The 242729-nt window shown below is 44.9% G+C and overlaps 3 protein-coding genes and 1 non-coding gene across 4 annotated transcripts; 3 read left to right on the forward strand and 1 right to left on the reverse strand.

Moving 5' to 3' along the window:
* Positions 1–35795: 35795 nt before the first annotated feature.
* On the forward strand, positions 35796–167056 carry Ddah1 (dimethylarginine dimethylaminohydrolase 1). The gene is made up of 6 exons (XM_051165860.1): positions 35796–36229; positions 131600–131699; positions 137268–137341; positions 138193–138312; positions 164688–164831; positions 166877–167056. The coding sequence occupies exons 1-6, from the start codon at positions 35927–35929 to the stop codon at positions 166991–166993; spliced, it is 858 nt and encodes a 285-aa protein (XP_051021817.1). The 5' UTR covers positions 35796–35926; the 3' UTR covers positions 166994–167056.
* On the reverse strand, positions 64486–64611 carry LOC127206736 (small nucleolar RNA SNORA17). Its single transcript, XR_007832840.1, has one exon. It is a non-coding gene; the product is annotated as a small nucleolar RNA SNORA17 (small nucleolar RNA).
* A 26178-nt stretch (positions 167057–193234) lies between the features above and the next one.
* Positions 193235–203490, forward strand: Bcl10 (BCL10 immune signaling adaptor). The gene is made up of 3 exons (XM_051165862.1): positions 193235–193472; positions 200378–200666; positions 203118–203490. The coding sequence occupies exons 1-3, from the start codon at positions 193416–193418 to the stop codon at positions 203471–203473; spliced, it is 702 nt and encodes a 233-aa protein (XP_051021819.1). The 5' UTR covers positions 193235–193415; the 3' UTR covers positions 203474–203490.
* A 3510-nt stretch (positions 203491–207000) lies between these two features.
* Positions 207001–213334, forward strand: C23H1orf52 (chromosome 23 C1orf52 homolog). Its single transcript, XM_051165861.1, has 3 exons — positions 207001–207310; positions 207861–208059; positions 213246–213334. Exons 1-3 carry the CDS (start codon positions 207038–207040, stop codon positions 213332–213334), a joined length of 561 nt encoding a protein of 186 aa, XP_051021818.1. The 5' UTR covers positions 207001–207037.
* Positions 213335–242729: the final 29395 nt, after the last annotated feature.

Genomic DNA, 242729 nt, shown 5'->3' on the forward strand with positions numbered 1-242729 from the left:
GTGAAAGGCTCAATCCACAGATAGTTCTGAGTCTGCATAAACATACTGTTTGGTTCTTACAGCAGATCTTAGCAAGCCCATTCTCTTCGTTGAGTAAATAGAGAACATTCATCTTTTTACCTAAAAGAGTCATCTATGCCCTCTACAGAGCACATCCAACTGCCAGCATCAGTGGTCTTGCCTTTTGGGCCACTATTAGGCAAGACAGGGGTTATTTGATCACAAACTTTTCAATGGTCAATCGGATAAATAAGAGCACTACTTAAGGGAATTAAGGGGGCAGCAAACACAAAGGATATGCAGAATGCAATACAGTGTGATTTACATCCTCTCGTGTGTGTGTGTGTGTGTGTGTGTGTGTGTGTGTGTGTGTGTGTGTGTGTGACAGAGAGAGAGAGAGAGAGAGAGAGAGAGAGAGAGAGAGAGAGAGAGAGAGAGAGAGAGAGAGAGACTGAGACACAGACAGGCAGACAGACAGACAGACAGACACATCTTGGCTGTCAACTTGATTACATCTGGAACTAAAGCCCCAAAATGGAAGGCACACCTGTGAGAGATTTTGCTTAATTTGAAGTAGGGAGATCCACTTTTAACACCGATCTTTGAGTTAGGAAGACACACCTTTAATCTGGGCCACACCTTCTGTTGGAAGTCTGTGTAAGGGCATGAAAGAAGGAAGCTTTTCTCTTTGTCCACTTGCCCACCCTCACCTTGCTAGCAGGTCCACTACTTCCTGGCCTTAATGTATACTGAAGACCAGCTGCGACATCCAGCCTGTGGACTGAGCAGCTGCATTTCAGCTGGCCATTCATTGTTGGATTAGTTAGACTGCACCCTGTAAGTCATTCTAATGCATCCTGTATATATCTGTACCTATGCAGGTATAGATACAGATATACATATAGATATAGGTATAGATACAGGTGTGTGTTCATTCTATAAATTCTGTTCCTCTACAGAACCCTGAATAATACAGTGGGGCAGGATGAGGCACAAGAGTCTATTTCACTGCTCAGAATAGCATGCAACTTAGAATTTATGAATTGACAATTCTGTAATTTTTCATTTAATATTTTCAGGCCAGTGCTGGTGGTTTATAGGTGAAGCCACAGAAAGTAAACCCCAGTGTAAGGGTAGAATACTGAGCCAGTATATGAAAAATAATAACTATTGTTAAACCTATGAGGACTCTGGGTAGGTGTTAGTATTATTTCTACAGCTTCTTTGTGCTGTATTCTGTTTAGCTGTCTTCCTTTTTTTCTTGGCTGTGACTTACTCTGGATTCAAAGAAGAATAACTATACTATTGAGAATAAGATGACATGATAAAAAGAAACATTTGGGTGCTATTGTTAAGACGAGTGATAGCCTCCTCCGTGCCTGTGGAGGTTCTGGCTTCTTGGTCTGGCATGGTCAGGAGGAAGCACAGCCAATTCCTATCTCCAGGCAGCTGTGGCCCATGTTACTGTGACACAGGTCATGATGGCTGTTTCTTTGGTTCTTCAGTAGCACCACAATGATTCAGGATAGAAGAACCCAGAGGACTTGACTCCAGCCAAAAACTATTGTCAAAGGCCTGTTGGCCTCTGCCAATTTCTTATCCCCTCAATGATGTTTTGCTCTTTGAAGGCCTTTTTTTTTTTTTTTTTTAACCTATCATGTCCCTTAAATTATAAAAGAAAGTCTTTGAGACCAGTGACTGTCATCTAGTTTTTTTATATAGAGGCTCAAGAATTCGTATTCCATACTGAGCTAATGAGTGCGATCAAAAAGAACACATATTTATTTCCTATGATTACAGACACACCATCTGTGACTTAGGTTTCAATACCCTGAGTGAGTCTAGAAATCCTACAGTTGGCTCACCTCTAGTCTCCCCACTGCTTTAAAAATAACATTTAAAAGGCAGGACATGGTGGCGCATACCTTTAATCCCAGCACTCGGGAGGCAGAGGCAGATGGTTCGCTGTGAGTTGGAGGCCAGCCTGGTCTACAGAGCAAGTCCAGGACAGCCGAAGCTACACAGAGAGACCCTGTATCAAATAAATAAATAAATAATTACATTTAAAAACTTCTTGTGCTGGTGTTCTGAACTGGCGTGTCTGTTTGACCTTTCTTGTGATGTACTTCCCAGGCCATTGCCCTTCAGCAACACTGGTTGCTGTGCCTTAGAAATGGTTTGAGTTACACATATTTTTTTTAATTGAAAGTTGCATCCCCAGTGTCACAGGGTGAGAAGTGTGGAACTTCTCAGAGGCGGAGCTCACTGAGAGGTAATAGAAAGTGGACTAATATGCCCCGGGCCTGGACTGTCCTTTCACATCTTCACATGCCCTTCAGCCCAGTGTCACTCCCTGACAGAACTCTCATTTCACAGTCAGGTGTCTTCCTTCCACTGCTTTCTGTCCATTGATTTTACTCATTTCTACCCAACACAGTACTGGCTGGAAGTTGATTGGTCTCTCTTTTGGGTTTGCAATGAGAGCCGCTATCCTGGTCAGCCTATACTCTGAGCACTGGGGATAGAGTCTGGTACTAGAACCTGGTATTTTGTGGCCTTGGTCTATATTTGTCCAGCGGACAGGTAAGCTTTACAGATAATGAACATTCACATAATGAAGTTTCCACAATGAAATCCATTAGATTTCAGCTTCCTTAAAGCAGGGAATTCCTGTTAAACAAAATGGCCAATTTAAAGCCATTTGTTTGTTTGCTTCATACTCTCAGTTTCTTATTTATAAATCAATAGGATTTTATACTTATAAAGAAGTTCTTTGTGAGCCTGTATTAATTTAATGAATCTTTGTTCTACTAGAGACACCACTGGGGATTGATCAATCCTCTGATCAATACTTGTGGACAGTGAGAAATCTGGCCAAAGAACATGTGATGCAGGCAACCGGGGCAAGCAGGAAGGGACACTGACCATTCTAGCAACATGCCCTCCCTCTGGGCATCTCTATGGCTATGCAGAGAGCCTCAGGAATCACAGGAAGCAGAGACTGCTCTTAAAGAACTCAGAAGTGCCAAGCACAGTGGCACATGCCTTTAATCCCAGCACTCGGGAAGCAGAGGCAGGCGATGGGTTCGAGGCCAGCCTGGTTTACAAAACGAGTCCAGCACAACGAAGGCTATACAGAGAGATCCTGTCACAAACAAACAAACAAACAAAACAAAAAGAACTCAGAAGCAAGGCTTTTTGCTGCCCATGAAGTCTCAAGAAGGTTCCCGGCTGTGTAGCAGCACTGGCCCTGTAGCTTCGACATTACACAGAGGGTGACCATAGCCAGTGGTCATAGCAATGATGGTAATGCCACGGGAGGCGCCGACATGTGAGGTTGCATTCCACCAGGCTCAAGCAATGAGGCCTGGCAGTGGGCAAGCAACAGCCTCAGGACATTTGACCCTTTACGCCCTCCTGAATGACAAGAAGAGATTCAAAGAACTGAGCCAGAATCTCAGCATCTGGACATGCGAGGCCTCGGTCACACACATTTCTGAGCATGGTAGCCCAAGATCGGTAAGTGCATGTTGTCAAGGTTTTTCTGTATTCTCGGCTTGTTTCACAAGGATGGTGTGCAGAACTGCTTCTAGGCATGCTTGGCTTCCTTTTGTTTTGTGCCTGAGTGCTCATGCGCACACACTCGTGTGTGTGTGTGTGTGTGTGTGTGTGTGTGTGTGTGTGTGTGTGTGTGTGTGTGTAGTTCATGGGCTGTCTCACAAAGCAAAACTAATACCATGAACTTTATTATTATATCTGGCACTTAGCAGTCTCCTTAGGTGATTTCATATGCAAACCCTTCGATATTCACTTTCTTTTGTGACACAGTATCTCTGTGTAGGCCTGGCTAGGTGTGAACTCACTATGTAGACCAGGCTGACCTTGAACTTAGAGATTCACCTGCCTCTGACTCCCCAGCACTAGGAGTAAAGAGGTATAGACCATACATACAAATACATTGTATTTGTAAAAAGACATATCAACCAAATAGGATATACCAGAATATACCCCCCCTTTCCCTTCTTTTTTTAGAAGATTGATTTATTTTGTATCATGTGTATAAGTGTTTTACCTCAACATATAATATATACCACATGCATGCCTGGTGCCCTCCAGAAGATGGCATCAGATGCCCTGGAACTGGAGTTTCAGATCACTGTGTGCTGCCATGTAAATGCTTGGAACTAGACCCTGATCCTCTGGAGGAACAGTAGCCAGTGCCTTTATTCACTGAGCCATCTCTTCAATGACTTCTTTTCTCTTCTAAAGTAGTATTACTTTCAAACTTTGTACTTAAGGCATCTCTCCTGAACTTTGTAGAGTTGGTTCATATCTCTTTTCTTGATGTCATAATCTCTGCCTTTCAATTGATATATTTAGTTCAATTATACTTAATATAATTATGGCATTATGTTTATATCCACCATTTTGAAATTTGTTTTCTCCTGTTTGTTTTGTTCTCTTTTTTGTTATTTCTTATTTTTATTTTATTTCCTTACTTTGAGTTTGTTGGAAATTTAAACTGCATTCTAAATATTTGTGTTTACACCTATAGATTTATGCTGTTCTCAAGCTTGGCCAAGACGCTTCTTTTTGGAGTGGGTAGTGGTTAATGCAGAGACTCATACCTGGTCAAAGTTCTGAGTTATAGGCAACTGATGCTCAGCTGCGGATGAGTCCTCTCTATCAGCCTGTCAAGGTTTAAGGAGCTTCCGGAAAGTGGGGAGCCTAGGGGTGGGAGGAAACCTGTGAAATGTTGCCTTCAGGATATGGCCAAGATATTTTTAAGTAATATTTTTTTTTTTACTGGTTTAAAAATTATGTCCCAGCCAGGTGGTGGTGGCGCACACCTTTAATCCCAGCACTCGGGAGGCAGAGGCAGGCGGATCGCTGTGAGTTTGAGGCCACCCTGGTCTACAGAGTTAGTCCAGAACTGCCAAGGCCCTGTCTCAAAAAACCAAGAAAAAAAACCGTATGTCCCTTTGCTTTATTTTCTTCTTTACTAGATTGAGCTGGAGACTGGAAAAGGTGTTTTTATAAATGTATGCTCCTCTTTCCCAGCTTCTCTAGGAGTTGTTCAAAAGTACACACTGTAGTCATGCTTCTGAATGGAGAGTCTTAGGACCAGGTTTACCATCTTTACTTTGAATGTTCTGTTTTGTTTTAAAGAAATGAGAGGAAGTTGTTACTGGAGAAATCTGGAAAACTTCCTCAGTTTGTATGCCAGACATTCTGTGATGTCTGTTTAGTCCCTTCACATGGGGTTAGGTGAGACCATGCACTGTTGTGGTCTCAATACCATCCTCAAGATGTCTTTAGGATTCACACTGGAGACAAAGGACAGCCGGAAGTTAGCGGGGAAGGGGGGGGGGGGAGCAACAATGGCCGTGAGACAGGGGAGCTGGAACCACTTAAGCTGTGTTCTTAAAGTCTTACAAAGTGACAATCGGATGTGGCCGCTCCCATCTGTAACCACAACACTCAGGAGGCTGAGGCAGAGGCTTTCTGTGGCTTAAACTCAGCCCTAGATACATGGTGAGATCCTTTCTAAGTCCCCACTTCAAAAATAATCTCATCAAAATTATATAATTTTTTGTATTGAATTATTAATGTTATATAATATAAAATGTATCTGATTTCTTAGGACATATTACACCTTCTGTAATTTACCCAAATACATTTCAAAATATGTGTCTCTCTTTTAAAATAAAAAATCTCATCAAGCATTGCTCTGCAGAAGTATAATGATATTTCTTTTTAGAAAGCAAATTGAATTTAGCAATTTTCTGGCTCAGCAAGTAAAGGAACCTATTGCTGACCCTGACAACCTGGGTTCAATCCCTGGGATGCACGTCTGTTACCACAACCCCCCCCCACCCCCCCCCCCCGTAATCATAACAGACTCCTGCAAGCTGTCATGTCACCTCTGCATTAAATAAATAAATGCAATAAAAAGTACCCAGAGCAAGGGCTGGAGAGGTGGTTTAGCCGTTGAGGGCATTTGCTGTTCTTGTACAGGACCTGAGTCTAGTCCCAGCACCGACGCACCAGTTCACAGCTGCCTGTAACTCCATTCCAGGGATCTGGAGGCCTCTTCTGACTCGGCCAGCACACTCAGCACACACACCTAAAATTAAAGTAAATAAACAACACACCTTTGGCAGAAAGAAGTCTACTTCTCAAGGCCCATGAGCTGTTAATGATTTAAAATGCATCATATAAGAGGTTATGTTTTGTATTTGTTACATTTTCTTATCTTACCTTTTGATGTAGAAAACTGAGAATGCCTTATATCTGTGTTATAACTGAGAATGCCTTGTATCTGTGTTATATTTGAGTTGAAGTATATTCATCGCTACAGAGACTTCATAATCATTGCTTTCAATGACTCTACGCCTCAATTTCCTACATATTTAAATTGCACACCCCCTTTTGGCCTCTCTCTTTTGTTTTCCTGTATTCAAATTATATCCAGTACTCTGCCCTCGCATGCAGGGCAAACATCCACATTTTATACGAATAGAAAATATAACTAAGAATTTCCTGCAGTGAGAAACACATACCTTGAGAGTGAAGATTGAAGGCTTGCCAGTGAGACTCCTCCTTATAAAAAAAAAGTTAGTTGGCACCATCTATTTTGCTTTTCTCTTTAGACTTTTAAAACTTATTTTATATGTGGTATGCATGTGCCACACTGCATGTATAAAATGGTTTTACATGGGGTATGCATGTGCCATGGTGCGTGTATGAACATCAGAAGGGTTTATGTGTGGTATGCATGTGCTACAGAGCATGTATAAACATCAAAAGGTTTTACGTGGTGATGCACGTAACCCTGCTATGGAGAGGATTTTGATTTTCTTTCCTGTTTCCTCCCTTACCACATCATTAATCACCACAGTCCTTCGTGCCTGGAAATACCACACTTTCGGGGGTCACTGGCTGAGTGTTCCACACCAGCAGAGAGCAAGGGCCCTGGCTTCTTAGCACGGCTCATGGCTGTTTCTTTACCTCCTGGGCTGTGTGACATTTCCCATTTCACTGAGGCCCCGAGTTCTTGACACTTGCGTACCGAGTTGCTGGTGTATTGTGTGGCTTTCCACCTGGTTGCTGGCCTGAGCTGTGGGAATACGCGCTGCTGCTGTCAGCTCCGACCCCACTTCAGTTCTCTGGTGGTGCCCAAAACACTTCTGATGCAGTGATCACCTTAATTTTCTGATTTGAATCAAGGAGGCAGAAAACACGGGCCGCGTGAGCAGTACATGTAAACAGGCTTTGTTCTTTCCGGAGAAATGTCCTCGGCTTGAGCACCTGAGGAAGGCCGTGTGTTCCATCAGTTTCATCACATTAATCCTTGCAGAACGAGAGGCTGGGCTTTCGTTCTTGCTCTGTAGAATTGGTTGCTGATGCTACCATGTGGGCTTATAGTATTGAATTAAACCACAGGAAACTGTTATTGTAAAAAGGGTTGATTTGGCTCAACTGAAGGGGAAACACTGTAGCTTTGGCTCTGCAGGTAAGACTTATTTGAATTAGTTCTGGGTCATTATGTGTCTGTTACAGACTTTCTAAATTAACACATATCGTTTAGAAACTGGAACTTGAAAGGTGAGGTATTTTTATTCTTGTTCTTAAGAGAAAATAGAGACTGTGCATGTGCATTTGCAATCTCTAGGTCCTTGAAAGGCAAACAAATAAAAATAGAAATATTAATTATTCGATTGCAGGTTAAAACCATCTTCAGTTCCTTGTAACAATAATTTAAACTTGCAGCTGTTCCTTTATGAATTTTTATGAGTTTTTTTTTTTTTCCTGCAGAAAAGACAATCCCACTACAGGAATATATTAACACAGTGGCTTCCCCTCCCCCTTCCTCCATATTTTTCAGGAGCAATTCCATCTGTAGTGAAAGCCAGGTCGGGCAGCCTTGGTCCAGACTTTTCAACAAGAAAATCGAACCCCAGCTTCAAAATAAAAAACCAAAGAGCTGCTTTTCAGCCAGATCTTCCCCAGTTAAACTCAGGCAAGTTACACTTGAGGTCCAATTCCTTAGAGCTAAGGGCAAGCCCTGTCTACTTAATCATATTAGTCAGTCACATGCGCTCCTATCTTAGAGCTCCTGGATAGATTTAAATAACATTGACAGGAAACACTTATTTTCTCACATTTTCAGATGCTGAGCAGGTTTTCAGAATCTGGTGTTCAGCAAGGTTTTTTTGGGGGGGGAGGGGCGCGGCGGGGAGGACAGCAATCCATAATTCAGCTGAGGATGATTATTCCTTTATTCCTGAAGCCAGGAGCAATTACTGTTCATTTCAGGATTAAGACCTGCAGGGTTGCGGCTGACTGTTGCGGCTCCCCTCCCCGTTCCAGCATGCCTCGTTGGTTCCTCGCCAGCCACAGCACTTGGCTGTGCAGGTAGCAGCTGGTGCTGGGAGTGCCTCTGCGGCCTACATTCTTTAGCTGTGAATTTCACAGCCCTGTTTATCTATCTGATGAAGACCTCTGGGTAGTGGATTCCTCACGACACTGTCACACAGACCTTAATGAGTGATATGGAAAGAATGGGATTTTTTTTTTTTCCTTTTGGAATGCCAACCAATCCGGAGCTGTCATTCCCCCCACCCCACCCCACCCCGGGCCCCCTGCTCGGGCTGACTGCCACCAAGGCCTGGTGCTGAGAGCCAATGAGACCTTCCTTATGTCCACCAAAGCCTAGCAGGACACATATGAGTCCCCTTGGTTAGCCCATCACGGCAGCCTGTTCAAGAGATTTTTTTTTTTTTAATTACACCTGCTTCTTCAATGAACCTTACTCTGCAGTAAATGTGCCATTTCCACTGTACTGCAGTTTCTTGGGGTCCTCAGGAAATTGATTCCAGGACTTCCCTACACCTGAGGGAATAAAATCTGACATTTCTCAAGTCCCTTGTATAAGATGGCACAGCACTTGCAGATAACCCCACATCTTCCTACACAGTTTCCACCATCTTACACGACAGTTATCCCTCATAGGATGCAGGATTACACAGCTACTTATTACTATGTGCTCTTCAGAGAACACTGACAAAAGCCTCCGTACACTTCCACTGTCTCCATCAAATGAAAAAAAACCTTATTATCATGTGTACACACCGTGCATACGGATGCATGTGCTACAGCAGGGGTCGGGAGGCCGGGGGACACGCACGCAGAGTGGATTCGTTCCTGCCATACAGGGATTCTGGGGCTCAGACTCAGGCCTGGGGAACAACTTTATCCGTGGAGTCTCCTCTAATTAAAAAAAGATTTATTTTTTTATTTTATGTGTACAAGTGTTTTACCTTCGTGTATGTCTGTGTACCACGTGTGTACCTGGAGCCCATGGAGCAGATGGGTGGTGAGCACTGAACCCAGATCCTCTGCAAGTGCAGTGAGTTCTCTTAACAGCTGAACCATCTCTCCAGCTTCCCCCACACGTCCAGTTTTATTTATTTTTTTAATCAAACACAACTTAAGGGTCTACGGGGAAGACTGTGGTTGTATCTACCATCACCATCACCAACTTTAGCACCCCAAACAAACCCACTCTTCCCTTGGTTGGCAAGAGTTAGCTGGGCTGGCTTTGGGATCCCTCCCCCCTTTTCCCCACTTCTCTCATAAACCGGCTTAAGAATTCTTTGAGAGAGAAAACCCAGATAACTAGAAAGATAAATGCACATAAGGGGGTGGTAGCTGAAACAGGAAGCCCTCTGCTACTGTGAGTAACCCAGCAAATTTGCCATAACATGTTCAGAAGACAGGAGCTCTGACTACAGCGAGGCTCCTCGCCTTTCCCTGGCTGCCCTCTGCTGGCACGGCTAGCCAGTGAGATAGTGACCCAAGCTGGACATGTGAGAAGATAACCTGCTGCTTTGACAGACACACAGTTGAATAACTTCGACTTGTGGGTCTACTGCATGGATCATGGGAGCGTCTCTTTAATATGCCTTTGCATAGTTAGCACCAACCTTCCACATGAGCTGTTCAACCATGGGCAGATACCAGTTCTGCCCATCCATATGAGATGAGCCAGATGACCTCGTGTGTCCTCTCTCTCTTCTGCTTGTTTTATCTCCAGAGCCATCCCGCAATGGCTAGAAGCTCAGCTGGGTCCTTCCCTAAGCAAACACAAATACCCTTCTCTGTTCACCTTCCCTGGGAGCCTTCACCCACTCCATCAGCAAAAGGCATTTACAAGGGTCTGGCAACGCCTGACGATCTGGTAATGTAAGGCTGGAGATAGTCTGGAACTTTAGACTGGTTTCCTGTTTCCAAGGGTGGCAGGATGTGTCAGCAGCTGAGGCAGCCCTGTGCCCTTGGAGAGGAGAGAAACAAGAGTGCGTGACCAGTTGGCGACCTCTCTCTCCTTCTGTCTTTGGAGTATGGACAAGTCTCTGCTCCTGGTCAGGCTGGCTAAATGTCGTTAAAGGGGAGCGAAAATGTGATTGTTTTCCTTTAAAAAAATATTAAAAGAGCGTGCTGTCTGGGAAGTGGAACCATTAGTGGATGCCATTTCAGTGTCATGGCTAATTAATTTAGGCAGCTTTAATGCTATTTCATTATGCAGCCTTTGAGAGCTGTTCTGGTAAATGCCTATCCCATAAATACTAACATGACTTCATATGTATAATTTCCTCCCAGAACAGTGAATATGAATTATGACTGGATATTAATCTGCATATAGCTCTATGAACACAATACAAAGATGCTGCTTGCTGCTTTGAACACTGTTCATTGCATTCACTCCGGAGCCCGCTCAGATAGGCCATGTATATTTTAGGACCACGGTTGTCAGTCTGGTTGCCTCCAAAACCATAACATTGACAACCAGTTTCTCCATGCCAGGAACTAAATAGCTGCCTTCTGTACTTTATTCTGATATTAAACTGTAAGCATTGAAGCGTTATAAGAAATAGCTCAGCACACAGGTAAATTGTTCCTCTAAAATGACTATATTTTAACTTGTTATGTGCAGTCATATTTATCCATGGCTAAGATCTTGTCAGATAATTTTCTATTTACAAAAGATGTTTCTGGAAAAACGCATAGGTTAATAAGCTCTGCTCAGGAACAATATGGTCTAAGCACAAGCCCCCATTTTTGAACAGACTCTCTTGGAATGTCAGAATTTTAAAAAGAAAATATTTGGATTTCATCATTTAGAAGGTGTGCTGTGTTTGTTCAATATTATAGCAGTCTCTGATGTTATTGAAAAATATTTATTTTGCCAGTTTGACAGCCTTCTGCATAGTTCTTGAGTTTTAATTTTGTTTATAGTACTGTGCTTCAGTAGTTGTCTTTGGATTAAATGAATGTCTGTGTTTTTATAGTGAGTTTATTAATTGGTTGCCTCTGAAAAGTATTTTAAGCTGAAAGTCATTGCTGAATAGCAGCTGTAGGAACCGCCACTGCCGAGCTAACATTAAATCACTTTCTCGTTTCTTCCCTCAATGAAAATACGTTTAACATGTGTGGACACTGACTTATCTCCAGGTGACAGGGGTCAGAGGCCCCCTCCAGAGCACATGTTGGAAGTTAATGCCATTGGAACAGTATGAAAAGGTAGGACCTCCAAGAGATGATTAAGTTATACTGGCAGAACCAACTGTAGTTAGTTATAGGGAGAGTAGCGTCCTAGGAAAGAGAGTGACTGGCCCAGTGCCTCCATCCGCTGGAGTGTGCTTGCTCGCGCTCTCGCCTGCTATGTAGCAGCATGACTCTCCCCCCGTGTCTACCCTAGCTGTGATGCCAGCACCACGCTCTGGGGTTGCCCAGCCTCCTGCAGTTCTTTGTGATAGAAACAGAACATGTCTAAGATCATAGAAACCATAAACATGGGCCCGGTCTCTGCGACACATTCAGAGACTCAGGAACAATGGGCTTTCCTGGGATGCCCAACTCCTTGGATGCTCCGGTACCCTCTTGTGAAATGGTGTGGGAGTTGCATACAATTCTTACACACACTTGTAACACACGGTGGTGCAGATGCTATGTAAATTCAGGCTTAAGTGTGTTGTTGGGGTGATAACAAGAAAAAAGTCTATACTTTTTCTATATAAAATATAAAATAATTGCAGTCTGCATTTGGTTGGTTCCAGAGGAGACCCACTGCTATAGTGCATCATTTTGGAACATTCTATTTGTCTTCATAGTGATGTGGCCATAAAATACTGTCTTTAATAGTATAATGGAAAAAATAGTATAATGGATGGAGGGCTTATGAAGGTGCAAGTTCAGGAACCCCTGACTTCATACACACACACACACACACACACACACACACACACACACACACACACACACGAGAGAGAGTATGCAGGAAACACTTTGCAACCCAAAGGGCAATGCAATGAAAATATGGAATTTCACCATCAGCCTAGCTTCCTACTTCAAAATCATCTAAAACTCACCAATACAAACAGTGTATAGTATTTAATGGAAAAAAGATAGCATCTTCAACAAATGGTGCTGGTCTAACTGGATGTCTACGTGTAAAAAATGCAATTGGACCCATATTTGTTACCATGCACAAAACTCAAATCCAAGTGGATCAAAGACCTCAACATAAAACCAAAGATACTAAGTCAGTTAGAATAAAAAGTGGGGAAGAGCCTGGAACACATTGGCACAGGAGACCACTTCCTGAACAGAACACCAACAGCCCAGGCCTTAATGTCAACAATTAACAAATGGGGCCTCATGACACTGAGAAGCTTCTGTAAGGCAGGAGACACTGTCAACAGAACAAAGCGACAGCCTACAGACTGGGAAAAGATTGTCACCAACCCTACATCTAACAAAGGTCTAATATCCAAAATATATAAAGAACTCGAGAAATTAAACACCACAGAACCAAATAACCCAATTGAGAAATGAGGCTCAGAACTAAACAGAGAATTCTCAACAGAGGAATATCGAATGGCTGAGAAACACTTAAAGAAATGCTCAACCTCCTTAGTCATCAGGGAAATGCAAATCAAAACAACTCAGAGATTCCATCTTACACCTATCAGAATGGCAAAGATCAAAAATTCAAGTGACACCACATGCTGGCGAGGATGTGGGGAGAGAGGAACACTCCTTTATTGCTGGTGGGAATGCAAACTAGTACAGCCACTTTGGAAATCTATCTGGTGCTATATCAGAAAATTGGGAATGGGCTTCCTCAAGACCCAGCTATTCCACTCCTTGGAATATACCCAGAAGATGTTCCAGCACACAACAAGAAAATTTGCTCAACCATGTCATAGAAGCCTTATTCATAATAGCCAGAACATGGAAACAGCCTAAATGTCCCTCAGTAGAAGAATGGATAAAGAAACTGTGGTACATTTACACTATGGAATACTACTTAGCTATTAAAAACAAGGAATTCGCAAAATTTGTGGACAAATGGGTTGAACTAGAAATGATCATAATGAGTGAGTTAACACAGACGCAGAAAGAGTCAAATGGTATATACTCACTTATATCTGGACACTACCCCAGGGGGCATGTCCCATGAATGTCTTCATTTATCAGGAAAGTGGGTCAGAGGGGAGGACATCCTATTAGGATTCTAGGTGAGAGAAGCATGGGAGAATGGGGAAATAGAAAGATCCAGAGGGTCGAGAAACTTACAAGAAGAACATTATGATGGGTGGATCTGGGCCCAGGGGTCCTGCTCAAACTATAGCACCAGCCAAGGATAATACATGCAGTAAACTTCAAACCCCTACCCAGATCTAGCCAATGGACAGGACATTCTTCACAGTTGAGTGGAGAGTGGGGTCTGACTTTCACACAAACTCTGGTGCCCCATATTTGACCACATCCTCTGTATGGGGAGGCCTGGTGGCACTCAGAAGAAGGATAGCAGGCTACCAAGAAGAGACTTGGTACCCTATGAGCATATACAGGGGGAAGAGGTCCCCCTCAGTCACAGTCATAGAGGAAGGGAATAAGGGGAAAATGGGAGGGAGAGAGGAATGGGAGAACACAAGGGATTGGATAACAATTGAGATGTAATATGAATAAATTAATAAAATATATTTTAAAAAACAGTGTATAGATCTTACTCTCTACATAACTCCTGGTTTTTACCTTAAAGTTGGACCTATGCTTCTTAGAACACTATATTGAGGGTCTGTCTCATCACTTCTTCCGGCATCTGAGGCTGTGACGTTTTCCTTTCTTGGCTTCTGTTAGCTCACAGCATCGGTTTGCATCGTCTCCTGACCACATTTTCCTCTTCTCCAGTCAGCATCTTTCTCTGTACCTCTGGATGTGTGTGCTTTGCCCCATTTTGTCCTTTCCCACTTTCAGTCTTGTTCTCATGGTCATTCTTTGAAACTACCCACAGATCTCTCTCTTCAACCCATGATCAATGCCTGCTCATATTTTGTTGTTGTTGTTGTTGTCTTCAAGACAGGATTTCTCTGTATAGCCTTGGTAATCCTGGACTAATTTTGTAGACCAGGCTGGCCTTGAACTCACAGAGGTCTTCCTGCCTCTGCCTCCCAAGTACTGGTACTGAAGGCTTTCGTCACCATCGCCCAGTGCTTGCTCATAATTTTAACCTAGAAATCTCACCAGTACCCAAACATAATGTCCTGCATATTAAAATGAGCTATTACCTCACCCTAAACACCTTTCATCCTATCATAGCCAAGAGCAGCTTTGCTTCCCAGTCACCAAGGCTTAAAACTAGTTCCATCCGTAACTCCTGTGTCTCCCCTCCTCCATCCAGTTCTATCCCTACTTTCAGGGTGCTGTGCTCCGCTCTGCCCTCGCTCTGTCCTTCTCTCGTGACTTCTCTCCTTTCATGTACAGATAGTCAAGATTCCTTGAGGAGCACACAGCTTGTGTTGCTTCTGTGATGTGTTGCCCTCGTGTTTTGTGGTTGTACCTTTTCTCCTCTTCGTTCTTGGTTCTTTCTTTCTTTCTTTTTAACTGAATAACCATTTGAACTTTATTCACAAAAAAAGTGCTTAAATACACTGAACTTTCTTAGAATGGCCTGTGTACCATGCCTGGCCAATGATAGTCAGTATGGGTTGACTGTTGTTTATAAGCAAAAGCATAGCAAAAATACAACTGATCACTCTATGAATGTATTACCATAATTTTCACCTTCAAAGACAGCCATGTTCCCAACTTGGGACATGTCACGGAGACCTGGGTCAGTAAGACAGAAATGTGCAAGTCCAGCATGAGTACTGATTGACACCTGTTCACTTAATGAACTGTGTGGGATACTTCCCAGCAGTCAGCAGCGTGCCATTCCATTTCATGTGTAACCTCATCAGAACATCAGCTTTCAGTCTCCCGGACTCAACTCTTATCCTTTTCTTCCTGCAGATCCCATCAATGAAGAATCATTAAGAATGGCCTCCGGTCCCCAGTTTTGACACGAGGAATGTGTGGTGTAATGAGAGTGTCTGATGCCATGGTGGGAAAGGAAGACTAGAGATTTCTGTTCGGTTGAGAAGATCTGTCAGTGACCAAGTGTTGCTGTTCCCTCAACATTATGAGTCCTAACCCCGATGTGATGGTATTTGGAGATGGAGTCTCCAGAAGTAGGGTTGGATAAGGTCATCTGAGTGAGCCTCTCAAGGTGGAGTTTGTGCCTCTCTAAGAGGAAACACCAAGAGCCCCCTGTCTATTTCCACTACAGAAGAAGACAGCCTCGTGTAAACCAGGATAAGTGTTCTCATTAGAACCCCAGCATGTGGGGTTGGGGAGATGGCTCAGTGGAAAGAGTGCACACTGCAACCCGAGTTTGGTTCCCAGAACCCACATTGAACAACTGACAATCATATGTAACATCAATTTCATAAGGCTCAATACCCTCTTCTGCCCTCCATGAGCACTGTACTCACATGCACAAATCTACATGTACACATATGCATATACACATGATTTTAAAATAAAAATAAAATCTTTTTTTAAAGTCTCTATAAACTGAGCATGGTGGCACACACCAGCACTCAGGGAAGCAAAGGCAGGCAGATCTTTGTGAGTTCAAGTGCAGCCTGGTCTACAAAGTGAGTCCAGAACAGCCAAGGATACAACCTTGGTTGTCTCAAACAAACAAGCAAACAAGACAAAACACTCCAAAAAATCTCTATAAAGAGCCCACCATGAGGAGAGAAGAGAGGGAAAAAATATCTCACCATGCTAGTGCTTCATCCCACAGAGTTGTAGGAAAATGAATCTCTGTTGCTTGTGTCCCCAGTCTATAGTATTTTATCATGACAGCCTGAATTAACTAATATAATAGGTAAAATTTATTTGTGGTTCGGATAAGGGGATGCCAGAATAATGTACTTCAGCTAGGGTGAAAAAAAAGAATCTATACTTGTATTGATTTACAGAAATATTCTTTAAATTTTGAGCTGTGTTGATGAAAACCTGATAATATGGATAATTTTTGCAGATATGTATGTATCATTTTTATGCTTTTTATTTATTTATTTTGAGAAGAGTTTTTCCTGTGTAGCCCTGGCTGCCGTGGAATTCACTCTATAGTCCAGGCTGGCCTCGAACTCACGGAGATCTACTTGCCTCTGCCTCTCTTGGACTAAAGGCGTGTGACACGACCTCCAGTTAGTGTTTATGCTTTTTATACTCAAGCTTGCAAGTTTTCTAACAGTTCAGGAAATTAAACTTAATTTTCCTAAAATGATAACAAAAGTGTTAGATTTGAAGAAACAAAATTATGGTAGAAGAGAAAAGCTGATTGTATTCAAAGAAGATTCTGTATGACAGAATTACTATAACAGACCTGTGTGTTTGGTGCTGGTGCAATCTGAACAAGACGAACACAGAGAAATTGCAGTAAATTGTTTTTTCAGGATTTTGTTTGTTTTGTTCTATTTGTTGGTTTTGATATCTCCATGACAATGTGGTGTTGATCATCTGACGCCTTTCTTTGGATCTAAACTGAAAGTCCCCTCGTGTGACACATGTGTGCCTGGAAGTTAATGACTACAAGAACATCTCACACATTCTTTCACTGAAACCCAGAAGTTCTTTGGCGTTAACGTCACCTTCAGCCTGGTTAGTGATCTTTCATTCAGGCACAACTGCTGAGGAAAGGCCATGCTCAGTCATTTAAAAATATTGATGTGGGACTGGAGAGAAGGTCCAGTGGCTAAGAGTATGTGCTATCCTTGCAGATGACCCTTATTTCATTCCTACATGATGGCTCACAAGAGCCTGTATCTCCCTTTCTAGGGGATCCAAGGTCCCCTGGCCCCTACAGCCACTGCATTCACATGGTACACATCCATACACACACACACACACATACACACACATACATGCATACATACACATGTACATATATATGTGTGTATACATGTATACATATGTGCAGGCAAAACACTCGTCTGTATAAGATAAAAATAAACTCTAAAATCCACACAAAAAAAGTTCATGTCTCCTCTTGGGAGACAGAATGCAACTGCACTCCTGAGGTAGTTTGCCCAAGCAAAGCACCTGCTGTTTTAAGGATACCGTATTGCCCCAAAGTGTTCCCCCAATCTGTAATTCTGATAGTTTTGTTTTGATTTTCACTCCTGTTGATGTTTTCTTTTCAATTAATTCAGGATAAAAATCCAAACTCCCAAATGTGTTATGCAAAGACTGTGGTCGTCTGGCCTTGCTTCTGTCTGTAGCCCCATCTGCCGTGAGCTATCCTATCATGACCCCCAAGTGTCTTTGTGTCGCAGAACGCCATGTCGTTTCCACTTCCTGGACCACCCTTCTCTTTGTTCCTTTTGATAATGCTCCTGCACTGTGGGATGAGTGTTTTTCTTGTACCACCCTGCAATTATCGCACACCACTGAGTTCTTTTGCTCCTTTCCACTGAGCTTAAGCAGTTCAGGGAGCCATGGCACATTCGCACTGCATCTCCGGTGCTGGCATCCAGGAAGCACTTGATGGCTGCATGAATGAATTAATACACAGTTGGGCGAGTCTTAAAGACAGAAGCATTGTGGTGCTGCCCTCTAATACAGTGCAAACCTAGGCTTAGGCCAAACGCTTGGCAAATGGATCCTACCTCTCCACCTGCAAGTGCTAGTCAGCCTCCAACTGATCTGTTAGAGATGACCTCTGTCAGTCCAGTTCTCTGTGGGACTTTTCACTTTTTGCAAAGCTTTCAGTTTTGTAGATTTTTGTGGACATGGCCTGAAAACTCTGTCATACATCTCCACAGTAGGCAATCTCCTTCATTGTCACTTCCATTTGAACATTTTACCCAGAATGTTCTGAAGCATCAGTGACAGCTCTCAGCCTCAGTACTTTCATCTCCAGGAAAATGCACATCTTATGCTTTATGGTTAGCGACTCACGTTATCTGTCACAATCTCCCTGTGGGAGCCGGCCTTTGATTGGGACCTTAGATCTACATTTGCTCAAGAGGCGCGAGTGACAGCAGGGTAGCCGCTCCCGCTTTGCACTTAGAAGTCTTTCTCAATGGAATTCTTTAAAATGCTGTGAAAGTTTTGGAAAGCAACCCTTCCTTAATGGGGCTGATTTGGGCAAATTTGAGGAGACTCAATAAGATGCTGTCTAGGCAGATCTTTAGAGATAGGCTCATTATCTTTGATTAACTCCATTTATCCTGAACAAAGGAAAGGCAAGATTGATGCCAAGACCCCAACTCTTCAGACCTGCTTGTATAAACGTGTCTTCATAATGAGTTGTTTTCATAGCTACTAGGTTTAATTGTCCTGTGAAGCTATTAAAATGTTATACAGATACATTAATCTATTTACGACCATATGTCATGAAAACAGAAGTGAGACTTGGGGGCGGGGGCAGGGGTGGATTATGAGGAGAGGGGAAGGAATGGAGGGGCCAGAGAGGAGCTAATGAGAATGCACATCTTCTAAAAGCATGAAGCACTTTAAAGGAACCGTCTTTTATGGATCTCATCACTGTGTTCCGTGACTATCCAAGACTATCCGTCGGTAAAAAAAAACAAACATTAAGAAAGTGTCCGTTGACGTGCCTAATGTGTTAGTGACCGTTTTCTGTTGTGATGACAAACATTCAACAGCCGTGCACACAGAAGTGTATTTGTTCTTCATGGCATGTGGCTGGAGAGAGGACTTACAGAATTTGCTGGCCTTTAGTTCTGCGGCCACATGTGGCCAAGATCAAGGTGAAAGCAACAGGGATCCCAGACAGGTCTCCAGGTGGAAGATGACTACTTCACAGTCTCCGGATTATTTCCTGTCCTCAAGGAAACACAGTCTTAATTAAATAATTAATTAGGCTCTTTTACAAACCGGCTTCTCTCCTGTGGCTTTCTGCTCTAATTGCCTCTTCGCCAGAGTAACGAAGGGCAGTCCCTTCTGTAATGTGTTTCCTGTTTAATCCACACAGCCATGCATCACACATCTCATGTGTCTGTATTGGTTATCGTGGTCCAGCATGTCCTCCATGCCTCCTGCCTCTGCTCCTGCTCTGACTTCTCCCAGTGATGGGCCGTGATCTGCCTGTGTAAAGCCAAATAAACTGTTCCTTCCCCCACTGCTTTCGGGTCACTGTGTTATCACAGCCATAGCAAGCAAGCTGGAGCACTACCTTAGCACACTTAAAGCTCAGCATCTCGTGAAGGCAGTGAGGGGAAGTTTAAGATAAAGCACCTTCTAGGGACATGTGTGTCCTCTCATGGGTCACCTGTCTTTACTGGAGAGCTGAGGTTGTTTTTATTATGTATGCCATCCAGAAGCCAAAGGAACCCACGAGAGGTAAAATTAGCCTTGGAGGGGATGGAGTGGGCCCTGGGATTGACTTCAGGGCTCACAGGAGCAGAGCAAGATTTTTACCACTGAGCTCATTTTAACATGTTTGTTACAGCCGGGTGTGGTGGTGTACACCTGTAATCCCAGCACTCACGAGGCAGAGGCAGGTGGATTGCTGTGAATTCAAGGCCAGCCTGGTCTATAAAGTGGGTCTAGGACAGCCAAGGCCACACAGAGAGACCCTGTCTCAAAAAACAAAAAAAAAACAAAACAACAACAACAAAAAGATGTTTGTTACCTTGAGGGAGCTTCTCAAAGCTACCTAAGTTATCTCTGAATTCATTGTATAGCCCAAACTGGTCTTGAACATAAATTCCTCTGTTCTTGGCCTCTGGATAGCTGGGGTGATGCATCTGTGCCCCCAGGGCTGGCTAAATTCACCAGTTTTTTGTTGGTTGTTTTGTTTTTTGTTTTTTAACATCCAGCTTGTTTGGGTGATAGACTGGCAGGTGAAAGGCTGTAAGGATTGCCGACCTGATGACCTTGAATGCATGAAGTGCACTCATCACTATAGAAGCACAGAGAAATGCCTGTTTCTGTAGGTGAGGTTTGATAGTAGATCTTCTGTTTGCATGAAGCGGTGGATTAGTCCATTCTGGTGACGTAACGGAGCTCAGAGGGACAGGCCTTAAAGCCAGAGCCCAGACTGAGAACTGGGGATGCCAGTCCTCTCTTTCTTCAGCTTTCTCAGGAAGAGGGTTGTCAAGCTTGGCTGTGAGTGACCCATCCTTGACATCGGGTCTGACCCCCAAACGGCTTATCTGTCACTTGTTCAAAACTGTTCCCTGTCCTCAGTGGGATACAATGTTAGGTGAGATGTGGCACACACTTCAATTACTGAAGCATTTATAGATATTATATATGGCTATAAGTATATAATACATATTAAAACAGAGCCACATAGACAGACAAGACAGGTAGATCAAAACTTCCCCCGGACTGGCTACACATCCATAAACTCAGCAGCTTCTGAGTTATATTCTGAAACCATAGCCTTTGGGTCACTTGTTCAGCCTAGAGACAACATTAAAATGAACCAAGAAGGCCAGGCACAGTGGTGCATGCCTGTAATCCCAGCACTCAGGAAGGTAGAGGCAGATGGATCTCTATAAGTTCAAAGCCATCCTGGTCTACAAAGTGAGTCCAGGACAGCCAAGGCTGCACCGAGAAACCCTGTCTTGAAAAACAAAACAAAACAAAAAAGGACCAAGAAGTGCATTTCCACAGATCTATTAATATTACTTCTGGCTGGGTGGTGGTGGTACACACCTTTAATCCCAGCACTCAGGAGGCAGAGGCAGGTGATCTCTGTGAGTTCAAAGCCAGCCTGGTCTACAAAGTGAATCCAGGACAGTCAAGGCTACACAGAGAAACTCTGTCTCGAAAAGCAAAACAAAGCAATAATGACAAAAACAAACAAAAAAACTTCTACATGAATAACCTAAACAGTTTTTGATTTCTTAAAAACTGAGTTCATGACATTTCCCCTCAAAACAACAAACAAGCAAACCAAACCACATTATCACAAGTCTATACAGGGCTTGTGTCCTCAACACATGGAATTGGATGACTTTTATTCATAGAGCATGTATGAGATACAATATGATCCACCTCAGTGCATACACCTGAGAGCTGATCTTAATGAACAAGAAATCAAGGCCATGTAATGCACGGTGCCATGTGCCACAGCCTCTGAGCCCTGAGCTGCTCACAGAGGTCCAGGAAGCATCAAGATTGCAATGCACAGTGCCATGTGCCACAGTCTCTGAGCCCTGCGTTGCTGATAGAGGTCCACAATCTGTAATATGCCACCCAGAAACCCAGGCGGTCTGCACAGCAGTACTTTTTGATGGCTAAAGTTGCCATGAAGCCTTACAATCCTTACAACTGGGAAGTTTACTGCACTTGATTCTGGGATGCCTCTCCCAGGCCTGAGCTGTTAAGAAAATGAATATGTTCATGTTATTTTCCTTAAAAAACCAAAATTTCTAAGTTTTGAAATACTAAGGATTTGGTTAAGCACTGGTTAATTGTACCTTCCTAGAGAGAAAATGACTTTTTCAGAATCATGGTCTTGGAGAACCACATCAGATCTGTCCCTGTGTGGGACCTGCGCATAGCCCTCAACACGGTAATGCTTTGTTCATGGTCTTCCAGTTTGTACTAGTCTCACAACTCTTCCAGAGAAAAATTGTGTTCTTGGAAAATAAAAAAAAAACATCATTGCTTCTGATTACAGTGTAAGTATAAAGAAAAATTGGAAACACATGAAAGTTTAAATAAAATTTAAAAGCACATACCATCTTTGCTCTCATTTAAATATTTTTGTATGTTTGCCCTTAAAATAAAACACAGTACTTTTCAAAAGCGCTATTTGTGACAGCTCCAGCACACCTCAGTGGTAAGGATGCAGCGTGAATTATTGAGCTAGTCCCGTACTGTGGGGTGTTCAAGTAGTTTCTACTTTTTAAAATGGTGAAAGAGAAAAGTGTCCATTAATCAGAGTCTTAGCTACAGAGTCTCTCAACATAAAAACAGTGATTCCAGCTTAAATAGGCTTTTTAGATTTAGACACTGGGGGAATCTGAAGTGAACTCCAAGGTAAGAAGAAGAAAAAAAAAAAAGCACTGTGTTCTGGAGGTGGGGCTGGTTCAGCGTGCCTCAGAGGTGTGGCAACAGGGTAGGGAACAGCAGAGGGTGTGTGGGATGTGGAGGAGGGAGCACAGACGCTTCCTGAGACGCCATTCTAAGGCTGTCACAGTTGAATCAACTGACAGACATGTTGAGCCAGCTACAATGGCTAAGTTCCCACACGTTCGCAGAAGGAGCTGCTCTGTCACATGCTCGGTTTTCTCTCAATGCTCACACTCGTTCCTCTGAGAGCAGACATGTGCTCTTTATGTTAACTGAGTGTCTGCCTTACAACACTGTGACAGAGAGGAAGATGGCGGGACTCCCAAGTTCCCTCCTCCCTGAGGGGGCATTCTAAGACATCCCACAGACAGTTGGAACTGTGGCTCCTACCAAACCTTACATGTACCACGTTGCCTATACCTAGCTATAAAGTTTAATTTATAGCTAATTTAAATTAGATACAGCAAGAAATCTACCACAGTAATAAAATAGGACAATTATGTTAACATGCCGCAATAAAAGTTATTTGAAGTTCCGAAAAAGAGAACAGAAGGGAAACACTATCTTCTTTGAGTCAGTGAGCGCCATGAGTACTCATATTTCTGCTAATTCACAAGTCAGATCTGTCTGAGCATCCCAGGACACATGGAGAACTCTCAAGCTGGGTCCAGCAGATGGAGGCTGGAGCACCATTTTACCATAAAACACCAAACAGGATCCAGAGAGGTAAAGTAGCACAGCCAGTTGTCTGGTATTCTGATCATCCTCACACAGACCACATTTCCACAATGTCTGGTACCTTAAGACCGACCACTGGTCCCACCTGTTTGGAGTGGGGCTCTACTTCGAGATGAACACCATTGTAACACTTGGAAGCAATTAGCAGAGTGGACACCCATCCTGGTAATACCAGCACTCACCTAATTTGCGTAATTTAATTAAGCAGTTAATTTCCTTTTGGCATCTATATAAAAGAAAAGCAGGAGAGAAGAAATATAATCTCAGATTATTAACTGCTTTAAGCTTTCCAGCTACTATGTCTTGGGCTATAGCCAGGAATCTTTGAAAAGTGGTGAGCAAAATAAATGAAAATGAAAATTACATCTAAACTTTCAAAAGACAATGAAAGTATAATTTCTTTTAAGGGACATATTGGCTTGAAAATATTTATATTTCTTGTAATTAATCATTATAAAGCAATAGACTGCATTGAATGTAGGATTATATTGTACTATAAAGCCTTTTCTTTATCATCTGGCATTCAATAATAGTTTCCGACGATGCCTAGCCTTTTTCTCTGCTTTCCAGCTTATCAGTCAGTGACCGTTTCTGATGGAAATCAAAGCAATATTGCAACTCGACAGGCAATATTTTAGAGCTCTACATACAAGAAATGTCATAATACACAGAATCAAGCAGCCAACAGGAAAATCCAAAAATTAATTATGACATCAGAAAGAGTCCTTGGTAAAAAGTAATGTAGTCGGGCTAGAGAGATGGCTCAGAGGTTGTGAGCACTGACTGGTCTTCTGGAGGTCCTGAGTTCAATTCCCAGCCACCACTTGGTAGCTCATATCACCTATAATGAGATCCGATGCCCTCTTCTGGCCTGCAGGTGCACTTTGTATACATAATAATAAATACATATCTTTTTTTAAAAAAGTAATGTAGTCACAAAACCCCTCTCCTTCCTTCCCCCAGATGCATCTCATGCTTTTCTTCCTTAGGGTCTATTTTTAGTGTATCTACACACGTGTTTGTGTGTGTGTGTGTGTATGTGTGTATGTGTGTGTGTGTGTGTGTGTGTATGTGTGTGCGCGCGCGTGCGTGTATAGGACTGAAGTGCCTGTAGAACTCAGAAGAGGGCATTGGACCCCCAGGGTTGGGGCTGCGGGTGGTTGTGAGCTTCTTGACCTGGGTTCCTAGTAAGGAACCCAACTTTGACCCGCTGTTAAAGCAATATAGTCACAGTCCCCAAGCCATCCCCCTAGCCCACATCTCATGTTCTTTAGTGAGAACTCATGAGTTTCTCTATAAAGCGAAATTCTGACATCTATACAATGCTTTTGCCCATTCTTTATCTAGAATGGGTGATGGTTTAAATAGGAATGACCCTCATAGACTCATGTGTTTGAATGTTTGACCCACAGGGAGTGGCACTATTCGGAGGTGTGCCCTTGTTGAAGGGTGTGTGTCAATGTGGGGGTGGGCTTTGGGGTCTCCTTTGCTCAAGCTCCACCCAGTGTGGCACACAGTCTCTGCCTGTGAATCAAGACATAGATATTCCATCTCCTACTCTAGCACTATGTCTGCCTGGATGCTGCCATGCTTCCCACCATGATGCTAATGAACTAAATCTCTGAAGCTGTAAGCCAGCCCCAGCTAAATGTTGTCCTTTACAAGAGTAGCCAGGGTCATGGTGTCTCTTCACAGCAATAAAACTCAAGCTAAGACAAAAGGTATATATAGCATGGTGTTCCCACAGGGAATTAATTTCAGTATTTTTAAGGCAACTTTCTGAAAAAAAAAAATTGAAACATTCTTTCATTAAAAGTCTTTCTAATATTTTTTCACTCTGAGCTGTCAGATGACACTGCTAATTAATTTTTCAATTATCGAACTAAAGTAAAATAACCTGATAAATGAAAATGGGATCTGAAGCTCATACACTACAGGACAGCACAAAATATCCTCCATATGCTAAATTAGACCCTGGGCAGCCTTTTCAGTTTCGCATATGCCAGCTTGAAGGTTATGGTATTTGAATAAATTCTTTGAAAAATATAGTATGTAGCTACATATGTATGGATACAAATTGCTATTTCTCTTTAGTGTTTGTTTATGTAAAAATTAACATGCACACAAATACATGTCCTCACAGTGTACAGATGTTAGTCCAATCAGTAGGCAGTTGGTTACTCCGTAACTAACATGCCACTATTGCACTGTGGACATGTATTGCCAGCATGTTTTAAAACAAGGCAAACAACATCGTTGACATTCCACATACAGCTCACAAACTCTTCCCTTACTTCACTGTCTTTGATCAGATATTCTCTCAGTTTCATGAGTTGTCGCTACGCCAAGTAAATATGGCCATGTCTTTTCATTCTCAGTTCAAAAGCCGCCTCCTCTAGGATGCTTTCCCTAGTTGGTCCAGACATGGAGGATTTGTATTATTATATATGTTCGTGCTATTCAATCCTTCACACGCCGGGCAGTGGTGGCACACGCCTTTAATCCCAGCACATGGGAGGCAGAGGCAGGCGATTGCTGTGAATTCAAGGCCAGCCTGGTCTACAAAGCGAGTCCAGGACAGTCAAGGCTGCACAGAGAGGCCCTGTCTTGAGAAAACAAAAAACAGAAGAAAAAGAAAAAGAAAAACAAAACAAAAAAACCAATCCTTTACAACACACAGTTTGTGAGTGTTTATCGATAGTAAATTGATTATCAATTATCAACTGATAATATCGATAATGTCAGTTGATAATAGACTAATAGATGTGCCACAGTAGACAACACTACCACCTGCACTCTATAGTAAATAACCATAGCTACATAGATAAATCTGTAAATATGGATCCTGATTTTAATTTACATAAAAATTTAGTAAAACTTCAGAAAAAAACTTTTTTCTTTTTTTTTGTTTTTTTGTTTTTTGAGACAGGGTTTCTCTGTGTAGCTCTGGCTGTCCTGGACCAGCTTTGTAGACCAGGCTGGCCTTGAACTCACAGCAATCTGCCTGCCTCTACCTCCCAAGTGTTGGGATTAAAGGCGGTTGCTACCACGGGCCAGATAAACTTCAGACAATTTAAGGGAATTTTTGAAAATAATATTTAAATACTACATGAAAACAATAACGAGTTGATAAGAGAGTCTGACTGACTAGTGGCACACTAATCTTTTCTCCCCCTTTGACTCTGTCCAATGCTGTGCTTACTTTGATCATGGTGGAAAACAAGCTATGGTAAGAGCTCTTCTCTGGCCCAAGTGCTTCTACTTATCATCTTCAGGAAGCCACCTGCCAACAAGGAGTGAAACTCTCCTGAGACAAGCCCAAGGCAGGCGCAGAGGCACCCAAGGAAAAGCCATGTTGGTCAAACAAGGCCCAGGGACCCTGAGCACAAGCAATGTGAGCAAGGAAAGCTGCCTTGAGAGTGGCTTCTCCAACTCCCGCTGCCCCCAACAAACTCTGTGAGTCAAAGAGGAAGCGCCGAAGCTTGTCCTTCCTGGTTCATCAATCAGACACAGAATGCAGCGGCTGTTGGAAGCCACTCAGCTTTAGGCGACAGTCTGCAATGAAGCACGGGCAACTGGAACAAAGAGGGAACAAGCTAGTGGACAAGGAGGAAAGAGCTGAGCATCAGTGATTCAAAGAAGAAAACGGGTCAAAGATGAGGTCAAGAGAGGAGGCAAGAGTTTTCAATGAATAAATGAAAGTGTCCCCAACAATGAAAAAAACGTCATGAGAAAGAGCAGCAAGGATGGCTCTAATGTGAGGTTTTACAGGGTTTTAACTCCTTATTTTCCCATGTTACCATAGAAGTGACCAACTTGTATTAAGCCCTTTTACATACTTTACCTAGGACCAGTGCAGAGTAGGTAGGAGCCATATCTTCATTTGGGGAACTCTAAAATAAAGTCAGCTCTCCAGGAACATTCAGTAGTAAGTTGACGAGCACTGAATCAGAGCGCTGTCTTAGCTAGGAGAAGAGAAAGGGAAAAATGTGTTAACATCAATTGACTTCAATAGTGACTACCCAGTGTGAGAAATGACATTTCTGCTTTATGGGTGAGGCCTTGAGGCCTGAAAACCAAAAGCACATATGATGAGACAGGGAGAGGTTTCAAATCCAGACTGCACTCTAGCACCACAGTTAACAGACATCTGGAGCAGTAAAGTCACTGACTTTTGGAACAGGAATTGGGCCTTATTTTATAAAAATGGGAAGTCTTATGAAGAGAGGCCAGTGAGAAGATGAGAGGGAAATTCTATCTCCGGGTCAGTAATCCATGCTCTATATACCCAAGTGAAGGGTCCAGCAATAAGAGTATGCGCCTGTCTGCCAGGAGCTCCTCAAACTACCCAGTGATAGCACCTTGTTTCAGAAGTAAAATCTGAGATCCAGTTATGTCATCTAGCTTGGGGGATTTGGGGGAAGGCTGCATTGATTGATGTCTTTTTTTTTTTTTTTTTAAGCATGTATTATTTGTACAGAACAATGTGGCATGCGCTTTCTAAGAAATAGAATACCATGGGCAGATTCCTAAGTAAGAGACAGAATGGGGAAAAGGAACAGAATCCAGTCTGGAGAACTGCTGGAGGGTGTCCTATGGGGGCGACTGGGAGCCATTAAAGGGTAAAGAAAATGGCTCATCAGATCTTCAGTTTGGAAAAACCCACTTGGCATAAGGCTGCTGTGGCCGTAATCCAGGGAAAGGAAAGTGAGCAGCAATAAGATCGCCAGCTCGCTTCTAAAGCTCTACGGATTAAAGGGACAGACTGGAAGGGAAGACAGGTCATTTGTTGGTTTCTTTTTTGCTGCTGTGATTAAAGTAAAGATTTGGGTATTGTTGAGATCAAGGTGGCACTGGAAGTCATGGGTCTATATTAACTCACCTGATCCAACTGACAAGGTATGTAAAGTTGGAAGGAAAGCAACAGGCAAGAAACAGGCACAGACAGACACACTGAAGAAAATAAGCCAGAAGAAAGTACTGCCTATGAGGTGATGCTTTCCTATGACAGGTGCTTACCGGGATCATGATAAAACAGTGCTCCAGCTGCACATGGGTAAACATGACAATCCTCTGTCTGTGTAATTCACTGTCTGTATAAGGAAAGATGGCCACTTTACAGACAGCCTGGGGCACACGTGTGTAAGCACATATAAAGAGATATATAACTATCTTAACTGTAGATAAAATGGTTTTTCTACACACACACACACACACACACACACACACACACACACACACATTTTCAATTTCAAAGGCTTTTCCTTCAAGCTATTTCTTCTTTCCATGAACTTAAGGATGAAATTGTATTAAAAATATTCCTGGAAATATAGATGTCACAAAAAACTCTGAGAAACTGAAAGTCTGGGGCCATGCCTACCCCAGTGGATGATCATCTTCCTAGGGATAATGTACCAGGTTCTTTGTTAACATTCAAGACAGTTTAATGACCCTTTGTATATTTTAGGACTTTATTTTCCTCTGTAGCCTCGAATGTAGGTCCGATGTGGTTATGGCTGTAACACGGATGGGCTATTGCACTAGGTTGATAAGCAACAGGGCAGGATGTGGAGAGGATCATGAAAATGCAGGGAGTGGGTGTATTGTCTATGCGCAAAGGAGTGGGAGCGGAGAAGGTCATATTTTAGGGAGCGTTGAGGATACTGTATTCATCTTGTCAGTTGTGGGCTTTTTTTTTTTAAGATTCATTTTTTATTTATGCAGTATTCTGCCCACATGTACGCCTTCACACGAGAAGAGGGCACCAGATCTCATTATAGATGGTTGTGAGCCACCATGTGGTTGCTAGGACTTGAGCTCAGGACCTTTGGAAGAACAGACAGTACTCTTAACCTCTGAGCCATCTCTCCAGCCCAGTTGTAGGCTTTTTATAGGCTTTGCAGTATGACAGGATTTGGGCATTTTGAAGGTAAGCATGGGTATTTTACACAAGGAAGACGGATACTTTGATATTGATCCCAGTGTGTAGCATAAGGGCACAAGGCTATTAATAGTGTCCACCTAGCCGCATCTCAGCCTTGTGGCAACTCTGATGTCCACTTCACACGTAAACTCAAGCGACTTTTCCCTCTAAGAGGAAATGGCATATTTAGCTAAGAACTTGAAAGTTCTTGTTTTTGGAGGTATGAGCAGAGTAAAAAGAACAAAGAACATTGAGGCACCAGGGACTAGCAAAAAAATAGGAAGCTGATGTCACCTGTTGTTAGAGATTAGTGAGTGTCCATGGCATTATAGACCTCAGTTGAGGGTTCACCAATAGAAACTATGTTTGTAGAGGAAAGCATTGCTAGAATCATGAGAAGGTAAGAAGGGGCCATGGAAGTCATACTCCAACCTTTCTCTTCTTTCCTCCTAGCTCCCCTGTAGGAATACCCCATAAGTTGAACTTAAAAAAAAAAAAAAAAATGGGATTCCAGGTGATGTGATCCATGAAGACAGTCCTATGGGGCCTATAATAAGATGGAAAATAGCAAAGCATAATTCTTGACCTGGTAGAGGTCTGCCTAGCTGTAGTGCCTAAAGCTATTATTAATAAATGTAATCTCTGTATCATTATTTAAGAGCTAGAGTGAGCATAGAAAAGCCCATACTTTCAAATTTATACCTTTGAATCCTCCATCTCTTTTGATAGTCCCAATCCCATCCCAAAAGACCCTCCCCCAAGAAAGCACATCTTGTATATGCCAAAAATTAAGGAAAGAGCAAAGCAGGAAACATCTTTAATCTTGAAGTATTTTATGTCTAAACTGATTTCGAATGCAGAGCAATAGTATCACTCGGAAGAGGAGATCTGCCTCCGTCCTCAACAGCCAGTCGGGAAACTAGAAACAACTCCAGGTTTGTCAAGAGAATTGGCCTCTGACAGTTCTCCACCCTTCATTTTCCCCCTATTCTTTCTTTTAATTTACCCATGGTGCTCTACTTCCTAGAACTGGCTCCAAGTATGCCAAAATTTAAATATCAAAATAGTTATAAATACTTTTATATGTCTGAAAGGCCAAATGAGGCAACTGGACAATATGCACTGTGCTTTCTTATCCACAGCTACACACCCAACGCCTAGCACAGTCTCTGGCAGGGCAGTGGTTCAGCAGATACACCCAGGATCTATGATCACACCCCTGGTGAGGCTGTGACCATCCGTCTAACTTCACTGTGGGAAAACAGGAGGACACCACGTGACCCTTGTCAGTGGCGGTGCAGGTAGTGTTTGGTTCGAAGCCTTTTGTTCAGCCCCTGTCATAAGGAGGTCAGTCAGTGGTGCAAGTGCGAGGACCTGAAACTGATCCCTAGAGCCCAAGGCAAAAACCAGTCATGGTGGCCCATGCTTATAACCCAGGGCTAGGGAAACACGTTCTTCCAGCTCACTGGCAGGCCAGCCTCACCTGCTTGGTGAGTTGCAAGCTAATGATAAATCCTGGTTCCAAAGACAAGGAGGATGGTGCCTAATGAATGACACCTAGGGCTAACATTCACCCAGTTATAATAAACACAGGCCAGCCTGGGTCTAGCAGAAACTGCAGCGAATGCCTGACCACACACAGAGTGCTGATGGGTAATATTTACTGAACATCTATCTGCTGGGCTGCGGGTACCACTTTAAATACTTCGAAAGTACTTTGCTTAGGAATATCTTCAAAGCCGCCTCCTGACAATGACTTCGGTTTTCCATTTTATGAATGAGAACAGAACTGAGCTAGAGCACTGTGATGTCTAAGGCCTTGCAAGAAGGAAAACAACTCCTCACTTTTGCCCACACAGTCTGACACCAGGACCTAGCTCTTGCTTTCTCTAACATGTCTTCCATTGCTCGTTGATGAGAATACAGTCTGCCTGTTTCCCATTCTCTGCACTGTGCTCAGGGACAGGCATTAGCTAACAGTTTCTGAAGCCTCCTGTTTCTTTCTAGACCCAGGCTGGCCTGTGTTTATTATAACTGGGTGAACGTATGCTAGCCAGTAGTCCATGCATCCCTTCCAGGCCTGACCCATCATACCTTTCACACACGCTGCTGACGTTCTTCCTTGTGAGGAAGGTGAACACACAGACCTGGGACGTGTGCTAAAGGGTTGGGGCAATAGAATAAAAGATGGATCCTTGGTGCTGTTTGGAAGAAGAATTGCAGATGGAGGAACATCATTGCTGGGGCTGAAGAGACCAAGAGCCATGCTTCTGTCACCTTGTGCTGCCAAATGGGGTAGTTGTCCTGTCATTGTTACGGCAGCTAGGGCTACTCCAGTGACACTGAGCTGATTTACCTATTGTCCCCTTGAACATGTCTCCAGCAGCTAGCGCATATTTTCCTTAGGATTCTCTTTCCCTCTTTCAATAACTCACATCCTAAAAAAAAAAAAAAAAATTACTCAAGGCCTGGGCCAAGTCGCACCACCTTGGAGCAGCTTTCCTCCCCCTCCTGCCAGCCACAGCGACAGCTCTTTCCTCAGCTGCTTATGCTGTTGGGTTGTTTATACCCTTCTTGTGTGCTTATCTTCGCTTGAGTTCTGCGCATCTTGGGTTTCTTTCTGCTAAGGATTCTGAGCGCTTCAAGGTCAGAGATCATTTTATGCTATTTGCATTGCTCTGAAGTACGTGGTGTGGTGGTGTGCCTCGAGAGCTTTGATAAATATGCATGAGGAAAATGAGCTCATAAATGTCTTAGCTTCAGTAAGTCCATCTTCCTACGAACAGGCTTCCTGTGATGAAACATGTAGACTATAATTTACTGGATCTTGGGTGGTTTTCTTACCGTTTTTCAGAAGTATACACATTTTAATGTTTTTTTTTTTTTTGACAACTGCTTAGAGCAGACAGAAGGCACGTTTATCAAATTTCAGATGGCATAGACCAGAAGTAATAAATAATGTACGAGATGACAGAATCAGACTTAGACAAGTTGGAACGAAGCGGATGACATTAAATACGGATAAACTACAAAATTAGATTTGAAAAAAAATCAAGCTCTGCAATTTCAGTATGGGAAACATGGACAACTTATTTATGGGGGAGACTTACAGTTCTGATCATTCGCTAGGCTAACACAAACCATGCGTGATACACAAGGCCCCGTTCACAGATTAGCTGAGGGCGCCGAGTGACAGAAAAATGGATGAGGCTGCAGTGAGGCACAGACATGAATAATGTCTAGGTCATGACCAGTTGAAGGTAGATACAACCTTGTTGTTAAATAATGTTCATAGGAACAACGAGCCGAAGGAGAAATAAAGGCATCTGTTTTGACTGAGTAACCGAGACACATGGGTGAACACCGGTGGGAATCTTCTATCTAAAAACTATTGGGTGATTTCTGACATCAAGCTGATGCTAATAGGGCTGGGCCCCCCGAGAGCTCTGATTTGGAAGAAAAACCTAGATGGCCTTAGAGGCCTTGCTTCTAGTGGTTAGTCAGCACTGTCTCACATTGAAGCCTTCTCAATTTGGAAGCTGGAAGGTGCTTTACCAACTGTAAACTCAAGTCATCCCTGGGGGAAGAAAGAAAAGGAATGCCCATCCACTCTGGGCTTAGCTGGGACAGCCACTATAGGATGGCCCAGATGAACTTGCTCCTGGACATTCATATCCTGAAAGCTACCATTAGAGTTCTGGCAAGATGGCACTAGACCACTGGGGAAATGTGTACAGAATTGAGAGGCCCTAGCACCTGTCACAAGTGCAACATGCGTGGTGGATTGCAGAGACAAGCAGCCTCAGTGGCTCACATATTAATACTCAATGATCAGATGATTAGATCACTCATATTTTACAGAAGAAGGCTACCACCTTAGATTTTTTTTTTTTTTTAGAGGTGCAGCCTGGATTTTGAATGGTCTCCATGGGCAAAGCATACCACCCCCTTCACCACCTCCCACCCCCATCCTGGGTTAAACTGCCTGTCAGTCAGACAAGGGAACAATCATCTCTTGTCTGAATACCACGCCTTAGACTGGGGCTGGCCAAGTCAGTTTTCATGGAAACGAAGACTACTAGGGTGCTAACAGGACTATGAAACCAAATCATCATCAGCGTTCTGCTGGGTCAGGCTTCGGGAGTGCTGGGGTCAGGATGGACGGCAGAGATAACAGAATTGCCTTCAATCATGCCGCAAGAATGGCAGCCCTTTCATCAGGAGGCAGAACCTGGAGACAAAGGAGGTGTAAGCTCACACTGAAGAACTTCTTAAGCACAATAAAGGTTCTCAAACACAGGGAAATATACCTTGTTTTGTTAATCATGGCTCAAAATACACGGCAAAAGGTTGATGCAGATACTGCGTAGCCAAGCTGGATTTCAAAACATTAGATTTTAAAAAAGTCAAATAAGAGGGTTCCTAAGGTCACATTTATTTATTTATTTATTTTGGTTTTCCGAGACAGGGTTTCTCTGTGTAGGCTTGGCTGTCCTAGACTCGCTTTGTAGACCAGGCTGGCCTCGAACTCACAGTGATCCACCTGCCTCTGCTTCCTGAGTGCTGGGATTAAAGGCGTGTGCCACCACACCCAGCCCTAAGGTCACATTCAAATCATCTCTGTCCGTATAAATACATAGACATGCTTGTGTATGTGTATATATGTGTATACATATAAATATGTGGCTTATGTATCCCCTACTGGCCTAGAACTCATTCTAAAGGTCAGGCTAGCTCAAGCTTTCCTCTCTGCCTCCCTAGTACTTGGACGGCAGACACCAAGCCCAGACACCTGGTTCATACATAATATTTGATTATCAAGATGATCTTTAAATTGGTAGTGTGTTGCAGAACACGAGGAAAAGGGATTTTTGAGGATAGTCTCCTTGAGAAGGGTGTACCTCTGCACGATTTAAACTCTGATGTATAAAGAGCAAAAGGTAGAGGCTTTGCATCATCAGGAAACAAAGCACAGACTCTTGAGAGGTTAGGAAAGGGAAAGGTCAATCAGTAACAGGAATTCCGCAGTGTGTGCGCCCACAGGAAGGGCGAGGCTGGGAGGAAGCTGGAATCTCCTTTCCAAGGTCAAGGAACTGGTTGCACAGTGTGTGCGTATTTCTACCTTAGGGGCAATGTGCTTGCTCCTAGCTCTGCAGGCTCTGGAGACGAGCATTATATCGTGTATTCTTCAGAAATGGTCGTGTTGGGATCCGGTTTTATGTTTTACCTGAGCTTTAGGGCAAATGTCCCCAGCTCTGGGAGTCCCCATGGGTTAAGCTCAGCCACCAGTCCCCAAGAGGAGAGTATTGCTGAATGGCAGGGAAAGGAGACTTAATGAATGCGGCTTCATTAAAAGTACAGATAAAGGGGTTCAGAGACCCCCAAGTCCATCTTTGGAGTCCTGACAAGAACTTTATCTAGAGGAAGAGTCAGGGTAGGAGGGAGGTTTGCACTGCTCAGATGTCCAGTTGTCCCTAATTACAGTCTCAGTTGTTGAAGGTATTCTGGGAACTGGATGAGATGGTTACTCCTGCTCGGAGGGGGTGCTGTGAACCCACCAGGGATGGTATGTCTCCCAAGCTCGGCTGTTTCTGGCACTCAAGGTTACCACAGGTTTATTTTATTTTATTTTATTTTATTTTGGTTTTATTTTTTATGTTTTTGTTGTTGTTGTTTTGGCTTTTTTTTTTGAGACAGAGTTTCTCTGTATAGCCTGGACTATGCTGGACTTGCTTTGTAGACCAGGCTGGCCTCGAACTCACAGCGACTCTCCTGCTTCTGCCTTCCAAGTGCTGGGGATTAAAGGCGTGTACCATGAACGACTGCCTGACCACGGGTTTATTTTAACAGTGACTTTCCAGTGCACTTTGGGAAAGTGTGGAATAGGACGTTGTTAAAGTCCACAGTGGCATTCCCCCAGCTTCTCTCCGTGTTGTCTGCCCTGCAGGGAGATAGCTTAGGTATGTTGGTATGCTGGTTTAGGCGGGAACTCCTTGAATGAGTGCCGCGAGCAGCGAAGAGTTAATCAGATGAAGGAGAAAAACAAGATGAAGGAAGAGACTAAGCTTTCCTCCTGCTTTTAGTTGCCTGTGGGCTTGAAGTATTAGTGTTTTGTTTTGTTATTTGTTTGCTTGTTTGCAAAAGAGGTTTATAGATATGTATTATATTTGTGTGTCTGTCTCTTGGATTGCTCTTTCTCATGGGTGGGAAGAAATGTATCCTTTCTACAATATTGAGTTAAACTTGGGCCAATAGGTCACTCTGGAGAAAGTCAAGACACTATGGGTGAAGGACAGGCTGCCATGCCGGGAATCTAGGTCCCATGAACTGGATAACGAGGGAAGATGAGAGTGAGAAAGTTTAGCCATATCGTCCTTCACCTGGTCCCCTGACCATTACTAAGTCCTCTCCAGCAGGTCCGGTACAGCACTGCTGGAGGATTTCCAGGTCCTTATGGGGGACCTTGTGAGGCGTGCACCTGCGGTGGGATACACACACCTAGGCCCAGGGAGGGAATCATTGCTGAGAAGTCTCCGGCCTCCGCATGCCAACTGACCCAGGCCGAGCTGCGGCAGATGCGGGAGCGCAGAAGTAGGCGCGCGGGCGCTGGGCTGGCTCCCTGAGCTCTGGGCATGCTCAGTGGCGCGGGCAGGGCTCCGGGCGCGAGCCGGGCTCCCGCAGCAGCACATTCATCCGCTGCCAAGAGGAGCTGCCGGGCGCTCGCAGGCTTGCAGGCTCAGCGCGCGCTGCTCTCGGAAGGACGCGGCCGCCGCGCCAAAGCCCAGCCGCCACCGTCTCTCTGCGTGAGCCATGGCCGGCCTCGGCCACCCCGCCGTCTTCGGCCGGGCCACCCACGCCGTGGTGCGGGCTCCGCCCGAGTCCTTGTGCCGCCACGCGCTCAGGCGCTCCCAAGGCGAAGAGGTGGATTTCGCTCGTGCCGAGCGTCAGCACCAGCTCTACGTGGGCGTGCTGGGCAGCAAGCTGGGGCTGCAGGTGGTGCAGCTGCCGGCCGACGAAAGCCTGCCCGACTGCGTGTTCGTGGAGGACGTAGCCGTGGTGTGCGAGGAGACCGCCCTCATCACCCGCCCCGGGGCGCCCAGCCGCAGGAAGGAGGTAACCCGCCAGCCCCGGGCAGGCGACGCGAGGGGCGCGGCCGGGGGAACGCGCGCGTGGGCCCTTTCGCGCGTGGAGTCGACCCCACGGGCTCAGTTCCTAAGTTCCCACTGCGAGACTTGGGGCAGTGTGTCTGGGTGTGGACGATCCGAGCCAGACAAGTTCATTGTTCACACCTCCAGGCTGTCGGGAGCCTTCGAGGCGATCACCATTGGAGTGTGGTGACGCGGACTTGGTCGGGCAGGTGGCAGGGCTGGGGACCCATCTCGCCACCATTTCTATCTTGCAAATTACACAGCGCCTAAGTCAATGCTACTGTTTCTTTGCCAGTGAAAACCCAGAAGGGACCTCCAGGAGGGCTTCTGGAGGCTCGGCAGGGGCGGGGGGTGGGGGTGGGTGGGGAGGCGCCTCCCAAGTCCTGCTGGGCGCTCCTGGCAGGGCAGCCCTGGTGACATCAGGGAGCCCCTGTGCCCAGTGACCTGGGGGTGTCCAAGTTACTTTTCAGTCGTGGCCAGTGAGTCTTGAAGAACGCACTTGGCAGGCGAATGTGTTTAACGTTTGTTAGTGAACTGTGTTTAAATGTGTGTGTGGATAGGCCGGGTTTGAAAAGCTGTGCTCTCTGCGGGGAGTTGGGTGCATATGTTTCATTAGCAGTGTTAATTATTTATTTATTTTTACAAGTTCTGTAACTTTTATTTTTCTTTCTCTTCCTCTTCCTCCTTCTCCTCTTGTACTCTCTCCCCTCCCTCCCCTCTCCCCTCCCTTCCCCTCCTTTCAGCAATTAAGACTTTACTGTGTGTGTGTGGGTGTGTGTGTGTGTTCTTAAAGGGGCGCGGAGTAGTGCCTACAAATTATTTTATCTTGTGGAAACGGCTGTGGGTGCTTTAAAAATAATGTAGGTTAGTGGGAGAGAGACACATAGAGCAAGATTAGATTTTAAGATGCCATCTGCCTGGGATTCTTCTTGCTGCCTGGGAAGAGCCAAGGCTCAGAGAATCTCCTTCATTCTTGGCATCCAGCAGGGTAACAAGATGCAGGTGCTTTCTTTTATATCTGAAGGGATTCCCACCCCCTTCTTTTCTGTCATATTGGAAATAGTTCCTCGGGCTTAGGATTTAAATATGCTGATTCCACATTTGCTCTGCTTTCCTGGTGAAACCCTTCAGAGTCCAAGTACAATCAAAGTCCACCTATTTGTCACTTAGGTAATCAGCTTTTCTCAGCACATGCCAAGAGTAACAGGCCTCATTCTCTTAGCCCACCGGCTTTCCTTTTGTCACACCTTCCGGACTGACCTATACAAAGGCTCCCACTCTGTCTTAACCTAATATAAACCTAGCCATGGTGGATAACTTCTGATGTACTTCTTACCATATGGTATGTGTAAAACAGACTTCAAAACTCTCAAAATGGTGCTCGTCTGATGGGAGTCTTCATTTCTTCTCTTGACTGTGACCATCCTTATCCATTGCATTTTACTTCTGTAAGGTACATCTCTGTAACACAAATAACATGTTATTACTATAATTAACTTTCCAAGCCTTGGTTTTCCCAATATAAGAGCTAGCAGTGATCTTTCTTTCTTTTGTGGTTTTTCGAGACAGAGTTTCTCTGTGTAGCCTTGGCTGTCCTGGACTCACTTTGTAGACCAGGCTGGCCTCGAACTCACAGCAACCCACCTGCCTCTGCCTCCCAGGTGCTGGGATTAAAGGCATGCGCCACCATGCCCGGCTCTGAGCTAACAATGATCTTTCATCTGGTGAGATTTTGATATATTAAATGTCACAATTTGACTCCACCCTGCAGTCAGCAGCTCAGTGGCCCACACTTGCCAAAGGTCACCCCAAACTCTTGTTGTGTTTTCTTTCTCTGTATAGGGCACTGAACCCAGGACCTTGCCCATTAGGTAATCGTTGTAGTGCTGAACTACAGCTCCAGCTCCAGAGACCACACAGCATAGAGAGTAAGAGCACCAGGCTGGGGCCCAGCGTTATTGCTCTGATTCTGTGCCTCTAGGCACGTGGCTAATTCTTCCTACTCTGTCGTGGGCATACCAATACCTGTTTCATAAAGTGGTGATAAATATGTAAGCCCACCTGAACTCCACAGACAGATGTTGAATAAACGTTGGTTGTTACTTTATGGTCCATGAATAGGAAGTCGTCAGCTGCACACTAACGTTCTTAGTGACCTTCTGTGTCCCAGGGCCACCGGCATGCCTTGGGCTTCATCTTAGTCTGTTCTATGGGACCACCATGTCCTCTCTACAGAGCACCTCTGCTCCTGCTCACGCCTGGGGGCCAAGGCTCCCCACCTGGCTGGAGAAGAGATGGGCAATCATGGTTAGGTGGGATGCTTCTGGTGAGCAGGGTGGTGCTTGCTAATATCTCTTACAGCGCAGTCTGCCAACATCACAGGGATGGATGGCCGGTGAATGGATAAATGAATAAACAGGTGGATGGGTGAAAGAAAAATAAGGGACTTCAAGTGTTGATACTCACTGAGTGAGTGAGTGAGTGAATGAATGAATGAATGAATGAATGAAAGAAATGCTGGACAGACAAGCTGTCCGGTATTGATGCTCTTTGGATAGATGGATGAGTGGGTGGATGGAAGGAAGGAAGGAATGCTGACTTTAGGTGTAGATGCTGATTGAACAAATGAGTGAATCCATCAGTCAGTCAGCCAGTCAATGAAATGCTAAACAGACAAGCTAATGGTTGACTCCAGGCTCCTTTTTAGATTGAGATAGGAGTGTGTGTGTGTGTGTGTGTGTGTGTGTGTGTGTGTGTGTGTGTGTGTGTGAAAACCTACAGCATCCCAGGAGTTGTTTTAAAAATCTCATCATTGGTATTCCTGTCTGCAGTCGCTTTACTCACCATTGCATTCCACACCAAGGCCAAGATGGCCAACACAAATTTGATTCTCCTCTGAACAGAATTCTAGAGCGGCACCAGCTGAGGTGAGCTCTGCTGCCTTCCCAGCTTTAGCGTCATCATCTCTGCATCCTCTTCCTCAACACTTGGCTCATTCATAGGACCTCCTTCCTGCATGCACAGTTTTCCTTCATCTGGAACTCACCTCTCTTCCCTTAACCTTGCTGTTTTGGCCTGCTATCACCATTAATGCCATTTTAGCTGACATTTACTGAGTGCTTGCCATTTGCCTGCAAACTGCCAGGTCTGTGACGTGCATTTCATCAATGCTCATTCACCAGTATCATTATGGATGAAACAGAGTCAAGAGATTGCATAAATTGCCCAGGGATACAGAGTGGCACCAAGGAAAAAACCAGCCTCAGAACTAAGGTGTGTAGGATTCCAGAGCTCTCGCCCCCCCACTCACTGTGACATTAGACACCACCTTCCCTGCCTGAATTGTTTCTCCATATGAGTGCCCGCACCTCCACCCCCATCCCCACCCACCCACCCCCATCCCTGCCGCCCACCCTGGCCACCTCTGCCTTTCTGATGTTTCTCATACCCTGTGGTTGCCTGCCTACAGGTCCCTACCCTCTGCTATCTTGTAAGAGCGGGCATCTTGTCTACGTTGTTTCCTATTTTGTTTCCAAAGCCTAATACACAAGAGACACAGAAAATATATTGTAGGTCAAACGTTTCTATGATTTGGCCGAACTTATTTCTCTCCGCTTAGGAGGGATTTGTATTTTGTTTTGAGATGGGTCTCACGCTGTAGCTCCAGTTGGCCTGCAGCTCACTATATAGCCCAGGCTATGTTCAACTTGTGGCAGTCCTCCTGTCTCAGCTTCCCAAGTGCTGAAATGACAGGCATGGTCCACCACCCTCATTTCTAATGATATATTTGATATTTTATAAGCATTCCGAGTTGGTAGAGTCGTAAACATTTCATTATGAGCACGGGTGGTTTATAGCGTCAGTCCTCTGTCCTTCCCTGACTCTTCTTGTCATTTATCACTGCTTTGTTTTTAATAAAAAGTCTTGAGAAAGTATTTCTTAATCAAAGCATTGTGCTGTATTTAATAACTTTTCTTCCTTAGAAGAGCCGAGAGGGCTTCCAGCGATTCCTGGAACTTGGAAGCCCTGTGAGGAAAGCTGCAGAGTTAGTGAAAACAACTGTATACACAGAAAGTCAGCAACCATATCCACTGACAGCTCTGTGTCTTCCTGGGTTGGGATATTTTTTTAATAGGTTTAATAATTAGGAAACAAATAACTTCGAGAAGCCAATCGCGTTACAGATGAACTCAGTTGTACTCCTAAGGGGGGTAGGCAACGCCTGAGAGTCAAAGTCCTATAAACAAATTAAAAGCCAGCGGGACTGAAGACAGTGTGAGCATTGGGGGATGGTCTAATGTTTAAACTTTCCGTGTGGGCGATGATTGCCTAAGATCAGGGTGTACCTGAGGACGTGCAATGTCCCAGCCTTACCTCCACTCTTGGAGAAACCAGTAAGCCATTTTCTTCAGAAGGAAGAAAGCCATCTTCTTCTCAGAAGGATTTAACTGCCAAGGCTTACTTAAACAAAACTGTCAACGGTGTCCTTTCTCAGGCACTTGTCCTGCAGTTTTCAGGAGAAACTACACCTATTTATTTCCACATGACGATGATGTCTTTAATTTTTCTTTCTTCAACCATTTTGAGTCTTACAGACCTCTTTAGGAAGAAGATGGTGCTTAGCTTAAGGTAATATAAATTCCAGATGAGGAGGAGGCGAGTGGGAAAATGGCCATGTTAAGTGGAGGGAGGGAACAGTGTGACCCACAGCTAGGAGTCTACGGGTCATAGGAGTCAATGGGTCATAGAATTAAAACAAGAAGTGACATGAAGCTAGGGCATTAGGAAGCTGGCAGTGGATCAGGGAGAAGATAAAGAAAGGAACTGAAGATAAAATATCATAAAAACGGATTTTTATGAAATTCTCAAGGAATTAATAAAACATTTTAAAAGAATGTACATTTATGTTGACAGTCCTTTTCTATAAGAACACTTAGATATCAGGACCTGTACGTTTTGGTTCTGAGTTTCTTATGTTGCCTCCAGAGACAAAGTTTGTGCTGAACAGTAACAGGTAACCACGGCCAAATGCTTGAGTATATGGGTCCTGAAAGATGGTACTATTGCTACTCTCTTTAAAAGTCAAGGAAATCTAGGTTCGGCTTGACCTCCAGCACCAGGCATGTGCTTGGTGTTCCTACATACACGCAGGCGGAACACGCACATAAAATAAAATAGTGAATCTGTAATAGGAATTGTCATTTACATGAACCTTTAAATTGCACAGCAGAGTTTATTGATAACTGTATCGTCTGTGAGCAGAGGAGATGCTTCCTCCCCCTCCTCCTCCTCCTCCTCCTCCTCCTCCTCCTCCTCTTCTTTTTCCGAGACAGGATTTCTTTGTGTAACCTTGATTGGTCTGGACTCTCTTTGTAGACCAGGCCGGCCTCGAATTCACAGAGATCCACCCACCTCTGCTTCTGTGCTGGCATTAAAGGCGTGCGCCACCACGCCGGGCTGAGACGGCTGCTTCTCAAACATGTGCATTTCCTCAAGCGTCCGTGTGACTTCAGGTGAGGATGCCACTCACAGCCATAGTCAGAAATGCCTCTGGTTGCCACTGATGGGAAGAGACCTCACCAGAGGCTGCTCTCAACAGCAAACCATCACCCCACAATGGCTAGGACAACTGGCTCTTTTCCGGGTGTTTCGTTTTCAACTTTTCTATATGGGCTTGGCAATAACATTGGAAAATTGGTGTGAATCAGAGACAGAGGTGTGTCCACTAACGGAACCTGTTCCAGTACGCGGTGGGGGAGGGGGTGGGGGGCGTGCAGGGGAGGGGAGGGGAGGGGGGGACTCAAATGCTTTGGAAATGAAGAAGAAAGCAAAGAGCAGGGACTGACTTTCAGTAGAGACCCTTAGGTAAAAAAAACGAGCTCCCTGGTGAGACTCTAGGAGCCACTAGAGGGGAACGCAGGCCTGGATCCCCCGCAGCTCACATGTCCTGGGGCATTGCTCTTGCATGTATTTGAATTTTTTTTTTATTAAGCTCTAATATCTTTCCAATCAGTTTTATTATAGTCATGGTAGTAATCTATCCACTATTATATAATCCTTGACTATGGAGAAGTCTAAGATTTGGTGGGGAAATGTTTGTCTCCAGCTACCTTTCTGAGACAATCTACTGTAATTTGAAGATGTATTTGGTTTTATTTTTCCATTTGGGTGTGTGAGGGGGTGGAAAATGCATGTTTGCAAGGTGTGGGAACACGATGTGGGGGAGCAAATGCATGTGTAACACAATTACACAGAGGCTCAAGGTTTATATCAGGGATCATCTTCAATCACTCTTCCACAGTTCATTGGGGCGTGGTCTCAGTCAGACCAGACCTCATATATATGGCTCACCTCAGGGGATCGATCCTCTCTCTCTCTGCTTTGTGAGGCTACAGTTTACAGATGGGCTGCCACACCTGCCCAGCATTTGTGTGAGTTCTGGGGTTCCAAACTCAGGCTCTCACACTGTCTGGGCAAGAGTGTTAACCACGGAAGCATCTCCCAACCCCTAGAGATGCTTATTTAAAAGGTGTGTTGTTTAGCTTTCATTTTGTGGGCCAGTGAAAAACCTGTTATCATTGAGAAGATTTTCTGAATTTGCTGAATGGAGATCTACATATTCGGTAGCCATTCTTTCTTCCTTATCAAGAATGAATCACAGCCGGGGCGTGGTGGCACACACCTTTAATCCCAGCACTCGGGAGGCAGAGGCAGGAGGATTGATGTGAGTTTGAGGCCAGCCTGGTCTACAAAGTGAGCCCAGGACAGCCAAAGCAACACAGAGAGACCCTGTCTTGAAAAACAACAACAACACAAAAGAAACTCCTCCCAAACAAGAAGGAATCACAAAGATAAAATAACTAAATCTATAATGAGAGAAAATGGCTTTATTAATATCATACATACATACTTCATTGCATTGTTCACTCCATATGTCTTTAAATATCTATTCGCCATGACTGAATCCACAGTGCTCCATAAAGATGATCAGGTGACCTTTGACATTAGTTACTCTTGCTTTCCTCAAACTGATGCCAGGTATTAAGTCAGTCCTCAGGCTCATTTCGAGAGTAGATACTTTCTAACCAGAGTAACCTCAAGCAACAAATCTTACTTAAAACTATGTGTCCCTAAGGCTAACCTAGTTAACTTTGTCATTGTCAAGTAATTGAATAATGTTCATTGTCTTCCTGGAGCTGGTGCTGACGGAGCAGTGGCATCCATCCCCTAGAAACACATGAGTCACCAGGCTTTAGACTCCTGTCTCCCAGATCAGCCAAGCAAGAATGACAGAGGAATCCCTGCAGCACAGTGTAAGATGAAAGAACAAAGAGCTACAGGTTTAATTTCCCCAGCACATCCTCTGCTGGGCCTGGCTGTTTGGGCTGAAAGTCAGATGGGGCGGTTCTGTTGTTTTGAGCCCAATGGGCTTAGAAGGGTGAGTTGTTAGTCAGTGGCTTATGCTGAATGTATGCAAATAAGTAACCTTTGTCCTCATTAAAAGACTTTTGCTTTAGTTCTTTGTTTTGTTTTGGTTTGGTTTTTTTAAGACAGGGTCTCTCTGTATATCCTTGGCTGTCCTGGACTCTCTTTGTAGACCAGGCTGGCCTTGAACTCACAGAGTGCTGGGATTAAAGGCATGTGTCACCACACCTGGGTAATTCTCATATTGCTTAATAAATATAGTGTTATTGTTGTTGTTTTTTTAATTTTTGGATAGCGGTGATTGAGAATGTGGTGATAGTGCTAAAAACAACTTGGGAAGCTGGACCAGTCGTGTTTATGTGTGCAGCAAGCGCTTGCATGTGCCAGACCCAATGTTCAATGTTGGAGAGATTGACAGCATCACTGCCCTTTGTCCAGTCAGGGGAGCAGACCACTGGCAGAGTGGGGAATGGGGCTCTGGGATAGAACTGGTGAGTGATGGGACATTCCCAGAGTGTCTGACCCATCCTCGGGCTCCCAGAAGAACAGTGGTCGCGTAAGAATGAACTAGAACAGTCAGAGGCAGCCTCTCCAGATAAAAGAAGCTAGGTGGTCCAGGATGGGAAGGGCAGCAGTGGGAAGAGGAGTTCATTTGTGTTGGGAAAGATGCAGAGAAGCAGCCCTTGCCAGTGCTCTCTGCTCCTGAGGCTTCAGGTGCAGGGTTTGAAGTTCGCCGTCACATCTATAACTGCACTTCTTATTTTTATGTTGGATGGATCTGGCTGTCTAGCACGCAGACCCCCATTTCTAAGTGGGCTTCCTTCCTCCCTCTTACCCAAATGCTCGGCAATGGTCTCCATCTCCTCGGATTCCTAAGTAGCACGCACAGGAACTCTGGAACACACCCTGAATTAGTCCCAAGTCCTCCTCGGGCCTGAGATTCATTTCTTCTGTTGCTAAACTCTAGAAGCGTGTTCTTATGTTGGTGCTACTAGTTATCAGTGTGTTCTTTGCTGTTCAGTTAGTTTCCGTCTTTGGCCGATCATTGTCCATACTAGTATGTAGCAAGCAACCCTGATCCCTGTACTGTAGCAATTTTACTCATGACTACTGTTATGATTAAAGATGAAAGCAATGAGATATAAGGTAATAAGATATAAGATATAAGAAGGTACTAGGCAGCAGATATTATGTTATAGAGGAGTTTATTACATGAGCATGGGGGGGAGGAAAAAGGGGGGAAGGGGTACCCCAGAGAGAGAAAGACAGAGGAAGAATGAGAAGAAGAGAAAGGAAGAGTAAGAGGGTTAAGAGAGGGAGGGAGGAGAAGCGGGTAGAGAGGTGAGAGAGAGAGAGAGAGAGAGAATGTGAGAGGGGGCCACATGGACGGTTGTCCTTTTATATGGCCCTGGTTAGGGTCATGCCCCTGTGGCAGGTAAGCAATGACATCACAAATAGGCAGGCTGAAGCAGAATGCTAACACCTACTGTATGCAAGATTGTCCATGCCTACTGTATACAACATTACCCATGCCAATGACAGGAAAGAAAACTCTTCATTTTTATTTGGTATTAAAATGCATTTTTATTCACAAATCTCATCTTGGCAGCACTCAGCATGGAACTTCATGCTGAGATGAGGTAGCCCACTCCGGAGGCACATCTGTAATCATGGGCTGAGATCTGTACACCCTGCAATAGGCAGTGTGCGATGGAGGGACCACTACTGCCCAGGAGGATGCTAGTTTTAATTTCTGAAATGGTGTTAGCATAAACATTCTTTTCACTGGAAGATGCTGTTTTTTCCTTTTGAAACTCAGGTTTCATTGGGGTGGGAAGTGTAAGCTGAACAGGAAAGAGATTGGGGAAACATGGGAAGATGATGATGGCTTATACCCATGAGGAGATAAAATTGCATGAATAAATGCGGGGTCTTCCTCAGCCCAAGGCATTATACTTGTTTCAGTTAATGAACCTATAGTGTAAACTTGTGCCTTGGCTAATGATAACCCATTATAAGATGAAGCTGAATTTGCTAAATCTGTTTCAAAGGCTCTATTTACTCAGCCATTTACGGCACATCTGATAGGCGGTTTTTCCCCATTGAAGAGATTGAGTAAAAAAGCAGTGAGGTAGCCTAAGAGCCTAGGTCCACATGGTTTGTGTTCTCGCCATCAGCTTCACTCAAGTTTGCCAGTTGTGTTCTGTGATCACCGTGAGAGCAACGGCCAGCAGAAAGTGGGAGTGCCGTGCAGGGGTATGGAAGAGAAGAGCTTCTAGGCACATTTTTGTGGCAAGCCTCTTAACTTGCCCAGGTAATTGTTATAAACTCTCTGTGTGTTCCATTTGTGCTTCTAGACTTATGGAGTTGTCTCCAAGATTTTAACTTTTGTCTTCTGAAACTGTATGATGAAGTTATATTTTTTTCTAAATAAAGATATAACGTGAAGAACTAGTTGTTTGAGTGTTCCCTTCCTGCAGTTAGCTGTGTACACAGGAAGACTTTTGTTAGTATAACATAGGCATGATTGTATTTGACTTCCTAATGGATTTTTGGAACAATTACCAAAATCTCAGAAGATCTCACATGTATATCAAACCATGTGTGATTGCCACTCCATTGGGTTGACTCTTTCTGATGATGGTTTCCTTGCTGTTGGCAGCAAGCCCTCCTACCCATTGCGGCTGCACACACAGGTGCAATTAGAGCACTGGGTAGAAGAAGGAGGGTATATGCTGGTGCTAAACCTAGAGATCATTATCCTGAAATTATTTTTTTTTAAAGCTGAAATTAGCAAATTTCATGGTATAGCTGTAAAATAATAATAGAGGGCAAGCATATGCATTTTCTTCCCTTAATTTTTTGATTCAGGAGAAAAAAAATAATATGACTCCACTTTGGCTGTGGGTCATATTTCAGGCTAATTATCTTTTAATCGTATTTTCTAGTTCAAGAGATTTTTGTGAGAAAGTCAAGCCTACTAATTCATTCTAAAATGCCCATACTATCCTTGCTCTTGATTTTGTATTTCTTAAGACACTCCAGGTTTAGGAGTCATTTTGTTTGGTTGTGTTACGTGTGCATGGGGCATGTGTGGAAGGCAGAGGATAACTTTGGGAGCCAGTTCATTCTTTCTACCCTGAAGGTTCTAAGGATGGAACTCGGGTTGTCAAGCTTGGTGGCAAGCACCTTTCCCTGCTGAGCTGTGTCACCAAGCCAATTTTGTATTTTTCTGTTTTCCTTTGTGGTGCTGTAATCCTCAGTCAGAATCTTCGTATCTATTAACCCTCTCTGGCTTTAGGCTTCTCATCCCCCTGTCTTTTCAAATATGGAACCAGCTTAACTATCGTTGGAGCACATTTTTCTGTGTTGTTTTGTTTTTGTTTTTTCAAAACAGGGTTTCTCTGTGTAGCCTTGGCTGTCCTGGACTCACTTTGTAGAGCAGGTTGGCCTTGAACTCACGGAGATCTGCCTGCCTCTGCCTCCCAAGTGCTGGGATTAAAGGTGTGTGCCACCACCGCCTGGCTGTTGGAGCACATTTTGAAGACAAGGCTCTCTGCACTGTTTGCCGTTCTTCTTCAGATGGCTGTTCTGGGCTCACCAGTAGGTCATGAAATCAACTCAATGGGTCATGACTAGGTCTTTTATTTTTTAGAGTAATAGAATTAGTTGTCTTTTTTAAAATCAGCATATTATTGCAACACAGAAAAGGAACTATTTCATAAAACTTGGCTCATTTGGTTTTGTGTGCATACTAACTTAGTAAATGAAATATATTTCTTATTCTGGCTCATGGTGAGAACAAAATAGAAAAGTCTATTGTATCTCTCCTTTCAACTAGATTGCTCCACTCAGGCTTTTTGCAGAAATCACTGAGGATCATGCCATGGGCCAGGTAGACTCTGGGAATCACAACCAACCTCTCGGAAGGTCCCCCACGTAGTAAGCCATGCCGCATTCTCACCCTCTCAGGTCAACTCCTCACGGTGATTGTTCTCTTACCCTCTGAGCCCTGTCCGTCCAGCCGTGCTGAGTCCCTCCTTCCACGGTGGCTTAGTGGGTGTCAGTGGAGAACAGGAGGAGGTGGAAGGTACCGGTCTCATCCTTAGCTAGAAACCGGTTCTCTGGTTCTCTCTCTCCTTGGGTGACGTTTAAGAACATTTAAGGGAAGGCTGCCCTGAGTGAGCTGGGAGGACACTGACTTCCATAAGAGCTGGCGTCCCCTCACATTGTTTTAGAGCAGCTTCGGCAGCAGGAGTCCACCTTCCTCCCCACGCAGAGGTCACACCCTCCAAGAGGCAGCCCTCCTCCCAGCACAGACCGTGTGTGTGTGCGCGTGGGAAGCTTTACTGACACCAGCATGACCCAGAACTCATGTTGCCTTGGGATGAGGATGGAAACCCGGAGTGTATTTTTCATTTCAGAAAACTCTAGCATAAATCCAAACGCAGAATTGCTACAGCATAATTATGAATTTCGTTCATTCTCAGAACACATCCCAGAGGCCTGGAGGTGACTTTGAAAAGTCACTCAATTCACAATTTTCCCTTCATATTCTTTCCATGCTACATAAAAATCCAGCCTTTGTATACAAATGGCTATAGAGAGTTTAGGGATTTTTTTTCCCCCTCCTAAATAGCCAGCTTCGACATTTGTTGATAATGGGACTGAAATATCGGCAAATATATGTGGCTGTTTGGAGACGAGATAGTGTTGGGGACAGGAAGATGGAGGCCTGGGCTGCATTAGTGGCCCTGTTACCAGCGGAGCAGCTGACTCCTAGGAGTGGGTTTTCTGCCCTCACACACGCGGTGCCCTCAGAGGCCTTTGAAGACTCTGTGGAGTGATGACTCTGTGTGTTTGTCAGAAAGGGGAATTGTGCAACCTGGAGCTAAAAAATGGTGGGCAATAGTGTCGCCATGTCCTAGTCTTCCTTCTCCTCTTTTCACAGAGCCTTGGTTGTCTGCATGAACGCTGAGGGTTACTATAGTCTCTGTATGGAGCCCATAGAAGCCTCTTGTTGAGGGTGAGGAGTAATGAGGGTTTAGTTCAGTGGCTTTTCTTGACAGTAAATGTGGAAAAACATATACGACACTGGCCACTGACCTCGGTGCAGCTGAGGGCTCAATTAGAATTCAGAACACGCTCTTCCAAACCAGCACTGCCCAGGCCGAGGTCAGAGGTCAGCCTAATGGCTGCAGTCGCCACAGCTATAACAACCACTGTCCCTTGGCTTGCTTTAAAACTCCTGTCTACACGCACACATACACACATGCATACATGCACGCACATGGTCGAACACATTCAGAATAACGTTGGAATAAAACCAGTTCCTCTAGTCCCTGCCTTGTAAATGACGTTTAGTGGCAATGTGGCCGTAGAAAATGCTTAGAGGATTTCTTAAGTTTCATTTTTTTTTTTTTAAGTGTGAGTTCAGGAGAGATTTTTATAAAATGAGCTGCTTTTTCACAAGTTCCTGGTAACACCTCCATGCTGATTCCCTTCCCTGATGCCATTCTTGCTTTGTCTTTCTGGAATGGTCCACAAAGGAGATTGTCCGTACAGCTCCTGGGGCTGTCCTATCCTCCCTTACCTCTCCCGGTATCTCCTTGGACACTGTGGATTGGTCCTTATACTGTAACTCTGCGTGGTTATGTTCAAATGGCAGGTTCCATTTCATAAGCAGATTATGGAGTCCCTTGAGTGGGTCATGCCAATACTTTTGTTTGTCTGTTAGCAGGTGAGCGTGAGTATCTTGAGCTAGGACAGTGTGTCCCTGATCACAATGTAGCCAGGGATGATCAGATGCAGACTTTGATTCCATTGTACATGGGTGCATATGTGCATTTCCTGTGCTGTGGATCACACAGTGACGTCTATCTCTTCCTGTGTTTTGTAAAGAGGTTTGAAGCCTACTTACGTAGACCTAGATAAAAGTTACACATTATCATCTTAGTCTTTGTTGTCAATCTTTGCTGTTTCCTTTTTTTAAAAAAATGTATTTATGCATGTTAGTGCATGCCAGAAATGGAACTAGATCCCATTACAGATGGTTGTGAGCCACCACGTGGTTGCTGGGAATTGAACTCAAGACCTCTGGAAGAGCAGGCCATTCTCTTAACCGCTGAGCCATCTCTCCAGCCCAATCTTTGCTGTTTTCAACAAAGAAATTTCAGCACAGATCAAAAAGCAGGTGAGTAGGTGGAAGCTTGGTGGCAGGGTAGTGACCCTTTGTGACCAAGTAGGAAGATCAAATCACGTATCTGTGTGTGGCAGAGTGTGAGAGCCAGAGAGAACAAGAAAATCAGGCTCTCGGTAGACAGAGCCACAGACCCTTCCCAGCGATCTGGCAGGTTCAGTATCAAGGTTTGCTCACACAGCACCACAGAATCGATCTGTGTGCTTAGACATGATTTATTCTTTTTAAAATCAAGTTGGGATGATATTACAGCTGGGATTTCAGGAACTTGCCATCAGGCTTGTCCTTTTACATGGGTGGGTACTGGAGACCAAACTCCAATTCTCTTGCTTGCGTGGCAAACACTGCCCACTGAGCCATCTCACTAGCCCCTAACCTCTTTATTAAGGGCCATGTTCCTGAGGGTTAACACTGACCACTGTGGGTTTCAGAATGTCTACCTATAAACTAGGGAAGTTTGAATGAAGACATGAATGTAAAAGTAGTTTGTAAGCGACTGGGAGTGGTAGCACACAGCTTTAATCCCAACACTTGGGAGGCAGAGGCAGGTGGATCTCTGTGAGTTTGAGGCCAGCTTGGTCTACAAAGTGAGTCCAGGACAGCCAAGGATACACAGAGAAACTCTGTCTCGAAAAAACCAAAAAAATAAAAAAGCAGTTTGTAAGGACTGTGTCTGTGGGTGTTAGAGAGTGTCTGATTTTGAGCAGCAAGCTCAGCATCTACACCGTGCTATTCCAGGACATTTGAAGGTGGACCTTCAGCCCCATGGTTCTCTCTAGAAGTTGAGAGCCAGTGCTAGCCTGCCTGAGATGACCCTTCAGTGTTTGGTTGTGATTCTGCGTGTGGAATCCTCCCAGGCTAAGGGACTGCTGAGCAAATGGGAAACATTCAGGTCAGCAGAGACCAGGAGGTCAATGATTGTCAGGGTGTACACCGTGTTAGGATTCGGAGCTGGGAGCCCTCCAAGCATGACTGTTGAGTATTGCACTCTGTGTGCTGTGCTGTGAAGCCCTCTATCTCATCTTACCAGTGCAGAGGCCCCAACTTACTCCACTTGCCCGCATTGTCTCCTCAAACAAGATAACAGTCACTGTCGTAAGATTCAGTAGCTAGTTACTATTATTTACACTTGCCCAGCTTGTTACTTCAGAACAAAACACTTGAGTCTCCATAATTTATAAGGTGGAGGTGGTCCACAACTCCACTGCATGGGTGGTCTAAATGTCATAGTGCCAGCATGCCTGTGCGGGCACCCTGCCAGCACAGAGTGAGCTCTGTGCCAATGAGAGGCCCAGGTGTAGGAAAGGAAAAGAGGAAAGACGGTAAAACCCAAAGCAGGATGGCAGGAGCATACCAGCTTACCCTTACTGCAGAACCCCACTCTCTCCGTAGCTAACTCAGGCTGCTCTCCCATGGGATGGTCTTTTTTTTTTTTTATTTTTTATTTAAGTAATTTATTCAGATTACATCTCATTTGTTATCCCCTCACTTGTATCTTCCATTACCCCTCCCTCCCCCTTTCATCCTATTCCCCTCCTCCAGGTCTGTGACAGAAGGGTATCTTGTCCCCCACTATAAGACCACAGCCTATCAGTTCTCTTCCTGGTAGCTTGCTTACTCTAACTCTGAGTGTCACCAGGCCTCCCCACCAAGGGGAAGTTGTCAAATAGGGGGCACCAGAGCTCATGTCCAAGTTAGTCCCTGCTCTCCACACAATTGTGGAGAATGTGCTGTCCATTGGCTAGACGGTCTTAACCCATTCGTGAGAGTAGTTGTGACCCAGTCACCTGTCTCACAGGGACCATGCTTCCAGACCAGGGACCTTCTAGGGTTACGTTCAAAAACAGAGCCGAACCCTAGTGATCCTAAGGCCGTGCTGGAGAACCAGCGTTTCTTCTCTAAAGCCAGGGCTTTCGGTAACTCTGCCAGAGCAGGCATGCAGACTGAGACTCTTGTTAGAGGATCAGGCTTCCCAAGACACTGACGATATCAACAACGCAACCATTAGCTTTGTGCCCCCTGGAGTCTGCTGAGCAAAGAGGACACAGAGACATGGCCTTCTCCTGCTGAAGACATTGCTTCTGCCCCTCACCATATGGCTATCTCAGAAGCCTTCCAGACCCAGAGAAACACAGAAGGGGCTGCCACCTCTAGCCATGTTTAATATTTCCTGGCAGAGACCTAGTCCAAATACTTAGATAGCTTGTGGAGAATGTTGACCTTAACTTGTAAGCACAGAAGAGTGTGGTAAAAACCAGTTTGAACCGGAGTGCTAAGAATCTTCCCTGCTCCTGGAAGGAGGCCGCCCCCTCAGGGTTAATTCCACTTTTACCTCCCACACTAGCTCTTACTCAGCTTTCCCAAAGACAATCCAGGGGAAATTCCCTGAAAAGCACATGGAAGTTGGGACATAGATTGTCATTGTTGTGAAATAACTTTTATCCTGACTCCATGGCTCAGTTGCTGTCATGGACCCCAGGCCACCAATGGGAGCAGTAATAAGCCACAGTGTAACTAAGAAGCTCCTCAACTTACCCTCTGTGCACCTGTGTTGTGGCTGAGGGGCTACAGGTGCTCATAGGCCCAGATCATGTCCCTGGATGTGACAAGAATAAGGCAGGGTGATATGCCCGGATTTGAGCCCCACCATCCTTAGCCCCATAGCTAAGTTCTTTCATGTCTGTGAAGGCTTAGGTAAGGCCTTGGCTCCACACACTTCTCTCCTCAGATCTGCTATTGGCTCAGAACCAATGTTTCCTATGCTCAAAAGACATTGTCACAAGTACTGTTGCTCCTGTTCGTACAATTCTGATTTTACTCTTATTAATGTCATTTTCTCTGATGGAGGATACTTTAAACCTGCCCCAAATGGTAACCCCACAGTTACTTATCTCTGGCCAGCTATGACTGCTGGCCAGCCCCTCCCCGTCTCCCTCTCCCTCTCTCTCTGTGCAGGGGGGAGGCGGGGCAGGGGTGTCTCACTTCCTTTTTATTTATTCTCTCATCACTATAATACCACACACTTCCCAAAGATGCAGTCCAACAGCATGAACTTTGCACAAAGCATGATGCTGTCTTGTGCTCCAGCTTTCAGGTTTGTAGACTCCCTCCAGTGCGGCTCACCGTCTCCCAGTGAAACCTCTCATTGAGAGGATAAACGAGCAGCGCCACGTCTCATGTGTAGCACCAATGTGCACTACCACTGCGCTAATGTGTACTAGCACTGCAAAGTGTGCACCAGCACTGCACTAATGGTCACTATCACTGCAATGTGCACTAGCACTGCACCAATATGCACTGTAACCGCAAGCCCATCCTTCTTAGCAGTTGGCTTGGCCCTGTTCCAAGCTCTGTGAGCAGTCAGTGCCCCACTATTAGCAGAGGAAATAAGAGGTCTATTGGCCGGTAGGTCGGTTGGCCAGCTTGGTCATTTCTGTTGTTTAGCCTGCCCTGAGGTGACCGTTATTCCTTCCGTATGCTCAAGCTGTCAACTGGTTTCATTAACTGGGCTTACATTTACTTCCACCCTCTGCTGATTTCCTCTTCTGGGTCTCTAATACAAAACTCAAAGATTGACCCCTGAAGCGTGCGGCCAAGACCTCAGGTGCCATGTTCTGTCAGCCCTTCTCACGCATCTGCTTGGTAAATACGCTGGGCTGAGCACCAGCCTACCATATGCTGGGTGTCCCTGCCAGCCTGGGTCCTTCTGCGAGAGCTTCTGGTGCCAGCTTCTCCTCCTCCTTTCCCAGAGTCGCAGTCATGCCTGGGCACAACTAGATTTAACCTACCAGGAAGATTAGAGCCAAGTGACAGCTGAGGCGCAGATCTCGGCCTCCTTCTCTCTCCCACGTTACCGTTCTGACCAAGTTTAATCAAGGAACTTAGATCTCTCATTAAACTGACTTCAGTGCAATTTAACAAAATGGCACTTGCTGATGGAAAAGCAATTTTACCGTGTTTAATTAAGCAGATTAAAATATGAACATCTCAGTTGTCAAAACCGTTATTGTAGAGTTCCTGTGTTCTATGACTTTTTTTTTTTTTTTTTGTAAAAGAAAAATTGTTCACATTACTGCAATTCCATACAGTGAAGAATGGAACAAAGGAAGTGACGCAGGTCCTTCAGCAGAAAGGTCAGCCGGGCCAGCGGCTGTCCACGGCTGCAGTGGGGGCGCGGAGCAGCTCTGGGCTGGACATTCCTTCAGATGGAGACGTGTCCTACATGGGACTTCTAAACATTTGGACAGAATGCAGTCAGTAGAGACACGCTGTCTTGTAAACACAGGTAGGCAGTGTGGGGAGCAGGGAAGGTTTCACAGACCTCTCACATAAAACCTGCTCTCAGAGTCTCTAACTCCTAGCCAGAATCCCTGCTGCTGTTCTGTGTCTCTCAGAGCAAGGCTGACTGAGGGAATTAAAGGGTATGCACAGGGATACTGAAAACACAGGTCCTGGCTGACGAGCAGGGAGATCCACCTGAAATAACGGGCCTGGCTGTTCTAACAAGGGGCTAATGAGACTGCCGCTTCTGGTCATAGTAGGTGAATGTTTACTGCTGAGCACAAATACTGTATGTGATCTCCACGGCCTCCTCAAGAGGTGGAGGCAGAAGCACAGCCATCTCTGGCTGATGGCTGTGAAAAGAGAAATGGCCAAGAAACCATTCCAGCATTTGTGTGGAGGGTCGGCCTGTGCCTGAGGAAACTCAGAGAGCAAAGGCCAGTGCAACATTTTGCACAATTCAGACCGACTAAACCTGTAACTCTTGGTAAATGGATTTCCAGTGACCCAATTTGAATCCCTAGCAAGCCTTGGCATAGAATGGATTGGCCTCTAGGCTAAGACAAGCAGTCATATTACTGAGTTAGTGATTTTATATTCTAGTCAGATTATTTTTTTTTTCTCTTAGCCTGGGAAAAACAAAGAACTGCCCTTGCCCACTTAAGAAAGAAAAAAAACAATTAAGAGTTGAAATCACAAAATTGTTAGGACCCAGGAGTCTGACCCCCCCCCCCCCCCGCCTCTTCTCTCCTTAGGGATTTCTAGGGTTCTGTCTGCCCATTTATCCAACTTAAGCTGCTAATATCTTGTGGCCCACCTGAGTTCTCATGGGCCTGTATCAATTTGTTGAGCCAAACAACCAAATCAAACCATTGGTAGGTAGCTCACCAACCTGTAAGTACCCTGGGTTTGGGACAGTTTCCCAGTCTGGATTGGATCCTATTAGTTTCAGGGTTGAAAGGTCAAAAATTGTTTTTCTTAGAGTGGCGGAGTCTGCACGCAGACACGGATTGTATATAAATGGCCAGACAGTGTCTCATGTGTTGCTGGCCTCTCCTGCTGCATCAATCCAAACACCCAGCGGTTGTGCAAGACAGAGAGCTCTGGGTGAGGAGACCACATCCTCCTGTTAAAAGGAGGCCTGCCTATGGGAGAAACCTAAGTCACCATCTAAAAGGTACTGCTGCAAGGAGAGCGAACATAAAGAAGGAAGGGGGACAAAGGGAAACTAAAGGAAAAGGGGAGGAACTGGCTAAAAGAGACCCTGACAGTATCTACCCAGATGTCGTAAGATGTAAGTTAGCTTTGGGAGATAGCAGAAGGATTGAAGTAGACGGGCATGGAAGGAGATGGGCTGTGTGCAAGGGAGCAAAGAACAGGAAGGTGTCGCTGTTCCTACCTTGGTCGTGATGTTGCCAGAACGTCATTCCAAAAATGGCCTCAGATCCCCCAGGCCGGGGCTGATGCTCAACATTCCCTTTTTCCTGAAAGCATGCTCTTAGTCATGAAACCCCAAGCAATCCTGGAGGCAGGACAGCTCAGCGGGTGCCCCAACATCTAAGCAGCTGCAGTGAGAAGTGCCGGGAAACGAGCAAGCGTAGGGGGTGTTCCAGATGTCTTCCCTGGCTTGTGTCACTTTGAGGTTGCATTCTAAAAGTGGTTGGAGTGGCAGATGGCATTTTAGCCACGGGGTAAATTCATCTGACTCTGAAATGTAACATCACCTTCTCATCACACGCGCTATGGGGAGGGCAGATGGATCTCTTTATGCTTCTGCCGGTATCTTAACCGGCTCCTCTAATTTGTTAACTGTCTCTTCCAATTTGATGCAGATGATCTGGCCTGCAGATCCATAGACATCAAGGTCCCTAAATACCCGATCCAGAGCTAACACTACACAAATCAATCCACTTTTCTTTCCCCGCCTCCCTTTTCCTGTATCTTCATCTCTTCTTCCTCTTCCTCTCTTCTTTTTCTCCACCTTTCCCTCCCTCCCTCCCCCCTCCCTCCTTTCCTCCCTCCTTTCTTCCTTCCCTCCTTCCATTGTGCTGGTGAGTGAACACAGGGTCTGACTCGGTGCCCATTCTAGGCAACATTCTCCCTGGAGGTCATACACCCACCACACCCTTCTTTCTTGACTTAAATATATAATATTTAGTGCTAAGCGTAGTGACTCACACTTGTAATTCTAGCACTTGGGAGATGGAGGTCTGCTAACCAGGGATTCAAGGTCATCATAGCAAGGCTGAGACCATCCTGAGCTACAGGCGCTCCCTATCAATAACAATAGTAACAACAACAATTATTGCTTTGCTTAACTCCTGGATTTATGCTACTAAAATAGCTCAGATGTTTGTCGCTTTTATAGATGCCCAGAGTCATAGTGTCCCATCTGACTTGGACAAGTCCTTGTCGTGACTTACTGCATAATGATCTTCCTATGTCTTCTATCAGTTTTCTTCTCAAAGCACCTGTGACCCTTGCTACACGTCAGTGCTCAGTGAATTCTAGGTAATCAAGCAAACTGGGTTCAGTGCATTTTAGGGTTCACTTCCCTCTTTAGGCCCACTCTTGGGGCTGTTGCATAGGTGACAATTTTGGAATAGTAAGAAGAATAGAAGATTTGAGGTCAGGATCCCTGTCTTTATTAATCTTTATTAAGCCTTTTTTCCCCCCCTTTTGGATATGTGGCTTTGGCCACAGTCCTCCTGAACCAGGTTTTCTCATATGTAAGTGGACAGTGTGGTTCTTGTGAAAATGAAAGTAGGGGGCAGTTACAGTATTGGAGTGCAGTTTATAGGCAAAATATCATCACTAGCATCCATGTGGAACTGCAGACCGTGATCCTCCTTAGGTGTTATTCAGAACAGACCTCTCTTTCTGTGAACCCTGCTCAACAGTAAATGTCACAGAATTGAAAGCTATTCGAAGGCGAATGAGATGCTGGGCCAGTTCAGTTTATGACATCTGCCATCTTCAATATTAAGGTAATGCAACCTTCCCTCAGCCAGTGGGAAGAAAGCAGCTACAGGTCCCCCCGCAGCATACCGTGTGTGTGTGTGTGTGTGTGTGTGTGTGTGTGTGTGTGTGTGTGTGTGTAGAACAGGGAATCTTCAGCTTTATGCAGGGTCTGCAACCCCTCTACCTGTGAACCCAGCAGAATTAGTCTCCCGTTGTAATCCTCTCCTCCTTCTAGTGTACAAGGGTGGGTCTGAGCTCAGAGGAGCTGAGGGACACCAGGTGAGTGTCACTTTCCTCCCAAGCATGTGTTTTTCTTCCCCTTTTCTCTGATTGTGTCAGCAAGGCTGCCACAGATGAGGGGGCCTCTACAGATAGCAGCCTTCATCTGCAGGGCGAGCTGTGCCTCTATTGGAAGCTAGGGGAGAAGCAGAAGTTGTTCAAGCTCTTGGTGCTAGTGAGCTTTGTCAATGTGTGGAAGGGATCGGTCTGTTTCTCTGTCTCTATCTTCCTCCCACTCTTTCCACTCTTTTCTTCTTCTCCTCCTCCTCCCTCTCTGTCTCTCTCTCTATCTCTCTCTCTGTCTCTCTCTCTCTCTGTCCCTCTCTGTCTCTCTCTCTCAATTTTCCAGTCCTATTTTTCCTTGGCTTCAAACATACTCAAGAGAGCCTTGCCAGCTTTAGTTGGAAGAAATATATTTCCGAGCTTAGTTGGACATTAGTTTTTTTTGGGCTCTGCCCAGAGTCTTGACAGAGAAGGTAGTGTTAAGGAGGTTGATGGTGTCTAGACAGTAAAATCAGAAACTGTGTAATTTATGTTGTATTACAGACATCCACTTCCCGGACTGGAAAAGGGAAAGTGGCTTTTACCTACGGAAGTCACATTAAAAACCCAAACCCCTGGGTCCTTCTGACCTATGAAGTGTTGACGTTTGAAAGCCTCTACACAATATTCTTCAGCCCCTTCAAAGAGCAGCAGTGTATAGAGGCAGAGATGAGAAATTAATCTCTAGGAGACACAGGCTCACAGGCTCGCTCCTGTCCTTCCTAGCCATGTACCTCTGGCTAGAGCTCTGCAAGGCCACAAGGCAACTTAGGTTGAACACATCAACTTCAGAGGACTATCAAGAAACAGTGGAGGAGAGGAGTCTAAATGCCAACAAAGATGGAGATTTTTAGAAGAGAAAAAAGATAGAAAGTCACACTTAAAGATAGGAGAGAGAAAGAAGAGGAGGAGGAGGAAGAAGAAGAAGAAGAACAACCCCAGATATTTTCCCTAAAAAACAAAACAAAACAAAAAATGTGCTTTTGATTCGAAACAATCATAATAAAAAAAATTGTAAATATCTCAATTACCCTATCATCTTCTGAGTTTTGTTTTATGTTATTTAATGCTCATAAACACCAGATATACCATGAAGAACAATGAGAAGATAAAATCTTAATGAGCTAGGCTGACTTTGTGTGCTGCTAAACACTAAAAACCCACTTTTGTTTTGTTTGGACCTGGACAGTCATCCAGGTCCTCCGTCAGACTCTGAGATGGTACCAGGAAAGCACAGCCTCCTCTGGTGGAGCCACAAGGTTCCATTAAAGACTGGGCTCCCAGTTGTTTTAAGGTTGTGTATTTAAAATGCTGTTGTCCTGTTAGCATTAGGAACCAAATCTGTGCTGTTGAGCTGCTCTTTTGAAAATTACTCTTAGGGCAAGAGAGAGGGCTCAGTGGCTAAGAGCACACACTGTTCTTATAGAAGACCTAAGTATGAATCCCAACATCAGGCAACACAGCTGACGGTAGCTCCAGCTCCAGGGGATCCAATGCCTTTTCTGGCCTCTGTGGATACCCACATGCAGGTGCAAGCATGCACACACAGGCATGCAGGTGCAAGCATGCACACACAGGCATGCAGGTGCAAGCATGCACACACAGGCATGCAGGTGCAAGCATGCACACAGGCACAGTTGAGCTTGTGCACACACACATGAAATAAATCTTTTTCAAAAATAAAATCTAAAGCCCATTATTTCTTACCTAAAGGGAAATAGACCAATTCTTTACATGCCCCATATTGTGGGGGGATCTAGAGAAGACTCAAATAACTGGAGGCTGGCACAGTTGAGCTTGTCTAGGCCCTACTCTTCATTTCTCTGGGGATGCCCTGTGTGGGCCCTCGTGTGGTCTGAGGGTGTGGACGACAGCAGCCACATCGCCTTTTCTAAGCAGCTCACAGATTTTACAGCATCACTTCCGTCGTGTTTATTGTTAGAAGTGAGCCAGGAAAACAGGGGAAACTCAGGGGAGACAGAACATGTCTTTGCCTTCAGTGGGAAGCACATCCGAGAATTTGTGAACTTGTTTGAGAATTTCTGTGGTGCCTGTGAACTCAGATTGAGTTGCATGTCTCTTGATGACTATCTCAATTTATGCACAAGAGGGGTTGGTCCTGGGCAGTAATGTAGAAGAGATAGAGATCTCAACAGCATCCACTGTCCACAGCACCCACTGTCACCAGCCTCCACTGTCCATAACATCCACTGTTCCACAGCATCCACTGTCCACATCACCCATTGTCCACATCATCCACTGTCCCAGCATCCACTGTCCCAGCATCCACTGTTCCACATCATCCACTGTCCACAGCACCCACTGTCACCAGAATCCACTGTGCATAACATCCACTGTTCCACAGCATCCACTGTCCACAGCATCCACTGTCCACATCACCCACTGTCCACAGCATCCACTGTCCACAACATCCACTGTTCCACAGCATCCACTGTCTGAAGCATCCACTGTTCCATAATATCCACTGTCCACAACATCCACTGTTCCATGGCATCCACTGTCCACAGCATCCACCATCTACAACATCCAGCATCCACTGTCCACAGCATCCACTGTCCACAGCATCCACTGTCCACAGTATCCACTCTCCACCACATCCATTGTTCCATAGCACTGATTCTCACCTCTTCTGAGGCTTCCTCTTCCCACCAATAATTAACTTTGTGTGGCCATAAAGTTTCTGCTCCGAAACCCAGAGCTTTCCAGCCCTCAATCCCACACCCTCCTGCCCTGACCATAGTATTATCTGCTCAATTATTCCTGGACAGAGCAGTCTAGAGGTGGGGGTTGCATTCACGTGGCAGCATCAGTACCATGTACTACCCGAGGCTCACAATGCCACGGTTACCATCTCATATGTTTTCAAAATCCTTAAGACTCATTTCTCTCTCCTGTCAGTGACATACATACCATAACTTTCCTGGGGTATTTCACTCAAAAGCTTCATTGTCTGCTTTAGTAAACCTCATTCTTAAATTCTCAGAAATACTAAGTCATCAAAAGCCACCTTAATCAAAAGGCAGTCTGGGCTGGCAAGGTGGCTCAGTGGGGAACACCTGACACACAAGCATGAGACCTTGAGTGTGGGTACAGAAAAATCCAGGTGTGGCTGAGTGCACCAATAGCTCCAGCACAGAGAGCTGGGGACTGGCGAATCCTGGGAGCTTGCTGGCCACCAGCCCAGTGGAAGCAGGTCCAGTGAGAAACCCTGCCCCAAGGTGAAGAAAGAAAGGAGACACATCCTCCTCTGACCTCCACACATGCACACACAGGCAGTGTGCACCTGCATGATCACATGCATCTGTACGTGCGCGCGCGCACATGTGTGTGTGTGTGTGTGTACAACACACACATACAGTACACACAAGACAACAAATGGTAATTTTAAAATAGTGTGGTTTGGGAAGTAAGCTGTTTCAGACCATAAAAGAGAAGAAGGAGCTGGGTGGTGGTGGCGCACGCCTTTAGTCCCAGTACTTGGGAGGCAGAGACAGTTGGATCTCTGTGAGTTTGAGGCCAGGCTGGTCTACAAAAGTGAGTCCAGGACAGCCAAGGCTAAAGAACTTGAGGAGGGGTGGGGAAGGCATGCTTCTTGGAAGAAGGGCGTTGTGGCTAGAACAAGGCAGGATGTTTCCCCTCTGTCGCCCCTAGTGACTTCAGCACACTGGACAATTAGAGTTCAGTATTTCCGTGTTTGCATACCTCTCCTTACTGCTTATTTTTCCTCACGTTTGTGAGAACGTGCTTAAAAGCTAAAAGCATCTTAATGTTCTGAGAGGTCGCAGGGAGAGCTGCTCTATGGGCTAGTAAAAGAAAGTGTTGTCATTTTTGTCTGGAATAGGCTCTGTCTCATTAGCCAAGCATCATATTTTCACTGTGCTCCTCAAGTGGGAATAATCTGCAAGATTCATGCTGTGATAGCCAGTGACTCCATACCTTAACTGTGTTATAAATTGCCTTGAGTCCTATGCAGGAACCAGCCATGTGCATTTTCTGACTTTCAAATCTAGTGCTTGATTTGAGGAGTACAGGCATGGTCTTGAGCTCTTGACTTGGAATCATGACATCAGATGTGAGCAAGAGGCTCGTGCCACATAACCTATCCAGAAGCAGCTGTCCCCAGAGCTAGCTGCCCCCCAAGGGCTGCCCTGGCCTAGACCAAGGGCTTAGTACAATGCCAGGTTATATGGCTCAGGCACCATTGACTGTGACCACTGAGGGCGATTTGTTGTGTGCGGCCCTAAACGTGTTTTATTCTAATCCCCCGATGCATATATTAATATCTGCATTTACAGAAGCAAAGTGGAAGCTTTAAGAGACCATTCTAAGCTAGGCCATCTAATCCCCCACCCCTTGTTGGTACCCAACAACTGTTTCTCTCCATCTTCTTACTTCCTCCCACGGTCTTAGCCTAGGATGGAAAGCTCTCAGTTGCTGAAAGAGGCTTTTTTCTTTGAAGAGGTATTGCTAGGAGACAGATGCTTTTCTCATGTATCCAAAGGTAACACACATGGCAAGAGCATCCAAACAGAAATCTGGGGCACTGCAGTTTCTCTTTGTATGCAGCTCAGATGAGCCTCCTGGGCTCTGGACTCAGAGGAAGCAACGGGCTTGATAGGCAGGCCTAAGCTGTAGCTGCAGAATAAGGAGAAGGGACCCAAGTTGCCTCCACTGCCTTGTTGATAGCTGAAAGTCTTTTATGAGAAAGCCAGTGGGAGACTTGGCGTAGAGCTCAGAGAGTGAGCAGCCAAAAGAGTAGTTTTTATGAAAGGAGTTAACACTGAGCAAGAATACCTGGGAACTATCACTGGAGTGGGAATGGACATCAGTTCTCAACCTCGTGTGAAGTTTGCTGAAGAAAGGCATGGCTTCCAACCTGGCACCTACAGAAGCAGGGAAAGCCAGGCCTCAAGCTTAGCCAGCTGCCTGGAAAGTGGGTGGCAGTCAGGCCAAGGGTCACGCGTGCTGATGAGTGTAGTTCTCATTGATAGTGGCTTGTGCTGTTGTCCACACAGCTCCATTGTGTGCTCGGTGTTTCATGGTAGCCTGCTGGGTTTATAGAGAGGGGGATGGACGGGAGGAGGATGAGGATGAGGAAGAGGAGGCTGGGAAACAGTAGCAAGAATCACGACTGAGAGAAGCGGCCTATAGTGAATCTGGGACCCTGTGACAGTTAGCTTTGTCAGCTTAACACAACCATAAGTTAGGGGCGGTTGTCTTAATTAAGGCGGCTGATATAAGGAGACCCAGCCCATGGTGGGAGACACCATTCCCTATGCAAGGGGGCCCCGAGCTGCCTGAAAGTAGAGAGACCAAGGCAAGCACAAGAAAGCACATAAGCACGTGTGCATTCACCTCCCCTGCTCCTGACTTGTGTGTGACCTCTCTGGCTGCCTCAGGCTCCTTCCGTTGTGGCCACCCCTAACCCTAAGCCTGGAACTGTAAGCTTTCTCTCCTGGGTTACTTAGTGTCTGGATATTTTGTCTCAGCTACAATCCCCCTCCTCCACCCAAACAGGTAGATTTAAAAGACCGAGCATAGGTGGTAATGGTAGGTAGCATCTAAGATGAGATGAGATGCTGAGTTATTTTAAAAGACAAGTTAAATATAGTTGTATGACTTTCATTGGAGGATATTTCATCAAAGGAACTGCCAGCAATAAATTAATGATCCAGTTGCTCATATCCTCATCAAGGTTTTTTGTTTTTTTGTCTCATATGTGTGTGAGTGTGAGCATGTGTGCACATGTGTGCACGTCTGTGTGTGTGTGTGTCTTGTCTGAAACGGACGCTTATGTAGCCCAAACTCACCTAGTACTTACTGTGTAGCTGAGAATGAACTTAAACACCTACCCCCCACCTCCCAAGAAGTAGGAATATGGACATTAGGCATTGCCCACCATGCCTGACCAACACCATTATTTTGTATCGAAACTATCCTGGCATGTTTACAATGAGAACTCATCATGGTTTTAATTTGCATTTCCCCAGCTCCTTATGACATTGGTTCACCAGCTCTACCTTGCTGCCCAGGTGAGGTGCAGGGCCCTGTTCTCCCAAGTGCTGTGGAAGGTGAAGAGCAGGGCCAGCTCTCCTGCTCTCATGACTCCAGGCCAGCACTCTCCCCTGCTATAGATGGCAAGGGACAAGGGATGGGAGAAGGGTGTCTCTCCTCATCCCTGCCATGACAGGCAAGCATTGGCTGTCCTGTGCTTAAACCCACTGAGCCGGCTTACCTGCAACCCCCACATCCAAGGCAAGCTCTACTGTGCTGCAGCAGGTGAGGATCAGGGACAACTCTCCTGCCTGCCATAGGTGGTGAGGGGTGAGGGTGGGGGAAGGCATCTCTCCCTCACCCACACCACCACACAGAAGATAAGTGGTAAGGCCAGCTCTCCCACATTCATATCCTAGGGGCCTGCTCACCAGCAACTCCTGCAATGTGCAGGCCTGCTGTCCCTGATTACTGCAGCTGGTTAGGGGTGGGGTCAGCTCTCCTGCTCTCATGCTCCCGGGCCCAGCTTTCCCGTGATGTCCAGGTAAGGGGTAGGGCCAGTTCTGCACAATCCTTAGACATTATTATCTCCCTGGCGTCTGCAGACCAGACCAGGGATTCTGCCTGGCCTTTGGTAGTAACAGACCCCTGTTATTGCAGGGCCATGGCTCCAGACATGACCCCCAGTGGCAGCACAGGCCAGGACCTCACCATGGCTCCAGGTGGCATCACTGGCTACTCACATCAGGCTGTTCCTCACTACCCTCGAGTCTCCAGCTCTGCCTCTCTTCATTGTGCACACATCCTTCTGTTTCTTTCTCTTCCATTTCTCCACCACTTACTTGCTCTTCTTAGTGGCACTTGGAGCCTCTGGGTATCTGGGTCATCTCAGGAGTGGTCTCAGGAGTGTCATGCCTTGCTTGTGCAGTATGGCCCCAGAAAGGGGTCATCTCGGGTAGCTCCCTGTCCCAGACCCCTGGCACTGGACTGGTGGTCATTTCCTGCTTGCCTTTTCAGGGGATGTTAGGCTATCAGCCATTCAGATATTCATAATGAGTATAGACATAGTCTCTCTCCTCTCTGCCACCTACTGATGCACAAGTGACAGACACAGCAGCCACACCTGCAATGCCTCTAGGGCTAGGTTGAAGTTTTCTTAGCAAGACTCTCTGTAATTAATATAGTTTGGGCTGTAAATAACCCATCTGTGTAGATTACATTGGTTGTTAATTTCTTGTTGACTTTTTTTTAATAAAAGAAGAAAAGTGGTTTTAGCATTCTTACAAAAAAATGGTACAGAATATAAAAATACGATGCTGATACCTACAAATTCCCTAAAAATGGAGCATTAGTGAGCTTTCCCTAGAAATGTCCTGCATGTTACATACATAAGATTCGTGTGCTTGGTGCTGCTCGCAGTGAAAGCAGGAATTTCTGTGAAGTGAACCAGGTGACACATTTCCCAGCAGCCACTGAGAGGAGGTAAGTCCATGGCCAGAGTAAAGAAGAGGGCCTCCCCAGCGCCTTGTTCATTGCTCTTCTGCAGCTGCCTTTCCTGGCTCTGCAGCCTGCAGCCCCTGACAGACTCATGATGTCTGCTCTCTTCCTTATGAGTCCTCTTGGCACCTTGCTGTTGTATGAGAGATTGCCGAATGTCACAAAGAAGCCCTTTGTCTGCTTCTACGTATTAGTTGAAACGAGAGGGAGATATTGATCAAGACTGGGGTTTATTTTGTTTTGGTGTTGTGGATTTTGGTTGTTTTGGTGTTGTAGTCCCATTGTTTCTAATTTTCTTTCACCACATTACATCTTCAAGATGCTAAAATGCAGTTGGGTGCCGTAGCACACACCTTTAATCCCTGCGCTCAGGAGGCAGACAGGCAGATCTCTGTGAGTTCAAGGCCAGGCTGGTCTACAGAGTGAGTTCCAGGACAGCCAGAGCTACATAATGGGACTCTGTGTTGAAAACAAACAAAGCAAAAACAAAAAAACAAACAAAAAGGATGCTAAAATGGCAGAATTAATGTGAAAAATGCAGTTACTTTTCTAAAGGTTAAATGTTAAACATCTTAATAACAGTTGAACTAACATTTATACATTAGATATTTGAAGGTAGCTAAGCCAAGTCATCAGCTCAACTAGAAGGCATTCAGATTTCTTACTGGAATATGTCATGTGATGTTTTGCTGGGAAGATTCACGTTCTTAATTGTGTTTGGTTTTCAATGATATTAAAATAAGTGCATTTCCTGAGTACAATTGGATTGTGCCATTAAGGGATTTGATGCCCTTTTGTTTCAGGCAGCACAGGATCTACTCTGGATAAAATCTAGCCATGAATAATCCACACAAAAATCCAGTAGATAAACTCATATTCAGAACCATCCAGAACAACAGGGATTGCGTTCATTCTGTGTTCTATTGCTTAGATGTTTCTGAGTCACGATTCTCCTTGAGTTTGCATGTGTAGGCTGAGACAATGCCTTTATTGGCCCATAGGAAGGAAAGGGGAAGATGGAGAAGAGACACGCCCAAGGAGCCTGTTGTGTGGTGCTGCTCAGTCTAGCCCCGTGACACCATGTTCCTTCCATCACGCTCCAGGACCGAGAAGCACGATGCCACAGGGTCACAGTCTAGGGCAGGGCTTCTGAATCTTCTTCACTTGTTGCCCCTTTCTTTTTCTTTCATTTTTTGAGACAGGATTTCTCTGTGTAGCCTTGGCTGTCCTGGACTTGCTTTTTAGACCAAGCTGGCCTCGAACTCACAGTGATTCACCTGCCTCTGCCTCTCGAGTGTTGGAATTAAAGGTGTGTGCCACCACAGCTTACTTGTTGCCCATTTTAACCAGAGAAATTTTTATATAACCTTGAGTATATAGACATACAAATCAAATAAACATAATCATAAGAAAGTTACATTACATTAATTTACTTATAATTTATCATGTGAGAGAGAGAGAGAGAGAGAGAGAGAGAGAGAGAGAGAGAGAGAGAGAGAGAGAGAGAGAGAGAGAGAGAGAGAGAGAGATCTGTGTGGGCATGCTCAAACCACAGAGCATGTGGAGGTCAGAGGACAACTTGTGGAAGTCAGTTGTCTCCTTTGGCCATGTATGTCCAAAGGTTCAGCCTCAGGTCCTCAGCCTTGGCAGCAGATCCCATTACCCCCTGAGTCATCCCCTCAGGCCCATGAAAATTTAGTTAGCTGTAAACTGGTTCGGTGGCTTGACTAAAAGTGCCCGTTGCTTACATATAAGGACTTGAATTTGGATCTTAACACTCCCATAAACACTGGGCGTGGTGGGGTCAACCTGCAACCAAAGTGCCGGGGGTACAGAGATATGCAGGTCTTGGGGCTCCCTGGCCTGCCAGCCTAGCCCAAACAGTAAGATGTAGGGTCAGTGAGAGACCCTGTCTCAAAAAGCGAAGTGGAGACTGATGGAGAAAGATAGCTGAGGTTGGCCTCTGGCCTCCGAGTGCCCACAGACAAGTGAGGGCACTCCTATATACATAGAGATGCACACATATGCATGCACACATGCATTTATTTTAAGTCAAGTCTTTGGTATACATGTAATCTTACCATTCGTGAAAGAGGAAAGCAAGTTTGCATACTAATGAAATAGTTGTGCACGTCACTTTTACATAAAGAGATAAAGCGTGGTGGAGTATATATTACCAGAGAGCAAAGCATGTTCAGTGTTTTGGGGCTGGCTCATGTTTTGATTGCATACTCAACCCTGTTGAGACCACATGGATACATGCACACAACGACAGAAGTGTGTTTAAGACTGTTTCAGAAGTTGTTGGAAATTCTGTCAAACCCAAACAGCAATTTTAAAAATCATTCTAACAGAGTACAGTGCACAGGCTTGCAAATTTGATCCGTACATACTGAGAAATGGCAATAAGAAAACATCAAAAGGCTGTGTTTTTCTACAATCTAACATTAGATTTCTGTAAGAGCATAACACTTCGAATGCGCAATCAAAACACCTTAGTTCGTAACGTAGAACAGTCTTGAGCCCAAGTCAGGGCATCTCATAGAGGTTGGCGGTGTTGCACGGTGCGCTGGCATGCACTCTGCCAAGGCAACACACTATGTCTTTCTAAGCAAGGCTGCAATGAAGTTGCTCCATGCAACGTGGGTGAGTGGTGACAGAAACATCTCAGATTCATTTCTTACCTGATTTTAAATTAAGTTCGGCTCTTTTAGGGCTCAGGAACATTTTACCACTGCCAAGGCTTTCATGACCCTCACATTTCGTTATGTGACCTATATAGTTTAAGAAGAGGTTGTGTCTAGGAGGTCACAGGACACATCCCACATATATGTATAAGACTTCCTAAAACTGTAATCACCTCATATTTTCTGAAGGTCTTCTATGGGTACTTTTAATGGCTCTTATAAATAACTAAATTCTTAAGCTATAAAGCACATCACTGTTGAGTGAACATGTATGCTTTCTGTAAGGGTAGGTGACATAAAATAAGTGCCAGGGGTTCTGAGAAAGTATGCCTGGCTCTAGAAGCTACCCCACACACTGATGCCAAAGGCAAACCCATGTATGGAACAGAGGGACACTGGCATCATGGGACCTATCTAGTTTGATTGAATTCTTTTCCCGTTGATAAATAAATGCATTTAAGGACTATTGCTTAAACATAGAACATTGACCTTGTTCAGATGGGCCAACTAATATCCTATAATAGACCAAGGGGCAAAATGTATCCCTGCTTGAGGGAGAACTTATGGGGCATTTCTAACACTTTATAGGGGTGTGCTAGTTACTTTTGACTGTCAACAGGACACAGCCTAGAATTTCCTAGGAAGAGAGCAGTTGAGGAACTGCCCAGGTCAGGTTGGCCAGGGGCATGTCTTTGGTGATTGTTGATGGCTACAAGAAGACTCAGTCCATTTGGGCAGCACCATTCCCTGTTTTGGGGCCCTGTGTGTGTGTGTGGGGGGGGGGGGTTGACCGAGTCTGAGCAAGCAGGAAGCATGATGGTTTTCCTGCTCTTTATACTGTGGATGTCTATAAACTCTTGCCACTGTGACTTCCCAACACAAGGAATTGTAACCTGGAATTACAAAGCCACATAAGCAAGTCCCTTCCTCCCCTAAGTTGCTTTTGTCAAGATATTTGTTACAGAAATGGAGCTAAAATGGTACAGGAGGAAGCAAGAGAGCAAGGGTCAGGCTTGTCAGGCTTCTGGTTGTGAGACATAGGGAGAGTTTCAGCTTAAGGAATAGTTTTTTTCTCCCTTCCAGTCTCTGAGGCTTTTATCTTCTCACTGTCACACAAGGAGGTAACTGTTTGCCCAGTAGCCTGCCTTGTACCGCAGTCCTTGCTGTCCCCAGCAGATCTCAAAATCCTCCTGTTGTTGCTAACCTTCCCCAGTTTCCTAGCCCTCTTGCTTGTAGTTGTAGACTTCCAACCCTTTGCCCCCATCCCCTGCTTCTCTCCCCTGTGTGGCTGTCTCTATCTGTATAGCCACAGTCCTCTCTTTTACCGTCCTACTCAATAGGAGAAGGCTTCACCGGAAAAGGGCAGCCCAGCAGGGCTCTGGTCCCCTGGAGCTGAAATGCCATCTCTACTGTCCAGACAAGCAGGGGTAAACAAACACCCTGCTGGCTCTCTGTGCTGTCTGAGGCTCCTTGTCCGGAGTCTGAGGCAGGAAGCTGATGGAGAACAGGCCATCCCCCCACTCCCCACACCCCCCTCCCCCCAGCCATCTCGGATGTCAGTTCACCGTCCTTGGCCACAACCTTATGCTTAAGTAGTGTTGGTATCCAACCAGAATTCTGCACACGCAACAGTATCCGTCTCCTGAGCTCTGATTCAAGGCAGATGGGTATCCCAGAGGACGTTGAGTGACACTAACTACTTGGGATCTCATAAAAATAGATAACTCAGGGCAGTTAGCTGGGGTGCAGCTGGTTAGCACTGTAACCTGTTACTTTGTCTAACTGGTAAGACTGGGGCATGGGTGGGCATGATAAATGTACCTCAACTTATAACCATCTCCCCCATGCTCAGCACCCTTCTCTCCAACTTGTGATATTTCTGAGGACAGTTCACTTGGAAACACACACATGTTTACAAGCTGGAATGGGTGTGAAAAAATATGCTCAGCTAGCAGAGGCCCTAGAGTGACTCTTGTTCACTTCTGCTCTTTCTCACGGCTATGACACAATATTTACACTGTGTTTATGTGTTTTTCCACAGCAGCTGACAGTCATGTAAACATACCCAGTTTAGTGATCAAGTCAGAAGATAGATGTGTGTCCCAGTCTGTCCCTCTGAGCTGGCTTCGTGGACTGGCAACACACAAGCATTTTGCACATGCCATGTCTATATAGAGAACTCAGAGCTGTAAAACCTCGCTTGAATCCAAGTTACCATATGAACCAGTTGGCATCAAAACCCTAAACAAAGTTCAGTGACTAGTTTGTTTCTTCCAAGCAGGCTCCTGGACAGAAATATAAAAGCGGCACACATGCAAACATTGTTTTTCCAGAAAATGAGCAGATTTAAAAAAAAACAAAAAAACATGCCCTGAACAGGATGCTCTCTTCCCTAGTTTCATCTCCATTCTGCCCCCTACCCCCAGCTTACTTGCAGTGGAAGAAGGTAAAATAAAGCCCTGCTAGAAACAGAAGAAAGATGAAATATTTACATCCTGTGGGGGCTGAGCTGGGTTCACTTGGAATTCAAGACCTCTTCTATGTAGGCTATGCTTGTCTAGGACTAAGGATGAAACAGCGACAGGCACTGATCCTATGGTCCAAGGCGGGGGTGGGGGGAGGGGCTCACCTCTCCAAGCCTTATTTCAATCCATCATAGCACAGGAAATTTGAATGAAGCTCACTCTTGATATAATAAAGAAGTTGAGAAGTTTTAGTCTAAGTTAGTGAGCCAGAAAAATGTAGTATTTTAAGACTTCTAAGATCTCAGGAGCCAGGTGTGCCTTTAATCCCAGCACTTGGGAGGCAGAGGCAGAGGCAGAGGCAGGTGGGTTGTTGTGAGTTTGAGGCCAGCCTGGTCTACGAAGCCAGTCTAGGACAGCTAAGGCTACATAGAGAAGAAACACTGTGTCGAAAAGCAAAAGCAAAACAAAACAAAACAAAAATAACTCAGATAAACTGGGTGTGGTGGCAGACGCCTGTAATCCTAGCACCCTGACTCAATAAATGAAAGAAAATGACCAGAGATAATTATCTGCGGTTGTTGTTTTGTTTTTGTTTACATTTTCACTGTCAAGTATATTTTTATGCACTTACCCATTACCAATGCCAAAACAAAAATAATCATGACAGAGTTAGAACTAGGAAAACTATTGCATGCAGACACAGTATTACATGCAGGAAAGAGAACAAGAGACAATGAGTATTGCGGATGTGGAAGGACTGACTGCAGGGAATGGATAAGTTATGAAAGAGGATATGAAGCTACACGCAGGAGAGCTGGCCCTGCCCCTCCCCTGGGCGGCACAGTGGAGCTGTCCCTGGTGGCTTGGACATGAGAAAGGCAGCCATAATGGCATGAATGCCAGAGAGCCAGTTCCGCCCCTCAGCAGCTGGCAGGAGATTGTCCCTGCCCCTCACCTGGGCCAAGTGGGAGAGCTGGTTCTGGTAGTGTGGATGCAGGAGAGCTGACAAGCTGAACAACACAGCCACAACCCAGGCCCAGATCCAAGACTCTGAGTTGGCCCGCCCCACCTCTACCTCATCTGTGAACTGCTGGAGCGCGTGAAGATGCTGGTCCTCCAGAACCAAAGCGGCAGCATCTCCATGACACAGGATAACAACAGGATATCTGAGAGGAGTCCTAGTGAGGATCCAGTACTGATAATGTAGCAGAAACCAGAAGCCTCGAAACAGACCAGTGACTCATTGCAATGAACACTTCCAAGTAAAGCTGTTCGGGCAAAAGGGTACACTTTGTGACACACTGTGACACATCACAGCTTCCACGGTGAATGGGTTTGTTTTGTTGCAAGGGTGGAGGGTGGATATGGAGGGACGCGGCAGGGTAAGTGGGTTTGGGATGTATGGTGTGAAATTCACAAAGACCCAATAAAAAGCTCAACGGGAGGAAAAGACCTTCCACAGGGTACAGATGTGTATGTATGGGTGGTCAAACTTAGAAAAATGATTGTTTAGTTGAATGAATACTCTGGTTTTTCTAGTTTAAAATGTTCTGTAAATTGGGCTGGAGAGATGGCATGGTGATTTAAGAGTCCCTGGTATGCTGAGTTCAGATCCTAGCAACCCACAGCCTAGTGCTTGTGGGGAGAGACAGGAAGGTTTCTGCAGATGTTGGCTGTCAGCTTAGCTCTAGGCTCAGTGAGAGTCCTGCCTCAGTGGGGTAGGTGGAGAGTGACAGAGCGATGTCCCTGATGTTGTCCTCTGGCCTCTATATACACAGGAGTGGGTAAGGGAATGCGTGGCTACACACACAAACATATGCACACCACACACACACACACACACACACACACACACACTGCACACACACATGCAGGGCATGTACCACACACATACACACGTGTGTGTACATACAACATACACATGTGCACACACCACACATGTGTGTGCATACAACACGCACGGGCATATACATGCACGTGTGTGCATACAGCACAAGTGTGTGTGCACACACACATGCAGTGCATACACCACACACATATGCATTCAATGCACACATGTGCAGTGCATATACCACACACACATACACATTTGCATAAACCACACATGTATACTATGCACACACATGCACACCCATTCACACACAAATGCATCCTGTAAACATGTCTAACAGTTTGAAGGATTTTTTTTTTTTTTAAACCAGTGTCACTTTAAACTCGGAAAGTGTAACTCCATTTACCCATTGAAGAACGATAAATATCTGAGATGTTGTAACTGCAGAAGCTGGGCTTGGGGCTTGGAGAAAAGGGAACACATTCATTTCCTCTCCTACCCTCTCTTCCTCTCCTTCCTCTCCCCTCTTTGCCTCACTTCCTATCCTTTCCTCCTCCTTTCCTTCCCACCTCCCTCTCTTCTTCCTTGTGGTTGAGATTGAGCCCTCATGCCCACATCACCAAGAGCTGCACATTCTCCCGCCCAGAGAATGTGTCGAGCTTGTAGAAAGACAGAAGTGACAATATTAAAAAGTGATGGGTTGTCTTTGAAAGTGAAAATGGAAAACTACAATCCTGACATGAGATTTAGTTTCCACTTGAAAGAACTACAGTGTGAGATGTAGCGCCTAATTACACACAGCAGCTGATACGACTTGACAGCTTACCTGAAAACGAACTGCAAAGGAGGGCTTAGTCTAAAAAAACGGTACCACCTGGCCACAATAATTGAAATATTGAAAGCCTCTTAGCAGAGCACAAATAAATATTTCAGCATGAGAGCTATATATTCTCCCCTGCCGCCTGTGACAACAGATTAATGGGTGATCATTTTCATTATTTTTTACGTAACTTATGTTCTGTGTGTTTGTATTTTCTTCTTGTTATATGTTGACACTATAGAAAGGAAATCTAATAACGATTCCTCTCTACTTTATAAATCTTATATGGGAATAAAACTAATAAATAGATAATCACTAGAGAAAACTTGAATACAAAAACTTTTAACTTAAAATCCCAAAGCTTAGATTTTTCCATTAGAGAGGCCTCATATTTCCCTTTATGAAATCTTTTAGGAACTCAAAACTGTAAATGATGCTTTGTCATTACACACCTCCATGAGCTAAAATGTAAGCTGATAGTGGTACCCACTTTTTCCTTGAGAGGACAGAGATGCTGGCTAAGGGAAGAAAGTAAGCAAATTTTTTATAAACACCTTCCAAGAACCCCTCCCCCTTCCTATATTGATTGTTGACCAGTAACACCTTAGTTTATACAGAAATCAAAGCTATGTAAGGTAAAATCCATACTTGACACTTCATCTCAGTTTTATAGATCCTGTCCCTTCTCCATCATAATGTCATTAATAATCTTAAAGTGAAAGGCATTGAGCCAAGTTCCTTTTATTAGCAGGTTCTACCAAGTATTTAAAGAGAGAAGAGATACCAGTTCTCTGTGATCCCTTCAGTAAAACAGAAGCCCATATGGTCATAGGCTATCAAGTCTCATCTTGGTAGCCTGCTTATTCTTTCTTTGAGTGTCACCAGGCCTCCCCACCAAGGGGAAGCAGTCAAATATGGGGCACTAGAGTTCATGTCAGAGTCAGTCCCCACTCTCTACATAACTGTGGAGAATGTCCTGTCCATTGGGTAGATCAGAGTAGGGGTTCAATGTTTACTACTTGTATTGTCCTTGGTTAGTGCAATAGTTTGAGCAGACCCCCCTGGGCCCCAATCCACCCATCACAATGTTCTTCTTGTAGGTTTCTAGGACACTCTGGGCCCTTCTATTTCCCCATCTCCTATATTTCTCTTACCTAGAGTCTCAGTAGGCTGTCCTCACATCTATCCCAATCTCCTGGTAAGTGAAGACTTTCATGGGACATGCCTTTTGGGGCTAGTGCCCAATTATAAGTGAGTATATACCATGTGAGTCTTTCTGCTTCTGGGTTAACTCACTCATTATGATCATTTCTAGTTCCATCCATTTGTCCACAAATTTCGGGATTTCCTTGGTTTTAATAGCTGAGTAGTATTCCATAGTGTAAATGTACCACAGTTTCTTTATCCGTTCTTCAACTGAGGGACATTTAGGCTGTTTCCAGGTTCTGGCTATTATGAATAAGGCTGCTATGAACATGGTTGAGCATATGTCCTTGTTGTGTGCTGGAGCATCTTCTGGGTATATTCCAAGGAGTGGAATAGCTGGGTCTTGAGGAAGCCCTATTCCCAGTTTTCTGAGAAAGCGCCAGATAGATTTCCAAAGTGGTTGTACAGCACTTGCTGTTCTTACAGAGGACCTAGGTTCACTTCTCAGCCCCTCGCATGGCAGCTCACAACTGCCCATAACTCCCTTTCCAGGGGATCTGATGCCCTCTTCTCACCACCTCAGGCTCCTGCATACATGTGCTGCACACACACACCACAGGGCATAAAACAAATAAGTCATTTTTAAAAAAATCCCTTAAAATACTAACAAACAGAATCCAATAATAAGTAACCCAATTATATACCGTGTCTAGTAGCATTTATCCCAGGGATACAAAGCTAATTGAGCTCCTGAATATCAGCATAACCTAACAAATCAGCATGCAAAAAGAAGAAAAATCTTACATACATATCAACATGTACAGGGAAAAAAAAACTATGTGAGGAAACGCCCATTACAATTACTAACAAACAAACAACAACAACACAAGCATAAGCTCTCAGCAAGCCTGAAATGGAGAGGAAGGTCTTCAACTAGACAAAGAACTTCCGCTAAGGGGCCAGCAAGCTGGATTAGAGGGTAAAGGCTCCGAAAACCTGGATTTGATCCTCTGGGACCCACATGTAGAAGGAGAGAACCAACTCTGCGAGTTGTCCTCCGACCTCCACACATGCACCATGGCAGCCATACCACCACCTACCTCTGAGCACAATAAAAGTAATGAAATATGACAAAATATCTTTTAAAAAGAGCATATACTAAATCCTTACAGTAAGTACATGCTTAAGGGTAACCAGCTAAATATTTGTCCTTTAAGATTAGGAACAGGTGCTGCAAGTCTTAGCTAGTGTAATAAGACAAGAAAATACAATGAAAGATGTATATATTTTTGAAAAGCAAGAAAACCTAAACTGCCTTTTATTTTCAAATGACATGATTTTCTACATGGGAAAATTTCAAAGAATCGACCTTCATACATACACAAAATTCCAAGAATTAGGAGAGAAATATAGCAAAGATTCGGGGAAAAATATTTATACACAAAGTCAGCCACTTCTGTACCAGCAATGAACTCGGGGGATTTTTAAACCAGAAAAATGTAAAATAAAGCCATACAGGTATAGTTAACTGGTCTTTGACAGGGATTTTAAAAAAGCCTCTTATGTTAGTCTTTTCAGATGACTACCATAACAAAATCCATTGCTAGGTAGCTTAAACAATGGGGCAAAATGCACAGCTCTAAAGGCTGTAGGTTTGAGATAAAAGCGCTAAAGTGGCTGGATTCTGCCAAGTGAACAGCAGATAAGCTACAGACAGAGTAACAGTATTTGTAGAATGCGTACCTGGAAGTAGATTTCTATATAAAATATTTAAAGAACTCTTAAAGGTCAACACTAGTGGTGAGCATGGTGGTGTACACCTTTAATCCCAGCACTTGGGAGGTAGAGGAAAGTATTTCTCTGTGAATTCTATGCAAGACCCAGTTTGCATAGAAAGTTCCAGAAGAGCTAGAGTTACATAGAAATATCTTATCTCAAACAACACCACCACCACCAAACAAACAAACAAAAAAACAAAGGTCAAAAAATAAGAAACGGTATGGTTAAAATTGACTTCTCCACTAGGCGGTGTTGGCGCACGCCTTTAATCCCAGCACTTGGGAGGCAGAGGCAGGTGGATCCCTGTGAGTTCAAGGCCAGCCTGGTCTACAAAGCGAATCCAGGATAGCCAAGGCAACACAGAGAAACCCTGTCTCAAAAAACCAAAAACAAACAAAACAAAACAAAACAAAACAAAAAATTGACTTCTCCATAAATAAAACATACAAATGTTAGCAAATTATAAATTAAAACGTGAGACCATAACTTGCCTAATATGATAGAAAAAAAGAAAAAAGAAAAAAAGAAATGAAACTACCAGCTGCTTGGCAAGAATATGACGAAACAAGGAATTCTTACTGCTTATAGAAATGTAAATGGCACAGCCACTGTGGAAACTTCTTGCAAAGCCAGAAGAGTCTTACAATACAGTCCAGCAACTACTTCCAAATTGTATGCCCACACAAATGCTGGTGTTTAGCTATGCACAGCAGCATAAACATAATCACCCAAACCTGGAAGCAACACAATATCCTGTAAGTAAAGGAGTAAATAACTATGGCACATTCACAGGAGGGAAATTATTTAGCAATAAGAAATGATCAGGAATGTGTGTAAGGCAAAACCATCTGGAAAGGCTAGATACCACATGATTCCTTCTATATGACAACTTGGGAGACACAGTCACAGCAACACAAAGGAAAGGATTAGTGAGTGATAAGGTGGAGACTGAACAGGTAAAACAGGGGGCGGGGGCAGTCATACCGCTCTGTGTGGCATGTTTGGGGTTTGTGGTATTAATGTGATAGCACCAGAGAAACAATGCAAATAAACACACCAATGGCATGTCTCAGTATGACAAACTGGAAAAGCATTCAAGAGGTGGGAAGTCCACAACGGAAACCAGTATTGTTTTTGTTTTTTTTAATCTTTTTTTTTTTTTTTTTTTTTAACTGCATATGAAACAGCTTTGCTAGGAGGGAGGGAACTGCTGACCTGGGTGACTTTGGAAATGAGGAAAGCGCGTTAGGTTAGAAGCAGAAGCAGCTACTGAACACAGTAATCTAGTTAGTGGTGGTCCAGCGCTGATGCGGGTGACCAGATGGGCGAGTGGGCAGCAGGTGGTGGAACAAGGGAGTTTGCAGCAGTGGATCAGAGCTGAAGAGATTGATTTGAATCTGTATTTGATTGTGTAGATGCTTACAGATGTTCATATGGGTTCATATATTAATTATTATATATGCATTTATACATTCACATGTATTTCTGTGCTCTGTTGGCTGAGAGAGCGTAGAAGAAACAGTACCCCAGTAGTTCTGAATAGGCGAGTTGTGTCAGGGTCACCAAAAGCCAACTAAAAGTTCGCAGTGGCCAAATGGAGCAGTTCGAGCAACAAGATAAAGTATTCTTGGGTAGCTTACCGTTGTGGACATCTCTGGGTCTCTCCTGATGTGAGCAAGTTGTGTAAAAGGTTCATCTCCCACATAGGGTTTATGTAGGCATTCTGCCTTCGGGGAGGTAACCCACTACTCCCAACGTGTGGACTGCACATACCCATCGTCCTTTCAAAAAAGCACTGTGGGAAAATGGGCCAAGGAGGTCATGGAAGAAACTTGGCAGGGAGAAGATGGACAAACACTGCCTCAGCGGGGTGGTCCAGGTCAGTGTTCTTGAGGTAAGCTCCTGCAAAGAGGCAGCTGTTGGTGTGAAACAGTGCAAATGTTCTTCACCTGCTTCGTTCCCACCCTCCCACAAACTGTAAACCTGATGTCTCGGGAGGAAAAGACATCAATCAGATCCAAAGTTTGGGACAATCTACAAAAAAAAAAAAAAAAAAAAAAAAAAAAAAAAGCATAAAAAGCTGACTGACACTCCTTACTTCTTTACTTCTGTCAAGGTTTTCAACACAAGTGAAGTCGAAAAACAATTACAGCCAAGAGGGGCCTTAGGGAGCTAGGGTGAGTGAAGGATAATGTCCTAATCTAGACTTGATTCTGCTTTTCCTGCTAGTTAGTTGTCGGCAAGGTAACAACACACCATAATGAGTGCACCATAATAATTAGCATGTCAGTAACTGGGGGAACTGGTTGCAGGGTGCATGAGAACCCTCTGCACTGGCTTGAGGTTTTTCTGTAAATCTAAAACTGCCCTGACAACAAGGCTTATCCAGACTCTTTCATTGCCACCCTGTGCAGCACAAAATTCCAAGAGACATCATTCATGTGAAATTTGGGGTGACCAGTCTCCCTGTGAGTCTCTGCACCCCAGAATTACAGAACCTCCCTTATTGCTGTGCTCAGGATGGCATGGTTACGCTGAATCTGAGTCTACCCTTTTTCGGAACGTATGTAAGGGTTTGTGTGTGTAGCGTCCTCCAGGGGCTCATGTGTTTGAAGGCAGGGGCAACAGCTGGTGGCACTGTTTTGGGATACTGTGGTCCTGGAAGCTTTGGAAGGTCCTGACCCTCCCAGAGGTAAGCAAGCAACCTCATGGACAACAGACCATTCTCCCTTAAGTTGTTTCCTGTCCGGTGTTTAGTCACATCAATGGGAAAGTAACGGATACAGCATAGGGTACTTAACCTCTTCACCCTGCTACACAGAAGATGACAAAGACAGAATCCAATAAGGGACATATGATGGGCTACTCCTGGCCTGTGATGTCTACGCCTTGCCTTTACAGTGACCTCGGGGAGGGCTAGGAATCTCAGCGTACCATGAATGGCAGTCTTGGTGCTTCAGTGCCCAGCACCATGTGCAGGGACGTGGGTTGAAAGGAGGCGGCAGGGTCTCTTCAGAGCACTGAGGAAAGTCCCAACAATCAAAGAGATACTTCACACTCTGACTGCTTGAGCAGGAGCCCAAAGGACAAAGACATTTTGTTGATTCTTCTGAAAACATGGGCACCTAAACTGAGATATATAAATGAGATATTAAACCCCCGTAAACTGTGAGGCCTCTTCTTAGTATTTGGTCCATAAATTATGTCCCACCATAGCTGTAGATTATAAAATCGCCCCATTCCAGCCAAATTAATGGTCTTTTACTTTCTGTTTTTATAAATTACAAACCCCAGATGTGTCAAAATATGTAATGAAAGCCATATAAAAAGAAATTTGTATTTCAAAGAACTTAGTCAATTTCTTATTTTGCTGGGGTTTCTTGGTCTTATCTTAATGGGAGAGAAGAAAAATTAACCTTTCATTCTTTCCCTTTTTTGTTGCAATGCCGGGAGAGCATGGATTGTCAGGGAAAATGCTTTTCTTGGGCCAATTTCTAAATAGAGGAGGGCCAGCTGCGGAGATAAGCCTGCACATTGGTGTTTGGTCTTGGATCTTATCTGCCCATAGCAGCAGCAGCAGCAGCTTTATAACAAATGAGGTTCAAAGAGACGCAGCCTGTGTTTGGGCCTCTCTGTGGAATATTTTCCTAGAGCGCCGTAGATTTCGTCATTGCATCCATCCCTACTCAAACTCTTTGAACGCTTATCATCCTCCACCATTTCCTCCTGCCTGGCCCCAGATCAAGAGTCATCTGTAATCATTAGCAGAATGGAATGTGCTGTGTTAATGTGTCAACCGCTTACATTTCTAAGACACTCTACAAGGCCAGGGATACGTCTCAGCTGTATAGTGTCAACCACTAGTTCTACCAAAATAAGTAAGCAAGTAAATAAAAAGATCATGGCTATCCCTCAGGACCACCCTTTTTAAAAAAGCATCAGCTTGACCACAAATTGTAATACTTCTCAATTATTCTCGCAGTTGCTTACCTGAACTTAGAGTTTCTGAGAAGTGCGGCTTTTACCGCAGATAAATTAAACCGATGCCACTTGGGACACAGAGAAGGCAGCTGAGGATTGTTTCTCTCTCTCTTGTGTAGGAAAATGGCACTGACTACGGGAAGAACCACAAAGGGAGGCCTATCAAGAGGGATGCTTTTAGGATGTTCAGATTTCCCTAGGACAAGATGGATCCACAGACCAAATATGGTTTTCTGCAAAGAAGCCATTGTGCACATCCTCAGAAAGCATGGCTGGACTGCACAGACAGCGGAGCTGAGAAGGGAACTGGGAGGCCTGGGGAAGGGACCAGAGACTGGCTTGGTGGGAGGGATGGGACCAAAAGCCATGCAAGCCTGTTGAGCTCCTGACCGTGGCCTGGCCTGGCTTCTCTTCTGACCTCTTCCTCCCTCATCAGGCAGACTCATCCAGCCCAGCCAGGAAGTGGCTGTCCTTGGTCCCATCCAGCCAAACAGCTTGCCTTTGGGGGACCTTCAGACTTCATCTCAAGGTGCCAGAGTGTCCCATCAATAACGTCGCATTTCCCCCTTCAGTTTAGTAATTTGGTTGTTTTATAGTTGGTGGGTTTCATCCACATAGATTGCATTATTAAAAAATAAAATTCAGTGTGATCTTTCATGATGTTCTGTGTGAGACTTACACCACCCACCGGAAGTTCTTCTAGAACTTGGTTAGGAAACAAAGGCTATCTGTCCTACTCCATAGCTAGCCCCAGGGTTCCGAGTTTCTCTGCAGAAACTGGAGAGACTTGTTTATAAAAATAAATTTCAAAAGTTAGTAACTATATAAGCAAATAGAGGTTGGGGAGACGTCTTGGTAAAGTGCTCACTGTGCAAGCATGTGGACAAGAGGTTAAACCCCCAGCATCAGATATAAAAACCCAGACAGGTGGCACACACCTGTGATCTCTGCACTAGGGAGGCACAGACAGCCAGATCACAGGAGCTTGTTGGTTCTATGAGAGGCGATCAAAATATAAGGTGGGGGGCAATTGAGGAAGATACCCCACATTGACCTCTGGCCTCCACTGTATACACACACACACACACACACACACACACACACACACACACACACACACACACACACCACAGAGGAAAATAATGGGATTGGCACGTAGCAGTTACCTACCTGTGTGTTTGGTCGCTCGTTGGGAGGAAGGGCAAAAGATAAGAAGGGAAGGAGGGGAGGGCAGGAGAGAGGGAGGAAGGGAAGGACAGAGTAGAGAAGGAAGGAAATAAAGGAGAAAAGGAAAGAAGAAAGAAAAGTACTGTATATATTCAGAAGTCTTAAAACTGTAACCAGCATAAAGAAAGGCAATAAAATAACACATGTATACTTAGCACCCAGATGAAGTAATCAATACTTGGGAGGTTCCTGTGTCCCCCCTCCTAAGGCATAGTCCTTCCCACGTTCCTCTGAATTTTATGTCACCTGTTCTTACGACCTATGTATTGCTCCCAAATAATAATATTTAATCCTTTGGGCTGGAGAGATGGCTCAGTGGTTAAGAACTCCATCTGCTCTTCCAGATGTCTTGAGTTCAATTCCCAGCAACCACATGGTGGCTCACAACCATCTGTACTGTAATCTGATGCCTTCTTCTGCAGATAAAGCATTCATATACAATACATAAATAAATTTTAAAAAATACGTAATCCCACTGAATGTCCTGTAACTAGGGTCATTACACATCATGCACTTTCTTTCTTTGAGCTGCTGTATTTTGTGCTGCTGTATTTTGCGCTGTGTTCCATGTTCTCCTGCCAACTTACACTAGAGTTGTTTCCAGGTTTTTGCTGATGTGACCGATCTGCAATCAGTAGATCTTGACATCTCTCTTGGGCCATGTGTAGAAAATTCTCTCAGATCTATTCCTAGGTGCAAGGCTGGGTCGTAGGATTTTCAGATTTGCTAAATTGGACTAAAACACCTTCCTAAGTGGCTGCCGCACCGACCTGCACACAGGCAGAGGCTAGGGTGCCCATGGACCACATCTGCCCGAGACTCCAAATCCCTTGATTTTGATGTCCTCTGAAGTGGTGAACATGAAATGTACCACACTGCGGTTTCCTTCTATTTACTTCTGTCATATCATCTTCTTGTGTGTTTGTGGCTGTTTGGGTTTTCATTCATTCTGTTTTTAAGTGGAACACCTTTACAGTCCTCCCCGTAGGCCAGGCACTCTTTGAGTCTCTGCTTCCTTGAAACTCCTGAATCTATCAGGTGAGTTCTTGGTGTGTTCTGGAAACTTCTCGTGGTACACATGCTGCAGTAGTTTTCTCTGAGTTTGAGGTTTGATGTTCTACTTTGGGGTGTTTCCTGTTGCATGGAAGCTCTGTTTTAAAGTAGAGCTTTAGACTTCAACCTTGCACATTTAAGACCTTCCTTTCATTTGAAATATATTCTTGTGTGTTGTGTAAATAAGGGTCCAATTTCTTTTTTTTCCCCCATTTCTCCAAAGCTAGCTCTCACAGCACCATTTTGAAGAGCCTGGGTTTTTTTTTTTTTTTTTTTTTTTTTTTTTGCCCAGTAATCTACAATGCTTTCTTTGTCCTGAGTTATGCACTCACCCTGACCTCAAAATATCCTATATATGTATGTTTCTGTTTCTGAGCCCTTCTATTTATCCCTGTGTCAGTTCCTCTCTGCCAGTGTGCCAGTGTATCAGTTACTCATAAGAAGGAATGGATAATAAATATCATTTTCAAACTTAAACTCACAGAACTTGACACGTTAAATAATTATTATCCTAGTAAGGCACACATTTTGGTGCACAAAATTGTGTAGAAAGTTGGTAAAAAACACAACCACTCTTTGCGTTTGATTTGTGTTGCTTGTAGGTATTTTGAGATTCAATAAATGCAGCTATTCAGCCATTGACTTTGCTCATATTGGGGTTCAACAAACAGAGCATTGGTGTATGATACCTGGGGTGGTGAGTGCTTTGCACTAAAGGATATTGGGAAAACTCTGAGGTGAAGTTTCTCTGACCGTCCCCTTCCTCACGTCTCTTCAACCTGCTCCTCCCCTAAGGAAGTCACAGAAAATTGCATTTCTTTTCCTCTAGATGTGTCATGGGAACTAGACCTCCACTCATTCTCAAGAGTAAGCTGTGAATCTCAGAAAGATCACTCTCTCTGTTCTTCCTTAAAGACTGCCACCACGAGGGTTCTTTCTCCATCCCCACAAAGAGGGAGTGATACCAAGAGAAGCCAAGAAGAGTGTGAACAAACAAGCCTCACTTGTCCCTCCTCATCCACCATCAAAGCCTTTTTTTCCAAGTCACATTTGAAAACAGGTGTCTAAGTTCACTCAACCTAAACATAAAAGGTTTACCTGGTTCTTTGAGTCTTCAGTTCTGGTGGCTCCTGTGCCGTGGAGGATGTGGACGGAATAGATTTGCTCACACACCCCTTTTATTAGCCTGTTGTTTATTTATTTGTTTGTTTGTTTTGAAGGCCAAGGGATGAGGAACCTTCCTGCCCCAGAAGTTCTTAGGTAACGATGAGACTACAGAGTTTGTCTCTTCACTCAGCATCCCCAGAAAGGTTTAGTTAGGAAGGCTTTGCTTGGATGTTTATTTGTTTTTCGGAGCTGGATTTACAATAAGTAATGCCGAAAGCACGAAGACGCATATTTAGGAAATGCATTCAGCCCGTTGGCTACACCGTGATGTGTTCATAGTCTACCCAGGATAAACCCGACTGGCACTTTATCAAAGAAACCCATTTATTTGATGGAAGAGAGGGAAGCGCTACATTTTAACTGTTGCTGAAAGAAACGTTCTTTGCTCTGTTGGTCTTGGACTTCCACAGAATGCTCACATCCAGATGTTAAATTGTTGGTTTTGTTTTGTTTTCAGAAGCTTTGCTAAACTGCCAGAGGGTTAGATTCTCCAAGGCACTTCCAAACTCTGGCCTATTATCACAACACACAGGAATCCAAACTTTCAAAGCACAGCTTTGGCTCAGAACTGGATCAGCAGCTGCAAAAAATATGTGCAAAGGCCTAGGTTCGGAGGACTAGGATGCAGCGCTCTTGGGTGCTAAAACTGTAAACAAATTGCCTTCCCTCCCACCTTGTCAAAGAGTCGCCTCGACTTTTAAAGTATCTGAGATCCCTGATTCTATCAGGACTTGATAAAGAGAAGCTGACACTTGAGTTTTGCTGTATAAAATTATGACAGTTTCAAAAATTCCCAGTTTTAATTTTATTTTAATATTCATTTTTTCTGACAGAATCTCACTATGTAGCCCCAGGCTGGCCTTGAACTGTGATCACCCTGCCTACCTCAGCCTTCCAAGTACTGCGATTGCAATTGTCACCGTGGCTTTCTTTCTTTTTTTTAACTCTTCTAACCAGCATTTCCCTGGAGCTGGTTTTATTTTACATTTTACTTTAGTTATATCATGATTCCTCAAACACACCAATAAATCAACCTTTCATCAAAACATTGTGTACATACTACTTGCAGTTTTACAGAGAAATGTCATTGTTGCCTAGGAAACTGATACTGTACTTTTCCAGGGATGGAGAGAAGGAAGGTCCTCTCAACATGCTGAAGGCAGGAAGCGGGGACTTAGGGGGAAGATTAAGTTATACTGCACTGACTGGACACATGCAAGAATTTTCTGTTCAGGGAATACCCGGGCAGAGGCAGAGATGGTAGTGATAAGAGACTAGCCACCATGGGAAGGTTGCATTACCCTGAGGGGAGGAGCTTTATACTCACGGCTTCGGTTTGCTATTTTTGAGACAGGATCTCCTGTAGCTCAGGCGGCCTCACAGTTGCTTTGTAGTCCGGGATGATCTTAAGTCCCGCATCTCTGTCTCCATGTTTTGGGCGGCAAGCCTGTGGCACAATTCCTGGTTAGAGAAGCCACTGTGGTTGGTTAGGACGGTCTAGTCAGAAGAGGCACATAAGCAAGCAATCAGTTCCCCACTAGGTAGGGTCCACTGGCTCCAACAACAGGCTAGTCTCTGTTTGTTTGTATCATATAACTAACAAATAACATCGGAACGGGTAATGGCATATAGTGGACTTCACTATAAAGTAACATGTGCTATCAGGCCAAGCTGAATTATGCAGATATTTTATAGTCAGTTAGTCTACCTAAGACCTTAAAATAAAGCCTTACAAATGTTTCAAATTGGTTTTCAAAGACATATTTAATTCCCTGCTGTTGCTACTATACTGGGAATTTGGTACATACACAAATTCTTTTTTGGCCAAAAACTGTCTTCTTTGCTTTTAAAAATATTTATTTACACATATATTATTTATTTATTTGAATGTGTGACTGTTATTGGTACATGCACGATCGTCTGCACATGCCTGTAGAAACCAAAAGCCAACATGGGTTATCATTTCTCAGGTGCCATTCGTTGTGTGTGTGGGGGGGGGGAGAGTGCGTGTGTGCGTGTGTATGTGTGTGTGCACTCACGACCTCATATTTGCACAGCAGGTGCTTTGCTGATCATCCTCTCATCTCCCCATCTCCTACTTTCCTTGAATAAGGATCTCTTCCTTGTCTGGAGCTCACCAGTTTCTCTAGACTGGCTGACCCACAAGCTCCAGAGGCCAGCCTGTTCCAACTCTCCAGTACCCTGGTTACCTATGTACGCCCGCACACTCAGCATTTTTACACAAGTTCTAATGGATCAAATTCAGGCCATCCTGCTTATGGCAGGGACTTCACCAGCCAAGCTTTCTCCCTGGCCCAATCCTCTTTCTCTCTTAAACTGGGCAAGCTTGTGCTATGCTGGCAGGATGACACAGAAGAAAAGGCAGTGACAGCAGTGCAGGACTCCCTGTGTGAGTTACATTTAGCCCTAAGTCCTATCCTAGCTACTGATTGGCCTGAGGTGGTAGCTGATCCTTCTATCTCCAAAGACCCCTCCACTCAGAGCAGAAACCAGAGTGGCTAAAATACATGTGGGGGAATCCACCCCAAGGAGAGCCTCAGAATGACAGCGGACCTGCACATACCCTCAGATGCCTCAGCAGGTGTCATCTCGCCAGCTGTCAGGAGCTGCAGAGGTCTCTCACCATCTAGACTCTGCTGTTCTAGTTTTTGTTCCTAGATAGATGTGCAATGACTGGTCATTTGCTAAGGGCTGGGGACCAAGGAATGAATGGCATGATAACCATCAGACGAACTCCTGCTATCTATGAAAGAATGCACCACATGGTAAAGAAACACAGCATCAACATCCCCAATGAAGTCACCATTGTGTTTGCCAGACAAAGGAGCATCCAACTGCAGGCAGATCTGCCTTCCTGGCTGGTAGGAATTCCTCTCTTTGCTTTCTCAGCTGTAGCTCCTGGTTTGTTTTCTTAGTCTGACTCTAAGCTCTCAACTTCCATTTTTTTCCCCCAGATGCTTATTTAATTCAGCCAGTTCATAACAATTTATTACTATGTCTCAGACTCCCTCCTCTCTACCAAACTGCTATTGGTTTCATTCCTGGATGACAGCAGCTGAGTGTTTTCACATACCCTGGGTGATTTTGGGGGAATAATGTGGTAAAGTGCAGAGGACACCAGGACTGGCTGCCAACGGTCCTTGCAGGGAGATGCTTCAGTGGAATTGTAAAGAGTGTTCATGGGTATGACAAGCTCCCACAGGACATCTCAGCCCATGGATGAACAGTGGAAGTCACACCAGCTCGCCCTCTCTGTCAGGGCCTCTACTCTTCCACAGGATCTTCTTCCTCCTCACGCCTGTCATCAGAGCTCCTCAGGCTCCTGTCCCCAAGGTTGCTGCGCTCAGTAAAGAGGGGCATTTTTAAAGGAAGGCAAACAGCATTAGATGCTGCTGGAGGATTGAACGCCACCCACTGTAGGACTCATCAGAGAGCCAAGGCCCTGCTGAGGCATGAGGTAGACTTCACTAAGGAGGCCATGTCTACCTGGGTCTAGGACCATGTATGGGAGGCCACTTGGAGAACTGTGATGCTATTTTAGTCAGCACTGGAAAAAGAAGAGAAGTGTACAGAATCTCCACAGATGAATAAAATGTTTTATGTAGCTGGAACTCAAAGATGAAAAAGAAAAATTGGGAAGTGAGGCTGCGAATCCCAGAGTAGGGTGAGCGTGGTTTCTACTGTTCAAGGGAAGAGGATGAAGGCTGTTCGTTTGGGCTGCAGTGTGATCAGACCTTTGGAGATATCTTTGTCGTTGATGGGAGAGCAAGATGCAGGACTTGGGGATGCTGTGAAAGTGCCCTGCACAGAAAATCCCAACTGTGACTGTGGGAACAGAAAACAAAGGATGCAGGTGTGGGCTGCTCACCTGTAAGCTCCGAAGGGCAGGGGCGTGAGGCTCTTTCTGTCTTCTTCCTGTCTTCCTGTTTATCCAACATAACAAGCCCACTTGCACTGCTAGGGGAAACATAGAATTATCAGGAGGTAAGTGAATCAAAAATTAAATGCCAAACATCTGTATTTTTCATATACTAAGTTTTTAAAAAAATTCATCTTGGTTAACATTTAAAAAAACAAAAACAAAAACAACCCTCACCAATACATGGGTGTGACTTGACCTATTCCAAATACTAAGCTACGTGCTACAAAATACAAGGTTTTTGGTTTTTGGTTTTGTTTTGTTTTTTGAGACTGGATTTCTCTCTGTGTAGCCCTGGCTGTCCTGGAACTTGCTTTGTAGACCAGGCTGGCCTTGAACCCACAGAGATCTGCCTGCCTCTGCCTCCCAAATGCTGGGATTGCTGGGATTAAAGTCATGCACCACCACTGCCCGGCCTGGTTTTTGTTTTTGGGAGGATTTTGTTTTGTTGTTGTTGTTGTTTATTTGTTTTAAGGTAGGTGTGTGTGTGTGTGTGTGTGTGTGTGTGTGTGTGTGTGTGTAAACGTAAGTGCAGATGCCCTTGGAGACAAAAAGAAGGTGTTAGCTCCCTGGAAAGCTGGAGTTAAAAGCAGTTTTGATCAGCCTAATGTGAACGCCATGAACCCAGCTTGGGTCCTCTGCAAGAACAGTGTGTGCTCTTGTGTGCTGAGCTGTCTCTCCTGCCTGCCCCACTTACTACTTTTGAAAAGCAAGTCAATTTATATGTATGTACAGAGCTAGTAAGATATTCAATATATTTTTAAAGCATGTTGTATTTTATTCAAGTGAAATTTTAAAGTAACAAAATACATGACAATATATTAAGAGGGAGAAAAGCACAAATCAAAACTATGTTTTTATATGTAGAATTGTGTATATACCAGTTTGAAAGGAAGCAGTACAAAATGATGGATTACCAATTAAAGAACCAACAATAGAGGGGATAATATCTCAGTTAATTTTTAGCTTGGATGAAAATCTTTTTAAAAAAGAGGAAGAAAAGTTGGGAGTGCTTTCTGTGCCCTCATGAGGACCTGCATCCGGATCCTAGTGCCTTGTAAGGCAGTCCACAGAAACCTAAGACTCCAGTCCAAGGTAACGAACACCATCTTCTGGTCTCCACAGGTGCCTGTACACACATGTGCACATACACTCACATAGATACACACATTTTATTATGAAAGGGAAAGGGGGAAAACAAATATGAAGTAAAACAACCTAAGACAAAGCTTTTTCTTCAAGGCTCCATTTATCAAGGGCAGAAAAAAATCAGGATGTCTTTGTCTAACACTGGGGAAGAAGGATTATGTGTCACGAATGAATTTTTCTTTTAATTACAGCAGTTAAAGTTAAAGTTTTGAGTAGTATTGAAAAGACATCTGTCTAATGCTCTATTTTAAACTAGAAAAATCCATATTGCAACCTCGTCCTATCTTAGGACAGCTGTGACTTCAGGCTAACATTTTAAAGTCCCATGTGCCTGGTAGTTCAGTTTCTAAAGCAGAAATAAGTAAATCTTGCCCGTAAAAAGGATGCCAGGGGAGGCACCAGACATACGTAAGCGAAGTGCTGACCTCTATAAATATGATATGATGTGTCGTGGTATGCTGTGTGTAGTCACACACTGACAAACACTGGGTGTACCTTATCTAATGTTTATCAGTTTCCAGTGTGCAAATTATTATTTAGGTTAATCCCTGGGTCAGTATTAAACACACACACACACACACACACACACACACACCCCTCACAATCAGTTCTTTGAGATTTTTATTTCAAAAAGCCTCCTTTTAGATTTAAATGGAATAGACAGCCATTGTTTTTATTGCTTAAACGCACAGTGGTGCCCCTTGGAAAGCTCTCATTCTTGGCCGCTGTTGTCTAATTAGATAAAAACAATCATTTAAGAGAGTCTATCGGTTGCTGTAAAAGTAAGAGGTTTATAATCCAAGCCGTCTTTCCAGATGCCTGAGAATTGCTGGAAAGCTGTGAGCTTAGCTTCCCACCCTGATAGGGTTTTAAAAGAGGTCAGGGTACGTTTTACCATAGCGTCTAGCAATGTGAGTTTATTCCGACCGCTTGGCAGACATTCCTGCACACTCAGGCCGAATCAATGAATCAACTATTGTGGGCCAGCTCTGCTCTCAGTTGCTAAGAAAAATTTCAAGCATACTAAAGTCTTTTTCTATGTGGTCCAGAGAAAGGGCAAAATGTATTAAACCTTAAAATGTCTCATCTTTCTTAAATTAGGAATTAAAACTTGCACAGAGATTTAATTGGGAGCAATGGAAAGTCTAAAGGCAGCAGAAAGATTTCTGATTGGGGGGAAATACAAAAAAATGACCTGCCCATAACACCTCGGGGGTGGGGGAGCACATACACAGAGGAGATCCGACGTGGATACAGCCATTGAAAAACTCAGCAAGGGGTGTCTAAACCTTTAAAGAAACACGATGCATTTGCACTTATGTTTCAAATTAAGATTTTCTTTAATTTTTACTTACTGGTTTGATCACTCTTCTTTCATCTTAGATTTTCTTTGCAATTTAGCATATTATTGTCAGACTTTGCTATAATTGTTTTTTGGAGAAACAATTTTTGTAAGAATGTTTCCAATGTGCTCTTTATAAATGTTTGTAGTTTGTTTTACAATGACAATGCATTGGATACTTAGAGAAATTGCTGAGAGATGAGATGTTTAAGACTACTTGCCATGAGTAAATGGTAGTTATGTAAGGTGATGCACATGCTAATTAGCTTGATTTAGCTACTCCATAACACATATATGTATTTTAAGCATGTTATTGCCCATAAGTGTAATTCCTGTTTCTTGTAATTCCTGTAGCTTGTAAAAAAGTAAAATTTAAAATATAAAGTTTATCGTAACCTCTATAGTCTTGGTGAATGTTGCTAAATGCCCAACAGCTGTTCTGTTGCTCCTCCCTGTGAACGTGGCAAGGATTTCACAGTGCTGATTGGACCTTCCCTGATGACTTGAAAGAGATAATTGATAATATGAATTCAAAACTAGGGACCGAGTACAATGCATCTGAATATATCTAAGGTGTTTGAGGCCTGGTGGGCTCAGCAGTGTTCCACTTGTCTAACATATGGGCTAGCACCCTCAGCACACCATACACACACACACACACACGCACACACACATGCACGCATGCACACAGGGACATACACATGCACACATAGACACACACACACATATGCACGCATGCACACAGGGACATACACATGCACACATACACACACACACACACGCACGCACGCACGCATGCGCGCACACAGACACACAAACACACAGTTTATTGGATTTAGATCTAATGATGAGATAAGCTTCCTGTGCTGGTTAGTTGGTTGGTTGATTGGTTGTTGTTGCTGCTGTTGTTTTTAACTTGACACAAGTTAGGGTCATCTGGGAGAAGAGCATGTCTGTGGAACATTTTCTTGATTACTGATCAGTGTGGGAGGGTCCAGCCCACTGTACACAGAGACACTCCCTGGGCGGCTGGTCCTGAGGTACATAAGACAGCAGGCTGGGTGATCTGTGAGGAGCAAGCCAGTGAGCAGCACTCCTCCATTCTGCCTGAGCTCCTGCCTCCAGGTTCCTGCTTTGAGTTTCCTGCTCGGACTCTGCTTCATGATGGGGACATGTAAGCCAAATAACCCCCTTCCTTCCCAGCTGCTCTGCGGGCGGGCGTGGTGCTGTAGCGCAGCAACAGGGAGCAAAACAGGGCGCTCTTTCCTTTCCACACTCCTTCCTTCTCCCAGACAGAATTCATTGCTCATGTAAACTGTATCAGGTGTCGTAAGCAGAGCTTTTGAGATGGGCTTTGGGCTTCGGGTGAGACAGATGTTACAGTGGCAAATGCTGCTTCGAGGTGCTACTGTTTGCTGCAGCAAGGTGAACCCAGCGATCGCAGGTAGTCGTGGGGTTCAAACAGGGAGTCAGTAGCTCCAGCGAGGACTCTTGGATGGGTGCCAGCTCTCTGCTTGTGTGAGGTTGTGAGGGGCACCTGTCAGCACGTCCCTGAGCATTCAAAACCAAGCCCTGCTTGTTTTAAGTTGGCATCGTGAGTATTTTGTTTTCTGTCTCACTCCAGCAGGCATGTGTCTGGGAGGTGTTGAGGACATTTGCAGCAGGTGAGGGGGCCGGGGCTGAAGGAGCACCACACCTGCTGTGACTCTCAGGTTCTTGTCCCCCTGTTCTCCTAGATGTCCTCTTCTTTCTTTTTTTATTATTTTATTTTATTAATTTGTTCCTATTACATCTCAATTGTTATCCCATCCCTTGTATCCTCCCATCCCTCCCTCCCATTTTCCCCTTACTCCCCTCTCCTATGACTGTGACTGAGGGGGACCTCTTCCCCCTGTATATGCTCATAGGGTATCAAGTCTCTTCTTGGTAGCCTGCTATCCTTCCTCTTAGTGCCATCAGGTCTCCCCATGCAGGGGACGTGGTCAAAACTGGGACACCAGAGTACGTGTGAAAGTCAGACCCCACTCTCCACTCAACTGTGGAGAATGTCTTGTCCATTGGCTAGATCTGGGTAGGGGTTTGAAGTTTACTGCACATATTGTCCTTGGCTGGTGCCATAGTTTGAGCAAGACCCCTGGCCCAGATCTGCCCATCATAATGTTCTTCTTGTAGGTTTCTAGGACCCTCAGGATCCTTCTGTTTCCCCATTCTCCCATGCTTCTCTCACCTAGAGTCCCAATAGGATGTCCTCCCCTCTGTTCCACTTTGCTGGTAAGTGAAGACTTTCATGGGACATATCCCTTGGGCTATGTCCTTTTCTTAATGGGTGACCTCACCTTCTCTCCAGACTCCTGGCCCCACACTGCAGCAGGGAAGGTATCAAGCCTTGCTTCTAGAACAGTTGCTATTGACAGAGCATCGCTCTGTGTGTATATACATATTTTTTAAATTTCACATCAGGCACCCAATCCCACTCATCTTTTCATCCTCTCACACTTGCCCTCCAACCTTGTAACCTCTCTCCAACAGAGAAAAAGAAATGTCACATTGTGTCCCACAGTATACACTTATGTCCACATTTCTTTGCTTGCAAATGTTGGTTGCAATGACTTGGTGGTCTTGTATGAGGCCCCTCTCTGCCTTCTGCTACTTTATCAATACTGGAACCTCACTGGGACTCCTCCCGGATCTTCAGTTGTTGCCCTATGTATTGGAGATCCTGTAGTTTTGGATCTGTAGGACTGGCCCCATCTCTCACTTCAGCAGTTCATGGATGGGGTAGATGTTGGCGTGGGCCAACTCAAAGCCCGGGACCTGGGCCTGGGAGGTATCTGAGTTGGTCAGTCCGCCAGCTCTCCTGCACCCACACCACTGGCTTGACCTCTCCTGCTCTGGATGGTCCATCCAATGCCACAGCCAGCAAGGGGCAGAGACAGCTCTCCTGCTCGCAGGCTCTTGGGACCGGCTCATCCACAACCCTGTATACAGGGCCAGCTCTACTGTACTGCCCAGATGAGGTGCAGGGCGAGTGCTACAGTAATCAAGGGCCAGGGCCAGCTCCTCAGAGACAGAACACTGTGTTTAAGACCATAAAAACAAGCTTACCTCCGGACAGCTGTGTTTGCTTAAAGGTCATATCTCATGTCTGCGTTGACAACCTAATGATGCTAACCCCTATACAACCAAGCACCAATGCTTTTGTAGTACGTTGTTGTTGTTGTTGTTGTTGTTGTTGTTGTTTGAGACAGGGTTTCTCTGTGTAGCACTGGCTGCCCTGGACTCACTTTGTTGACCAGGCTAACCTCAAACACACAGAGATCTGCCTGTCTCTGCCTCCCTGAGTACTGGGATTACAGGCATGTGCCACTGTGCCCACCTGTACATTTTTAAAATTTATTTATTTATTAAATTTGCATCCCGATCATGGCCCCCTACCCCACTCTTCCCCCATCCCTCTTCCTTTTCTCAGAAAAGGGGACCCTTACCCCCCAACCCGCCATCAACCCACCCTAGCACACCAAGTTGCATCAGGATTGAGCACATCCTCTTCCCCTGTGGCCTGGTGATACAGTCCTGTCAGGCAGAAGTGATCAAAAAGCAGGCAACGGCGTCCATGTCAGAGACAGCTCCTGCTCCACTTACTAAGGGACCCACATGAAGCCTGAGCTGCCCATTGGCTCCATCTGTGTATGGAGAATAGGTCTTCAGCTTGTCACAGAGATGTCTTCTCTCACAGTTTCTCTTCTCTCTGCAGCCCTCTGTCCTTCCATTTGCTCTGCCTAGGTCTGACCTTTACCCTCATTTCTCTCTGCCTCTCTAACCTTGTTCCCTCTCTGTTCAAACACTTCCACTGTCTATTCTATTTCCCTTTCTTGGGTCTGTGAGTTTTAGTATGGTTATCCTGTACTGTATGACTAATATCCACATATAAGCAAGGACATCTCATGTGTGTCTTTCTGGGTCTGGGTTACCTCACTCATGGTGATCTTTTCTAGTTCCATCTATTTGCCTGCAAATGTCATGATTTCCTTGTTTTTAATAGCTGAGTAGCACTATGTACCGTAGTTTCTTTATCCATTCTTTGGTTGAAGGACATCTAAGGTTTTTTTCCCCCAGATCCTGGCTATACATAAGGCTGCTATGAACATAGTTGAGCAAGTGTCCTTGTTGTGTGGTAGAGCATCTTTTGGGTATATGCCCAGGAGTGGTATAGCTGGGTCTTGAGGTTGAGCTGTTCCCAATTTGCTGAGAAAAACATCAGATTGATTTCCAAAGTAGTTGTACATTTTTTTTTAACAGTAGAAAAAAATGGGAGTGTCTCGCTGTCTCCCTCTAATATTAGGGATGGCCTAAGTCCCATTTCTTTTAGGTAGTCTTTCCTATGCTAGACAGTGGGCAAAGCGGAACCATACCTACTTGGGCCACCTACTTAAACCAAAGGGAACTGTTAGCAGATTTGCTCTCAGATTAACATGAAGTAGACACTAGATAGGCCTGACACAGAACCTTGTAGCCTCTATAGAGAAAAGGAAAGGCCTTGTAAGCCCTTGTCAGGAAGGGGAGGAGAATGGCAGAACACTGGTGGCATGTGAGCGAGAGACAATGTTGAGCTGAATCATCCTCGTTAACTTTACTTCTGAATCATAATATCTAGTTCTTAAAGGTTCATACGTTAGAATTTTGTTGAGGGGAGGCTTAAAATATTCCAGAAATTCATTATTAACTAGTTATAATATGGTGATTTATTTTTTAAGTGTTGGGAGTTGAACCCAGGGTCTTGCTTATGCTAGGCAAGTATTCAATCACTGAGCTACATCCCCAGAACTCTTCACGTTACTTCACAGGGGCCCATAGTGTCACCATCTTGCCCAGGCTCACTTTGAACTCACCCTGTAGCCCAGAAAGGCCTTGAGTTTGCCTTCTTGACCTTGTTATCTGGGCTAATAGGCTGGTGCCACCAGGCCTGACTCGTTGTAAGGTGTTGTTGGCTTACTAAAGGTATCAGAAGAAGGACGCGGTTGCAGCTTAAGATACAAAAGTTGGCGTGTTTTACCTACAGCAGTCACTACACTGCCAGGCTCTCCTCGGGTTGTTACAGAGTCAGCCATCCTCTGGCAAAAATGAAACGAAAGAGAATCCAAAGGAAAGAAGCCTGGGTTTAATGGCTGAAGAATGATACTTCCCTAAGCAAAGAAAATCAGCACAATATGCCTTTTTTGTGGTGTAGGGATTCAACAAGAGTCATGGAACAACTGAGGGAGCGAGGGAGAGAGAGAGAGAGAGAGAGAGAGAGAGAGAGAGAGAGAGAGAGAGAGAGAGAGGAGATGTTCTTTCTAAATTCACTTTCTAAATCATGGCTCAGAAATGTGTTATAAAACACCAAGAACGGAAAAGCCATTACATAGAGTATAAAGAAATACTTGAGTCTACAATGCCATCGGACTCTTGGATCCGGTTTCCGCAGACATGCTCTTATATTCCCACAAGTGTCTGGAAAATTGACTCCTTTTTTTTTTCCCCTGTCTGGAGGTGCAATTGGTGTTAGTATTTGCTGCATGGCTCACTCTGGGTCAGAGTGTTCTACAGTCACAAGCAGATGCTCCAACAGGGAGTCTTGAAAAGACTGCAGAGGGACCTACTTCCCCAAGGCAGTTTTGGATGGCAGTTTGATGGCAGTCAGCTCTGGTAAGGATGACAGAAGCCCAGCCTACCTTCTTGTCACCCATGGACCATAGGCAAAGTTCACCTACGGAGGCCCATTGTGAGTCGTTGTGGCATCGTCTGAGTGAATTCTAAAACAGCTGTCACTGACTGCTTAATACTTGTGAGTTCCAGTGTTGATCTGCACTTTTGTTTGTGAATTGCAATATGTCGGGGGGAATTCTATCAAACCTGTGTGTGTGCACGCTTAAAATATTTGTCAAATGTTAAAAAAAAGAAAACTAACTGTAGAATACTTTCTTAGCTTATTAAAAGAAGCAGAAGTAATAGAATAGCTATGATTTTTGAGATATAGAAATTGCTTTGTATCAATAGATGTGCTTTTATTGTCAACAAATATATTGTTACTATTTTGCCAAGAGTACATTATATATCTATTTGTGAGCAATCACACAGAGGAAACTATATTTTACATCTTCCACTGAGTGAATTATTTTTCTGGTAAACAACTTGATATAAAAGAGAGTGAAACATTCATTGATTTTTAACAGCTGAATTACAGATTAATGGTCCAAAATAAAATATAAACTGATTTAATACACAATTCAGCATGAGGGAGGGAGGGAGATCTCTTTCCAACTGAGTGTACACATGATTCTTTTCTTTTGAGGATAACTGGTTTTCTCCTTAATAACTATAAGACTGCCCTGATCCATAGCCAGCCTGGGAACCCTTTGTTCAGAACCGTTTAATGTCGTATTGACTAAGGAGCAACTTGGGAGTTGAAAAAATAGATCCATATTTCAGTTTCTTACTTGAGACTGCTTTTAAAGTACAGTGCTAAGAGTTCCAGTCAACAGACTGTGAAAGCTCCAGGCCACTGTGCCTGTGAAGGAGATTCTTGGAAGAGCCATGCTTGGGGGATGCTGAGGCGGCCCTCAAAAGAACAAGCCTTTGAGTACATCTTAGGTACGGTGTGTCTCGCACGTTGGAATGACTCTTCTCAGACATTTCTTGGATGAAACTTAAATTTGATTTTTCCTTCCTCCCTACCCTAACCCCTTCTCTGTAACTTGGCTTGGTAAACGTAGGTGTTTACATGCCCAAGGGAAAAATTCCCTGAGACTTATTACTCACCAGATCAAACACCAGACACTGCTACGTGGGGGAGGGAGGGTGGGGTGGCTGCCAGACCACAGCCAACACACACACACACACACAGACATCCTTCTTATCACTGGCAGCAGACACTCCATTGTGGCTGTGTACCCAGCTCTCTTAAGAGAATGGCTATCTGGTGGGGTTAAGCTAATGTTATTGGAGGAAAAAGATGAGAATTCTGAGAATATTTTTATTAGTCGTGTTTTCCAGAAATGGAACTTTAGGTGGTGTGTATTTCATTGGAAATCCACACAGCAATTTTATTATTTGTGAGTGAAATGATAGAATCCAAACAACATAAGTTAATCTGCAGCTAAAACAGTGAAGGGAGGTGCATACATGCTGTCTTTGAGAAAATATTTTTCTTAAAAACAGAAAGCCATAGTCTCTTAATCTGAGAGGGGAAAAGGCCATCTCATTGCCATGAGCTCACAATGGAAGAGGGAAGATCATATTGTTTCCCTAACGGCAAGAAAGAAATAAGAGATGGACTTGAAACGAAGCCTGCACATCCAAGACACATTAAAAAGTGTGCTGAGCAGTTTGGGGAAGCCCGTTTCTTCCAGGTGAAACAGTAGTAGCATGCTATTTAAAAAAAAAAAACAAAACAAAACTATGTTTGTATCTGTGTGTAGGGATTTGTGTGTGAATACTGGTCCCTGTGGAAGCCAGGAGAGTGTGTCAGATCCCCTGGAGGTGGCATTCTATGCAGCTGTGCACTGCCTAACACAGGCTTGGGGCCTAAGCCCTTACACAGGAGTAGTGTGAGTTCTTGGCTGCTAACCCTTCTCTCTAGCCCTGTGGTGCTGCCCTTAAAATCAGCTGTACCTGAGCACCTGGCTCTGAAGCCAGATGCCGAGCCTTCTAGGACACCGCAGGGCTACTTCTTTGACATGGAAGGAAAATCACTCCCTAGCTCTGCGCACCTCTTTTTCCGTGAGGAAGGTATTAGCCACGGTATTCTGCATACACAGCTTAGTCTCTGTCTGATTTTGTTCAGTCATGCTCCTGTGCTCCTAGGAAATGGATAAATCTACAAGAAAATGTCAACAATGAAAGATTGAACTTTGCCCTGAGTATCGCGGTCTCGCGGTGGGCTTCCTTCTTTAGGGGGCTCTAGGCTTTTGGAGGAAGGAGCGCTTCTCACTCTATCAACACAATGCACCCTCATAGGTCCTTAACTGCCATTTATTTCCAGAAGCAGCAAGATGTAATGGTGAACAGTGTTCATTGACTGTGCTTAGAAGTGTGAGCTTTTTTTTTTTTTTAGTCCAGTGTGCTGTGTTGTGTAGATAAAATTTGAGTACCCCAGATGTCTGCCTATTTATTGCATCTTTGAAAGATGCAATCACATCCTGAATATGGGTCTAAATCAAACCTCTGGTTACATTTTTATGTTTCCCTTTTATGTGCGATCATAGCGCAGAAAGGATATAAGGCAGCTTAGCAGGATGTATAAAATATAAGGGTAAATCAATCAAAAAAGATGGACATAAACCTTGTCATCAGGTAGAGCCAGGAACGTGGCTAATGGCACGCAGGCCATGCGCACTGTGGTAGCTGCCTCACAGATGCCACGCAGCCTTTTCAGTGGCCTACAGAGGTGGCCTTGGCAGGCCCCGTGCAGACACAGAAAGAAGCAGGTCGGTTAGTGTTGGGGTAAGCAAGCAGTCGGGGATTGGAAAGCTTCCCAAGGAAGCAGCTGGAAACTTTCAAAGCCTTAACTGCTCATAAGCAGTCCTTAAACTGCCTGCCATTGTGCAGTTCAAAATAGAGTAGAGGAGCAGCCGGGAGCTTGTAAGTGGGAGGTTAAATAGCAACCAGTGAAGGGGGCTTTGAACTGGCCACAAAGCTGAGGGGTAAAGCGATGAGAGTAGATACTGTTCCTTCTTGACCCGGAGGTAACAAAAGCTAACTGCGAAACCTGGCGTGATCAGTTCACGACTAAGTTATATCTCCTATCTAACATACTTGTTGTGAGTTCTGAGCCCCCACAGAACAGCCTTTAAGTGAACAGTGATGCATTTCGTTCTGTGATGGCTCTAGGAAGTGCAGCATAGTTTTTGCACCTAAGGCTCTTGCTTCTTGAGTCAGATGCAGTGGGGTTTTTTCTTCGGTTTTGGTTTTGTGGCAGTCTCACACAGCCCAGGCTGGCCTCAAACCTGCTGTTTAGCTGAAGGTGACCTTGGTCTTCTGATTCTCTTGCGTCTGCCTCTGGAGCGCAGGGACTCCGGGCAAGTACCACGGCAGCCGGTGTGTCTGGTGCTGAGGATTGAGCCCGGAGCTTCGTCCATGCTAGGCAAGCCTTCTACCTATATCCCCAGCTTGGCTTCATGCCTGCCTCACTGAAAGCTTCACTAGACAGATGAGGTCACTGGTTCTCTGCCCTGCTTTGGTTCACCCACTGTGCTCCCTCCCCGGTCACACTTACATGCCCCCTCCCCCCTACATCCTCTTCACCTTTCCCCTGGCCTCTGTTTGCTGTGGTTCTTTATCTGGGAAGGTGTTTTATAGGAGTTGTCCTCAGCCTTAAGCCATCTCACTCAAAGATCAGGTGGCTTTCCCCGCTCTCCAGGAACATGACTGAGGAGAAGAGAAATTCAACATGAAGTTTTTGGTGACATCACCTCCTGCAGACTCACGCGGACAGTGTACACTGATATGAGCAACAGCACCTAGAATGCCTTTACACTTGGTGTGAGCCTCGGAATTCAAGATCACTGCGCGTGAACCTTCTGAATTCAGGTGTACATTTTATAATTTTTGGAGGAGAAGACTATGTTTTTCGGGCAATCTTCTGGGGTTATTTTTTGATAAAGTGTTCTAATAACCCTAAGATTTTATTTTTGAAGTAGCTGAGACATAGCAATATAAGGCCAAAGTTCTCCAGTATACAGGACTGCGCCCTATACTTTGAGTCCAAAAATACATACACAAAGATAAAAGTGGGCCCTCCTGGCTTGACATTCCATTTAACAGTCTCAGCGGACTTGATCTCAGTAAAATAGCTGCTGGGGTTAGGCAGGCTGTGGCCGCTGGGTTTGTCTCCAAGGTGAACTCTCCATGAATATGGTACCCAGGCACTAAACTTGCTGAATTTCATCTATGTAATGAGCAAACGATAGAGCAACTTTAGGTTTATAAGAGTATTTATTATTGAGACAGGGTCTCCCTAGGTAGCTTTGTTGCCCTGGAATTCACTTTGTAGACCAGTCTGGCATCGAACTCACCTGCCTCCACTTCCAGAGTGGTGTTGAATTAAAGGCATGTGACACCACAGCCAGCACTGATTTTATGGTATTTTAAATAAAGCCCCTCCCCCTTTTGGTCACTAGCAGCTGGTAAACTTGTCTTCTGGATCCAGTCCTAGTTAGAGGTTCTGTATTCATAGTGAATACTGTAATATGCACTTTCAAACTGCTTTAGCTGGAAAGCATTGATGCTTCCCCAGGGCCAGTTAAGTAACTAAAAGGAGGACAGAAGCCAGGCACCGCTGTCTTTGCTCTGTGTCTGTTTCTTTAAGTATCCCACATCGGTTTTTAATGTGACCTGTTCTAGTGTCACCTGAAGTTACTATCTTAAACCTGCAGTCGCCTTGGATTCTAGGAATGGCAGGTCTGACTGATAAACAACGGTTTGACAGGAAACCAGCCCTCCTTCCCTTTACCCCTGTAGGCATCAGGTACCTGAGGGAGCAGTCCTCAAAGTGAGGGCGATTGTCCATGGTGGTGAGGCTGCGCCTGGACAGGACCCCTCACTCTCCTCAGGCAACAGTACCGGGTAAGCGGAGCCTTTTCATACTGATCATTTTCGTTTTCGTGTTCAAACTCCAGGTCTAACAGTACCGGAGTGAGCCTAGTGAACTTTGGATTCTGTGAGGTTAGGGCGTGGCCCCTCGGGTCGGCCCCCACTTCCCTTGCTGATCACCAGCCTGCACTTCCTACATTGTTTCCGCTTGCGTTTGCTGATTTGTTGGACAAGATCACAGGATGCTTGCACTCACCAATTAATGATCAAAGATAGAACTTAGGCATACCTAGGGAGAAATGAACTACAGGCCAATGTATGGAGGCGAGCCAAAGATTCCATGCTTTTTCTGGATGCACCATTCATTCTCCCAGTACCTTGGTTTGTGCACTAACCCGGAAGCCCATCAATCTTACCATTGAATATTTGTTACAGAACACAAACTCTAGCCACCACCGCCCTTTTCCTGGAGATCACTGGGTGAGTCTCCACATCCCATTGCTACAATCACTTGGTTTTCTGACCAGCTGCGTTTGTAACCCGGTCCTGCCTGTTTATAAATTCAAGTGCAGTGGAAGGAGGCTTGTTTTGAATAACAAAAGGGGCTCTTATCAGGCAGGAAATCCCAAGCTCATTAGAAGCTCAGTGCCAGGAACTGGAGGCAAAGACCAGTTCAAAAAGTAGTGTACTAAGATTGCTGGACTTTATGGTACCTGCAGCAGAAACCAGCACATCTCTTGAACCCAGACGTGGTTTCAGGATCAATTAAAATCAAGTGGAGCCAGAGAGTGTCAAGTCTAATATGCTTTTATGCTTTCCTTTCCTTTCCCTCATAAGCAAAACAAAACAAAAACCACAGAGGATAGAAGGCAGGGGCCCCTGGCTCTCTGGTCCTTTGTGCACAGAGATGTCTAACTGTGTGTCTCAGCCACACACACTGGAATGGGTTGGCAGGCAGGTTCACTTCACCAGCCTCCGCTGTCTTTTCTGCACCTCTGCTTCCTGGCGCCCTGTGGCACGCCTCGGGACAGCAGAGTTGAACAGTGGAGGGGACCATTGAGTTGTTAAGTTGGCTTGCTGTGCTTGAAGATTAGGCTGTGCTGGGGTCTCCACAGAAGGGTCTTGGTGTTTCTCCATTTTGGAAAAGTTTTGGGCTTGAGGTAAGGCTACGTGAGGGCACAGTCCTTTCTTTCTGTAGATTCTTCTTCTGTAAGTAATAAAAATGTTCATAAGAGGCCTGGAGAGATAGATGGCTCAGTGGTTAAAGAGTTCTGGCTCTTCCAGAGGACCTGGGTTCAAGTCCCAGCATCCGCAACTGTCTGCAACTCCAGTTTCCGGGTATCCCATGCCCTCATACAAACATACACGCAGGCAAAACACTAATGCTATGACATAAAAATAAATCATTTTAAAGTCTTTCTAGAAGTACCAAGTTTGACTACACATTCTTTTCATTATTACTGAATTACATGCCATAATTATAAAGCAATTTGGGATATTTTACTAACGGCCATCCCACTGCCTGAAATTCCCTCCCACTTTCATTCCTTTTGTGGGAGAGTGGCTGATTCACCTAGAATGTGATCTCAGGGAATTCGTCTGAGTGGGCCACGCCACTCACTCACCCTTGCCTTATTTATTCACTCCACAAAAGCATATTAGCATCTCCTATTTGGCACACACCAGATGGTAAGGTAGCCATTGTGACATAGCTATGGGTCTGAATAGCTACATTCAGTCTGTAGTGACGATGGTACCAAGATGTGGGTTTCAAGAAGGTAAATAAAGCATCCAACACGGAGCCTCACACAGGGCCAGCCACTCAGCCCACAGCTGATGAAGGCAGCACATGGTTGATGTTCTGAAGTTTTGTATGGATGGTCTTAGACTCCTGTTTAAAGACTCAACAGTAGGTAAGGATGTGTAGTGACATGCGCTGAGCAGGCACCATGCTGACTGTTCTGTCATTGGAGACTACTTCCCCAGCCTTCTGAGGGCCTTCTATACATTGTGTTTATCGTGTCAGTGTTTAGTGTGCGTCCTCCAGCTGAAAACACTGAAGCTGGGATTATAAGCAGCTTGCTTGATCAGCTGGGAAATCAGAGTAATGATTTGAACCAAGTACCAACTTAACTATCTGACTGCAGAGCATTTGGGGAGTTGAATTCCTTTGTGATGCATGGGCCAGTGAGAATCTATCTATACAGGGTCCAAACACTCTATATTAAAAGTCAAAGATAGCATCATGAGGAGAACACAAAAGTGACACTTTTTTTTTTTTCATTTATGTGGCTTCTACCAGTGAAATTCTTCTACAAAATGTAACCATATCTTTATCATGGGTCCTAATAAAAGCAGATAGCAGATCTAGAGTGAAACTGGGAGCAGGGAACAGATAGCGTACTGCCCATGCTTCCGGTATCCTTTCTTAGGAAAAGCGTGCTTCCAGTATCATTTCTCAGGAAAAGCAATGGACCCGCCTAAAGTAAGGCTTTACATTTTTTTTTTGGTCACATTTTATTTGTTTATCTTGTGGCTGCGTTCCATGGGGGCATGCGTGGAAATCAAAGAACAGCTCTAGGAAGTTGATTTTTCTCCTCCCACCATGTGAGTCCCCCAGGTATCTGCTGAGCAGGCCCTATGGCATGCACCTTTCCCCCTGAGCCATCTTGCTAACCCATAAAATAACTTTTATAATATACTTTTAAAATATGTATATTATTTTTGTAATCTTGCAGTGTGTGACATTTACTCTCTCTGTGTTTTTATGTAAACATCATGTATATTACTCTTTACTTACTTGTTATTTCAAAGGTTCATGATCAACGACTGCTTATTTATTTTTTAACAGCTGTGAGGGAGGCCAGGCTGGGAGTACAGCTCAGGGGTAGAGTTCTTACCTAACATATGCAAGCTGCTGAGTTTGATCTGGAATTCCAAGAAGAAAAATGAAAAATAAAACACAATAGAGGTAAGAGTTATAGTGGCTAAAATTGAGGGCATGCTGTGTTCTAGCCTATGTACTGAGGCCTTTTCATACTTTCTCTCATTTGATCCTAACAGCAGCCCTAGGAGACAGTTGCTACTGTTATCTCTACTTTACAAACAAGGAATCAGAAACTGCAGAAATAGAACAATAACTTAGTGTCACATGACTAGTGAGAAAGTAACAGACCCTGTTCTGTAAATGAGGTCTGTCTGATCTATCCTGCCTCTGCGTGCCTGGCTGGCCTGTGACACCCTATGCTCCAACCAAGTAGTTTCCCAGGCAAAATTATTAGAAGGAAATGCTAGCAAGCCTTCCAACTTGATAGCAGTCTTTGAAAATATGTTTCAAATTAGGGCGCTTTCCTCAAACCAAGCTGTTAAAGAGCTAATCTTTTGTTTTCTTCTAATAGGACTCTGGCTTTCTTCACCAGGGACAATGGGATGTTTTTGCCTAAGACAGTGTAGGTTTGGTTTTTGCCTCACACAGAAAAGCTGCTGTGGTGTGGTGTGGTTCTGTGTTCCCAGCTGTGGTGTGGTGTGACTTTGTGTTCCCAGCTGTGGTGTGGTTCTGTGTTCCCAGCTGTGGTGTGGTGTGACTTTGTGGTCCCAGGTGTGGTGTGGTGTGACTTTGTGTTCCCAGCTATGGCGTGGTATGATTCTGTGTTCCCAGCTGTGGTGTGGTTCTGTGTTCCCACATGCGGCATGGTGTGGTTCCGTGTTCCCAGCTGTGGTCTGATGTGACTTTGTGTTCCCAGCTGTGGTGTGGTGTGGTGTGGTTCTGTGTTCCCAGCTGTGGTGTGGTGTGGTTCTGTGTTCCCAGCTGTGGTCTGGTGTGGTTCCGTGTTCCCAGCTGTGGTCTGATGTGACTTTGTGTTCCCAGCTGTGGTGTGGTGTGGTGTGGTTCTGTGTTCCCAGCTGTGGTCTGGTGTAATTCTGTGTTCCCAGCTGTGGTGTGATATGGTATGGTCTGGTCTGGTGGGATCCTGTGTTCCCAGCTGTGGTGTGATATTGTGTGGTCTGGTCTGGTGGGATCCTGTGTTCCCAGCTGCTTTACTTTGCTCTGTGCAGTGGTTCTGAGTCTTTCATTCCAGAAAGGCTGTCTGGCAGCAGGAGCTTAAATGGACACCATAGAGGAGAGAGAGGGAGTCAGCAGTAGTTCGTAAATGGCACTTCTGGCTCTCTTAATTTCAATATAATGATTACATTTGTTCATCAATCACCTTGCTATTATAGGTACACTCCTCCCCCTCCAGAGCCCTGACACTAGATGCCACAAGGTTACAAATGATCTCTTTAATTAGCTTCTCAGGTCTTCTGTCAGCATGGCCAGCCATAGTGGAACATAGCACTTCAGCTAACAGTCACACACGTCTGATCCATCCCTTGTTCTGACAGAAGTAATTGCAAGACTGTTGATTTGTTATTTGGGGGCTGGGGGGACATGCTGGTCCTCATCATTGTGATGAGAAGGAGAACACGCTTGAGTTATGAGAAATTATACAGTGTTGTCAGAGTAACCATGTGTATACACTATTTAGATGAGCAATTCACTTCTGTGCATGAAAGATTAACGGTCAAAGGAATTTCCCTTTCGTTGTAAACAATTATAAGCCTGGACCAAATATATGCAACAGCTCTTTTCAGACAGTGTATACCAGGAAACAGGACCATGTTCCGTGAGAAAAGGAAAAGTAAAGCAAGTGTCTAGTGGCAGTTTCCTGGCAGCAGCAGAGGGAGGATGGAGCAGAGCAGGACCTTCCCAGGACAGAGGCACAGAGAAAGCCAACAGTCAGGGAGGAGTCAAAGATGACCTGGGCTTCCCGGTTAGTGACTAAGATAGTGCTGGCATACAGCTGAGTTGGAAAGTATGCGCAGCAGCAGGTTAGGGAACAGAGGCATGCATCAGAGAGCACACTGAACAGAGGGGCAGCGGATGGGTGGGCAAACCGAGAAAGTCCATAGTGTTGTCATGGTCAACGTAGGTGTGTGGTGTGGCTTCTGCACAAGAGAGACAACAGGGGCTGGAGAGATTGCAGTGGCCCAAGTTAGATTCCCAGCACCCACCTCATGTGCCTCATAACCATCTATAACCATTGATGCCCTCTTCTGGCTTCTAACTGTAACACAGGTACATACAACAGACACTCGCACAGATACACACACACACACACACACATACACACACAAATAATAAATCTTAAAGAGTGGTTAAAAAAAACCCACAAATTTCATGGCTTTATTATAGAGCTTTAATTTCAATTAGGTCATCCAGGAGAAAGGTCTCAAATGATGTCTTCATTGACTGTAGCTACAGCTGCTGGTGGTGAAGGTGAGGACAATGCTCTGGGTATGGTGGAAAGAGCACTGTTCTCTTGTCTGTCTTGATGAATGGAAATTTCTGGAACATAAGAAGAAGATTACACTCTGCTGTAGAAAGCAGGAAGAGTAATGATAAATGAGTGAGTGCCCTGGCTACACAGCCTGGGGCCCCTGGTTAGTAGGGAGTTGTCTTGTAGGCCATGCTGGTCTTCCTGTCTCTACCTTCCAAAGTCTAGGATTACAGAAGCGTACCACCACTCTCAGCTCCTGGCACTCCCTGTACTAGGTGGAATCTTGGCATGCCACATGCTCTGGATGGCAGAAGGCAGCTCTGAAGTGCAAGCAGCCAATGCTTTCGAACGCAAAGTTCAGCGGGGCCTCAGTTTGTTCACGTATGAAACAAGAGCCTGGAAAATTCTCTAAAAGCATCTTCCAGCCAGTTCTCAGTTGTCACACACTTCCCTCAGACTCAATGCAGATAAGCCGTGCTGGGCGCCATTCATCCACATACAGTGGAAAAAGCAGCTAAACACTGTCAAATATCTGCATTTCTGACCGTGGTAGTTTATATCAATTGTCAGCGTGGCCAGATCTAGAATCACCCTAGCAGTCAGGCCTCTGGGCATGCCTGTGAGAGATCATGTAGATGAGGTTACCTCTGCTCATGCCTATGAGAGATCATGTAGATGAGGTTACCTCTGGGCATGCCTGTGAGACATCATGTAGATGAGGTTACCTCTGCTCATGCCTGTGAGAGATCATGTAGATGAGGTTACCTCTGGGCGTGCCTGTGAGAAGTTATCTAAACTAGGCTGACTGAGGTGAGACTAGCTGTGGGCTAGGGCTGTAGACTGAGGTTGAAGGAGAAACTGAGCTCGGTGCCAGCAATCATCACTTTCTGCTTCCTGGCTGTGGACAGATGTGACCAGCCACCCAGTTCCTGCCGCCATGACTTCCCTGCAAGGATGGGTTGTCCTCTCCAAGTGTGAGAAAAATAAACCCTGTCCCCCTTAAATTCACTTCTCATCCGGTGTTTTGTCCTACGGGTGACAGCATACAAGCCTAAGACACAGCTTTGCATTTGAAGAACGGGAGGGAGATTAGGAATGGTAGAGCAATAGCTCTTTGAAATTTTGCCCTGGAGACTTATTTGATGTGGACTTTCAGCCACGCCTTACTCTTCAGCTGTGCTTGGCTTAGTGACGCTGCAGAACACGTGTGTGGATTCCTGCTTCTTCTGCAGTGGTAGAGCATTGCGTTGGTCAGGATTTCCATTTGCTGAGAAACAAAAGCAAACAAACATGCTCCACAGACAAGCTCACTTACTGCGAGTATTGTGGGGTTTGCTTCTCTTCATTATTAGAATTCTTGTAAATCAAGACGTGCTAAGTGCACACACAAAGGTTTGCATTGGGCATGTGTGAGAAGAAGCCCTGGGGAATTAGAATGACCTCCTCACTCAGCCCTTCTCATCTGCTCTGCAGCTTTGCCTTTTTAGAACAGATTTCATTCACCCTTATTAACTTCTTTTATCACCTTCTGCTTTTTAATAAAGTACACCCACTCATACGTACTGGGGCAATGTGGTTGGGAATTGTGGAATTAATCCAGTAAGGCAACTACAAAAATCAAACTCATTTTATGAAACCAGTATGAGTTTCTAATGCTGAAAGCTTGTTGCTGGTTAAAGTCCATTTTCACTGTGATCCACTGTGAGAATTTAAACATCAAATATAAGCTGTGTCACTGTGTGTGTGTTTTCCAATCTTCACATCGACAGGCTTTCAAATATTAATGAAAAGACAGGGCTTATCAACGTATCTGGGAGGCTAAATCCTCAATCCTCAAATGAGTTAAAAAGTCATACTACAAGTGTCAAGGCACGGGGTTGTGTTTTTGCTTGTGTGTGTGTTTGACTGTGTGTATGTGTGTGGAAAAGAGAGAGACTCAAGAAAAAAATACGTCGCTTCCCAGAAGAATCATTTTAGGGAAAATCTTGGCAATGTTGTAAATAGTACTGCTTTTAAGATTTCTTATCAAGAGCAGTTGGAAAATGCCTAGGCCATTAATTTTGCTTTTGTGGAAACTTCTGAAAGTGGTCTTGCCTGGAACATGTCATGGTGGGCCATGGCCCTCACTTGTGTCTTCATAGGACAAGCCACATGCATTCCACAGCCTTTGGGTTTAGTCAGATAGTTCCTCATCTGGGATCAGAAGTAGGTGAGCTCACAGGCAATGTAAAAACCTCAGGAATCAATTTAAATATGTGTTCATAAATGACTAATAACTTATTAGCCATCTCCAAATTATTTGAGTAGAAGCAATTTCTTATTAGTAATCTTATTCTTGACTTTTTATCTCAACGACCTTTCTAGTTCATCACAAATCTTGTCATACAGTTAAGAAAGGGAACCTGTGTCCTAATAATTTTTTTTCTTGTTGTGATGGGAGATTGTCCCTTAAAATCAGACTTAGTCACCTGGTCTGATTGAGCACTAGGCTTAATTTTTTTCTGTTAGTCCCATTTCACAATTCGTCAAGCACAATGTATTGTACTCGGTTGTTTTTAGTTAATTCTCCAGTTGGGAAATTTACTACACATATAGCTGCATCCAGCTTGGACGCAAAGGTGATCAATACACCCTTGTCAGTGCAATGAATGGTATCTTTCTGTTTCTGAAGGACTGTGGAATTACCGTATTTTCCATGGCTTTCAATACTGGAACTATTACTCATTTTTATTTTTGTTGAGTCATATTATTGTTGCTTTAACATTTACTTCCCCTCTTCTAAGGCTTTATTCATGACCTAGAGTTGGTTTTTATGCTTCCTTCCTAAAGGGTCTTTAATCTAGAGAGGAAACTATACCTAAGCTTGGTCACTCTAGGAGGGGAAAAGGATATTTTCCTAATCATAAACTAATTCAAGAAGTGCATTCTACTTTACAAACTTTTTTAACAAGTGGGGTGTGTGTGTGTCTGTGTGTGTGTGTGTGTCACTGTGTATGTGCCATGGTATAGACATCAGTTTTCTCCTTCTGGCATGGGTTCGGGGATGGACTTGGGGTCTTTAAGCTTGCTGGAAGGCACCTGCCCTGTCCATCTCACTCGCCTACATTGTCCTTTCATTCAGCTTGATTCTGCTGATAAACAACCATCTGGGGCACATTAGCAGTGTTTCCAACCCAGTTGCCCCAAAGAAGAAAAACCACCCCAGTTCTGTTCACTGGAAGCTGTCAGGAAAGAGACAGGCATTTGGTACTCACTTGGGGTTTGGGAAGACATTTTTCTGCGTTAGGAGCAGAAGCAAGGAAGTAATTGCCATGTGATAACAGTGTTTTAAAACAAAGACATTTATTCCCTTAACTTTAGGTTTTTTGTTTTTGTTTTGTTTTGTTTCTTACAATTTCAGTTAATTGTTAAATAAACCAGTAGCATCGTCTGACGGTGTAAGTCACCTGCTCGTCCTTGCAAAGGTGCCCGCCTCCACACAGAGGGCATCCACTCTGCTTCGTGTGTTTTCAGGACGAACAACTCCAGCAACAGCAGTGATGTAATGTGACGTTGTATGACGGAGGCGGAAAACTGGCCGTGCTACTCAAAAGCACACTTCACAGCTTTTAATGTGTTCTATATCACACTTGCTCTGAGGTACTATCAAGTGTGTGATGGTTCATTCCGAACCCCAGAATAAATGAAGGGACGGGAAGGCAAAGCCTCTGTGGTGTGAAGCCAAGTGCACGCTTCCGAACTTCATGAGCAGCAGTGCCCAGGGCCATTCATTCAGAGACCAGGAACTTACCACCCCATACTTAGGCTGGGTTTTATTTTTAAGGAATGTTGGAAATTTGTGCAGATGAATGTTTTCTTTTCTTTTCTTTCTCTCTTTAATACCTCATGGATCCCGACCTTTTCCTTCAGACTGGTTTAGTGTGTGTTTCCCTTAAAATTGGTCATTGACCTCAGAATAAGTTTGATTTTCTTCTTCCATGATCTGCTCTAAAGAATTCCGTTAATAGCATAGTAAACTGGATTACAACCTCCCTGAATAAGTGCTTTGAATTCTGGGCAACCTTGGAATAAAGGGCGCAGAGAAAGCAATACTGCCCAGAATGACACCGGGCAAGCTGGGAGAGAGGCACGGAATGCAGCTATTGCCTGGCCGGACCAACATCTCCGAGCAGGTTTATTAGCAACTTAATGGAATATGGTTATTCAGACACAATAGTGGCCTGGGCTGAAATGTCTGCTCTGTTCTTTTTCCCATACACTTTGGAATGAGTAGAATGTGATGGCTGAGCTTTCAAGCGGCCTCATGAATTTTAAATCCTCTTTAGTTATAGAACCGGGTATGCGGCACATAATCAGTGTGGACAAGGAGCTGAGTGCCACAGGATATCGGGTGTCTCCAAGATAATGAGGGTTCAGGTTGGCCAAGTGCATTCTGGGTCTGTTCTGCATGTCTAGTTCATTGTTGTGCAGTTGTTCTTTTGACATAAGACTTAAAAACCTCATGTCATGACACCTTACTGATGTCTTGAGACAGCAGTTTCCTTTAGCAGCTTAACATTTCTGGTTTTTTGTTTTTTGTTTTTTGTTTTTTGTTTTTCTCTCTTGCTGATACAGGTACATTTAGAGTCCTAGGGATCTATGAATTAGGGTATGGCTTTGAGTTCTCAGACTTTAATATATATTCCACATGATTCTCTAAGTATTCCCATAAGTATTTGAATATTTTATAAAGTTGTTCTCAAAATATATAGCCATAATAAAAGTTTGGATCTGACTTAGGTTAAGCCTTGTATTATTCTAAAATATAGTACAGGAAGGCTCACATTTGACATACCCTCATAACAAAATACCACCTTCAAAGATAATTTTATCGGAAAATAATGTTATTCCTATATTAAATAGGATGGGTTGATTTCTAGATTAAATAGAATGCCTTGAATTATTCTAAAATAGAGTACAGGAAGGCTCACATTTGACATACCCTCATAACAAAATACCACCTTCAAAGATAATTTTTTCAGAAAATAATGTTATTCCTATATTAAATAGGATGGGTTGATTTCTAAATTGCTTTATATTAACTCCCTATTTTTTCAATTAATTGGAATTCTGATGTTGTGTGAACTCATGGTGTGTGTGTGCACCACAGCGCAGTGCAGAGGCTGGAGAACACCTCCTGCAAGTCAGGTGTTGAACTCAGGTTGCCAGGTTAGGTTTGCACAGCAAACACCTTTACCCTCTGAGTTATCTCATAGGTCCTGTCTCTACTTATTTATATTGTTGGGATGAGGGGCCATGTTGTTTCCCCTGGGAGTCCCAAGTAGCTGAGAGAATACCTTGCTTCATAGTAAAATTCTAGAGACACAGGAGCGAGGGCCCTGTTGAGCAGGCTGGCAGAGCTCCCATGAGGTCCGTTTAAAGATGGTTGAAACCTGGCCTTGGCCACACATCAGAGGAGAGGAACGATGCCACCATGATGTCAGGGTCTCTGAGCAGCGGTGGCTGCTTCAGTCCTCAGCCCTAATCTGCCACTGCTGCCGTGTTGCCTGTGGAGGCCACCTCAGCTCAGCTTCTCCTCCATGTTTCATTTAAATGTAAAATGTGCATGTTTACAGTCTAACTTAATAGCAGTGTTACCAAAAGTGTATCCATAAGCACACTCAACAGAAATATCTTCAAACCTATGTGACAGACTGTTGGCCAGATGGTAGGTACACTGGCATATTGTGATGGCAAAGATTTCTAAGACAACAGCCCAGGAACCCATAGGAATAGTATTGACAGCCTATGTGGGGTAAGCCGCAGGTGTTTGGCCGATAAACTAAGCAAAAACAACTTCCGTAATACAGCTTCCAGGATCCATGTCTCGTATCTGGAGTCACACAAGCATTTGGATGATAGAATAATAGAAGTCTCCACTGAGCACCTTGTGTGCTGTGCTCTGCCTGGTAACAGACCACAGTGGTTTATATGGTTGTAGAGAGTGAATGCAATTTTCCAGTGTGTAGGCTGTAGGTCCCGGATAGCTCTCAACACACTTTGGCTGTTACCCCATAGCCAACCTTAGCTCTTTTCATTTTTGCACATTTCCTTTGTTCTGTGAACCGACAGGCTGTTGGCTGTCCTAGTTTTTCTGCTTGTCTGTTTTCTGCATCATGTTTGAGCTGTTAACTCTGAGCACTATTCCCTTCCCCTGGGGCACATGTCAGGGAGCTCTTGGGTAGTCCCTGCACGATGTATGTCCGGTGGCTTCCATTCCTAAGGAGGCTGCATGTTGAAGGCTGGTGCCCTGCAGACTACAAAGAGCTAACATACTCTCCAGAGTTTCTTTCCAAGAGAAACCGAAGCAATAAGAAAATCCAGCCTAACTATATAGTGTCAATAAGAAGTACAATTGTCAGTTATATTAACCACGCTCAGTCAGGGCAAGTACAAGTGAATCTGTTCATTGGGGAGTCGTCTCAAGATTTGAAGATCAAATTATATCATATCACATATAGTTAAGAAACATCATAGGGAGGCCTGGTGGCACTCAGAGGAAGGATAGCAGGCTACCAAGAAGGGACTTGATACCCTATGAGCATATACAGGGGGAGGAGGTTCCCCTCAGTCACAGTCATAGGGGAGGGGAGTAAGGGGAAAATGGGAGGGAGGGAGGAATGAGAGGATACAGGGATGGGATAACCATTGAGATGTAATATGAATAAATTAAGAAAAAAAAGAAAGAAAGAAACATCATAAAGCCTCACAGATTGTAACCACTATTCAGGTGAGTGGGTTTTGCCAGCAGATCACCTGCTTTGCTGGAATGCTAAGTTTTGCATTCCTACTGTGAGCGGGAATGCGTCTGAGCTGTAATAAATCTGCTTGACGGACAGTGGAGCCCAGTGCCGCTCTGGTTCAAGAAGAAGGACAATCACCAGGGCCAGTGACACTTATGGGAATCGGTCTCATTGTGCCCCGCCCCATCAGAAGGGTATCTAGTTGGTGTTAAAGTAACAGTGCATTCAGCGTCGCTTAGAACCATGGACCACGTCCCTCCTGTGTGGCATCTTTAGGAGCTCTTCCTCAAATGATGTTTTAGTTTAAAATTGCTATTTAGTGATAAGTTGGAAGCAGAGTTAAAGGATTTTCTCATTCCTAAGAGTGAAGAAGCACCACAAAGGCAAGAAGCTTATCATATTTTTTCAAAAGTAATTTGGGAACGGCAAAACTCATTAGCTCAACAGTAATTCGTTTTCCTTGCTAAAGCATTGACTGGAATGTTTCTGTTAGGAAAATATTACTGAGCGTTTCCATTCTCAGCCCAGCTGAGGATGCTCAGATTTGATAACAGAAAAGAGAAACTATTGGCTGGTTTTGTTCCTATCACGTGAGAGCTTGGGCAGCCGTCAGTGACAGTTCCTTGAAGCTGGGCGTCTGTGTGCGTGTTCAGGGTATTTATTGAGCCAAGGGTCTTGTGCACGCAGGGCGAGTGCTCTGCCACCACTCTTCCCTTAGCCCTCAAAGCTAACCACTGTGTACAACTAGTGTCAGAAATAAAGCCTTCCATATTATTCACAAAGCTGTGATTAGTCAGCTAGTGTTTAAGCAAGCCGAACATGATTAAGTATGAGTTTCCGCAAAACCATTTGCCACGCTGCAGCCTGGAATCAGATGGCAGCTTCTCAGAATCAATTACTCTGCACTCCACTTACTCTTACTGGGGCCCCTCGTAGCCCCTCTACTGAAGGCTTTAAGTAGCAACTCACAAAGGGAATCCAGGATTAGGAAGAAAAAAAAAATAAGCGTCAGGATTCTACAAGTAAATAAATAAACAATCTCATCTTCCAAACCCATCCTGCAGACTACATTCAGCCACTGGGCAGTCCAAAGCACTAACTAGCTCACAGCCAGCATGAAGGTTTGTTTCAGATGGGGAAAACCTGATATTTAAATGTAGCCTCCCTCCCTCCCACCTTTTAAAATATATACAGTCATTGCAGAGAATGTTCTAATGAAGGGTTTCTCAGTCAAGATCCTTATGGAGCTCGGTGTTTAAAGGCGCTGGCTGCTCTTTCTCAGCACCCACATAGCAGCTCACAACAGTCTGACTCGGTTCTCGGGACTCTGACATCCTTTCTGGCCTCTGGGGGCACTGCATGCACACGGCGCCCAGACGTACAGGTAGACACACATACCCATTAATTAAACACGTAAATACTTTTCAAAGGACGTTTCGTAGTCGGCACAGCAAACATTCACTTCATCCCGGGCCGCCGTATGGTGTAGACACAATCAGGGCCCATCGATCCAGACCGTGTTACGAAGCTGCGGAGCCTATCATCTCGCTCACCCAGTTGATTTGCTTATTAGATATCATCTTGCATCCTGCTCAGATGGTCACAGGATCCATGGTTTCGGAGAGGACAAAGCCTCCTGTTTCTGCTACAGTCACGCAGCACCTACAGAGCCGAATGTAACAGGAAGGCGTATAGACAAGGGGCAAGTAGCAACTGAAGCCAAAGCCATCAGGTGCCTGTTTCTGCCACAAAGTTCAGTACCATCCGTTTACTTGTTTTGAGACCTTTCCCCTAGATCAGCGGTTCTCATCGTTCCTAACGCTGCGACCCTTTAATGCGGTGCCCATGTGGCGGGGATTTTGTTGGTACTTCATCCTTGTAATTGTTCTACTCTTATGAATTGTAATCTAAGTATCTGTGTATTCTGGTGGTCTTAGGTGACCTGTGAAAGGGCCATTCAATCCCCCAAAAGATGTTGGGTAGACTCAATTTTCTTAGCAAATATATTTTATTATGAACATATTAACCGACAGTACCTCACTAATAACCCGGCTAACCTAAGCAATAGGAAAAGAAGATTAAAGAATACAATAATGAAACCATAAGGATATCAGTTCCAAGGAACAATTCTGGCGTAGTCAGCAGGATTTCTTCTGCTGGAACCTGCAGCAACCAGAACCCAGAACCTCAGCCGGAGCCCGGAGCCCCGGAACCCAGGAACCCAGAAGCCCCGACGCCTTCCCTCAAGCAGTTCTTTTGTGGAGCCATGAACAGCCAAACCTATCCCAAGTCTCCAAAGGCCCCGCCTCTTGTTTTTGGCTCACATTTATACCTCCTCTCAGCATTGGTTCAAAGATGTTTTTCAGCTACTTAATAACCAATCTCCCCCACATGGTGGTTCGACTTCTAAGGGGATAAACATCACCTGCTCTCTCACAAGTCTTTTTCTCATCCCCCACTTGTGATCTAAACAAAAAACATGTTTACCTCTCCTTCAATGTTGTGATCCACACGTTGAGAACCGCCCACCTAGATCCGGTCTGCACAGTCATAATCAGGATGCGCAGTAAGTAACCCTTCCTGCCAAAGGGGGATTTTTTGTTACTAACAGCCACCACCATCCACAAAGGCAATAAATGAGCAATGACTACAAGGCTGTCTTCCCTCAACCTTAGCTAAGGAAAGGCCTATACAAGGCAAGTTTTCTGAAATCCTTCCTGCAGAAAACAGTCTACTTCCTCCCAGGCTTGTGGTTGTTGGTGCATTGTCACACTACTCACCCCCAGTTTTGTTCTTTCTTGTCTATTATCCTCAAAGAAGCCCAGACCAACACATTCAGATTTGTTGACATCTGTCCATTTAAAGAGAGAACACTTCAAAATCAATAAGGCCAAAACAGATTTTTTTTTTTTTTTAACACCTCTCCACCCTTACTGTGCTGACTAGTTTTATGTCAACTTGACAGGAGCTAGAGTCACTGGACAGGAGGGATCCTCAATTAAGAAATTCCTCCATAGGATTAGGCTGCAAGCAAGCCTGTAGGGCATTTTCTTAATTAGTGATGCTTGTGGATGGGGCCATCCCTGGGCTGATGCTCCTGGGTTCTACAAGAAAGCAGGCTGAGCGAGCACCCCTCTATGACCTCTGCGTCAGCTCCTGCCTCCAGATTCCTGCCATGCTTGAGGTCCTGTCTTGACTCCCCATGATGAAGTGTAAGCCTTTCCCCCGCCCCCAAAAGTTGCTTTGGTCATGGTGTTTCAGCTTGCAGTAGTAACCCTAATGTAGACACTTGTTCTCATAGCTCCCTGCCTTTTCCGTTCAAGAAAGTGGTACCCTAGTCTGCCCCATTGTTCCCAGGGGGGAAAAAAAAGTCATCGCAATCCCTCTTCTTCCCTCTCCACATCTAATCTACCAATCCCTGTCAACTCTCCTTTCAAAACACAAGCCAGACTCGGGCACACTGTCACCACTGTTGTATGGACTTAGCCCTGTCATCTCCCTCTTAGATCATGGCAGCCGCCTCTCCACTAACTTCCCCGCTCCTGTTGTGTCGTCCTGTCCCTGTTCTACAAAGCAGCTATTCAGAATCGTCTTTGTAAAATAGGCTATGTTTCTCCTCCCCTTCAGACTCTTCAGTAGCTTCCTCTACACTTAAAATTCCAGCCCTGTAAGCTGGCTCGCTGTGGCCTGACCCCTTGCTACACACTCAGTTTTCTAGAACAGTCAGAAGGAAGTGCAAAACGTCTGGGAGGCTTCACCAACAGGGAATTATTTCCTTACCAGTCTGGAGACTGAAAGTCTAAATAAAGCTGTCTGCCCACTGGTTTTCTTCTTTGTCTTCTCTTCCTTCTTCATTCAATGTCGGTTTGTTTACTCAGTGTATGTGCATGCACATACCCATACACATGTGTCTGCGTGCACACATGTGTGTGCAAATCAGAGAATAACTTAGCAGGAGTCTATTTTCTCCCTCCACCATGTGGATTCTAGAAACTGACCTTGTGTCACAGACAGGTTTGATGGCAGCTACTTTCCCTGCTGAGCCGTCTCTCCAGCCCAAGGTTGCTTTCTTCTGAGATGCCTCACCTCGCCTTGCAAACGGACACATTCTCCCACTGTTCTTTCAAGGCTTTCTTCCTCTGTGACTATGTTCTAAACTTTTCTTGTAGTACACCAGTCTTTGAAGTAGAGGCCCACTGTAAAGGCCTCTTTTCAGTAGGGCCCAATTCTTATGCGTATATTTTGAACTAATTACCCTTGAAGAGACTGTGTCTAAATACAGACACATTCTGAAGTGCTGGGAGCTTTCAGCATGTGCCCTTGGCAGGGACACAGCTCGCAGGTAACACTCGCCCTCTCCCTTCAGCCTCATACTGCCTACCTTTCTTTACCTTGAACAAGTTAGGCTTGTTTCTGCCCGAGAGCCTCTGCAGTGGTTCCTGTTGGTCTGCTGCTGGCAGCAGCCTTGGCCTTTCTGGTTATTCTGGCTTTGACACAAATGCCACATTTTCAGAAAGGCTTTTCCTGACCTCCCACTAGTTTTATATTGAGATCTCCTGAATTAAATCTCTGTCCAGCACTCACTACTGTCAAGTTTTTTTTCTGTTTATTATTTATTTCCTGTCCCCTATTTCCCCAACAAAATAAACACACAGTGTTCTTTTCTTTTTGATAATCTTGTCCTGATACTAGGACCAAGTATATTTAAAATAATGAGTCAATACTTATATAATTACTAGGTAATTGAGTGAAATTATTGGTGGACAGTGGTGGACTTGTCATTGTTGAAACAAATAAATGAAAGATACTTCTCTCTCTCCCTGGGAAGTGCTTAGAAATAGAATGACTCTACCCACCCATGACATGCAATGAGTTTGCTTATACATCATGCCTCCCTATGCCTATACCATGGCTAAATAAACTATATATTTTTGCCTTGTGCATAAGACTTTTTATTAAAATTTCTAGGAATTATGTTTAATTCACAGAGTTTTTTCAGCTTTCGTTCAATAAACATGTACAGAGAGTTGGCCAGGGCCAGTTATTACCTTGGAGGGCTGCTCTAGGAGATAGAGGAATACACAAAAGGAATGTCCACCATGACGATGACCTATAATTGGGGCAGGAGCAGAACTATATAGAAAGGAGTCTGAAACAGGAGAGTTACTATGAGTTCAAAGCCAGACTGGACAGCACTCAAGTGAGTTGTAGTCCAGACTGGGTTACAGTGTGAAGTTCAAAAGAAAAACAACTCAGTGTGTGTGTGTGTGTGTGTGTGTGTGTGTGTGTGTGTGTGTGTGTGTAAGTAAAAACACTGACTTTGCAGGCCTGGCAACCCAAAGCAGTCCCTGGAACCTGCAGAGTAGAGGGAAAGAAGCGACACCCAAAAGTTATTCTTTAACCTGCACACATACACCACTCCCCCCCCCCGAATCAAAAATGTAATATTTTTTTTTAACTGGCTGGGGGTCCTCTGGGGTGGCTTAAGACCTATAATGTATTAATTATGCCCTGAAATTCAAGATGTTTCCCATACTTTAGCTCTATTTGCTTTTATGTTATAAATGGCAGTTGGGCAACGTTTCCGACGTCTCAGAAAATCATGGCATTTTGAATGCTGTATCTGTTGCTTATTTTGGATGGCATGCACAGCAAATTTCTATGGTTCTCAGATTTCTGGAAAATTAGCTTAAAGTTGTAGACACTTGTCATTTTCCTGATTTTTTTTTAACATGCTGAATTTTGCAGACCTTTTGACAGCTGACACTTATTTTTATTTGGTCTTTGCAGGCAGAATATCAGTGGCTCTTAGGTACTGAATGCATGCCTTGTGGCGTATGGTCTAACATGGGCTGGGAGCCACTTAAATGTGAATCTTACATATGAAAAGAATTAAAAAATAAAAACAAGGAATTTCTGAAATTTGTGGACAAATGGATTGAACTAGAAATGATCATAATGAGTGAGCTAACCCAGAAGCAGAGAGACTCAAATGTTATATACTCACTTATAACTGGACACTAGCCCAAGGGGCAGGTCCCATGAAAGTCTTCACTTACTAGGAACGTGGGATAGAGGTGAGGACATCCTTTTGAGACTCTAGGTGAGAGAAATATAGGATATGGGAAAATAGAAGGATCCAGAGGGCCCTAGAAACCTACAAGAAGAACACTATGATGGGTGGTTCTAGGCCCAGGGTTTCTGCTCAAACTATGGCACCAACCAAGGACAATATGTGCAGTCAGTATCAAACCTCTACCCAGCTCTAGCCAAGGGACAGGACATTCTCCACAGTTGAGTGGAGAGTGGGGACTGACTTTTACACGAATTCTGGTGCCCCATATTTGTCCGTGTCCCCTTGATGGGGAGGCCTGATGGCACTCAGAGGAAGGATAGCAGACTACCAAGAAGAGACTTGATACCCTAGCATCATATTCAGGGGGAGAAGATCCCCCTCAGTCACAGTCATAGGGAAGGGGAATGGGGTGAAAGCGGGAGGGAGGGAGGAATGGGAGGATGCACTGGATGGCATAGCAATTGAGATGTAATATGAATGATTTTATTTTTCAATAAAAAAAAATAATAATAAAGAAAAAAGAGCTGTGGAGAACAATGGAGCTGATTGTCACTTTGAGCCTTCCTCCAGGAGACAGACTCGGCATGACATCATATGGAGTGGCTTTGGTCAGGGTGTCTATGTCATTGTTTCTCCTGACAGTGGAGGAGTATTTCTGTTTTGTCAGAGTGGTTTTGTTACCTCCGTGCACTCGGCCCCAGTGGCCTTCCTTCTGCGTTTCTGTCTACCCTTCCTTGCCACCTCAGGTCCTGCTGTGCTGCAGGGCAGGTGAGTGCTAGACTCTCGCCTGGAAAGTCTGACATTCAGAACTGTAAGCGGCATGCTTCACCTACAGAACTGAGAGCGCAAGATCCTTCCCACAGCTCCTTGCATTTTACAGATTACTGTTTGTGAACTACTTTCTATAAGCATGTTGGTTTTAGTCTGGGGGAGCTGTTAGCGGTATCCTTTGATCAAAGTCTTATCAGCCACTGGAACAGACATTATCAGTACAAATCACATCTTCCCTAGTGTACAGTCTGTGTGACAGCAGGGTGCTCCATGTACTTACAGAAAGGAAAACCTCTCCCATTAGTAATTGTTTTTTACTTCCAGAGTTAGCATCCCTTAGTTGGGTGGTGGTCTATTACTAACTCTTGGGATATTACTTGTCAATACTTGTCATATAAATAAATGAGTCTTTTGCTTTTAGCTGCAGAGAGTGGAAAATGCAAATCCAATTGCTTAGGAAATAAAAGTTCTCATATATATCAAGAACTTCAGATCCCCAGACTGATAGATTTAGCCCTTCAGTAATGTCAGAGGCCAAAGAGTCTGTCCATCTCTCTACCCGGTTGCATCTTGGTGATTGCACCAATTCCAGACACAAACATCCATATGCTTGACATCCAAAGGAGATGAGGGCGTTTGTTTCTTCCTCTGGCTATGGGAACTACACAACAGATTTCCTGCTACTGGCTAACCTGGGTCACTTGGAAAAGAGATGGAACTGACATAATTGACTTAGACCAGGAGGTACCTGGAGGGATGTGATGATAATAACTAAATGACACATGCACTGTGTCACTTAGAATACCAGCTTGATAAATTTCACATGTAATTGCTAATGGAGCATCTGTGCTATTAAAATCATAAAAGAGCCCACGTTGTAATTGGTTGATGGATAGGTTCCTTAGCTCTGATTGATACAGATTCTAAGTTGAGGAGATGAAGCAATGACAAAGAAGCTGTAGTTCTGTGTCACAGAGCAAAGGCTCCATTCCCTCAAGAGAACACAAAGCAGGACCCTCTATATAGGAAGCAACTGGGCTTTATTAGTGCAGAACTCAAAGGGAGAGAACCTCCATGGTACCAGGATTGTAATCTTATGAAGGACTGAGCAGAAAAGATCATGTGATCCTGGGTATCAGAGTACAGGCATGGAGCTATGTAAATCCTCCATTCTCAGGAAGATTGGTCCTTAGAAATGGGTAAGGAATGACCCCAGCATTAGTGAAATCTGCATGAAATATAGGTATATGAAAATACACAGGGGTTGACAAGTAAGAGGTCTTATTTATCTTCTCATAGAACACCTATCAGCTGGTGACTCACAGCCATGAAGAAACTGTGATGGGTGCAACTCCAAAAATAAAACATAATTATCAGTTAATGTTAGGCCGACACTCACTTCCTTTTCTATCTAGTTTGTGCAGCAGACCTGTTCAGCTCTGAGAACACCCATTCCACTGGAATTTTCAAATTCACTTTTATTACTCCCATCTTTTCCCCAGCCTCTTGCTTCTGGTTGAATTTGCTTAAACACCAGAGTCCTTAACTCTTGAATAGCCATCTGGGGTGTTTTCAGTAACCTCAGTGGGAGGAAAGTACCATCCCACATTTGTGGCTGCCAAAAGCAGTCTTGAGAGTACAACTCTTAGAATCTAAAACAGGGAATGACCTCATCTTAACCTCTGCCCCTCATATCCCAAATATAGATATAGAGACGCTGAATAGCCTGAGTAATTTTTAGTGCTTGTCACTAGAAATAAATCAGTAAGTGTAGAAATCCAAGGGCTCAGTGAAGAAAAGATGCAACAGATATTTAGGTCTGTGGGAAATGTCTTAAAACATCTTATTCATGTAATGGTTGTTTTTATAAAGATTCACTGAGAGGGAAAATGAACTGTTGATACAACAGTTATATATATTGGGCATTCTATAAATATGAGGAGTTCCCAGAATAATCAGAAGATTAAATGGCGTTTGTTTAACTCTGCCTGGTAACTTGAAATATTCAGGGATTAAATGTTTCCAGCTATGTGGGCCACTTTTCCAATACAATGATTCTTTTGTTGATTTATTGGCCCCTCAGGTGAGCTGTTTAGAGTCTGGGATCATCTAAGAAACCTCTTTTATTATTAAGTTAAGGTAGGATGCCAGCACAGGTTAACAACTAGAGTAAACATTTTGCTTTCTTAACTTAAATGTCACCCCCTCAAAGAGCTCTTGTCTAAATAATGCACTTGCCTTGTTTCTCAAACATGAAGTGTTCCACACATGATAATATCATAACAAACGACTATATATGACTTGTGTGGTTTGATTTTTGTAACTAAAAAAATACTATATATGTAATATGTGTGTATGTAAATGTGTATATAAGTGTGTGCAGCTATGACCAAGATGGGGCCATATATATTTGTATTAAATTTAAAACTATTCATCTTTGATAACATCATACATGTATAGTGTAATTTGACCACTTTCTGCACTATTGCCCTCCCTCATCACTCCCCCACACCCACTGAACTCTTTCAAGTTGTACTCATATTTTCATGCCTTTTTTGTTTGTTTCATTTGTTTGGGGACAGTTTGTGACTCACTGAACTTAATTAGGGTGGCTTGCATGAGCACGGGAGGGGACTTTTTTTTTTTTTTTTTTTTTTTTTTACTGTCAGGCACAACTTAAGAGTGTCTACAGCACTGAAGAAAAGGCTCTCTTACCCTCAGCAACCATTAACTGCCAATGGCTCTGTCAAGGCATGGGGAACTGTGAGCCCCTCCCCCACCCATGCTGGAGCACTGAGGGGCCAAGTCTTGTGCAGGTCACCACAGCTGCAGTGAGTCTGTGAGTGCAACAGTCGTGTTGTGTTCAGAAGTGTTCACAACACTCCTCTAATCTGTCAGCTCTGACATTCTGTGTTCCTTGAACCTATTTCTGTGGCCACTGCCCACAATCAATCATGATGTCTATCTCTCAATAAACATTCATCATTTATTGAACTGAATGAGTAAAAATAGATTGTGGTGACCCAAGGAACATTTTTGGAGACACACACACACACACACACACACACACACACACACACACACACTTTTCTAACTTTCATTTCTTCGGGCACCTGTTAGATATATAACAACTTGTTTCAGGCATTTTTTAATTTGATTGTATTTCAGAGTTATTGATTAAGAAATTTTTGTGCATCCAGGACCCCTGTGTAAGAAATTGGTATCAGCTCAGGACTTCCAAGATCAAGTTCTCAGCACAAAGGAGATTTATTTCCCCCAGAGGGACAAAAGCAGGGAGTAACAGACAAAGACAGGAGATAGAGGACAAGGAAGAGGAGAAGGGAACAAAGGAGTGTTTGTCGGGGGTGAGGAGGAGTATTTGTCTTGGATGGACAAAAGATGCCTCTGGATAGAGAGAAGACAGACGTGGCACATGGGCAAATGGCAAATGGTGGTTTATAAAGGGGAAAGGGAAAGCCCCTGTGAGGATAAGTGTTTAGTTTTAACTGAGCGTGTTAATTAGGGTAGCCAAAGAGGACTTTTGACTGCTGGACTTTCGTACTTTGATAGCTAGACCTTGGTGGTCAGCCTCTGAAGGAGGAGTGACCAAATAAGGGAATAGACCAGGAATGCAATCCAATGGGTTTTAGCAATGGAGGGAGGGGGAACGAGGGGGGGCGATGGGGGAGGGAGAGCAAGGCCTGCCGGGTCATAACCACCATGCTCACGCTGACCAGAGTCCCTTCACCTGGAGCATTTCAAATGATTTTCTTGAGACTCTATTAGAAATGTCTTACAAATGGTGTACCATATTCTAAGGAAACAATTTAGAACGAGTCATATAAGTTTCTTCTTGCTTCTAACCAAAGAACTTTCCAAATGCAGACTTAAACTAAAATCTGTTTAAACTCAGGAGTTCCCTGCATTCCTTTGCTATAGCTACACAGTGAATTACCTAAATGTGGGCACATCTGTCTGCTATCTCAGTCTTTGCAGGTCACAGGTTTGAGCATAGCATATCTGTGTTTTGTTTTGTTTTCAAGGTCACACAGGGCTACAGTCAAGGTATTTTCAGCTCTCTCTCTTCTGAACCAGTTCAGAGTGTCTGTAGCACTTAGTTCCTTGTAGTTGTAGAACTAACCTGGATTGGATGCCTGGGTTTGGTTGTTTCCGTTTTTCTTTTTGTTTTTGCTGGCTGTTAGCCAGCATTTGTTTTCTCTGCCTAGAGACTAGCCCAGAGCCCTCCTCTATGGGCAGTCTCATGATGGCTATAAAGGGCTATCTGGTCAACCTTGGGATTTAGACTACCTATGAAAACAAACCTGTGAGCCTATGAAAAGGGTTCTAGGTCCCTAAATGTGGACCACACCATCCCCTGTTCTAGGGTTTTAACATGAATTAACTTTGAGGCAAAACAAAACCCTCTTTTGGTTTTCGTGTGTTTCTCTGTGTAGCCTTGGCTGTCCTGGACTCGCTTTGTAGACCAGGCGGCCTTGAACTCACAGCAAACCGCCTGCCTCTGCCTCTGCCTTTGCTTCTACCTCCCCAAGTGCTGGGATTAAAGGTGTGCACCATCATGCCTGCCTAAACTCTTCCTTCTGAAGTTGCTTTCGTCAGGGATTTTCTTCCAGCAATGGCAGAGTAGCTAAAAATAACCTCCTCTTTTTTTAGCTGAGAACATCACAGTATTATCCTGACTTCTCTAATCGTGAAAAGCCCTTTCAAGAGCCCCAGATTAGGTCAGGGCCATGCACGCTAAGCTCCCTCTTGATTAGCGTAAGTCAACTGTTTGGCCACCTAAATCACATCCTCAAAATATCAGTCACGGGAGTAGTAGGCCTGTCTCATATATTAGTCTTTTCCACTCTCGAAGGAAAAGTTAATGCAGGATATTTAAAGACATAAAAAGTAGTTTTAGAGTTCTGCCTGCCTCTTCCCACCATGGCAAAGGCCCTCCTCATTTTTGGAAAGTTACCATACTGTTTTGGAGATGTTTAAAGTGTCTTGGTTTTTTGTTTTGTTTTGTTTTTGTTTGTTTGCTTTTTGTTTTGTTTTGGGGGAGTATACCTGTGTGTTCATTTTCTTTTGTAACTTCATTGCATTTAAAATACATTGTTGATCACTTACTTTAAAAAAAAAATTGCACAAATAACTACTTATAATTTAGTGAGTGAAGAAGTAGTGGATTCCCCAGACTCATTAGCTTCAGGTGGTGCCATGCTTAGCAAAGCAAAATTCAAAGTTCAGGATCTTTAAAAACCAACCCTAGGTTTTGGCCACTGTCATTTGGCCTTCAAGGTGCCTGAGTCTACCTTCTTATTCAAATAAATGATAGCAAGGACACCCTGTTTCTGGTGTGCTTAGGGCCTCCCCGTGCTCGGCACTCTGGTTTCCCTGCGGCTGCATAGGAATTGATGTCCTGATGACGTTTTGTTAATGACACAAGCTTCAGTGTACCCTAGAGGTTTCTGTCTGAGCTCTCTTGCTTACTTGATATGCGACTCCATCAGGCTGTCTTCTCCACTCAGTTTCTTCACCAGAAAAACAGGAAAAATGCGAGGGCATGCTTCATCCGATCGTAAGCACCTTCTGAATTAAGCACGTGTTCTTGTTAGGGCGCCAGGCATATAGGACAATGATGTGGGTGTTTGCAATTGAAGACAATCCCAGTCTGGCTTCAATTAGGACTGAAGTATGATTTTTTTTTTTTTTTTATTAAACCGCTCTTTGATCTTTTGTTTTAATAGTTTTGGTTAGCTTTAGTAATTTAATGAACACGTGTGGAAAATCCAAGAAATCAACCACTGAACAAATCCAAGGCATCCCAAGCCCGAAGGGTGGTGGTTAATATGTGGGTTGCCCTCAGTCAGTGTTTCCTGGGGTGGTTTGTACGTTCCACGCCTATTACTTCGTGCCCTCAATCACTCTGTAACCTGGCATCCTGCTACTCAAGCACACAGAAACTCCCATTTATCTCTGGTACGGAGACCATTGCAGAATCTAAAGAACGCTTGGCATATGGTCTCATAACGCCAAGTTCACTAAAATGTACAGAATTCAAGAGACTCTCTGTTCAGATGCTAGCATGGCCTATACTGACTCTAGGGACACTGGCCTCACAGTACAGTGAATGTGCAAGGGTAATAGCTCACAAGAGTCCTCAGCCTCCCTCAGCCTCAGTTTACTCATGTGTCAAACGGGCATCCTAACACCCTAATTCACTTTCAGGATAATTGCAAACACCACAAAATAATCTCCCCCCCTTTTTTTTGTCACTGTATATGTATACTCACAAGTTGTATCTGTCCCACTAAAACTTTACATTTCAGAGCATGGGCTCTGGTGGTGGCCGGGGAGCTCTGTACTCTGATAAAAGTAAGTTGCTGTCCACTCAGTGTTTGTTGGTATTCACTCAAAGACGTTGATTACATGAGAAAATGTCTAGGAAACATGACACAGATAAAAAGCACTGATGTAACAGTAGCCAAATGTACCAGACCAAGTGGCCACAAATGTGCTGATTATCAAAGAATACTAATGTAGCATAAAGAAACGACAATGTGGCTTCTCAGAGGCTGCCATGGATGACATAGTGTGGCTTTGGTGCATCAGCAGGCTCCCAGCCAACGGTGCCCTGACGCACTAAAGGCCTGACAGAAGCTTCCCAGTGGCTTCCTCAGCAGTGCTCTCATGTCACACTTCACTTCCAAAGGCACAGCAGAAATCAGCAACAAGGGAGGAAAGAGAACCATTTCACTAACTAAGGAATGATGGAGGCGCCGCTGACCTCATTGGCCAGTGTGACAGCATCCTGTTAAAAGCTCTTCAACATGAGTCCTGCAGAGACTTGGAAAATTGAATGAATGTTGAAGACAGTGGTGTTACCAGGTTCCCACTGCATAACAAATGCTCCAGATGATCAACTTGTAAAGAGAAAAGGTCATTCGGGATCCCAGGTTCTGGGGTTATGGTCCAGGAGCACTGGGTCTTCACCGAGGCAGTACAGCATTGGCAGGAGTGTGTGCTGATCACAAATCTCATTCTGTGGCTGGGATGTGAAACGGAGAAGCAGGGGTGGACTGAGCTGCACACCCCAGAGTGACTGGAAGCCCACTAAGCCCAACCTCATAAGCATTCTACTCCCTCCCAGAAGAACCCCAATCCGGGAACCATGGGCCTTTGCAGGCCATTCTGAATCCACAGCATAAGAAACAAGTGAAGTTGCTGGTGACAGCGCGTGGCAGAACTGAGGGCGGGGTAGACATGCCACCTACAGCCACGTCAGCTGGTCTCACAGTCACACCATCTGGAAGTCCATCAGACAGAAGTGGGTGAAGAAGAAGGTGGCTGTGCAGATAGGTTGATGGGTATTCTGTCTAAGACTGCAGCACAGAAGTGTCCACCAGACCTCTCGAGCCCGTTCATAACGTACAGAATGAAGGTATGAAACCTTCTGAATGGTGTTGCTGAGAATTCCCAATAGAAGTCAGCTGTGGACAGAGTCTGCTGGAAAACACTGGTGCTCAGTAAAACCCAGGCCATCAACTGTGGGACTCTGGGAACCATTTTGAATGTAGCTTCCCAGGACAATGCTATAGAATTTATGTTTAATTTGATTTTACTTCATATTTGGAACATTTTGGGAGGTTTGATTTTGTTTATATTTAGGGGGGAAAAAGGAGAGTTGCTCTTAAAAGGTTTTGTATAAAGTCTGTATTTGTATCTCTCTTCCTTTTGAAATATAATCAGAAACAAAAGCAATAAATGAGCCACTTTAGAGAAAAATAACATCATACATTGGGTTGTGAGCTCACTGTGTCAGGCAGTGAGCTAGGTGCTTCCAATGTGTGGTCCCATTTGTGAATCACGTTGTCGCCATGACAGAGAAAACATTTCCCCCCTTTCCCCATTAAGGATCAGGGAACCACAAGTTGTTTCAGTCCTCCATAGCATATTCAATCTGGGTACTGTCCATGGGCCCCCAGAGGCTTGAAGAGACACAATAAGATGGTGATGTCAAGGTGACAGGACAAATGGCGGAACAGAGCACGAGCCACAGAAGAAGGAAGGAGAGGAGGATGAGAAAGTTAAGAAAGGAAGCCAGGCACTAAGAAAGAAAAGGAACTCTACAGATTAGCATGGCAGTGTGCTCATAGCCTACTCAGGCTGTTGTCACGGCTAATGCCCTTTTGTGGGACTGTGCAATGACAGGGTCTATAATCACATAGGTGACAAGCTTGGGGACGTGGGGGTGGGGGCAGGGGGCGTGCTGTGAGGGGTTGGCTAACAGGTTAGCTGAAGTGGGCAGACCAATCCCTGGGTTTGAACCAGGGCTGTATGAAGGTAGGAGGTCAACAGCGCCAGCATTGCTGTGCCCTGCTGCTGGGAAGTCCCCTCAGGGTGGCCTGGAACCTCCAACTGTGAGCCAGAACAAGCCCTTGCTCCCTTAAGCTGCTTCCAGAGGGACATTTCATCACAGCAACAGGCAAAGGCTGCCGAGGAGACTCTTGTTCTCTTAAGTTGTTTTTGTGGGTGGTGTTGGTGTTTTGTTGCCTTAGCTTGTTTTTGTGGGTGGTGGTTGGTTGGTTTTGGCATTGGGTCTCTTTTTTGTTGGTTAGTTGGTTGGTTGGGTTGGTTGTTGGTTGTTGGTTTTTAGTCAGGGGAATCCTTCTGTGTAACCCCCACTGGCCTAGAACTTCACAGGTATCTTTAGACTGCCCTCAAAACGCACTACCCTCCTGTCCCATCAGCCTGGCTCTGCCTGTGGAGTGCTAGGATGAAAGGCAAACAGCATGGTGCTCAACCTTTAATACTTGTTTGAGTCCTGCAGGGCATCTTACCAGACAGGCCCACCTCTCTCTCAGTGCTGTACCCCGTCTAAGGTTAGTTCAAAGGACAGAGTATAAGAAACATGCCTCATCACGACAGCTTCTGGAGCTGGGAGGAAGTAAAATCAGCAAGATTTTAACATGAATGTGCCCTCGCTCTGAGTTGGCTTGTGGGAAAGAATGCTGATTCGCAGCATAAGTGTCTGTCGCCATGGGGACACAGGCTGGTATTTCACCTGTCTGATATTTATTGGGCAAGTATAGTTCTCTGTGTTTTTATGGGCTTCACATGAGTCTAGTGGTCAGAGGGAGCTTAAGAAGTTGGTGGCAGTATAAATAAAAACCCACTTTAAAGATGTGCACACTGAGGCCCAGAATACCCATGGGCCCAGACAGGCCTTTAGAATAGAGTTGGACCATAAGCTAAGGTTTCTCTGATTTCTCTTTTTCATTTCTGATCTTGAGTGCCAGCAAAGTCTGCTCAGCTCAGCCTGTCGAATCAGTAAGTTTGTTCTGATGGTTTCTCTGGGGAATTCGGAGTTCCACTGCAGACTTGGTGTCTCTGTGAGAGGTGGCGCATTGGTTGCTTTGACTTTTCCCCGCCTCCTGAACATAAATTAAGTCCACATTAGCCATATTTGTGTAACCACGCAACAAGCAGATCTGTGAAGGCTCATGGTTGGATCTATTCCTGTAAAGTGACCCTCTGTCATTACACTTAATGTCCTAACGGCCCCGATAGCTGGCTTGCTCCGGGCTGGTGTGTCAAGGCTGTGCTAGGCCTGTTGTGGGAGACTTTGAGTGATTCCTTGGAGATCTGTATCACAAGAATTCAGTTCTCAGTGGACAGCTAGCACTATTCTGCTCTGTCAGTGGACAGCCTGCAGGGCTCAGTTCTTCTGTTTTGTTTGACATCTCCCTGGAGTTAGCACCCCCCCAACTTGATGCTGCACAGCCCTGTACCTCTCAAAACTGCCTACTTTATGCTTAAAATTCTCTAAAGTCTTATTTGTACATTGACTCTGAACGTAATCTAGTACCGCCTGCATGTATGATGCAGGCCTGTCCAAGCGACTGGTGATACAATGGCAACAGAATATTTTCTAGAAGGTACTTGTAAAAAATCCAGATTTAATGTAATGCCGGTATACCTGGTTTCACAGTTAAGAAACCACAATATTTTATCCTCCAAAATCATTTTTCCTTTAGATTTATTTTATTATCATAAATGTCCAGCAACTTCTTAACCCTACACATACACTCAGAGTTTCCAAAGCAGAATGTGTGTGTGTGTGTATCTGTGTGTGTCTATATGTGTGTGTGTGTGTGTGTGTGTGTGTGTGTGTGTGTGTGTGTACATCTTATGGGATGATCCTGATTGATCACTTTTCAAAACCAGGAGAAAATAAACCTTCAACTTTTAAAGGCAGAAGGAAGCGTTTCAGAGACAGCATCCTTCTTGTTTCTGTCTTTAACTCTCAAGAGTTTGAACAAAGTTCCTGAGTTGCAATTCTACGTAGTTACGGAAGCTTTTCTGAGGGGAATCCGTGTTGCTGCGGGATTCCCAGTTACTGAAATGTTCGCCTCCTCTAGAAGCAGGCGTGTCAGCAACAGAAAGCTGGAAATGGAGCCTGGTTCTCATGCCCTCTCTGGTTACACTCACTGAATTTTCCACAGATAACAGGAGCGAACTCTGTGTGTGTGTGTGTGTGTGTGTGTGTGATGTGTGCGTGCTGCATGCTCGCATGCTCGCACTTGGGTTCAGGGTCCCCCGATTCTTGGTAAATGTTGTTTTGGTCCTGTTGTATGATATGACAGTTCCTCTTCCTGTTAAAAGAAGTCACTGGGTGTATTTACTGTATAAAGACCTTTTTACCCGTGGAAATAATTTTTATTGTTCTGAGTCACTCTGGTGTGTGGAAATGTAACATGAGTTCCCGGACAAGGATGAGGTGATGTGTTTATTTTACTTTATCCCCTCTCCAATGTTTTCGAATGCATGAATGTCAGCATTGTCAAAGCATTTCCATTAGTTTAGAAGCAACGTCTGTAGTGATGTCTTTTCAGAGACAGTCTGCCCGTGTATCGAGCATCTTGGCAGAAACGCCTGTTCTGCTCTCTTGTTTTTTTTCGTAGCCCTGTTCATCTCTTCTTATAGATGCTTACTATTTTAAAGATTGTACAGATCTTAGAAAATATGAAAGCTGCTTTTGTGGAGCTGCTGGAAAGATATGAATTAAGTTGTAAGCTTCCGAGGGCACACTTTTAATCCCGGTACTCCGAGGGTCATAAGTTCAAAGCCAGCCTGGGTTACCTAGTGACATGCTGTCTCAAAATAAAATAATTTTAAAAGTTAAAAATAAAGTAAGCCTCTGTAGTAATATTTTCTAATTCAGCCCAGAGTATCCCCATGAGGGACAAGCCCAGACCCAAGGCCCTGATTTCATTTCCCACTGTTCTTCAGCTTGACGGCCAGTGAATTTGCCCCTAACCTCTAGGGAGCTAAGTTTGAAAACACACACGAATATAAATGTTAACAACAGGACAGCTGAGAAGCCTTGGGCAGATGGTATTATAGAAAATATTTTCAAAGAAGCCAATGACTCTTCCCCATCTTGACTGAAATAATGAGTTGTCATCACTGTTCCATTGATACTCCCAGGTCATTATTTTGACCATCTCACTTGGGCTTAAAATTATTTCTTGCACTTTGTTGCAAGGACAAGAGAACTGGGTGATAGGTCTCCTCCCTTCTTGGCCTCTCAGTGTTCTAACTGTCCAGCCTCCAACAGAGCCCTAACTAGTTAACCTTCTGAGGCAAGAAAAGACTACAATATTGAGCCAACCTTCCATGAGAACAGCGGTTCTCAACCTGTGGTCATGACCCTTTTTTGGGGGAGGAGGGGATCAACTAACTCTTTCTCAGGGATCACATATCAGATATCCTGTATAGCAGATATTTACATTATGATGAATAACAGTAGCAAAATTACAGTTCTGAAATAGCAACAAAAATAATTTTATGGTTGTGGATCACCACATGAGGAACTTAATTAAAGTTCATAAGTCATAGCATTAGGAAGGCTGAGAACCACTGTTCTAGAAGAAAGACTAGACAAATTTTGTTCTATTTTTTTGAAACAGGGTATAATTCTATAGACCAGGCTGGCCTTGAACTCACAGCAGTGCAGCCCCCACAACCACCACCACGTAGCCTCCTAGGTGCTGGGATTACAAGCAGGAGCCACCATAAAACAAATCTTTTGCTGTTGTTTCTGTTTTTGTTTTTCCAGACAGGGTTTCTCTGTGTAGCCCTGGCTGTCCTGGACTCACTGTGTAGACCAGGCTGGCCTCAAACTCACAGTGATCTGCCTGCCTCTGCCTCCTGAGTGCTGGGATTAAGGGTGTGTGCCACCACACCCGGCTCACACCCAACTGTTTAAACAAGTGCTTTCTAGCAAATAATTTCTCCTCTTAGAAACGATCATAACTGATCCTGCTATCTATTGTATATCTCAACTACGTGCACCCCTGTATCCACAAGAGCATTGTGTGCTTGTGGGGAGCACGGGGGGGGGGGTGTGGGGGTAGGCCTTGGGCCTATCTACATCCAGGGACATGATTCAGCCCTGAGAAGTTGTACAGAGCTGGTCTTTCACACTGGGAAGTGGTCGGCATTAACACAAATTGTTTTATTCTCAACAGGTTGACATGATGAAAGAGGCTTTGGAAAAACTTCAGCTCAACATTGTGGAGATGAAAGATGAAAATGCAACCCTGGATGGCGGGGATGTCTTGTTCACAGGTATGCACACACAGGTCTTCTCCTCTACTAACTGACTCATGCTGGCTTGTTTCCTTAACATGTTTCTTTAGTCGTCAGATTGATACATGCCAAGCACAGGGATCTGAAGAATTTCAGAAAATCCCAGTGAGGAAGAAAGAGTGGCCTTCCATTTGGACATAGTCACTGTAACATTTCGATACATTTCACGTTGACATATGTTACCTTGCAGTGCAGCTCTTTTCTACCAGAGTGCTCATGTGCATGATTTGTTACTCTTTACAGGGATGTTACTGATATGTAACATGTTTTCCTATAGCTGGGTTTATATGTTGCATAATATTTCCCTTGTATGCTGGGTTGCAGCTAAAAGGTTCTTAATTCAGAAGGAGCATTATTTACAAATAATTTCTTTCCAGATGGCAAGATGAAGTCAAATAAATTTCTATGCAAATTGATTTGGCTTTTTGCTAGCATAACTCATTGAAATACAAATGTTAATATTATTGTTGGTCCAACCAGAATCCTTATATGGTGACTACTACAGACACAATAATTATAGCATTTGACCTTTCCACTTCTTCATGCTGATGGATTATTCCCATGAAGTCTCCATTCCTGGACTCATTCTAGTTATAATGAAAAGCATGCTAGTTACTTGAACTTTAATTTCTGAGATTTTTGTCTGCCCCTAAATGTCAAGGAATTTCACCAGTGTAGTCCAAATACAGACGCTGCTCCTGGAGAACCAGAGAAAGTAGCCCCGTATGGCCCACTAAGAGCGCCGAACTTTTTGGGAGGAAGTCTGAGAGTCTAACTGACACATCCCACACATATAGCCGAAGTATGGCCACCTTTGTTATTTATGAAATGCCTTGCTTTAGTAACATTAAGATTTAACGAATGTCCCTGGAGAAGGAGGACTGGGAGGAGGAGGAGGCAGCTTTAATCTGTGACATTTTAGTGTCTTCTGGCTTGGCGTCCTACACCTGTGGCTGGAGCTATTATGTTGCCCATCCCAAGGGGTGATGTTCAAACTATGGCTTTTGTGAATAGCATCCAGCGATGTTGTGTGTTGTGCAGCCCAGCGGGGCTGTCTGACACAGGGTACGGCCCTGCCTCTATAGAGTTTGGGGTGCATGTACATTGAGCCCTTAGAACGTAGAACGAGGGATGTCAAGGGAACTGACCATGCATTTGTAGCTCTGCTTGTGCCTCAGCCAACTCAGCCATTCTCTGAATCTCCCCAATAGGATCCTCTCAGAACAGGCTTGGTGCCTCCCGTGGATGCTACTTTCACTCTTTTTGACAGACTAGTGTAGCAGCCTGTTTCCTTTTAGAACATGGGCTTCTGTAGAAAACTAGATGCAAATCGTTTCCTTACAATGCAGCACTTACACAGTGACATGGTTTATGGGGACCAGGTTCAAATGTCCTTCAAAACACTGCAGACACAAGGCAGTGTGTTTACAGTGAGTTAATGATCTGAGCAGTTCATGGACTCTTAACACCTGGCGCTCCCCTCAGTGTGGCCACACCATACACCAGGCATCTCTCTTCCTTTGGTCAGCGTTTTTTCCACAGCACGCCAAGCCTGCTGGCTTTGCCTCACTGCACACATAGTCTTACCTCCCATCCTGTCTGAGCCTTTCTTTGCTCACTCAGTAAGTTCATATCTTAAGGCTTACTTTGTTCAAAACTGAGATAAGGGACTCTGGGGATGACTTGGTGAGCGAAGTACCTGCCACTCAAGGGTGAGAGTCTGAGCTATAGTCCCCAGAACCCACATAAAGCCAGCAACAGAGGCACACACTGTAGTCCCAGGTCGTCTGCAGTGAGGCGGGGGCTTTGCTAGGCGGCCTCCCACACCTGTGACCACCACACCTGTGACCAAGAGACAGACCCTGCCTTATTCAAGGTGGATAGATAGTTCAAGGACCATCACCTAAGGTTGTCCTCTGACCCTTACACTTGCGCCCCTGTTATCTCTCCCATCTCTCCCTCCATCTCTTGGATAAAACGTAAAATTAGGGCCAGGTGTGATGGCGCACGCCTTTACTCCCAGCACTCGGAAGGCAGAGGCAGGCGGATCACTATGAGTTCAAGGCCAGCCTGGTCTACAAAGTGACTCTAGGACAGCCAAGGCTACACAGAGAAACCCTGTCTCAAAAAACCAAACCAAAACAAAACAAAACCAAAGCAAAACAAAAACATAAAATTTGCTGTCTTCCCCATTTTTAAGTGTGAAATCCATGAACCATAAGTTAGATTCCCAATATATGCAAGCTCGTCGCTCAGTTTTTAGGTGAGACAGAGCTGCGTGTGTTCTGTGTGCTCCCTGCCGCCTGCTCTCCATGATGCAAAATTGTATTAATAATTTATCAGGAAATGGACAGAAGGAGAGCTACTTTCCAGTTCCACTTCCTGCTGGGAAATCTGTCAGTCACACAAGCAGCTACTGGCAAAAACAAAACAAAACAACAACAAAAGTTGTTTCCATCTCTTTTCCCTCAGATAGATAACATCAATTTACCCTCTTATTTATTTATTTTGTGAAATATAGACTTCATATAATTGAGTTGTAAATGTTTTCATGCTGTTTAAAAACTAGTAATAAAATAATCACAGCCACCCCTGGCTTTTAAAGCGGAACCCTGCCAGGACCAGAGAGAGACCCCATGCGGCCCCTTGTCCCAGTCTCTTCCCACTCCCAGGCCCAGGAAACCATTCTCTTTACTGCTATGTGGATCACTTGCTGATCTTTCTTTGAAGTTTGCCTCAGCATATGTATTTCTAAATTATATGGTATTTAATGTCACTCTTCTCATAGGTTTCTATTGCTGTAGTATCCACTCTATGACTTCGTGCGTGACTTTTGTACCTTTGACCTACGTTGGTAGATGTAACCGTAGCAGTTGTCTATGCTGAGCAGTGTTGTGTGGAATATACCACCGAATGTGTATTCATTTTGCTGATGGTGTGTACTGTGAATGCTTCTTGAATTTTGTCTTTTATCGCCTCCAGCACTGTTATGCCTGTTCCTGTGTGTGTCTTCAGGGCTCATGTGGAAGAGATACTCTAAGGCTAACACTTGAATGCTGGGTTATAGGACAAACTCTTTTCCTTCTTCAGTATGATGAGTACATGATTTTCCTTCTTCATTTCAACTTTCTGATACTTGATTAGTCTTGCTTGTCAGGGATAAAAATCAACCTATCGTTATTCACTTTTTATATAGTGTGGGATTTAGTTTGCTAATATATTTGTTTCCATGGCCTATACTTTTTCTCTCTTGTCTTTCTCATCTGGTTTTGATAAAACTGTTTTGTTACCTTCTATTAATAACAGAAAATTTTACCCAATTGTTAATTAATAATTAATTGCAAATTAATAAATAAAAATCAGTAAATAGTATCCTTTTATTTTATTAATTTAATCTGTGGATGCATTAACTATTATTAATAAATCACTAATGATGGTTGATAGCACATCAAGGGGTGCTTGATATTTTTCTATTCTTTAGAATCAGTACAATTTATATTGCGTGTTCCTTCAGCTTAGTACAGCAAATGCACAAACAGCTCCTGGCACTTTCTTAGTGCGGAGATTTTAGCCTGACTCAGTAACTCTAAGGATTATACACCTACTTAGGCTTTCCTGGGCCCACACTGGTGAGTCTCATTTTCTAGCCTTACCTCGTTTACGTCAGTTTTCAAGATGTTGGTTATAAAGGTCATTCTGGTGTCTCTTCAGACTTCGTAGCAGCTGTAGCTAGACTCCCTTCTCATTTACACGCTGTGCCTGCCTGCCCTCCTCAGTGCCCTCCCTACCCAGAAGTTTGTCAATTTTATTAATATTTTAAAGGACCAAATACTGGCTTTTATGAACTCCTTTTTTTAAAAAAAAGTATTTCCTTTATCTTTCTTTGTTTCCTTCTTTTAAATCTCTTTATACTCTATCCTATTTTCCTCTAATAAATTGGCATTTTATCTCATCTCTTTTGAAATGTATACTTCTCTAATGTATAAATTTCCCTCCAAATACTTTAAATCTTTTTTTCTTCCTTCCTTCCTTCCTTCCTTTCTTCCTTCCTTCCTTCCTTTCTCTCTTTATTGTTTGTGACAAGGTCTTATACAGCCCAGGCTAGCTCCACATTCACTATATAATTGACGACGAGCTTGACCTCCCAACCCCTCTGCCTCCACCTCCCCAGTACTAGGGTTACCGACTTGCTCCTCCACAGCTGTGGGAATTTCTGTTTGGTGTGAGTGTTCCTGATACCATTTAGTTCTCAATGTTTCCTGGATTTCTGTTATGATTTAGATTTAGTCATTGACTTATTAGTGGGTAATAGTGGATTTATTTTTAATGTGGCCATTTTTGTAAGTTTGGAGACTACCAGCTCTACTGTAGCTGTAGGGGGAATGCATTTACCATATATTTCCTTTATTAATTATTTTTCAAGTAGATCAATTTCTTCTTCTTCTTAGAATTCTAAATGTAAATGCAGATCCCTAGTAAGACAGTGGGTCTGCACCCAAGCATCATTGGTGACTCAAGCCACTGTGTGGAAGCTTAGTGGGAAAACACAGTGCAGGAACTAGGCTGGTGTCAGTGAACCCACATGACCATTCTAGTCCCACCATACTGAAATATTTGTGACCATTCGTCTTGTGCCTGTGTGAAGCAATGGACATATGGACCCCTCTGGAAAAAGAAAAAGCTTAATTAGCCGTCTCTGGGAACTATCAATTCAATGCAAATACAAAGAGCACAGGGACAATGTAAATAAATGCTAAGGAAGCCATTAGCCAAATCTGGAACATAGGATTGTTGACTTGATGAAAGGAAAATTGATTTTTTTTTCTTACATTTTGTGGTTTTTTTTTTTTCTCTTTAATTTTTCATACAATATATTTCGGTCATATCATTTCCTACCCCCAAGTCCTCCCCAAATCATATAATTATTAACTATCCCATGTGTGTGGGCATATGCCTGCGTGCCACATGCATACCTGGTGCCTGTGGAGACCAGGAAAGGACACTGGCTTCCCTGGAGCCACACTATTGATATTTCATGACTGTAGCACCCTTGTCATATCCAGAAAGTGCTCCCGACAGACATCCCACTCCTCTGGCTCTTAAAGTCTTTCTGCCCCATCTTCTGAGACGTTCCTGGAGACAGTATGCATTGTAGGGTTGTGCTGTGTATTCACAGCCATTTTAAGGGTACAGTAAAGAGGCAGAGAGGCCCCTCATGTATCTGGGCAGTGACCACCATGCATCGCCAGGCATCTTTTCATCTTCCCAAGCTGAAATGCCATCCCCACTCAACAACACTACCCATTTACCCCTTCTGCCAGCTCCTAGGAACTGCCACACTAATTTCCATCTCTGAGTCAGAAAGGCTTATTTAAGGGCAGTCATTTGAGATTCAGTTTTTGGAATGGGAACAGGAGTCTCTTTTGTGAAACTCTCCAGATGGAGACGAGAACCCTATGACACTTTAGGATCATTATTTATGGGTAAAGAAACAGTCTACACTCCCCAGAGCCACCGACTCACTGTGTTCTATCCCATCTATTATAGGCAGAGAATTTTTTGTGGGCCTTTCCAAAAGGACAAATCAACGAGGTGCTGAAATCTTGGCTGATACTTTTAAGGTAGGTGAAGGATCATTTAGGCCTGGCTCGGAGTAATTGCTTAATAAATATTCATAGCCCCATTGAATCAATATGTCGTGAGTAATTGTGTTTATATTTCAGGAGCTTTACAAAATTATTCTTGGTATTTGTACATTTACTAGACATTTTAAAGACTATTAAATTCAAATTTCCCGATAATTGGGATCTACTGAGCTCTCTCGGGAACAAGAAAGTTAGTGTATCCACCTTCGGGCTTTTCCAAGTGCATAATCATACAAAACACCAGCACATGTATGTCCCTGACAAAAATCACTTTAGAAAATAAAGTCTGGAGACCCAGATATGTCTAATAAAAATGTGATTTTCAGATTAGATTCTGGGCTCTTCTCTACTGAGTGTTTACTGTGTACTGGAAACTGGATGAAGTATTCCATATGCCTTCCTTTACTGCTCATGGGAAGAATGATTTACAAGGCTGCTTAGTAACGCGTAAATGTACATGCATGTGTGTGTGCGTGCATGTGCATGCGCGCGTGCTTACCGAGGGCTCTCTGTTCCCTGTGAGGATGAGGATGTGAAGCTCTGGCAGACGCGCTATCTACAAGGGATTCAAACAACCCTCCCGGAGTAGCCTGCCCTGCAAGCCAAGGAGCCAGCCGAACCAGTGACATAGTCAACTCCGGAAGCAAACCGTCTTGGTTCCGCTGGCAGTACCAGTACCTATGAGTCACACTCCCCACTTCACCCGCTTCCCTGATAGGGCTGGCAGCCTTCAGAAGAGCAGCCACGGTTCAGGCAGTTTTTAATCGGTCTTGAGAATTGCTCCGCAGTAGCAACCAACGTGTCTTTCTTTCTGTTTGTCTCCATAGGACTACGCGGTCTCCACAGTACCCGTGGCTGACTCTTTGCATTTAAAGAGTTTCTGCAGCATGGCTGGGCCCAACCTGATTGCAATAGGGTCCAGCGAACCTGCACAGAAGGCCCTCAAGGTAAAACAAAACTGTGCCCCTAGGTGCGGCAGGCTGCGCCTGGCCACAGGCTGGACACCGGGGAGGGGTGGTACATACAAATTGGACTGGCACCTGAGACACCTGTGACGGGCACCGTGTGCTTTGATCTCATTCAGAGCCAAGAGCTCGAAAGTATGGCAAGAGCTCTTGGGTGGTAAACCATTCTCCATCATCGTTGGACTTCCTTACATGCCTTCTGAAAGCTGAACACCAAATCCGTTATTTCTACACCCTGGGAAAAAAGAGCAGGCACTAGCCGGGACCTTTGCATCTCTCTCTCTCTCTCTCTCTCTCTCTCTCTCTCTCTCTCTCTCTCTCTCTCTCTCTCTCTCTCTCTCTCTCTCCCCCTCCCTCCCTCCCCCTCCCTCCCTCTAAGTGGGGGAGTTGGCACATTAAGGGCTTGTTACCATGTCTTATCCTTGTGTTGTGCCTATATTTCATGATGATCATTTAGAAAGCTGTGGTTCTGAAGAACCTGGAAAGCTTGCCTTCTCCACTCTTAGTTAGAATGATAAGTTTTAGCACAGGAAATGCCCTCATGTTTTAGGTGAAGCTGCGAGAGCCCAGGAATACTAGGACTTTCCCGGGTCACAGAGCTGGATCTAGAGTTGAAGTGACCGAAGGCAGCGCCGTCTGTTGTTGCTGCGTTTTCACTTTGATAATAACACTCTTCTCTAGGCTGTAGCTTCACCCATGGGAGATAGTGCACAGGCTGAGGAAGGGTAGAGACCAGGCCTTACTCACCCTTGAGTTCCTTCCTGTCTGGCCCTGTGGGGGGCCTGAACATGTTCCGGGTGAGGGGTAGGGTGGCATTGTCTGCTTTGGGCTGATAAATTAGATGGAGATCCTTGCTGAGGTTACGAGGCTGGCACTGAATAGTCTGGAGCGGCAACCCCTTTCTTTCTCTGAGGTGACCCTCCCTGACGGCAGGCATGACTTATCTAGGAATTAAAAAGTAGAGTCCTCTTAAGCAGAGAGCACAAGGGCACCTGTGCACCCGGTACACACCATGCACTGTGCGCCCGGTACATACCATGTACTGTGTCCCCGGTGCACACCACGTACTGTGCCCCTGGTACACACCACGCACTGTGCACCCGGTACACACCACATACTGTGTCCCCGGTACACACCATGTACTGTGCCCCTGGTACACACCACGTACTGTGCACCTGTGCATTGCCTTTCTCGTACAAGTCTTTCCTCTTCCTCTGCTAACCCAGGGGCAGCTTAAGTGGGAAACAATAGTTGCCTTGAGCAGATTCCTCTGTGGAACTTGCAAGCTCCTTCAGCCTTTCTGTTTCCCGTTTTTTTTTCCCCCTAACTGTATCTTTGACAGCATTCAAATCTTAGGGCTTTTAACAGTTGTTGCTGAGTTATCTCCCGAGTTTGGTTTGTATTAGAATGTCTTTCTCTGATTTCCTTTGAGTATGCCTTTTGTTTCACTTCATCTGGAAAACTGTGTCAGCTCTCTGTGTACAGGAAAGATAATGTCTTTGAAAGAAAGCATTTGATGAATGGTGCCATCCAGGGGACCGGGGAGGATGGTATTTCTCCGTGGGGAGTAACTGTGGTATCTGTCCATGACAGCCGAGTTCATCCGCACGTGTTTGGAATTGATTATAAGGGAAAGGGAACGTAAGTTGGCTTGTGCCCTGCCTTTGTGTGAGTGAGCACAAAGAACCCCTTCCAGATAAAGCAGAAAAAGGTAGTCCTTTGTGCCATTTGGGGTACTGGGCCCTAAGTCCAACAGCATGATGGCCACTGCCTCACCAGGGGGGTGACTCTGAGAAATTAGCACGCAGAGTAAGAGATAAGGTGAGAAGGGTTAGTGATATGAAAAAGGCTCTAAAATAGCTACTCAGCGGCCAGCGGAGAGCAGAGCGCTCCCTCTTAGCTAATCAGAGAAAGCTGTGGGAGAAATAGGGCTAGAATGGGGCCAGAAACCACGAGTAGCACGTGTCAAGGCAGGACTCAGGGAGACGGTGCTGCAGGTGGTGACGTAGCATAAGCTGGAACTGAACAAAGTGTGTTCGTGAGATGCGAGCAGCTCGCCACACTAGTGAACATGTTTTCTTGCCAGCCTCTGGCTGGAGCAGGTGAGCTCTAAAGACGTGCCGATTCAGAAATGTGGAAGAGAAGGTTGTCACGGCGGGGAGTCTGGGTACCCATACATTTCTGAGCGGAGCGATCATTTCTTCGGAGAACAGACCAACACTCCTCTTTCCAAAACTGCTAATCATTTCCATTTTCTAATTGGAAGACAAAGACCTCACAGCCAACAAAAAGAGAAAAGGAGGAACACTGATAAGCTAGCAGAAACAGACAACCGAAAATCAGGTTCACATGCCAGTTTCCATTGTATGTCTTGGTGTATGTCCCATTTTCCTTCATCCTTCCCTTCCTATTGACAAGATCTGTAAGACGGCACCTCTTAGAACAGTCTGTGGAGGCTTCCTAGTCCTTCCTGCAGAGCTGGCCTGAGGATTAAAAAGGATGTCTGTTCTCACCTGAAACCCTCTTGTGTCTGAAGCTATAAATAGCCCCCGTTAGCTCCAAGGGCATTCTGTGGAGATCATGTCTTCCAACAGCAAATGTACTGCCTAAACCATGGGCCTGCGGAGTTGGTGAATGTCCACCTGTCTTGTTGCTAACATCAAAATGTGCCCTCTTACTTTGTAGTGGGCACATGACAAACTCAGCTGGTGGATGATGGGCTTTCCCTCAGGGGGATGGTCTCAGGTCAGAAACAGGTGGTCGGAGACATTCACATTGCAGGTGACCCGAGATGCTTATCTATTTGAGAACAGTTCGGTTCCTGTATAAAGTTGCCAATAAAACCAATAACGGGATAAACCTGCTACTGACATGAAGATGTGCATTCTGAGGCTCATGCAGGAGGGCAGATAGGGTCGTCCATATCATTTACAAGAGCAGAAGCATCATTGACGTTATATCCCCATAGAAAATACTGAGATTGGGTGAAATAAATAATTTGAGTAGAATCCTATGTCTCAAGAATCTAATCTCTTGGGTCTTGAATCTTCTTTCTTGGATCTCTCGCTGTGTTTAACATCCTACAGGTGCTGTGGCAAAGACCTGAGATACATCAACTTAAAAGCACTCAAGTCTCATGGTTTTAGCTGCTTCAGTCTGTGGTCACTTGACCTGTGGCAAGCCAACGCCATGGAAGGGAGAAAATGGTGCAACATAGCTACTCACCTTATGACAGTGGAGAAGCAGGGGCCGAGCACCCCAAATCTCCCCACAAAGGCACTTAGAATGAGCTGCCTTACTCACACTAGGCCCCGCATCCTAAAAGTCCCACTGCTTCCCAGTAGTGCTACAGGCAGGTGGGAAACACCCAGAATCAAAACATAGCTCCTGCCCTGCTCAACAGCCACTCTTTTTCTATTAGGAAACCTTTCTAATTCTTTTTTTTTTTTTTTTTTTTAACCAAACATGTATTCTGCTGAGCTCCTTGGTCTCCTCTTTCTCCAATCATTCCCTACTATTTGTTTGTTTGCTGGATGCCTTGGTTTTGCCAGTACCCAGAAGTTGACTGGTTTTAAGGACTGTATGGGTTTGCTTCCAAACACTGTTTTTCCTCACCAACCTTGTTGTCTCTGTTACTGTCTTTTGAATAAGCCACAGCCACTTGGGCATTTCTTTAAAGGGCAAATTATCCAGAGGCGAATTCTACCTTCCTGTGCCACACACTGAAATCTGCCCTTATCCAGCACTCCTCACTAATACCTGTGTCTTCCAAATCTGAACTCTTTTCACATGTTCTCTTAAAGCTGAGACCCCGCCGGTGGGGGGGGGGGGGCGAGGAGGGGTAGGTAATGTTACTATATCTGATGCACTTTGCTGTGGCTTCCAGTCCTGTCTTGGTTGATGAAGTGGCTTCTTCAGCATACGGTCATCTTACATCTCTAGGCTGTAGTGAGACTGAGATCCCGGTTTGAGCGAACCTCTTCTCTCTACAGTTCAACTTGGGTAAGATGAAGCCAGTTGGTAACTTCTCAACCTTTGACCTCTGTAGGAGAAGATGACAGTGCTGGAAAGGGGCCTCGTCCAAACAGGAGGAGTTCAGTACTGGCCCTGGAGGCCTTCTTCATGAGGTTTAATCTGTACCCATCCTTGCCTTCTGTTTTGTTGTTGGATCAAGCAGGGTCTGTGATGGCCGTTTCTTTAATAGCCTATGGGAATTCATTGAGGCTACTGACTTAAACTCTGAGCTTCTCCTCCAACAAAAGCCCTGAATACAAAAGCCCTGAATACAAGAAGCAGGTACCCACGCAGCACCCCATGTGGACTGAAGCTCATGCGCATAGAAGCTGGGGAACTTTTAGGCTGTATCCAGGAACCCAAAATCCACAGACACTTGTTTGTTGTGAAGGCCCTGTTTTCTAGTGCTGGGTGTTAGAAATGCCTCAATGGCATCAGTGTTATCATATGTCACCCTAGCTGTGGTACTTAAGCCTTGGGGGGTCCACTTGGACTGTTTGGGTCCTGTGAGGCATTAGACACCAATTGTGTAAATCCACTGCGCACTGCCTATCCCTTCACGTTGTTCTAATCCTCTCAAAATCACCTGGGTCTGCCCACAATGACACTGACATCTTTCCAAGGAAGCTCATAAATTTGGGGGCGATGATGAAAATCCCTCAGTATAGCTCTCAAGATCATCAAAGAAACTGGCCAGATCCTGCTTAATCTGTTTGAGGGCATGTATGGAGAAATGTCATTGAGCAGGAACATGTCCATATTCTTCCCCCCCCCCTTTTTTTTTTAGTAATTTATTCTTGTTACATCTCAATGGTTACCCCATCCCTTGTATCCTCCCATTCCTCCCTCCCTCCCATTTTCCCCTTACTCCCCTCCCCATGACTGTGCCTGAGGGGGATTACCTCCTCCTTTATATGCTCATAGGGTATCAAGTCTCTTCTTGGTAGCCTGCTGTCCTTCCTCTGAGTGTCACCAGATCTACCCATCCAGGGGACGTAGTCAAATATGAGGCACCAGAGTATGTGTGAAAGTCATACCCCACTCTCCACTCAACTGTGGAGAATGTCCTGTCCATTGGCTAGATCTGGGTAGGGGTTTGAAGTTTATGGCCTGTATTGTCCTTGGCTGGTGCCACAGTTTGAGCCCAAATCTGCCTATCATAATGTTCTTCTTGTAGGTTTCTAGGACCCTCGGGATCCTTATACTTTGCTATTCTCCCATGCTTCTCTCATCTAGAGTCCCATATTCTATAATGCACCCAAACAAAGGAAACTACAAATAGTATTCATAGTAAAGGACTGTGGATATGGGGGTGGGGCGCACTGGACTACATTTCCAGTAGGTGGTGATGTTGCTAAAGGCTTTATTTCTCCCAGCTTATCAGGAGGAAGGAGTATCTCTCAGGTGAGAGTCTTATTTATGCCAGGCAGTGGTGGCACAGGCCTTTAATCCCAGCACTCGGGAGGCAGAAGCAGGTGGACCTCTGAGTTCGAGGCCAGCCTGATCTATAGAGTGTGTTCCAGGACAGCCAAGGCTGCACAGAGAAACCCTGCCTCCAAAACAAAGCAAAAAGAAGTCGAAGTGTTCAATCTTATTCATGAGAACTATTATGCTTTTATCCAATTTACATAATTAGAATAAATCTAGGTCTTCTGTGAGGAAGAGGCTTGACAGGACCAGGAAGGGACTGAGAAAGAGCAATGGGTGATGAAAATAACCAAAATGCATTATTATCTTCATGAAAGTCAAACAGCAGTACGTTTTTAGATAGTATAGAAGTTAATTCCACATTTAACCTGTCTCCTTTCTCTCTGATTATATTGTGACCATGTGTTTTTGTCTATGTTTTGTTTTTTATAAAAGAAAAAAAGTCAAGCCTCTGTCTTTTTTTAAGATTTGGGGACCAGGTTTGTTCCAATTATGAATGAGACATGAAAGAGGCAAACTGAAAGGAGCTAAGGAGCCCAGCAGCTCATCTGGAGGAGAAAGAATACAGGAAGTTCGTTACAGGGAGTCTGGAGGCGCTCCTTTCACTTGAGACTTGTTAAAACACCAGTGAAGACTTGAGGCACACACACCCTATGGGGGGTAGGGAGGGCGCTAGGAATCAGGTATAGCACACACCCTATGTGGGGGGCACTAGGTATCAGGTATAGGACACACCCTATATGGGGGGCACTAGGAATCAGGTATAGGACATACCCTATGTGGGGGGCACGAGGAATCAGGTATAGCACATACCGTATGTGGGGGGGGGCACTAGGAATCAGCTATAGCACACACCCTATGTTGGGAGGGAGCGCTGGGAATCAGGTATAGTACACCTCACCCAATCCCAGAAGTGCCTTGGCTGATAAAGAGAGATGCCATGGACCCTCTTGCAAATGTGTCTGTATACCCTGGTACGTGTATGCATGGCCTTCCCAGATACAGCAGGAACTAACTTCCTGCATGGTGAACTGAGAGTGAGAGAGTGAGCTGAGGATCCAGCTGAGGGCAAGGGAACAAGAGAAAGAACCAGAAATCCTGGCCACAATGTATTAGAGCCTATAGGCCATGGAAGAATTGCTATGAACCAGTTGGTATACCATACAAAATAAAATCCTCAAAAACAAAGGGGCCTACATCTTGAGGTTTGGTATTATGTCATCAATATAATATAGAAAAATGGTGACTTTAACTACATGACAATGGTGATACCCTGTCACTGGAAAAAAATGGGCATTTCAGAAGTTAGTAACAAACTTTATTAAATTGGGCCTAGGAAGGAAAGCGTATTGGAGTCCCTAAAATAACTATGTGATTTGTAAGAAAAGTGATACATTTATAGAGAAGTCTTGGAGACAGAGGATAACCAGAGTAGTAGCAATTTCAAGCCCGAACCAAACCAGAGAAAAATGTTAGATAATTCAAGGAAGAGAATGTGAGCAAAGCAGCATTCTACAAATGGGTCTCATGCCGGCAACAACAATTTAAAAAAACTAAACCATGGACTTGAGGCAGAGACTGCACAGGCACTGCTACCCAGAGGAAGGTCAGCACAGGGTCCTGAGAACAAACGGAGCAAAGTCGTGAGATCAGAGGAGCCGTATAGTCCCCAAACAGGAAAGCAGAGAGACCCCACAGCCTAGCACAGATGTGCAAATACGAAGTTGTAAACATGAAAGAGCAGGGAGCCCCATGGTCTCAACACAACTAAAGAGACTCCATGACATGCTACCATGAAGATGAGAAAAGCCTGACCATACCAGGCTGGGAACACCAAAATGGGTCATCCTCCTGGTCCTTGCAGTACTCATGAAAGAATTCAAACAAGACGAAGAGAGTGCAGTGTAGAAACTAGGCAGAGTAGAGGCTACAAACAGTGGTGCAGGCGGGCAGTAGTCAGGGAAGCCATTGCCCTGATCAACATTTCAGACTGCATTATTTTATAAAATGTCTCTAGAACTATCAGTCACCTTTTCCTGGAGGGCTGTTCTGTTTAGACTTATTTTGATCGATGCAGAAGAGAAATTGTATGTCTTTCTTCTTCATTAGAAGGTGTCTGTCTGGTGGGCAGTTGTCCTATAAACTACTGCGGGAGGGGCCAGATCAGCATGGTTAGCCATTCATGACCTTCCAGAAAGTTCTGGATGTCATGGTTCCCTCCAGAGCCAGAGAGGGCACAGAGCCAATTCTTCTGGCGATGACTAAAGTCCTACTTTCCTAATCCTTTGTTTAAGTAGTTACCAACAGTGGCACACTTTGTAGTATGCACTTTGTATATTTAAATGAAACCATCCATCTAGAAAGACCTTAGCAACTCTGCTTTTTTTAAAAAAAAACAAAAAACAAAAAACCAAACACTTTTTACTGTGGAATATTAAACTGGGAAAGGAAGGATGAAGGGCATATTACTGAACCTATACTGATGAGGCCCAAGGCACTAGAAGTTAGGTTGAGCCCAGAGACACTATTGTTTAATCAAGCGCCATCTATAGAGCAGCCTGCCCTTTCTCTGGTTTCTCTCTTGTGGTTCCAGCATTCTTTTCAGACTCTTGGCCAGCTTCCACCTTCAGCCTGGCCCAGGGAATAGTGTAGGACTAACTAGCTGGCAGTCGGGCATACCCCCTATTCTACCTTCTAGAAGAATACCTGCTTTCTCTCTGTGCAGAGAACTCCCTGCATTGTAGTTGGAACTCTTGACCCCACATGTAATAAGAGCAAATTAAGCCATCTCCAAAGAACACACACCCTGCTCCTCTACTTATGAATTCACAGGCCAGACAGCAACAGTGGCCACATTGCAGAGTGGGTAGGAGCCATGATCCAGAGGGCCCGATTTAATGGGAAACTTTAGATTTAAAGTTGAAGAAATGTAACTTGAGTTAAGACAAAAGCCAGGTCTCTTGTCATCCCCAAGAAGCTAGGCTCTGCCACCTATCCTGATAGGCCACTTAAAGAGATGAGTAATGATAATAAATAGATTTAGTCAACATGGCCACACTGGGAAGAAAGCAAATAAAGGGAGCTAGTAGCCCCATGTCCATGGATGGGGTACTCATGTGAGTGCTAGGCTTACACAGAGGAGGAATGGAGTCAGGGAACAAGACGCATATAGAAGTCAGCTGCCTTGATAGAAGTGTGTTTAGCACTGTTGATCCAAGTGTGGGCTTGCTGAGTGTTGTCTGAACTCCAACTCAGAAAGATGGCTCAAGCAAGTCCTCCCTGCTTCCAGGGACAAGGTGGCCCTTGGGAAATGGTTACTGCCATTGTAGGGTGTGGCCTATGTAGCTTCATGGTCTGTAGTGTGAGGTTTTTCTCCCCTTGCAAAACCAGGTGGCTGCAAGGCTAAGACTATGCAATCTCTGCGCCCTCAGCCTTAAGAAGGATGCTGACCTTCTGGGGTAGGCAAGGAGCTCACAGTGGAGAGGACAGACACAAAAAGACACCAGGGGTGTTAAGCCTTTGTCTTGTACTTAGTTAGAGGTTGGCTATGTCCCCACAGGCTCTGTTTGGACACTCAGTTGTTTGCTTATGCAGCTAGTGTTGGTGGTTGTGGAACCATCGGGAGCTAAAGCCTGGCTGAAGAATTAGGCTGTGGTGAGGCAGGAGCTGGAGAGCTATAGCCTGGCTCTGCTCCCAACTTACGTGCTACCTCCTGATTACCAAGACATGAGGGGCCATAGCCACTGTCCCACCACCATGAACTTCAGCATGGCTTCCCCTCAACCCTGGACCAGAATAAATCCTTCTGCTAAATGAGTTGCTTTTTATCAAGCATTTGATCACAGCTGCCGGAAAAGTAACTGGCAAAGTCATCTTGTGGGCCCAAGTGGGAGAGAAGTCAGTACTTTTAGCAAAAGCCATTTCTAAGTGTGTGTTATAAAAACACATCTGCCGTTGGAAGTGAGCTGTGATTAAATTGCAGAACTACCTAGGTACACCTTCTACAGCCTTACTTCATCTACCACGTGGGCCCCACTAGCTTGTTGTTTTTTTTTTTAATAAAGGAAGACATAAAAATTAATTTTGTGCCATCTCTTACCCTGTTCTTCTTTTAGTTCCATCTAAAATCAATCACTTTCCTCTCCACAAGCCTGGAGTAATTACATGCTATCTGTCACCGGAGGATAGTTTTTAATATCTGCCCTCAGGAGAGATGTGCAATAATTCTAACTTAATCTCCTTCCATAGCATTCAGTCCTCCAGTCAGCTAGCTGGGAGAAGCAGAAAGAAAAAGGACAAAGGGAAGAGAAGGAAGGGAATTTTAGAAAGAGAGTGGAAGGGAAGAGAATCCGTCGCACTGGGGAAGTCTGGGAGCAAGCCGTAGGCATGGCAGCTGGAGCAGGAAGCCAAGGCAAGCATGAAACAGAGAGTGAAAACTAGAAGGTGACTGAGGCTTTTAGCTCTCAAAGCAGGCCCCAGTGGCAAGCTCCCTCCAGCCAAACCTCCCCAAGCTGCAGCACCAGCTGGAGACCAAGGATTCACATGTTTGAGCCTATGGCCATCATTCTTATTGAGACAACTGCATGGCTCTTTGATAAGATTCCGGAAACTAGGAATGAGGAAGTTGCTGACCCAACCTAGAAAGAAAGGTTGGCCTGTTGAAGGGCTCCGCCATCTGCTGGCCAGGCAACACGAGGAATAGTCTCGGCTTCCTTACTCTGAGCTAGAGAGCAGTTGTTTACTTCTTCGAACACCCAAATGTTTCCTTCCTTTTTATTGATAATTCTGTTCTTAGCAAGGTGTGGAAATACATCCTTGAATCTCAAGTTCCAGGTCAGCCTCACTACATACTGAGACCTGTCTCCAAAACCACAAAAATGAAATTTTCTGTCCTTTTGTATGATAATGAATTAATATTATTTTAAGAGTAGGAAGAACTATGAGAACTCCATCCCATTTTCATATTTTTGTCATGTGGATGAGCTGGAGTAGAATTCCAATAGGCTTGGAATTGTACATTAGTGCTCTGGGAGTGTTTCAATGCAAGCGCCCTTTAGGCTTCCGATCTACTTCCTGAAATGACTGAGTGCAGACGTAAGTAAGATTCCTAGGATGAAGGCACGGGCATGGCACACAGCTTGTTTTTCTCTGAATCACTAACTGTACAGTACAGATCGCTCAGACTCTGTTTCCTCTTGTTTTGGCTGAGCGTCACCATAGATTTTTATGTCCAAAAGTGTCTGTGGCATTTTATAGGTAGGTGGCCATATTAAAAAGAAAATGAAGACGGAAAAAAAAAACAAAAAACCCTAGGTGTGTTCGAGTCTTACACGTTTGTCTGGATTTCCCTTTGATGACACTGCAACAATAGCAAAGCCAACGGGACAAGTGAAAATGCACTAGTATTAACAGAATGGCTAAAATGGAGAAATAAAGACACTGTCTTTACGCTTGTCCCACAGAATTACAGAGGGCAGCCACCAGCCTTTTCACTTAGGACCTCTGTCGCAAAAGGCATACTGACCATCCGATTACAGTGTAACTCAGACTTGTTATCGGGACATCCACTCCAGGGGTAATCGTCAGATTCACAAAACACTAGTTAGTGTCTTTTAGTCGGCCACACCTGTATTAAGAAAAGAAAACACTAAGCAAACTGCTTCCAGACTTATACCAACTGTGTGTGCTTCTTGGCAACGGCTGCCTTATCTGACAGGGTTCCCAGTGCTGTGTGCCAGCAAGGCCGGGCTGGCCAAAATAAAACGCCTTGGCACGATAAGACGATAAATAATTTGAGGCTGTGAGGCCTGAACAGCCAAGGCAGGAAGAAGAAAACAATTGGCCAAGTGGGAGAAAGGGGAGCATGGTGCGCACATTTTTTTTTTTTTCCTTCTGGGCTTTCAAGAAAATGTCAGGAGAAAGGGGGAAGAAATTATGTTCCAAGTCCTGTTCAGCATGTCCATTGTACACTGGGACATCAAAAGTGCTGTGCTGACTCCATGGGATACTGTAGGGGGAATTAGGGCATAGTTCAGAGGTCAGGCACATGCCCTCACATGGGGCTTTGCGGTCCAAATCTCAGAAAAGAAAAAGGCAGAAATTAACCTCAAAATAGCAGTTCCTAGTGAGAGATGTAGCTTACAATCACCTGAGAGCCTTTCTGAGAACACATTGCTTTGGCCAGGATCAGAAAATTCTGGGGATTTAAGTCTAGGAGAAATCGCAGCAGCCTCCATGGGAGACCAAGTTAGGAACTTTTGGTTGAAGGATATGAGCAACTTCCTAGGCATCTGTCTTAGAATCCCAAATAAAGTGGCAACGAGTTAGGTAACATGGGTACAAAAATAGAGAAAGTAGCAAGCTAAAGCCATGAGAATCTGGAAATCCTAACCTTAATTGCTGCCTAAAGTCCAAAATGACATGAACTTGAAATATAATACTTAACTGGGTAATCATTTAGATTCCAGCTTTTAATCCATTTGACATGCTGAAATTCCTTCTTAAAATATCCTATTTTACCAAAACTCATAAATGTTATCATTTTCTGAGAACAGGAAGCTTACCCATGAGTCACATTTCTGTATTTCTGCACCCCTCCCCAGTCTCTCTGTCTCTGTCTCTGTCTCTTTCTCACTTTCTCTCTCTCTCACATACACACATATGCACACACACACACACACACACACACACACACACACCACCTAACAGAGCAGGGCCTGAGCTTGATGAATGATGTTTTTTTTCAAAAAAAAAGTAAAAGAAAGCTGAAGTTTCAAGCCGTTCTAATGGAAGGGAAGAATTTAAAAAAGGATCCTATGTTGATTTCACTAAAATGGCATGATTGCCACAGAGTCAAACAGGCCATGAGGGTAAAGAGTCTAAAGCCATAGACTGTCATCCTAGCTGTGCCTCTAGCTCTCCCCATATGACCCCATGTCCTGTACTCGGTCTATTCTTGGAGGAAAAAAAAAAAAGTTGAATCAGCCTCGCTAAGAAAGGAGAGCATCATTCTTTCCTGCTGGGCACTCCACGATGGCCAGGCAAGGTAATGGGCATGCATTGAGTGTAAGGGTGTGCACCTGCCTGAGCATGCGTTAAGTGTGCAAGTGTGCAACTATTTGAGCATGTATTAAGTGTGAGGGTATGCAACTACCGTGTAATCATAAAGCAACCAATAAGGATGATTTCAATTAGAAAGCCCACTGTCTCTCCTAATGTGGTTTTATCCTTCTTGACCACAGGAATTGGGTTTTTTCCTACCTACAATCTGTGGAGAGCTACAAAGTGTTTGTGTGTGTGTGTGTGTGTGTGTGTGTGTGTGTGTGTGTGTGTGTGTGTGTCTGCGTGTGTCTTTGTGTCTGTCTGTGTCTGTGTCTGTCTGGTTTCTTGAGACAGGATCTTAGCCTTCACCGCAGGCTGGCCATTCTTCCCACTGGATCTTCTGAGCTCTGGGGTTGTGGGCATGCACCACCAGCCCAAAGGATTTTTTTAGAAGGGTAAAATCAGAGTGTGGCCTTTCAAAAAGATACTGTGCTCTAATGATTCAACGGAAATAACAATTACTAGTCATAAAACTAGTTAGGTGCTCTCTTTCCGGGATAAATAAGAAGGGAGCATAAGAATGGAGCACTCATTCCTTCCCATGAAGAGGGAAAGGCCAGGTAGAGGACTCACTGAGCCTGTGGCTGAGGGCCTCAGTAGGGGAAAATAGTGCTGAGCAAAATGACCTGAAGAAACCTCCCGAACGGGGTGGCCTCAGCGGGCTTGGGGAAGACTTCAGACCTCCCTCGTGCCTCTGGACTGGCCCCCCATCTCCTCCGAAGGAACAAACCATGAAGTATCACTGGGCAAAGTACGTTGCTGCATTTCACTGACCTAGATTCATGTTTTGGAACCTGAGTGATACTCAGCCATGCCCAGAGGACAGCTGCCCTGGAGGACAGCCAGGATCTAAGCCTGTACGACACTAGCAGGGCTGGCTTCCACTTCACTTTCCATTGGCAGCAACTGAGGTCAGCGTTTGTCCAACTGTGGAGTTGCTGGCCTTCACTCTTTTCTGTCTTTTTAAAAGTTTGTGTTTACCCACTGTCAGCACTCATCAAAAACAAACAAACAAAAACTCATTTTGCATATCTTCTATCTCTACCAGCCTCCAGTTTGTTTTCTTGGCCTAATTGAATCGGCAAAAGATTTTAAAAAATAAAAGGATGATGCCCGTATGGGGAGCTAAACTCGTACATCGCAGCTTGGCCCCTGTAACCTCCATGTTCAGTGATCCTCCAGCCGTGCCAACAGCAGCACGGCTGGTGTCAAAGGGATTAGGAAGTGTGTCCGTTGAGATGGAAGGAGGGTGGTTGAGTTTTGGGTTGCTGATCCTCTGAGGAAGTCACATGTGTTAAATGCTTTGGTGTTGATGGGTGCTGTGTTACTTGGCGGAACATCAGTAAAGCTTGTGGTGAAATCCTGACGCTAAATTGGAGGTGATGTTTAGACTGGACTCTTCTCCAGTCCCCGAGGAGAACTTCCTTCCTCTGTGGCCAACACTCCTGCAAAACACCCCTCCGCCATTCCCCGCTCTTAGTCATCACTTACTATTTCTCTTATTTTCATCTTTCAAGATGTCACGTTATCCCAGTGACGACCTTTAAGGATCTTCCTGAGCCTTGTTTCTCTGTTATGGACCCTGGGTGGTTGTGCTGTATCGGATTCCTGTATTTCTCGCAGCATCGTCTCAAAATACAAAAGACAGCTTTGAACCAGGCAGTGGTGTGCTCACCTTTAATCTCAGCACTCAGAAGGCAGAGACAGGTGGATCTATGTGAGTTCAAGGCTAGCCTGGTTTCCTGAGTGAGTCCAGGACAGGTAGGGCTACATAGAGAAACACCGTCTTGAAAAAAAAAAGAAAGAAAAGAAAGGGGGCAGGGAAATAACTTTGGAGATAGGTCTCAGTAGCCATAACCCTTTAACTTTTCATGCAGTAAGACCAAGTTCCAAGCTGTGACCACATACATACCCAGAGGTGACTAACTGTTATAGAAATCAAAATAAAAGAAATCAGAACTAAATGAAGGTACTGAAGGAATTATAATTTCTTTATGTTTTCCAGGCGTTTGATTCATTTTTACCCATACCCTGGCGAGTGGTAAGAGCTCAGTGTAGGTCAGCTATTAGTAGTTTATTGTCCAGAGGAATACTAATAACACTATTTTAGCTATGAAGACGACACTCTGTGAGTGGTTCTCATGAGCACAAGAGTTATAGAGAGGCACATTCCGGAGTTCACTATGAGAAATGGTGATTTGGCAGGACCTACATGGAGCTCTGAGACAGGCTGATCCGTAGACCCTGATCTTAGGGTCACTGGCTGTGTCTGGATTTCACTAAACACCAGCTCCTGCTCGAACATTTGAGGGCAAGAGGAGAAGAGCATTTCTACTGTAAACTACTACATCTTCGGGCAGAAAACGCCACCTAAAGCCATTGGAGGGATGTCATACTGAGTACAATTACTCCAGAGCAGTGGTTCTCAACCTTCCTGATGTTGGGACCCTGGAATACAGCTAGCTCCTCATGTTGTCGTGACCCCAACTATAAAATTATTACGTTGCTATTTCATAACTGGAATGCCATTTCTGTTATGAATTGCAACATAAATATCTGATATTCGGGATATCTGACAGGTGGCTCTGGAGAAATGTCTCTTTGAGCGTTTCTAGAAGGAATCCTAGCATTCACACACACACACACACACACACTTACTGCTCTAGCCAGCAGAGGGACCCGAGAGAATGGAGCCAACAAGTGAGACCGACTGAAGTCTCATGTAATAGCCAACTTTATTCGGAGCTTCAGACAATTTATACTCTGAGGGTTGCAATGAGTTCCCTGAGCAAAGCATATAGTCGTAAGGACAGGCTGCACATGGTGGACAAGCAAGGCCACATTTTCCCACAGAGTCACATAAACATATAACAATATCCAGTTGAATCAATAATCTGAGGTAAACTCACTCCTGTCCACCACACCTGGGAGAGGCATGACAGTATAAGCCAAGAACGACTCTGTGTTTTCAAAGAAACTGAGGCCACAAGACTCTTGCCTTGTTTTCTTGGATTTTTCTCACAATCGCTTAGAACTCTCCTCACAGGACTCCCCTGACTAAAGACACAGCAAGTCCTTTCTTTTCCCAAAATGCCCTGCTGTTCCTTAGTTTGTTTTTAAGTGGGAAATGCTAATTTTCCATATAGCACCCTTCTCTGGGTTGATAGCACTTGCATATTAACGTACATGACTCTGCCATGGGTTCTAATTTCAATTGGCTTTCTTAGGCATGGAGGCAGACCCTTGCCTTAAAGAGAGTCTGTCTTCCTTTCCAGCTCTGGAGTCCTGCAGCCTGAGAACAGACAGATCCCGAGTTAGCATCACAAGTGGTGTAGAAAGGAAGAAAGCCCCAGAATCTCTTAGATCAGAGGTCGGTCCCATCCCTGACTTTTGTCAAGGAGGAGTTGAGGAAAGTTTATGGAAAGCACGCAGAGCTGACTGAAGTCACAGATTTCCTAACCAGTGCAATTACACAAAAAGTGCCAGCTGGAGCCCCGCCCCCCCCCCCACCATGCTCCCCACTGAAGGGTTAGCTCTGAGTGAGCAACTTCCAGAGATTTGCAGCAGGAGACTTGGGGGTGTAATTTAGGAGTTGGCAGGATGCTGAAGTGCACTGTTAAAGATCATGCTTTATTTAACATTTAGCAAGTATATCAGGCATTACCACAAGCCCTGCATGAAGAGCCTCCTGGGCTTTTAGTAAAGAGCAAAGGGCAAAATATTTGCAGTGCAAGGCTGCGGGTGCAATTCAGTGATACCACAGGCTTTGACTGTGTGAGATCCGGGGCTCAATGCCCAACTTACACACTTTGTACACTCACACATGCTCATTAACACACATGCATGCACTCACACACACACACACACACACACACACACATAGTGAAAGTTGGAAGTGATACTCATCGAGTCAGGTCATCACAGCTAACCTTCTCCAGTTTCCATTCCACCCTAACATCCATTAAATAAACCTTGAGTTTCAAATAAGCACAGTGTCACTTAGAATGAATTCTACATTTCCCAGTAGTTCAGAAAGTTTCAAAAGAAATATTGCTGGCTAAGGATCTAGCTCAGTGGTAGAGCACTTGTCATAGCATGCTTAAGGCCTTGTGTTCAACTCCCTAGTACAGACAAAAAGAATAAGAAATAATGATATTTTTGCCCCACCAAATAATAATAACAACAACAGAAATTTATAGTTGGGGCCCAGGCATCTGTGTTTTTTGAAGGTTGCCAGATGATTCTATTGTACAGCCAGGTCTGGCCTAGGCCATGCCTCAAATCACAAAACAGAAAGCAACTGAAGTACGCCTCCCTAGCCCTTAAATTCTGTTCACAAAACCAAAACAAACAGAGGAAACCTGCATCACAGCCCAGGCTCTGGAACTGACTTTACCATTCACAGCCTTCCAGTGGACTCATCACCCAGTCTTCACTCTGAGCCTCTGGGGAGTAGACCCACTAAGTTTCAAATCCTGCCTACATCTCAAGGGTTTTACACCTGGTTTTGTACACAAGGAAACAACTTTTCCAGGAGTTCCAAATACTTCTTCCTCGTTCTCTATCTGCTACCAATGAAGGCCACAGTCAGAAGCTAAGATGAAGCCTCTTCTCTCAGAGCTGTAGAGCAAGCACCTAGGTACGCTCTCGGCCTGATTGCAGGAGGCAGGGGAGAAGACTCAACTTCCTTCCTCATTAGCCAGTTACATTATTTAGTGGGGATTTGGGTTACTTGGAAAAGATATGATAGCAGCTGTTTTCCTAAATAACAATCAATTTCCTGTCGGGGGATCTAACCAATTTGAAGAAAGACTAGAAAAGTAAATGAGTCGGGAGAGGATCCACGGGCAAACTGGTTGCCATGCAGCCATGAAAACCTGAGTTCAGATAGCCAGTACCCAGTAAAAGCTGGGTGTGGTCATGCATGCCAGTAGCCCCAGCACTGGGAGGAGTGGACACGTGCAGATCACAGGGCATGCTGGGCAGCCACCCCAGCCACTGGGCAAGCTCCAGGCTGAGTGAAAGAACTATTCTCAAAAATGTAATGGAGAACAACAGGATGACACCTTCTACATCCACCTCTGGCTTCCATCATGAGTATATACACCTTACATTTAGCCTACACACACACACACACACACACACACACACACACACACGAGAGAGAGAGAGAGAGAGAGAGAGAGAGAGAGAGAGAGAGAGAGAGAGAGAGGAGAGAGAGAGAGAGAGAGAGAGAGAGAGAGACAGAGAGAGAGAGACAGAGACACACACAGAGAGACAGAGACAGAAAATGAGAATTATTTAAGAAACTAAATGGTATCCTTATTTGAAAGTTTGCTTTCATTCTCTTTCATTGTTTTTCTTCCTGTTTCTGAGAAGTATCTTTTTTCTTCTAAAATAATGAATTTGAGGCTCAGTAACTCTCAGACAGAGGCAACTTCCTCTCTCAGGGGCTACTTGGCAACACTTGGAAAGATTCTCAGCTGCCATAGTGAGGGAGGGAAGGGCACCAGAGGACATGACTGGCATGTAGGTCTACACTGAATAAGGCGGTGGAAAACCCCTATACACATAAAATAATAAGGTAAAAAATTTTTAAATACATATATATTTTTTAAAGAGTCTAGAAAGAAGGGATATTAAGAGCACTTCTCTCACAGAGGACTTGAGTTCAGTTCCCATGTCAGAAGGTTCACAACTAACTACCTGTAATACTAGCTCCAGAAGACCTGACACCATCTGGCCTCTGTAAGTGCCTTCTTGCATATGCACATACACATATACATATAAATAAAAAATAAAAATAAACATTTTATTAAATATAGCTTTGGGCCAGGCATGGTGGTGCACGCCTTTAATCCCAGCACTCGGGAGGCAGAGGCAGGCAGGTCACTGTGAGTTTGAGGCCAGCCTGGTCTACAAAGCAAGTCCAGGACAGCCAAGACTACACAGAGAACCCCTGTCTCAAAAACCAAAAACAAACCAAAAAAAAGTGGCCTTCCAAGGTAGGCCGCTTACACTAACATCAACTTATAATAGCTGCCCATTGTAGGCCACTTATGATAACACCCAGAAACCAAGTCACATAAAACTCCAAGGTCTCATGAAGAGGACGTTGGTTTGCTGAAGAGAGCTCTTACTAGCCTCTTAGAGCTGACTATAAAACTTGGGTAAATTTTACAAGTTGGTTGTTAAACGTAATTGCTGTTAACTATTAATTCTGTGGTTGGGTACGGTGGTACACACCTGGAATCCCAGCCTGTGAAAGGCAGAGACAAGAGGATTTTAAACTAGGAGGCCAGCCAGGGCTGCATATGTTAACACTGTATCAAAAAAGAAAAAAAAAAAATAGAATTAAGGTTTTCTGAAATGGCTCAGCCGTTAGTTAAGAGCACTAGTTGCTCTTTTAGAGGACCCAGGTTCAATTCCCAGCAGCCTCATGGCAGCTCTGAACTGCCCATAGCTCCAGTCCCAGCAAATCTGATGCCCTTTTCTGGCCTTCACAGAAACCAGGCACATACATAGTACACAAGTATATATGCAGACAGAACACCCATACTTTTTAAATTTTTTAAATTCTACACACTTAGAATTAAATAAATTATATTAAAGCAAAAGTAGTAAATATTCAAAGCTTCTAACTTTCTGGCTGCATTAGTGTGTTTTGCCATCGGCTATGTTCTCGTGCTTATTTGTGAGTTGTCTCGTTGTGTACCAGTGACGTCACGTGGGTAGTTCAGAACTGACCCAGGGCTGGGAGTAGGGGTGTGGGTAGTTATTCCATAGGAATCAGCAAATGTTAGGAATCAGGATTTGAGTTGCTGTATAGACCAATGCCTCTAAGCTTTTCCACTCATGACTTCTCTTCACCTGATGAGATTTTACATTGCCCTGGGTGTATAGGTATATGAAATAGATGCACAAATAAACATTTGCTGACAATAAATTTTGAAAAAAATATTAAAAGTTCTTTGGGAGATACACACACACACTAATTAAAGGTCAAAGCAATTTTGCACTCTGATGTCATGGGTGTGCCCATTTGTCTAACACAATGCAATCCAAAGATAAACTAATTCAATACTTACATGTAGCAAAATGGTAAAAAGCCATTTGTAATCAAACCTTTGTGTCTCTACAAGAGCAGAAAACGTTGTGTGCAGAGTGAAGACTGCAGTTTATAGCACAGAGTTGTCACAAGTCTAAGCTGAGATGTTTCATGCAGCCTTCAGTGGCAGTGCATATTGTGACAGCATGCACAGTTTAGAGTTCACATTTTTGTGTTCAAGTTCAAGGCTACAGTGAAGCCATGTAATACAGTAAGGGCAGATATTTCCAGAAACACTTTGGATTCATCACACATTTGATTTTGAATTAATTTGTAGCTGTAACGCTTTTAGAAACCTTTTACTATTGCCAAATAGTAAAGGGCCCTCCCACATTCAGTTACATGGCACCATGTGGCATCAAGCTTTTAATTTACAAACCTTTGGACTAAATGTAAATGATGGAGAAAATTTGAATAATCCAGGTTAAATTAAAAAGTGTGTTAATCCAGGGGTGACCTTATATGCCTGCAGAACCAGCTACTGTGCAAGGCTGGCCCCAGCCACACAGCCAGGCCCCCTTTCAAGGGGAGAAAAGAAACCTTAAAATGTGTTGTGTGTTTAGCCATAACTCAGAAGGAGAGATGATGAAACGCTCTTCCATTATTCAAAGGATTGTGCAATTCATCATCCCAACAAAATTCCAATCAATTTCTTCTTTGTTTCATTGGTATTTCTCATTAGCATAAATAGCTCTGTGGACCAGCAGCTACGCAGGCACACTGCTGATCTGTCACTTCCCTCAGACACATAAGCTCTGCAAGTTCAATAAAAGGAGCTATTTAATTAAAGAACTAAATTTCCAGTGAGGAGCATTGGAGGTTTTAATCTTGCCTACAAACTGTATGCTGCTCATCCTATAGCAAGCCTGGATCCAGTATATTAGGCCAGCGTTTCCAGTAATTTATCAGTACAGTTCTTCTGAAGATACAAGAGCGAAGCAAGTACTTTGGATCATTTCTTACCTCCTGGGGTCAGGAATAGTGACATCAAGTTATATAAGTGAGAATCCTATTGATGACTTTCTTTCCCCTGATCCAGAAAAAAAAAATTTTAATGCGTTTCTGTGTGCACAAACTCTTCCCAGTTCTTCAGACAAGCCTTCCACTGCCAGGCAGACTGAACTGCCAGTAGTGGGTCACAGTGGCCAAACTGATCCAGGACACCATTGCAAATAGGGTTTGGCTATTCGCCATTTTTTACCTTGGCACCTGCTCCTCACTGCTCTAGAAGTCAGAATGCCCTTCACTCACTTCCTCTTCCCTTCCAAAGGATTTGCTCTTTCTTTTACTTAGGATGAAAGAAAGAAAAGAAGGAAGGAAGAAAGAATGAAAGAAAGTTAGTTTCAAACAAACCAAACCATGTAAGGCCAGTCAAGAACTCAGATGGCTTCAAACACCAGACTATACCAAATATGTTTGCACACAAACTTCTGCAAATACACAAATGCCAAGAAAATTCTGTAGGGAGCTCTAACCCCACCACAGGCTGCCAGGGAATGAACTGCAAATGTAGGCTTTTGGGTGACAAGATGGTAGTGTGGTGCGTCAGGAAGAAAGTCGGCATTTGAAGACAGATACATCCAGGCTTGACACCTAGATTTCCTGTCTAAATGAATGAGTGACCTTGGGCACATCTCGGCTTTTGGTTTCCTTTCACGTAAAGATAGAGGTGATGTGACCCACACACGGGGTTGCTGTGAGAAACGGATTGAGAAGAGGAAGAGTAGAAATGCACCAAGAAGTACAAGTTGGAATGATGTCATCCATTCTTTCTGACCAATAGAGATACATAAGGATGAGCTGCCTCCAAAACCCAAGGGATTAAATCTCTGATGGTGGAATTTAGATTACTGGGATAGTTAATCTTGTCAGCCTAGTAGGCTTTGGAATCACCATGAAGGCATACTTCTGGGTGAATCTATGAGAGTGTTTCCAGAGAGAGCAGGGAAGACCCAGCCTGAATGTGGGTGGCACCAGCCAGTGGAATCAGGTTTCAGACTGTGTGTGTGTGTGTGTGTGTGTGTGTGTGTGTGAAGGAGAAAGGGTCCAGGTGGCGCCAGCACTCACCTCCCTCTGCTGCCCGACTGCTTACAATGAGCAGGGCTGTCCCACAGCCCTGTACCTTGCCTTCTATGCCTTGGTTGACTCATCCCCTAAGCTGTGAGCCAAAACTAAACCCTTTGTTTCTGTAAGTCACCATGTGGGAGACCATCAGGGCCGAAAGGAGGTGCTTCTTTCAGCATTGGTCAGAGAAGAGAGGCTTTGTTTCCGCAGAGAGTGAGTGAGCAGCTAAGGCAGAAAGGCATGGCTGTTAGTGACGGTTAAGTGCTCAGCTTTAAATATTGGTATCACTGCCCCCACCAAGCCTCAGGGGACAGTGAAGGATGTAAGGAGGACTGGGAAGTGCTGTGGAATGTTGTCCTCTGCGCAGGACAGGACACTTGAACGGCTGTGGTTGCCTGTAGATCAAGCCGGTCAGCATTCCAGTGTGGGTGAAGCCGCCCCCTAGCAGAGGCTCTGTGGCAGCTGATGGCTGATCAGCTGATGGAGCGCCATATCCCTTCCGGAGTGTGGCCATAGGTAGATTACCCATAATCCTCTGAATGTCCCCGCACTTGTGCTCATATGGGTAGTATTCTGAGTTTGGCGGGTTATAGTTTTTAAAAAGAAGAAGAGGAAGGGGAGGAAGAAGTAAAATTGAAAAGGGGAATGTGTCTGGTATAAGGAAGAAGAGGAGTATGGGTGGATATAGCCAAACTACCTTGTACACGTAATATGAAAGCCTCAAAGAATAAATGGATTATTTTTTTAAAGTACACATCTGAAGCCAGGTGGTGGCGCACACCTTTAATCCCAGCTCTCAGAAGGCAGGGGGACATGGATCTCTGAGTTTAAGGCCAGCCTGGCCTACAGAGCAAGTCCCCAGGACAGCCAGGACTGTTATACTGAGAAAACTTGACTCAAAAAAATTTTTTTTAATTAAATTAAATAATGCACACCTGAGCCAGGCATGGTGGCGCTCACCTTTAATGTCAGCACACATGTGGCAGATGCAGACAGGTAACTGTGAGTTTGAGGCTAGCCTGGTCAACATAGTAAGCTGCATACAGAACACACAGAACTACAACGTGAGACCCTGTCTCAAACAGAACAAAACAAAAATATAGCACAGCTTTGGACTAGATATGTAACTTAGTGACAGAATGCTCACCCTGGGTCTAACCCTCAGTTCAGTTACTTACTTAATTAGTTAAAGACATGGCTCTCAGGATGTGTTCATTCTGAGCGCACCTGTGAGAGCCCATAACATGTGAGACCATGATAGCGATTCTGTAATATTATCCAAGGTTACATTGGCGCAGCCCTAAAGGGACTGGCAGGACTTGGAGCCTGCTCTATGTTGCCAGGCTTTCAATAAACTCTTGATGCATGAGAGAAATCAATAAGGAATTATTTCAGATAGCAATGAGAAGTGACTGTGCATTGTACACTGTATCTCTCAGTGGACTCTATAATTAATCGTTTTTAATATTGATTTCATTTTAATGTGTTGAGATGTATATACACATATATATATCACGGGAAGATCAATTATGAGCAAGCCAAAAATATGTTTGGAAAATTTCCTAAATATTTTAAAATACCTTCTTTATCTCTTTGCCCAGTATTTGACCAATTAAGCCTTAAATTGTTCAGTCCAACCACACAGGCCAGGATTTTTTTTTTTTTTAAATATAATTGCTGTAATACAAAGAAGGCATGAGTAAGAAGCTGAAGAATGGGGCTGCCTTCCAATCCTTTCAATGAGAAAATTCCCAGAAATGTGGGAAAACTGCCGGAAATGCCTGGCTAATGTGACTGGCCGTGCATATTCTGTCAGGCTGAAAGCCAGCATGTTCCCACTGGTTCCCAGCGTCTTGTGGCAACTCCACTCTGGGGAGCAAGGCCAGTCCCTCCAAGCCAGCAGCTATGAGAGAGACACAAGGATGCCCAAAGCCCCTTCCTCTCCAGGGCAGGTAGACTCTGCCCTTCCCATGGTTGGCATCACTCAAATAAAAGGTTGCCACTTCCTAGAGGCAGCACTTAGCGTATCCTTGCATCTCCCCATTTGCCACCTTACATGGCCACTGCACCTAGCCCCACAGGGCACTCCATGAAGCCTGTTGAACTGGACCAGACATCTGTAGCTTCCGATCCCAGTTATCACCATTATAATTAAGTTACTCAAAGCAGAATAATAATTCCACTGACAAAAGTCACAAACAGCATTTGGAATGCAGCTGCCTTTGCAAATCTTACCCCACAGACTGATAGCATGGCACGTAGGTGGATGTTTCCTCTTGGGATGCAGAGGAATCTGCTCCAGGAGGAATCTGGTGACACGCAGGTGCTTTCTGCTTCCGATCTGGTGTGGGGTACTGTGGCAAGCAGGAAGTTCAGTCCGTACCGTTACACAGGCACTTTGCCTAGAATTCGGGAAGAAAGCCACTTCCTCCATCCTTCTTAAGAGGAATGACTCCAGAACACAAATCTGCGCAGCAGTTGCATTCTTGGGATGCTTAAGACAATGCTCATCTTCTCACAAGACTCTTGTAAATCCGAGCAGAGGAGAGAAAGCCTGTTGGTTAGCCTCGCCTTAGCATGGTCCCTGGGAGTCCGGGTCCTTCCAGGGTGAGACAGTGTAAGCTCATTCTGTAGTATGCGCATACATACATACACACACACAAACACACATACTCACACATACACAAACACACACACTCACACAAACACACTCACACATACACACACAAACACACACACTCACACACATACATACTCACACATACACACACAAACACACACACTCACACACATACATGCACACGCACACATGCACGCAGCATGAAAATATGTGATCCCTGCACCTTTTTCTATGCCCTAAACAGCAGATTCACTCCATTATGTATGTATAGGCCTGCATCTCCTGCACACAGCTGTAAATGACAAACCATCTCACCATTCAATGCAAATGAACACTCGGACAGGGAAGGGGAAAGCTGGTCCTCAGCCAGCATGGCCGAAGTTCTTCATGTCTAGAATAAACACCTTCGTCTTTTCCATGAAAAAGAACGGTTGCTTGTTTATTATCTACAATTAGCATTTCACAATCCTCTAGAAAGATAGACAGACAGGCTACCCCTGATATATGGAGCTTTCGGGTTTTGAGTTGAACAGCGCTGTTCACAGCTCCACGTGGAACCTGCTCATTAATTATTAAAAGTCATTTCTTACAGCATGGTTTATAATTTGCCACAGAATGATAACCAAGGAGGTCTTGATAAATTAATTGGAAGGGTTCTCCCGAGGTAGCTCTGGTGCTTTGTTAAGGCATTTATTTTAAGAGTAATTCTCAGTAGAATTTATCAGCAAATTGCTCCATAGATCTTCAGCATTAGATTATCCCCCATTAGGAAAATTATAATTCTTTTTGTCCCAGTAATGAAAGAAAAAATGAAACTATCTTCAAACCATTCTAGCTTGGCTGTTGGCCCTTATGTCAGTAATTTCTGGAATGGTCCCTCAGAAGCTATCATGCACGAAGCTCGGGGAAAGGGATAAAGAGCAGAGTGAGGAAAAGCAAAGATTAGAATTCAAATAAATGCCACCAAGTGAAGAAAGCTCAAGAAAGGGCCAGAGAAGGAGAGAACCGCCCCTCAGGGAAGCTGCTGTGGGGGAGGGGCTGAGCAGGAAGGAAGCCTACTCTCCTGTTGGTGCTTGCTGAGACTGCAGTGTGTTCCCTGATGGTAAACAAGGAGTGGGCACCGACAACGAACTGCCCTTGTGCCCTGTAGTCGCCCCTGGGCACACATGAGTCAGAGGGACAGGTGGGAGATCTGCCCACCTGCTGAGTGGAAAGGAGATCCCAGTGAGACCACGTAGCGAGCAGTCTTTCTCTTTCCGTGTATCCTGTGTTTTCTCTTCCCTGTGAGTAGAGAATACATGAATCCTGTGCTTACTGAGAGCTCAGCTGCAACCACCACTCACTGGCTCTTCCAGTGCTCTTTGAAGGTGGAAGGGCCCTGCCTCAGCGGATTGGGCCAAAACCTGCCTCACCAAGCCAATGAGCATAGTGGATTTTCTGGGGTTTGTTTATTTGTGTCTAGTCTTGAGTGGGTAGCAGTGGCCATTACAGACTGTGTTTTGAGGATGTCTTTGAGGTGTCCAGTCACTGAGTTTCTCTCTAGTACCCTGTGGTGCTGTCTCAACTGTGACAGCTGGGAAAGAGTAAAGTGAAGTGACTAAGAGATGTTTTCGTAGTACAGAATTGGTTTACATCTCAAAATGGATCAGAGAAAGACACTAAAAGTAGAAAGGGGACGAGTTGGAAGGAGACAGGAGGTCATTAGGAGTAGACTGGGCAAGAGCAGGGGAGTGGCGACCCTGATTGTTTCATATACCACTGCTATGTCTTAGGAACGTGCCAAAATCAGAGACATTTTAACCTTTAAAAACAGAGATAAAACGCAAGCTCTCAGGGACCGAGGGCACTTACAAGATCACCGCTCAATCAGGCTCTTTTCGTCTGGTTCCGAGTGGCTAGCAGTGACATCCCGGAGCGTAGGCTGCGCAGTCTAAGGTGGCCCCTCACAGGTCTGTCCCACCCTGCTGCCATTCTCTGCATGTTTGGGAAGCCCCACTCAGCCTGCTTTGTTTGTTCTTGTAGATCATGCAGCAGATGAGTGACCATCGTTATGACAAGCTCACTGTACCCGACGACATGGCTGCCAACTGTATCTATCTAAATATCCCCAGCAAAGGCCATGTCTTGCTGCACCGAACCCCAGAAGAGTACCCAGAAAGTGCAAAGGTAAAAACCCCATCTGTCCTGCAGCTAGCCACTCTGGGGACTTTCCCACGGTGACAAAAGAGGACTCCATTTTGCTGTACATATCAAAACACCGAGGCAGCAGAAAGGACCGTCGAGAGTAAAGGGGCCATTATTAAGGCCTACACAAGATCCTGCAAGCCCAGGGACCAGACCGCAGGTCTCCACTGCCTCAGTGCTAGGGTTACAAGTATAAGTCAGCACACCCGGCTTCATCTACATGGATTCTTGCAAAGGTGCTCAGGCATGCCAGGCCATCGCTTTACCAATCAAATCATTTCTTCAACCCTCGCTCTACTTTTTACAGAGACTAGGTTTATCCTCTGATTGGGGCGGGGGGGGGGGGGGGAGGCGTTGTCACCCTGTTAGCACATGAAAAGAACCTGGAGGAATGCAGAGGTTATTTTATTCTCTTACCATAATAGACCTGAGGAAAATAGAGGACTCCCGATCTCAGACAAGGGCTAACGGGGCTCGTAAATGAACAATGGATCTTACACTCTTACACACCAGGGTTGTTCACACTGCAGGTTTCTGGGCTCCCAGCCTAGAGTCTGCAATATGAACAAGACCCAAGTCCACAGAGCCCACTTTGAGGACTTCATGCCTCTCCAGCCTCATCGATCACCTAGCAACCGAATGTCATTAGCTGCCTCTCAGTTCAGCCCTGTGTCCATCAACAGTAGAATAACATCAGTAACGCCCTTGTTCACCAGGGGTCTTTCTGGGTCAGGCACCGGGCTGAGCATGCCCGAAGCATGCCTTTAGTCCCTATAACAGCCCTAGAGTAGTAGTGTTGTGAACAGGCTTGGAAGGAACGTCACTTAACTGCAATGGCAGTAGGAAGTTGATGGGACTGGATTTGGAACCCAGCCGGCTCCTACACTGCAACACCGTGTGCTGAATTTTAAGGAACACAGTGTTTCAGAAAGAATCAAGGCAGGTTGCTTTTGAGCAGCATTTTCAAGTACTTGTTTTTTAAAGTGTGTTTTTGATCACAAGGAGGAAAAAAATCTGTGGACTGTTAATTTGATGTTTTGACACATACTTTCCATTACGGTCGAAAGATGCTATAAAATTCTCACCTATAATTTAAGCACAGTGTGACTGGCAGCACGCACTTAACTTACATTCTGTCACGTTTTTCTAGTAGAGTTGGTAAGGAGAGGAACATAAGAGTGTAGTTAAAAGTGCATTAAAGTGAAGAGAGGGAGGGGTGTTCGAACTGAACACGCACCCGTGGGGTTTTGATAACTACTTAATTTAGGAATGACAATGTCAGAGCGAAGGCAGCTCTGGCAGCAGTCACATTGGTGACACGTCCTTCACTTTGAAGTTAAAGCACAGAACAGGAGGTCAACCATGTGTGATCAGCTTAGTGGAGGTCTATGGACATGTGCACCTTGGGTTTAAGTGATGGAAAAGCCTAGATACACAAACTGAATTAGTTCTCTGTCCCTAAGGGTGTTGACATGGGCCATGGTGTAACCCTCACCTCCTCTTCCCTGTTGGTCTGATGTATTTTGATGCTAATTAATAAAAGATCATCACACCTGGGCAGGGCAAATGAGATAGGCGTGGCTAAGGTTCCCGGGGCGTGGGGAGACAGAGAATCTTGGGAAGAAGGCCAGAAGAGAAGAGAGGAGAAGGTTGCGCCATCATTGGTTAGGTGAGAAGCACATGGCCGGTGTGGATGGAGGATTTGGCCCAGATGAAGAACATTAGCAAGTATCTGGGATTATGGATGGGAGATAGCTTGATAGAAATTATTAGAACCAGATGGTGTGGGATTAGGGCAGGTATCCCATACCTGCCCCCACTATGGGAAATAGTTTAGAGGATTGATATCTGCCCTGCCCCAGGTTAACTAAGGCTATTTTAAAATATAACAGGTGTCTATGTCTTGATTGATTGCTGGCGGGTAAGAAAATACTATTGTAATAATGATTATAAGCCTGATAATAAACATTATTATGCCATAGTGCTAAGTTAACAACACCCCCCTCTTGATTCCCACAATCTCGCAGGTTTATGAGAAACTGAAGGACCATCTGCTGATCCCTGTGAGCAATTCGGAAATGGAAAAAGTGGACGGTCTGCTCACCTGCTCCTCTGTTTTTATTAACAAGAAGATGGACTCCTGAGGCAGAGTCCCTCCCCTGTGGCCAGCAAGTGGCCTAGGCCATGCTGGCTGGCGACTGACTCTGTACCCTAACCTCTTGTTTTCCTTGACAATCTACTGTGCCACTGTGCTGCTAACACTTGTTTACAAAAACAAAACAAACAAACAAAAAAAAAAACAAAATTAATTCCAATTTTAATTGCTTCGTTTTCCACACCCCCCTTTTCCTCACGGTGGTACCTAACCTGTGGATTTGCTAATTGAATTAAGCAACCTAGCAAATACAAAACTAACGAATCGTTGAAATGTGATTTATAGTGTGGGAACATTCATTTCAGTGTTTGTGTTATTAGCGTGGAAATGAAATAGTTGCAGGGTATTGTAAAAAACTGTCTTCTTGTTCAGCCAGAGAAGCAAGGGGCTTTTTTTTCTCTGTGTCATGAATCACATTTGATTCCTGTGAAATTCCCTGGCCCATGGGTTTTTCCCAACCCCTGCTCTTCTCAACTCTAAACAAACCTATCTGCTTTCATAGCCACCTTGACCTTGGCTTTATCCAGGGTCTTGCATTCTAGATAACTTCCTGAAGACCCACTCTGTGTGCACTCCTTCTCCTCTGTCTCATGGCCACATCTCCTACCATCACCAGCCCTCCCTCCCTCCATCCTTTCCTTCCCCCCCCCCCCCCCCCCCCCCCTTTCATCCCCTAGAGGAGAACTATGGGTCCTCAGCAGAACTGGCCAAAATCAGAGTGACTGGTGAGACAGGAACCCCACTGAGGTACATCCCTAAAGTGTCTGCCATTAGCACATCTAGGAAGGTATTTGGCCCCAGGAGATAGGTTACAAAGCCTGGAAACACCCCATGTGAATATCTTAGAGAGATGGCACAATTTTGCCTCATGGCTGGTCCTATGGGAATACGGAGGAATTTCTTTTCCACTCGACCTTCCGCCCCTCCCCCCCGCCTTTTCAGCTTCTTTCTGACTCACCTTGTATTTACCCATTAGAATCATCGTGACCTTGAAAAGTCATTTCCTTCAAAAGAGGCTGAGCATCATCTGAAATGCTTGTTGATGGTCTGGTGAGAGCCAGAGGGAGCTGCCCCCACCCAAGGTCTAGGAGCGCAATCAGGAAATGGTTCCTAAAGTCAACCCCAAACAATGTATGAGTCTCCTGTGAAATATCCGTGAATGTTTGCTGTGGAATCCAACTGAAACTCGTTTCCTTTTTAGCCTTCAAATTACACCAACATTCAGCTAGCACAGGTCTCTTACAAAGAACAATGCCACAGGAAAGGAGAGAGCATTCCTTTCTCAAAGCTGGAGGCTCAGGCGAGGGACATGTGTCTTTACAAGGAACCGAACCAGCACAGAAAGCTCACTGCAGGGCTGTCTCTCCTCCTCCCCTCTCTTGGTGATCAGTGTTTCTTATCTTGGTGAGCAAGAGAGAATTGCCTTCGCTGCATTCCCCCTCAGCAGAAAGAAGTGAGAAAGGCCCAGGAAAACCAAGACATCCTTTATTATTATTCCTCTCTAATTCACCTTTCTGAAGAAGTCGGCCCCATCTCTTTCTCGCTGTCTAACTTTAGACTCACATCACATGCGGATATCTAACTATGTGCACCCTGTGACTGAACCATATCTTGGTCACTATCATATCTCAAAACATCTCATCATGGGTGGATAATATGTTCCCCCCTCCCCCCCCGCCCCGGGGCAAAGGAATGTGAGCCACATGCCCAAAGTAATAAAAAAAAAAAATGTTCTCAGCAAATATGGTTGCCTTTTAGGGTTAAGTTTGGCCCTACACTGGCAAAAAGTGGAAATTCTTCCTGTGAGAGGTGAGCATCTCAAAATCAGCCACAGAATAATAACCACCCACTGAGCCGGTATGGGCTAGCCTGCACGTGTTGTCACTAGCAACACCTTCTATCATCCTGATTAAATAACTGCCCTCCGTTATGTTTAGTCAGTTACACGTGAATAGGCTTTTCATTGCGACAGTTTTTTCTACCAGCGGCGGTTTCCAGTTCCCCTTTCCTTTGCTTCCCTCCTTCCTCATTTGTCTTGAGAAAAGGATGAGAGTCTTGGCCCCTTCCCCGTCTTCCTCTGCTCTTTGGACTCCCCGTGTGGTATGATGATGTGGAAACTCCGAAAGCTCGCAGCACAGTAGCATTGTTTCTTTCTTCTCATCAGCATACCGTTATCTTTTGAGAAGGAAAGATGTCACTACCTAAGTTCCCCTCTTGTGTCTTACGAAGACAGGAACACTAACAGCAATGCCTTCTGACACTATAAAGACATGAGGAATTGACATTTAAGTATCAGTTGAGTTAGAATCATTGGGTCAATATGACTTGGTTTAGTGAAAAGGTTATCTAGGAGGACTGTGTCGTTTAGCGCTGTGTCTTTAGCTGGTGGGTTGCTTGCTCTTATGTGCTACTACTAAGGCCGTCATCTCTGCTCTCTAAGGAAAAGTCAGATAGTCTGTAGTTTCACAGTGTGGCTTATGTGGCGTTGCATGTTGGTCCCTGTAACCATTCACTCTTTAACATGCTACAGAATTCAGACATGATTCACATGGGGGTTATCTTCGTGCTTTTTTTTTTTTTTCTTTTTATCTCCTTGCCTGTCATCTGCCAGGCAATGTATGGTTATCCAGTCTGTGTGCCAAAGCCAGTCATACCTCCCACAACCTGTTAGTCCAGAGGAGCTCTGCACCGACACTAGTTTCCTGCCACCCACTCCTATTGTACATTGGTCGAGACAGAATAAAGTGCATTGTGCTGTGCCCGGTGGTGTCTGTCTCTTCTTTCCTTTAACTGTGTTACACAGCTGGCACATTTCTGCATTTCGTTTGGGGCTAAGCTGAATTATTTCTCTTTCTTTGTTCATGATGAGAAATTAAGGGGAGTAGCATGAGGAAGGGAGAGAAACAGGAGAGGCTGGGCAAGTGACTAGGGTCAAAGTACATGCTGTACTGACAGGAAAATGGCTTCCTGAGACCTGTCTCTATGTAAGTGAACACACAGGGATAAAACTGCTTTGGAATGAGCTTTGGTTTTCATTTGTTCTACAGTAAGCATTTTAAAGGAAATTTGAAGGTTATTTTTTATGAGGTTCTTATATTCCAATAACTTCTTGTAAACCCAAAGAGCTGTGTTTTATTAAAAACAACAACAATTTGCTGTAAAAATAAAATCCAATCAATACAAAAAAAAATACTACTTAAAAGGTAAAGATGGGGCTAGCAAAATAGCTCAGCAGCTAAAAGTCCTTACCACAGAAGCTGGACATGCAGAACTCAACCCCTAGGGCCCCATAAGTTGTCCTGTGATATTCACATTTGCAAGGTGGCATGCACACAGCCGTTGCTGTATCTCATACACACACAATGCTAATAATAAATAAAATGTATTTAAATTTTTAATTAAAGAAGAATTACCCAAAATTTTATCACCCATAGATACTACTGCTAACATTTTTGTTACCACATATTTATGAATAGATGTTAATGTAAATTTTTAATAATTTAACATCCTTATAATGTTCTAGAGTCTACTTTTTTTTTTTTTTTTTTTTTTTTTTTTTTGCTCAGCAATATTTCGAGGCATCTCTCCAGCTCAGTAAAGACAGATACATATCATCAGCTATAACAGTCCCAATATTCCGCAATACAGTTAGCGTGGCCCTGTCTAAGTCACACTGTGATATCACACACATCTGTTATGTCCCCATTGCTATTAGGGCTCCTTAGGCTGTCAAAACTCGCCACCTAGAAGCTTCCACACAGCCTCGTAAACCTGTTGTAAGGAGATGTTACACTACACTGTCCACCAGACGCACAGAGCATCCTGACGCTCTTTGGGGAAGCTGTTGATCTACTCATACCCTTTCAGATGATGTCGTTAGTGAATTCTCTACTATTTAGGTTGACACTAAAATTGCCAAGTGACACTCTGCAAACCTGCTCTTGACCAAACAGAAAATAAAACCTAAAAAAAAATTAAAAGAAAGAAAGAAGAAAAAAAAATGAAACCTTCCCTTTCTGAGTGCCAGAGTCTGTGGCTCCTCACCCAGGGAAAGAGGGGTCCTCTCTATGGGAAGCCTGTATGGCAAGGGCTCCCTCACTCATCTTGCCTGAAACCTCTTCTCAGGTGAACTAATACCTTCTTATGATAAGATACAACTGGGAATGCTACTGAAGACTACAAGCCTACAGTAGTTTTAAGAGCACACACTTAAGAAGCACCCAGCCTTGCCAGGCCCTGAGCCACAGCCCCTGTCTTCTGAGAGCTTCCTGCTTGGGAGACGCGGGGAAGTAAGACCTCAAGTACACAGTTTGGACTAAACAACAGGCAACATAGAACTATTAAAGTACAAGGGTTTGGTGGTGTCTGGACTGGGTGTTTCCACGTCTTGTTCAGAGGAGTGATGCTGTGTCTGTCTATCCACAGCAAAGTAGCAAAGAGATTTTTTTTTTTTTTTCTCCCAGAAGCAAAACAAAAGTACAGGCCAGGTACATTGCCAAAAAACAGTGGGATATCTGAGCTGGAGTGGCAGAGCACCAGGTTCCTGTCTGGGACTTTCTTTTATGGGTCCAAGAGGAAGAGGACTTGGTTGCTAAGGAGCAAGACATGATGACTTCAAATCTTGACCGACAGGCATAGGTTCCATAAGGATTTGTTCACGATGCATGTCTTTTCCCATGATGCTTCTGATTTTAATCATATGCACTGCTAATCAAATATAGATATGAGATGGTAGATGGAGGTCCCCCCCCCAAAAAAAAATTCACTCCTTATTGTCTTCCTTACTGAATATACACCCAAAACCAGTCCAGGCTGGATGGACCCATTTCTCTTCATTTCAGGACGTGTTTGAATACAAAAGAGGAATCACCTAAAGAGTGCTCAGGAGGCCCAACCTATTGCTTGCTTACAATGAGGTTTACACATGGTTCACAGTTCTGTACAAGGAAGGTCTCAGGTTGCTCAGTGCTTTGTAAGAAAAGAATGTGTGTAGCCTAAGGCAAGTGAGGTCCTGGCCTGCACGGATGAGCCACTGCTACACTTGCTGCTTGCTCTCCTCTCGGTTGAGCTTCCCAGGTGGAGGAGACCCAGAAGCGTCTGGAGAGAGCCCGATTCTCCTCTGGTTTCAGCTGGTTGACATGGGAGTAGCAGGGGTCCAGGCAGGACGGGCATGTTGAGCAGAAGCACAGGAGGCGCATAGGTTGTACAGTCCAGAAGCAGATGTGCTCTATGGGAAAGGAGAGTCACGGCCCCTGCCTTCCTGGAAATGGCATGCGCCAAAAGACAGGGAAAACAGGCACTAAAGCCACAAGAGTGATGGCATCATGAAAGGGTGCTGGGAGACTGGAGAGATGGCACAACAGTTAAGAGCACTGACTGCTCTTCCTCAGGACCCAGGTTCAATTTCCAAAACCCACATGGTGGCTCACAATGTCCTGTAACCCCAATCTCAAGGATCCACTGCCCTCTTCTGGCGTCTGCAGGCACTGTATATTCATGGTGCACAGAGATACACAGGGCTCGCAGACATGGGTACAAGCAAAACGCATATACACACACAATATGTAAATAAACTAAAAAGGGTAAAAAAAAAAATGGGGGGGGGAGGTTACACAGAACAGACAGTGGGGTCAAGCAAGTAGATCTATTTGGCTAAAATCGATAAGTATAAAAGGATAGTGAGGCAGTGCATGTTGGAATGTCAAGGGCGCTGCATGCCAAGGCCAAGTACTTGGACAGCACTTGTCCTCTGTTAGGGTTCTCCAAGGACATTTGATTTGAGTCATGCCATGATAGCTGGCCTGGCAGCATTGTAAGTGACAACTGGAAGCTGAGAAAGACTAGTGTTTCTCTTTGTTTTATTTCCCCAAGTTCAATTCATTTAAACATTTCTTCTTACCCTCAGAGTGGCACCTGAAAACCCAGCAAGCAGCTCTTCCTCTATCCGCTCTCCTGAAGAAAAAGAAAAAATTAAAACGATTACTAACATCTGCCTTCTGAAGGGACATTTTCAACACAGATAAGATAAAGGCACTGCTGGGATCTTGGGAAGGAAGGCATAATGTAAATAGCATTAGCATCATCATTATCCTCATTAGCTCCCATCAAAATGCCAGCTTCTATTTGAAACATCAATCAACCGCTCCAGAAATAACTGGAGGTTTTCATCATCGATGCCTCCGAGCTGGTGTGACAGCTTCCACGGTGAGTTTCCCGGGTTTCACAGCATCTGAGGTGACTGTCCCATCCACCTATTCCATTAGAAAAGCTGGAATGTCCCTATCCTCTTCCCGCCACAAGCACGTATTTCCAATGCAGTGGGAGCTGGGTTACTTTTAGCATGTGGTGTCTGGGTCTATCGGCTGTTAGAGGCTGTTGAGCTGCCAAGTCTGCTACTGTCACTATAAATAAGCTGACGACTCAGGACTGTGCCAGGCAGACACTCGGTAGAGCGCTGCCTGGGTTGACTTGTGCCGGGATGCGTGTAAGCCATGGCATGCTGCTACGTGCTGGGAAGCCCCCTCTGTTGATACACAGATGCTTGATTTTGGGTGCAGACAAAGAGCTTCGCTCTGTTAATATGGCCATCAGAAGGCAGTTTGCTTTTCTGTAGCCTAATTTTTTTTTTTTTTAAATTTGGGATAAAAGACAAGAATTTAAATGGCCTATATCTAAGTTTTGTAATTTGATATTTTGATGTACCTATAAATTATAAAGCAATGGCATAATACAGTTGGCATTGTGTAAAATGTTTAAAACATTTCATTTTTCAAGATTTTAAGTATGCAATGCAGTTTTTTTTTTTTTTTTTTTTTTTTTTTTTTTTTTTGCTGTGATCCTATGTCTGATGTCAGCTGTGATCCTATGTCTGGATATGACTCTATATAACATTTCATTTTTCAAGATTTTAAGTATGCAATGCAGTTTTTTGTTTTTTGTTTTTTGTTTTTTTTTTTTTTGCTGTGATCCTATGTCTGATGTCAGCTGTGATCCCATAGTTGCTATCAGCTGTGATCCTATAGATATGACTATATATTAAGCCTCTAGAACTCATTCAGTATATGTATCTGAACTTTGTACCGCTTGACCCACACCATCCATTTGTCCACCAACTGTTTCTCCCTTTAAAAGTAATTTTATGTGCCTGTGCATGGACAAAGAAACTCATTGGCTGACATTTGAAGGTTAAGCTCCCCCAAAACACAACCAGAACAGCAGATGCTACGAGTTGAAACACCCTCGATCCCAGCAAAGCACAATAACTGCTTCTTCCACGGTGATCCCAGAAAGGTTTCAGACAGCAAACAAGGTCTGTTCCAAGCGAGAGCCCAGCTCTGTAGAAATATTAGCTTTATTGCTTCTGGAAGGAGGTTGTGGAACAAACACTGATTCATGCGCCCAGCAGAGACTCAAAATTCCAGGGCAGGATGTGAACAAAGTCATCTATGTTGTTTCCTGGGGGCCCGGAGGAGTGTATGAGATTTCCTAGGGCTAACAGTAGGGCAGAAACACCAGTCCTTCTCCCTTGTGCTTTACTTCAGCTTAAAAATAATGGGACGACAGAAGCAACATTGTTCCCGGGGCAAGATGGCCACCGGGGCCAAAAGCCCTCTCTTCCACTTGTAACCGTAGTACTTTAGGAGTTCCAGGCCAGCCTGAGCTACAGAGTAAGAGCCTGCCTCTTAGATAAATTGATTTGAAAGTTAATAATAAATAAGGATGAATTCTTTAAAAGGGGTCCAGTAGGAAACAGAACTCACTGTCACTTGGGGGAGAGGATGGTGAGCATCCTGCTCCAAGGTCTAAATGCTAAAGATGTATACGAAGGCCAAATGACACCCTAAACCCAGCTGTCAGCAGCAGTCCTCAGCGCAGCAGGGCAAGGGCAGGGCATTGTACTACCAAAAGTAAGACCAGAAGGTAGGTCTTAAAGCCAGAGCAGGCTCCCAAGCAGAAAAGGCACATACCAGCCCCTCTGTCATCTCACCCTGGTATGCTGCTTATGCCATTGGCCGTGCCATGCTACCGACATCCAGGTGATGATTGACAGGGTCAGCCTCCCACAGCAACGAGCTGGCAGAGATGCCCAAGAGGAAGCTGGAGAGGTCGGAGGGCATCTGCACAGTGCCATGATGGAGAGCAACAGCCTGTCAGGAGGCTTGGAGGTGGGGTGGCGCATCGCCAACACTGTCTCACAAGGCTGGCACTGGAATCCTAATTCTTGGCGCGTTTCTGAGCTTCAGGCCTGTTCTGTGGCCGGGTTCCTCCTCCACTGAGTATCAGGAAATGACTGGATGCAAATCGGCCTCGGAGAGAAAGCGCATCGCAACCCCGGCCTGCCTGCCCTCTTCAATGAGCCCTGTGTTCATTCTAAACTTAGAAGCGCCTTGTGGGCACTTGGTTCCAAACCTCAAGTTGCCACTGTGCAGCTGCTCCCAGGACCTTCTGGTCACAGGAAGTTGTTTAAAACTCTGAAGCACCCACCTTTTCTGTTTGACCTTCTGTTTGGCCACCCAGCCCGTGTAGGCGGGGACTCGCTGTTTGGGTTTTTTGTGGTTGTACTGTTCATGGGGATAGTAGTTTAAAATCAGTGAGGTTCCTTTCACTGGGATGTTTATGAACAAACAGAAGAACCGCATGTAAGAGTGGTGGCAGAGAGACTGCCCCAGCCAGTAACACTGGGTACGGGCAGGAAGAACAGCAGGGTAGGGTGTTGCTCCTTTACTGCCCTTGGTGGCTTTCCATTCCCCTCTGTCACCTCAGACTCCCGAACAGACACACACTGTCTTTATCTAAAAATGACAATACCAAGTCTTCTGCACTCTGCCTGCAGTGTAAGATTCTACTGTTGAGGGGGAAATGGTGAAAAATTACTTCCAAAGAAACCAGCATTTAGTGTTACTGCTAGTGGTCAATTGAATAGACCAACCAAATGTTTCTTCAGTTGTACAGTACTTGCCTAGCATGTACACAGCCCTGGGTTTGGCCTTTAATGAAAAAAGGAAGGGAAGAGGAAGACAGGAAAGGAAAGGAGAAGATGGATAAATTAAAAAGAGGAAAGGAGGAAGAGAAGGAAGGAGGGAAAGCAGGCTAAATTGGTGAGGTCAGTGAGCAGCTGTGGCATTTGAGCGGCCACCACATCCTTCCTTCTCACTCGCAGTTCCATGAGACAGAAGCCTGCTGCCACCTGACAAATAAAGAGCAGGGCTCTCTGAGGCTCACACAGCTCCCTAGGTGAAGTTTGTCTTCCAGAAGAAGGGTGAGACATGGGTGATGGTCATCTTAGTTCCAGCCCATCTGCTGCTGAGAGGCAGGTGTGGTGAGGAACTTGGGGGAGAGGGGAGACAGGGCATGGGGCCCAGGACAGATCTCCTTCTTTCGCCCAACCCCTTCCAGAAGGGTGGAGGTTGTTCTCTGAGAGGACAGCACCAATAAGAGGACAGAGGCATCCCTGAACAGCCTGCTGGCAAGCTAAACATTCCTGAGTCTGCTGATGGAGCTCAGTGCTCAGCAACAAACCACAAGTCTCTGGAGAAAACTTCCTGACCCACGCCCACTCCCTGCCCCACCGAACCCCTGCCCGGAGTGATGCCTCAGACATCTCATCCAGCCGAAGAACTATAAGAGGAAAGAGATAAAGCTTTTTTTCTTTTTCTTTTTTTTTCTTTTTAAACAGAACAGCTGAGTCCATCGGCCACGGAGTAAGCAACACTAAAGCATCTCTCTTTGTAGGTCATGTGGTCTGTCCACAAAATCCTCAGGGACGTGTGAAAAATATCAAAACTAATAATTGAACTCGGCATTTTGGGATGCAAGATCAATATTTAGATGGTATTTCTCTGCACTTAGGATGAACAAGCACACCCATAAGAGAACGGTTCCCCATAGAACAGATTCAGAAATATGAACAAACTAATAAAAGCAATATAAAGCATGTTCTCTGAGGATAACATGACATTTCCAAAAGAAATCAGAGAACTAGCAAATGGAAAGATGTAGGCTTTGATCTTTTCCAACCTTTATTGGGGTCCTTTAATGCTTCATCCTCCCTTGCAACTCACCTACCCGAGATAGGAGAGAAAAGAGGCTAATGGGGACAGGAGAAGTAGGCCTTTGGGGACTCAGGTCCTTCGGCGGATGCCATTCCTCATCATCAGGATTCTAGCAGACCCGTTAAACAGCAAAGCAGTAAGTCATCAAAAGTGACTGCGGCTGCAGCAGCTGAAACCCAGAGCAGCAGCCGGAACCTGGAACCTTGAAGCATTCTCTGGAGTGTTTCTCTCTAGGAGCATCTAGAAGTTGGGTATTGAACATCCAAACAATGTAAATCGATGCAAAGGGCAAAAAATCAAGCCTCTAGTTTTGCACTCATTTATATCTCCTCTCAGAGTCGGTACTAGGATGTTTATCAGCCGGCAAAGACCAAGCCCCTGCAAGAGGCAGTTCTTCTTCTAGCCGACAAACACCACGTGTCCTCTCATGAGTCTGATTCCAGTGGACAAACACTGCACACCCTCACACAAGTCTGTTTCACATCCCACACTTGGTATCAAAACAAAATCGTGTTTACAGCCAGTACAGAAAAACCTCTCCTGGGGTTAAAGAAGGGTGAGCTGTCATGTGAATGCTGGGAAACGAACCTGGGTCCTCTGGAAGATTCCAGTGCTCTTAACAGCTGAGCCATCTCTCCAACCCTGGAAACTTTAAGTTTTAGTGATTTCTATAGAAGCACTAGGTACCCTGAACAGCCAAAACATTACTGAAAACTGGAGAGGGCGGGAGATGGAGGACTCCCGCATCCCAGTTTTAAAACTTCAGAAACAATGAGACAGTGTAGGACTGCGTAAGGATAGGCTACAGATGAGCAATTGACTGAAAGCCTGGAAACAAAGCCATGTGCCTACAATCAGCTTATTTTCAACAAGAATACCAAGGCTGTGAAATAGGGGAAAGATAAAACCGGTATCCATAAGCAGAAGAGTGAAGCTTGCTTCTCCCCTTCATGTCACAGACAGAACTTAATATGAATCAGAACTCCAGTGTAAGGACTGTAAAACATAAAACTCTCAGAAGAGGGAGTTAGGGGCCAGTTAGTTCACAGTGCTTTCTTAGCACACACGAAGACCTGGCATAGAGTCACAAGGCTGTACTAACTGGGTATGGTGGTATCTTTCTATAATCCTAGCACTTGGAGGGGGGTCATAGCAGGGGGATCCGAAGTCCAAGCTTATGGTGAATGGCATATTAAGTTCAAGGCCAGCATAGCTTATGTGAGAGCATGTATCAAAAAAAAAAAAATCATAAATCTCTTAGAAGAAAGCCTATCAGTAAATCTTCATGACTTTGCATTTGTCATTAAATTCTTATGACACCAAAACCACAAGCAACAACAACAACAAAAACAAGGTTGACTTATTGAAACTGAGAGTGGGGTAGTGGAGGCACACGCCTTTAATCTTAGTACTTGGGAGGCAGAGGCAGGCAAATCTCTGAGTTTGAGGCCAGCTTGCTCTATAGAGTGAGTTCCAACACAATCAAGGCTACACAGAGAAACCCTGTCTTGAAAAAAACAAACAAACAAACAAACAAACAAACCTGAAAGTGTTTGTACTTTGAAGGAGACAGATAAAAAAGTGAAGAGACAATTTACTAAATGAAAGTATTTACAAACTGTATCTAGAATGCATAAAGAATTCTTGTGACTTCATCATAAAAATGACAGTTTGAAAATAGGCAAAAGATTGAAGAAATACTTCTCCAAAGAATATATGCAAATAAATAGCCGATAGCCATATGAACAAATGTTTGGCATTAATAGTTACTAAGGATGTGCCAACTGAAATCACAGGGAGGGCTGGAGAGACGGCTCAGCAGCTGAGAGCCCTTGTTCTTCCAGAGAACCAGGTTCAATTCCCAGCATCTACATGGTGGCTCAAAACCACCCTTAACTCCAGTTCCCGGGAATCCAGGGCTCTCTTCTGACCTCCTCGGGCACCAGGTACACACGTGGTGCACAGACACACGTCAGCAAGGCATTCACACACATAAAATAAACAAATCTCTTTTTTTTAAAAAATCAAATTATGCCGAGATACTACTTTGCATTCACTAGATGTTGGTTGGAGTCAAAAAGTCAGCCAGGGCACTGAGAAGACGGTTGGGTGGGTAACGCTGCCTGCCGCACAGGCACGAGGATCAGTGGATTGAAGAGATTGCTCAGTGGGTAACGCTGCCTGCCACACGGACAGGAGGACCTGAGGTGGAATCCCAAAGACTCGCATGAAGCGCTGTGCAGAGCCACAATCACATCCGAAACCGTAAAGCTCTGAGATCCGACAGAGGAAGGTCTCACCGGGGCTTGCTGGCAACCACTCTAGTTCTAGGCTCAGTGAGAGAGAGAAAGACAAAAAAAAAAAAAAAAGTAATGAGAGAGGGGGAGGGGGAGGGAGGGAGGAAAGAAGGAAGAAACCAGCATTCCTTTTTCATTTTCTAAAACTCAAGTGCATGTAATTACCGCAGATGCCAATGTTCCTGCGACAACATGGGAGCCCAGCTACTTGGAACTGGTTCCTTCACTGTCAGGGTCTCAGATGCAGCCTCACAGGTGGGTGACTGCTGGGCCCCTCCCACTGCGGTGAACAGTGAGTGATCTGAAAAGGCAAATGGACATGAGAGCGAAATTGGCTCAGAGTGGTAAAATTGACAGAACTGTGACAGAGTAACTAGGTCAGGCTGAGTCCTGGAATACAACAGCCTTTCAGTGTCTGCCTAGGCCAAAGAGACAGGCGCCACGTTGCTCTCTCTAGTGGCACTTTTCTGGTATGGCATGTTCTTGTCCATTCTACTCTCCAACCCTCCTCAAATCCAGCTCTTCAGCTTTGGACCATAGCCCACCGTAAGCAACAGCCGGTGCCGTCTTGATCAAAAGAAAACCAAAAACTGTAAACGTGCTACGGAGATGGCTCAGTGGATAAAACACTTGCTGAACTAGAATGAGGACAGGAGTGTAGAGCCTTGGCAGGTAAATGCTGAAACTTCCGTGCTTATAAGGAAGACATGGGCCTCAGTTGGTAGTCACAGAGCTAATGGGCTTGGATCTGAGGCTCTCACCAGTCCCCGCCCGCCCGCCTGCCAATTCTGTTTGGCAGCACAGCCCTTACCTTCAGCATTGTCCTCTGTCCAGCATTGAAAACAAGTGCTCTAATAGAGTTGAATATCTCAAATGATGGCACAGCAAGGCACCTTCAGAGTGTTTACTACACTTCTCATCTCTGCTTTTTCCTGTCTCACCTTCCCCCCCCCCCCATAAGCAACCCTTGATTTCTCCTAAAAACAAAAGAAATCTGAATAACCATGTTTGCAAAACGCAGCTTTTTGCAAGAGGGGGGGTGGGGGGGCGGTGGAGTGGAGTCGTGGCGCCCTCTGGTGGTGGTAGTGGTGGCGTGCTTGTTTTCTTGGTGTGGAGAGATGAGGAAGGCCTGGTGCTGCCATCCGCTGGGAGGGCCAACCCAAGGCGTGCAGAGTAACCAGCAAGAAGTCTGCCCTGCGGTGAGGCTGACTTTGCCATTCTTTCACTCTGCTTTGCTGTGAGACCCACAACCGTGGCCCCAATAGAACCAGGGAAAGACAGGAAGATGTCGTCGGGATGTGCCCAGGCATAGGGCTTTCCAGAGGCAACGCAGTGATGGCACCAAAGCCATCCCCAAAACAATGGATGAGTCATCTCTAGTTTATGGACTAGGAGGAAGATCCCTAGGGTAAAGTGAAGACAATCAGAGACTACTAGTCTGTGGATGGTGTGAGGGCTGGGGAAGGTGGGAACACAGAGTTAGGTCTTTCAAATGTTGTCCTGGTCCACAGAAAGGATCGAGACTGTGAAAACACAGCTTCTGGTTCACATGGTGTCTTAGTTACTTTTTTTTTTTTTATTGCTATAATAAGACACTATGACCAAGACAGCTTATAAAAGAAAGAGGTTTTTTTTTAGAGGCTTACAGTTTCAGAGGGTGACAGATAACCATCATGACAGAGAGCATGGGACCAGACAGACAGGCACGGCACTGCAGCAGTAAAGAACACACACAAGGCAGAGAGATCTGACTGGGAATGGTGTGGGCTTTTGAGACCTCAAAGCCAAGCCCCAGCAACACACCTCCTCTAACAAGGCCACGCCTTCTCCAACAAGGCTACACCTCCTAATCCTTCCCATACAGGTCCACCCACTGGGGACCAAGTGTTCAAGCATAGGAGCCTATGAAGGCCATTCTCACCCACACCACCTTATGTGATTTCTCTAGAACTAGAGGACAGGTGCGGGTTTTCACATGTCAAAGGAAACGGGAAGAGTAGTGGAACCTGGCTTAGTTCCATGCAATTAGGCACAAGCTAAGACTGTCCTACTGATGAGCTGACCAAGGGACCCTGATCTTGTGAAACGAATACCAACGGGTAACTCCACAGTATCTTCTATACCACCGCTGTTCCACAGAAGTCTAATGTGAAATATGTAATTTCACTTTTAGTAGTCACACTTAAAATAATAAATGAACCAGCTGAAGTTGATTTCAGCCATTTATTTAACATTACATACCTAAAACATAACAAGTTTATGTGTTTGCTGTAAAAATTAACAGTGAGGTGTTTTGCTCTGTTTCTTTGCGGTGCTGTGAAGGACTCACTCCAACGTCCACCTGACATTTGGAACACAACTTGGTTCTGAGTAACTGTATGAAAACACTAGCTAGCCAGCCGCGGTTCGTGGTTACCACAGTGGTCAAGGAGCTTTGTTCTACCTCTTAGGACTTCCTCGCACAGGCTGGGGAGACGGCTCCGTGGGTGAAGTGCTTATCTGGCTAGCACGAGAACATGAGTTCCGTCCCAGAACCCATGTCAAAAGGCAGGTTTGGTGGTCTGAGCTTGTAAGGAGGAAAAGGCAGGGGGATTCCTGGGACTTCCTGGCCAGCCAGGTGAATCTAACAGACGAGCTCAAAGCCAGTGAGAGACGCTTGTCTCAGAGCAAAGCGGATGATTACTGAGTAGCAACACCCAAGATTGTCCTCTGGCATTCACATGGTCACACACACAGTGAAAGAGGGGACCATCCTGCCCCTGAGGCCAAAGTGAAAGTGGCAAGGCCAGCATCACTACTGAGACAGCAGTGTGGGGAACAGACCAGTCGAAAAATCACTCTCACACAAGATGGCCCTGATGTCACTTAGTCTGGTGACAGCTTCCTATCACCAAACCTAGGGTGCGGAGTGCCAGCTATCATAATTTTATATTGAAATGCAAATGTAAATTGTAGGTGTGAGTAGCATGGGAAATAAGACTCCATCTTCCTGTCACACAGAATGACGTCAGAGAACTCTCCGTTTGTTGCTCTGAGAACAGTAAACAATGAGATACAGTTGTCACTAACACTGCTCAGAAGGTCCCCTAGAAAGATCACTCTAAGGAGTAAGAGCACGGCTTACAGTGATGTCAAGCCTATGAACCAGCTCTGTGGAGGTGCACAGCAAGGCTGAGAGACAATTTCACATCAGTGAGCACTGAAATATCCATAGAAGAAGCCTAACCTACAATGTCTGCACAGATGACTACAATCTCCCGTAGTGCATTCATTCACCTAGTGAAATGCTGAAATCACCTTTCCTCTTATTTGTACTCTACCTCCAATTCTCTTCTGCAAAATGGAGTAGTCCTCTGAGATATTACCAGGTGCACTTTTCCCCTCAAACCTTTCTTTTACCAAGTAAAAGTTAATATATTTCAGTATCTATGAGCCAGACAAGTGAAAAAAATACTGTAAGATAAGGCTTACACTATCCTCCCCGCAAGGCTAATGCTAACCGCACCCCTCCCCGCCATATACCTGCCTTACTTTATGCAAACAATGACTTTAAAATGCCAGCAGTAACCTTTCATTTTCACTCCCACCATGCATGCCACTGACATTATTTCTCTAAGGCTACTGTTTTGAAAACAGAGGTTTTTGTCTCTTCCTACTGGAGTTTTCGCACATTTTCTTTGCTCATTCCACTTGACTAAGTACCTACCTAAAAGGTATTTAAAGTTACAAACCAAGCCCTGTGACTAACATCTTAAAAGACTCCCAAAATAAAACTAAGCCCCCTGCCCTTGTGGTATTTACCCTCTACCATGGACCACACTGTTAGCAGTAAGTGGGCGGTAGAGTGTTTTGCAAGGTGGAGACTGAACTGCCCTTTTCAGGCCTGAAAGGACGCTCTTGAGCATTGGGGACAGGAGAGCGTGAGCGAGAGGCTGGAAGATGGCAACATGAGCGGTCCATCCTCTCTCTCTCTCTCTCTCTCTCTCTCTCTCTCTCTCTCTCTCTCTCTCTCACACACACACACACACACACACACACATACTCTTGAAATTAAATTTTTAAGAATTATTTTCATTTCTGTGTATGTGTGCGAGTGAGTGTGTGTATGTGTGCGCACGTGCCTACTTATCTGTATGTGCCCTCCACGCATGCAGCACTAGCCGTGGCCAGAAGATGTGGCAAACCCAGGACCTGAAATTAGAGGTGACTGGTGAACTACCTAAGGTGAGAACTAGGAACTGCACAGGGTCCTCTACACAGCAGCAACTGCTCTTAACCACTGAGCTTCCTCTCCAGTACCTAGCAATGTGCTTTCTAAAGATACCTTGATAATGCATACACTGGAAAACACCGGCCCATCTATTGGTACACTCCTACTTAGAAAGAGCATATGCAATCATTTGTCTTTATGAAACAAAAGCAAAATACTAGCCCCATCAAAAGCCTTTAGTCCCAGCACGTGGAAGGCAGAGGCAGGAAGATCTCTGTAAATTCAAGGTCAACCTGGTCTACAGAACTAGTTCCAGGCCAGCCAAAGCTACACAAAGAAACCTGCCTCAAACAAATAAAAAAGCAAGTTGACAGACTTCCTATAGGAGAGGTATGTACTTACATCAACAGATCTACGAGGCTGTCTGTGGTTGATTGAGTGAAGCAAATATTGACAGCGACCCAGGTTGACTTGGAACTTCTAGAGTTAGTACCCAGCAGGTTTTGTTGTTGTTGTTTGTTTGTTTGTTTGTTTTTGTGCTGTTAACCACATACTTTTAATGAAAAATTCAATAGCAGACCAAATATCTAAAGAGCTGCAGTCAGCTAACACAACAAATGGCCTGTTCAACATCTTTTCTTTAAAAGCAGATACACAAAACATGGAAATGCTGATCGAGACTGTATGTGTAATAATATAAATGTATATGTAAAAAAAAATAATAAAAAAGTTATCATTAAAAAAAAAGAAAAAGAAACAAATTCCACCCGCATTCTTTCTTTTACTCAAGGGAACTACTATAATTCCACAAAGCCACAGCAAAAAAGAGAACTGAAGCCAAATTCTGTAACACCGAAGGCTATGATGAATTTAAACTGTAGCATCGTAAGTACTATATCTTATTTTAGTGAGAAAAAAACGTCCAAATTGATATTTAGTCACCTGACAGTTGTGCCAAGAACACACAGCTATACAAGGAACACTTGTAGATTGCCCAGTACCCAGAAGTTTAAGTCATGTGAAGTGAGCTCGCTGCCCGTTGAGTTGAGGAGCTACAAATGCACCCTCACACTCATCAGCTTGACATGGGCAAAAGCAAACAGGGCACCCAACCACTCCATCAGAAACACAACAGTGGGTTTTGCTTCCGCTCTGTGGGCCATCTAGTGGTGTGAGCCAGAGGGAACTGGCTCAGACAGAGAAGGTAGGATGGGGGTGTGGCTTGCTCGAGGCAGCATAGTAGAGAGGAAAAACTGCAGGAGAGAGGAAACAAGGTCATCGTCAAAATGGGACTGAGACACACAAGATCTGAAAGATGTGTTAATACTGATAGTAAGTCACAAAAGTGAGACAGCAGCAATGGCTGACATATGCCTGCAGGATTTGTGCAGGAAACTAGCTACTGAATGTCTTTTATATCTATTGGCCCATGAGGCGAGCCTGCCTGTTTCTTTCTGTTCAAATGCTACTGTTTCCCAGTGTTTTGTGTTTACTTCTCGCCTATCTGAGCGGCGTTTGCAGTGTGGATGAGGAACCTGGGCACGGAGCAGTTATGCAACTTGCCTGAGCTTGATACAGTGAGTGGTAAAGGCATGACTCACAGCAGAGGAAAGCAAAGCTGAAAACCAGAAAATGAGGTTTGAGTCAGAAACCACAGAGAGCGAGCCCACAGTGGAGGCTGCGGCGAGGGATGGCTCCGTACAAGTGTGTCAGAACTAAGACCAGAGGACATTCAGGTGCTAGCTTCTCTGCAGTTCTTCCTGGGGTGTCACAGAAGTCGCGCTGTTTCAGAGGCATTGCTGAAAGTAAGGTGCTAGCCTTGCTGAGCCTTTGGTCTAGCAGCATGGACTCAATCTTAAGCCGTTCACTCACAATGGTGCCTGGCTAGGAAAATTCGAGGAAGAATAAAGAGAAGATTGACTGCTTTCTCCCTTTAAGCCTCTGCACTACGCTGGGTTCTTTGGGTGCACATGGCTCTGACAGGAAGAGCACAGAAGGTGGGAGCTGGGAGCTGGAAGCACTCACAACCACTAACCAAACCCCTCACCTTCTGGCTTTCGGCTTACCTCCTCTCAGTCCCACTCCCTCTCTCTTACACACACACACACACACACACACACACACACACACACACACACACACACACACACACACGACGGAGAGATAGAGCAGGTTTCTGAGCTGTGCGTGCTTGCCTTATGTACATGAAGAAAACATCACTTCTCGATGGAACCCATTACAGAGAACTGTGGTTCTTGAACTGCATTTCATTTGCTTTTTGTTGACCTTTGCTATAACTCATCTGAGGCCCGAGTCTCATTTAAATTACTTTCTGGTCCCAGCTTTGCATTATCCACAAGTTAGAGAAGATGCCGTCTTGTATAAGTAGATCCAGGCAATGCTTTGTAAGGCTCTAGGTGTTCTGAGGTGGCTCAAAGGTGGGGAGGAAGACAGGAGAGAAAAAAGGTCCTACAAGCTCAGCGACAGAGCCTGTAGAGCACAGCCTCTCTTCGGGTGACATGTGGATCAGTTGGGTGTTTTTGGTTTTATCTTTAAGCTTCCATGAGGATTTTATTGGAAGAAGGGGCTCTACAATTAGGAAAAAAGACTGAGGGCTTGGAGGGGATAGCTCAAGTCATAAAGAGCTTGCCACAAAACCATAAGGACCTGAGTTCAAATCCCAGTGTCCCAGTGTGGTAATCCTAGTGCTGGGGAGGTAGAGGTAGGTGGGTTCCTGGGGCTCGCTGACCAGCTAGCCTGGCCTAATCTGTGAACCTTGGATCCTAGTGAGAGATCCTTCTCTGCTGCTTTGATACAACGCCCTGACACAGGCAACTTAAGTGAGGAAGAGCTTAGTTAGCTCTTCACGGAGAGTCCATCATAATGGCCATGTTACAGCCCAAGCCCCTGAAGCATTCACAGTCAGAAACCAGAGGCTGTGAATATCAGTGCCCAGGCCCTCTGCCCTTTGTGTTCAGTCCGAGACTGCAGCCTGAGGCATGGTGCTGCCAATATTTAAGGCAGATTTTCCTACTCCAATTAACCTAATCAAGATAATCTGACACAGGCATGCCCGGAGGCTAACCTAATCTACAGAATTCCTCTCAGTGTACACAGAGGCTTCTAGATACTGTCGGGCTGATAAGTAGTATTAATCACAAAAGAATTTGTCTCAAAAGAGAAAGTGGGACCAACAAGATGGCTCAGAGGAAAAAAGGTACTTGCCACCAAACCTGACCTAAGCCACTCATCCCCAGACCCTACGTGGTAGATAAAGAGAAATCAATTTCCATAGGCTGTCCTCTGACTTTTACACATGAGCTGTGTCACATGTACACACACACACACACACACACACACACACACACACACACACACACTGAAACAAAGAAGAAATGATACCTAAGGCTGTCCTCTGTCTCCCACATCCTTGGACACACAGATGCAACATAGAGCCATAGACATACAAGCATGCACACACACACACACACATAAACATAGAAAAAAGAAAAAAGCACTGGTGTAAATGTGGACTCAGGCAGAACTGGGAACAGGGTAGGTGCTAAGGCACCTTGGCTGACTGTGCACAATAATCCCTCATATCTTAGAACCAGACAGAAATCAGCCGCGAACCCACCCCAGCGCTATGGAGGACTCTGCAGATGTTCCCTGGAGCTGTCAGAATGGATCCCTGGATTCACAACTCCGTATGTGTCACTGGTTCTCGGTCCCAGTTCAACATTGGAACCAACCGAGAATGTAGGGGAGATAAACATGTCTTTGTGTTGATCCCAAGTGTGGGATGAGGAACAGACTTGTGAGAGAGCGGGATGTTTTTCCACTTAGAAGTCAAACCACTTCGTCGGGGGAGCTTGGATGTTGCCAGCTGAAAACATCCTAGGCGACTCTATATGAGCCCAAAACAAGAGGCTTGAAAGAGAAGACTTGGGATTGTTTTGGCTGTTCATCAACACTTGGAGAGACGCTCCTAGAGACAAGTGCTCCAGGGAAGGCTTCAAGGCTTTGGATTCCGGCTGAGGCTCTGGGCCCTGGCGGCTGTTCCAGGTTCCAGCAGCAACCCTGGTTGACTTGTGGCTTTGCTGAGGTTCTACTGACTACGCTGGGAGAATTGTTCCTTGGAACTGATATCCTTAAGGTTTCATTATTGTGTTCTTTAATCTCCTTTTCCTATTGTTTGGGTTAGTTGAGTTGTAAGCGAGGTACGCTCTGTTAGTAAATTTGTAATAAAGTATAATGTTAAGAAAATTGAGCCTACAGGAGACGTTTTGAAGCTGCCACTTAAAAGGTTAAATATGGTTAGCTGTGACCCAGAAATTCCACTTTTAAATCTGCGCCTGAAAGAAATGAAAGCATATGTTCATATAACTTCATGCACAAAGTACTAATCCCTGTTCCAACTTAAGCTGTGTCTTCCTCTTCATGACACAGATGCTTTGTGTATCCTGTTCCTCCACCAATTGACTTCCGAAGCCCTGAGTGTGCCTCTGGACCCTTCTACCTCAAGTCCGCTGGATGATCCTGTCAGGGAATCCATAAAGCACCCGAGGGCTCCTTTCCCACCCAGTCTTAGGCTGTTCATTTTCTCTTCTAGGGAGTTGGACAACCACACATCACTTTCCTGGGCTTGTCATTCCTAGCTTCTGCCTAGACAGCAGACCTGAATACATCGTATATTTTTGCCTTGCCCCAGGATCCGACCAAGTAGCCTAGTCTCTGAATAATTGTGTCCTGACAGAGCTACTGAGTCACTGCTACTGGTTAAGAACAGGAGTCTTGTTATCACAGAGGAGTTGGAGTCCTGATTCTGCTACCTGCTGGGAGAGTGGCCTTAGGCAAATCGTGTTTTCTACGCCTCAGATGGCTCACCCATCAAGTGCAGATAGCAAGTCTCGCTAGAAGCACAGTCAGTTGTCAGGATGAAATGCAGACGTTCAGCTGGTTTCAGCATCTGGCACCCTCCTGGGCCTCCATCCTAAGCAACGGACTACCTCTGTAGACATAGCTGCCTGTACTCTTCATAAAGTCCTCAGGGCTGAGACACGTGAATGTCCTCCACACTTTGGTTTGCCATTAACACCAGGGATACCACTCTCAGAGCTAATTACTTTCATCTCCTGTCTACAAGAAACACCTGGAATTACTTTTTTTGTGACCACAGTATCATTATATCGGACAGGGAGTTCCGAATGCAACATTAAGAAGTAGTCAAGGCTTCGCTGGTAAAATCCTTCCACTCAGCTTAAAGCTTTGCTTTTATGATGTTGTTCTCACATCTTATTAGTTCTAAACAATTTCTCCCCGCCCCCCCCCCGCATTCCTTAAAAAAAAAACCAAACAAATGAAAAATCTCCCTTGTTCCAAGATCATACAGCCAACGATGAATCACGTTGGACAGCATCTCCCAACAATCCATATCCACTGGAACATGATCCTATTTGGAAATTCATTCAAATGCAGTGTCCCTCAACAACAAGGAGACTTTCTGAGAAACTAAGTAATTTCATCACCGTCCCAGCAGCACAGGCTATGAGCCTCCTGCCTTGTGTTTACAGCATCTAAAGTGGGTCTACGGTGCACGGACCAAGCATCTGGTGTTCCACTGCAGGACGCAGGCACACTTAGAAGCTGAGATGGGATGCAGGTTCACCTATGAAGAGGTACTTACTGCAGAGAGCGGCCAGGCTTGTTGGCTTGAAGCTATGCCTTTATAGTGTAGCCCTGTGATTGAGGAGAAATGGGGAAATGCGTTTGCTAATGGAAGAATGAAAATGCATCCGAAATTGAGGGTTGAGAACCACAGGCAACGATCATGCACAACGCTGAAGTATGAGGTGGCTTGAATCCAGTTCATCACTTGCCTGAACAACATAGACCTTATTTCAGAAAGAAAAAGGAAGATTGCTTGACAATTTTTTTTTTGTGACAATGGAGAGTGTTCACGGTGCTCAGTGCATGTCTGGGTGGCTGGAGAATAAAACTTGCAGCTGTTTCTCTTACTTCTTCACATCCTTCTGCACTCTACTCTTTTCTTGCTAGGAAAGTCAAATCCACTGTCCCCTTCTTATCCAGATGTACCCCCACCTAGTCGCAGCCTCCACCTCCTGGGGTCTAGGTTACAGGGGTAGCTGGACTGCTCCTCTCTCCTTTTCCCTCTTCCTTCCCCTCGGAGAAGAGTGAAAGCAATCCTCAAATCATAGATTGCATCTGTCACCTTTCTGCTCTGAAGCCTCCAGTGGCTTCGCTTCTGACTCAGAGGAAACCTGTATGACTCAGAGCCAAGTCAGATTAAACTCTGACCGTCCGCACGCACAAACGTTCATCTTCCCAGCTGCGCTGGTGCTCTCCACCCCGAGAGCTCTTTCAGCATCTGGCTGAGGACTCCTCCTCCCTCGCAGTGTGCAGGTGGGAAATATATCCCTTCTGGCAGTGAGGCCTTTGTCACCACCTTCCGGTGTCCCTGCTTTACTTTTCCTCTTTTTTTTTTTTTTAACTTTTCCTCTTAGTATTCCTGAGCCTTCTAACATGGTAAATACCTCACACACACAACTTACCAAATGTCTACCTTTTCCACCCCAAACATACACATGCTATAATGTAAATTGATGAGGAAATGGATTTTGGTTTTGTCTTTCTGCCTGTTGGAGAGAGGGTCCTGCTACGTAGCACAGGTTGGCCCAGTAATGTATTAAGTAGCCCAGAATGATCTTGAATTTAGACAATCCTACTTTGGCCTCCCAGATGCCTACTGCCATATCTAAGCTTTTGATTTGGAGACAGGATATTGCCATCTACAGGGTTAAAACACAAAGACCACATAGTCAAGATGCGACGCAAAACAAACAAAAACAAAAAACCCTCACAATGTTTTATGTAAGTTTAGGGCTTAGTCCTGCTTATAGCTGGGCCAGATGCAGGCGTTGGTCAGACAGCACAGCAAATTAGTTTGTGCCACCACACCCCAACTCAAGGAAAGGGGTGTTTGATTTGTGTTACTCACCAAGATCCAGAAGAGCATCTGGGGTGTAGTTGAGCATCTGTCGGCATTCAACAGATGCTTGCTATGTGAAAGAGCAAATCATTAAGCAAACTGGGTTATAACAAGATGCTGGCTGACTCCAGTAGACTAGATATCAGTGTGAGAAAGGACACGTGACATAATGTAAAAGCCAAGATCCCTGTGTTCTGATAAAAACTACATAGATGGGCATTAAGCCTTTTCTGGTTCTTTCCCACGTTTGCCTTTGGTCCTCTTGTCATTTAAATGACACTTGCAGACTTGCCACATTGTCCATATAATCATTTTCTGCCTAGGACTCTATGGGAGATCCTCATCCACCATCTCATGTTTTGCACTCACTCCTACGGGTTAGAATACCATTTTGGGAATAGCCATTTGGCCTCCAAAAAAATAACTCCTGCAGCTGGGCACGGTGGTGCACACCTGCAATCCCAGCAGCGGGGGAAGCAGAGGCAGGTGGATCTCTGTGAGGTCCAGGCCAGCTGGTCTACAAAGCAAGTCCAAGACAACCAAGAAACACAAACAAATTCTGTCTCAAAGAACTAAAAAAAAAAGAAAAAAAAAAAACCCAAAGCAAAACAAAAACAAAAAACACCCAACAATAAAACAAAACCTTCCCCATCACAAGAGGCCTAGAACTTACTTAGTTTTTGGTGAGCAGCGGTAAAGTGTAACAATATATGAGAGTGCAACTGTGTGCCAAGTAGTTTCAGCACCTTAAATATACTCCTAAGGCCCTAGAAACTTATTGCATTTATATTGCACAGGTTAATAAGGAGAAATGTTCCTAACGAACAGCAACTTAAAAGTACACAAACTGGTTGATTAAATAAACAGAATGAGTTCATTGGCGACGAGCCTATAACGTACAAATGCAGGCTTATTGGAAGCGGCACAGGAGGGAGAAGGGAAGGGGGAGCGCCTGCTGGGGGTGGGGGTGGGGGAAGGGAAGGAGAGAGGGTAGGTAGGTGTGGGGGGGGGGAAGGAGGGGGAGGGAGGGGGGGGGCCCAGAACCAAAATGTCTGGCTTATATAGTGAATCTCTGTAAGAGGGTAAAACCTCAGCCTTAGGATTCTGCTCCAGTCAGCCTGCCTGTGATGTCATTGCTTCCCTGCCATGGGGGCGTGGCCCTGCCCAGGGCTATATAAAAGGACAAACCCTCCTGGTGTGTGGCCCCTCTCTCCCCACTCTCTACCCTCTTTCTTCTTACCCTCTTTCTCTTTTCCTCTGTCTCTGTCCCTCTTTGGGGTACCCCTCCCCTCTTTCCTTCTCCCCCATGCTCACTTAATAAACTTCATATAACATAAAATCTGATGCCTGGTACCTTATTGTCTTTTTATTGTAGGTAGAGGGCGGGCCATGTCAGGCACGCCCTGCAGCAGGACCTAACATCCCAGCCTTTTGTTGATAATATATGGGTAAGGGGCACAGAAATCTGGTCTTTTGACTGCTTTAGGCTGACAGTAGAACAGCATCAGGGGATCAAAAGGCTGAAACGCTGGCCAAGTCCAGGAAGAGCAGGCTGTTGTATTTGCTGGTCAGGATCTGTGAGACCATCTGTGGCTAAGAAACTGCAGGTCCAGCTGATGCAGTCTGTGAGGGTTAGGCTGGAGCACCTGCGTTCCGGAGGCAGCACCTGGCAGGATGCTGGAACGTACATATGTTAGGGGCAGAAGATAAAGTTAAGGAGTTTACATTTGAAACTTTTAGGCACACAGTCTTGGTAATTGGGGGAGGGGAGTCCCAAAACTTGGGAATGGGGGAGGAAACCCACCCTTGGAAATAGGAAATACTTATCTGAGTGTCGTTTGTAGATTCCAGTGGATCTCCTGAAGCTTACAAGAATCTTTTTAAGTTAGACAATTTTGAAAATTGGATTAATGTAAAGTCTAAATACAACAGTAGTATAGTGATGGAAAAGTATTCATATAACTTCACCAACCTTAACAGCTCCTCACGATCGAACACTTCTTAGATCCTCAGACCTTACACAAACATTGCTTTTGGTGCTAAAGTGGTGGCATTCCACGTGCTTTTTAAATCTTTAACACTCGCCCCCCTCGCCTTTTTCCGCCCCCCTTTCTTTATGTTTTGTTTTTTGCTCTCACCACCTTCGGTTTCTCCTGTTTGCCTAGTGGTAGGTGGTAAGTGAGAGCAAGGCCCGGGACCAGGTCCCCCAACATTTCACTTCTGAAGTTACAGTATGCGTTTGTGTTCGATCAGGCAATTGTAAAACCTGGCCCAGCACAACGACAGGAAATTGTTCCGCAACATCTAGAAAAGAGAAGCAACCCAGAGCCCCGGCAGACTCAGGCCACACTCCACCCAAATGAGGAGTCTGCGAGGGCGGGGAGATCCCGCTAAACTGAGCAGCCGACGCCCCGCCCACGGAAACGAGTCCTTCTCGGGAGGCCAATCCACAACCTTATGTAAATACAAACGGGGCGTGGTTACTGAGATGGCCCCCTCTGTGGGCGGAGCCACTCCGAAAGAAGAGGTGAGAACCGGGGACAGTACTGATTGGCTGGTACGGAGATGGGCGGGGCCTGAACGTAGACCCGCCTCGCCGAAGGGCGGTGCCTAAGTCAGGGCTTCTCGCCTAGGGACGTTGAGGAGTACGGAGCGCGGCGCCGCAGGCCCCAGAGGCGGAGCCGGAAGTGGGTCGCTGAGGTTCCCTACCTCTGCGTTCCCTGAGCAGGCGGTTCCCCGGGATCTGTTCCCGGTCCCCAAAGTCACAGCTTGGTTCTTGGAGACCAGAGACCTCAGCCGGGCGGGGCGGCGCGGGCCGGAAGGACGGCGTCCCGGCCTCGGCCATGGAGGCTCCCGCGCCGTCCCTCACGGAGGAGGACCTGACTGAAGTGAAGAAGGACGTGAGTAGCTCGGTCGGGCTGGGCGCAGCGGGGCGGGTGCGGGCGGAGGAAAGCGGAAACCCGGAACCGAGCGAGCAACGAGGAACTTCTGTCTCGGAAGAGCGCAAGGTCCGGGCACATCACGACCTGCCTGCATCCCGGGAGCTGGCTGGAAGTGACCCACCAGCGACCTAGGAGTCCACAGTTAATTCTGCCGGCGCCGGATTAAATGCTTCCTGCGTCCTGCCACCTCCCTTCTCGCCCGCGGCTCTCCATCCTGCGATACTCCACCCTACCCTACCCCACCCCCGCGGGAGCTGCCAGGCTATGGAGCCGTCCGAGGTCTCTGTGAAGAGCAGATTGCAGGACTAGGCTATGGTGCAGATAGGTGAAACAGGGGGGGCTGTGGAAAGCTCGCCAGCTGAAAGCACGACTTGGAATTCCCCTAGCAATCAAACGCCCACATATTTAAATGAAGGGGGCGCGCGCTGTTAGCACTTCTAGCTGAGTCTTGATTCCCAGGTAAACGTTGAAAATACTCAGCCGCTTCTGCTTAGACCACGCAAAACTGCACATACACCTTAAAACTTGAGAAAAATGACTTGAGGCATAATATGCTTCGCTTTTCTTTTCTTTTCCTTACGGCTTTTGCCAGGAAAAACAAAAACAACAAAAACCAGATGAACACCACTTAAATAATTTACCTGAACTCACCTTAAAAGCAGTAACTCGACCTTACTCGGCACCACAGTGCTTTTGAAAAATCGTCCTTGCAAACTTGACAGCAAGTTGTTGCCTCAGATTCCTTTTTTCCTCATACTTTACCTCTTGTGAGGTTTATTGCACTGCACCCATAATTACAACTGGCATGGTTCACTACCAGAAGGAAATGGCACGACTGGGGTTTGTGCGGTAGTTTTCGTGTTCAGTGGAGTTGGTAGGGCACCTACTGCACAGAAACCTTTACATTCTGCTTGAAACTAGGTCTTTGATAACGCTATAGCCTTAAGATACCAGTAAAACCATAAGGTATGGCGGCTGTGCTCCCAGTTGTATCAGTTTTGACTTTCCTGTAAGCAAGAGAATTACTTTTCATTTTATAGCTGGCAAAACAGAACAAGACCTGTCTGCCTATAGATACAATGGTTACTGCTTCATTGGTGTTATCCATTCTTACAGTTCCAGATTAGACCTGGACCGGATGTTCATGACCTTAGAAACTATGGATGAGCTTCAAAGTGTCTATAAAAAAAAGGTTTTTTCTTAGATACTTATCCTATTGTTTTTAAAACTGCTTATGACAAGCTTAAAAATGCGTCCACATCACTTGAACTTCTTTTCTCAACTCCAGGCTTTTATTCCCAAGTGTCTACCAGGACTCAAGTTTTAATACACAAACTTATTTTGTTTTTATTTGGTTTTAGAAAGAAATTTTCTCTGTGTAGCCTTGGGTGTCCTGGACTCACTCTGTAGACCAGGCTGGCCTCAAAGTCAGAGATCTGCCTGCCTCTGCCTCCTAAGTGCTAGGATTAAAGGCATATGTTTTCAAAACTTGAATTTTTAATTATCCTTCCTCCAAAACTGTGTGGCACTCTTTCTGCATTATCTCTCCTGATAGGTGGTAGGAAGTCGTTTATATGGGGCTCCATCTGCTTCAGGGTTTGCTTTCTGTGGCTTCTATTGCCTGTGGTCGGCCTTGTTCCAAAAATATTTAATGGAAATTTGGTATATTCTAATAGTACATGTTGAGCACTCTTCTAAGTACTATGGTAAAATCTTGTACCATCCCACTGCATCTGGCCAGGGGCATGAGTCACACCTTTCCCAGGGGTGTCATGCTGTGTGTGCTCCCTGCCCACTAGTCCTTTAGGAGCAGCAGTCTTGGCTATTAGATGAGGTTTTACGGTGGAAAGCTTGGGATGGGGTTGGTACCATGAGATTTCACACATCCATGGCGAGCCTTGGTGCATGTCCTCATGTTAATGGGGAGCACTGTTCTGCTGCTGATCCCCGGGACCCAACTTCAGAGCTCCGTTCCTTTTTCATCTGTTTCTGTAACATACCCTTTTTTGATCGAATTTGGTTCATTTTAACAAATAGAGATTCTTTGGTACTCTGATGTTGATAATGTAATTTGGTTCTAACAGTTAAGTTAGAAACTGAGATAAAATTTTGGCTTTAAAATACCTAATTTCTTGAGTGAAGTAAAATAGCCATAAAGTGATAATCTTGAAATATTGTAATAAAATTTTCACTCATCCAGAACACTGCATTCTGAAGTATAGAGTATACAGCTTTAAACAGAATATTCCTGGCTTTCTGCCATCTTTCTGGGCCATCACCATGGTGCACATGAATGTCCTGGCAGATGCTCTCAAGAGCATCAACAATGCTGAGAAGAGAGGCAAACGCCAGGTCCTCATCAGGCCATGCTCCAAAGACATCTTCTGGTTCCTAACTGTGATGGTGAAGCTTGGCTACATTGGTGACCACAGAGCTGGGAAAATCTTTGTGAACCTCACAGACAGACTGAACAAGTATGGATTTGATGTGCAACTCAAAGACCTAGAAAAATGGCAGAACAATCTGCTCACATCCCATCAGTTTGGCTTCATTGTACTGACAACCTCAGCTGGCATCGTGGACCATGAGGAAGCAAGGCAAAAACATACAGGAGGGAAAATCCTGGGATTGTTTTTCTAAAGATGTACAACATAAACAAAAAGCCTTCATGGATGATCCCCCCCATCAAAACAACAGCAACAACAACAGCAACAAATTCCCACTTCTGGCCTGCTTCAAACATACGTCATTAAAGCTAAAAAACACATATATCATTTATACATTTACATTAACAGAGCTGGGGAAGGAACATTTAAGGCAGAAAAGAATTTGACAGGGACCTAAAAGACAGCCAGGACCTTTGTAAGTTCAGAATATTGAAGGAAGGCAGAGGGTAACAAGGTGAAATGAGGAAGATGGGCTAAGTAAACTCATGAAGGGCTTTTTTTTTTTTTCCTTAGTAGAGACATGGTACGGAATAAATGGGGTTTTGTTTGGCTTTTAAAAGATCCTCCTATGGGCTGGAGAGATGGCTCAGTGGTTAAGAGCACTGACTGCTCTTCCAGAGGTCTGGAGTTCAATTCCCAGCAACCACATGGTGGCTCACAACCATCTGTAATGTCATATGGCACCCTCTTCTGGCCTGCAGGAGTATATGCAGGCAGAGCACTGTATACGTAATAATAAATAAAATAAAATAAAATAAAATAAAGATCCTTTTGCCTTTCCTGTGGGTCAGGGAGATGAGGGAAGGTGGAAAAGGCCATGAAAAGACTTGACTGTAAGTATTGAAAAGCAGTGATGGTTCAGATCAAGGTGAAGGCAGTAGACATGGATGAAACACAAGTTCAAGGTGCATTTTAAGAACATAGAAATAGCTGGGCGTGGTGGTGCATGCCTTTAATCACAGCAGTCAGGAGGCGGAGGCAGGCAGATTGCTGTGAGTTCAAGGACAGCCTAGTGTACGAAGGGAGTCCAGGGCAGCCAAGGATACACAGAGAAACCCTGTCTAGAAAAACCAAAAAAAGAAAAAGAAAAGAACATAGAAATGATGGGACTTGGTGGCAGACTGAAATTGACGAAGAGTTGGTCTGAAGATCAGAAGAGAGCTCTGACCTAGAGGCACAAGCATGCTGTTGGAAAAATTGAGAACTAGGAGATGAGGCGCTTGGAAGCTTTCAGGTGCTCTTCTGTGGTCCCCATCCGTGGGGATGCTAAGACAGAAGGGCCACAGGCTTGGGGCCATGCTGGGTTATGTAGCAAGGCCCCAGCGAGGGGATGAGGAATGTAGAGAAGTGCTATAGAAATCAAAAGAGAAGCACAGCAGTGTCCTGTTTGTTGAGAAAGGAAAATGTGTCTGGAGAAAGGAGTGATCAGCTGGGTCCCTGCTCTGAGAAGCCAACTTAAGACGAAGGTGGAAAGGATCTATGTCATTGGTGACTTGGGGGAAAGCATTGGGACACAGTGGGAATGTCTGGGGAAGCACTGGGAAATCAAATGAAAGAAGGAGGAGTCTGGTGCTGCAGGACAGGCGTGCCTAGCTTATCCCGGCTGCTGCAGGACAGGCGTGCCTAGCTTATCCTGGCTGTTAAAGTAAGGCTGGATGGCCAGCGACTCAGCCTTAAAAAATGCAGAGGAGCTTAGGGTGTGGGAAGAGAACACCAGACCTATAGCAGCATGAAACAGTGTCAGTCCTCAGCTGCAGGTGGAGGAAAAGCCCTGGGGTAGAGACTGCTGAATTAAGCTGGAGAGGTAAGCCAGAACCATATTGTCAAGAGTCTGGCCAGCATGGTCCCAAAGTCCTTGGTCACTGAACTTTTACTATGGATAAGAGACTGGGCTGAGCCTTCATACACACTCCCAGTTATTCTTCCTAGTCCTTGTTTTGTCAAGGGAGCCCCTAAGGTACAGTGGTTAAGTAATTTGCACCAGTTCTAACAATATGTTGCAGATTCAAAGACTAACAGAAGTTTATCTCGGTCCAGAGCCATGCTCTTAATTGTTTTTTAGATTTTTTTTTTTTAATGTGGGTGTTTTGACCCACATGAATGTATATATACCATGTGTGTCCCTGATGTCCACAGAGGGCAGAAGTTGGTGCCAGATCCCCTAGAACCAGAGTTGTGGGTCATTGGGAGCCATCATGTGGGTACTTGGAAGCAAACCCAAGTCCTCTGCAGGAATAGCAAGTGCTCCTAACCACTGAGCCATCTCTCCAGCCAAGCGCACTCAACTTAACTATTGTGCCATGGATCAAGAATATCCAATAAGTCATGGAAAGAACGCAATGTGGTATAAGTTAACAGTTCAAATTTCTACTTCCTGTTGAAAAAATGTAAAATATAATAGACGCGTGAAAGAGAGATTTGAAAAAGAGGAGGGAATTAGAAAATGCTATTTTTTCTGTTATCAGTTTATCTAGGAATTAAGGACCTGAGCTAGGGCAGTGCCAGGAGTAGTGCTGAAGTGATGGTGACTGGCAGGAGTGAAGGAGGAGAGTCGGGCTTGCAGGTTGTAGTGTAGTTGACTGGATGGTAGAGTCCAGGGGAGTTGAGAACAGGAGCTTGATAAGAAGGAAACTTAGTTGTGAACATGTTGAATTTGAAGGGTCTTGGAATGTCAAAGTGGAAAACATATTGATCCCAGATGTAAATTTGTGATTTGTCAGCATACATGGTAATAAAGACCAAAGGAGACGTTTTTCAAGTTCAAGTTTCAAATAGAACCTTTCATTCCACACACATAATGTATGCAGTACATTCAAAATACCTTCTGTACAGTCATTGTTGCAATTTTCTAATTTGCCTCCTTTGACCCCAGTTTTGGTTTCCCCTGGTCCTTTGTAAGTTTCTCTACTTATGCACATTTGGTGGCTGTTCCTCTGGGTTAGGACACACTCCTTCGCTTGTCGTGAAGTTCTTCCATGATCTAACTCCGGTGTTCCTTTCCAGCTTCATTCCTTTCCACCGTTGGAGGCACGTTGTGTAACTCGGCATCTTCCCTGCTGCTGTCCTCATCCTCTGTGAATTCTCCAGGTGCTGGAGGCAGTTGCTCACCTGAGCTTTCCTAGCTCCTGATCAGTGAGCAATCCTTCCTGTCTGAGCTGTACCACATGGTCTCACAATTACTGGCTTGTGTGTGCTGTGTATCCCCCAGCTAAACCAGGGGCCCTTTGTGCACAGTGTTAAAATCTTGTTCATCTCTTCATGTTCATGCTAGAAACTTACCCATGAGAAATTTGCTGTGTAGATAAGTAAATGTGCGTGGAAATTCAGACAAAACCTATAAGAAGCCTTCACAGGGGCAGCTTTCCTGTCATTAGTTACTAACTAGGCTCTACTGAGCTCTTCCGCTGCCTTGAGCTCATTATAAATGTGAGTCAGATCACTCACCATCGTCATTGTCCCTAAAGGACCGATCACCATGTACCATGTAATTGCTAAGCACTTTGCATATATTAATTTATTCCTTTGAACCGTCACATGAGGAAACAGGGTCAGAGGAGTTGAATAACTTGCCCAAAATCACATGTCCAGTAAACAGAGGCACAAATACACAGTGACTGGCATCAGAGTGTCACCATTTATTAAGACACACATGGACTTGATTTAAACATGACAGTGTGCGCATTAACATTAATTATCTGGTACTTCATTAATGTGTACATTTTTTTGGCTTATGTCTCAGTAAAAACTAATGAAAATTAAAGTTAAATACATAAAGACCAGCCTGAGCTGTCTTTCCGCAAGGTGGGGCTTTCGTCTGGCCTCCTTTGTCTTAGGTTCTCTCAGCACTCTCTGTTCTTCACGCTCCTCCCCACACATCCCTTCCTTCTCCGTCCATGAAGACTGACCCAGTGAGTTGTAAAGTGTTTCTAACTGGCCTCAAAGCAGAGACATATGGGCCCTTTGGGTGTGTTTTAATGGTTTCACACTGAGGTTACGAAATGATTACTAACACACATGAGAACATTGCAAATTGTGAGACTGTACACTAAGCTGCCCTGGTCCTAATTCTGAAATTCTTTACTTAGTAGTTACTAGAATGTACAGAAATGTGTTATAGTTTCACTCCTGAACTAGGTGACCCTCTGCAGACTCTTGCTTGTACAGGTCTCTCCTCAAAACAGCTGCGTGCTGGTTTTCAGATGGGAAGCTGAAACAGAACAGACTGAGGACTGCGTGAGGCCCACTGTATCTGCCAGGACAGCATCTTACTTAGCATGCGCTTTAAAGGGCCCAAGCCTCCTGCCTTCAGAACACTGCTGCATACCAGCTGAGACCCCTAACTAGGAACCAGTCACCTCAGGGATTTTCCTGCGTGTCACAAAGCAACACTGAAGCGTATTTTCTTTTGTCTCTTAGGCTTTAGAAAATTTACGGGTTTACCTGTGTGAGAAAATCATAGCTGAGAGACATTTTGATCATCTGCGTGCAAAAAAAATACTCAGCAGAGAGGACACGGAAGAAATTTCTTGCCGAACTTCAAGTAGGAAAAGGGCTGGGAAGTTGTTAGACTACTTACAGGAAAACCCCAAAGGGCTGGACACCCTCGTGGAATCCATTCGCAGGGAGAAAACCCAGAACTTCCTGATCCAGAAGATAACGGACGAAGTGCTGAAGCTACGGAATCTAAAGCTGGAGCATCTCAGAGGTGAGTGATGCTGGACCGCAAAGAAGTAGCCGTGCTTCTCAAGAGTCACGAGGGACCATTCTCCTCCCAAAGCTTAAGGGTCAGAATTATATTCAATTTCCATTTCTTACCAGCTACATTACCACGTCACAAAAGTGATACAAACTCAATCGGCTGTATTGTATTCACTTAACAATAATATTTGTAAAAGTTATTTCTAAAATATGATATAATCCTTTAAAAATAAACTCAGCAAACACCATTATATTACATTTTAAGAAAAGCTATGTGGCTTATGCCTGTATTGCTAGACTTAAGAATCTGAGACAGGAGGATTGATATAAGTTCAAGGCCAACCTGGGTTACATTGTGTGTTCTAGGTCAGCCTGGTATGTAGAGTGAGATCCTGTCCCAACACCAGAAGAACAATGTATGGGTGATGGATTCTAAGTTCAGCTCTGTTTTTCCTTGTGTTGATCATAAGCAGTGCTGGCACGTGCCTATAAGGACCCTGTGTAAAGTACACATGAATGAGTCTAAAGCCAGAAGAGTCAGTTTGTGAGAGACGTGGGAGCCGAGACTGGTCCAGGAGGGGCAGATCAGCTCCTCTTTCCCCTGCAGCCCAGGGCGCTGTGGTGGGATGCTGTGTAGATCCCCAGCCTGCCCCGCCCACCCCTTCCCGGTCTCCAGGGCAACAAGTTACATGTGCTTAGGGTACATGTGCTTAGGGTACATGTGCTGGCTGCTCTTGACCTCGTTGGAGATAGATGAGCAACTTACGGACCTGTCCATAAGAAACTGAAGTCTGGATGTCTTTGCTATGTGTCCCCTCCGTGAACTTCATAAGTACTGTCTGAGTCAGGACTGGTGGCACACAACTATAATAATTCCAGCACCTGGGGGCTTAGGCAGGAGGATTGTCATTTATGGGGTCAACCTGGACTACGCTCTAAGACCTTGTCTCAGAAAAACAGAGGGGGGAGGAGCACATCTAATATCGAAAAAATTAGAAAAGATGACACACAAATTCACTTTTAGACTTCATTGGTTTTACCCAGGGGCTAGCCCAGAGGTTCTTGTGCTTGTAGACAGCTGCGTTGACTGTTTGCTAAGTCTAGCAGTGTTGGTGTTCATCCTGTCATCCTGGTATTGACATCAGACCCCCAGGACGTGATAAACCTAGGAGAAGAAGGAAGCTTGTTTTTGCAAAGCAGGACAGTCTCTGTTGACTTGTAGTTCCCAGTCTGCACAGCCGTCCTGGAGTGCTAGCATGGCCGCCTGCTCACTGCCTGTTTCTCATCCCTAATAGTAACCCAGATGTGTCAGGTAAACTGCTAAGTCCCCTTAAGTTGAAACACCCTCGTACTCAAGAATCAGTAACTGCCATTGGCTTGTGAGATTTGAGGATACGCCTGTTTACGTTTCTGTTTCTATGGAGTAAGTTTTTTGTTTCTCTTGTTTTATGAGGTGGTTTTTTGTTTGTTTGTTTGTTGTCAGAATGCTAAAGAGTGCCTCTTTGATAAGAACAATAGTTGTAGCCAGCCAGGCATGGTGGCGCACGCCTTTAATCCCAGCACGCAGGGAGGCAGGGGCAAGTGGATTGCTGTGAATGTGAGGCCAGCCTGGTCTACAAAGCAAGTCCAAAGACATGCATGGCTATGCAGAGAAACCCTGTCTCTAAAACAAAACATCCCCTCCCCACCCCCCACCCCCCACCCCCCACCAAAAAGGTAGTTGTAGTCCTTGCGCTCAGAGCACTGAAGCAGGAAGATCTGCGTTCTAGGTCATGTGGGGCTGCTTAGCAAGTGCACAGCTAGCCTGGGCTGTGTGCTGAGACCCTCTCTAGGGAAAAAATGTACCCGTAAAAGTCACTTATTTATAAAGAATTGCAAGACCCTTTTTTTTTTTTTTTAAAGATTTACTTTTATGTGTCTCAAGCAGTTTGCCAGCCCTCGTTTGCCTGGTGCCTGCAGAGGCCAAAGGAGAGCACGGGATCCCCGGAGCTGTGGTTACAGTATGGTTGTGAGCCGCCATGTGGGTGCTGGGACCTGAACCACGTCACTGGGGAAGCTGTGCTCTTAACCTCTGAGCCATCTCTTGGCCCCTGGCCGCACCTCCCCACACCCAGATCCTTCAGTCATTTAATATGCAAGTGCTCATGGAGTGTGGCATTTAATTAGCTTCCTTGAGATAGTGACTTTAGCTGGAAAATGTAATCAGTAGTATTCTTACTGAGAAAAGAAGCAAGATCTGGGTTATGGTGACAGCATTCATAAAGTGCAGCTGAAACTGTAGTGCTGAGCATCAGGGCCACTGTAATCTCAGTTCTTAGGAGGTGGGAGTGGAGCCAGCCTTGGCTAAATAGTGGGTTATATGAGACCTTCCTCACACAAATTGTTCTCTTGTAACTACGGGGTGGGAGGGCTGTCTACGTTGGTTTCTTTCTCATTAGCTTCTGAATGTTTGTCGTAGGCCTGAGGTGTAGCAGCTGTGAGCCCTTTGCTGCTGGAGCCACCACCAACTTGTCTAGGTCCAACTCAGACGAAAGTAATTTTGCTGAAAGCCAGAGAGCATCCAGTGTCATGTACCACCCGGAAGGGGAGTCCAGCACTGCTCCCTTCTTCTCCACTGAGTCTGGCCTGAATTTGCCAGTCCTGGAAGTTGGCAGAACTGAAAACAGCAGCTTCTCTTCAGCCTCGCTTCCTCGACCTGGGGACCCCGGGGCTCCCCCTCTGCCCCCAGAGCTCCGGCTAGAAGACGGTGGAACTTGTGGAAACTCAAGTGAGATGTTTCTCCCCTTGCGGTCACGTGCTCTTTCACGCCAGTGACTAGTTTTTAATAGTGATTAATCTTTTTATAGACACCTCTGTAACAGCTCACTCAGGTTTGATTTGTGCCTTTTAAATCACAGTTAAATTACATTCTCTGTAAATAGGCTTGTTAGAGCAAAGCACACTTCAGGGGCAACGTGCTGTAAATCATGGTGGTCATGTGCTTTTCAATATTGTCCTTTTCTGCTATTTTTTAGGTGTTTTACAATTTTGAAATGTTGGTATTATAAGACTAATTTTATCAGGATATTTCTCAATTTCAGAAATCAACTCATAGGCTGCGAATAATGTTTCCTAGCACATATATGCTACAAATGTTCAGTCTGGCTGTACATTTAGCAGAAAGCTGTTCTGACTCACAGTAAAGCCAGGCACTGGGAAGGCTGCCCACACACTGAGGAGACACTTCCACTCCTTAGTTCTGAGAAAAGCTGTTGGGTTCTAAAGAAACACCTGATGACACTGAGCCACCAGTGACCTCATCCAAAATTTATTTTGCACTAATCTGGCCAGTCGATGTGACTGTCTTTGCATTTTACAGTCTTCATGTCACAGTCCTAATCCCTGAAGAATATTCTCCTGGTGCAATGCTACTTGTAATTAATTGATAATACTTGGAATTGATTAAAAATACTTCCTCTGAGCCTTTTATTCTTTTTCAATGGACACTGCTGTGTGGATAAAATAACTAGAATAATTGATTTTGGAATGCATAACAATTGTTTTTAACATTTTCAGCAAGCAGCCACTAGCTAATAAATGTTTTTATTGTATTAGAAAGTTTGACTAACTTTACACATTAAAAAATGCTGTTTTCATTTAAATTATAATTTTACCTATTTCCTGAAATCCCATCCTATGTATTTCTATTATTTAAAAATTAAGAAATGAAAAGTTGCTATTAACAATAAACGTTTTTTAATGTAGTGATGTTTCAGAATCAAAAATTCAAAATGTCTGATTTTCAAATGCCTAGTCCTTTTTATATGTACTAGTTCTAATATAAAAAACAGTGTTTCAAAGCCAGATGTGGTAACACCTGCTGGAACTAGGGCTGGAAACAGGAGCATCATGCGTTTGTGGCCAGCCTTGGTGACATAGTGAGTTCCAGGTAGACCAGAGGACATAGTCAAGACTGTCTCCACAAGTGGCCGGGAGGGAAGAGGGACAGGATAGCCTCACTCAGGATATAATTGGTTACTAAGTCAATGGATACAGTAGTTACTTTTCAGGAATATCAGATTAACACAGTATAGGAATCATACATAAGTACTTTTTATTGCCTTTTAAATTTCTTTAATTTTTAAAAAAAAATTGTACAAAATTGCCTTTTTGTACAGTTGTAGGATTAACAGAAAAATTGAGCAAAAGGAATTATTAAGTACCTCTTCCTCCCTGTTCCCAATACTATTTACACTGATGCAATAACTTGTTATAGTTTGTGAGTCAATATTAACACTTATTATTAACCAAAGTCCATACTGAGGTCCTCCCTTCATTATAGAACTTGTAAGGTTTTAGAAATGCGCAATGTTACATTTCTGTCCGTGCCCCCCCCCCCCCGGAAAGTCATAACCAAATAGTTTTATTTTCCTGGTGCACCTGTTCAGTCTCCCTTCCATCCAGCCCTAGCAAGCTTTTCCCAGACCTTTCTAGAATGTCTTATTGTTGGGGCATAAAGAATGGGGCCTCTTCAGGCAGTTTCTAGGGGCTAGCTGTCACTTTAAGCTCCTCAGGCCTCTCAGGAGCGTCCCTCTGCCTCTAAGAAGAGAGGCTCGTCCTTAGGATAGTACTCGCAAGGTCGGGGTGGGGGGGGTGGGGGGGGGGTGGGACAGAATAGTGGCAGTTAGTAAGTTAGGCTGCTCTTCTGTTTTTTAAATCCTTTGTTTTTAGGTTTTGTTTACATTTTTCACTTTGTTTTAGTGTGTGTGTGTGTGTGTGTGTGTGTGTGTGTGCGTGTGAGAGAGAGAGAGAGAGAGAGAGACAGATGTGTGGGTACGTGTTTGTGTGTGCGCCTGTTACGGACTTCAGAGGTTGAAGTGTGATGATGTCTTCCTCAGTCCCTCCCCGTCTCTTTTTTTGAGACATTGGCCTGCTCGGCCTCCTGGAGCTCAGCATTTGGCTAGGCTGGCAGCTCCTGGGATCCCCCTGGCTCTGCTGCTCCAAGTCCTAGTGTTACAAATGCACTGCACTACACCCAGCGTTTGTGTGTTGGGAGCCCAAACTCTGGCGATCCTGGTGTGTGCAGCAGGCACCTCGCTCACTGAGCTATCTCCCCAGCCCTAATAAACTTTTTGAGTCCATATTTTTAATGCTAGAAATTTTCATCTCCTATCTAAGAGACTTCTGCCACCCCAGAAGAGACCTTACTCTCAAGTTTTTCAGAAATTCGGTTGTTCTACTTGTCCATGTAGCTCTCATTGCTGTTTTGTTTTTGAGACAGTCTCACAGTAACCTGGGGTGGCCTCAAGCTCACTATATAAACCAGCTTGGCCTTGGGTGTCTGATCCCCAAGCATTCACCTCTGTCTCCACAGGGCTGAGAATACAAATATGACCACCACGCTGCTGTAGTAAACTATAGTCGTGGATATGGTTACTCAGTTCTCAGTGAGTTCTGTAATTAGGTCACATCAGGCCTGAGGATGGTTGAGGGGGCCCTGAATTTGCTGATGATGTCAGAACTAAGGATGATTTGGGGGACCCCATGTCTTTGTACTTTGAGAATATCTGGGTGGAACTTTTTAAAGAAACACTCAGACCTATTTTCTCATCAATTATAATCCAATCATATTCATGGGTGGTCACCAAAATAAATTTTAGGGATATAAATATGAACAAGGCAGTCTTGGCCCAGTCCATTATCATCAAACTCACAGCATTGTCCTGTAGAATTGAGGGGATAAGAATCAGACTGAATGGCAAGTTATTAATCAGTGTGTCACCCCTGATCAGGCGTCCTTAACTGGGATTTAAATATTTACAATGATACCAACTTCATTAGGGAAGGGGGCAAAATTACCACATTGGCCTCTAGTTTGTGGTTAATCCTCCTGCCTCACTCACCCAAGTGCTGGGGTTGGAAGTCTGTGCCCTGTCCCCGTGCTTGTTTGCTTTGGTTTTATTTTGAGACTGTGTCTCCTCCATAGTACTAGCTGGCAAAGAGCGCCATATGCGCGCCTCTCTGCCCCTCAAACTTGCAACAGCCCAGTAAGGTTTTTCTGTGCCTTAATCACATGTCTTAAATCACAAGTCCAGAGTTTGGCGATGGCCACTGGTCGTGTGTTCCCCTCACCCCAACCCCCCGGGGGGGGTAGGAGGGGGGTCCTACAGCTACCACTGCTTTCCCCCTGGGATCCCAGGGCTGCTTAGGGAAAAGTAGATTTAATATTGATTGAGGATTGTGGAATCCCCGCCTCTGCTTCTTTCCCCCCGCCCAGAAGTAGGAGCGCAGCACCGCCGCTAGGGGGCGCAGGCGGATCACTTGCCAGTCTTGGGGGGAGGGGCGGGGCCAGCCGTGGCTTCCGGCTTCCGGCCGAGAGGGTGGCCGCCTGGAGCCGTCATGGCAGCTGAGGAGAAGGACCCCTTGAGCTATTTTGCGGCTTACGGGAGCAGCAGCTCCGACTCGTCGGACGAGGAGAACAGCGAGCCTGAAAATGCGGGTCGCAAGGAGGCGACCCCGGCTCCGACGACGGGCGGCCGCGGGAAGCAGGCGGAGAAGCGACTGCCGGGCCCGGACGAACTGTTCCGCAGCGTGACCCGCCCGGCATTCCTCTACAACCCGCTCAACAAGCAGATCGACTGGGAGCGGCACGTGGTGAAGGCGCCCGAGGAGGTGAGGTCCCCGTCCCCGCGCACGCCCCGGGGCCCCGCGCACGTCTCCCCACACACGCACGCAGCCCGCGGGATGCCGCGCGTCCCCCACGGCCCCGGGAGCCCGGGGGGTGTCAGCCCGGGCCCGCCCCTCCGCGCTCGGGGCCCCCCAGCCGGGCGACGACTAACGGTGGTGACTCCCCGCCCCCCGCTGCAGCTTCTCCCCGAGACCCCTTCCCTTTGACGCCGAAGTGTCTGCGCTGCTGCCTCCAAGACAGTGTCTCTGCTGCAGCCTCCTGAAGGGGTCAGCCTGGCCGTAGTATCTGAGACTCTGGATCCTTCTTTGGTAACTAAAAGTTATTAGCTTTGTTTATATAGGGAGCCCTTTGACTTTTCACCTAACAGTGTTGTGATGTTGATGGAAAAGGAATGTGTCTTTTAAGCCTACAGGATTTTTTTAAAAAAATAAAAGCCAGAAAGATGAGCAATCGGTAGGGAGGTGCATGCGCTCGTATCCATGGCTGGAACTTCGGTCACAGGTCACAGGGCCTCTTACTGTGCTTACTTGACAGCCTCCAAAGGAATTCAAAATCTGGAAGTCCAACTATGTGCCGCCCCCGGAGACTTACACTACGGAGAAGAAACCGCCGCCGCCGGAGCTGGACATGGCGATAAAATGGTCGAATATCTATGAGGACAATGGTGATGATGCCCCACCGAATGCCAAGAAAGCCAGGCTTCTGCCGGAAGGGGAGGAGACAGTGGAATCAGGTAAGAAGGGGAGCTGGGAAGATTTCAGTCCTTCTCAGTGCGAAGTACCCAGGGAACAAAGTTTAAATCCTAGTGAATCAGAAGAACTGACTAGAATGGTCTTTGGATGTCAACAAGAAACCATTTCGATCTTTTGGGGTTTTTGTTTGTTTGTTTTGTTTTGTTTTTGTGCAAGACAAGGTCTGTGTACTTGGATGTTCTGAAACTCGCTATGAAGACCAAAGTGTTGAGTTTGAGGCCAGCCTGGCTCTGCCTCTCAGTACTAGGATGTAAGTCTCCAGTGCATGTCCTTTACGATGCCGTGTTAGGGCAGCGCGTTCTTGTCCCTGCACTGGAGTCGAGCTGAGGGCATGTAAAGTTAAGGCAGTTGTGCGTCAGGGTGGCAGAGTGAACCAAACTGTGCGTAGGAACAGGCGTGGAGAGGTGGTTTGATTTTTATTGCCTTGGTTGCTAATCAGTTTTCTCTCTGGCTTAGACTACCACAGTTATCTCTGCCTGCAAACTCTTAGCCCGTCTCCCTGTGTCTCCCACTGCAGCTAGTGGTGAGCTTGCAAAACTCGTATCTGATTGTATAACTGGCTTGCCCCAGCCCATTTTGAGGGCTCCATTCCAGCATTTAAATAGTGAAATTCCTACCTGAGTATACCACACTGTCATCTGGGTTCCTGGCTTTTAAGTATACTGCACCTTAGGCTGGACTGAATGGTTTGAACTTTTGCCTGGTAAAGTCATTCGTCTTACAAAATCCAGCATGAAGTCAGTTTCTAGTGCACTCTTGATTGGGACTTTACTCTCTTTTACCTGGGATGCGCTAATGCTGCTAGTTCGATTGTGTGTGGTTACGCTTTCATATGGCTTTCTGCTTTATGAAAACGAGTTGATCAGCAGCAACATTGATCAGTCCTGTGTGTGGTATCAGCCACTAGGTCTTTGTGAGCACTCGCTGGATGCCTGTTGGGTTGAGCTGAGCATTTTTGGATGTTTTTAAAGTCATTTGCCCTTTTGGTTAAACATATTTCTGATCTTCCAGTACAAGGGCCAACTTTACAGAGACCTTTAAGAGAAGGGGGAGTCTCTACATGCACACTTTTGATGCCGTTCAGCAAGGCAACATCTCAGCTACCTGAAGATGACCTTCACCACCATTTCTCTCTGCTTTTACCTCCCTAGCACTATGTCCAGGTTGTTTTTAAGATCTTAAATGAAGTATGAGTTATATAATACCTTATTGTATGGCACTTTAATTAAAAAGTATTTTTGAATAAATAATCGTTATAAAGTCTTACAAAACCAGAATGAGTAAATGTAAATATGAGAGCTTATGGCGTATCCACGGTCATAGTAAATAATTCATACACGTTTCCTATTTTAATATTCTTAAGCAACCGGGCACAGCCGTGACTCACAGTTCAGTATCACTCTTTTAGATCAAAAAAATAGTCTGATATGAAAGAATTTGCCTAAGTTCACACCACTGGGAGCCGACAAAATAAGACTTCCAAGTTCAACTTTGAAATAGGATTTGTGTCTTGTTAAACTGGGTTTTGGTCCCTTCCTGTTTTCACAGTTTAAGAAATAATCATGTGTCTCAAGGGCCCAGAGTGGTAATCCAGGTCACCAGAGCCTATTGTCCTTGCCCCTCTGTGCCTTTATGAGAAAGGACAAAAATTATATGCAAGTAAGCAGGAATCTCCCTTTTCTCTAATTTTTTTGGCTCAATTACCAGGAATTAGAGTAAATGGCAAATGGCATCCGTGTTACCATAGTTAATTCTGTCCTTTTGCTCAGAAAGTGAATGTCAGCAGTAGGAAAAGACAGGCCGACGGACCATGGTCTCTGGTTTAAAGCTACGTCACGTGACTCAAAGGTGCTTCTGATCTGAGGCCGAGGGTGTAGCACAGTCATGAAGTGTTTCCCTCACGAGCAGCATCCCCCAAGCTTGGTCCCGGGGTCCACCTACAAATGCTGGTGTAGTGGTGTCCGCTTGCAGCCCTGGTCCTGGGAGGTGGAGATGGGAGGGTCTGTGGCCAGTCTGACTGACCTGATTGGCGAGCTCCAGGCAGCGGAGGAGCCTTGTCTCAGGAAGTGGGGCGGGGGGGGGGGGGGTCGGTTTCTGGGGCTTGCACATTAAGAATAGGTAAATGTTAAATTGTTAATGTAGACTTGCACGTTGCTTAGCCCCACCTTTTCTGGAGCTTGGGTCTAAAACTCACTGTGTAGCCAGATGACCATGAACTATGATCCTCCTGCCTGTGCCTGTCAAACTGATAACAAGCATGCGCTGCCCTACCCATGTGTGGTCCTAGATGGTGAGGAGAGCACTCTACAAGCTCAGCCACACCTCCAGTCAGCAGTTGCCTTTTGAGAAGTGATTTTTGCCATCAGGCTCCGTACTCTGTGAAGTCACTGAAATTTTAACTTGCCTGATATTTTCTCTCTGTATGGATGAGAGTGTGGAGACCAAAGGACAACCCTGGGCATTGGTCCTTGTCTTCTATGTTGGGACTTTTTCTCTGCTTTTTATGTACTTACTTTGAGCTGGGAGTTCTGTCTCTGCCTCTCACCTTGCCATGGGAGCACTGAGATTACATACAGATTTGTATTAACTCGCCAGGCTTTTTACAAAGGCTATGAGGAATTCAAATTCAGGTCCAGATGACTTTTTTTTTTGCCTATAGTTTGTAATTAATGAAGCAAGTACTGCAAAGTGTACCCACTTGATTATATTTTAAATTAATTATTAAGCTACCTTGCTTTTATTTTGCCTTCTCATATTCCTCTTTGGCCTTTTCTGCCACTTGGATTGGGAGTGTAGAGGAGCTAAGCATGGTTAAATGCAGCCTGACCACCACTGCTTCTCAGTCGCCAGGCTTCGGCGGAGATGGGGATAAACACAGTGCAGAGGCCCACAGCATTAGGAGCAAATAACTGCAAGGCCTAGCTGCTGGGGCAAAGGGCTTCATGGAACGTTTAGTTTTACAAGTGCATAATGTTGCTGATTCAAGTTGTGTAACAGAAAAACTTTTCAGGCCGGGCGTGCACCTTTAATCCCAGCACTCGGGAGGCAGAGGCAGGTGAGTTCGAGGCCAGCCTGGTCTACAAGGTGAGTCCAGGATAGCCAAGGCTAACACAGAGAGACCCTGTCTTGAAAAACCAAAAAAGAAAAAGAAAAAGAAAGAAAGAAAAAGGAAAATGTTTCATCTCTGTGTGTCTGTACTGCGTACGGTTAGCCATACTAACCATACTAGCTCTCTCATAAATCTAGTCACTGGCTCTCCCTGCTCTGCTGTGCTGGTGGCGAGGCAGTGGCCTGCTGTGACGCTGGGGGGTGTGAGCTCTGCTGCTCCAGTCCCTCATGGGAGGGAACTCAATCCTCCGGTTGTGTAGTATGTGGCTTGAGTGTTTCATCAGTAGATTTACCTGTAGTAAATGTTGGAATAAAAGCAGAAATGTCTCTTTTTAATGTGTGTTGATGTGTTTCATAATTTTTTAAAATGCTTTTAACTTTTATATTACTATTTCTGAAAATAATTTCAAGATAAACATGATAATTAAGGTCCAGCTAAAACACCAGAGTGTAGTGGCTTCACACAATAATCCTGTGCCTCAGACATTCGCACCCAGCCTGGCTTATTCATTTTCTTCACCTGATTTGACCTTAACAGTTGCCATAATTTTTAAATGTGAAGGTATCTTAAGACATCAAAATATTTTATATGGCACCATATTATACCTGTTGGATTATGGATATCCTCTTGATCAAAAAAATAAAGTTAAGCCAGGTGCAGAGGCTCCTGTCTGTATTCTTAGTACCTGGGAGGCTTGAGGCAGGAGGATTATGAAATTAGGCAAGTGTAGGGTACATAGGAAGAAGGGGAGGGGAATAAAGTAAGGAGGAGGGTGTTGAGTGTAGACTGTTGTCTGGAAGGCACAAGGTTTAGTCCCTGCTGCATGGAAGTAGGGAAGCCACAGCTGTTTATTTATAGAGAATTCTTCTGAGGTGGCATGGTGAGCCTGTTGCTGTGCATAGCCGGCTGGCTAATACTCAGTGAAGCCCAGGATGGCCTCAAACTCTTAGCAGCCCTCCTATCTCAGCCTCCTGAGTGCTGTGACTACAGGCATACCACTGCCAGCCTTGACTGGAATTCTTTACATCACACATTTTTAGGGAGATGGAAATTAGCAACTAGTCTGTGCCAGCCTGTGTTTATTGAGCCACATAGTGTTTTATTTTGGGTGTTTGGGTGTTTGTTTGTTTGTTTCAAGACAGAGTTTCTCTGCGTTGCCTTGGCAGCTCTGGATTTACTTTATAGACCAGGCTGGCCTTGAACTCACAGAAGTCCACCTACCTCTTCCTCCTGAGTGCTGGGATTAGAGGCATGTGCCACCACTGCTCAGCATTTTTTTTGTTGTTGTTGTTTTTAATAGGATGAAAGGCCTACTGTTTTCAGGTTTGGCATTTTTATTAGTGGAACTTTTCTGTGGTCACAGACAGTAACTCTGTGTGTGTGTGTGTGTGCGTGTGCGTGTGCGTGTGTGTGTGTGTGTGTGTGTGTGTGTGTGTGTGTGTGTGTGTGTTTTCATAGTATGGTTCTGTAGTTTTCCTCCATCCAATTTTTTCTCAATGTGAACGGAGGTCTGCTTACTCTGTTGCTGCTGTTAAGATGTTCTGACCCCCTAGGAAGGAGTGGTCCAAAATTAGAACAGGCACCTGTGAGGTTCTCTGAACCTTCACTTCCGCTTTTAACCTTAGAGCATGTGGTCTCTTGATAAGACTGCAAGAGGAAATCTGAGCAGATGGGAACAGCTAGTGACCATTTCTAGCATGGCTAGAAGAAGCATGCTCTAGCCTGTGAGGTATGGAGTGGATCTAACTGCATGCAGTGTATGCACTGGAGAATTTGGGGAGTGGCTGTTTTAGAAAAGGCTGGTTTTCAGGGAAATGGCTTATGTCATATTAGCATGTCCCTAAAAAGTCAATTTTGCAGATACTGTATTGCTGTAATTAAAAAGAAAAGCTACTTGTTTTTTTATGTAGTTAATATCAGGGTTTTGAAATTTTGTATTTAGTTTTTATTGGTATGCTTTCAAACAGCTGATGAGTGTTTTGGCAGAAAGCTAATGTATTTTTTTCTGTTGATTTTTAAAGACTTACTAACAAAGTTCTTTTTTTTCCCTGCTTCAAGATGATGACAAAGATGAGCGTGTGTCTAAAACGCGCAGGATAGAGCCAGGAGAATCAGCCAAGAAGAGGAAGGAGAAAGCTGGTGGCTAGAACACATCCAGGCTGCTGAGCTCCTGAGACGTGTCATGCAGATTGTTTGCAATTGTGTGTTGTTATGACAGACATCTCCATGAAAGTATTTATGTTAACGAACTAACGAGTATCACTTCAAGATGCTCCACTGTAGAATTCGTTTCTTTATTTAAACCTGTATGTATTTACAACTCTCATGGTGACCTGTGATTATGAACTGATAGTTCTTGGAAGCATTCTGCCTATCACAAACTGGTGACAGGCTTCGAGAGTTTTGTCACGTGGATATGCCAATGTTCTATGAACCTTTTATAAAGGAATATATTTTTAAAGTAAATGTATTGTACTGTGAACTTGTGGGTGCTTTTCATTAGTGTCTGTACAGTGTAAATAGATGATCATGGAAATAAAATTACTTAATTCAACATTGCTATTACTGTATGCCATTAACATGAGTATTTGTGACAGGCAGCCTGCATGCCCTGTGACATTGAAGTTCACAGTAGGGATTAGCATGTAGGGAGAGCCTCCCATGTTCAGGTGCCTTGTATGTTATTTTTCCCCAACGGTCCTGGAAAGTAGATATTAGAATCCTCAGTTCTGTAGAGAGAGCTTGAAGAACTGGGCAGCTACACAGCCAGTGAGTGAAGGCTAGCGGGCTCACTCAGGATGCTGACTCCAGAACCCAGTTAAACCACATGTCCACTCTTCAGCTTTAGTCATCTCCCAAGAACATTATGCCTCTTCTATGGATGTGTGTCTTCCATGTATGTCTGTCTTCCATGTGTACTTCTGTCGTTGGGAGAGCTCTTTTCCTCTGATTATGTGGCTGCACTTAACCATATATGCCTTATATAGTATGATTATTTGTTCATTTCTTCATTAAATATACCGAAGATAAGGCTCTTCTGTGAAAGATTACCAGATTCAGCAAAGAACATAAGGTATCCAGTTAAATTTGAATCTTTGAGTATACGTGATAAAAGAGACACATTAAAAATCCATCTGAAATTCCACTTTCACTGAGCATCTTGTTTGTTTGGGGCTATACTAATCTCCATGCCTGTCCTCTAGCACCCAGGCCTTTCTTTACCTAGGCTCTGTGTTGATGCTTTGGTATATATAGCAAGCAAAGGGAAATCCTCTCTTTACTCTGGCTCCTTCCTGGCTCCTCTGTTCTCCGTGGCCTCCCCCAGCCTCCCCGAGGCCAGCATGCCCTATGCTGCTCTTCTTCCTGTGAGGAATGCTGTTGCGGTGTCCATGGTGTGAGGTTTGCCTTAGACTTCATAGCCAGGTCTTCATCACCACTTGTCTCAAAAGCCACACCATCTCCCTTGTTTCATCTTTTTCCTGCTGTACCATCTCAGGTCTGGTGGAAACATCCTATCCAGTTGTAAGGGATGGTTTACAGCTTCCGGTGCGTCACTCTGCCTCACACCCTTGACCCTTGGCCTGGTTCTTCTCCAGTGACCTAGTCAACTTAAGAGCCAGTTCAAGTGTTCCTCCTTCATATTCATGGATTCATTTCTGTCTGATACTACGTCTGTCTCCTGGACACTAAGTGAACTAGCCAAACTGCCACATACTTACTATAGGCCAGGTTTTGTGGTATGTTCTTTACAAGACGTGCAAATACATCTAATTTGATAAGAAGGATTATTACTACTTTTAAAGGAAAATAATGAAGTACAAAGACGAATTAAGGGTGGAGGAGATAGCCCAGTGGGTTTAGTAAGCTGGTAAGCTAGTCAGCCTGAGTCCCATCTCCAGAGCCACATAGGAGAACCAACGTGGGCTGTCATCTGGTCTACACACATGTGCACCCCCATACATACACCAAACCACTTTTTTTAGTGTCTAAAAAGTAGGGGAAAACAATCACCTCTCAACATTTTTTTTTTTTTTGGTTTTTCAAGACAGGGTTTCTCTGTGTAGCCTTGGCCATCCTGGACTCACTTTGTAGACCAGGCTGGCCTCGAACTCACAGCGATCCGCCTGCCTCTGCCTCCCGAGTGCTGGGATTAAAGGCGTGTGCCACCACGCCCGGTTTAACATTTAAAATTTTTAAAGATTCAAAAATAAAAGGTAGATATAATTTTATTGGAGGGAGACCCAGGCAGTGTATCCAAGGCCAGTACACACACAACACTGAGGAATAAATGCCAAAAGTCACCTGTAATTAGTTTAGTCATGTATTCAAAGAATGCCTTACCCTTGGAGTATTCAGAATCCAGAGAAACAGCATCCAGAACTGAGCAGAGGAGCCATATTGCCATATTGATCCAGTGTACCAGAAACACTTTCGATAGGCCAGATCAATACAAAGACAACATGGAAATGTCTTAGGAAAATCAATACATATTTCAAAGACTTAGACTTGACATTTTAAAGATCTTTATTTAAAGCCAGTGTGCTAGTGCACACTCTTGAATCCAAGCACTCAAAGAGAGGCAGGTGGGTCTCTGCGTTCTAAGGCAGCCTGAGCTACAAACTGTAGGCCAGCCAGGATTGCACAGAGAAACCCTGACCCTGCCTCTGGAGACAGACAAAACCTCTACAGCAAGCCTGAGACTGTAATCTCCCTCAAAAATAGTTTCAAGGGTAAAGATGGAGCTCAGTGCCGCTTGTTTGATGTGTACAAGGTCCTGGGTTCAGTCCCTACCACAGGCAGACTGCACTCGCGCGCGCGCGCGCGTGTGTGTGTCTGTGTGTGTGTGTGTGTGTGTGTGTGTGTGTGTCTCCAGCATTTCGGTTGCTGAGGATCAAACCCAGGGCCTGACACGTGCACTGAGCTCAGTCACCAATCCTCACTTTGTCTCAAAAAGTCAATAAACTCCAGATAGCCATAACTTTTCCCTGAAAGTTTTTTGTTGGGTGGTGGTGGTGGTGGTGGTGGTTGTGGTTGTAGTTGTTGTTGTTTTGAGACAGGGTTTCTCTGTGTGTAGCCCTGGCTGTCCTGGACTCTCTTTGGATTCCAGGCTGGCCTCGAACTCACAGTGATCCGCCTGTCTCTGCCTCCCGATTCCCTGAAAGTTCTTTGGTTTTCCCTTTCACTTCTAATTATGGCTTGAGTTTAAAATTGTCGCACCTAGACACTCACACCCAGAGGACTTACAAGGTCAGCCTTCCCACAGCTGGTATTGTCTTTGGTGTGAGCACTGCCGCTTTTTTGAGCTCATGAAATGACAGGCTTACAAAGACTGAAATGGTACTTCCTGCACATCTGGAGTATTCTGGTACACTGGGTCTGGCAGTGCCCTCTATCCCTGAAAGAGGAAAGGAAACAGAGGATGCATAACACCGAGGAAAGAGGACTGTTTTCCCGGCATAATCCCCGCCTCTGCTTCTAAAGGCACTCACACCCCAGCAGCCCTCTGGCATGCCTTGGTGTTTGGATTCACATTTTAAATTTAGAACCCCCTCAGGAAGGTGCCACGGGAGAACCGAACAACCACTTCCAACTAAGAAAGGGACTCCGCCAGCAAAGGACAAGCAAGCCTCTGTGGGAGTAACTCCAGGGATGTCAGGACAGCAAAGTTCCTAGTTTTCACTTTAGGGACACACACACTTGGGGCTTTCCAACTACCAACAGGAAGTTCCCTTTCCTTACCAAGTTCAGCCTTGAGGCCTTTCCCTCTGATCATGTCCTAACTAGGGAAAGTGGTCCAAGAGCCTGCAGCAGGATTTCTTCCATACATCTGGAACCTAAATGTCAACTTTGTAAGTCTGCTTACTCTATCCTCTCGGTCCTCCTCCGCCTTCTATGTTCCTTCCCCAACCCCTGCCCCTCCCCCCCAGGCACCCCTTCTCCTTCTGTTCCTCCTCTCTTCCTACTTCTCTCCTCCTCTCCTCCCCTTCCTCTGTCCTTCCTATTCCTCCTCTCTTTTCCTCCCCTCCCCCCTCTTTCAATTCAGCTTAATTGCTTGAGTTCCCCAAAGCTCCCAGGCCTGTTGTCCCTCCATACCAAACTAATTAGTGCAATTATCTGGGCCATCCATGGCTACAGATCAGTTAAAGCCTGTTATTGAGGTTAACAAATGAGAAGGTTAATTTTTCATGGCTGCTCCATAGCTGGGAAAGAAAGATAATGAGCCCTTGTATTTTGTGCCTTTGCATCTTCAAGCTCCTGTCCCTTGAGCCTCAGCTGCCAACCAGAAGAGGGGCTTACTGTGGGTGGCTCAACTCTGAACCAAAGTGTGGAATTCACTCCTACACACCAAAGGGCTCCCGGCCTTGCTGTTTCAGGACGGAAAGCGATTGAGGTGCATTTGAAAACAGATTTCCAGGTCCTGGAGCCAACTAAAGACGCAAACTTAACTTAAAGCCTTTCCCAGTAAATGGCCTTTCCTAGATAAATGACTTTTATGTATTTTTAGCTGCCTTAGAGAGTGCTGCACTCACCCACTGGGTCTGGCTGGTTAGGACCTACCTGGCTGTTCTGTTCTTTTTCCACTTGTTTTCACTGTAACCCTAGGAAAGCGATCAAATGTCACCTTGGCTGGGGGAGGGAGGGAGAGCCCAGGACTCTCATTTTCTCGTTTTGCCTGAGGCGAGCAGTTGATGGAGCACTCAAAGTTTCTTCTTGTTTTCACAGTTTCAACTAACTTTTCCAATATGAATTGTAGGAATTTGGTAAATAAGAATGCGTATCAACACTTCACAAAAATGTCTCAAGCTAGGGAAGTGACCCACATGTCACAGAGGCGCGCGCGTGTACACACACACACACACACACACACACACACACACACACACGTTTGTGCTTTATTTTTGCTGTGTTTTGCTACACAGTCTTTAAAAAAACCAGAACATTTACATCAAAAACTAACATTATTATTCTTGAGTTCAGTTGCTTCTATTAATACACACACACATATATATATAAAACTCGCCATATATATGTTAGACGTGAACTCTGTAATATTAATATTCACAAAGTTCTTCTGATTATGAAAAATAATACTTTCTCATTGTAGAAATTCTAAAAACAGAAACACAGGGCTGGAGAGATGACTCAGAGGCTAAGAGCACTGTCTACTGTTTCAAAGACCCTGAGTTCAATTCCCAGCAACCACATGGTGGCTCACAACCATCTATAATGAGATCTGGTGCCCTCTTATGGCCTGTAGGCACATACAGGCAGAATACTGTATAAATAATAAATAAATCTTAAAAAACAAAAACAACAACAACAAAAAAAAAAAAAACCAGAAACAGGAAAACACTATGGACAGAGAAATCTATTATACAGTATTTTCTTAATTTTCTTCATATATCATATACATATGCTAAACAAGGTAGATATTCTCTTATTAACACTTAGCCTTTTCAGTCCTATAAAAATTCATCAGAAATTTACTTTTGGGATGCTGGAGAGATGACGCAGCCGCAGACGTGGGTTCAAGTCCCACCACCAATCCTGAGTGGCTCACAGCCATCTGTTCCAGAGGCTCTGATGCCCTCTTCTGGCCTTTTGAGGGCACCTGCATGTACATGGGGCATATACACTCAGGCGCACACACACACACATATATTAAATATTTTAAGAACTATTTTACAATTATTCAACTTCATTCTATCATAATTTATTTATCATTTAGCTATCAGACAATAAAATAACTTCCAGAAATAGTTACCATTATAGAAAAACACTATGGGTGGACATTTTAAGTCTTTGGTAACAGTGTTGATCATAGAATCTCTTTTCTAAGTTTTCACATGAAATCATAAACGCTAGAGTTCTTTGGTGTGTTTGAATTCATGGTCCTAACTTCTTTTCCTGTTAGGTGTGGTGGTGGGGACCACTTGGAGCCTAGTCTCATTGATCCTAGGTAGTCTTCCAACTTGCTGTGTGATAGAGGACGGCCTTAAACTCCTGACCGAACCCCTGCCTCCCTGCCTCCACTTCCCCCATGTTGGAATTATAAGCCTGTACCACCATGCCCAACTTCTGCTGCAAACTACTACTACTTCTTCTCCTTCTTCTTCTTCTCCTCCTCCTCCTCCTTTTTTTCGAGACAGGATTCCTCTGTGTTAGCTGTGGCTGTCCTGGACTTGCTTGGTAGACCAGGCTGGCCTTGAACTCACATCAGTCCGCCTGTCTCTGCCTCCCAAGTGCTGAGATTAAAGGAGTGCCCCACCACGCCTAGCTAGCTTGCTGCTGACTTCTTGAGGCTCCATTTGAACAACCACTTTCAAAGTTTGTGTGCACCCTGAAATTCTAAATGCTCAGCGTCTTACCACAAGCTAGCTCTTTATAACAAGAACGTAGCGTTTCTTCTATGTCCTCTCGTAGCTCTTCTCAGAAGCCATACTCCTGTTTTTAGACTGCTTCAACAATGGTACCTGTCAGAGCTCCCATCAAGAACCTGATCATTTCATCAATAGAAATTGATAACTGATGTGTATGAGACACAAATTTGGGGTGAAAAAAAAAAAAAAAAAACTCCAGAAAGAAACAACGTTGATTAGCTCCTACCCTCCAATCCTAAAACTTTCATATTACTAAAACAGTGTAGCAATTAGCAGAGACAAACCTTAGGTGGAGCCAGAGGCTACTGAACGCTGCCGCTGCCTAGGGCCCCAGATTATCCCTTGGTTCTGGGTTAGCTTCACTGCAGGACCTGAGCTACCCCACAAAGAGCGAGAACCAAGCCACATCTCCTCCCACCTGCTGGAGGAAGCCACCCGCTCACGGCTTGTAGGAACCAGGGAAATCCCTCAGCCCCAGCTCCTGATAAAGTTAGCAAGGGAGTTAAAACGCAGTGTCCGAGAGAGGATCTCCCAGGAGGAGTAATAGAACCCAGCCTCTCACCTGGTCAGAAAGTCCCGTTCAGTCCTCTCCTAGCAGGGCCACGTCTGTCGTGCCTGCCTCACTGGCTTAGAGTGCAGGAGAGCCTTGCTGTCCTATGGGAGAGGCCGGAGGCTCCTTGTGATTAAGGACACCCCGCGGTGCTCCCTCCTTCACCTGCCCCTCGCCTGATCTTTGAAACACTTCTTAAAAGTGCAGTTCTCTCTGTTACAGTCCCCTCGATAGAAGCCCCCCCCCCGCCCCCCCTCCCTTTACTGCCTGGAACAGGAACGGAAACAGCAAGGTGACACTTCTCTCAAGCCTCTCACTGCTCAGTGAGCACCCAGTCTCAGAGCTGGGGTTACAGGTGTGCGCCACTGCATGTGGCTTAGGAAAATAGCGTTGATTGTTAAAGGCTAAATAGAAAACCCAACTTACCTGGGCCCCCAGCAAACACCCCCCCCCCCCCGTCAACCCCCAATATCTTGTTTAACTCTTTAAAGACAGAAGTATGGCACGGTTCCAATACTTGTTCTCCACTCGGTCACGAGGTGCTCAGCCGCTCTGGGTTTTCCTTCTCCTAAGTACACTTATGATAAAAGAAGGCGCAGGGGCGGGGGGGGGGGGGAGTGGAGTGGGGACAGCAATGTGCCCTCCAACTTCATGCTAAATGTCCCCAAGCTTCTGTGCTGAAAGGCTCAGTCACTCAGCCTGCCGCATTCCTAGGAGGTGGTGTTGCCTTTGGGACCTTGTGGGAGGAAGTGGGGAACACTGGGCCCAGCTCCTCTCTCTCTCTCTCTCTCTCTCTCTCTCTCTCTCTCTCTCTCTCTCTCTCTCTCTCTCTTCCTCGCTTCTCCTCCTCTCTCCCTCCCCTCTCTCCTCTCTCTCTCTCTAAATTTTATTAATTTATTCATATTACATCTCAATGGTTATCCCATCCCTTGTATCCTCCCATTCCTCCCTCCCTCCCATTTTCCCCTTACTCCCCTCCCCTATGACTGTGACTGAGAGGGACTTCCTCCCCCTGTATATGCTCTTCTTGGTAGCCTGCTGTCCTTCCTCTGAGTGCCCCCAGGTCTCCCCATACAGGGGACGTGGTCAAATATGAGGCACCAGAGTATGTGTGAAAGTCAGACCCCACTCTCCACTCAACTGTGGAGAATGTCCTGTCCATTGGCTAGATCTGGGTAGGGGTTTGAAGTTTATAGCAGCCTTATTCATAATAGCCAGAACATGGAAACAGCCTAAGTGTCCCTCAGTAGAAGAATGGATAAAGAAACTGTGGTACATTTACACTATGGAATACTACTCAGCTACTAAAAACAAGGAATTCCCGAAATTTGTGGACAAATGGATTGAACTAGAAATGATCATAATGAGTGAGTTAACCCAGAAGCAGAAAGAGTCAAATGGTATATACTCACTTATATCTGCATACTAGCTCAAGGGGCGTGTCCCACGAAAGCCTTCCTTCCGGTCTTTTGTTTCCCAGCTATTTGTGCGAGTTAAGCGACTTTGTTCCACGGAGCACCTAGTACCATGATGCTCTGCTTCACCACAGTCCCAGATGGGGCCAAGGGGCCGCCACCTGAAAACTCTGGTCCATGAGACAAAATATACTTTCCTTCTATAAATTGATTGCCTTAGGTGTCTAGCACAACGGTGACATAATTTTTAAGTTTGTAGCTGATTAAATTCCCTTCTTTCAACTTATCATCTCTCCTACTACAAAACACTAGATTTTTCTCCCACTTATACCCCCCACCCCACCCCCATCTTGCCAGAGATATACCTACCCACTTCACACTTTGCAATGTCTTCCCCTTTCTTGCTGGCTAGAACTTGCATGTGGCAGCCTCATTTTGGTGACAAGCCCTAGAAGTGATTCCTAGAAAGAAACCTAGGTCCCTGAATGACTATGAAAAGCAAATCTTTCCTGAAGACATGGACTGTTTATTCACACTGACATGAGGGAATGAAAGGGGGAAACTTCTCAGTTATGGTATGTCTTCACTGCATCTTAACACACGCAGTTCTTTTCAGGAAGGTGGAACTGTAGGTAAACCCCAAGATGTTCCCAGTACTGATGTATTGGAGGCAACATTTTATCTCTAGAAAAGGCTATATAGACTTTGGCTCCCAGCTTGTTTATTGTCTAAAGTGAGGACATGACTACTACAAGGTATGGTTGAGAGAACGGTTTTTATTGTAGATATGAGAGAGAGAGAAAGAGAGAGAGAGAGAGAGAGAGAGAGAGAGAGAGAGAGAGAGAGAGAGAGAGAACAGTCAGACTGTAGAACCCAGAGAAGAGAGTTCAGAGTGGGGGAGAGAAAGCAGTAGGCTGAATGTGGCCAGCCTATGGGATGGACCCTGAGAGAAGGGGAGGGGAGAAATAGGGGAAGAGGAATGGACCAAAAGAGAAGAGCAGCCGGGCATGGTGGCGCATGCCTTTAATCCCAGCACTCGGGAGGCAGAGGCAGGTGGATCACTGTGAGTTCGAGGCCAACCTGGTCTGCAAAGTAAGTCCGGGACAGTCAAGGCTACACAGAGAAACCCTGTCTCAAAAAACCATAAAAAACAAAAAACAAAAGAGAAGAGCAAAGAGAGAGGGGCTAAGAGAAGAAGAGGAGAGAGAGAGAGAGAGAGAGAGAGAGAGAGAGAGAGAGAGAGAGAGCGCTGAGAGAACACAGGGCCAAAATGGCAGGATTATACGGGCATGAGAAGCTAGGGAGGGAAGCCCATGAGCTAGAGAAAGACATTTAACATGGCACAGGATAAGAAGAGCCAAGAAGAGGCACTGTTACGCTGAGAGAGCCGGAAGGCCAGCATATGCTTTGGTACCCTAACGCGCACCATTTGTCACTTTCTGACAGTGATGAGGAAATGACTCCTTTGGTAGAGGGGAGCAGAATTTGGGGGAATGGAGTTCCCTTTGAGCCTGACATTTATAGAGCATGTCAGGACTATTCTGTCCCTGGCCTTGGTGTTCTAGAACCTCCCCTTACTAACCATTGCTTCAGCTAAGTGCTTAAGCTCTCTGGCCTTGTTTTCTTATCTCTAAACGTTAGACAACACTAGGAACTATTTTATAACAGGAGATAGTTAAGGCAAAGGTCCTTTTGTTCCTCCTTTCTTTCTTCGTCTTCCTTCTATGTGAGTCTAGAAGTATTTAACTGATAGAGTCTCAACTTTTTTTTTTCTTATCAGTGTTGTTACGGTGGTATGACCTTTGTCATGAGCATAAACCTCAACAGTAACACTGTTTAAATCAACAGCTTGGATGGAAATTTTATTATATGTTTTAAGTTAGTGAACAAAAGGCAGGTGTACAATTGCATGCCACTAATCCCAGCACCTGAGAGATGGAAGAAGGAAGATGGGGACCTCAAGGTTGTCTTTTCTCAACTAGCTTATCCAGTTCAGGGCCAGTCCCTGTTTCAAGAACCAACCAACCAAAACTAAAAATGAATGGCTAGGAGGCATCACCACAAATGGAAATTCCTGTGACCGGTGAGTGGATGTGGTAGGTGCTGCTGCTTTTTGTCTGGTATCTCTCTGCTTGGAAGATAGGAGGAGCGCTCTTCCTAGCCCCTTTGAAGGCACTCTAGGCCTCATGACTGCTCTCATCAAGGGAAGTCAGTCAAAACCATATGTGACAGTAGGGAGAGACCTCTCCCTGGTCTCTTTCCCTGAAGCTAGTGCAAGTCCCTGTGGAGCTGGGTCCTGGAGAGGCTCTGTGGAGCACTCTGGCCGTGTGTAGTGAGAAATAAACCTTTGTCACATTGGCATTCGTTATGCAATTATATTCCCTGTCCTTTCCCAATACAGGATGTCATTAGAGTGGGTAAGGCTTCAAGTTCCACTGAAGGACCCAACAGCTAGCTGTCTATCACGATAGACTCTAGAATTTTCCATGGCACTCTCACTTCTGTTTGTTTTTACTTTTGTTTCTGTTCTTGTTATTTTTGAGATAGGATGCTATTACTTCAAACTGGAAATCCTCCTGTCTCAGCCTTCCAAGTGCTAGCTAGGGTCACTATCACCTACCACCATATTGAGCTCTGTGACTGAAATCAGGCCACTAATGCTAACATTCTTTTGAGATTTAGAACATATCAAATGTTTCCCAAGAGTTTCTTATGTATACATTCATACAGGCCTCTATTTAAAATCTTTTAATCAGAAGGCTATGGAGCAGGGATGACTCCCAGACCTGGTGGTCCCTGCTACTCAAAGAAAAACTGACAGAAATAACAAGAATAAGCATAGCCAATTGGAAAACTACAAAAACAAAAAACAAAACGACAGCAAAGTAGGTCTTTCTGCTTCAACTGGCCTTAAACAGCGTAAGAAAAGTGAAATGTGGTGTCCTACACACCCTTTCAGAGCACTCACTGCAGGTGGCTGAGGGTCTGACTGGAGAATCACAGAACACCCACCCAGTCCTTAGGGTTGGAATGTGCCTCATCTAAGCCTATGTTTCAATACCTTTTCCAACCCCATCAGCAAGGAAGCTGAGAGGCAGTGACACTGAGGAACTAACACACAGAAAGAAGTAAAATCAGGCTTCGTCCTCAGGCCATCCGACTCCCCTGGCAGTTATGGAGCTCCCAGCTACACACACACACACACACACACACACACACACACACACACACACACATGCGCTCGCGTGTACACACACGCACACACACATACACACACACACACACTAAATATTTTTAATGATAAGATTGTTTTAAAGGAAAGAACCTCTCAACATGTTATAGGTAGAAGAATTTACTATTACAAACGTTAATGCTCCTGCCTTAGGCCCTATTAGTACAACCAGTGGTTTAAATAACAGTCTTAGTCCCTGTTGCTGTGAGGAAACACCACGTCCAAGGCAACTTATAAAAGGTAGCATTTAACTGGGGGCTTGTTTACAGTTTCAGAGGGTTTGTCTGTGGCCATCAAAGTGGGAGCACGCAGACAGCAGCTGAGGCAGTAGGTGAGAGCTTAAATCCTCATATGAAGGCAGCAGGAAAAGAGAGAGTAAGACTGGTGTGGGCTTTTGAAACCTAAAGGTGATCCCTAGTGACACACTTCTTTCAACAAGACCATACCTCCTAATCCTTCCAAAACAGTTCCACTTCCTGGAGACCAAACACTCAAGTGTAGGAGCCTGTGGGGGCCATTCTCATCCAAACCACCACAACCTAGAAGCCCACTTTTCCTTTTGTAAATTTGGGCCATTCTGGCTGGTAAGGTGTTCAACCACACACACCCACAACACATGCTATTCCTTTTTTTTTTTTTTTTTTTTTTTCTTAATACTTGGCCGTGTCTGCATCCAGCCACTTCCTTCATGAACTTTAAGGTCTACGGTTGGTTAGTTACCTAGGAACTAACTGGTAACACTGAGATTGACAGCAGTAAATTCCCCGTGAGTGATCTTAGGATGAATATTCAGAGAAGAGGTGTTGCAAAATAGATCCAGCCACAACAAAGGCCTCAGCTCCTTCTCCCAGAAGCATTTTAGCTGTGACAAGTTTATGGGGTTCACCCTAAAATAATGGACTGTATAGTGGATGTAAACATGTTTTTGTTTTGATCTCAAGTGTGGGATGGGAAACAGGCTTGTAAGAGAACAGGTGATGTTTATCCACTAGAAGAGGAACCACCCTTTTGGGAGCTTGGTCTTTGCCAACTGAAAAGCATCTTAGTATGTATTCTTAGTATGTTCCAAGCCTTTTGGTCTTGGCTTGTTTTCTCATCATTTGGCTGCTCATCGCTCCACTTTGAGACTCTCCTAGAGAGAACTGCTCCAGAGAATGCTTCAAGGTTCCGGGTTTCAGCTGCTGCTATGGGTTCAAGCTACTGCAGTTGCAGTCACCTTTGCTGAATTGCTGGTTTGTTGCTTTGTTTGTTTATTTTGTTTTTTCGAGACGGGGTTTCTCTGTGTAGCCTTGGCTGTCCTGGACTCACTTTGTTGACCAGGCTGGCCTCGAACTCACAGCCATCCACCTGCCTTTGCCTCCCGAGTGCAGGGATTAAAGGCATGCACCACCACGCCCAGCTGCTGGTTTGCTATTTAATGGATCTGCCGGAATCCAGCTGACTACATCATTGGAATCGCTCCCAGGAACTGAATCTAGGAAGGTCTATTTCTTCTGTTCCCATTAATCTCTTTTCTCTCCTATCTAGGATAAGTGTGTTGGAAGGGAGATACAAGCATTAAAGAATCCTCAATAAAGTAGGTTTGAAAAAGTTTGAAGCCTACAGGACTGTGTCTGGAGCAGTGCCTCAGTTGGTAAAATGCCTGCATACAAGTGTAAGGGTATGAGTTCAATTCCCAGGACCCATGTAAAAATCCAACAACAGCAACACCACACTTGTAATCCCACCGCTAGTAAGGTGGAGACGGCAGAATCCCTGGTACCTGTTGTAAGTTGGTGAGATCTATGCTTTAGAGGTCCTGGGCTTAAAACACATGCTTGGCAGCGGGTGAGGAAAACACTTGATGACAACTTGCAGCTTCCATAAGAATATACAAACAGACTTGTGTACACACACATGCGCACAACCAAACCCATAAGCAGCAGCACAAGGGAACTGGACCAGGAAGTCATTGACTGTAGCTGTTCCTGGAAGAAGCGGTAACTTTAGGTGAGTGGCTCTGTGATGCCGAAGGAGTCCTTGGAGCAGGTCACTCTGAGAGAGAGCCGGGGGCAGAGAGTGGCAGTTCTGCAGGGGCAGCTGGTCAGTGCACGGTGACTTTACTCCAGACAGGACCCAGAAGCTGCAATATCATTTCTAGGATTTATCAGAGGAGCTAGAGTCCTGGCTGACACTTGTATTGCTGAGGGGGAGTGGAAAGCTATATAGTAAAAGAGAAAAGGTTTTTGTAACACCCTTCAAAACTCATATAACTGTATTGTCTATACAGAAGGAACATAACAGTTTAGAGCTACATAAACAGGATTTAAAGAACAAATTTAAGAATAAATGTATGCGAGCAGCCAAGAGAAAAAAAAAAAAAAAACACTAAGAGTCTCAGATACTAAAATACTCCAAAGGCCTGTGAAATTAGCACAATACGGTCTTGGCAGAGGAACAGACAAATAAGTCATTGAAACAGAATAAGGAGACAGAAATAGCTTTGAGGCAGGACTGTCATCCTCTCGGTCTGCACAATAGCCCTGTTTCTGTGCTTGGCAGACAGCATCTGTCCTGCCTGGGTGCCACCCGGGCTGTTTTAACTACATGCTTTGCAGATGGCCCGGACGCAAGGACACGCAGGAGGAGGACGTGGCCACAGGGTACGGAGGCCGGAGGACAGCGCGTGGAGTGGGTTCTCTCCTTCCATTTCTACTGTGGGTTCCTGGGATCAGACTCAACTCACCAGGAGTACATGGTTGGCAGACAGCAAGTCCCTTCACCCACTGATTCGTCTCATCACCCATAGTTTGCTACTTTAACAGCAATTCCGTTTGTATGTCAAGGAGGGCCTACTCCCCACATGCCACCAAATAACTCACTCTACAGGCGGTAAAAGAAGGTGACACTGCTTGCTCCTTTCCACTATGCACGGCGACAAAGGCTAATCTTTGTTGTCACCCTGATTAGATTTAGAATCACCTCAGAGACACACTGCTGGGTGGTTTGTGGCATTTCCAAAGAGGTTTAACTGAGGAGTGAAGACTGACCCCAAGGGCTAAGTGTCTAGACTGAATGGAGCCGGAACACAGAAAGCAAATGTTCTCCAGCATTGCCTGTTCTCTGCATTCTGGTCCCAAGGGCACTCCTGCTGCCCTGAACTTCCCCCACCCCACCCCCAAAGACTGTGTAGTCTCTAACTGTGAGCCCCAACAAACCTCTCTTCATTGCTTCTTTTCAGATACCAGGCTGTAGCCATGAGTGACGTAACTAGCACACCATATTAACAATTTTCAGACGAATTTGAGATAATAAATTCAAACAACTAAGTAACAATACAAATTTATCTCATAAAAGTTCAGGTAAGTAGGAAGAATGAGCTGAAGAGATCTGTTGTATTCAAGGCCAAAAAAAAAAAAAAAAAAAAAAAAAAAATCACTGAGAGTAGATTTTACCACAAAAATAAACATGGTAAGAAATATCTATGTTATTCGGCTCAACTGAGCCATTCTACTCATGCTATTCTATGCCACAGTGTGCAAACATCTAAAAACATCACATTGCACATGGTAAATACATGGAGCCGATGAGCTAGCTCAGCTATTGAGAGCACTTGCGACTCTTGCAGAGGACCTTGACTTGGTTTCCCAGGACCCACATGCCAACTCATGGGGTACACATATGTAATGCAGCAAACACAAATGCATATTAAATAAAAAAAGATCTTTAAAAAGATCCACATGTATGATTTTCCCATTAGTAAACAGGAAAAGCATTTAATCATATATAGAAGAAATTTTAAGCAGAAAACAAACCACAAAACAATAAAGATAAAGATAAATAACTACTGAGGTGCAAAATTTATTATAATGTGAGGAAAATGCAGCAGCTACTTTAATAGATAAATAATAGATTAGGATAAATATTTAATGTGTGTGTGTGTGTGTGTATGTGTGTGTTAGAAGTTTCACTATGCAACAAGGAAAAAAAAAAGCTTAAAAGACAATAGAAACCTGAAAGAAACTAAGAAGCGGGACACACCTCTAATCCTAGCCACTGCGAGGCAGAGGCAGCTGCATCTCTGTACATTCTCAGATCCGTTTGAGTTCAGTACCTGTGCGATCTTTATAATGAGTACCAGAGCTGGGTGTGGTGCTGTACTCCTTTAATCCCAGCACTCGGAGGCAGAGGCAGGCAGATCACTGTGAGTTCGAGGCCGACCTGGTCTACAAAGGGAGTCCAGGACAGCCAGGGCTAAAACAGAGAACCCCTGTCTCTGAAAAACAAAACAAAACAAACAAACAAACAACCAGTATCAGGTCAGCCATGGCTACATAGTGAGAACCTGTCGCTAAATAAATAAATAAAGCAATGAAGTAATAAAGTAAATGAAATTGAAAAGTGGAGCTGAGAGCTGTTGCAGATTGGACCGTGGTTAACAAGCATGTGGTCCTGGGAGTGATACCAAGCACCACCCCAAAATACGATGATTATGCAAATGAGCACATTCAAGACGGCCACAAAACAAAGAAAAGTTGCTAAATGACTCATTTCATGCGGCATCAAGAAATTGCTGTTAAAGAAACAAACAATCGGTGATGAGATAAATCGGTGGGTAAAGGTACTTGCTTCCAACCATGCCAGCCTGGTGACAAGACTGACTCCAGGAACCCACAAGAAAAGTGGAAGAAGAGAAGCCACTCCACAAGCTGTCCTCTGGCTTCTACACACTGTTGCCATGCCCTCCCTCCAAAATAATAATAAATAAAAATATACAAAGTAACAAACCAGATATCCTTTTTTAGACACAGGATTGGCAAAAGTAAAAATGAGACACATAGCTAGCTATTCCTTTGAGGAATATATGGGGGGGGGGGGAAGGCTCCTGACCCATTGCTGCAAGAAATATGAGTTGTTATAGTACCTTGGAAAACAAAATTATAATTAAAAACATGAATAATTTTTATCCTACTTGTAGGAATTTTCCCATTAACAGAAAAACACTAGCATAAAAGAATATACATGTTAGAGATGCTCACTGCATCCATTTGTCATTGAAAAAATAAAAATTAAACCTTAGGTGGCAAATTGATTAAGTAAGCTGGGCATGATGGTGCCCGCCTCTAATCTCAGCACACAGGGAGGCAGAGACAGGTGGATCTCTGTGAGGTTGATGTCAGCCTGGTCTACAAAGTAAGTCCAGGACAGCCACAGCTACACAGAGGAACCCTGTCTCAAAAAACAAAACAGAACAGAAAAATAATAAATTGTGCTTCACTCAGAGCCCAAGATGAGATGACTCCCACTTGGGCCAGCCCAAGACAATCACAAGTCTCGGAGCAGGGACCTAGCCTGAGATAACCACCAGTTGGGTATGGAGCAGGCCATGCTTGAGATGACATTTACCTGGTGCCATACTGCATAGATGGGGCACAGCACTTTCGAGACCACTCCTGAGATGCCCCCAGACACCTGAGACCTCAGGCACCACTAAGATGAGCAAATAAGTGGTGGAGGAATGGAAGAGAGAGAAACAGAAGGATGTGGGACCAATGAAGAGAGGCAGAACTGGAGACTCGAGGGTAGTGAGATATGGCCTGATGTGAGCAACAAGTGATGCTACCTAAAACCTGGCCTGTGCTGCTACCGAGGGCTATGTCTAGGTCTGTGGCTCTGCTGCAGCAGGATTCTCTTACCACCAAAGGCCAGGCAGACATCCCTGGTCTGGGCCACCGCCTGAGACCATATTGTTGCATGAGAGCTGTGCAGAACTGGCTCCACTCCTCCCCTGTCCACTGTGGAAGAGCTGGTCCTGAGAGCATGAGAGCAGGAGGGCTGGTCCTGCCCCTCGCCAGCTGCAGCACTTGGGGGAGCAGGTCCTGCACATCACCCAGGAAGCACAGCAGAGTAGGCACTGGTTGCAGGAGTTTCCAGTGAGCTAGCCTTGCTGTCTCCAGTACAGTGGCACGGATGAGTGAGATATGTCTTCCCCCTATCTCTCCCTTCATCACCTGGAGGAGGTGAGAGCTGGCTATGGGGTCATCAATCAGGAGAGTGGGCCCTGAACCTCACCTTGACATCACAGTATCCCTGGTTGTCGGGGTGTGGGTGAGCTGGCCCTGAGGGCAGGAGCCCAGGAGAGCTGACCTGCCTCTTGTCTGCTGTTGGGTAGTATGGCTAAGGGAGAGATGTTCTCCCCTCCCACCTTGCCCTTGCTACCTGGGCAGACAAGAGAGCTGTCCTTGCCCCTCACCAGCTGCAGCACTCAGGAGAGCAGGCACTGCACCTCACCTGTGCTGCTCCTCACCTGACCCTGACGGTGTGGCACAGATGAGCCAGCCCCAAGGGCGTGAGAGCAAGAGAGCTGGCCCTGCCCTTGCTTGCTGCAGCATTGGATGAGCTAGCTGGGGCAGCGCTGGAGAGCTTGCCGTGGAGGTGTGGGTTGCAGGCAGCTAGCAGGGTGATGAGGTCAGATACTGCTCAGCCCCAGATGGAAGGCTTTGAAATGGCCCACTCCAATATCTACCCCATTAGTGAATTGCTGCAGTGTGTGAAGGGGCTGGTTCTGCAGATCCAAAACTACAGGATCTCCATGACACAGGGCAGCTACAAGTTATCTGAAAGGATTCCAGGTGGGGTTCCAGTACTGAGAACATAGCAGAAGCCAGAGGCCTTGAACCAGACCATTGACTCCTTGCAATGAACATTTGTAAGCAAAAAAGTATGGACAAAAGGGTATCCTGTGGGTCACATTGTGGCACACTGTAGCTTCCACAATAAGACTCCCTGGCCCCTCTCTTTTCTAGGAGAAGTTGCAAGGTGGAGGGGTGAGTATGAGGGACGGGGAGATGAGTAGAATTAGAGTGCGTAAAGTGAAACTCAGAGAGAACCAATAAAAAGTTGTTTTTGTTTTTTTTGTTTTTAAATGTGGTTAACACAACCTGTAGACCAGTGGGAGAATCGCAAAGCTATTTTGAAGACTGAGAACTATCTGGTGTTCTTGGAAGGTGCTCAGGGAGGTTGAAGCATTCTTGCTCACAGAGTCTACTCCCTGCCTGGGAATGTTGGCATCATTTTATTTGTTCCAGATTTTGCTTTTTTAAAGATAAAGTTTCACTTTGTAGGCTAGATTGACTTAGAAATCACTATGTGCTAACCTCATTATGGCAATCCTCCTGCCTCAGCCTCTAAAGTGAAGATGGGACTACAGACCTGAGTCAACAGAGCACTGATGTTGAGACACTGTCTGGCTTGCCCTAAGCATTCCTCCAACTCACTGTGTAGCCAAGGATGCACTCTAGCTTTTCACCTTCCGCGTCACCACCCAAGTGTTGGAATTACAGGCATGTGCTGCAGGACCTGGCTTTCTGTTCTGCCCAGGTTTTCCAAACACCATCTCCTGACTGAGCCACATCAGCTGAGTGTGTCCCCTCCACTGGTAACTTTTTTCTTAAGTTATATATATATAACTTTTTTGTTTTTTTGAGACAGGGTTTCTCTGTGTAGCCTTGGCTATCCTGGATTCACTTTGTAGACTAGGTTGGCCTGGAACTTACAGAGATCCTCTTGCCTCTGCCTCCTGAATGCTGGGATTAAAGGCGTGTGCCACCACCACCCAGCTAAAACTTCTTTTAACCAAGTGCTATACTGACTATTAAAGGCCAGCTACATAACTCCTCCGTACACTGAAGCCACGCTATCAGCAAAGGACAGTTACTAGTGAAAGAAATAAACCCCAACAGATTGGAGGCACCAAGAGATAGGGCTCTGTTTTCAACAGACCAGCTAGCTGTACCTACCAGGATTCCTCTTCCTGGCTCCCCTGGGTTCCCTCACTGTAGCCCTCCTGACACTGTCTGCCGATGGTCAGCCTTTCCCTCCCTTCTGCAAAAATCCCCGGTGAGGAGAGTTTAGTAAGGAGCTATGGATGATCAGTCAGCCCCAGCATCTGGGCTTCCAAGAGCACCAGGGAGCTCTTTCTTCCTCTAGACCAGTGGTTCTCACCCTCCCTAATGCACCAGCCCTTTAATACAGTCCCTTATCTTGTGGTGACACCAACATAAAGTTACGCTGTTGCTATTTCATAACTGTAAGTTTGCTACTGTTAGGATTGGGGCGTAAATTTCTGATATATAGGATGTCTGATGTGCGACCCTTGTGAAAGGGCTATTCAATGCCACTGGGGTCTTGACCCACAGGCTGAGAACCACAGCTCTGGCTGACAGCCTCACTTTCTTGTGGGCTGTGGGCTGGACAGTCATTTGCTCCCTGACCTAGTCCAAATCGACCTTTCTAGAGGGAAGAAACACTCATGGCCCTTCAAAATTGGAATCTGCAATAACTCTCTAGTTGTGAAACATTAGCGGTGCTTTGCCAACATTATCCAAGCCGCTGCCGCTGCCGAAGGCTGAGGAAGCCCTTCAGCCTCTGGTGATGCAACAGGTAAGCAAGCAATAGCTGCTCCTGGTCAGGCTGATCACTGGCTATTAGATCTGTGGTCCTCTCTCCTTAATAAAAGGTGTGTTCCACAGCTCTTTGCAGGGTTGATTACGGGCACATTTTTCCAGCCGGAGATTTGTTTTGTTTGGTTTTTCATTTCACGGTTTGGAAAATTCCAGCAGCACTCTGCAGCTTCCTTATTGACAGGCGCTATCAGGCTTCCCAAGAGGGTCTTATCTGCCAGCAACAGCCGTTGACTACCGAGCTGCCAGACAGGTTCAGTGGGATTACACAGCTGGCTGAGAGCTGCAGGCCAGGCAGGGTGAACTCTGGCTTTCTCCTCTCTAGGCCTGCAGGCTTTGACCTGTAAGTAGGCGCCTTAACAGTCTGATCTGTCACACAAATATGCCTCAGCAGCCAGTAGCAGTGCCCTTTGTTACGTGGCTTAGTGCTGCTTCCAAGGCACGTACTAAGAGAGCTGCTTGTATAAATCGCTGCACTTGAAGCTATTCCTGGTATTTCTATAAAACCCTTTCAAGACATGATATAATGATTCAATTTTCCATTTATAGCAGCCAATAGGAACAAGACCTTTCCTATAGTGCTAGCTCCTAAGAGCAGCCATGAAGTAACAAGCCAACAAGGGCCCTTGACAGGGGTTGCTGACCTTTGGTCTGAACTCAGGAGCTCTGTGCTTGGAGGATTGGGTTTTATCCCCTTGAGGTGACCTCTTCCTTCTCTGCCTACAGTGATCAATAATTTTTATTCTTGTGTCAAAAAATAAAAATAAATAAAAAGAAAGAAAGAAAGGAAAAAAACCTCCACCAGATTTCTGATTTCAGTTTGTTCTTCATAGTTTAGAGAACTGTTTCCAATTTGTGACTTTGAAAAGAAAAGAGGAAAAATGCCATAAAGATGGCCTCATCTTTTGATATTCACCATTATAGAGTGAACTACTCTTATTAACTCTGAGGTGGAGCATATTGACAAGTTGTCAGATTGAGAAAAAAAAACTGTTATGATTTTAGTAACAAATAAGCAAAAAATTTTTTGTTTTTGTTTGTTTGTTTTTGTTTTTCGAGACAGAGTTTCTCTGTGTTAGCTTTGGCTGTCCTGGGCTAGCTTTGTAGACCAGGCTGGCCTCGAACTCATAGCAATCTGCCTGCCTCTGCCTCCCGAGTGCTGGGATTAAAGGCGTGCGCCACCATGCCTGGCCTCAAATGAACAAATTTGAAACAAGTTGTTTGATAACAACCTGGAGCGACCAACACCCTGCTCACTAGAGATCAATAATCATGAGGTTTTAAAATGGTGCCTATTATTGCCAGCTTGGTTTTTGTGGTTTCATATTTTTTCTCGTGTCTTTATATATTTGTTTTCAAACCATTACCTTTTGTCTCTCCTTTTGCATTTATTCATTCATTCATGCATTCATTCTTCAGTTATTGACTAAGATGGGTCAGGCTCTGAGAATTCTTTCGATTCTCAGTATTTGAACTGAGACTTGAACACAGGCAAGGTTCACGTATGTTTGGTCCCCATGTTCTCAAAGTTCACACACTAGTGGAACAGATATAGACAGCAAATTTATCAGTTAAAAAAGAAAAAAGAACATTACAGTTTATCGTACCTACTGTGATCAGTCTTTGTGACACTACAATGACATTAGAGACACACCTGGAGGATGAACAAGAGCCAGCCCTAAAGTCTCTTCAGGGTCACCAGCAGGAAATGCTTCGGCAGGTTAAGGTGTAGAAAGGTAGCCAGCGTGGCCGCAGGGCCTGTTAACTTCTTCCTCTGTTACTGTGATAAAATACTCTGACAAAAGAAACTTAAGGCTAAAGGGCTTATAGTGGCTCATAGATTGAGGGTACAGCCCTTATGACCAGGAAGTCAAAGTGGCGGGAAACCGAAGCAGCCTGTCGCGCACGGCATTTTCAGGAAGCAGAAAACAGTGAAGGCAAGGTGTTGCTTACTTCTTCTTTTCCAGTCACGTGGTCCAGAGTCCAAGCCAGAAAATGGTGCTGCTCACAGTGGGCAGGTCTTCCACCTCAACGAAGGACCTCAAGATAACCCCCAAGGACTGACAAGTTGACAGTTAACATTATCCTTTAAGAGAATGAAAGGATGGCATTAGGAAATGGTCCAAGCATCCTGAGCGCTGCCCCAGCTCCTCTGTAGGAATCCTAGCCCTCAGTGTGCTGGTGTCAGGGACTTCTGAATGGGATCCAAGTCCTTATGAAAAGAGGTCCAAGGGCTGGCTACATGGCTTAGTGGGTAAAGGCACTTGCTGCTATGCCTGGCAACCTGAGTTCAATCCTCAGGACCCACATGGTAGAAGCAAAGAATAGACTCCGAAGAGTTGTCTTTTTTGTCCTTCATATGCATACAGTTTAATGCAGGTACACACAGAATAAAAATGTAATTTAAAATAATTTAGAATAAAAAGAAGCCCGTGAGTGGCTCTTGACCCATCTACCAAGTGTGGACACAGGAAGCTGTGGGGGTAATGTTGCTTGTAAGCCCCAGTCATGGTTTGTTTTTGTTTTTTTGGCAGCCAGAACAGATTGGAGCAGTAAGGATGAAGAGACGGCAAAAGTCACGTGCTGCGGGTTCATTGGCTTAGCTCAGAGACTCCGAAGGTGCCCTGTGAGCACTAGGACTCTAAGGGACTCATGGGGACTCAGGCGGTTGTGGAGGGTGGGGGGACATTTACCATGGAGCACTGCCACTTCTTAAGACAAGGCCATCGCTGAGCAGTGGTGGTGCAGGTTTTTAATCTCATCACTCAGGAGGCAGAGGAGGTGAATCTCTGAGTTCTAAGACAACCTGGTCCTCACAGAGAGAGTTCCAGGATGGCCAGAGCCACACAGAGAAACCCCGTCTACCAAAAACAAACAAACAAACAAACAAACAAACACAAAGACATCCAAGTGTGATGAATCTGTCGACATTTAGGAAAGAGCCTCAGATTTAAAAATTTGTACTGAAACCCATAACTAAATTATGCACCACAAGTATGTCACTAGCCAAAAAGTAAATGATAGCCCCAACGTTCAAAACTTTGGAACTCTGTAGTGTGCCACTGAGACCCAGCAGAACAGACTGATAATGCTCCAAGAATCAGATCACATGAGCTTTGCAAGCAACTTAAAGGACTACGAATAATATCATTCCCTTTTTAAAAATCTAGATACAGGGAAAAAAAAAAAACCATAAGCACTTGCTGATTTTATTGACACTGAATCAGAAATGGCTGCCTCTCTACAGAGTTGGAGCAGTCGCTGGGGTACAATCGCCCTTCCCGTGTGCTCAGGGTTAGGGTTAGAGGATACAGTTTTGTTATTTCCAGGGTTTGGAAGAAATTAGAGAGAATTCCGTTCATTGTGCCCTTCTTGAAGCCTTTTGCATTGAAGCGAGCTGAACTTCATTTGATGCATTCGTTCACTGCCTCGCTGGTGAAGGGATCGGTCTCAGGGGGAGGTGCTGACTGAGGTGCTTTAGGCAGCTCTCTGGCTATGTCATCTTCCTCACTTCTCCTGTCTGTCTGTCTGTCTGTCTGTCTGTCTGTCTGTCTTGGTCTGTAATTGCCCTTGTTCACACATGCTCCTGGGGCCTCTGTTTCTCCAAGAGCAGCTCTGGAATGTTTGCCCGGAGAATTCGTTTGCAGTTTGGCTCATCCTTCTGTTAACATACTACAATGGAACGCAGGCCTTGCTTCTTGTCAGCCTTGGCAGGTCTTGGCCAGAACTGCTCCTTACTGCACTGTGATTTCCATTATGGGGAAAAGCAGTGACTTTTCTTTTCATGCGCAGCTTTGCCTCAGACCTTCCTCTTGGCTTCTGCTATGCCTCTTCTCTCTGACCAGCAGTTGACTTCAAGTGGACAGCTTCCTATTTCCCAGACATTCTTCTGTGCCTTTGTACTCACTGTTCAGAATTCCCCACGCCCCTCTCTCCCGCCAACAGTTTGCTGTGGCTTCCTATCCCAAGTCCCTTTGGAAGCCTCTGGCTTCTCAATGAGCACTTCTTATAAGACTACAAACTCACCTGTTCAGATTTCCTAAAAATAGCAGATGGAAGCCAAGGTCCAGTGAAGGGAAAGCCTGTGGCTAGCCTGGGGAGAAAAGTAGTCAGTCATTTAGGGAAGGAACTGGATAGAAAGGGGAATCTCAGCTTAGAAGCCAGTTTTAGTTGGCATAGTGGCTAACACCTTTAATCCCTGCACTTGGAAGGCAGAAGCAGTCTCATCTCTGAATTCAAGGCCAATCTGGTCTACAGAATAAGTTCTAGGACAGCCAGGGCTTCAAAAAGAAACCCTGTCTCAAAAAAAAAAAAAAAAAGAAGAAGAAAGAAAGAAAGAAAGAAAGAAAAACAACAACAACCAAATAGAAAAACAAAAAGGAAAAGAAAAGGGAAGGAAGGAAGAAAACAAAACAAAAGAACTATGAACTCTAAAAGTCACTTACTACTTCTGAGCTCTTGGGTGAGTTACCCTCCCTTCTTGCTCTTTAGGCTTCTGGCCTGTAAAGTGGGGGAGGGTACATTCTTTTTCTCATAACTATGAGGATAAGTAAAACAATTAAGGATTTTGTGCTTGATGCAGAGTGAAAGCCTCCAAAATGTCGGGTTTTCCTTCACTGTATTGGAAGAGAACCAGGTGACTGGTCTATAACTGCCTACTGGTACAGAGAAAGTCTGATGAGGACCATATGCGTACATTTGGAAACAGGTACAAGAAGGGTAAGGACATTTCCAAGTTGCAGACCATGGCAGGAAGTGGGCCAGCAGCTATCTAAGGGACTGGAATACTGAGGCTATCAAATGCGAAGGGCCGGCTTGTCTCAGTTACAGCACAGTCCTAAGGGATTAGCTGTGAATTCAGAACACACGGACTAGAAAAAGTCGAGTATGTTTATTCAGCCAAGATCTTAAGATTTCCTTAGCCCCACTGGAATGTGGCCAGAAACAACATGGGCCAAAAGAGGCATGCTGCAGCCAACTGCTTCACGATCTTCCAGGAAGCAGAGACTGCCTGACACTGAACCACCTGGATCTGCTGATCCACAAACAGAATTTTGAGATGAGGTTTCTTTGCGTAGCCTTGCTGTCCTAGAACTAGCTCTCTAGACTACTCTGGCTTTGAATTCACAGAGATCTGCCTGCTTCTGCCTCCCAAGTGCTGGGATCAAAGGCCTGTGCCACCAGCACCACCTTGTGAGTCCATTCCTCTTTATACGCCTCCAAAATTCTGTAGTTGTCATGTAGTTCCTGTGGAGGTTAGAAGAGGGTATCAAATCCCCTGGAACTAGGGATCTCGAGTTACAGAAGACTCTGAGCCACCATGTGGGTGCTGGGGACTGAATCCAGGTCCTTTGCAAGAACAGTGAGATCCTAGTGGTAGAATATGTATTGATTAGAGTCAGGTCTAATTATGCATAGCTTAGTGGTGAACTCAGGTGAAAACCACCTCCCTGTCCTCTCCAGTACTTTCCAAGTCCCCACTATTCCCCCTTTTTGGTTCTCTTGCCATTAAGTGAAGCAGCTAGTTACAGAGGAGAGAAATAAACAGTGTGGGCTTGTCCCATCCTCTCAGCATTTCTTCCCGTAGGCTCCCATGGCAGCCTCTGTCGCCATCACCGCTAGACTGTTTGGAAGGTGGAACACAAGGTCACTGAGAGAAGCCTGGGGATCTCAAACCTCTAAACAGTCATGTGAAAGAGTTAAATCATGTTACTTGAGTAAAAAGACCAACCCTAATGTGGGAGGTGCCATACCAAGGTCTGGGGACCAGGTGACAATGAACCTCCCCCTCCAATTTCAGCATTCATTTCTCTCTGCTTCCTGGCTGTGGAAACCATGTGACTTCCTGTTCCTCCTATTGCCACGCCCTCCCTGCTGTGATGTCCCCTTAAACTATGAGTCAAAATAAACCCTCCCTTCCTCAAGCTACTTTGTGGGGTATTTTGTCACAGTAACAAGCCAAGTAACCAGCACAGGACTTTTCCCCTTGCCGGCTCCAGTGCCCAGTTCTGGGTTTGAAGATGCATTATAGTCAGGTAGAGAGATATGGAGAGACTCCATGCTTCTGCAAGCCAGCTGTTGTTCTAGGCAGAGTACTCACACAGGGGCTGCACACATACCAGTCAGGTTTCATAACTGAGAGACGCACTCCAAAAATCCCAGTTTAGTTATTTCATACTGAACTTGTCATGACTACATTCTGGGGCATGTAGCCAGACCCGTGGGTGTACCTTCGGTTTTCATGACTACATTTTATCAGAAAGATTTCTCCTGTGTTCTCCCTGTCTGTAGCATGTAGACTAAATATAACCGTGATTCATGTACTAAACATGCATCCATCTAATACACTCTTGGGTAAACAGAGACATAAAACTTCTTATGCCTCCAGGCAGTCTTGACTTGGGCACTGAACTTTGTCAGGAGCTGTGTTCCCTCTTTATTTGAACAATCTTTGGGTGTGTAATTATGAGGTTGCCGACTGGTGTGCATAGTGAGAAAAAAAAAAAACCCAAAAGTTTCAGGTTAATGAATGTCTTCTCCATTTAAAGAAGAACACTTTCCTTCCCCAGGGTACCTGATAGAAATGACATTCCTATTGGATCACTAAATTATATGAAAAAAAATTTTTTAAAAAGATATATATTAGATAAAATATACTAAAAATAAAACACTGTGTTCTAAGGTAATTATTCTTTATTACCAGAATATTATTTTAATACTGCTAATGATATTGTTGAAGCATTTAAAGACATGTTTTCCCAGCAGCAAGTGCTCATGGGAAGGATCCACTTTGTTAATTGTTTGTGTGTGTTGAGGTGGCTGCATGAGGTGTTTTGCTTTTTGCTTATTTTTGCATTTCTACCTGTCTTAAGTAATCTATGCCTTAAGCCCTCACTTTTACCATCTGATAAAACAATGCTTGTAAATGGGATGGAGTTTTAGAAGTGGGGGTGGGAGGTGGGGTGTGGAGGGGATGCAGGGCTGCTGGTTCACTTTTGAGATAAGATCACTGTGCAGTCAGGCTGAACAGCCTCCTGCCTCAGCCTCCCAAGTATTGCGATGAGTGATGTGCACCTCCATGCCCAGCTTGGGAAACTGAGGCAGGCTCTTCCTCAAGCCCATGTAACCATCACTCACCCATAGTTTTGCTCTGTGGCTCTCGGCTTCCTCATGTGAATGTGTGGTTGTCTCCTTTATGCCACTTTTTTTACCCTCAAAACTTTCAGTGAGGCTCGGAAGAGAAGCTAACCACTCTCATAGTATTCTGTGCCCTACCCGGTGTCCTGCTGAGTCTGTGAGTGTCATGGTGAAAAGCAAGAAAAGAGCATCTGGTCATTACCCTTGGGATCATACGGCTGATAGTATATTTAAAATTATGACACTTAGTTATTTAGTGCTTTTAAAAAACAAGTTGCAGAACCAACTTTTATGCTCTACTTCCGGAAGATCAGGGGGCGGGGGGGGGGGGGGAGCGCGGGGGAGGGGGGAGGTGAGCAAGAAAGTAACAGTTAGCATGCATATCCGGTTGGCTTACCCCTACAGTAGCCTAAGTAGCAACCTTAAGAATTCCGTGACTTGAAAGACGGATGAGAGCTTAAAAGTGTGTACTGCTCTTGCAGAGGACCTGAGCTGCGTTCTCAGCACCCAGGACCAGCAGCTCACAATTGCCTAGAACTGTTGCTCAGAAAGCCCTGGTGACCGAGCCGAAGTGCGTGCTTCTTCTAGCCCCAGGTCCGGGGTCTTGTGTTCTGCTTCCCTCAGGAACGATGGGCTCCGGGCGGGGAAGGGTGGAGTGAGGTCTGCGTCTCAGGATTTCCAATCTTGCTGAAGATGCAGGAGAAAGATTTTTCCACAGCAAAAGTGTTCCTGCTGTTTTAGTTGGAATGTCGGCGCCAGGCAGCCAGAAGCCTGACCTGCTGCTTCGGGAAAGGCAGAGTTTCGACTCTTTGGCTAAACAGCTGCTTTAGCCAGAGACGATGGGGGAAAGTGTAGTTCACCCGCGCAGGAGCATCTGGAATAGAGCCAAGCCAAGCAGAACCCCAACTTGGCTCCGACGAACAGGATGGCCAATTGCTTCAGAAACAGCCAGTAGTTCGCTACCACAGATAGACACTGCAGCGAGCAGAGCGGTGTGAAAGCCGTTAGCCACACTGACTCGCAGATGAACAGCAAATGCCCCTATGGCCAGGCGAGCTTCTACAGTTCTACAGTGGCCTCGAAAGGTCCCTCAGTGATAGCCTGGCCTGCAGTCAAGTCCGGGGTTCCGACGATGAATTCTTCAGGGAGAAGGGGGTGCCCTTCTTTCCCCAAGGTTATAGGCCAGAATAAACAGCCAGTCTCAGCTAATTTTCAGTGAAATAGATGATACACTCTCACGCGATTATTTCATGTGAAATAGGGACTTATAAAGTTTGGGCAGTGGTGAAGAGTTTTGAGGATGAATGAATTTCATCGGCTGGGACTAAGATGCTAGTGATGCTATTTACGTGGGGAAAGATAACAGTGGCAAGCTCACGGGACTGATCACCTGTATCTGCCTTGGGGCTGTGTCATGTGCTCCTGAATTTCCGGGGATTGAACACGCTCCATCTCTACGGGTCCATACCAATTCCCCTGGACGTTCCATCCATGAGCCCCACATGTAACTATTACTCTGGGGCATCCAACACCCTTTTCTGGACTCCATGGCACTGTGCACGTATGCACATAACCGTAGACCAAGATAAAGCTACATATACATATAATTAACAATAAAAATTTTAGGGGTTGGAGGGCTCAGTTGTTCAAAGCACCTGGCCGCTTTTCTAGAGGACTTGGGTTTGATTCTCAGCACCCACACCACAGCTCACAAATGTTCCAAGAGATCCAAAGCCTTCTTCTGACCTCTACAGGCACTTACATTGCGGCACACACACATACATATGGGCACGCGAAAACACCTATCCTCATACAGCTTAAAAATAAAGAAATAAATGAAATCTTTTAAAAGGGGGATATAAAGCTCACTCCCTCAGCCGAAGGCTGACAGAAAAGAGCACAGGACAGGGATAAAGGATGGGCTCTTGGTAGGTTTCCATTTCCTCAGCTGGGGAAGTCACCATTCCCTTTCCCTAGGCAATCTTGGATCTCTGCCATGTTGGTAGAGCATGTGTAGCCCTCAGAAATGCAAGATCAAGTTATCTTTGAACAAATTCAACCGCTACCCCACTCCCCCCTTTAGAGTAATTACTAACTTTCCATAAGGGCTTTGACATGTGTGGTGGCTGTCAGCGGATGACTCTGGGTCCTTAACTAGGAAGTCGTTTGGTGAATGTGTAGAACTGAAGTTCTGCTGAACACCCAGGATGTGGGGTGTGATGGCAACTCAGATGAGGCAAGGCCTTTGCATCTCTAGGAGCATCCTAGGAAATTGTCATCAATCTGCCTTGGTAAGTCATAAGAGATGTGATTTTGTCTATGATGAAGGAAAAAAAAAAACAAAAACAAAAAACAAAAAACAGATGATCCCCAAGCTTCACCTTGG

The sequence above is a fragment of the Acomys russatus genome, chromosome 23, assembly GCF_903995435.1.
Source record: "Acomys russatus chromosome 23, mAcoRus1.1, whole genome shotgun sequence".
NCBI classification, from domain to species: domain Eukaryota; kingdom Metazoa; phylum Chordata; class Mammalia; order Rodentia; family Muridae; genus Acomys; species Acomys russatus.

Bases quoted from the DNA above. Each gene is read 5' to 3' on its own strand.
- Ddah1 (XM_051165860.1), top strand. From the start codon at position 35,927: ATGGCCGGCCTCGGCCACCCCGCCGTCTTCGGCCGGGCCACCCACGCC. The intron at 138,313-164,687 runs GTAAAACAAAAC...TTGTTCTTGTAG, and splicing joins CTGCACAGAAGGCCCTCAAG to ATCATGCAGCAGATGAGTGA. The intron at 164,832-166,876 runs GTAAAAACCCCA...ACAATCTCGCAG, and splicing joins AGTACCCAGAAAGTGCAAAG to GTTTATGAGAAACTGAAGGA.
- Bcl10 (XM_051165862.1), top strand. From the start codon at position 193,416: ATGGAGGCTCCCGCGCCGTCCCTCACGGAGGAGGACCTGACTGAAGTG. The intron at 193,473-200,377 runs GTGAGTAGCTCG...TTTGTCTCTTAG, and splicing joins TGACTGAAGTGAAGAAGGAC to GCTTTAGAAAATTTACGGGT. The intron at 200,667-203,117 runs GTGAGTGATGCT...TGTTTGTCGTAG, and splicing joins AAAGCTGGAGCATCTCAGAG to GCCTGAGGTGTAGCAGCTGT.
- C23H1orf52 (XM_051165861.1), top strand. From the start codon at position 207,038: ATGGCAGCTGAGGAGAAGGACCCCTTGAGCTATTTTGCGGCTTACGGG. The intron at 207,311-207,860 runs GTGAGGTCCCCG...CTTACTTGACAG, and splicing joins TGGTGAAGGCGCCCGAGGAG to CCTCCAAAGGAATTCAAAAT. The intron at 208,060-213,245 runs GTAAGAAGGGGA...CCCTGCTTCAAG, and splicing joins GGAGGAGACAGTGGAATCAG to ATGATGACAAAGATGAGCGT.